The sequence below is a fragment of the Ceratotherium simum genome, chromosome 21, assembly GCF_057802395.1.
Source record: "Ceratotherium simum simum isolate JZ-2026a chromosome 21, ASM5780239v1, whole genome shotgun sequence".
Taxonomy (NCBI): Eukaryota; Metazoa; Chordata; class Mammalia; order Perissodactyla; family Rhinocerotidae; genus Ceratotherium; species Ceratotherium simum.
This window is the reverse complement of record NC_141920.1, coordinates 15443794-15725212: the sequence shown is the minus strand read 5'-3', so window position 1 is coordinate 15725212 and position 281419 is coordinate 15443794. Positions and strand designations below refer to the sequence as shown.

The following is a 281419-nucleotide window of genomic DNA, read 5'->3' as shown; positions in this document are numbered from 1 at the left end:
TTCAGCAGCCCAGGGTTCGCAGGTTCAGATGCTGGGAGCACACTGATGCACCGCTTGTCAAGCCATGCTGTGGCGGCCTCCCATATAAAATAGAGGAAGATGGGCATGGATGTTAGCCCAGGGCCAATCTTCCTCAGAAAAAGAGGAGGATTGGCATTGGATGCTAACTCAGGGCTAATCTTCCTCCCAAAAAAATCACACAGACATATAGACCAATAGAATAGACTAGAGAGCCCAGAAATAAACCTTGGCATTTATGGTCAGATGATTTTTTGACAAAGGTGCCAAGACCATTCAATGGGGAAAGGACAGTCTTTTCAACACATCCAGTGCTGGGAAAACTGGACATCCACATGCAAAAGAATGAAGTTGGACCCTTACCTAACACCATGCACAAAAATTAAATCAAAATGAATCAAAGATATAAATGTAAAACTTAATATTACAAAACTCTTAAAAGAAATTATAGGCAAAACCTTCATGACGTCGGATTTGGCTATAATTTCTTGGATATGGCATCAAAGGCACAGGTAACAAAAGAAAAAATAGACAAATTGGACTTTACGAAAATTTTAAAATTTTGTGCATCAAAAGACACTATCAGCAGAGTAAAAAGAAAACCCACAGAATGGGAGAAAATATTTGCAATCATATATCTGATAAGGGATTCATATCCAGAATATACGGAGAACTCCTAAAACTCAACAACAACAAAAACCTCAATTTAAAAATGAGCAAGACTTGAATAGACATTTCTCCAAAGAAGATATACAAATGGTCAATAAGCACATGTAAAGATGTTCAACATTACTGATCCTTAGGTAAATGCAAATCAAAACTTCAACAAGATACCATCTCACATCCACTAGGATGGCTACTATCAAAAAAACAAAATAATAAGTGTTGGCAAGGATGTGGAGAAATTGGAACCTTGTACACTATTGATGGGAATGAATATAGGCTGGTACAGCCACGGTGGAAAACAGTATGGTGGTTCCTCGAGAGATTAAAAGTAGGATAACCATATGTTCCATAAGTTCCACTTCTGAGTTTAAGTTCCCCCAAAGAACTTAAAGCAGATTAATGAAGAGATAATCATATACCCACGTTCATAGCATCATTATTTATAATAGCTAAAACATGGAAGCAACCCAAGTGTCCATTGACAGATCAATGGACAAACAAAATGTAGTATATGTATATACAATGGAATATTATACAAAGTTAAAAAGGAAGGAAAATTTGCAATATGCTATAACATGGAAGAACCGAAGGGCATTATGCTAGTGGAAGAAGCCAGTCACAAAAAGACAAACACTGTATGATTCCACTTGTATGAGATGCTTAGAGTAGTGAAAATCATAGAGACAGAAAGTATAATGGTGGTTGACAGGCTGGGGGAAGGGGAAATGGGGAGTTATTGTTTAGTAGGCATAGAGTTTCAGTTTTACAAGATGAAATTACAAGTGAAAGAGTTATGAAGATGGATGGTGGTGATGGTTGCACAACATAATGAATGCATTTAATACCATTGAACTGTACACTTAAAACTGACTAAGATGGGGCCGGCCCCGTGGCATGGCGGTTAAGTTCACATGCTCTGCTGCTGGCGGCCAGGATCGGATCCCGGGCGTGCACCAACGCACTGCCTGTCAGGCCATGCTGTGGCGGTGTCCCACGTAAAGTGGAGGAAGATGGGCACAGATGTTAGCTCAGGGCCAGTCTTCCTCAGCAAAAAAAGGAGGATTGGCATGGATGTTAGCTCAGGGCTGATCTTCCTCACAAAAAAAAAAAAATGACTAAGATGGTAAATTTTGTATATATTTTACCATAATAAAAAAATAGCAAAAGAATAATGGAAAATCCTGCGACTGCTTTTAATTATTTATTTATTTTATAATTTTATTTATTTCTTTTTCCCCCAAAGCCCCAGTAGATAGTTGTATGTCGTAGTTGCACATCCTTCTAGTTGCTGTATGTGGGACGCGGCCTCAGCATGGCTGGAGAAGCAGTGCGTGTGTGCGCGCCCGGGATCCGAACCCGGGCCACCAGCAGTGGAGCGCGCACACTTAACCGCTAAGCCACGGGGCTGGTCCGCGACTGCTTTTAAATTTGACATATATGATGAACATTTTCACATAGGCTTAAATATTTTCTATAACTTCATAGATTAGCAGATTACTCTGCCAACTAATCACCAGTCATTGACATCTTCATGGTTCCAGTTTTTCCCTATTGTACTATTATTAGTTACTCTATTGTAACTAAATCCTTGAGCATTTCTTTATACCTTGGGAAAGCCAATACAATCAGAAATGGACATACACATGATTCTATCTGTGCATAAATATTGCCAATTCTCCCTTCATTATGTTCAGCTTGTACTTGCACCAACAGAGTGTGGGTCAGCCCATTTTCCCTCATCCTGACTCTGACCATAGATGGTCCAGATGGTAATTCAGAGGAGCCAGTGTACTCTTGAATGGAAGTGCACAGTTGTGTAGTGTCGTAATCACAGGCTTCAGGTTCGTCAGACTTAAATTTGAAGCTTGACTCCATCACTTGCTAACTGCATGACTCCATCTCTCTGAAACTCCATTCAATCACATGTAAGAATGGGAATAATCATAGAGTTCATTCCATCAGGTCTTGTAACAATTAAGTGAGCCAAAGGATGGATGTGTTTTTTTAAAAGATTCTTCCATTTTCCTCATTTAGCCACACTAGCTGTCAACCCGCATTTGAAGATAAATTCCTTCCTTCTTTGCGCACATGTACGCCAGGCAGGTCTCTTGCTCTTGGGCAAGGCTACAACTGAGCATGTTGTTTGACTATTGGAAGACTTTTCTTCATGCAAACATCAGTCTGGGCAGCACATGAGGTAATTTGCATAAGCACTCTAGGGACTCTGTGATAAGGAAAAGACTGATATCTCCCAAGCCATTTCTTCCTGATATTTTGAGTTAGGAACCCCTATCCAGGGTAGCTCTGGAGTCCATATTCATGCATGATCCAATGCTAAGTGGGAAGAAAGGGAAAGGAAGCTCTTGAAACAAAAATAAAGTCATAATAGGAACAGATGAGGCCAGAGGGCTAAATGTGGGTACCGAAATGGGTGAGAGTAAGAAGGAAGAAATTGAGACCTTGCAGAGGTGTGGACTGGACTCCCTGCTACTCAAGCATCTGGAACCAGACCGGAGAGTGCCATTTGCAAGCTAAATTTGAAGCACACTGTATTAGAGATTCAAAATAGTGCTTAACACTGTGCCTGGCACAGAGTCAGTTCTGAATAAATGATGGCCATCATTATTATTTTTATCAAGGTTAGACAGACATGTTTTTCTTTTTCCAAACTCTGATGACCATTCATTCAAATTTTTTCTAGGCTTCTCTATTTTGATATTTTTACATGTAATTCTTTGATTTGTTTTAATATTATTTTGGTATCTATTGTGACAGCTGACTATGGGGAGAGATGTCATTTTACTTTCAAATATTTTGTCTACTCTCTTCTCTCCCCCGTATCTTCTCCCTTCTCCTTGGACCAAGCAAAAAGATAAAAGAACTGTTGTAGGTAGAAACAAAAAGATACGTTTAAGTCCTTATCCGCAGTATCTGTGATTGTGACCTTATTTGGAAATAGGGTCTTTGAAGAAGTTATCAATTTAAGATGAGGTCATACTAGATTAGGGTGGGCCGTAATCCAACGACTGGTGTCCTTGTAAGAACAGGGAAATTTGGACATAGACACAGAGACATGAACACATGAAAGAATGCCGTGTGAAGAGACAAGCAAGGATTGGAGTTATGCCTCTACAAGCCAAGGAATGCTAGAGACTTGGCAACCACCGGAAGCTGAAAGAGAAACACAGAATAGAATCTCCCTTAGAGCCTTCAGGTGGAACATGGCTCTGCCAACAAGTTGATTTTATACTTCTGGCCGCCCAAATTATGAGAAAATAAATTTCTATTGTTTTAAGCCATCTAGTTTGTGGCACTTTGTTATGGCAGCCCTAGGAAACCCAAACAGGAACCAACAAAGAAGTATAAAATATTTAAATGGTGAAACCCATAATTGCATGAAATTATCACCTTTTCTATAAAAACCATCTCTGAAAATCTTCGGTTTTTAATTAGAATGTTAAAACCAAGACAGAATTGCCAAAAATTTCTTGAAGTTCTTAAAAGCAAGTAAAGAAAAAAACAATCTGCATAATGTAATCGTGGCTGCCTCAATTTAGCTCTCGTCAAAAAAGCCATACAGATCAACAAGGAGAGCAAATAAATCAATCCATCACCCATACCCTCAGCCAAATAAGGAAATAGAGAATGCTGCAAATTTCAAATGATCTGTTAGCAGAGAAATAAACACCCAAATCCAGCAAACGTAGTGCTGGAGTCCATGTTTAGGCAGAGACATACATAGACTGCAGAGACTGCATGGAAACGAGAAGATAGGAGCAGGGGGCTTAGCATAGAACACAGTTAAAATCACCCTCAGAAAACGCAAGTTCCAATGTGAATGGAGGAATACTGAGAACAAGGCTGATACCTGGTAGATCGGATCCCTGGTTCCTGAGAAATCAAAAAGAAGAGGTTTGAAAGTACAAGGGACTCAAACAGGCAGCCATGGGAAGATGCCACTTCTTAGGGAGTGAATGCTGATGTGGAAAGGGAAGCACCTCTTGGAGTCTCAGTGGCAACGGGCAAGAATGAAACAGGAGGGAAATCAGTGGGCCCTTGGAGCCCAAACACCTGATGATACAGGTTACTCATTTCCTCTGGAACTGATCAAGCTCTGTCTCATTTATACCACTTCCATTTGACAACGGACTGCCTCCATGCACATCCCGTTTTAAGACTTCATAGATCAGATAACTCCCAATTTGGGATGGAAAGTTCCAGTTGTAGAGTGACTTGATGTCTCGTGGTCAGGCATTCAGTCTTGATGATGGTCCTCTAGCAAGTAAGGAGCTGCTTCTCAAATGGGAGCACCAGTCAACAGAAAAAGGAAATCTCACTACCCCATGTGTGTGATCTGTAATTCTCCTACTTGGACTTGCAAATGTTCTATCCAGCGTCTTAATCTGCCACAGACGTTTTTAACATAATGTATATGCTAGGTGCTGAGACCCAAGTGGCAGGCAACTTTCAACACATCCTGGACCTGTTGCAGAATCTTTTCTTAATTCCTAACATTCCCCCAGGATATAGATAAGAGGAGAATGCCCAAATGTGGCCTTTCTTGTTTCCAAAATCCAAAGAGGCCCACCAAACATTGTGTCTTTCTTCATGGTGGGTAGTACATGGTGCAGCATCTTGTCTCCTGCCTCAGAGGAACTATCCCTATATGCCCCAGACCACTGGATCTCTGGAGATTTCACCAATATGGCAAGTCCTGGACTATTATCAGGTGTATCTCTCATTCTCTGGCAGGCACGTGGTAAAGCACCTAGGATACCGCTATTTCTGTTCCCTATGGCCAGTTAGCATAATGTAATCAATGTGATGGACCGACCGTATGTTCTGTGGGATACCAAATGATCAAAGTCTCTTCAGACTCTACTATGTCAAAGGGCCAAAGAGATGACTTAGCCCTGAGGAAAGACAGTGAAAGCACATTTCTGAGTCTATACATGCGAGAAAGCTACTTCCTTTATTATTATTTTTTTAAGTATGTGAGGAAGATCAGCCCTCAGCTAACATCCGTGCTAATCCTCCTCTTTTTGCTGAGGAAACCCAGCTCTGAGCTAACATCTATTGCCAATCCTCCTCCCTTTTTTGTTTTCCCCAAAGCCCCAGTAGATAGTTGTATGTCATAGTTGCACATCCTTCCAGTTGCTGTATGTGGGACGCGGCCTCAGCATGGCTAGAGAAGCGGTGCATCAGTGCGCGCCTGGGATCCCAACTCGGGCCGCCAGCAGCAGAGTGCGCGCACTCAACCGCTAAGCCATGGGGCTGGCCCGAGAAAGCTACTTCTGATTATCTTAGTTGATAGGAATGAGGAGAAAGAATTTGTTAGAAGCAGGTCTGGAGCAAGAGAAGAGAACAAATCATGCAAAGCATGGCAACCATAAGGCTGTGTGTTTGGTTTCAAACAGACCAGCACTTATCTGTAATTCTTTGCAGGCTGAGACTTGACATTCTGGAGACCCAGATCATGGCAGAATTTGCATTCGCTTCTTACTCTCCTTCCAAGAGATTTAAAGTCTTCCAGGGTTTCCTACTCCTCTACTTTACCTAATATGGAGGCACACAGTTGTTCCAATAAGACAGAACATGCAGTTGTGTCTAGGCAAGCACTCCTTCCAGCCATAGCATTCTAGGTGTAGCCTCTGAGTTCCCTGGGGCGCAGTGCAGTGTCCAGACAGCTCTCTGGACACAGGCCAAAATAACAGTTATCACAAAGGAAAAGAGCAATTGCTTCCAGCAAAATTCATGGCCCATAGTGCTCATGCCAGTGGCAAGGAATAGGTCAGTGTGGCAACCATGGTGTACCCATTTGGTAGGGAGAACTGGACTTGGACATGGGAGGTCATTCCCCATGTGGCCCCTGGAGGGACCTTTACTTTTCTTAATAGTCTCTCCTAGGGTGTTTGGACCATGGCCAAGCACTGGGAAGACGCTTGGAGAATGAGGCTATCTGAGGAAGCACCAAGTAAGAGCTCCTGTAGAGCACGCCCTGACCACCCACTTACCTCTGATGACGTCTTGTTGGTGGTTGATCATGCTCTCCTTCCTAAGGCCCCCTTGTCCAAGGGCAGCTCTTAGCAGAAGTGGAGAAGATCCCCCAATACCAGGAGCCCTGTGATGCTTCTGAGGTGGGCCAGAGGCTCTGACCTGGTGGAGTCAGGTTTCCTCCTCTGATGTCTCCTTCACTGACGCCCAGCAGCAAGCACTGGACTGGAGTGTAAGACTGCACGCCTGCCTCCGGCATGGCCTGTCTACCCGAGCTCTTCATGCTTGACTCCATGTCCTGATTGGCCACATGTGACCCAGTCCCTGGATCTAGTTCCAGGACCACTTCACAGGACTTGTGATTGCACAGAGTAGTAGGGAATCAGTACCCTAATGATCAGTTTCCACTGACTCACCATGAGACCATGGGCAAGATCCATAGCCTCCTGTGCCAATTAATCCTTAGCAGCATCACCATGAACCACCTGTTCCCCACCCCATGACTTCCCTCTGGGTTGAAAAAACAAGGATGAGGCCACAAGAAGGAGGGTTTGGGAACGGTAGAGACCACTCAGTTAATGGAACACAGTGGAGTCTCAGACCCTGCACTCCATTCCAGGCCCAATCATAAGAGCGACCATGTTGGTAGAGGAGGGAGTGGAGGATGTTTGGGGTTAGCATAGTTCTCACTACCATGCCTGTGGTCTCACCATAATGGAGAAGAAGTGAGCAAGCAGGGAGTCCAGAGGAAATGTCCTCCTCTAGCAGCATCACGACCTCTCACTCTATTTTGGCCTTGGGCATGTCACTTAAATTCCCTGGGATTCATTTTCTTCATTGTAAAGAGACAGTAATCTGAACCTCAGAAGGAGAAGGAGTGGCACGGGCCAAGGCCTGAAACATGAATGCAGCCCTTGGGGGCCTCCTACTCTGTGACCAAGGGTCTATCCTCCACCTAGCTCATGCTTATCTCGGCCCTTCTGACTCCAGGGTAAGGAATGTTCTCTTAGCATCGAGACATGCCACACATGAGCACATTCTCCCCCTGGGAGTACTGGTTCAGTGAGCAGAGCAACAAGGGGATGGAGCCTCCAGGGGCCTGGCCAGGGTGTGTGGGCCAAAGGGAGAGACAGGAGAGAAGCATGACAAGGGGAGAGAGATCAGAGACCAGGACCCAGAAAGGCGGGGGCACCCTGGGGTCTGCACTGAGTTCTCAATGATCATAAGCACTGGGAATAAAACAGGCAGGTCCCTAGGCATTTGTTCTGGTTTATTTGACAGGAACAAGTAGTTCAGACAGTGGGGAAGGGGGCATTCCTGTTGACATCCTTGTGCTTCGGTCTCAGGCACAGTCTCTGATAGAGAGTTGCGGGAGCAGGAGGCATGGCCCAGCCCACTCTCCCACTCACTCAAGGCTCATGCAAACGTTCCCACAGAAGGTTGGACAGCATATGGTGTTTGTCTTTGAACAACTTAGGTAATACGAACAGTGGTCCTTGCAAAGATACACGCTGGGCCGCTTCTCACAGGCCTTGATATCTGAGAGGGGCAGGGGCAGAGTCAATGGAACCAGGTCCCTAGAGAGCACCTCTTGAGCTTAAAGCCTCCTCCAAGACCCCAGAACCCAGGTCCCACTCATGACGCTCTTGGACTTTTCAGGGAACTCACCTTCCGCCCCTCAGCAAATCCTGGTGATTGGTAGTATCTTCAATCCTATTCCCCCCGTTCTCTCCCAACAGACCTCAATGCCTGGGCTTCCTGGACCCTTTCCATCCTCCTGCACCAGGATCCTACCTCTCATATTAGTCATGGCCTTGGTGAAGTCAGCCCCATAGAATCTACACTCTGACCCTGAGAACTCGACAAAGTCTGAGACATCCTGCAAACCCTCCCCCAGTCTCCAGAATGTGCAGGGTCCAGAGAGGAAGAGACCTTACCTCTTCTCATCGCTGTCACTGTCTCCAGTACCCCTGCCCCTTCCCAGAAAATACCACTTTCAATATTTCCCTTCCACAGTCACCATCATGGTCCCTCTAATGCTAACTTTAACTTGACCCTGAACACCCCAAATTTGCTTTCCCAACAATCTTCCATTCTAACCTACCCCCATAAACATCTCTGAATGCTTACTTGTTGCATATACACATGAATCCAAGAATAGTTGTTTTGTTTTCCCATCTGACTCTCAGCTCACCTGTACCTTTCACTATTGTATGTACCATTTGTCTTTGGATTTGGGGAATGGAGAATAACAAGATGCAGGTTCCCCCTCCACCACCATCACTATTCCCAGGGCTGAGGGAAGGGGCTGGAGGCCATAGCTCGGGAGGACCCAGAGTGCTCACAGTGCTGTGGTCAGAGCAGGATATGCTGAAAGGTTCCAATTCCCAGCTCCTCCTTAGACCGGACACGGCCCCTCCTGCCCGCTCCCCATCCCCGTCCCCTAGTCCGTCACCTACTCTGCATCTCCTTCCGGTTATAGAGCCCTCCCTGGGCCTGCAGCAGCAGCACACAGAGAAGCAAGAGGGGCAGCAGGGCCTGGGTTGCCATGACTCTGGCCAGAGCGGTGAGCTCTAAGTCTGGCGCAGACTTCTCTGGAGAGCTGGGTGTGGAGAGGGAAGGAAAGAAAGAACAGGTTATCCTGGGCTCCTCCCTGCCTCTGGTGGCCAAGCCAGGGAGTCCTGGTGTCCTCCCTTTGCCTGCCCCTTGCCGTGGTCTGCTCTATGGGGACTTGGGCTTCTGCAGAGACGACTCCTCCTCTCACTCCTCCCTCCCCTTTTGCAAACAGAATTTTTTTCCTGAAAGATGTAATCTATTTCTACTTTCAAATACAAAATAATTTACAGAAAAAAGAAAAGAAGGATCTATTCACCCATTCATCAATGGATGAATAGATAAAGAAGATGTGGTATACATACGATGCAATATATTCAGCCATGAGAAAGCAGGAAATTCTGCCATGGGTGACAACTTGGATGACACTTGAGGCATCATGATAAGTGAAATAAGTTAGACAGAAAGAGACAAATACTGCATGACATTGCTTATACATGGAATCTAAAAAGGGTGACAGAAACAGAGAGCAGAGTGGTGGTTACAGGGCTGGAGGCTGGGAAAAATGGGAGATGTTGGGCAAAGAGTACAAACTTCCAGTTATAAGATGGATAGATTCTGGGAATCTAATGTACAGCATGGTGATTATAGCTAATAATACTGTATTATATACTTGAAAATTGCTGAGAGAGTAGATCTTAAATGTTCTCACCACAGAAAAGAAATGATAATTATGTGATTGTGATGAAGATGTTAGATAATGCTATGTTGGTGATCATTTTGAAATATATAAGTGTATCAAATCAACATGCTGTACACTTTAAACTTACACAATGTTATATGTCAACTATATCTTAATAAAGCTGGAAAATAATATATTACATATATTATATATAATTATATATATTACACACATGTATTTTAAGATATAATTGATATAAATCAATATATAAATATATAATGTATGTATACATATACATATATAACTTATACAAATAATATATATCAATATATACCAATATACCAAGATATAAATCAATTATATCTTGATAAAGCTGGAAGAATGTATATATTACACACATGTATTTTCCAGATTTGTTAAAATATATTCACAATAATTTGTTAATATAATAAAATATATTGTAAAATTAATTAGTAATATATTGATTATAATGTTATGTATAATAAATTATATTAATATAATTAGTTCTAGTATTCATAATAATATATTGATTATTAATATATAATAATTACATAATTAATACATTATTAATTAATATATCAGAGAGAGAGATATGCTAGGGGAGGACCTGGGAAGAATGGGGGCCCACAGTAAGTTTCTTAGAGCTCAGACAGAGGAAGGGATCTGCCAGCCAAGGGCTCAGGGCAGGTTCTCCAGGAGGAGGTGGTCATTGACCAGAAATATTGTGGAGGAATATTGTAGGCTCTCAGAGTGAAGAAGTTTATTCTCCCCTAACAGGAGAAAGAGGAGGGACCTGAAGGCACCGGACTCCCAATAGTCATAGAAGCTGGGAAGAAGATGGTTGTGAAGATTTGAACCATATTCTGATATTCAGAACTCCTAATGCAGGCTCCTTCAGTACACAGGGGTATTTTATTTTCAAAATCTCTGATACTCGTATCTATAGTTTGCAGAGTGCTGTTTGACCTATCCAAAATTTTCTTGCTCTCCCAGTTCATCTTTTTATCCACTCATAAAAGGTAACTATTTGGTGAGTGATTCCATTAAAGGGTCATACTGGCCCTATCAAAGAAGAGTTATAGATGGGAAATAGCTGCTCAAATACGAGCTGCATTTTCTTGATCTGACCACCCTGTAGCTAGTGTGGCAACATAGATATTCCAGCCAACAGGTTGATGGCCAAAGTTATTTATTACTTCTTGGTCAAGGTCTTAAGAAGCTGCTAAGCCTCCTTCACACTCTCTTTTCCCTCCACCAGCTTAGTATAGATGACAGCATGGTGAAGCGAAAAGGTGGAAGAAGCCTGGGTCCCTGAATCACCACGTGGAAGAGAGTCACCCAGTGTTCTAGAATAGCCATCTTAAATTATTGTGTGAGCAGCAAATAAAACTTCTATTGCATTCCAGCCATTATATAATGGAGGCTCTTTGTTAATGCCATTTAATCTATCCTAACTAGTAACACATATTTTAAGCAGAAACAAACTTTTTCTCTTTTGCAACATCCATGTTTTGGATCCACTAATCTATGGCACTGGAGATCCAGCCTAAGTGAAGCTCCTATTCCTTGCCTAGCCATTAGCACTGGCCCCAGAATCTGACTTAGTAAGGGACTTTTCTTGGTGCAAAAGTAAGACAACTAGATTGCTGACTCAACTCTGCAACAAACGTCTTCTTACTCTTGAATGATTCATGTCTCTGTGTGACTCACAAGAGTAATAAAAGGCTCAGATGAGAGTGTTTATGAATTTTTTTTTAATTTCTACATGCAAGGCACTGAATTCAGCGCTATGTACTGTAGTATAAGTCAAATATGTTCCTATCTCTACGGGATTCACAATCTAGCAGGAGAAAAAGAAGATTAAGTAAGTGTAATGCAATGTGACCAGGACTACAGAGGGGGAAATATGGTACTACTGGAGCCCAGCAGAGGGTCTACTGACCCCGACTGGGAGGAATAAGTAAAGGATTCCTGGAGGAATGACCCTTTAATGTAAAACCTTAAAGGAGAGCAGAAGTCAACCTTTATATTCCAGCACAGCATAGGAAACAAAGTTAGTGCTCAGCACACATTAGTTCTTTTATCATTAATGTTAGGGAAAGCCTCCTGTAGGAGAAAACTATAAATCATTAATAAAATAGCTTCTAGAATGTTATCTGGTCCTTAAAAGACTGAGTATCTGAGATGACGACATCAAGTAGCTGTTATCAAACATGCTCATCATTAGCTGGGTGCTATCACATCCAACAATACAAGTTCAGATACGACCAGGAGCAATCTATTGTATGTTATAAGTGGTACAGCTGGGATGGGGCTAAGTAGATCCATAGAGTACAAGAAAGATACACAAACAGGTGGTCTAGACCCCTGTGTCACCTAACACTGTTATGTCTATACTTCTCCATCAGCTCATACCTGGGGTCTCAGGAGCTGTTGTCTAACTATTGGTTGATACAGCAGAAAAAATAAGAAAGTTTGGTTCATAGAGGGGTTGGGACTCTATGAGAGTGTAAGCTGAAAATGCACTATTTCCACACAACAATCCTGCTGATGTGTTGCCTGAAAGGCAAAGGGGAGAGGAAATTCTCCCTGTGGACAGAAGTTCAGGTGATGTACCTGCAGTTTGAGTAGAGAGAAGGGACCTGAGACAGGAATATCTATGGCCCCCTGAATAGTGGTGAATTCTTGGCAGGTTAGCCAAAGGAGTGAAAGAAACAACAAGCCGGGAAACTTGGAGACAAAAGCTTTGAGGAAGGTATGTGGGTGGATGAAGGGGAGTAGGCATAAAGTGTCATCACTGCAGAAGAGGCATGATACATCTGGGTATACTGGTTGTCTTGGCCATTTAATGTACTCCAGATTGTGTCTTTAGCCACATCAATACTTTCACAATGGACCCCTGAATAGAGTAGCCATGATAACACAGATATAGGCTATGCATAGGCTCATCAGTGTGAGCTCACAGCTACCAAAGTTCATGTAGCTACTGCTGTGCTGAATATATCACCTAGCAGCAGCACAGACCAACACTGAGCCCTTAATATAGCACCAGTCCTCAGTAAGTGAATCAGCCACTTGACGCAATTTAGACATCAGTCCCATTCCTCCTCAGACGGGGAGTGACTCACCTTGACTGGGATAAACACATATTCTGGGAGCATGATTTGACTTCTCTGTCTGCAATGCCTCAACCGGCACCACTATGTCATGGCTCAAAGAGTATCTGATGTACTGTTATAGGGTTCCATGTAATATTGCTTCAGGCCAATTGACAAATTTTACATCAGAAGAGGTCAATAACAGGTCCTTAATCACAAGATCCCCATGGTTCTACACTATACGATATCACCCAGAATCTGTCAGCCTGACAGAGTTGTGGATTGGCCTACTGAAGAAGTATATAAATTGCCAGACTGGAGATGACATCCCACAAAGATGGAGTACTTTCCTTCTGGTTTGGAAATATACTTTGAACCAAAGGCTATTGTATGCTGCAATGTCTCCCACAGACAGAATACATGAGTCCAGAACCCAAGGAACTACAAGTAGCCACACTCCACATCATCCCCAGAAATTTGTCCTTCCTCTGCCTGCAATGTTAGGGTCTATCAAGAAGTTCTGGTCTCCAGAGGGGATGCTTCCACCAAATAGACCTAAAAGACATATAGAACACTCAACAACCACAGAGTACATAGTCTTCGCAACTACATATGGAACATTCCCCAGGAAAAATAATTCTCCAAAATAAATTATTGCTTTAGGCCACAAAACAAGCCTAAATAAATTTTAAAAGATTGAAATCAGGGCCAGCCCCGTGGCTTAGCGGCTAAGTGCGCATGCTCCACTACTGGCAGCCTGGGTTCGGATCCTGGGTACGCACCAATGCACCGCTTCTCCGGCCATGCTGAGGCCGCATCCCACACACAGCGACTAGCAGGATATGCAACTATGACGTACAACTATCTACCGGGGCTTTGGGGGGGAAAAAAGGAGGAATATTGGCAATAGACGTTAGCTCAGAGCCGGTCTTCCTCAGCAAAAAGAGGAGCATTAGCATGGATATTAGCTCAGGGCTGATCTTCCTCACAAAAAAATAAAAAGTAAAACCTTAAAAAAAAAAAGATTGAAATCATACAAACTATATTCTCCAGCCACAATGAAATTAAGCTAGAAATCAATAACAGAAGGAAAACTGGAAAATTCACAAAATATGTGGAAGCTAAACAACACACTCATAAACAACCAATGGGTCAAAAAAGAAATTACAACAGAAATTAGAAAATACTTTAAGATGAATGAAAATGAAAACACAACATACCAAAACTTATAGGATGCAGTGAAAGCAATACTCAGGGGGGAATTTATAGCTGTAAATGCTTACATTAGAAAAGAAGAAAGGTCCCTGGATATTTATCCAAAGAAAATGAAAACACTAACTTGAAAAGATATCTGCACCCCCATATTCAAAGCAGCCTCATCAACAATAGCCAAGACATGGAAGCAACCTAAGTGTCCATCAATGGATGAAGGGATAAGCAAATGTGGTATATAGTAGAATATTATTCAGCCATAAAAAAATAAGAAAATCTTGCCATTTGTGACAACATGGGTGGACCTTGAGGGCATTATGCTAAGTGAAATAAATCAGACAGAAAAAGACAAATACAGTATGATCTCACTTATATGTGGAATCTAAAAAAACCCCAAAACAAAAAACCAAGCTCATAGATACAGAGAACAGATTGGTGGTTGTGACAGGTTGGGGGTGAGGGTTGAGAGAAGTGGGTGAAGGGGGTCAAAAGGTACAAACTTCCAGTTGTAAAATAAATCATGGGATGTAATGTACAGCATGGTGACTATAGTTAATAATACTATATTGTATATTTGAAAGTTGCTAAGAGAGTAGATCCTAAAAGTTCTCATCACAAGAAAAAAAATTTGTGACTACGTATGGTGATGGATGTTGCCTAGACTTATTGTGGTGATCATTTCACAATATATACAAATATCAAATCATTATGTTGTACAACTGAAACTAATATAATGTTATATGTCAATTAGATCTCAATTAAAAAAAAGAAAGTCTCAAATCAACAGCCTAACTTTATACCCTAAGGAACTAAAAAGAGAAGAACTAAACTCAAAGCTAATAGAAGGAAGGAAATAACAATATTAGAGCAGAGATCAACAAAATAGGGAATAGAAAACCAAAAAAAAAGAAACAATGAAAATAAGCTTGGTTCTTTGAAAAGATCAGTAAAATTTAAAGCCTTTAGCTAGATTGACTAAAAAAAAAAAGAGAGAAGACAAAAATAACTAAAATCAGAAATGAGAGTGGGAACATCACTACCAACTTTCCAGAAGTAAAAAGGATTATAAGAGATACTAGGAATAATTTTATACCAACAAATTTGATAACCTAGATGAAATGGACAAATTTCCTAGAAACATACAAATTACCAAAACTAACTCAAGAAGAAATATAAAAAATGAGCATGTCTATAACATGTGAAGAGATTGGATCAGTAATAAAACAAACAAAAAAAAAAACCCCTCCCAACAAAGAAAAGCCCAAGACTAGATGTCCTTTCCCCACTTTTGTATTATAATCACCCATGTAATCTCATGTTTTTTACTTATATGGTTTCTATGCATACACAAAAAGTTATATAAAATAAACATATTGTTCACATTTTTTAATTCCAAAAAAAACAGGAGAGAAGGGAACACTTCCTGAGTCATTCTACGAGACCAGCATTATCCTGATGCCAAGCCAGACAAAGACACCACAAGAAAAGAAAACTATAGACCAATATCTCTTATGAATATAAATGCAAAAATTCTCCAAAAATACCAGCAAACTAAATCCAACACAATTTTAAAACAAGTATACACCATTACAAACTGGGATTTATACCAGAAATTCAAGACTGGTTCAACATACGGAAATATGTATGTATCAGAACATAATATAACTCGTTAATAGAATGAAGGAAAAAAAATCACATGATCATCAGGCATTAGTGATAAAAATGTTAAAGGTTCAACCGCCGTGGAAACAGTTTGCAGTTTCCTGGAAAAGCTAAACACGTAAAGTTAAACATATAATCCATCAATTCCACTCCTAGGTATACACTCAAAAGAATTGAAAATAGGTACTAAAAAAAAATACTTGCACACAAATGTTTATACTGCATTATTTGCAAGCACTGAAAGGTGGAAAGAGCCCAAATATCCATCAACAGATGATTAATGTATAAGCAAATTGTGGATATATGTACAATAGAATATTATTCAGATATAAAAATAAAGTACTGATACATACTACAATGTGAATGAATCTCATCAACTATAGAGATAACATTCTCACTTATCATTTTGGCAAAAATTCAAAAGCATGACAACACATTCTGTTATGGGAAACATGCATGCTCACATGGTATGTGGCAGTACAAAATGGTACAACCTTTATGAAGTAGAATTTGGCAATATCTAACAAAACTACATATGAATTTACCCTTTTAACCAACAATTATTCTTTTAGAAATTTACCCTGATGTTATACCTCCAACAATACAGAAAATATGCACATGATTGTTCATCACAGCATATTTGTAACAGCAAAATCTTGGAAAATACATAAATGCCCATATATGGGAGATTGGCTCTATGACTAAGGTGTGTGCACATGGTGGTATGGAATGCAGCTGTAAGAAAGGGGAAGTCACTATGAACCACCTTAGACTAATTTTCAAGATATATTGTTCAATGAAAATGACAAGGTGCAAATGAGTATATTTGTGCCAGAAAACAGGGGAACTAAGGATTCAAGTAGCTGATTATCTTTATCTTACACAAAACTTTCCAAAGCATTGATAAAGAAGGGCTGGTACTCAGCACATTCTATGAGGTCAGTGTCAACTTGCTACAAAACCCGGCTAGGATGGTATAAGAAAGAAGATTACAAGCCTAGTTCCCTTCTGAACATAGATGTAAAATTCCCTAAAAATAGCAAACTGAACCAAATGACATAAAAACGATAAGATACAATGATCATTTTAGATTACTGGAGAAATGCAAGAAAGGTTTAATGTTAGAACATCTGAAATGTACTTCAATCTGTCAAGAGATTAAAGGAGAAGAATAATGCTATCATCTCAATAAACAGAAAAAAACAATAGATATAATTTCACATAAATTAATGAAAATTTTCTTGTTATGTCAGGAACAAGAGATCTTTCTAAACCTGATAAAAGACGTTTACGAGAAAGCTAAAACAGACACTATCCTAAAAGGGGAAACTTAAGAAGCTTTCATTTTAAATCAGATATCAGACAAGAATATACACTTTCACCACTTCTATGCAATAACATATGGAGGTCCTGGCCTGTGCAACGAGGCATTAAAAATGGTGTAAAGTTTGAAGAGGAAAAATCAACTGTTATTATTTACAGATGATGACTGACTGCACTGAAAAGAACACACCAAGAAATTATGATAAACAATGGGAGAATTTAGCAAGGTAACCAGTTACAGATCAATATGCAAAAGTCATTTCACTACACTAGCAACAAACGAAAAGAAAGAACTAAAAATTATGATACTATTTATAATTTCATTTTAAAAATTCAAGCCTCTAGGAATAAATAGAACAAAGACATGACGGAACCCTACATGAGAAAAATTATAAAAATTTTGTGAAAGGACATGAATAAGACCTAGATAGATGAGAGACAGAACAAGGTCAAGATTAGGGGGATGAAAGGGGTATAGATGTGAAAATAATACCTGGCCCTGGAGTGGGCGTAGTTGGGAGGTATTTGGATTTCTGCCAAGCCCTCCCAATTGGAATACACAACGAAAGGCCAGTCACAGCTTGCCTTCACTTTGCCCACCTTCCCTCTCTTCTCTAAACCGGTCAAACCCAGCAGTCTTGGGCCAGGACTTACCCATCCGTCCTGCAGGCAGCATGAAGCCTGTGCTGATTCTCCAGCTCCTGCTGTCAATTCACCTGACACCACAGCTGGTGCCTGGGAGTCCCAAGCAACACTTTATGAGTAGGTGCTGGGTCTGGGCCCAGGGGAGGGAAGCAGCATCTGTAGAGGTGAGAGGATCTGAGCACTGACAGCCTGAGCACACCTTGTGAAAAAATACAATATCAAGTTCAAGAGTCCCAGTTTTATTTTCAGCAAGATCTAGGTTTGAATCCCTGCTCTGTTGCTTACTGAGTGATCTTGGACAGAGTCTCTGGGCCTCAGATTTTATCTTTGTAATGGATATAATGATATTGGGATAGTTGGGAGGAGAAACTGAGATAATGTCTGTAGACATAGAGCACTCTTACTGGACCATGGTAAGTGCTCAGTAAGTGTTAACCACTATAAATGTTATCAGCCTCGTCATCTAGCTTATTCTTCCTGCCCCTGGTTCCTTCATGGATGCTTGGGCCAACCTTTCAAGCATTAAAACAGAGAGGAAAATTAATTTTGTAGAACTCAAGCTGGAACCTACATAATCTCAGCCTTAGAGGATGTTCTGGGAAGGAAGGAAAGAAAGTCTTACATTTTATCCCATATTTTAAAAATTCAGAGGTATCTGCACAATTACCAGTGACTAGCATCAAAGGGAAGGTGTAGAGTCCATCTCAGCAGCCACCATTGCCCAATTCAACCTACCAAGAGCGCTGGCCACAGTAATGTTGACCTTGACCAACACCAAATGGTAAATGAACTCTTATTCACCATACCTGTACTCTTCTGTGGGGGGAGCATCTTCAGAATTTTGGGGGCTCAGAAGAGGGATATGTGTGGCACCTCACGTGTCTAGGGATACAAGGTCCTGTTTTAGGGGACTCCGAGAGGGCTGCAGGTTTGTAAGAATGAGAGAGGCTAAGCAAGCTGCAAGAGAATGGGGGTATCCAGGGCACAGTTGATTGGAGAATCAAGGACTAAAATTTGAGGAGAGACTTTCTGAAAGACTGGTAAGTGTTGTGAGCAAGATTGGGACCAGATACCCAGAAGAGGAGGCAAAATTTGAGAAGGTCAACCTCTCTGAGATCCCTGGCTCAGGACTCCTTCCCCATACTGTTCCATTGAGCCCCAAGCTCTCCAAAGTGGAGACCAGTTCCAATTTCTTGCCCTGACCCGGTGAGCTATAGGATGACTGGAAGGCCCAGGGTGAGTGCTGGGTACCGGTCTCTGCCAAATTGTCAACGGTTTGGGCCTTGGCTTCTTTCACCCCATCTCTGGTGCTGTTTGCTATTACAATTATAGCCCCAACTTCATTCATCATTTATTCCTTTCAGATCAGCATGATATTCTACAGACCCCCTTCTAATTGCAAATACTTGCAGAGCAAGAAATCAACAGGGGCTTATAAAACGCTCCACCTACGACATTTGCCCCAAAGAAAGGGGAAGACAGAAGGTTCAAAAATTAGAGCCTGGCTGGGCTTAGATAAAGGGGTTACTGGGGCCCATCCTTAATGCCTTGGAGTTCAGGAACAGAGAGAACATTGTGAGTTTGGAGCCTTGGGGCAGGATCTCCCGGTGGAGGTAGTCTTGGCTTTGACCTGAGTCCTGGGGGATGGAGGGAATGGGATGTTAGCATGAAAATGCTTATTCTTCTCTAACAGCAGAAACTGGGGGCATCCTGGTGCTCTGGCCTCCTGATCAGTAGAGACCTGGGAAGAAGGAGAAGCTGATCTTTGCACCCCATTCTGAAATACCCACCCTTCTCCACCTGAAAGAAGTCACCCCCAGAACTCATTTGTGATTTGGGTTCCAGCATTCTGATGCTAGTACCTTCAGTGTACTGTGTGGTCTTCATCTTTTCCCAAAATCTTCCCTTCCACTCATTCTTCCTATACACAAATAACACGTTAGGTTGACCCTATGATAAACTATAGTTTTAGTGAAAGGCTGTACGACTTGCTTGAGACTACACAATGGGTCAGTGCAAATGGACCTATACACCCCTCTCTTGCTCACAACACACACCATTCATTCCCTTGAACTGGACTCAAGCAGGGTCTATGGGGACTTGGCATCTGATCTGCAAGGATAGTGAATGACCAGGGGGTACGGTGTTCTGCTGAAATCTGTCTTTGGTCAAATATCCAAGTCCTGGTTTTCCTGCTGAGAACTCAGAGGAAGGCAGGAGCTAAGGACAAAATCTTATTCCACCTCCCTGAGACCATACAAGGGAGATCAGGGTGGCTGGTTTCCTGGCAGTTTCTTGGGCTTTTGGAGTTCTGAATGTGACTCCAGCCTGCTGTTTTAGGCTCTTCTCTTTCCTGTTCTGTATTCCAGGGTATGTCTTGGAACCTCCACCCTGCAGATCGGACCCTGAAAACTGTACTCAATTTTGTACATTGCAGGAAGATTGCCAAAAAGGACTTCAGTGCTGTTCTGCCTTCTGTGGGATAGTCTGTACATTAAACAAAAATGTAAAACGCAAAAGGTAAGGGGTTTCTCATGCCCAGTCCTCACCCCGGAGCTGCTAGTGGGAGCTCAACAGAAGAGTCTCTTACCAGCCACTACAACAAATCTCTTTTTCTCTCTGTCCTTCTCTTTACCGAGAATAATTTCCGTAAATGTCCTGATTAAAAGAGGCTCCCTCTACTCCTGAACTATATAAGCCTCCTCTCCCCATCACCACATCTGTGAGTCTCTGAATCTGCCTCTCTGAACACACCCACAAACCCATCCATCCACTGCCCTTTCCCAGAATCCACCTGTGTCCTGGGGCCTGATATACTATACCTGGGGCTGCAAGTATCACCAAAGTCCCAAAGCAAATTTGTTCTGTTTTTGCTTGCCCTCATTCTCCAAACACCATCCTTTGGCCCCCAGTGTTCCCGGGCTCTGGAGATCCTCCAACCTAAGGGAAGCTTTGGTTAATTGCCCAGGTGTTAGCACTGGCCCCAAGTCTGCTGAATGAAGAGCGCTCCCAGAGCAGAGAAAGGGCTGATGAGACATCTGGTTTCTAATCCTATCTTGCACTATGTCTTTCTTTGACCTTGAGTAAGACAATTCCCCGTTTTTTCCTTTCTTTTTCTCATGCATAAAATAAGACTCTTTTTTTCAGCCGTGCAAGATTGTTATAAGGCTTAAATGACGTCTCAAAAGATCAAAGGCAGGAGAGTCAACCAGTGAGCTTCTAAACTGTCTTGTTCTCAGCTATATTCCCTGCCCTGAGCACGATGAGCACATGAGACAAGGTACAGAGTGATTAAGTATGAGCCCAGAGCCGGATATCTGGACTCATATCTTGGCTCTCCCACTTCTTAGCTGAGTGACCTCAGACAAGTTAATCAACCTCTGTCTGGGCATCAGCTTTCTCATCTTTAAGACGGAACAATAAGAGCGAGATTAAAAAACATAACCCGTGCAAGCTCTAAAAACATTGCTTGCCACATAGTAATTACTCAGTAAATTTTAGCAATTAGGCAACCACTTCTCTCTCAAGAGACTGGCCCTTGCAATTAAACTCCACATCTTTCAAGGCTCTACATCGGAATGCAGAAACATAAGTATGACTCTATAGTCACGGGGTTCTTTGAGGTTCTGCTTTCCCTATGGCAAGAGAACTTAGCTTCCTAGTCTCGTTTTAATGATGGAAGTAATGGAAAATAAAAAATTATATCTCTAAGAACAAAACTTCACCAGATAATATTTGAAAATATTTTTCTTCTACAGAATCAAACGCAGGGCCTTGAGAAACTTCATGGCTGGGAACTGAGGCAGGTTTCCCAGAGCATTTGGTAAGGACTGGGGTTTGGCCTGGCATTCCTGGTGTGAGTTTTCCCAGTTTTCCTCCCCTAGGCTCTCTAGGTCCAATATTCCCACAATGTCAGAGTAGCCTTTGGTTATCCAGATCATGCCCTCCTCTGCTATTCCCCTCCTGGGGCTATGTTCTCACTCCCTGGGGGAGGATGTGGTCCGGGGTGAGTTCTGAAACACAGAGCGACATAAGGAGGCTGAGTCATGGCCCAGGGGGAATACAAGGTACTCAGATCTGAGCCTTTGCCAGGGAACAGGCTGTGCCACCTTGCAGCTTGACAACTCCCTCAGCAGTGAGTCGAGCTGAGTCCTTCACATTCTGTGTGGCCTTGGTCAGCTCCCTCTGCATCTCTGAGACCATTGGCTTCCTCATGTGAGAGGTGAAGAGGACATCTGTGCCTTGGGTATGTGAGGATTACATGAGGCCATGTGGAATGGAAGAAGTTGGTGGTTGCAAAGACTCTGCAAAGGTCAGAAGCTGCCAGCAACTCAGTCTTCCGGGTTCCAGATTTTTCCTCTTTAAAAAAAAGGGATCATCTTTATTATTTTACCACTGTTACTTTACCAGTGTTACATGAAAGGTGAGCAAAGCAGAGTAATTTGTAACTCCACCACCAAATCAAAGCTACTATTCAGAACTTGGTGGATTTTGTTGCAGACTGTTTGGGAAAAAATGAGGAGCTTTGAGTCTTCTAACAGTCCCTCTGATGTCACCGGAGTTTCCAAGTTATTTCAGCTTAGACAGTTCTTTTATTAACCTTGTACAAAGGAGCTCAATAAATGGTAGCAAGTGGAGGCCAGTGGACGAGTTTAAGTGCATGAACACCACTTACACCCTTGCTCAGGCCCTGGAGTCAGTCATGCTATCTTCCTCTGCACCTTGTACATAATTAACTGCTCAGGCCATATACTGGCCATCAATCAATGCATTAGCATTGTTACATAATCCAGGGCCCAGGCAGCATGAAGACACTGAGCTCATAGTAAGAACCCAGGTGTTATATCCAGGTAAAAGGCTAACTAAAGGTGGCTGGGGCAACAATATCAGGTATTTTTGTTGCAGTACTGCAGGGTCACATGGCTGTGGGTATATAAGCCTTAGTAAACCTCATCCCAATGCATTGCCCAAAGAGGCAGGACTTCACCTTGAACAGGCAGAAAAACATTGCCATAAACCTGAGTATGTCTTCTATGGAAACGGGCACCCCCATCCTGCTATCTTCTGGTAGGGTCGGCTAAGCCTACCCCCTCTGACGTATCGCATTAACTATGATATCTACTAGAAGCATGTATCAGAGTGTTTGCTGTCCCTGGCCCTGCAGCCTGTCCTCTGCAGAACTGACCGTGACTACTCTGGAGACCCTCATGCTGGCTAGGAAGATCAGGTGAGGTAGGAGATTGCAGTGCCAGTGAGGACTTGAGAAAAATGCTTATCTTGTTCCTAGAAAGTGCAGTGTTGAGGTTCCTATGGTGACCTGGAATGGAGAACAGATCAGCCCAGGCAGACCTTGTCACAGTCTTCCACGAAACCTGGGCTCTGAGGAGTGTTGTCAAGGGCTTCCAACTTTTCAAATGTGAACTAACATTTTAGCCCTGACATTCTTCATCTCGCTTGGTCCTCACAGCAACCATAATATCCAGTTTACAGACAAGGAAATTGAGGATCATAGAGTTAATGTCATATGCTCAGCATTAGCCAACCGGTCAATAGCGTAGCTGGAATATAAACCCAAGGCTTGGGATGCCTTCTTCCGAAGGGATTGCCAACTTGGGTTGCTGGATTCACTTTTGCTGAGTGGATTTTCACATTTTCCTGTTTCCACTGAATTTTTCCATTGATTTTCTTCCCCCTACTTTCAACATAGGCCTCATTACTCCTCATTCCCTTTCACACTTAAAAACCTGCCTCACTCCACTTGGTCTCTCTCCAAGGCCCCATGCACCTCTCTCTCTATGCTCTAACTCTAGATCTGCTCTCTGCCCGGAATGTCTTTCTCCCACTTTCCCAGTGAGCTCCACTCATGCTTCAAGTTTCATGTTAAATAAAAATCTCCAGGGAAGCTTCATCAATTCAGCCCCGATGGAATGGGTCACTCTCTTTGTCCTTTAACAGCACTATATCTTGGCTCTACTTTAAGTTTATCACACTGTACTGTAATTGTTTAACTTAGTATTTTCTCTCTCTAGATGACGAGTCTCATAAAAGCAGGCATTGTGTCTGAATTCTTTGCCACAGAATCCTAGAACCTAAGACTATGCCTTGCATATAGTGAGGATACAATTCCAACTTTTCAAATAGGATGAGAAGGAGGCTGGCAATGAGTAGACTAATCCTAACATTTGATGAATTGTTCTCACAAAGAAAGTCTTGCCTTCATAGTCTGGAACCCCTCAGATATCAGCTGCCTACTTCACTTTTGCCTGATACACTCAGCCTCCTTTTATAAATTATTTCTCTTAAAGACTAATTTATAAGTTTGAAAACAGAAAATGCTGAAAAACAAACACAACAGAAGCTTGGAAATATCTGTTCACAAGGGGTAATAGGACAGAGGAAGGGCGAAGGGTCCTGGCGCTCTGGGATTCAGTCCGGCTCTGCCCTTGCAGACCTGGTGATGCTGAGTACCTCCAACTCCTCGGGGCCCCAGTCTCTTCATCTATAAGTGGAGCTGAATAACACCTACCCTCAGGCGCATCATGAGACGAAATGAGAAAACAGAGGTTAAGCATGTACCACGGTGTCTGGCAGAGTCTAAGGAGAATGTTACTATTATTATTCGTGTCATCCCAATCCTTCTTTTGTCCAAAATTCTTGTTTTATAAAGGAATCAAAGTGTACATTCCACTTTAAACTCTATGTTTTTAAAAAATTTCTCTAGGTCCCGTATAAATTAGCTCCCATAGAAGACAAGCACCGTGTCTCCGATCTTTGAAGTATCTTCTAAGATGGAACAAGGCACAGTTATGGAAAGTACTCCCCCCCTGAAAGATCATGTGATTAAACCACATGATGAAGGATCAGCTAATCTAACAATGATCTTAATTCCTCTATTAAATCTCCAGCAACTGTGGAACATGTTGCTTCCCTCTGCAAATCCCATGTGAATGTTACCAATTTGGAAATTCGTGGTCACCTAGTCCCACGATTCCAATTTCCCCCATCACATCCCCTCCAAATGATCTTCTCCCAAGACAAACTTATCATAATTCCATGTCCTACACCTCTCTTCTGTGACACACTTCTAATCTGGCTCATCCCTGGCCCAGAGCTGGAAACATTGTTCAGAAAACTCTGCAGGCTCCTTTATCACCGTGAGCTGACCAGGTGTTGTTCAGGTTGACCTAGCAAGCCAGGCCTCTCACATTAAGATTGGCCCACTCAAACTGCAGCTATCACTGTTTTAATCATCTGAGCTTGATCTGTCCATTACTATAGGCACTGGTCACAGGAGGCTATTTAAATTTATATTAATTATGATTCAACAAAATAAAACATCTCATCATCTCCTCAGTCTCATTAGTTACATTTTAAGTGTTCAATTACCTCACGTGGCTCAAGACTACTGTTTTAAACAATGCAGACATAAAACATTTCCATCATCGCAGAAAGTTCTATTGGAAAGCATTGCTTTGAGCTACATAAAGCTGATGTCTAAATAATAATGGCTAATTAAAGATAATGATATGAGAGAATTTTACACGGGTTTAATATTATAGAATATTTTTTACACTTAATGTATTAGTATTTAGTTCCAATTATTTGTGAAGAAATAAAATTCCAAGATATGTACTAATTATTGAAGCATGTATCTGAACTTTTTAGTCTGGGTATAAGAGTGTAATACGAAAAGAGCCTCGGGTAGGAACAGGCAGTGAAGGGACTGGGGAAATGAAGATCTCCTATTTCATAGGCACCCACAATATGGATTTTCCAACTGAAGGAATTGGGGATGATTCAGGAATGGCCCCATATTTTTGGAGGATTCGGTGGGTGTTGGACTGGAGGACCCATAGGCATCATACCAAGTGAAGATCATTAATAAAAGATATACTGATGAAATAATGATATGGACAAAGATGTTCATCAAAATTACTTAGGAATGTAAGATATTTGAATCAACTCGAATATTCAACGATAGGAGACTAGTTACGTAAATTATGGTAGATCCATGGTGTGAAACAAATATATTTATGATAGGTTCTGGAATGGAACTTTTTCTGTTATCTGATAGATTTTAGCTGAGACTTCATAGCTAAAGATAGTCATCAATGAGTGTCCATTCATTCAAAAAGGATGTATAAAATACCTGAAGAGGAAGGCACTCAGAAGTGGCTAGAGTGGTCCAATGGACATTACTCACCTCCAGCCATCTAAGAAAAGGTTAGATCTTTAACATAGAGAGAGTTCATGAAGACGTTTTTGGAAGGGAAGTCACAGAACTAAGGAGGGCTGTGTTCCCCTTGACCATGCCAGGTGAGGGGCTTTAAAAGAACCAACTCACAGGTGAGTTGAATCCTCTGCCAGAAGGGACAATTGACATTCCAGCCCCAAGCTGAGTGCAGCTGAACTGCAGAAACATGAGACTCCTCTGCTGTCCAAGCAGAGCATGAAAGAGTGCTTGGAAGAGATTGAGATGTGTCCCCTGAGGGAAGCATAAAGACTATTGCCTAGATAGTGAGAAGCAACGGAGATGTCTTCCCTTCCAGAGTCCAAAAGGGCTAGGATGTCTGAGTCTTCTTGTGAGCCAAGGAAATAACAGAGATGTAGCTAGGCTTGAGACATCTAGGAAGGACTTCAGCAAGAAGGCTGCCAGCTGTGGACTCCTTGAGCATATTTCCAGGGGCAGTTACAGAAGGAATTAGCTGCAGAGTGCCTCAGCCCATCAGAGAAAGCTGCAGGCTGGAAATGAAAAATGTCCCTCTGACTGAGGGGGATTGGTCATGGACATGCCTTAAGGAAGGATAGACTGAATGTCTTTCAAAGACTGATCAACCTAGGATTCCCAGTTCCCCTTCTGTCTTACCACAAGTCTTTCTTCTAAGGCTCCAAGAATGTCCCCAACAATAGGAATTGTGATCTACCAGTTTGGGGTTTTTTTAGTATCCCAGGTGGGAATTCCTCCAAGTGTCGCAAAAACTGTCCTTAGATTATGGGGTAAGACTGCCAAGTGACCATTTCATGTTCCTCATTTCACTGAACAAATCAAGAGATGTTTCCCTGTTGGCTGTACTGATCAATCACCATTATAAAGGAGAAATAGAACTGCTACTAAACAATGGGAATAGGAATTAGAACCTAGAACATAGGAACCTTCTAGGTCTAGTATAATAGAAGACTACAGCAACCAATACAGACAGAGCCACGAGAAGCTCATGTGCCTCAGAAATGAGGATTTGGAACATTCTACTAGGTGAAAAAAAACACAACACTAACTACCTGATACATTGCTGATTGAAAGCAAAGGGAATGTGGATGAATCGTGTAAGGAAGATATCATAAATATCGGCCATGACCTTCTGATCAGAAAAGAGGACCATAATATTCTCTTCCTTGCTGTATCATGGATGTTTATAAATACAAATGTCATTTATATTACATATGTGTAATTATTTCAGTTCTTTTCAATTTCCCATGTTCTCCTATTATTTTATATTATGTGTGGAGGTAATGTTTAAATTAGAATTTATTGCATGGGTGTTTTAGTCAGCACTGCTAAGTAACAATCTCCCACCAATAAAATCTCAGTGGCAGGCAACAATAAAAATTTATTTCTCTCTCGCACATCAGCAGGAAAACAGGAGTTCAACTCATCTAAACTGGGTTTAGCTGAGCTTGGGTCTAGGCTGAGGTAGAGTCTACTTTTGATTCATGTGTCTCTCATTCTTCTTCGAACAGCGGTTTCTCAAGAAACACTCTTCTCATGCAAAATGCAGAGGTCAAAGGAGAAAATCCAACCCTGAAAGTACATTTCAAGCCTGATAATACCCCTTGACCAAAGGAAGTCCCAGGACCACACCCAATGTCAAGGAGCCAGGAAAAACAGAGGAAGTACAGTCTGTCCACCTGGAAGCCATTGGAAGAATGTAGATGTATAATAATATTGATTTGATAAAGTTTACAAGAAAGAGACTAACTTAAATACTACAAAAGCATAATGCATCCAACGTACTCATAGTTTGAGTCCAAATGACTCTGAATATTTTAGAAAATTGTGAGAGTACAAGCAGTGTTTGTAAACATTATACTAGAAGCAATGGGTAGGTTGGAGGGGAGCTAGAAAGACTGAAGCAGGAGGACAAGGAAGAAGGCTATACTTCTTATATCCCATCATTTAAATAATGTGAAAGAAGGAGAGTGCTAAGGAGGTATTCTCTGTGGCGATGGTGAATATATGAAAGAAAATGTAGTCCAAAAGAGCAAAACTGAGAGTAAAAAGAATGTAGTGAGATCAGAAGGAGGGATCAGAGACTTAGCCCTGCTTGGAATCTGGGCCTCTCCTGATGGGAACTTTTAATAAGTTCTTTTGTGTCCTGTCAGTACATCCTTATTGGAACAAACTTCCCACTTCAATTCAACCAGAACTAAGTGAGTGTCTGACTATGTACAAGGAATTGTTTCAGTCAAAGATCCTAGGTGGGAGGTTGACCACTGTACAGGAATGCTATATAACAGAGGTATGAAGAAACTTGAAGCTTTTATGAAAAGGGTGTCTTGATTCAAGATACAAATGGTAAGTATTGTAGTGTATCAGCATGGCTGAGTTTCTTGGGAAAACTTGAATGCAGGAGTCAATTGGGGAACCTGGTCCTGGGAGTTGGATGACCAAAAAAAAAGGAGCTGAGTACAGAAACTTTCCATTAGACAAATCCAGGGAATCTTTTGGAACAGTGGTGAGACAGCTGCCTAACCTGAATCCAGCAAGTAGTATTAGCTGATAAATAAAATTAATAAATAAAATAGCTTGCATCTGTAGTGACCGAGGGAGCAGAAAGAAGTCACAGTGAGATTGGGAAGAAATTATCTGTATGGAGTTTATGAACTTAGATCCCATCCCAATTAACCTTGTGTGCTCTGCTCCTAGCGACTCGGCATGGGCAGTTTCCATATGAAAAAAGATGGAAAAAGGTCAGAAGCCCAGGGGCACAGTCCTAAGTGAGAAATATATAGGATATATACAATATGGGTGCAGCAGCAAAATAGAGTGAGATCCTTGGAGCGTATCTAAGAGCGTATTACTGAGAGCTAGATTTGTTCATAACAGATCAAGGACTTTTTCTGGAGCTCAAATGCTAAAAACTCCCTGGGTTCAGGGGTGTCTGCTCGGAACTCCCTCATTTTGTAGGCATATAACATATGATAGGCACAAAGGATGAGATGGTGGGGTAAACAGTAAACTGAGAATATGGGGATGAGCTCCTGTCTTTGGAAATCCCAGAAGTTACAAGACAGCAACAGAAACAGCCTTAATAAGAAGAGATATGAAGAGAAACTTGGAATTTTAATCATGATTGTTCCAAAATTTTGTAAACAATTGACACTAGATGTCCCTGTTCATTTGGAAATCAAAGAAAATTCCCATTTCTGGGCCATCAGTCGTGTAAGTCCCTCCCCACACCAAATTCTTACATTTTGGCTTCTTCTTCCATGGCTCTTATAACCTAACAGTGGAGAGCTGGGGCCAAGGACATTTCTCAACCTCTGAATCCTTATATATTGTTAGATTCCTACTTTGAGAATTCACAGGTGCCCTCACCTGCCTCTTTGGTCAGAAAGTTGTAGTTATCACCACTGCATCTTCCTTTGTGACCTTCTGGCAACTGAGGATGTCAAGCTCGAAGTAGCGTCTGGATAGTTGTTCAGAAAATGCCCAATTTCCTTGGGTTGAGCTCACTGGACTAAGGGAAGAAAGTCTGAAGGTATTATTTTGGTGGGGGAGTAACTGGAACCCTCCAAAAGACTAAAAAAAACCCAACAAAATAAATAAGATCCCAACAACTAAGACTTTATTAAATCCTAACTTTGGGTGAGACACTGTACACGTGTTATCAGCTAGCTCCATGACACCTCCATGACACCCCAGGATTTGTCAAAGAAGAGGAGGTATGTGTACCAGGGTCTAGAAAGGAAACCAGGGCCACAATAGCCCAAACCCCAGAGGCTGGCGCCAGACTCCTTGACTGTAAGAGAATTCATGGTTCTACCTAATGCCAAATTTGTACCCCCATCTCTGCCCATGAAACCAACAAACTGTCATCAAGCTTTTCATGGCCAGGCTCAACCATGTGTGGGTCCACATCTCCAGCGTGACAGCACCAATCAGCTGAGATACTTCTCTCCATCCAGCTACCCACTGTCTTTTACTCATTTATTGCCTTTATTACCCATCACATCAAATTTATTTCCTTTTTTACCCCCAAACTCATGGTTGGACACAAATACAATTCATACTCCTTCTTCCCACAATCTTAGAACCAAAAGGATTCTGTGCGATCATCTGGTCTAATCCCCGCATTTTAAAGTTAGAATAACTGAGGGCCAGAGAAAGGGAGGATGGATTCAAGGCCACCTAGAAAGAAAGTGGCATTGGTAGAATCAAAGTACAGTATCTTGGGTCTTGTTTTGTCCTAGCGAGTTTACTGGGCCTGGCCCAGCATTTGACACAGAGCAAATAGTACACTTCCCTTGCTGTCAGACCTCTTGTCACACAGTGTCTGTCCTAACAGGCAGAGCTCCTCCATCTGTAGCATGTACTCAACACAATCATGTTCTGGAATGTCACCTGTCCTCTTCTCTCACATCCCAGCTTTCAAGATTCACCTGGGAACTCTTATGCTGACAAAAAGATGTTGTATCAGGAGCAGTGGCCAGGGCAGCAGTTGGGATTCCATGAAGTTCTGACAGCATTAGCTTCATGGTGGTCCCCTTCCAGGCACATTCTTCCTATCTCAGGTGGATTTGTCTGTATCATTGGCATGTCCATTCCCTCCTTCAATTGGTATCAGTTTATTCAGCTCTGATCAAACACAAAGCAACTAATTACTCTCCTGGACCACTTTCTAGAAAGCTCTCCACTCAACAGAGTCAGAGATAGGTCCCACATCCCATCAGTCCTTTCTCATCATTTAGGTGCTCTCTCCTGAACTGGGAACAAAATTGTGGGTTCTGACTACAGGGGGAAATACCTCCTAGAGCATTAGGAAATTCTAACCTACGTCTAGCCTTACAATATTCCAACTCTCTTTCAGGGTAAAGGCTAAGGCAGGAATGTAGCCCCTCCTGGGGTCTCAGTGCTGCTTTTACTATCTACGCTAGTCATCTGGAGCACGAGTAAAGCTACAAGAAGAGTTCAGATGAACCTCCTGCTTGATGCAGTTGGGAGAAGGTGGGAGAAATCTTCTTTGAGCTGAAACAATTCTATTAAGTTGGGACTTAAGTTCTCGGTGGCTCCTCTTACATTTAGTTCCAGCTTCCCCACTTCACGACCTCTCAGCCCTTGGGGCAGGACAGGATGTGCCAGGCACCCAACCACGAAGCTAATGAACCAAGGGGGATCTTGTGTCCCCAGAGCCACATCCTACCCTTTCCACCTTCAAAGCAGCATGGTGTCCTGGAAAAAATAATATAATTTAATTTAATATAAAGACCTGGGTTCAAATCAGTTAATGGTTTTATTCACTTATTTATTGATATTCTACCTTGTTTCAGAAGGATTTAAGGCAGCTTACCAAGAATCATAATACATAATACAAAAAAAATTACCTATATAAGACAGAGCAAAGATATAAGGATAATAAAGTATGGTAGAACCATGAAGAAGATTAGCATAGCAAATGCATGCTACAGGGTCATAGACACTCACTATGAGATGTCATAAAGTTATCTCTAACCTTTTGTAATAACAGCACAATAAGGGAAGCACAATCAGTTACAAAGTTTAGAGTAAGCATGAGGTTAACCCAAGAAGATACTCAAGAAAAGTAGAAATATTCATGGTAGTAAATGGCAAAAGAGACAAGCTCTTCCACATGTTCTCAAAGAGGAAACATTGTGTGGTCAGGTGAACAACACTCTCCATGACAGCCTCGTGTTAGATTCCAGGAAGGGTTTCCTGAGTCTACTTTTCTAAGGGTTATTAAGCATAGGGTGACAACACACAATTCAGTGACAATAGTTCTTTGGAGGCCCAACATGGTATAATCCATGGATGTGTTTAAAGAATCTAGAAGAAAAAATGGGCTCATTATCCTCATTTTCCCCATAGGCCTCCACAATATTCTTTTTTCTTAGTCTACTTTTAGGAAGGTATTGAGAAGCAATAAATTTGAGACCACCTTCCCCGACAAGATCTGGCTTGCAAATAGATTTTCAGCTTGGCTGCAAAAGCTAATTTACCATGAAATTCATGAAGCTTAAGCTTCAGCCTTCTTGCTTGCTAGCCCAAGGCTCAGTGCAGTTTCCTCCCAGGATGAGGAGAGGAAGGAGCAACCCCATCCAAGCATGGAGGTGGGCAGCACTGTCCCAACACAGGGGGGTATGCCACATGCCCTAATGCTGGTCTTACGGTACTACTACATTCACATCTGGACAACCCACCGACAATCTGCCCTTGGCTGCACTCATCAAGCAAATTGATCCCATATTTGACATCAAGGAGAAATATCAATCAGATGCCACACTGCAACGTGCTTGGGGCCAGCCTTCAAGGCTTTGTGGCCATATCATGAAACCAGGACAGGCACAGCGTGGGTGGTAAGGACTTGGTAGAGCTGGATCAGTGGCTATTAGACTGCAATGAGAGTCCATTAGATCAAGATCAAAGAGCTAGAATTTTCCAAGGGCTTGCCTCGGGCATGTAGCACAACCTAAGCCAGACACCATGGAGAAAGTTACAGATGTGGCATTACCAATGTTACGAACCCAGAAAGAATCCTTCCTAAACCATCACTAACTTAATTTTTTTATTGATCTATAATTAACATATAACATTGTGTAAGTTTAAGGTATACAACGTATTGATCTGATACATTTATAGATTGCAATATGATTACCACCATAGCATTAGCTAACACTTCCATCGTGTCACATAATTATACTTTTCTGTGGTGAGAATGATTAAGATCTAGTCTCTCAGCAACTTTCAAGATTATAATACAGTATTGTTGACTATAATCACTATGCTGTACATTAGATATCCAGGACAATAACTTTAAAATTTTGATCAACCATGCTAGAGCAAAGACTGAACTATCTTTCTGTTCTCTCTATAGAAATAAGGTATAAAAATCACTGTCATAAAAAGAGGCGATAAAAGAATAATCAGACACAAAATATAGAAAAAAGGTATTACATGGGGCTGGCCGGGTGGCGCAAGCAGTTAAGTGCGCGCACTCCACTATGGCGGCACGGGGTTCGCCGGTTCGGATCCCGGGCACGCACCGACGCACTGCTTGGCAAGCCATGCTGTGGCGGCATCCCATATAAAGTGGAGGAAGATGGGCACGGATGTTAGCCCAGGGCCAGTCTTCCTCAGCAAAAAAAAAAAAAAGAGAGAGAGAAGGATTGGCAGTTGTTAGCACAGGGCTGATCTCCTCACAAAAAAGAAAAAAGATATTATAAAGATATTTTAAATATATTTAAATAATAATAAAATAGTTACTTTTCTGGGATGCATGATGTTTGACGTATTTGTAAGTGTTTGTAAGTTTGTGGTTTGTTGTAATTTCTTTTCTCATTCCAAATAAATATGCACTTACATAACTAATTTTGTATTTGTAGTTTTGCATTGTTTTTCTAAAATAGGGTTCCCAGAGCTGGAGAAGTCAAGATGGCAGCCAAACAGACTCTGAACTCACCTCCTCCCGTGGACACAGCCAATTTACAACTACTCGTGGAAAAATTACCCCTGAGACAGAACTGAAAACTGGATAAGAGGAACTCCTGCAACAAAGGACAATCCTAATTGAGGTGGAAGAGGCAGAAACTCCCTTGCTGCCTTCACGAGCCGCAGCATCTCACGGCCACCCAGGAGCAGCCCAAAAGTACGCAGCCTCCCTGGAGGAGCAGGGCCCTGAGCCGGGGAGAGGCCCCACTGTGGGCATTTTGTGTCCCAGCACAATCAAGATGAGTGGCATAATATCTGACTTTGCCTGCTACTAAATCATTGGGGAGTACCACCAGAAAAGCTGGTTCACAAAGAAATTAAAACTGGCTCTTAAAGGGCCCAAGTGCAAACTCACCCGTTTCAGAAAGCAACCTAAAATCACCAGAAAGAAAGGTGCACAGTGCTTTGGTGAAAAGAGAGTCACCTGATAGGCTCTGAGTGCACTGCAGTGAGAGGTGAGACCTCTCCAGGGACTGGGACATTGGCGGTTGCCATTGTTGTGGCCTGGTGTGGGTGTGCTGAAGCAGACGCCATTGGAGTTCTCCCTGGGGCCTACTAGCCCAGGTCTGCCCCACCCTCTAGAGCACCGATTTAATCCAGCTCAGCCAGGGCAGGGAGCCCACCTTAGAGACTGGACCCACCCAAAAACAAGCCCTCAGGCAACTTGTGGGCCTGCATAGATTGGTGACTGGATTCTCTGCAGCCTGGCAACTGAGCCCACTTCAGTGGGGCAGCGTGTGCACAAGGAGCAGGTGGAGAATGTGGGGTGGTGGTGGGGTGTATGGGGCTCCCGCCGTGGAGAGACTGGGTCTACTTCAGGAGGTCGGGGCGTGCACACAGGGCAGGACTGTGTTGACTGTGTGTGTGGACCTGTGGGTGGCAGGGCTTGTCAGGTGCAGAAGACTTGTGCTTCTCAAAGACCCACATAGCAGGTTTGCCCCACCTTCCAAAGCCTGAAACAATTGGGTGCTCCTGTGCCTGAGGCTAGCCCCACCTCAGTCCTAAGAGAGCTGACAAGAGACCTAAAGGCTGGAGGCTTATAGCAATTGTAAGCCCCTGAGCCTAACAACCTGCCACGCTGGGGGCCTACTCACTTAAGAGAAATACTGCAACACAAATGTGGTATTAGAACTTGCAGCCAACTGTGCTGGGGCTCCCCACACCTGATAAAGAGACTGAAGGGCCCACAACAACTACAAGCAGGTGAGCATTACAACCGTTGGCCAGGAGCATAACTCGGCCTCCCTGGGTGCCAACAGGGAGAGCAAACATGCCAGAACAGAAGGACACATGTAGCCCACATAAGGGTCACCGCTGGAACATTGAGAACTGAGGGAAGAAAACTGCAGGCCTCCTAAGCCATCACTTATATAAGGTCACCTATCCAAGAGCAGGAGACGTAGCTGACCTACCTAACACGTAGACACAAGCACAGGGAAAGAGGCAAAATGAGGAGGCAAAGGAATACATTCCAAGTAAGGGAACAGGACAAAAGCCCAGAAAAGGAACTAAGTGAAACAGAAATGAGCAACCTACCTGACAGAGAGTTCAAACAAAGAGTGTTGAGGATGCTCACTGATCTGGGGAGAGGAATAGATGAACTCAGTGAGAATGTCAACAAAGAAATGGAAGATATAAAAAAGAACCAATCAGAAATGAAGAATACAATACTGGAAATGAAAAATTCACTAGAGGGACTCAAAAGCAGAGTAGAGGATACAGAAGAACGGATCTGCAAGCTGGACAAAAGACTAGAAGAAATCACCCAAGCTGAACAGGTAAAAGAAAAAAGAATTAAAAAGAGTGAGGACAGTCTAAGGGACCTCTGGGAAAACATCAAGTGCACTAACATCCGTGTTATAGGTGTCCTGGAAGGAGAAGAGCAAGACAAAGGGGCAGAGAATCTATTTCAAGAAATAATAGGTGAAAACTTCCCTAACCTAAGGAAGGAAACAGACATCCAGGTACAGGAAGCACAGAGAGCCCCAAACAAGATAAACCCAAAGAGGCCCACACCAGACACATCATAATCAAAATGTCCAGATTTAAAGATAAAGAGAGAACCCTAAAAGCTGCAAGAGAAAGACAAGTTACATACAAAGGAAACCCCACAAGGCTATCAGCTGACTTCTCAGCAGAAACCTTACAGGCTAGAAGAGAGTGGCATGATATATTTAAAGTGCTAAAAGGAAAAAAGTTACAGCCAAGAATACCTACCCAGCAAGGTTATCATTCAAAATGGAAGAAGAGATCAAAAATTTCCCAGACAAGCAAAAATTAAAGGAGTTTGTCACCAAGAAACCAGTGCTACAAGAAATGTTAAAGGGACTGATTTAGCAGAAAAAATAAGACCACCAATAGGAAAAATTATCTATTTCCATGATAAGAGGATAATGGATACAAATGCACAAAAAAGAGGTTAGATATGATATCAAAAACATAAAATGAGGGAGGAAGGGAGTTAAAGAATAGAGCTTTCAGACAGAGGTCAAACTAAAGAGACCATCAATTCTGTATAGAAGGAGAAAGGAACAGAGCAGGACTACTAAAACATTGAGAAAAAAAATGTTAAAAAATGGCAGTAAGTACATACTTATCCATAGCTACTTTAAACATCAATGGACCAAATGCTCCAATTAAAAGGCATAGGGTGGCTGATTGGATAAAGCAACAAGACTCATATATATGCTGCATACAAGAGACACACTTCAGACCTAAAGACACTCACAAACTGAAAGTGAAGGGATGGAAAAAGATACTCTATGCGAATGGCAATGAAAAGAAAGCTGGGGCAGCAATACTCATATCAGACAAAATAGACTTTAAAACAAAAACTGTAAAAAGAGATAAAGAAGGGCATTACATAATGATCAAGGGAACAATCCAACAAGGGGATATAACACTTGTAAATAGCTACGCACCCAAAGTAGGTGCACCTAAATATATAAAACAATTATTAACAGACATAAAGAGAGAAATAGACAGTAACACAATAATAGTAGGAATCTTTAACACTCCACTTACACCAGCGGATAGATCATCCAAACAGAAGATCAATAAGGAAACATTGGCCTTAAATGACACACTAGAACAGATGGACCTAGTAGATATATACAGAGCATTCCATCCAAAAACCAAAGAATACACGTTCTTTTCAAATGCACATGGAACATTCTCCAGGATTGATCACGTATTAGGCCACAAAACAAGTCTTCATAAATTTAAGAAGATTGAAATAATACCAAGCATCTTTTCTGACCACAATGGTATGAAACTAGAAATCATCTATAGGAAGAAAATCAGAAAAGCCACAAATACGTGGAGATTAAACAAAATGCTACTGAACAACGACTGGGTCAACGAAGAAATCAAAGGAGAAATCAAAAAATACCTGGAGACAAATGAAAATGAAAATACGACATGCCAGAATTTATGGGATACAGCAAAAGCAGTTCTAAGAGGGGAGTTTATAGCAATACAGGCCTATCTCCACAAACAAGAAAAAATCTCAAACAAACAATCTAACAATGCACCTAAAGGAACTGGAAAAAGAAGAACAAACAAAGCCCCAAATCAGTAGAAGAAGGGAAATAATAAAAATCAGAGCAGAAATAAATGAAACAGAGACTAAAGAAACAACAGAAAAAATTAATAAACCCAAGAGCTGGTTCTTTGAAAAGATAAACAAAATTGACAAACCTTTAGCTAGACTCACCAAGAAAAAAAGAGAGAAGGCACAAATAAGTAAAATCAGAAATGAAAGAGGAGAAATTACAACAGACGCCTCAGAAATAGAAAAGATTATAAGAGAATACTATGAAAAGCTATATGCCAACCAATTCGACAATCTGGAAGAAATGGATAAATTCTTAGAATCATACAACCTTCCAAAACTGGATCAAGAAGAAATAGAGAATTTGAATAGACTAATCACCAGTAAGGAGATGGAAACAGTTATCAAAAACATCCCCAAAAATAAAAGTCCAGGACCAGACGGCTTTCCTGGTGAATTCTACCAAACTTTCAAAGAAGACTTAATACCTATCCTTCTCAAACTCTTCCAAAAAATTGAGGAGGTGGGGGAAGCTCCCTAACTCATTCTACAAAGCCGACATTAGCCTGATACCAAAACCAGACAAGGACAACACAAAAAAAGAAAATTACAGGCCAATATCACTGATGAACATCGATGCAAAAATCCTCAACAAAATACTAGCAAATCGCGTACAACAATACATTAAAAAGATTATACACCATGATCAAGTGGGATTTATTCCAGTTATGCAGGGATGGTTCAACATTCGCAAATCAATCAACATAATACACCACATTAATAAAATGAAGAATAAAAATCACATGATCATCTCAATAGATGCAGAGACAGCATTTGACAAGATACAGCAACAATTTATGATAAAAACTCTGAATAAAATGGGTATAGAAAGAAAGTACCTAAACATAATAAAGGCCATATATGACAAACCCACAGCTAATATCATCCTCAATGGGGAAAAACTGAAAGCTATCCCTCTAAGAACAGGAACCAGACAAGGATGACCACTCTCACTATTCCTATTTAACATGGTACTGGAAGTCCTAGCCAGAGCAATCAGGCAAGAAAAAGAAATAAAAGGGATCCAAATTGGAAAGGAAGAAGTGAAACTCTCACTATTTGCAGATGACATGATTTTATATATAGAAAACCCTACAGAATCCACCAAAAAACTTTTAGAAGTAATAAACGAATAAGGTAAAGTTGCAGGATACTAAATCAACATACAAAAATCAGCTGCATTTCTATACACTAACAACAAAGTAGCAGAAAGAGAAATTAAGAATACAATCCCACTTACAATTGCAACAAAAAGAATAAAATACATAGGAATAAACTTAACCAAAGAGGTGAAAGATCTGTACACCACAAACTGTACACCGCTGAAAGAAATTGAAGAAGACACAAAGAAATGGAAAGATATTCCGTGCTCTTGGATTGGAAGAGTTAACATAGTTAAGATGTCCATACTTCCTAAAGCCATCTATAGATTCAATGCAATCCCTATCAAAGTTCCAACAACATTTTTCACAGAAATAGAACAAAGAATCCTAAAATTTATACGGAACAACAAACGACCCCGAATAGCTAAAGGAATCCTGAGAGAAAAGAACAAAGCTGGAGGTATCACACTCCCTGATTTCAAAATATACTACAAAGCTATAGTAACCAAAACAGCATGGTACTGGCACAAAAACAGACACACAGGTCAATGGAATAGAATTGAAAGCCCAGAAATAAACCCACACACCTAATGACAGCTAATCTCCGACAAAGGAGCCAAGAATATACAATGGAGAAAAGAAAGTCTCTTCAACAAAATGTGTTGGGAAAACTGGATAGCCACATGTAAAAAAAAATGAAAGTAGACCCTTACCTTACACCATACACAAACATTAACTCAAAATGGATTAAAGACTTGAATGTAAGACCTGAAACTATGAAACTTCTAGAAGAAAACATAGGCGGTACACTCTTCAACATCGGTCTTAGCAACATATTTTCAAGCACCATGTCTGACCGGGCAAGAGAAACAATAGAAAAAATAAACAAATGGTACTACATCAAACTAAAAAGCTTCTGCACAGCAAAGGAAACCATCAACAAAACGAAAAGACAACCTAACAATTGGGAGAAGATATTTGCAAACCATACATCTGATAAGGGCTTAATCTCCAAAATATATAAAGAACTCATGCATCTCAACAACAAAAAAACTAACAACCCAATTAAAAAATGGGCAAAAGATCTGAACAGACATTTCTCCAAAGAAGATATACAGATGGCCAACAGACACATGAAAAGATGTTCAAAATCACTAACTATCAGGGAAATGCAAATCAAAACTACAATGAGATATCACCTCACGCCCGTCAGAATGGCTATAATTAACAAGACAGGAAACAACATGTGTTGGAGAGGATGTGGAGAGAAGGGAACTCTCATACACTGCTGGTGGGAGCGCAAACTGGTGTAGCCACTATGGAAAACAGTATGGAGATTCCTCAAAAAATTAAGAATAGAACTACCATATGATCCAGCTATTCCACTGCTGGGTATTTATCCAAAGAACTTGAAAACACCAATGCGTAAAGATACATGCACCCCTGTGTTCATTGCAGCGTTATTCACAATAGCCAAGACTTGGAAGCAACCTAAGTGCCCATCAAGGGACGAATGGATAAAGAAGATGTGGTATATATACACAATGGAATACTATTCAGCCATAAGAAATGATGAAACCCAGCCATTTGTGACAACATGGATGGACATTGAGGGTATTATGCAAAGTGAAATAAGTCAGAGGAAGAAGGTCAAATACCGTATGATTTCCCTCATTAAGTAGTAGATAATAACAACAACAAACAAACACATAGAGACAGAGATTGGATTAGTGGTTACCCGAGGGGAAAAGGGGAGGGAGGAGGGTGCAAGGGATAATTCAGCACATGTGTTTGGTGATGTGTTGTAATTAGTATTTGGGTGGTGAACATGATGTAATCTCTGCAGAAACAGAAGTATAATGATGTACACCTGAAATTTATACAATATTATAAACCAATGTTACTGCAATAAACAAAACATTAAAAAATAAAGATAAAAAAATAAATAAAAATAAAATAAAATAGGGTTCCTAAAATTGTACAGGTTTCAAGCTCCACAAAACCTAGACCTTTCACTGCTTGGCTCTACCACTTCCAACTCTATCCCTTTGAGCCTTGTGTCATCTTTAGGAAAATGGCAAAAGCAATTCTGTTCTTCCCCTTCCACAGGATTGTGCAAAGAGAAAGATCAAATGAACTAATGGGCATAAGAATACATTGTACACTCCTGAAAGAGGCATGAGTTGTTATGATTATCATCAATATTAAAATTTTAAGGATTTACTGAAAAGGGTGGGATACAAGGAATGGCGTTAAGGAAGAAGGGAAATGGATTATCACCCATCCTCAACTAATAGAATCTATACATCACGACTCGCTTTGAGGGAAACATGGCTGGGGTGGACAGTACCTGGCACATACACCACACAAAACAGACTGACCCTCAAGGATGGAATCTTGAAGGGATGCTTTACCCAAGCCTGAGTTTATTTAATTCATTAAAGAACAAGTGATAAGAATAGGGAATCTGGGAGAAGGTGCTATAATAGGTGGGTCCAACTCTTCCCAGGGGAAGGCATAAAGGATGGGAAGCTAGGGAACAAGGGTTTGGCTACAATGATTGACCAGAATAAAATGGGACAAGAAAGACAATGATGCTTATGGATATATTGCAGATTACTGAGAGGAACAATCCAGTCCATCACAGCAGAGATAGTGAAAGATCCACAGACTCTCAGTTCTCAGTGGGGGTGACACCAAGTCAACAGGGAGACTTGGGAGACAGTATAAAAGAAGAGTCATTTTTTCCTTTCTGTCACCCGGGAGGAGGCTGAATATGAATAATATAAAGACTATGATCCCTTGGAGAAGACCCTTGTCATTCTGTCATGGTCTCTCCAAGGATTACAACTTACAAAATAAGTGTAATTAAACAGATGCTAAAGGTTTACAGTAAGGGTTGGCAAACTTTTTCTGTAAAGAGCCAGATATTAAATATTTTAGACTTTTCAGGCCTTATGATCTCTGTCACAACTATTCAACCCTGCCATTTAGCATAAAAGCAGCCATAGACAATACAAAAACGAATAAATGTGGCTGTGTTCTGTTATGAGAGGTTTGGGGATTCGATCGGAGACGTAAAAGACATTCTTCACTCCAAACAAATGAACTGAAGCTATATTTTATTATATAGAGGATAGTAAAGGTGATAGTCTGCAAATAGATCCAAATAGGTCAAATATTAAGAAGGAAAAAACATCAGCTCGACTGGAAAGGGAAAACATCCACATCAGCTGAAGAGAAATGACACAAATCAACCGGAAAGAGAATCACCAGGTTGACCGAAAAGAGAACACATCAGATCAATTACTTCATATCAAATCAATTACTTCATATCAAATCAATTATTCACAATATTCATGCCCCACTGCCGGGAGAGTCCTGTCAATCGACGCGGCTGGGCAAGGATCATATGTTCTGGGTAAGGCGTCCCTTCCACAGGTGGAACTCTCATTTGGTCTCAGTTTCCAGCAGTTTTTATATCATCAATAATTTTTAGAGTAAGCAATTACAGAGTTTGCAGAGCAAGCATTTAGTGTTTCCATGCACAAATGGTTATCAGTGGCGTACATGCAGTGAGCCCCCTTGCTAATGTCCCAGCCCAGTAATTGTGTACATGCGTTGTTCTCTCTGGTTATCGTCCTAGCCTGGCACAGATGGCCAGTCCATCCCGTGCTACGACGCTCCAAGAGCCTGGAAATGTTACAACTTGCAATTCTCTCCGTGGGAGAAAGGCCAGTTCCCACCACACGGAAAGCAGCTTTATATTTCTTTGTGCGCTGGTGGCCATAGGTCAATGGAGCGGCCAAACATGGCTGTACTCATGTTAAGACATTTTTGGCCGTGGCCATCTCCATTAACCATAAGACACCATATGCACAGACAATGAACTTCACACATAAGTACATAAGGCACATCCAAGAACCCAACATCCAATGACTACAATAATTATAAAACTATCTCGCAATAAAGGACTTAAACCCCAAGGTAACCAATCAAATAATCCCTTAGAATATGAAATATTATTAACTTGATTTTGCAAATCATGTACAGCATCAAAGATAACATTAGATAAGGTAACATTTAGGCCTAACAAATTAGCTTGTAGAAGTCCAGACCAGCCCCCATCATGGAGGGTAGCAGAAGGCAGGGTAATAGAGAAATTATCTTATATTGAGAAGTTGCTTGATGTTTCTGAGACCAAATTTTTCGGCCATTCATAGTCCAGATTATAGGTCCCAGTGGTGTAGAGCAGTTGGTCCAGCAGTGCAGCATCAAAGGTTGTCCTACAGAGGCATTAGTTGGTGTGGAGGTCTGCAGCAGACATGGAGTTTCAGCATAGCATAGCGAACACAGCAGGAATATCTATTCACGCAAAGAAACAGAATTTTTAGGAACGTGATATAATTGTTTATTTCCTGGATACATAACTATGAGTGTTGCAGTGGGCCCTTGGGCCATTACTTCTGCGGCACGGGGAGCCACATTGGGCGGATGTGTCACCCATACTTTTGCTCCAGGTTTTCATCCATCTGTAGATCCAAATCCTTGCATTCCTCTTTTAGTTAATTCACTTGGAGGTTGTCCTTGTGACACATTTGGAGTCAGGAGGGGAAGCACCAATAATTGTCCCATTTGTTCCTTAGACTCTACAGTTAGTACTGTGTCACTACCATTATATAATATAAATTTTATTTCTCCTTGGTAATCTGGATCAATGATTCCTCCCAGTATATCAATACCTTTTGCTATCAGTCCAGAGCGTCCTTTTAACAAACCAAAAGTGTTTTTGGGAAATTGTACCCCTATCCCAGTAGGGACTATAGACTGCTTCTTAGGGGGCAATTGAATAGAATAAACAGTAGATAAATCCAATTCAGCCTCTTCGGCCGTGGCACGAAAAGGCGGTTTAGCAGATTGAGTCAAGGGCCAATAGGTTAAGGTCATAAACTCATGGGTGGTGGTTGCCACTTCTGTAATTTTTGCTGGTAATAACCTTGACAGAGGAGTCTCATTAGGGCCTAGTGGCCTGTTATTTAACATATTTAGAGCAGTACTTAGATGGTTGTGCCACCCCTTTAATGAGCCATGACCGAGTTTCCTCAATTGTTGTTTCAGCAATCCATTCATTCATTCTATGAGGCCTGCAGCTTGGGGGTAATATGGTATATGATAAATCCATTCTATATAATTTTCCTTGGTATAAGTTTGAATCAACTTACCCATAAAGTGGGAACCGTTGTCATTCTGAATCTGCCTTGATGTTTCATAATATAACTTAATTGTATCTAATAATTTTATGGCACTCTGTTGGGTGGCCATTTTAGTTGGCATAGTCAATAAATAACCAGAATATATATCAACAGCAGTGCAGGCATAAGTATATCTACAAGAATTTGGTAAGGGTCCAATAAAATCTATTTGCCAGGTATGGGTGGGAAATAATCCCTTTTGGATATGACCTTGGTAGGGGTGTGGAACTCCCCGTTTGTTTAGCTGTTGGCATAACTGACATTGTTGTACTGCAGTGGCAATATCATCATGGGTGACAAGGATTCCCCTTTGTGGTGCCCACCTGTATGAAGCTTGTTCTCCCAAGTGTTCATTCTTTTCGTGGATCCATTGTGCTAAGCCTGGGTTGTGCGTTGCATGAATCTGCACCAGCTGATCAGCATGAGAATTACGTTTTTGTTCTGCAGAAATTAATGAATTGTGAGCATCAACATGAAATACAGTAACAATCGTGTTTTGACATCGTAACCATATGTCTTCCCATAATTTTTTCCCCATATTTCTTTATCATTAATTTTTTAATCATGTTTTTTCCATTGTGGCATCCACGTTGTCAAACCTTGTGTCACTGCCCATGAATCAGTATATATATGACATTGGTGTCCCTGTTCTTGTTGAAGTGCTTGATACACCGCATAAAGTTCAGCATATTGGCTATTTATATTATCTCCAGTGGTGACAATTGTTTGTTGGGTGGATGGGTTACAGGCAACTGCTTTCCATTTCTGTGAGCCCGATATCATTTTGGCAGAACCGTCTGTAAACCAGGTATGTTTTTGTTGTTCTTCAGTCAATTGATCATATGAGACACCCCATTTAACAGGAGATTCTGTTATATCAGTCTTAGGCGACATAGTTGGCTCATTGCTATTTTGAGATACCTGTTCATGTAATAGAGACAACCCCTTTGAGCCAGGTTTGGTCTGATCCTGAATATACCATTTCCATTTGATGATGTTAAATTCTTGTGTATGTCCAATTTTATGAGTAATAGATGTGCTATGAATCCATTGCATAATGGGTATTTGGGGTCGCATAATTACCTCATGTCCCAGGGTAAGGCTTTTTGAGTTTATTAGAGCCCAATAGCAGGCTAACAACTGTTTTTCAAAAGGACTATATCTTTCACTGGAACAGGGAAGCTTGCGACTTTAAAATCCCAGAGGATAATGTCGGGCACCTTGTTTTTGTTATAAACTCCCGCTGGCATATTGATTAATGACATCTACCTGTAATTCAATGGGTCCCGGTTTAATTGGCCATAGATCTAAAGCAGTCTGAATAGCATGCTTGGCTGCTTCAAAAGCTTCTTTTTGCTTTATTCCCCATTCAAATTTATATTTTTTCCTGGTAACTTTATATAAAGGTGCAAGGAGCCGACTTAAATGCGGAATATGTGCCCTCCAAAATCCAAATAATCCAATAAATTTTTGTGCTTCCTTTTTGTCATGAGGTGCTGCAAAATTTAATATCTTTTGTCTAGCTTTGGGTAAAATTTCTTGTTTTCCATTATTCCAAAGTATTCCCAAAAATTTAACACTTGAATTTGGGCCCTGAATTTTAGCTGGATTAGTTTTCCATTCATCCTTCTCAAGTGTGTCCTTTACTTTTTCTAACTGTTGTTGTATTCTTTCTTCTTCATTTCCTTGGATCATAACATCATCTATATAATGCACTATTTGGACATCAGAAGTAGGTACCTTTGTTAAGGTTTCAGCAACCTGTCGATGGCAGATAGTGGGGTTATGCATATATCCCTGAGGAAGTCTAGTAAAGGTATATTGTTGTCCCAGCCACGTGAAAGTAAACTGTTCTTGGACACTTTTAGGTATAGGTATGGTGAAAAAGGCATTAGCCAAGTCTATGATTGCATACCAAGTGCCTGGATAACATTGCACTTTTTCTATAAGGGTAATCAAATCAGGGACAGCAGCTTGTATAGCCGGAGTCACTTTGTTTAGCTCTCTGTAATCTACAGTCATTTTTCATGTCCCATCACCTTTTTTAATAGGCCAGATAGGATTATTCCAGGCTGTAGTTACCCTGCGAAGGACTTTTACAGCCAAATAATCTTCTATGGTCTCAGATATTTCTTGTTGTCCTCCAGAGATGTGATATTGTCTTTGATTGACCATTAGCGTGGCAGGTGGAATTTCTATTTCATGATGCAAACATCCCACAATTACAACATTAATATGAAAAGACAAAGCTCTAATAGCAAATTGGTATCGTCCATCAGCCAAATTTAGTGTCAATCCTTTTAGAATATCAATCCCAATTATATATTCTGGTATTAGTATAATCATAATTAGATATGTGCGCTGGGATAGTTGCCCAATTTGGATAGAAAGATTAGTGGTAACTGCCTGGATTTCTTTTCCTCCCAATCCAGTTATCAGAATTGATGTACCTTGAAACTTAGTTGAATTTCCATAGATAAGGGTGGCCTTTGCCCCTGTATCTACAAGTGCCTGCACATTAGTTGTAGATTCATTCTTCCAAAATATTTTAATTGGTACATGTGGTCTAATATCTTTTCTTATAGTGGCACTAATCGATACAGAGGTTTGGCCTTCCCTTCAATCACATAAGTCAGTAAGAAGAGGATCCAAGGGAGGAGGCGGTACACTAGGTGCAGTAGGCATTGGGTTGGAAGCATTCTTTATGTTGTCCCTTTTATTTACTTGTTTTACATTTAGCCCTTTTTCTTTATATAGTTTCCATAATTCTTTAGTGTCAACTCCATCAATCTGGTCTTTGGGTACTCCTGCCCAGAGTAAGGCCAAAAACATATCATCTCGAGTCATTTTGTCCTTTTTAAAGAATGTTTCTCTTTTTTCCCTTCCTGGAGAGTTTTCAGTTGTCTATCAGTCTCCCAGATCTGCCAGCTGCATAATCTTATCTGCAAGTGTTGATATAGGGTTTTCAGTTTCATTCATGAGAAGGGTTGTAATTATTTGTTTGTATGCCGGAGGTGCAGTTTTTATCAACTTGTTTCGCACCTGGACACTTAAAGTCATTTCATTTAAAGCTTCATCACACCCCAGAAACAGCCCATTTCATGGTTTCTTCTCTCATCTTTTGGACACAATCTTTTAAAGTATACAATGGTCTATTAGTGTCCAGCCACATATCATCCATGGGGTATTTATCTTGAGCTCCTTTTACTGCAAGAGCCAATAAAGTTGTATCATCAGTGTCTTGTCCACGATCATTGGGGGGGTGAGCCTTCATGCTCCAATCTTTGAAAGCTCCCCGTATTACTGGATCATTGGACAAAATTACAAATTTAAAAGCATCTCCTGCATCCAGATTAATTTTTGTAGCGCCCATATCATATAGGCAAACAAGCCAGGTTATAATGGCTTCTCCAGGCTTTTGTGTAGCCCGGGCTAAGATACCAGAAATTTCTTGTTGGTTAAAATCTTCAATCATATCCTTCCTTACAGAATGATTATCATCCATTTCCATCCGCCGATGGCGAAGAGGATGTGCCTCTGTGCGTTTGGGTGGTTTTTTCTCTTCCTCATAATCAGTTTCAGAATCATCATCCCAGATATCATCATTTCATGTGTCCAGGTCCCATTTAGGACCAGCCGATGCTATGGCCATATGAACTTTTTGTTCATTTATCTTTCCTCTCCTCTTTCTATATTTATATTTGGCAACTCTTATAGCAGCCTTTTCTGCTACAGCTTGGTAGTTATGAGCTTGATCTCCCAGTGCACGATATTGACATTGAATCATAGCCAAGCGAGACTGCAAATCTGAGTTTTCTTTCTCCAAGAGTATCTTCTCCCTCTGTATCTTATTTTTATCTTCTATAGCCCGATGATAAGCAGTCAACAAACATTAACCTCGCCGTGCCAAAAAAGAAACATCATCTTTCTTTTTCCTTTCCATCATCTGCAAAGCTTTGGTCACATCCAATGGTTCAAATTGTCGCAGACAAGCATCCCAAGATTCACGTAACCCTGACCTACGAGCCCACTCCCCAGCCAGAGTGCAAAAGGGAGGGTCCTCCCATCCTGGAATTTCTTCCACCTTGGCTTCAGTTACCTTTCGTTTGAATAGGAAAGGCATCTCCTTAATCAAATCCTGCTCACAGCGCCAATTATGTTATGAGAGGTTCGGGGATTCGATCGGAGACGTAAAAGACACTCTCCACTCCAAACAAATGAACTGAAGTTATATTTTATTATATAGAGGATAGTAAAGGTGATAGTCTGCAAACAGATCCGAATAGGTCAAATATTAAGAGGGAAAAAACATCAGCTCGACTGGAAAGGGAAAACATCCACATCGGCTGAAGAGAAATGACACAAATCAACCGGAAAGAGAAACACCAGGTTGACCGAAAAGAGAACACACCAGATCAATTGCTTCATATCAAATCAATTACTTCACATCAAATCAAATACTCGCAATATCCACGCCCCACTGCCAGGAGAGTCCTGTCAATCAACGCGGCTGGGCAAGAATCACATGTCCTGGGCAAGACATCCTTTCCACAGGTGGAACTCTCACTAGGTCTCAGTTTCCAGCAGTTTTTATACCATCAGTAATTTCCAGAGTAAGCAATTACAGAGTTTGCAGAGCAAGCATTTAGTGTTTCCATGCACAAATGGTTATCAGTGGCGTACGTGCACTGAGCCCCCTGGCTAATGTCCCAGCCCAGTAATTGTGTACATGCGTTGTTCTCTCTGGTTATCGTCCTAGCCCGACACAAATGACCAGTCCATCCCGTGCTACGACGCTCCAAGGGCCTTGAAATGTTACAACTTGCAACTCTCTCCGTGAGAGAAAGGCCAGTTGCAGGGAAAAGGCCAGTTCCCACCACACAGAAAACAGCTTTATATTTCTTTGTGCGCTGGTGGCCATAGGTCAATGGAGCGGCCAAACATGGCTGTACTCATGTTAAGACAGTTCCAATAAAACTTTATTTACAATCATAAGTGACATGGCAGATTTGGCCTGCCACTCATATTCACCAAGACCTGCCTTAAAGGCATTTGCCAAGCGTAGAGAAAACAGCTGAGGGCCGGCCCCCTGGCTCAGCGGTTAAGTGCGTGCGCTCTGCTACTGGCGGCCCGGGTTCGGATCCTGGGCGCGCACCCACGCACCGTTTCTCTGGCCATGCTGAGGCCCCGGCCCACATACAGCAAGTAGAAGCATGTGCAACTATAACATACTATTATCTACTGGGGCTTTGGGGGTAAAAAAAGGAGGAGGATTGGCAATAGATGTTAGCTCAGAGCCGGTCTTCCTCAGCAAAAAGAGGAGGATTAGCACGGATGTTAGCTCAGGGCTGATCTTCATCACAAAAAAATAAAAATAAAATAAAATAAAATAAATTAACATTAAAAAAAAACAGCTGAAAGTTGGAAGTTTAAGCAATGCTTTGGCTGGCTCACAATGATAGAAGACAAAATTGGAGTTTAGGGCCTGCTTGGGGTAGGGGAACTCTAGTGAACACCAAAGTTTTTGGAATGAACATCCAAATGCCTTTATCCTAAAAGTAAGGGTGAAATAGAAATAGATGATCTTACACAGGGAATATAAGCCAAGATCTGAACCATCACAATCATTCATTGGATTAAGGTGATCTGGAATTCAGTTCCTCTAGCCGAGTGATTCTCAGTCAGAGGTGATTTTGCCCAATGGGAACATTTGGCAATATCTAGAGAAATTTTGGGTTAGCAAAATTGTGGAGGAGATGGTTTACACTGAAATGTGGTAGGTAGAGGCCAGGCACGCCACTAAACATCCTACAATGCATAGATAAACCCCCACAAAAAATTATCTGGCACAAAATGCCAATGGGGCCAAGGTTGAAAACCACTGCTCCAGTCTACTGCCTGCCAGAAGCAGTGTAAATCAGGCTCCTCAAATTACTCCTATAATTTTTCAGAAAACATGCCCAGTATGCAATTTTTTAAAAGACCATGCATACAAAGGGACAAGAACACATGACAAAAACAAGATTAAAAACAGGCAATAGGGCCGGCCCCGTGGCTTGGTGGTTAAGTGAGCGCGCTCCACTGCTGGCGACCCGGGTTCGGATCCCGGGCTCGCACCGACGCGCTGCTTCTCCGGCCATGCTGAGGCCGCGTCCCACATACAGCAGCTAGAAGGATGTGCAGCTATGACACACAACTATCTACTGGGGCTTTGGGGGGAAAAAATAAATAAATAAAATCTTTAAAAAAAAAAAAAAAAAACAGGCAATAGAAGCAGATTCAAAAGGGATCCGACAATGGATTTTTCAGCTATAGACTTCACATAACTAAGCTTAATATGTTTAAGACAATGAAAGAAGATGGAAATTTTCAGCAGAGATTTATCCCCTCAAAATTGAAATTTAAGAACTGATAAGTACTGTAATTAAAATTCAGTGCTAAATGGAAGTGTTTAAGAGCGGATTAGAGACTGTGAGGAGAAAATTGGTGAACTGTAAGATAGGTCAGAATAAAATTTTAGAACACAGCACAGACAGAAAGAAAATATGGAAAACCAAGAAAATAGCATAAGATATAAAAAAGGTGGTGTGAAATGGTTAATGTAGGTATAATTGGAGACCCACAAAAAGAACAGACAGTAAATGGAATAGAAAACATATTTTGAAAAGATAATGGATGAGAATTTTCCAAGACTGATGAAAGATATTAAGCCATCAAAAAATCAATATGAATCCTAAGAAGAATAAATACAAAGAAAACCACATCTAGGCACATCATACTAAAACTGTAGGAAACCAAAGACAAACAAAAAAATCTTATGCAGCCAGACGGGAAAAATTTAGTATACCTTAAAGGACCAACAATAAGAATCTCAGCTGATTTCTCAAAAAAATCAATGGAGATCAGAACTGAAGAGCAATAAAAATGTAAAAGAGAGACTTCTGGTTTCTGGTTCAGCATGTAAGAAGCTTGGAAGTCACCACTCCATCCTAATAACAAGCAAAAAGCTGAACAAACTGAAAAAAAATCAAAAACTTTTCTTAGATCTGTAAAAGTGAGGTCACAGGGCAAACCACTGCCCCCAAAATTGGAGAGACCAATAGGCAAATACAGAGAATCACAACTTACCAGAGCAGAAATCCATGAGCAGCAACCACTGCAGGAATAATTGCCAGGGTAGGGAAAGCCAAATTGTAATTGACAACCTGCTGGAGGCTCAGTGTGGATGACTTTGAGAGTAAAAAAAACCCCGGGGGGACCTAGTCATAGAGAGGGCCCGACACTTGTGCGTTTTATCTCCAGGAGCTCTACCAGGTCCTCACAGTGAATATTAGAGAAAAACCCCCTAGTGCTTCCCGAAACAGGAGGGAGAAAAAAACCGTTTTGAAATATGCCAGAGTATTTTGTTCTTCTTAACAAGGTCTGCTCTCAGAAGAAACTATTTAACCAGAGCCTAACCTGATGGGGTTTTATTAGAGCCTAACTGACCTGGGAAAAGGGAAATACCAACTCCAACTGGCTCTATCCTTCCATGTGGAGGAAGGGAAACACCAAACTCCAGCCCCCTCTAGCCTTCCACATAGGAAAAGGGAAATACCCAACTCCAGCCCACTCTAGCCATCCTGTCCTACATACAGGGAGGAAAGGAGGGAAACTGAGACTCATGTATAAAGTTCACAATCCAGAGGTAAAGGCTCACTAAAAGACTGAAACATAATCATAGGACTATAGAATGCTTCCCCTTCCCCCACATCTTACCGGCACATTACTTATTTATAGTAATTGCTTATTTCAAAAGGTTCATTTAATCAGTTCCTTATACCCAGTACATCATGTCTGGCTATAAAGAAGTAATTGCAAGACATACTAAAAGGCAAAAAACACAATTTGGAGAGACAAAGAAAGCGTGAAAGTTAGACTCAGATACAACAGCAATGTTGGAACTATCAGATGGGGAATTTAAAACAACTATTATTAACATGCTAAGGACTTTCATGGATAAAATAGACAGCAAGAACAGGTGGACAATGTAAGCAGAGAGATGGAAATCCTAAGGAAGAACCAAAATAAATGATAGAGATCAAAAACATTGTAACAGAAATGAAGAATACTTTTGATGGGCTCATTAGTAGACTGGCATAGCTGAGGTAAGAATCTCTGAGCTTGAGGATCTCTCAATAGAAACCTCCAAAACTGACAAACAGAAAAAAGACTAGGAAGAAAACCCCAGAATATCCAAGAACTGTGGGACAACTATACAAAGTGTAACATATGTATATTGGGAATACCAGAAAGAAAAGAAAGTAATAGAAGAAATATTTGACACTATAAGGACTGAGAATTTCCCCAAAATTAATGTCAGACACCAAACCACAGATCCAGAAATCTCAGAGAACACCAAGCAGGATAAATGCCAGAAAAAGTACACCAAGGCATATCACCTGCAAACTATACAAATTCAAGGATGATGAAAAAATCATGAAAGAAGCCAAAAGAAAAAACACCTCCCCACAGAGGAGCAAAGATAAGAATTACATCCAACTTCTCCTCAGAAACCATAGAGGAAAAAAGAAAGTGGAGTGAAATATTTAAAGCATTGAGAGGAAAAAAACCACCAACCTAGAATTCTGTACCCTAGGGAATTATCCTTCAAAAATGAAAGAGAAATAAAGACTCTCAGACAAACAAAAATTGAGGGAATTTGTTCTCCCTTGCAAGAAATGGTAAAAGAAGTTCTTTGGAGAGAAGGAAAATGATATAGGTCAGAAACTTGAATTTACATTAAAAAAACAAGAGCACTGGAGAAAGAATAAGTGAAAGTAAAATAAACACTTTTTTTCTTACGCAATTGATATAACAGATAACACTTTGTTCGAAATAATAATAGCAACAATGTATTCAATTTATATATATACAAATATACATGATAATGTATAAGTGAAATGAATGACAGCAATGATATAAAGGACAGGCAAAAGGATATAGGATTATTTTGTTATTATAAGGTACTCACACCACCCATGAAGTGCTATAGTGTTATTTGAAAGTGGACTTGGGTTAGTTGTAAATGTATATTGCAAACTCTAGAGCAACCACTAAAAATAGTACAACTGATATGCTAAGAAAGGAGAAAAAAATGGAATCATATAAAATGCTCGATTAAAACAACAAAAGGAAGAAAGAGTAGAAGACAAAAATAGGAAAAAGGAACAAGAGAAACAAATAGAAAACAATAAATATAGTGTAGATGTTAATCCAATATATCAGCAAATACTTTGATAGTAAATGGACTAAATGCACCAATTAAAAGCCACAGATGGTCAGAATGGATCCAAAACAAGACCCAACTATATGTTGTTTACAAAAAACCCACGTTAAATATAAAGACACATTGGGTCCAGCCTCATGGCCTAGTGGTTAAGTTCAGCACACTCCCCTTTGGTGGCCTGGGTTAAGTTCCTGGGTGCAGACCTACACCACTCATCAGCAGCCATGCTGTGGTTGTGACCCACATACAAAATAGAGGAAGACTGGCACAGATACTAGCTCAGGGCAAATCTTCCTCAAGTAAAAAGAGGAAGATTGGTAACATACATTAGCTCAGGGCAAATCTTCCTCAGCAAATAAATAAGTATAAAGACACATATAGACTAAAAGTAAGTATGTGGAGAAAGATTTATCATGTTAACACTAACTGAAAGAAAACAGAAGACTAGATCTTAAATATTCTCACCACACACAAAAAATTATAATTATGTGAACGATGGAGGTGTTAGCTAACGTTATGGTGGTAATCATATTGCAATATATAAGTGTATCAAATCGACACATTGTATACCTTAAACTTACACAATGTTATTTGCCAATTATATTCCCATAAAAACAGAGAAAGCAGAAGCAGCTATATTAATTTCAGACAGAGTAGACTGCACAGGAAGGAAAGTTATCAGGGATAAATAGGGGCATTGCATAATTATAAAGGAGTCAATACTCCAAGAAGGCATAACAATCCTTAATGTGAATGCACCTAACAATGGAACGTCAAAATACATGAGGTTTTACAGACATACGTAGGCTGAAAATGAAGAGATGGAAAAAGATATTCCGTGCAAATGTAACCAAAAGAGAGCAAGGGTGGCATATTTGTATTAGATAAAATAGACTTTCAGTCAAAATCTGTCACAAGAGACAAAGAAGGTCACTATATAATGACAAAAGGGTGAATTCATCAAGAGGATATAACAACAATAATAAAAAGATATGCACCCAACATTAGAGAACTTAAATATGTAAAGCAAATATTAACATATCTGATGGGAGAAAAAGACAACAATACAATAATAGTAGAGAAATTCAATACCCCACTTTCAACAATGATACATCATTGTTGGATGATGTATTGTTGGACACATCATCCAAACAGATAATCAATAAAGAAACATTGGATTTGAATTATACTTTAGGCCAAATGGACCAAACAAAAATATACAAAACATTCCACCCAACAGCCATAGAATATGTATTCTTCTCAAGTGTACACAGAACATTCTTCAGGATAGATCATATGTTGGACCACAAAACAAGTTTTTAAAAAATCAAGAAGGCTGAAATAATAATAAATATCTTTTCTGACCAAAATGATATGAAACTACTGATTAATAACAGGAGGAAAATTGGAAAATCCACAAATATGTGGAAATTAATTAATACATTCCTGAACAATCAATGATTCAAAGAAGAAATCAAAAGAGAAATTAGAAAATATCTCAAAACAAATGAAAATGGAAACACAAAAATACCAAAACTTATGGGATGCAGCAAAAGCAGTTCCAAGAGGGAAGTATTTATAGCAATAAGTGCGTACATTAACAGATTACCAGTTACCAGAGGGAAAGAGAGTTGAGGGGTGGGCAAAAGGGGTAAAGGGGCATATATATATGGTGATGGATAAAAAATAGACTATTGATGGTGAGCATGATGCAGTCTATACAAAAACTGATAAATAATAATGTACACCTGAAATTTCACAATGTTATAAACCATTATGACTCAATAAAATAATAATAACTTTAAAAAAAGAAAAAAGAAAAATCTCAATAAACAACCTAAGTTAACACTTTAAGGAATCAGAAAAAGAAGAACAAACTATGCCCAAACTTAGCAGAAGGAAAGAAATTTTTAAAAATTAGAGCAGAAATAAGTGAAATAGAGATTAGAAAAGATCAACAAAACTAAGAGTTGCTTTTTTGGGAAGATAAACAAAATTGACAAACTTTTAGCTAGACTGTCCAAAAAAAAGAGAGAAGACTCAAGTAAATAAAATTATAAATGAAAGAAGAGACATTGCAATTAATACCACAGAAATACAAAGGATCATAAGAGACTGCCATGAATACTTATACACCAACAAATTGGATAACCTAGAAGAAATGGATAAATTCCTAGAAACATACAACCTACTGAGGCAGCATCATGAAGAAATAGAAAATCTGAGTAGACCAATAACAAGTAAGGAAATTGAATCAGTAACCAAAAAACTTCCAAGAAAAGCCCAGGACCAGATGGCTTCACAGGTGAATTCTACCAAACATTTAAATAATTAATACCAATCCTTCTCAAACTCTTCAAAATTAAAAAGAAAAAGAAGAGGGAACACTTCCAAACTCATTTTACAAGACGAGCATAACCCTCATCCCAAAGCCACTTAAGTACACTACAAGAAAAGAAAATTACAGGCCAATATCCCTGATGAGCATAGACACAAAAATCCTGAACAAAATACTAGCAAACCAAATTCAACAGCACATTAAAAGGATCATACACCATGATCAAGGGAATTTGTCCCTGGGATGCAAGGATGTTTCAACATCTGCAAATCAATAAATATGATTCACTACATTAACAGAATGAAGGATAAAAATCATATGATCTTCTCAAAAGATGCAGAAAAAGTGTTTGACAAAATTCAACATCCTTTCACATGAAAAACTCTCTACAAATTGAGTGTAGAAAAAATGTACCTTAACAAAATAAGAGCCATATATGACAAGCCCACAGCTAACATCATACTCAACAGCAAAAAGCTGAAAGCTTTTCCTCTAAGATCAGGAACAAGACAAGAGTGCCCACTATCACAACTCCTATTCAACACACTACTAGAAGTCCTAGCCAGAGAAATTAGGCAAGAAAAAGAATAAAAGGCATCCAAATCGGAAGGCAGAAGTTAAATAGTCTGTTTTCAAATGACATGATCTCATATATAGAAAACCCTAAAGATTCCACCAAAAAACTATAGAATACACAAGTTCAGTAAAGTTGAAGGATATAAAATTAACATACAAAAATCAGGGTTTCTAAACACTAACAACAAAATATCTGAAAAAGAAATAAAGAAAGCAATCCCATCTACAATAGCATAAATATTTTAAAACTTAAGAATAAATTTAACTAAGGAGGTGAAAAAACTGTACATTGAGATCTATAAGAGACTGATGAAAGAAATTGAAGACACACATTAATGGCAAGATATGTTCATGGATCAGAATAATTGATATTGTTAAAATGTCCATACTATCTGTGATACTGTGATTTATAATAAATATATATTCTGGTCTTCAACCACAGTTCCCGGCTCACAACTCCCAAAACTCTTAGAATTTCTTAAGCAATAAGAGCAGTAGAGAGGGAGGGAGGAAGTCAAGATGGCGGCGTAGGCAGACTCTGAACTCACCTCCTCCCGCAAACACAGCCAATTTACAACTACTCATGGAAAAATTACCCCTGAGACAGAACTGAAAACTGGATAAGAGGAACTCCTGCAACAACGGACAATCCTAACTGAGGTAGAAGAGGCAGAAACTCCCTTCTGGAGAGGAAAAATGCCACCTTCACAAGCCGCAGCACCTCACGGCCGCCCGGGGGCAGCCCACAGGTATGCAGCCCTCCCTGGAGGAGCGGGGCCCTGAGCCAGGGACCACCCCTGCTGTGGGCATTTTGTGGACCCAGCACAATTGAGGCGAGTGGCATAATATCTGATTTTGCCTGCTACTAAAACATTGGGGAGTACCCCCAGAAAAGCTGGTTCACAAAGAAATTAAAACCAGCTCTTAAAGGGCCCACACACAAACTCACCCATTTCAGAAAGCAATCTAAAATCACCAGAAAGAAAGGTGCACAGTGCTTTGGTGAAAAGAGACTCACCTAATAGGCCCTGTGTGCATCTCAGTGAGAGGTGAGACCTCTCCAGGGACTGGGACATTGGTGGCAGCCATTGTTGTGGTCTGGTGTGGGCGTGCTGACACAGACGCCATTGGAGTTCTCCCTGAGGCCTGCTAGCCGAGGTCTGCCCCACCCTCTAGAGCACCGATTTCATCCAGCTCAGCCAGGGCAAGCAGCCCACCCTAGAGACTGGCCCCACCCAACAACAAGCCCTCAGGCAACGTGTGGGCCTGCATAGATTGGTGACTGGATTCTCTGCAGCCTGGCAACTGAGCCGGCTTCAGTGGGGCAGGGCATGCACAAGGAGCTGGTGGAGAGTGTGGGGTGGTGGTGGAGTGTGTGGAGCTCCCGCCATGGAGAGACTGGGTCCGCTTTGGGAGGTCAGGGCGCCCACACGGGGCAAGACTGTGTTGACGGTGTGTGTGGACCTGTGGGTGGCAGGGCTTGTCAGATGGAGAAGACTTGTGCTTCTCAAAGACCCACATAGCGGGTTTGCCCCACAGTCTGAAGCCTGAAACAATTGGGTGCTCCTGTGCCTGAGGCCAGCCCCACCCAGCAGCAATACTCAGAGAGCTGACAAGAGACCTAAAGGCTGGAGGCTTATAGCAATTGTAAGGTCCTGAGCCTAACAACTTGCCACGCTGGGGGCCTACTCACTTAAAGGAAATACTGCAACACAAATGTGGTATTAGAACTTGCAGCCAACTGGGCTGGGGCTCCCCACACCTGATAAAGAGACTGAAGGGCCCACAACAAATACAAGCAGCTGAACATTACAACCGCTGGCCAGGAGCATAACTCGGCCTCCCTGGGTGCCTACAGAGAGAGCCAACAGGCCACAACAGAAGGACACACATAGCCCACATAGGGGTCACCCCTGGAACATTGAGAACTGAGGGAAGCACACGGCAGGCCTCCTAAGCCATCACTTACATAAGAACACCTATCCAAGAGCAGGAGACGTAGCTGACCTAACTAATACGTAGTCACAAGCACAGGGAAAGAGGCAAAGTGAGGAGGCAAAGGAATACATTCCAAGTAAGGGAACAGGACAAAAGCCCAGAAAAGGAGCTAAGTGAAAGAGAAATGAGCAACCTACCTGACAGAGAGTTCAAACTAAGAGTGTTAAGGATGCTCACTCATGTGGGGAGAAGAATAGATGAACTCAGTGTGAATGTCAACAAAGAAATGGAAGATACAAAAAAGAACCAATCAGAAATGAAGAATACAATACTGGAAATGAAAAATTCACTAGAGGGACTCAAAAGCAGAGTAGAGGATACAGAAGAATGGATCTGCAAGCTGGACGAAAGACTAGAAGAAATCACCCAAGCTGAACAGGTAAAAGAAAAAAGAATTAAAAAGAGTGAGGACAGGGCCGGCCCTGTGGCTTGGTGGTTAAGTGCGCGCGCTGCAATGCTGGTGGCCCTGGTTCAGATCCCGGGTGCGCATCAAGGCACCACTTCTCCCTCCATCCTGAGGCCGAGTCCCACATACAGCAACTAGAAGGATGTGCAGCTATGACATACAACTATCTACTGGGGCTTTGGGGGGAAAAAATAAAATAAATAAAATCTTTAAAAAAAAAAAAAAAGAGTGAGGACAGTCTAAGGGACCTCTGGGACAACATCAAGTGCACTAACATCCGTGTTATAGGTGTCCTGGAAGGAGAAGAGCGAGACAAAGGGGCAAAGAATCTATTTCAAGAAATAATAGATGAAAAATTCCCTAACCTAAGGAAGGAAACAGACATCCAGGTACAGGAAGCACAGAGAGCCCCAAACAAGATAAACCCAAAGAGGCCCACACCAAGACACATCATAATCAAAATGTCCAGAATTAAAGATAAAGAGAGAATCCTAAAAGCCACAAGAGAAAGTCAAGTTACATACAAAGGAAACCCCATAAGGCTATCAGCTGACTTCTCAGCAGAAACTTTACAGGCTGGAAGAGAATGGCATGATATATTTAAAATGCTAAAAGGAAAAAACTTACAGCCAAGAATCCTCTACCCAGCAAGGTTATCATTCAAAATGGAAGGCAAGATAAAAAATTTCCCAGACAAGCAAAAATTAAAGGAGTTTGTCACCAAGAAACCAGTACTACAAGAAATGTTAAAGGGACTGATTTAAGGGGAAAAGAGAAGACCACAAATAGGAAAAATTATCTATTTCCATGATCAGAGGGTAATGGATACAAATACACAAAAAAGAGCTTAGATATGATATCAAAAACATAAAATGAGGGAGGACATAAAATGAGGGAGGAGGGGAGTTAAAGAGTAGAGCTTTCAGACAGAGGTCAAACTAAAGAGACCATCAATTCAGTATGGAAGAAAGAAGGAACAGAGAAGGACTACTAAAACACTGAGAAAAAAAGTTAAAAAATGGCAGTAAGTACTTATCAAGAGCTACTTTAAACATCAATGGACTAAATGCTCCAATTAAAAGGCATAGGGTGGCTGATTGGATAAAAAAACAAGACCCATATATATGCTGCATACAAGAGACACACTTCAGACCTAAAGACACTCACAAGCTGAAAGTGAAGGGATGGAAAAAGATACTCCATGCAAATAGCAATGAAAAGAAAGCTGGGGTAGCAGTACTCATATCAGACAAAATAGACTCTAAAACAAAAACTGTAAAGAGACAAAGAAGGACATTACATAACGATCAAGGGAACAATCCAACAAGAAGATATAACACTTGTAAATAGCTACGCACCCAATGTAGGTGCACCTAAATATATAAAGCAATTATTAACAGATATAAAAAGAGAAATAGACAGTAACACAATAATAGTAGGGGACTTTAACACTCCACTTACACCAACGGATAGATCATCCAAACAGAAGATCAATAAGGAAACATTGGCCTTAAATGATACACTAGAACAGATGGACCTAGTAGATATATACAGAGCATTCCATCCAAAAACCGATGAATACACGTTCTTTTCAAATGCACATGGAACATTCTCCAAGATTGATCACGTATTAGGCCACAAAACAAGTCTCCATAAATTTAAGAAGATTGAAATAATACCAAGCATCTTTTCTGACCACAACGGTATGAAACTAGAAATCAACTATAGGAAGAAAATCAGAAAAGCAACAAATACGTTGAGATTAAACAAAATGCTACTGAACAACGACTGGGTCAACGAAGAAATCAAAGAAGAAATCAAAAAATACCTGGAGACAAATGAAAATGAAAATACGACATGCCAGAATTTATGGGATACAGCAAAAGCAGTTCTAAGAGGGAAGTTTATAGCAATACAGGCCTATCTCAACAAACAAGAAAAATCTCAAATAAACAATCTAACAATGCACCTAATTGAACTGGAAAAAGAAGAATAAACCAAGCCCAAAATCAGTAGAAGAAGGGAAATAATAAAAATCGGAACAGAAATAAATGAAATAGAGACCAAAAAAACAATAGAAAAAATTAACAAACCCAAGAGCTGGTTCTTTGAAAAGATCAACAAAATTGACAAACCTTTAGCTAGACTCACCAAGAAAAAAAGAAAGAAGGCACAAATAAGTAAAATCAGAAATGAAAGAGGAGAAATTACAACAGACACCTCAGAAATACAAAAGAATATAAGAGAGGGCCGGCCTGGCGGCGCAAGCAGTTAAGTGCACGCTCTCCGCTGCAGCAGCCCAGGGTTCGCGGGTTCGGATCCCGGGCACGCACTGATGCATCGCTTGGCAAGCCATGCTGTGGTGGCATCCCATATAAAGTGGAGGAAGATGGGCACGGATGTTAGCTCAGGGCCAGTCTTCCTCAGCAAAAAAAGAGGAGGATTGGCAGATGTTAGCACAGGGCTGATCTTCCTCACAAAATAAATAAATAAATAAATAAATAAATAAATAAATAAATAAATAAATAAATAAATAAATAAATAACCTTTTAAAAAAAAAGACTATAAGAGAATACTATGAAAAGCTATATGCCAACGAATTTGACAATCTGGAAGACATGGATAAATTCTTAGAATCATACAACCTTCCAAAACTGCATCAAGAAGAAGTAGAGAATTTGAATAGACCAATCACCAGTAAGGAGATCGAAACAGTAATCAAAAACCTCCCCAAAAGTAAAAGTCCAGGACCAGACGGCTTCCCTGGTGAATTCTACCAAACATTCAACAAAGACTTAATACCTATCTTTCTCAAACTCTTCCAAAAAATTGAGGGTGGGGGGAAGCTCCCTAACTCATTCTACAAAGCCAACATTACCCTGATACCAAAACCAGACAAGGACAACACAAAAAAAGAAAATTACAGGCCAATATCACTGATGAACATCGATGCAAAAATCCTCAACAAAATACTAGCAAATCGCGTACAACAATGCATTAAAAAGATTATACACTTGATCAAGTGAGATTTATTCCAGGTATGCAGGTATGGTTTAACATTCGCAAATCAATCAACGTGATACACCACATTAATAAAATGAAGAATAAAAATCACATGATCATCTCAATAGATGCAGAGAAAGCATTTCACAAGATACAGCATCCATTTATGATAAAAACTCTGAATAAAATGGGTATAGAAGGAAAGTACCTCAACATAATAAAGACCATATATGAGAAACCCACAGCTAATATCATCCTCAATGGGGAAAAACTGAAAGCTATCCCTGTAAGAACAGGAACCAGAGAAGGATGCCCACTGTCACCACTCCTATTTAACATAGTATTGGAAGTCCTAGCCAGAGCAATCAGGCAAGAGAAAGAAATAAAAGGGATCCAAATTGGAAAGGAAGAAGTGAAACTCTCACTATTTGCAGATGACATGATTTTATATATAGAAAACCCTAAAGAATCTACCAGAAAACTTTTAGAAGTAATAAACGAATATGGTAAAGTTGCAGGATACAAAATCAACATACACAAATCAGTTGCATTTCTATACACTAACAACGAAGTAGCAGAAAGAGAAATTAAGAATACCATCCCATTTACAATTGCAACAAAAAGAATAAAATACTTAGGAATAAACTTAACCAAAGAGGTGAAAGACCTGTACCCGGAAAACTATAAAACATTTCTGAAAGAAATTGAAGAATACACAAAGAAATGGGTAGATATTCCGTGCTCTTGGATTGGAAGAATTAACATAGTTAAGATGTCCATACTTCCTAAAGCCGTCTATAGATTCAATGCAATCCCTATCAAAGTTCCAACAACATTTTTCACAGAAATAGAACAAAGAATCCTAAAATTTATTTGGAACAACAAAAGACCCCGAATAAGTAAAGGAATCCTGAGAAAAAAGAACAAAGCTGGAGGTATCACACTCCCTGATTTCAAAATATACTACAAAGTTATAGTAACCAAAACAGCACGGTACTGGCACAAAAACAGACACACAGATCAATGGAATAGAATCGAAAGCCCAGAAATAAACCCACACATCTATGGACAGCTAATCTTTGACAAAGGAGCCAAGAACATACAATGGAGAAAAGAAAGTCTCTTCAACAAATGGTGTTGGGAAAACTGGATAGCCACATGCAAAAAAATGAAAGTAGACCCTTACCTTACACCATACACAAAAATTAACTCAAAATGGATTAAAGACTTGAATGTAAGACCTGAAACTATGAAACTTCTAGAAGAAAACATAGGCAGTACGCTCTTCGACATCGGTCTTAGCAACATATTTTCAAGCACCATGTCTGACCGGGCAGGAGAAACAATAGAAAAAATAAACAAATGGGACTACATCAAACTAAAAAGCTTCTGCACAGCAAAGGAAACCATCAACAAAACGAAAAGACAACCTAACAATTGGGAGAAGATGTTTGCAAATCAAATACATCTGATAAGGGCTTAATCTCCAAAATATATAAAGAACTCATGCATCTCAACAACAAAAAAACTAACAACCCAATTAAAAAATGGGCAAAAGACCTGAACAGACATTTCTCCAAAGAAGATATACAGATGGCCAACAGACACATGAAAAGTGTTCAAAATCATTAACTATCAGGGAAATGCAAATCAAAACTACAACGAGATATCACCTCACACCCGTCAGAATGGCTATAATTAACAAGACAGGAAACAACATGTGTTGGAGAGGATGTGGAGAGAAGGGAACTCTCATACACTGCTGGTGGGAGCGCAAACTGGTGCAGCCACTATGGAAAACAGTATGGAGATTCCTCAAAAAATCAAGGATAGAACTACCATATGATCCAGCTATTCCACTGCTGGGTATTTATCCAAAGAACTTGAAAACACCAATGCGTAAAGATACATGCACCCCTGTGTTCATTGCAGTGTTATTCACAATAGCCAAGACTTGGAAGCAACCTAAGTGCCCATCAAGGGACGAATGGATGAAGAAGATGTGGTATATATACACAATGGAATACTACTCAGCCATAAGAAACGATGAAATCCAGCCATTTGTGACAACATGGATGGACATTGAGGGTATTATGCAAAGTGAAATAAGTCAGAGGGAGAAGGTCAAATACCGTATGATTTCCTTCATTATGTAGTAGATAATAACAACAATAAACAAACACATAGAGACAGAGATTGGATTGGTGGTTACCAGAGGGGAAGTGGGGAGAGAGGAGGGCGAAAGGGATAATTCGGCACATGTGTGTGGTGATGGGTTGTAATTAGTATTTGGGTGGTGAACATGATGTAATCTCTGCAGAAATAGAAGTATAATGATGTACACCTGAAATTTATACAATGTTATAAACCAATGTTACTGCAATAAACAAAAAATTAAAAAAAATAAGAGCAATAGAAGCATCTTTTATTATAATATTTGATCTTTTGTCTTCAGTTCCTGAAATCACTCCAGAGCCACAAAGGTGAATGGGAGTCTTATTATTTATAACAAGCTCCTTTCCACTATAGCTGAGTTCATGTTAAAGAAGTGACTTTTGGGAGGCTAGCCTGGTGGCATAGTGGTTAAGTTCACACAGTCCACTTCAGTAGCCTGGGGTTCGCAGGTTCGAATCCTGGGCACGGACCAACACACTGCTCAACAAGCCATGCTGTGGAAGTGTCCCACATACAAGAGGGAGGAAAATGGGAAAAGATGTTAGTTCAGAGCCAATCTCCCTCACCAAAAAAAAAAAAAAAAAAGTGACTTTTGAAAAGCCCCTAGGTAACACAAGGATGGAGACTGCTTGCCAGGGGAACATACCTGGCATAAGGAAAAAGCTTCTTGACATGTGTCTTTGGCAATAATTTTTTGGCTATGACACCAAAAGCACAAGCAACAAAAGCAAAAATAAACAAGTGGGACTATATCAAATTAAAAAGCTTCTGCACAGCAAAGGAAACAATCAACAAAATGAAAAAGTAGGGGCCAGCCCGGTGGCACAGTAGTTAAGTTCACATGTTCCACTTTGGTGGCCTGGGGTTCACTAGTTCAGATCCTGGGCACACACCACTCATCAAGCCATGCTGTGGCAGTGTCCCACATGTAAAGTGGAGGAAGACTGGTGCAGATGTTAGCTCAGGGCCACTCTTCCTTACCAAAAAAAAAAAACAAAAAAACGAAAAGGAAACCTATGAAATGAAAGAAAATATTTGCAAACCATATACCTGATAAGGGGTTAATATCAAAAATATATAAGGAACTCATACAACTCCTTAGGGGGAGAAAGCCACATAATTTGATTTTGAAATGGACAAAGTATCTGAATAGACATTTTTCCAAGAAGACATACAAATGGCCAACAAGCACATGAAAAGGTGCTCAACATCACTACTCATTAAGGAAATGCTTATGCTAGACATAAGATTAATATATAACATGAATTACGTTTTCGTACATCAGAAACAAACAGAAATATAATGTTTAAAGATACTATTTATAATAATATCAACAAATATAAATAAGATTGCAAGACCTGTATAGGAAATATTATAAACTTTTCTTGGAAGATATTAATGAAAATCAATACAGATGGAAAACTATCAACCAAAGACAATATTGTAAGGATGTCATTCTCCTCAAATTGATCTGTAAATCCAATGCAATTAAAATCAATATCCAAGATGGGTCTTTTGAAGAATTTAACAAACTGACTCTAAAATTTATATGAAAATACAAAATCGTTAAAATAATACAAAATTCAAGTGATTAAGAATGGCTTTGGAGCAGGAATTGTAGTGGAGTGAAATAAAGAGCTCAGAAATTATCCCACATATATAAGTGAAGTTATCATATAACTGGTTAAAAGAGAAACTCATCAACAAATGGGTCTGAAACCATTGAAAAAATGAAATTGGACCTTTATTTTATACCTTACCAAAAACAATCAACTTCAGGTAGTTTAAGGGTATATATATAGTATATATACAGTATATATATAGATATATACTGTATATATATATATAATTATTTATAATTATATATATATAAATTATATACAAATATATAAAATAAATTATATATATAAATTATATATAAATTTATATAATTTATATTTATGTAAGTATATAAATATAAAAGTCAAAATTTCAACAATGTTACAAGAAAAAAGAACTCAATTGTCTCATGCTCCTGGGTAACACAGCATAGTGAATTCAAATCTTGTTTCCACTACGTAATAGATGTGTAACCCTCTACATATGTGACTTAACTTCAGCCTCAGATTCTTCATCTGTAAATGATGATAATAATAGCACCTAAATCCTGGGGTGCATGTGATAATTCAATATATATATATTGATATATATCAATTCAATATATATATAGTATGAAGGAAGTACTCTAGGGGTTAGTTACTATCATTACTATTATTGTGTTTATTACATTCTTTCTATGTCACCAGGATCAGTCTCTTCCTTGTTGTAGAAGGCTGAAGAAAGGAAAGGAAGCAATTCTTTTTAAATTCTTTGCTCTCATGGTTGTACCCTCCATGGTTAAACATATGCAGAAGCTCTGATCCTTGAGTTTCTATGGTTTCTAGACGAACACGGAACTCAGTATCAGGGGTCTAATCAGCCTGGGACCTTCAGCTTCATGGCTGGGTACCCAAGGACTCACTGTTCAACTCAACACCTAGTAATGCCCAGTCTTGGCCCTTGGGGTAAGTGGGCTCAGCCCTCTCAAGTATCAAGCCCAAAATATAACATCGGTTGATACCAAGACTCTCCTACTTGCTGCTTGCCGCACCATGAAGACTGCAGAGCTGGGATTTCTCCTGGGGCTCTTCATCTTCTTCTTGCTGACCACCCCATTAATGAGTGGTGTTGCTAAAACTGCTGAAATGATATGTGGAGAACTCAAAGGTATGAACTTGAAACATAAAATAAATGCAAAGACCAATTATGAATGAGAGAGAAAGTGTTGAAATAAATGTGATATTCAGGGGCCTGCGCGGTGGCATAGTGGTTAAGTTCGCACGCTCCGCTACGGCAGCCCAGGGTTCGCAGACCCAGATCCTGGGCATGGACATATGCACTGCTTATCAAGCCATGCTGTGGCAGCGTCCCATATAAAGTAGAGGAAGATGGGCACAGATGTTAGCCCAGGGCCAATCTTCCTCAGCAAAAAAGAGGAGGACTGGCAACAGATGTTAGCTCAGGGCTAATCTTCCTCACACACACACACACACACACACAATGTGATATCCAGGTGGTCCAGGAAGATCCTCCTTTTGTGTCAATACTCAAAGACTCTTAGTTCCTCTACTTGGGGCGTCACTAACTCTAGGGGTCTTGTGGACATCTGATGAGAAAAAAACAAACTATGATGCAAATAAGTCCTTTCCAGACAGGGCTCTCTTTCATAAGAGGTCCAAAGAACTAGAAGTATTCTGAATTAGGGGTTTCATGACAAATTTCAAAGATCCCAGACCATTCAAGAGTAGATATTGAGATGAGAGAAAAAGGGGACTGGAAACTGAGCAAATTGAGGCAATTTCAATATCTGGGCTCTGGGCGCGTAGAGAACACTTGAACAGTGGTCCCTGTTTAGAGGAGTTCACAATACAGATGTGAAAGGCAGTGAGGTTTTCTTCCACAGATAATGTGTACAGGTCCAGTGCTTCCAGAGCAGGGGGAGGTGGCACAATCGATACTGTGAGTCAGATACCCCAGATTCTGGCCCTGCCACGTAGTAAATGTGTGTCCTCAGTTAAGACACTCAGTCACTTACTACCCCTCAGCCTCAGTTTCCCCTGTGTAAAATATAGATCAGAATAATGCCTGCTTCAGAGGGTGTTTGTATGAGATAAGATTATGCACGTAACTGTACGTAAATAGCTACTTTTTCCAGGGAGTTAATTCCAGACTGGCTGCTTGAGTAGGATAAACAACAGTCTCCGAGTTGCCAAAACAACGATGTTGTAGCTGCTTTGGCCACTCACTATGTGACTTTATCAATAAAAACAGAAGGTTTGCCTCTGGGAAGGTAAGGGGGAAAGATGACAGGGTATGAGGGCAAAAGAGTATCACCCCCAGGGTTATACATCTTTGTATGTATCCTGCTTCGGGGACAGCAGCAGGCACAGTTACCCGAAATTCGGGGTGTATATAGTATAGTGCGTGTATGAAAACTAGAGAATGAGTATTCTGAATTCTATGTCCTATGCGGGCAGTTAAGAGGAGAGAAAGATGAAGGCACAGAGAAACAGGAGACTGTGCTTTAATAAAACGTAAGAGTTGAAACAGGAACATCATCACTTTGCACAAGCTACTGGTAGAACCTCCTTTTTCACTGCTTACCATTTCTCCAAGTCGCTGACCAGGATCAGAACCTGGAATTGTAATCAAATTGCATGCCCAACGGCAACCTTGCCAAGTGATCCTAATTCCAAGAGAAAACCAGATGTCCTTCTGTGACCTTGAATATGGGAATATTTCCAGACTAACACTGTGGAATTTTTAAGGGCCTATGAACTGCCGAGTTCTAACTAATTCCCCCTAACTCAATGGGAACCTCTCCTGCAGATCCCTGCATTATGGAAAAGGATACTGGTAGCTGCTTTGAAGTTCACTTTAGATATTTCTACAACAAAACTGCCAGAAGATGTCAAAGCTTTGTCTACACTGGCTGTAATGGCAACCTTAACAACTACAAGCTTAAAATAGAATGTGACGTAGCCTGTGATGAAAGATACAAGATAATGTAAGGAATCCAAACTCGCCCTTGGTCCTGGGGGAGACGAAAAGTAGAGGATCTGAGAACCCAGGATAAACCTTGGTTTGGGATGGGAAGAGGGAGGATTGTCCTAATCAGAAAGTTTAATAGTTGGGTTGGATCTCAAGATCATTTGTCATTTTGCAGTTAGGAAATCAAAAGTCCAGAGAGAAAATAACAGCCACCATTTACTGGGCAATTACCACATTCCAGGCACTGCACTAAGAAATTTACATGTATTGATACAATTGAAAATTTAAATCATCCTAAAGTAGATGTGTATCATTATTTTCATTTGGCAGATGAGGAAACCAAGCCCAGTAGAGGCAACTAACTGGCCCAAGTTCACATTATTAAATGGCATAGCAAGGTTTCTAACCAGATCTGATGGTCACCCAGGGCTTGAGTATCTGACATGCAAAAGGTCATCCAAACCCAACCCTTGTACTCCCAGACCTGTGAACTCTCCATAGCAACATGCTGTTTTATACAACTAAGCCCCCAGCCTACACTTGACCATTTTCCAGCCATAGGAACTGGAAGAAGGTCCATAAAGGCTAACAGGGCTATGGTGTGGCTGATCTCCAGGAGAATAAGATGAAGAGTGGCCTTGGGAATAACTCAAAAGTAGACATTTGTTTTATTCATTTAATATTCCTAGTGAATCTTTGCAGTGCCTGGTACATAGTAGACAATGATTAAGTTTTGAGGGAATGAAATAATGAGAGAGTAATCAATGAAACAGGAGGGACATTGAAAGAGATGGCATCCTTGGGGCTTCCTTTGAGATAGAAATGACTTAGTTAATCCAGGGAGATTTTCCAAAACCTATAACACAGATCTGGTTTTTTTTGCTTAAACAGGCAGCATGAGAAGATGAGAAATCCTGGAGTTTCTTGATACACCATCTGAAATACAGATATAAGAAAATTCATACCAATTTTAAGGTCTTTGTCCTATTTCCATGTCCCTTGAAACTTCCATCTGTTTGCTATTTTCCTGATTTTAGTTTTGTCTTTCCTGACAAATAACTGTATGGCCATTAAAATGCAGGAATCTTGTGTCAGCCCTCCCTCCTCTCTGAATACCCCCCCCCCGCTTTATCTGGAGTTGGAATGTCAGCTGGTCCTGTTCATTAGCTCCCTCTGCCCTCCTGCACCATTCCCCATCCATGCACACAATACTTACAGGTGTTTCAGATGTGACAAGCCAATCTGTATAGGTTTGTATCACCTCCCCTCTCAGGTGGAGCTAGTTAGTAGAACCAAATTACCAAACCTGTGCTCCTTTTTGTCCTTGAAATCAAACCAAGCCATGAACCTCACACTTAAATGAAATGTCCTTGCACTCATAAATTTTTCTTTGTGATGTTTCCTGATTTACGTCCACCAAACCAGGAGTCCCAGTTAGTTTAACTAGCCTCTTGACTTGATCTCTACTTATGTGTAGTTATTTGGACATTTTTTAGTGCCTCAGTCATTGAAATTTGCCTTGGCTATTCTCAGCCCTTCTAGAAAAAGAACCCTCAACTTCAGTCCAGTGATTGTGTTTTCGCTACCAAGAGAATGATCATCCAAACACTGGTTGCCAAGTTTTCTGAATATAATGCTACAAGGTTCAGTATGGCCATGATCTTCCCAGCTGTAGGATAGTCAGCTTGACCATTTCATCTCTGAATTTTTTTAGGCGTCCCTTCCCGTCCCTCTTGTTGACAAAGTCTAATCCCTCACCCACAAATCATATCCTGGACTACTGGTGGCTAGAGCCAGTATAAGAGGCACTGTAAACCAGTGAGATCCTATAACTAGGAATGCAAGCCTGGTCTCCGCTCAGTCTTTTTTTTTTTTTTTTAAAGATTTTATTTATTTATTTATTTTCCCCCCCAAAGCCCCAGTAGATAGTTGTACGTCATAGCTGCACATCCTTCTAGTTGTTGTATGTGGGACACGGCCTCAGCGTGGCTGGAGAAGCGGTGCGTCGGTGCACGCCCGGGATCCGAACCCGGGCCGCCAGCAGCGGAGTGCACACACTTAACTGCTAAGCCACGGGGCCGGCCCTCCGCTCAGTCTTAAGACTAGGAAAACCAATTCCCTAAATTGAGACAATTTTCTGCAAAAAATTCTAATTACTTCAAGATCAGACCCTCATCCAGACAGGGTTTACTCCAAATAAGTTAAGCCTTAATTCTGGCATATTCCAAATTTGGTGAAGACTCTAGAATTACAAATCATTCTTGAGCCCAATCAGCTGCAGGAGACATTTGGTGGACCCTGAAATAATAGGGACTAGGCTAATCTGACTGGTCCACGTAAACGGAAATTCTGAGATTTTCCTGTTGTGAGTCATGAAGCTGGGTGTCCCAGAGATGGACAGTCTTTCAGGGACAGAATAACATATTCCCATAGGCTGTTTGTTCCCTCTTTCCAGCCAACTCCTGGAAAAGCCAGAGAAGCAAAAAGAAGGTGTATGGACATGAATAACTAAAGTCAAGACTAAGAATTCTTTGAGGAAAAAGGGCAGTTATATCTTGGTGAGAAGAGGAAACAGATGCCTAAGATAGAGAGCTGGGCACCAAAAGTGGGAGAATGAGTTGGGTGAGAGTTCTGAGTTGTGTTATTCTCCCCACCACAAAAATCTGGGTCTGTCATTGCCTGCTACGTTTCCAAAGCGGTATCAGCCACAAGATACCACAAGGGTGATTGAGATGACATAATGGTGGTTCCAGAGCCCAGCTAGGGTAGGAAATGTATAAAAACAGGTGCAATTGTATTAGCCAGACATAGAGCTTATTGTTTTCCCTTCTTTTTTTTTTTTTTTTTTTAAAGATTTTTATTTATTTTATTTTTTCCCCCCAAAGCCCCAGTGGATAGTTGTGTGTCGTAGCTGCACATCCTTCTAGTTGCTGCATGTGGGACTCGGCCCCAGGATGAACGGAGAAGCGGTGCCTCGATGCGCACCCGGGATCCGAACCCGGGCCGCCAGCATCGCAGCGCGCGCACTCAACCACCAAGCCACAGGGCCGGCCCTGTTTTCCCTTCTTGCTATACACATTATAGATGTGGAATAGATGACTAAACCTGAGAGAAAAAAAATTTCCATAGAAAACACATCTAGGTCAGAAATATAGCTTGTTCCCTGAGCAGGGGGAGGAGGGGAAATAGTGTTATTTAGGAAGTAGAAAATGGCTGTAAATAAGCCTGGATTGTATCATTGTGGAGTCTCTGACTGGAATTTTCCACAACCCACTTTAAAGCAACCAAGAGAAGTGCAAGTCAAGAGATTTAAGCTTTGGCCCTTCTTCCCTACACTGCCTCTTCCCCGCCCCCCAACCTCATCCATCCACCACGTACACAATAAAAGCAACAACAGCTCATATTCCTATGGACAAATGATCACAGACAAAATTTACCACAAACATGTCAACAAAGAGAAACACCAAGCTAAATAATCAATATGAAATAACCCAGAGTTAATTGAAGAGATAAATGAAATAGGCATAATTAATATTCTCAACTAGATAAGAATGAATATTTTATGTTAAAGCAGTAACATATATTAACAAGGAAGAACCAATAAAAAATACAGGGTTTGGAAAATAAAATAGGTGACCTAAATGGCACAATAACTGAGATAAAAATAAAGGATACAGCCAAAGTATGAATAGTAATGATAGAAGATTAGGTCAAGGAGCCCTCAGAAAAGAATAAAGAAATTTTACAATATGAAAACTAAGGTAGGGGACGATGGCAGAGTAGGAAGCACCAGGAATCTGTCTCCCCACCTGGACAACAATGGCAGGAGCAGAATCTGTCTAATGTAACTATTTTGAAACTCTGGAGACTATTGAAGGCTTGCAACTTCCAGAGAAAGACTTGGATGGTAACTGCAGTCAATTTTGGTCAATTTCAGCTCGTAGCACATTAGCAGCTACACATTCCCCAACCTCAGCCACATGGCAGCCAGCTGTGCACATGTTCCTGGAGCAGCTTAAACACAGTTTGCAGCAGCCAGGGTGGGCAAAAATAATCCTGTCCTACAAATAACAGGGATCTATGCTTTGATCACTGACTGCTGCTTCTGATCACAGAGTGCACACAAAGAAGCACCTCCTCTCATTGTTGCAAGCCCCTTCCCCTCAGGCTAAAGTGACTTCCATGGATTTAAAGGGCCAGTGTCCTTTTTCCCTCTCTTCATTTTTCTCTTTTTCTCCTTTTGGGAGCCAGATATTAAAAACTAGGACATTCAAAAACAACTGAATATATGGGGAAAGTTAGAAAGTGACCATGCATGCCCAGGAAAAGGCTCAGAAAACATATGAGAATACCTTAAGTTCATATTTCAGGCTGATCCTCAGGACAGAGAAAGCCTAGAGAAACCAAAACAAACAAACAAAAAGTTCACAAAAACAGTAACAAAATAAAGCATACCCTGGGTAAGGTGGAGATTCTGATTTCCAGAGTTACCACACTATTAGACTCAAATGTCCAGTTTTCATTTTTAAAAAATCACAAAACATACAAAGAAACACAAAAGTATGGCCTATTCAAATAAAAAGATAAATCAAGGGAAACTTTATTCTTGAAAAAGATCTGATGGCAGATCTGCCAGACAAAGATTTTTTAAACAATTGTCTTAAAGATTCTTAAAGAACTGGATAAAGTCAAGAAAACGATATACAAACAAAATAGAAATATCAATAAAGAGATTTTTAAAAAAACTAAAAAGCAATAGAAAAGAAATTCTGAAGCTGAAAAGTACAATAACTGAAATGAAAATTTCACTAGAGAGATTCAAAGGCAGATTTAAGCAAGAAGAAGAAAAAAGCAGTGAACTTGAAGATAGGGCAATGGAAATTATCAAGTCTAAAGAACAGAAAGAAAAAATATGCATTGTGGGAGTCCCAGAAGGAGAAGAGAAGGAGAAAAGGGCAGAGAGAATATTTGAAGAAATATTGACTGAAAACTTACCAGATGTGATGAAAGATATGAATATAAATATCCAACAAGTTCAAAAACTGCAAGAAAGATGAACTCAAAGAGATGCACACTGAGACACATTATAATCAAACTTTTAAATGCTAAAGACAGAGAGAATCTTGAAAGCAGAAAAAGAGGGGTGACATCACATACAAGAGATCTTCAATAAGATAACAGCAGATTTCTCATCAAAAACTTTGGAAGCCAGTAGGCAGTGGGCCAGTACAGTCAAGATGCTAGAAGAAAAAAATTCTCAATCAAGAATCCTATATCTGGCAAAATTGTCCTTCAAAAGTGAGGGAGGAGAGAGGATCAATCAAGATGGCAATACAGGAGGCGCCTGAACTCCCCTCTTCCCCCAGACACCAAATGTGCAGCTACATGTGGAAAAGTTACCTTTGAAAGAAATCCAGAAACTAGCTGAGTGACTCCAACACATTGGGTGAATGAGAAAATACCCATACTGAAACAGGTGAAAAAGCCTGAGACACACTCTCTTCATAAACCCCACCCCCAGCACACCCATACTATCAGGAAGGAACTCCCAACTCCCAGCTTCTCCCTGAGGAGCAAAGTATTTGGAACCCAAATTCAGTGCCTCAACTTTTAAGACTCCCACATGAGGGATGGGCCCCTAAACCACCTAGCTCTGAAAGCCAATGAGGCTTGCATCCATGAGACCCACAAGACTAGAGCAAACAAAGAAGCAGTTGTTAATGGGCATGACACTCACTGCAACTATCCCCCCAGGGCTCAGTGCAGAGGGAGTAGCCTCTCCCAGTCTTGCTCTGAAAGGGGTCTATCTGCATACTTTGAAAGCTGCTGCCTGAACGTCAGGTTTCTGATCTAGCACACATCTAGGGGCTGTGATCCTTCCCAGAGACCAGGGAAACCAGTGGACACCTCTCCCACCATCTCCCTGTAGCCTGCAATTCCACTTCTGGGTAAGTATCCAAAGGAAATGAAAACAGGAAAGATCTCTGCACTCCATTCTTTATTGCAGCGTCATTCACAACAGCCAAGATATGGAAACAACCTAAGTGTCTGTCAACAGATGAATGGATAAAGAAGATGTGCTATATATATGTATACACACACACACACACACACACACACACACACAATGGAATTTTATGCAACCATGAGAAAGAAAGAAATCCCATCATTTGTGACAACATGGATGGACTTGGAGGGAATTATGCTAAGTGAGATGTCAGACAGAGAAAGACAAATACTGTATGATATCACTTATATGTGGAATCTAAAAAAGCCAAACTCTTAAAAACAGAGAGTAGAATGGTGATTATCAGGGGCTTGGGGGTGGGGGAATTGGAGAGATGTTGTTTAAGGGTACAAACTTGCAACTATTAGATAAATTAGTCCTGGAGATCTAATGCACAGCATAGTGATTATAGTCAACAATACTGTGTTTGTATTATAAACTTCAAAGTTGCTAAGAAACTAGATCTTAATTGTTCACACCACAAAAAAGAAATGATAATTACGTCACATGATAGAAGTGTTAGTTAACATTATGATGGTAATCATATTGCAATATATAAATATATCAAATAAACACATTGTACACCCTAAACTTGCCCAATGTTATATGTCAATTATATCTCAATTTAAAAAAAAGAATGACGATCGTTCCAAGAGCTCCCAAGGGAAAGGATTTGATAGGGCCAGGGTCATGGAACATTGCACAAAGTCTAGTTGTCTAGACTCAAGAGATACTCTTGTCATGTCTACACCCTCACATTTGGATGCAGGACAAAACCAGATAGATGAGGTCATGGAGAGAAAATCTTATTGTTAGCACAAGTGCAATGAGAAATTTAATGTTTGCATAGACTCTAAACCTCCCTCCACAAAATATTTTTGTGTGTGTGTGTGAGGAAGATCAGCCCTGAGCTAACACCACGCTAATCCTCCTCTTTTTGCTGAGGAAGACCGGCTCTGAGCTAACATCTATTGCCAATCCTCCTCCTTTTTTTCTCCCCAAAACCCCAGTAGATAGTTGTATGTCATAGTTGTACATCCTTCTAGTTGCTGTATGTAGGATGCTGCCTCAGCATGGCCAGAGAAGTGGTGCGTCAGTGCGTGCCCAGGATCCGAACCTGGGCCGCCAGTAGCAGAGTGCACGCACTTAACCGCTAAGCCACGGGGCCGGCCCAAAATATTTATTATTAACAAAGGAAAAAGAGCAATTTTACAGTAGAGAAACCTAGTAGACATCATTTTAATCAAGTGACTAAAATTACTACCACCCATAACGAGACAAATAAACATTGTGAATCACCTAATATGATGCAGTGACAAGAACACAGCATCTGTAATATTCCTGTCAAAATTCATATCCTAGGTCTAATCATGAGGAAACATTGGAAAAACTAAAATTGAGGGACATTGTACAAAATGCCTGGCCTATAGTCTACAAAACTTCAAGGTCATAAAAGTCAAGAAACTGATTCAGATTGAAAAACTAGAGTGACATGACAACTAGATGCAACGCATGATCCTGGATTGATTGTTTCTATTAAAAAGGAAGATCCTGGGACAATTGGCAAAACTTGAGTGGAATCTCTGAGCAAAGGGCATAAGAGGGTTCTCCATACTATTCTTACAATTCTTCTGTGAGTTCAAAACTGTTTTAAAACAAAATATTAGTTTTTTAAAAACCACTCTGGCTTCTATATGGAGAATAAACTAAAGCAGACCAAGAGTGGAAGGAGGGAGACCAGCTGAGAGCTCTGATAGACATCTAAGTGCAGAATGACTGCAGCATGGGCTAGCGAGGGGCAGTAGAAATGAGAGAATTGAACCTAGTAGAGACATATTTTCAGATAACAATAAGAGGATTTGAAGACAGACAGGATTATGGGGATATGCATTAGAGGGAGGTATGGATGACTCCTAGGTGAGCTTGGTGAAGTAGGTGGATGTGTCATTCACTAATATATGAAAAAACAGAGGAGGAAAGGTCTGGTAGGAGACAGAGGAAGGGTGTAAAATCATGAGTGTGGTTTGGGGCATGATGGTTTAAGGCTTGTCTGATACATGCAAGTGGATGTGCTCAATAGATAGTTTAACATACAGGCTTGGAGCTCAGAGGAGAGTTTGTGTTTTCTTCCAACTTGAATATCTTTAAAATAATCTATGTTATCTATTTTTGAATACCTTCTTTGTATACACGTGTAAAATAAAATTGTTTATATTATTTAGAATTTTTGTCTGCTTGATCTCAGTTTCTTGTAAAGATAAATTAAAAATCTCACATTTCTGATTTGGATTGCCAATTAGTCCAATTCTGTCAGTATTCTGTTTGTTTATCTTAGGGCTATGTGGTTAGGAACATACACATTCACAACTATTTTGTATTCCTCTGGACTATTTGTTTTATTAGGATGTAATGTCATTCACTATCCTTGTTAATGCATTTTTTTAGCCTTGAATTCTATTTTGTCTGAAAGTAATACGGACATATCTCTTTCTTTTATTATTTGTTCAGCATGGCTATTTGCATCCCTATATTTGGGTTTATTTATACTACCTTATTTGTGATTTCCATTTATCATCACTTTTCTTAGGTTCTTTCCACCTTTTGGCCTCATATTAATTTGATGAATGTTTCTGTGGTCTCACTTTTTTCCTCTGCTAGTCTTAAACCTATAAATTTCATTTCTATTATTTTGGAAATATCTTTAGTACAATACACAATTAACCACAGTCTTCTAACAGAATATACCATTATTTATTGTTTCTAACATCCTTTCCAATACAACAGAGGCCTTAATGCACTCTAATTGCACATCTAATTGAACACTTCCATCTTGCTATCTTTGTCTAGAATTTTAGATTTTTTAACTAGTAGAAATTAGTTATATTATTAATTTTATAGTCATTCATTAAATATGCTAACATCTTATTAACAACCACACTTACTGTTGTTCCTTGTCATGGAATCCATCTGGGTTCCTTTTCATGCCAAAATGTGTCTGTTGTTAGGCAATTAGGTGATGATCTATGAAGCAGAAAAATCTTTTATTCTTGATAGGACTTAAAATATCTTTATTGGTTCTCATTCTTAAATAATAGCTCAGCTGGATATCAATTCTGGGTAAAGATTAATTTTTCATCATTTGAAAACATTACTCCATTACTTTTTGAATCTACTGTTCTGTGGCAGACTAATTGCCATTCTTTGAAGGGCAATCTACCCTTCCTCTCTAGTAGTTTCTAGCATGTTCTTCTTCCTTGATGTTCTCCTATTTATATGGATTTGTTTTTAATTATACTGATCAGTAATTGTTCACTTTTGATCTAAGAACTTATGTCCTTTATTTTTGGATAAGTCTCAGCTACTATCACTTCAAATATCATTTCTCTGTAGTTCACTACATTCTCTTTTATTAGGAACTATGACCATATGTCTCTTAGATTTTCAGCATACATGGATCCTACCTACTCAGATTTTTTTCTAAATTTCTTTTTCTCTCTCCCTGTAGAAATCTGGATTAATTCCTCAAATTCAATAATCTTGTTGACTGTGAACATTTTTCAGTTTGCCAAGCCTAGTCAGTTGTTTTTATTTTATTTCAGTGTCATTTAGCATTTTCAAGATTTTACAATTGGCTCTTTTTCATATCCTCTTGGAATTTTTTCCCTTAATTTCTATTCCTCCTAAATAATTCTTATTCCTTCATTTATCATTTTAAGCCTCCTAAAATACTTAACATTTAGTCTTGTTCAGACTGTTCAAAGAAAATAATGATAATTCATCTGACATGAATTTACATTTCACTGGTTGATTTTACTAGCTGTTATCAGCAACAGATATCTTTATATATTTTGGAGTTTTGACTCTAAGGTTTTTTTGTGTGTGTGAGGAAGATCAGCCCTGAGCTAACATCCTTGCTAATCCTCCTCTTTTTGCTGAGGAAGACCGGCTCTGAGCTAACATCTATCGCCACTCCTCCTCCTTCTTTTTCCCCCCAAACCCCCAGTAGATAGTTGTATGTCATAGCTGCACATCCTTCTAGTTGCTGTATGTGGGACGCGGCCTCAGGATGGCTGGAGAAGCGGTGCGTCGGTGTGCGCCCAGGATCTGAACCCGGGCTGCCAGTAGCAGAGTGCACGCACTTAACCGCTAAGCCACGGGGCAGCCTAAGGTTTTTTTGAGTTGGAGGTTTATGGTACGTTTTAGGTTTTCATCCTCTTTTCCTATGTTCTTACCCCTTTCTTGACCAGTGACACAGTGGCACCTCCCCTGAACCATCCAGGGTTTAAATAATAGCCTGGAGGTAATAATGATCAAGCAGATGCCTTTGCTTATTTTCTGGTCCTGAGTCTCTGTCTTAGTATTTCCCCCACCTGGTCAACTGGTCTGCAGCAGTTTTATAGTTTTCTTTCATGGAAAGAAATATGACCCAAAACCCTGGATCTAATCAGTGTTCCTAGGACTGATGCCCAGTATAAGACAGGAGTCTTTTAGTCTCTAGTACCTCCAAAAGAATCCAAATTCTTGCACCACTGCCTGTTTCCAGACCCAGTGTCTTCAGGCCTGGGACATGAGCCTTGCTCTGTATTTCTTTGTATTTCTATCCTATTTGTGGTGCACAGAGACATTTACAATCCTTTCAATGTCCTTTTTTAATATTTTAATCTATTATTGTTATACGTTTGGAATACAAGAATTGCACCACAGATGAACTTATTAAGCAACCTTAACAGGATGTTTTCCTAGCACTGCATGTCTCTTGGAGATAAATATAAATTTTTTCTCCCTAGCCAAATTTTGAGTCCATGAGGGATGAGACCATGTCATCTAAGTCCTCTGTGTTTCTCTACCCATTCTCCATTCCTCTAAAGCTAGCACATACCTAACCCATCAGAGATTAAATCATAATAATTGGTATGTCTGGAAGGAATCCTTCCATGTTCTGAGGCTGGTAAAGACCAGGAAATATATCCTCAGTTGCAAAGACTTTTAGCTAGTGATACCATCATAACTCTTCAGAGTTTTATTCTAGTAGATGAGACTGAATCAAATAATCAAATGATTAATCAGATCCAATTAATCAAGCAGTACGTAAATAAATATAAATAAAAATACAATTTTTATAAGTGTTACCAATGACAGGTACATAATGCTATAAGAATATAGAAAAGAGGGCTTGACCTGATCGGGGAAGCCATGGAAAGGTTCACAGAAGAAATGACAATTGAGCCAAAACCTAATGGATCAGGCAGAGGAATGATGAGATAAAGGAAGAACAATCCAGGCAGAGAGAATACCATGGATAAAAACCCTGTGGTTGAAAGGAAAGAGATGGGTATAACATAAATTCCATAAGGTAGGAGATGGAAGTGTAGGAGTAAGCTTTGAGCAAGACAAGATGCGTCTAGAGATGGAAAAATGTAAGACAAGTGAATATACAGGCATTAATATATTTCCTTACTTCTTGTGCTGGGAAGTAAATTCCTAAAACGGTCAGGAACAAAACAATACTATTTACTAAGATGCCTATAAGGCATTCAGTAAGTCCATTAGTGTTGGTATTGACAAAGATATAATGGACAAAAAAAGCAAGTCTAATGGAATGACAAAAAAGTTCTGGAGATGGATAGTGGTGATGGTTGCACAACAGTGTGAATGTACTTAATTCACTGAACTGGACACTTAGAAGTGGTTAAAATGGTAAATTTTACGTTATGCATATTTTAAAACAATTTAAAAAGTCGAAGTTCATTATTACTGTATACATATAACAAATGTCCCAAATGATCTATTTGGTCCTATTGTAGAATGGTAATAAATTGGTATCATAGCAAACAGGACACTTAGAAGTTAGAATTCTCCTTGGTTAAATTTATGCATAGCTTCCATGTCTCAGACTATGGCTACAATTATCATGAGTCTATTGACAAGTGATGGACTGCTCAAGCCAAATGATGACATTTACAAAGTGACATATCTGGTCCATTTGATTATTAGTAATATCTTCTGTATTGAGGATCTCTAATGAACAGTTACATGGAACATGGATAGTCTCATGTCATGGGTCCATTTATACAAGAAATTATTCTTGAGCAACAATTATGTGCCATAATAAAAGTTCCATTCACATTTTCTTTCTCTAAAACTTGTTCTCACCAATTTTTTAATCTTACTTATTCCACTGCCCTTGCAATTCAGGCAGGACATTACAACTGCCCACAAATCCATTAATTAGGCTATCTTTTCTTCCAGGTAAAGTGGACAAGGATGGATATTTCTTCAAGTTATGCCCATGGAAAAATTTCCATTCCTCACTGTCCTTCAGGGCAATGGAGCTATAAATGTTGAAGCAGTTCATTTCCCACTGGTCCTAACACAAATATCTCAGAAGAGTTATGCAAACCGGACAATTTAGTTAGTCATCTGGTCTTTGGGAATTCCTGAAGAAGCCATCAGTGTGGATTTCAAATTCTGTGACAACACAACACAACAAAAAGAATATATTTCATGGGTTGAGAGTATAATTTGCCTGTTCATAAAATTTACCTGTGCCTCTGGGGCCTTCTCATACCTGGTCTAAAGTAGATTCTTCCTTATTTTGATGGACTGTTAATGGGTTCTTTAGGTACTCCAAGCTTCTCTCAAGCATCTTTCTTTCATAGTTTTTTATCAGACAAAGCAGGGAGTTAATGACCCTCACTGTTTTCCACCCCATAACATTTTCACCCAATGTCTTAGACCCCACACACTGGAATGGAACATTTCATCTTCTCTCCCTGCGGACCTGCAGTTCAGAACATTCACTCCTGTGCTCGCACATGACCATACAGGAACTTCAGGAACCCAGTATTTAAATAATAGTGTCATCAGGTAGCCCTTCTTCTGAACACACAGGGAAAGAATACAAAGATCAAGCACTCTGGAACATATTTATTCCTCCATCATAGCCTAGGGACTCTCCCACTCCGCCCTGCCACCACTCAGCCTTGTCCTAATATGGACAATGGAGCTGGTGATCAGGAGAAGCAAAGATGTTGGAAACATGGAACCAGCACCTTCAGATTCCTTTTACTCCAACCTCTGGCCCTGACCTTTCTTCACACTGTGGAGAATGTACTCCAGCCAACACCAGACACGTAGCTTCTATCCATTGACTATTAAATCAGGTTTTAAGTCCTTTACACGACATCATTATGAAAGCCTTAAAAAAAGGATTCATGTCTCATTTGGCTCCCTCTAACAATGCATGACCTAGCACAGCAGAGAAACTAAGTAATTGTATATTGATTACATTTTCAATGCAGGGCAGGACATAATTAACACAATAGAACTCAAATATGCAAAAACATGTGGACGTTATCAGAAATTTTAAAATATGTTTAACATTTTTCAAAAATAATGTCCCACCTATATCCATATTCAGGTTACTTAGATTTATTGCCCATAGAATTTATGTTATTAATCATACGGAGATTTGGAGTCATAATAAGTAACAGAATTGATACAGTCCATATATACAAGCTGGACTTTTTAAATCCCTTCTCACTTATAATGTCCAAATACAAAATAATAATTTATTTCCTTAGCAAAAAGAAAATAGTCTGGCACCAATAAGAGAATAGAATTAAGATTTGCACAATATGAACCAAAATCTCTGAATATTAAAGGCCTGGAGTCCCTAACTCTTACCCAAATACTGACAGCTCCCAGTTCTCCCATTCATGAGTTGTTCCTGCCCATACTTATAGGAAAGAAAGGACACTATGATTGAGAGTCTAATACGTGGAGGGATAGTTCTGCAAAGAAAAATTAGGATGCTATTACCAGATGGAGGATATAATGTCAAACAGACAAAACCAAAAATATTCACTACATTCCATCCCTTGACTCTTCAACTCATATGCACTGCTTTCCATTCATAAACGTTTTGAAGTCTTCTGATTAACATAGCCAAAGCACTTCCCCACAACTCAAAAAGAGACTTTCAAAAGTCCCATTCGCTACCTCAACTAGCTTCAGGGCTAGGGTCTCACAGGTAAAGTCCTTTCTCTTTTAGCACTATCTGAATCCTGCCAGGAAATTCTGCAACCAGTGTATCAAATGGCAAGTTTCTACATCAACAAACAAACCTTAAATAAAACAGTAGGTAAAATGAAAAAGGGGGAATTTCAGTTAATTCTATAACATAAGCATGGAAAAATAGGAAGCGTATTTGTACTATACCTAACACAGCTGTAGCTAGTTTTAATGACGTCCCTCCTCCAAATACATTCCATATTCCCCCATATTTGGCCAGAACCTCTGTTTAACTGGGTTCTTTACACACTGGGTAAGCCAAATTAACATTTTAGACAGAAGAAATACGAGCTCATGGTGGGACTTCCTGGATAGTTTTTTAGTCTTTCCATCTTTCAGGTTTTCATCCTTCTAACTTCCACGAACCTTTACCACTAAGGGTGACGCACAGTACAGGCTCTAGGGCTTCAGAGTCCCTTCAGTGAAGCATTAACGATATCCTCCTTTATAGTCAGGCTCATTCACTTTAGACAAAAATATAACCGTTCTTTCTCTGCTTTACCAGGTTCATGGGAATTCCCATTGAGGCCATAAGTGTGAGTTAAGGAAGCTGCGACAACACAGCAAAAAGAGGCATAAGTGAGAGTGAAATATACCTACAACGAAATTGCCTGGTCCAATGCAGACTCCTTCTTCTCTCCACTGGAATGCTACGGGATACGTGGGTGCCTCAAAGATTTCTCAAGAACCTTCCATTGTTAGTTTTCTACCAGACAGAGCAGAAAACGTAATGATAAAAAAATAAAGGAAAGTTAATGACCCTCACTGTTTTCTGTCTCACATCTCTTTCATCTCAAGTTTTGCTCTCTATGCCTTCCACTGAAATAGAACATCTCACTTTCTCCCCCCAGAGACATGCAGTGCAGGACATTCACTGCCATGTTTACACATGACAATGGAGAGACACTTCATGTAAAATACCAAGGTATCCAGCATCCTGGGAGACATTTATTCAACTTGTCATAGCCTAGGCCCTCTCCCATTCAGTTTTGCTATTACCCGGCCTTATTGGGAGCTGGGCTGGTAAGCAGGTTAAACAAAAATGTTGACTCTGTTGGAACCATGGAGCAAGGCACCTCCAGACTCCTTCCCACCTGGCCCACAGGGAGGAATAAACATCAAGAATTTAGTTTCTGGGCCGGCCCCGTGGCTTAGCAGTTAAGTGCGTGCGCTCCGATGCAGGCTGCCCGGGTTCGGATCCCGGGCGCGCACAGACGCACTGCTTCTCCGGCCATGCTGAGGCCGCGTCCCACATACAGCAACTAGAAGAATGTGCAACTATGACTTACAACTATCGCTTGGGGCTTTAGGGGAAAAATAAATAAATTAAAAAAAATTAAAAAAAAAAAAAAAAGAATTTAGTTTCTACCGGATAGATCTTAAGTGTTATCACCACACACACAAAAATAATGGTAACTATATGAGGTGATAGATATGTTAATTTACTTTATTGTGGTGATCATTTCGCAATGTATACTAAAACATCAAGTTGTATACTTTAAGCATATACAATTTCTATTGTCAGTTATACCTCAATAAAGTTGAAAAGATCAGTAAAACCTAAAAAAATAAATGAAAGGTAACGTTTTCTAAGAACTAACACACCTTGGAACAGTGGGAAAAAGAAAAAAGAATTTAGCCTTACCTTTTACCTGTTGGATCAAGTTTAAATACCCTTACATAAATTCACTATGAAAGACTTAAAAATAGGAACCATACAGATCTTCTTTCCCTATACCTAGAACCTAGAACAAAATATGGCATGGAGGTGTAATTTGGTAATCATGTATTAACTGTATTAATAAAGAGGAGCCTTATCAGAACTAAGATACTAGAACTCAGATATGCTAAAATGTAACTTTATTTTCTGTAACTGAACTACACTTTGCTTCCAAACTCTCAGTCTTCCTAGACTTTATTCACTTTTGGATATTCAGGCCTTCAGTTTCTTTCCCTTCTTTTCTTATTGTTCCCTCTCCATTTTTCCTTTCTAAGTGTAAGTTATGCTATTTGGGGGCTTATGTGTTATACTGTATCAAAAAAAGAAGTGTCTAGCCATCACTGGCCTCACACTGGACTTTGTGCATTGACCCCTTTGCTTGCTGCCTTCTCTCCAGTATAGTCTGGCTCCCTGCACAGGCACTAATCAGACCCTCTACACTGGTATATAATGAGCTGCAGTTTACTCCAAGTGGTCATTTCGGGTTGCTAATGCAACCAGTGCTGATGACCACACACCTTACTATTGCCTCTTTCTAAAATAACCAAAAGCATCTGCCCACATCCCAAAGAGAGACAAACAAATCTCCATCTGTTCTTTCAAGCATTTCCAGATCTAAGGTGTCCAGCTCTCAGACCTGAGGTCTTATAGGACCTTATGAATGTTGACAAAAACTTGGCAACATCTGGACTAAATGGTAAATTTTACCATTTGAACAACCTAAATAAATAAATAAATATTCACACTCTAAATAAAACACATTAGGAGATTTTTTTTTTTAAAGATTTTATTTATTTTACTTTTTCCCCCCAAAGCCCCAGTAGATAGTTGTATGTCATAGCTGCACATCCTTCCAGTTGCTGTATGTGGGACTCGGCCTCAGGATGGACGGAGAAGTGGTGCCTTGATGCGCACCCGGGATCCGAACCCGGGCCACCAGCATCGCAGCGCGCGCACTTAACCACCAAGCCACAGGGCCGGCCTGGAGATTTTTTTCTTTCAATTTTATAATACAACAAACAAGGAAATATAGGTAGCTTTTTGCTATTCAATATAAGTCTATAGCTGATCTTTGTGCAATCCCTCCTCCATTGTTTACCATATTTCCCTGCCTTCAACCAGCACTTCAAACAATCTGGGTTTTTTACCTGTCACTAACCAAACCTTCATTCTTGAAGAATAAGAGGTAACCCTAACGGAAACAACATCCATCAATGGATGAATGGATAAAGGAACATGACATTAGATAGATAGATAGATAGATAGATAGATAGATAGATAGATAGAGATATATACACAATGGAATATTGTTCAGCCACAAAAAATGGAAGTCCTGCCATCTGCGACAACATGGATGAACTGGAGGACATTATGCTAAGTGAAATAAGCCAGATGCGGAAAGAAAAATACTATATGATCTCACCTATATGTAAAATCTAAAAAATTCAAACTCATAGAAACAGAGGTAGACGGTTGTTGCCTGGGGTGAGAGGTGGGGGAAATGGGGAGATATTGGTCAAAAGGTATAAATTTTTAGTGATAAGATAAATAAGTTCTGGGGATCTAATGTACAAGATGGTGATTAAAGCTAATAACACTGTCCTGAAATACTTGAAATTTGCTAAGAGAGTAGATCTTAAGTATTTGTACCACAAAAAAAAAAAGAAAATGGTAACTGTGTGAGGTGATGGATGTGTGTTAATTAACTTGATTGTGGTAATCATCTTACAATGTATAGGTATATCAAAACATCACATTGTACACTTTAAATATACACAATTTTTACTTATCAATTATACCTCAGTAAAACCGGGGTGGGGGACAGGTAGGCCTGACTAGTCACTTCATGTTTCTATATTTCAAGCTTTCTATCTTCTATTAAACTCTACTACTTAATAAGTGGTACATTTAGGTGCTCCAGGAACCCCATCCACAGGAAGGATAGGGCATATCCTTCACTTGCCCTATTGTGGTACATTAACCCTGTTTTCCTCTGATAGTCAGGGTCGATTGAATAAAATTGAGAGTTCAGAAATAAATCCTTATCTTTTTGATCAATTGATTTTCAACAAGGGGGCCAAGATAACTCAGTGAGGAGTTCAATAATCTTTTCAACAAATGGTGCTGAGACAATTGGATACACACACACAAAAGAGCAAAGTTGGACATCCACCTCACATCGTACACAAAAACTAACTCAAAATGCATCAAAGACCTAAATGTAAGAGCTAAATCTATAAAACTCTTAGAAGAAAACATAGGGGAAAGTCTTTGTGGTCTTGGGTTAGGCAATGGTTTCTTAGAATGACACCAAAAGTGCAAATGACAAATGAAAAAACAGATACATTGGACTTCAGCAAAATTAAAACCTTTTGTGCTTCACTGGGCGCTATCAAGGAAGTGAAAAGGCAACCCATAGAATGGGATAAAATATTTGCAAATCATATATTTGATAAGGGACTAGTATCCAGAATATATTAAGTTCACGCATTCTGCTTCTGCGGCCCAAGATTCACTGGTTTGGATCCTGGGCATGGACCTACTCACCACTCATCAAGCCATGCTGAAGCGGCATCCCGTATAGAAGAGCCACAACTCTACAACTGTGATACACAACCACGTACTGGGGCTTTGGGGAGAAAAAAGAGGAAGATTGGCAACAGATGCTAGTGCAGGGCCAATCTGCCTCAAAAAACACAAAAACAAAAACTGCAAGATGTTTATTTAAAAAAATAAAATAAAATAAGAACACAATAAATTAATTAAAACAATCCAATTTTAAAATTGGCAAAGGGTTTAAATAGACATTTCTCCAAAGATGTACAAATAGACAATAAGTACGTGAAAAGATGCCCAACACCATTAATCATTACAGAAATGCAAATCAAAATCACAGTGAGATATCGCTTCACATCCACTAGGATGGCTATAATAAAAACATTAGACACTAACAAGTGTTGAATGAGATATCACCTCACTCCCGTCAGAATGGCTGTTATTAAAAAGACAAGAAATAACAAGTATTAGAGAGGATGTGGGGAAAAGGGAACACTCGTATGCTGCTGGTGGGAATGTAAACTGGTGCAGCCACTATGGAAAACAGTATGGAGATTCCTCAAAAAATTAAAAATAGAACTACCATATGATGTAGCTATTCCACTTTCAGGTATTTATCCAAACAACATGAAAATACTAATTTGAAAACATATACACACTCCTATGTTCATTGAAGCATTATTCACAATACTTGGAAACGACCTAAGTGCCCATCAATGGATGAATGGATAAAGAAGATGTAACACATATATACATACACAATGGAATACCACTCAGCCATAAAAAAAGGTGAAATCTTTCCATTTGTGACAACGTGGATGTTCCGTGAGGGTATTATGCTAAGTAAAATAAGTCAGACAGAGAAAGCCAAATACCATATGAGTTCACTCATATGTGGAAGATAAAAAAACAACAACAATAAACAAACACATAGATACAGAGATTAGATTGGTGGTTACCAGAGGGGAAGGGGGGGTGAGGGGAGGGCGAAAGAGGTAAAGGGGCACATTTGTATGGTGATGGATGGCAACTAGACTTTTGGCGGTGAACACGACGTAGTCTATACAGAAGTCAAAATGTAATGATGTACACTTGAAATTTATATGTTATAAACCAATGTTACTTTAATAAAAAATAAATAACATGTTAACAAGAATATGGAGAAATTGGAACCTTCGTATATTGCTGGTGAGATTGTAAAATGGAGAAGCTGCTTTGGAAAGCAGTTTGGCACTTCCTTAAAAAGTTAAACACAGGGGCTGACCCGGTGGCATAGCGGTTAAGTTCACGCTCTCTGCTTCGGTGGCCCAGGGTTGGCAGGTTTGGATCCCGGGCATGGACCAACACACCACTTGTCAAGCCACGGTGTGGCAGCGTCCCATGTAAAGTAGAGGAAGATAGGTACGGATATTAGCTCAGGGCCAACCTTCCTCAGCAAAAAGAGGAGGATTGGCAACAGATGTTAGCTCAGGGCTGATCTTCCTCACCAAAAAATAAAAAGTTAAACTCATAGTTACTATATGATCCAGCAATTCCACTTCCAGGTGTATACTCAAGAGAAATGAAAACATATGTCTACACAAAAACTTGTACATGAATGTTCACATAAGAATTATTACTAATAGCCGAAAAATGGTAATAACCCAGATGTTCATCAATTGGTGAATGGATAAACAAAATGCGGTATATTCATACAATGGAATATTATTCAGCAATAAAAAGGAATGAAGTGATGATACATGTTACAACATGGATGAACTTTGAAAATATTATGCTAAGATGGGGCACAGAGATGCTTCTGGAAGAAACATCACCCAGGGCCGGCCCCGTGGCTTAGCAGTTAAGTGAGCGCGCTCTGCTACTGGCGGCCTGGGTTCGGATCCCGGGCGCGCACCGACGCACCGCTTCTCCGGCCATGCTGAGGCCGCGTCCCACATACAGCAACTAGAAGGATGTGCAACTATGACATACAACTATCTACTGGGGCTTTGGGGGAAAAAAAGGAGGATGATTGGCAATAGATGTTAGCTCAGAGCCAGTCTTCCTCAGCAAAAAGAGGAGGATTAGCATGGATGTTAGCTCAGGGCTGATCTTCCTCACAAAAAAAAAAAAGAAAGAAACATCACCCAAGGAGAACCCCAAGTTCAGTTCAAACTTGTATTGCTTAGTAACGGTAGAACTACAAAAACTATATTCACGATGCGTCATTTGATGGGTGAATTTGAGAAGTATGTAGCTGCCTTAGGTGTTGAGGTCCATCCCCTTGAGTTCCATACCAACTGAGGACCTATTAAGTTCAATGTATGGAATACAGCTGGTCAGAAGAAATTTGGTGGGCTAAGAGATGGCAATTCTATCCAAGCCCAGTGTGCATTATAATGTTTGATGTAACATCAAGAGTGACTTACAAGAATGTGCCTAACTGGCATAGATATCTGGTATGAGTATGTGAAAACATCCCCACTGTGCAGTGTGGCAAGAAAGTGGATATTAAGCACAGGAAAGTTAAGGGAAAATCCATTGTCTTCCACTGAAACAGGAATCCTCAGTACTATGACATTTCTGTCAAAAGTAACCACAACTTTAAAAAGCCCTCCCTCTGGCTTGCCAGAAAACTGTTCAGACACCATAACTTGGAGTTTGTTGAATGCCTGCTCCTGCCCTCCCAGAAGCTGTCGTGGACCCAGCTTCAGCAGTGCAGTATGAGCGTGATTTAGAGGTTGCTCAGACAACTGCTCTCCCAAATGCGGAGGATGACCTGTGAGAACATGAAGTTGGAGCCCAGTGTCAGGATTCTAGTTCTATAGACAACTGCTTTGTGATGTGAGTGGTGCAGGATGTTTGCCACTTTATTATATACCTGAGTAGAACATGTGCTTAATCTTTGGGATGCTGAAGGAAATGAATGGGCTTCGAAGTGAATGTGGCAGTTAAAAAAAATCTTCACTTTTTGGACCTGCATATTTAGCTGTTTTAGAATGCAGCTGTTTCCTTCTCGAGTTTCAAATATAAAGCTGCTACAGTCATAGCACAATATTCACTGGTGTAATCTTGTTTGTTACTGTCATTCCCATTCCTTTTCATTTAGAATCAGAATAAAGTTGTATTTCAAATACTGAAAAAGAAGAAAATATTATGTTAAGTGAAAGGATCCAGACACAAAAGGCCCCAGATTGTATGATTCCATTTATGTGAAATGTACAGAGAAGGCAAATTTATGGAGACAGAAAGTAGATTAGTGGTTTCCAGGGGCTGGGGCAATGGGAGGATGGTATGGGGTTTCTTTTTGGAGTGATGAAAATGTTCTGGAATTAGATAGTGATGATGGTTGCACAATTTTGTGAATATAATAAAAACTCCTTTAAATTTGTGAATTTTAGAGTATGTAAATTATATTTCAGTTAAAAAAAACCAGTGTAGTACTTGGACAGGAATAGAAACATTCATAGATAAATCAAATAGAAAATCCAGAAATAGATCCAAGTATAACTGAGAATATAATGAAGTTACCATTTCAAATCAAGGGCAATTTGATATATTCTTCAATAAATGATAGGACAATTTGCTATTTATTTGACATGATAGTCAGATGATCTCTTCCCCACATCATATACAGAAATAAATTTCAAATATATTAAGGTTGTAAATGTAAAAAAATAAAATGATAAACTAATAGAAGAAATATAAGAAAACATTTTTCTAAATTTGGGGTGATGGAGGACTTTCTAAGAAAGACAGAAAACTCAGAAGCCCCTAAATTTGTTTGTTTGTGTGTTTATGAATGGCAGATTTAATTATATAAATAATGTATATAATTGTATAAATATTAAAAGTACTCAGTTGAAGAAACCACAACAGGATGAGAGGGCAAATAATACCCCGGAAGAAAACACTGTAACTATTAAGACTCATAATTTATAAAGTATCTTGTAAATCAGTAAGAAAAAAGATATCCCAAGATAAAAAAAAAAAAATAAAGTGTAAGAAGAGGCAATTCACAAATTCAAAATGTCAATAACCATGCTAAAATATTCTCATCCCCACTAGTAGTCAGGGAAATGTAAATTATTGGTTTGTTTGTTTTTTTGTGAAGAAGATCAGCTCTGAGCTAACATCCATGCCAATCCTCCTCTTTTTTGCTGAGGAAGACTGGCCCTGGGCTAACATCCATGCCCATCTTCCTCCACTTTATATGGGACGCCACCACAGCATGGCCTGGCAAGCGGTGCGTCAGTGCTCGCCCAGGATCCGAACCCGAGCTGCCAGTAGCCGAGCGCGTGCACTTAACCACTACGCCACAGGGCCGGCCCCCTGGGGAAATGTAAATTAAAACAAGATTGGCCTGCCATTTTTCACTCATTACATTTACAAAAAAATAGGTGTTGGCAAGGCTGTGATGAATATTAATTTGCTAAATTAATATTTAGCAGATATTAATCTGCCTAATTTTATAATATATATGCTTTCGACCTAGAAGCCCACTTCTAAAAATTTATGCCATAAAAATAATTGTATGTAAAGATCCATGTACAAGAATATTCACTACAGTATTATTTGTAATTATCTATCAAAAACAACCTAATTGGCCATTAATACAAAAAAAGTTAAATAAATTATGATATATGGATATAATCCATGTAGCTATTTTAAAAGGTCAGCAATATAATGCTTGTTTGTTTGTTTGTTTTCTGATCACACCCTCTCATTTTATATATTAATATTGTCTAGTATTTTAGTTTCGCATTATTTTAAAATCCCCACATTTGGTCTTCATATCATCATCATCATCATTGTTATTATTTTATACAGTCAAGGCTTATTTAGATTTACCTGTATGTTTACAAATTTCTTTTTCACCTTTCCTTCTTGCAACTCTCTCCTCCCTTCTAGATTCATTTTTTTTCCTCCCTGTGTGGTTTCTTCAGGGAGGGTCTGTTAATAGTAAACATTTTCAGTCTTTGTCTGAAAATGTCTTTATTTTGCCTCACATTTGTCTTTAGTTTTCAGCAGTTTAAGATGAGTCAGGGAATGAATTTCTTTGGGTTTAGCCTGTCTGGGGTTCACTGGGCTTCTTGAAATCTCTATATTTCTATCTTTCACCAAATTTGGAGAGTTTTTAGCCATTATTTCTTCAAAATTTTTTCAGCACCACACTCTTTCTCCTCTCCTATTAGGAATCTGATGACACAATGTTAGACCTTTTGTTATTGTCCCATTTTTCCCAAGATTCTGTTCATTTTCAATTATTTTTCTCTTTGTTGTTCAGGTTGGATAATTTTTATTGATTTGTCTTCAAGCTTGCTGACTCTTTCCTCTGATATCTCTGTTTTGCTAGTAAGTCTACCCAATTTTGTATTTCTCAGTTCTAAAATTTCCCATGGTTCTTCTTTATATCTTCTTTTTTCTTTGCTGAGACTTTTTATTTCTGTATTCATTTCAAGATTATTCACTATTGCTTTTTGAAGCATTTTGTATAATAACTGCTTTAAAGTTTTTATCAGATATTTCCAACATCTGTTTCTTCTTGACTTTGCATATCAATTGTCTCTTCCCATTGAGTTGAGACTTTTCTGGCTCTTTGCATGCTGACTAATTTTGGATTGTATCATGGACATTATGAATATGTAATTTTGGATTGTATCATGGACATTATAAATATTAAGTTATGTGACTTTGGGTCTCATTTAAATCCTATGGAAAAAGTTGATATTATTGTTTTAGCAGGCAATTGACCTGTTTAATTTCAGGCTGCAAGTTCTCACTAGACTTCTGAGTGTGGGTTGTGATTTCTTTTTTTGTTTTGTTTTGTTTTGTTTATTGCAGTAACATTGGTTTATAACATTGTACAAATTTCAGGTGTACACCATTATACTTCTATTTCTGCATAGATTACATCATGTTCACCACCCAAATACTAATTACAACCCATCACCCCACACATGTGCCTAATTATCCCTTTCGCCCTCTTCCGACCCCCTTCCCCTTTGGTAACCACCAATCCAATCTCTGTCTCTATGTGTTTGTTTGATGTTGTTATTATCTACTACTTAATGAGTGAGATCATATGGTATTTGACCCTCTCCCTCTGACTTATTTCACTTTGCATAATACCCTCAATGTCCATCCATGTTGTCACATATGGCTGGATTTCATCATGGGTCTTGTTTTTTTATCCAATCAGCCACCCTATGCCTTTTAATTGGAGCATTTAGTCCATTGACGCTTAAAGTAGCTATTGATAACTATGTACTTACTGCCATTTTTTAACTTTTTTTTCTCAGTGTTTTAGTAGTCCTTCTCTGTTCCTTTCTTCTTCTATACAGAATTGGTGGTCTCTTTAGTTTGACCTCTATCTGAAAGCTCTACTCTTTAACTCCCCTCCTCCCTCATTTTATGTTTTTGATATATCTAACCTCTTTTTTGTGCATTTGTATCTATTACCCTCTTATGGAAATAGATGATTTTTCCTATTTGTGGTCTTCTCTTTTCCCCTTAAATCAGTCCCTTTAACATTTCTTGTAGTACTGGTTTTGCTTGGTGACAAACTCCTTTAATTTTTGCTTATCTGGGAAACTTTTTATCTCTCCTTCCATTTTGAATGATAACCTTGCCAGGTAGAGTATTCTTGGCTGTAAGTTTTTTCCTTTTAGCATTTTAAATATATTGTGCCACTCTCTTCTAGCCTGTAAAGTTTCTGCTGAGAAGTCAGCTGATAGTCTTATGGGGTTTCCTTTGTATGTAACTTGTCTTTCTCTTGTGGCTTTTAGGGTTCTCTCTTTATCTTTAATTCTGGACATTTTGATTATGATGTGTCTTGGTGTGGGCCTCTTTGGGTTTATCTTGTTTGGGGCTCTCTGTGCTTCCTGTACCTGGATGTCTGTTTCCTTCCTTAGGTTAGGGAAGTTTTCATCTATTATTTCTTCAAATAGATTCTCTGCCCCTTTGTCTCGCTCTTCTCCTTCTGGGACACCTATAACACGGATGTTAGTGGGCTTGATGTTGTCCCAGAGGCCCCTTAGACTGTCCTCACTCTTTTTAATTCTTTTTTCTTTTACCTGTTCAGCTTGGGTGATTTCTTCTAGTCTTTTGTCCAGCTTGCAGATCCATTCTTCTGTATCCTCTACTCTGCTTTTGAGTACCTCTAGTGAATTGTTCATTTCCAGTATTGTATTCTTCATTTCTGATTGGTTCTTTTTTGTATCTTCCATTTCTTTGTTGACATTCCCACTGAGTTCATCCATTCTTCTCCCAAGATCAGTGAGCATCCTTAACACTCTTTGTTTGAACTCTCTGTCAGGTAGGTTGCTCACTTCTGTTTCACTTAGTTCCTTTTCTGGGCTTTTGTCCTGTTCCCTTACTTGGAATGTACTCCTTTGCCTCCTCATTTTGCCTCTTTCCCTGTGCTTTTGTGTACATATTAGGTAGGTCAGCTACGTCTCCTGCTCTTGGATAGGTGACCTTATATAAGTGATGCCTTAGGAGGCCTACAGTGTGCTTCACTCAGTTCTCAATGTTCCAGGAGTGACCCCTCTGAGGGCTACGTGTGTCCTTCTGTTGTGGCCTGTTTGCTCTCCCTGTAGGCACCCAGGGAGGCCGAGTTATGCTCCTGGCCAGCTGTTGTAATGCTCAGCTGCTTGTAGTTGTTGTGGGCCCTTCAGTCTCTTTATCAGGTGTGGGGAGCCCCAGCACAGTTGGCTGCAAGTTCTAATAGCACATTTGTGTTGCAGTATTTCTTTTAAGTGAGTAGGCCTGCAGCGTGGCAGGTTTTTAGGCTCTGGGCCTTACCATTGCTATAAGCCTCCAGCCTTTAGGTCTCTTGTCAGTTCTCTGAGGATTGCAGCTGGGTGGGGCTGGCCTCAGGCATGGGAGCATCCAATTGTTTCAGGCTTTGGAAGGTGGGGCAAACCCCCTATGTGGGTCTTTGAGAAGCACAAGTCTTCTGCAGCTGACAAGCCCTGCCACCCACAGGTCCACACACACAGTCAACACAGTCCTGCCCCGTGTACGCACCCTGACCTCCTTAAGTTGACTCTGTCTCTCCGTGGCGGGAGCCCCATACACTCCACCACCACTCCACACTCTCCACCCGCTCCTTGTGCATGTCCTGCCCCACTGAAGTGGGCTCAGTTGCCAGACTGCAGAGAATCCAGTCACCAATCTATGCAGGCCCACAAGTTGCCTGAGGGCTTGTTGTTGGGTGGGGCCAGTCCCTAGGGTGGGCTGCCTGCCCTGGCTGAGCTGGATGAAATTGGTGCTCTAGTGGGTGGGGCAGCCCTGGGCTAGCAGGTCCCAGGGAGAACTCTAATGGCGTTTGTGTCAGCACGCCCACACCAGGCCACAACAATGGCCACCGCCAATGTCTCAGTCCCTGGAGAGGTCTCACCTCTCACTGCAATGCACTCAGAGCCTATCAGGTGAGTCTCTTTTCACCAAAGCACTGTGAACCTTTCTTTCTGGTGATTTTAGGTTGCTTTCTGAAACGGGTGAGTTTGCGTGTGGGCCCTTTAAGAGCTGGTTTTAATTTCTTTGTGAACCAGCTTTTCTGGGGGTACTCCCCAATGTTTTAGTAGCAGGCAAAGTCAGATATTATGCCACTCATCTCGATTATGCTGGGTCCACAAAATGCCCACAGCGGGGGTGCTCTCGGCTCAGGGCCCCGCTCCTCCAGGGAGGGCTGCGTACCTGTGGGCTGCTCCCGGGCGGCCGTGAAGCTGGCAGCTTGTGAAGGCGGCATTTTTCCTCTCCAGAAGGGAGTTTCTGCCTCTTCCACCTCAATTAGGATTGTCATTTTTGCAGGAGGTCCTCTTATCCAGTTTTCAGTTCTCTCTCAGGGGTAATTTTTCCACAAGTAGTTGTAAATTGGCTGTGTCCGTGGTTGTAAATTGGCTGTGTCCATGGGAGGAGATGAGTTCTGAGTCTGCCTATGCTGCCATCTTGACTTCCACCCCAGCAATATAATGTTAAGGAATAAAAACAAGTCCCAGTTCCAACTGCATAGCATGATTTAAATTATGTCTTTGGTTTTTTTAAACTTAGAAGCTCTCTTAATGAAACCCACTTAATGAATCAATTGGCACTCCATTTCCTATATAAAATATACCTACTGATTTGTTCCCAGCTCGGGAGACATGGGTAGCAGATGGTTAAAACATAATTTATCATCAAAAGGGTGATTCTAGCATTTAGAGGAGCAAAGACTACTGATACCTAGAGATAGGTCTCTAAGCATATGGAAAAAAATTGGAGATTAGATGGAAGGACTGAGAAAAGCAATTTTCTTTACTTTCTCTAATTCAATAAAGAAAGTAATGGGGATAGATACCTCTTTATTTTTCTGCAATTTTTAAATATTTTTACTAGAACAGTTTAAAAGTCACAGAAAACTGTCACCGAATGTTTAATAGAACTTACTAGTATAGGGCCGGCCCTGTGGCTTAGCAGTTAAGTGTGCACGCTCCACTACTGGCGGGCGGGGTTCGGATCTCCGGCACGCACCGACACACCGCTTCTCCGGCCATGCTGAGGTCGCGTCCCACAAATAGCAACTAGAAGGATGTGCAACTATGACATAAAACTATCTACTGGGGCTTTGGGGGAAAAAAGGAGGAGGATTGGCAATAGATGTTAGCTCAGAGCCAGTCTTCCTCAGCAAAAAAAAAAGAGGAGGATTAGCATGGATGTTAGCTCAGGGCTGATCTTCCTCACAAAAAAAAAAAAAAACTTACCAGTATAACCATCTCACCAGTAAAATCAGTATTTATTTCAATTTCATGCATGTATATTAATGAACTCAGGCATTATGCTATATATTGAGTCAGCCTGAGTAATTTCATTTCATGGAGATTTTTATAGTTTTAACCATAAAAACGCACAATTTCCTACTAAATTTTTCATCTCCTCCATGTTTGAGTTCTATCCTTTTCACATTCCTAGTATTGAAGATTTTTATTTCTTCTCTGTTTTTCTTGGTGATTCTTGCCAAAGTTTTGCCTATTTTAATAGTGTTTTTAGGGGCCGGCCCCGCAGCTTAGCAGTTAAGTGAGCGCGCTCCACTACTAGCGGCCCAGGTTCAGATCCCGGGCGCGCACCGACGCACCGCTTCTCCGGCCATGCTGAGGCCACGTCCCACATACAGCAACTAGAAGGATGTGCAACTATGACATACAACTATCTACTGGGGCTTTAGGGAGGAGGATTGGCAATAGATGTTAGCTCAGGGCTGATCTTCCTCAGCAAAAAAAAAAAAATAGTGTTTTTAAAATATAAACTTTTAATTTTATTTGGCAATTTTAGTGTTTCTTTCTTCTAATTCATTAATTTCAACTACTATGTTCATCAATATCTTCTGTCTACTTTCTTTGTATTTATTTTTGCTGTTTTTGTTCCAGTTTCTTAGGTTCAAAGCTATGTTAACTTACTTTCAAATTTTTACGTTTATATATATAAAGCACTGATAATAATTTATTTACAACTGTTCATTGTAGAGATGCTGATGTCCTGAGCCATGAGTAGTCATGATCACTAGATGAGGGAGCAAGGGGAAGGCTGAGGTTCACCAGTAGAGCTCTGATAAACCGTGATCTTGCAAGCTACATGGCTGGGTACCCAAGCACTTTCTGTCCTGCTCACTAGGCTGATTCTGGATGCACCAGAACCCTGCCCAGGCTTGGGCCCTGGGGAGATGAAATTAGGGAGATGGGTTCAACTCCACCCCCAAGATGTAATTTGAGCCCAGTCCAGTACTCTCCTATCTGCTATCTGCAACACCATGAAGGCTGAATGGATCCACTTTTCTCTGTGTCTCCTCATCTTTTCCATGCCCCTCCATACACTTGCAGGTGTCATATTTCCTGAATATCTCAGAAAACAATTGTGTGACAGTGGACATCTTGGAGGTAAGGCAAAATACAAAGGGCAACCTAGGAGGACACTGTGAAGCAGAAGGAGGTCTAGGCAGCTTGGGTGATGTTGCTGCCAATAAACAGAAATCAAGTCCTCCTTTTATCTCAAACTGTATGGCTCTAGAGCATCTGATTCTGGGAGTTATATTGAGTTCCTTCTATGGATTAGGGAAGGAGGAAGACAGAAAGTAGAATTAAGTTTTTTCCAAAGCATTTCAGTGTAAAAGGAATGGGGATTATGAAAATTGAATTGATGTCAGGAGTGTCTAGGAAATTCCTTTATTGGTGTGGATGTGTGTGTGTGTGTGTGTCTTCGTGTGCATGTGTTAGACAAGTTTCAATTCTATTTAACACATACGTACAGGACCACTATGTTACATTCCACAGATACAGAGAAACAGAGGCCATCATTCACATGCTTAGGGCACTCACATTCTACTGATTTAAATTAATTTGCTCAATTCAAATTATAATGGACATGTATGAAATACTCAGGGTAAACGGGGCAAATTCCCAATTGTCGATAAGGGCTGTAGTTGAACTTCAAGAAGACTGACATTAACTCCTTCTTTGTCTCCAATATGGTCATCATCGCTCCTGCTCTAACCACCTATCTCCATGGTCTCAGTAAGATCAGGTGAGTCTGAATGGGAAGGCAAGAAGAAGGGCTGGATGGAAGAGGACACAGACTCTGGTGGAGGAAAGGAAAACCTTCTGCCAGCCTAGGCATTTTAAACCTATCCTTCAGGAGTAGGTGTAGACGGTGGAAGGCCTTTTCAGCTTGTGTGTTTGCAGAGACGCTGTGGAAGTGGAAGTAAGGGCTGTCCTTGGGGGAGCAGATGAGATGTTCACTTCCAGTGACATGGGAAAGCATGTGGAGAGTCAAGAAATGAGATATATTTAATATGAAGAAGGAATACTGTGACGAATGGAGGAAGCTTCAGGTCGAAGGTAGCAGAGCTTTCAGCTCTAAGATAGTAGAGCCCCCTTATTGTCCTTCTTCAGCTATTTATCTGAGCCACTGACCCAGGCTATAGTCTAGAATCATTGCCCCATATCACATATACAGTGAAATTTAGGCTCAAGGAACTTTCTCAGAGATAAAATATCAGGTTGATTACATGGGTTGATGAGCATTAGTAGTCTGAGTCCATGAAGAAAAGAACACCAACTTGATAGCAGAAAAGAAAACCTGACTCTGGGATTCTCATGCACAGATGTCTGCAACTATCCTCCGAAGTATGGTACCTGTAAGTTAGATTTGCTCAGATTCTACTATAACACCTTGACATTTTTGTGTGAGCCCTTCGTCTTCTCTGGCTGTGGAGGCAACAGAAACAACTTTAAACATAAATATATCTGTGAAAAATTGTGTCTTCCTGAAAAGTAAGTCTCTCAGCTCCTTACCTTACCTCTTATGACACCAAATACTAGGAACTGTGGTTTTTCAAGAAAAAGCAAGTGTGAGCCCAGGGGAAATTGAGCGAGGAAACAAGAAATTATACCTAGGTTGGGGACAGTCAGTTATAGGCACAAATTTCAATGTCTCAGGTGATTTATGTCAACAAAACTCTTGAAATCGTGAAAATTGAAGCCCAGAGAGGCTAATGACTTGCCAAGTTCACTCAGAAGGAGTGGATGGATCCAGACCCCCTAGCTCTGCACCCAGCATCTCGCTACTACCATGACGGCCTCAGGTCTTTGAGATCCTGTTCATCGCCTTATTGTTGTACAGCTAAAAGAGAAGCTTGCGAGTGTCAGGAGAGTGGGGGAAGACAAGTATCATGGTTCAGCATCTATAGTGAACAGCTAAATAACAGCCTTACACTCAAGAGCAGAGACATCACTTTATTAATTTGTATATCCTCAGAGTCTAGCATCATATTTGCTCGCTAATATTTTATGGATAGATGTATGGATCAGGAGCGATATTAGTATTAAAAACAGCTATGGGGGCCGGCTTGGTGGCGTAGTGGTTAAGTGCGCGCACTCCACTGCAGCGGCCCAGGGTTCGGATCCCAGGCGCTCACCGTCGCACCGCCTGTCAAGTCATGCTGTGGCGGCATCCCATATAAAGTAGAGGAAGATGGGCACGGATGTTAGCCCAGGGCCAGTCTTCCTCGGCAAAAAGAGGAAGATTGGCGACAGATGTTAGCTCAGGGCTGATCTTCCTCACACACACACACACACAAAACAGCTATGAAGTTCTGCTGAGATGTAAAGGACCCATTGATTCTACCAATGACCATAACAATCACTAAATTTATTTATTTATTAACAGGGACAGAGGTGAAGGAAGACCAAGAGCTTAAGATGACAGAAGGACGAAACAAAGAAAAAGGAATATTCTCTATGAAAAATCATGCCAAAATTATTCTGAGTTAATAAGTTGGACTATTTCTGGGAGCTTTTTGAATTCAGAATTTTCGCTAATTTCCTTGCTTATATTTGCCTTTCATGCTGATTATATATATAAAATTTTAACTGAAAAATTCCTGTATGTCAGCCCTGGTCTAAATTCATTTATCTCTCCCATCCTAGATTCCTCCAATGCAAACTACAAATGACGTTTCTGAAGGCATCAACCTATCTATGTATCAACCTATCCAGGGTCAGTCTGTCTAAGAGTAATCATTGTTGATATCTCCTCAGCATGACCTGCCAAAACTGAGTTTGTTTCTGTATTTTGTCACTGACCCCAGTGGATTTCCATGTAAAGAATCATCAAGTTATTTCATCTGCCCCAAATCAATGAGTATTCAACCCCCAACAATGCTCACATTCTAGGGAAATGTCTCTGGTGTCCCAGGTGCCTGCAATATAGAAACTGTGACTTTACAGCTGAGAGCTACAAGTCTTGAAACAAGGTGAACTTCTACAGTCAGAGTATGGAGGGTCATTCCCCTTTGCCCCGACTGCCCTATTCATATTCTCACCAAGGACTCGGCCTGACAAATGAGTCCAGTGATATGAGCAGCCTATGCCAGTATTCTAAGGGCCACATATAGTAGGGGGAACCGTAGCCCAGGATAAAGCCACACATGAGCATTCTAGCTCAATACTAATAATGGCAACCTCTGCCTCTAGACTATGAGCACAGCCTTGGAGAAACTTTGGGAATTGGCAGAAAGCATAGATTAGAGATATCACCCTATCCCCTCTCCCAGGAATTACTCTTGTGCAAAAAAAGGGCAAAGGAAACAAGAAGGTAGCCTCTAGGTATTAAGTCCAAGCCTAGTATCCCAGACCATTCTGAGTCCATATAAATCTTTGTTCTAGGCCTGATGTCATGGGTATAATCTACCTGGTGCCCATTCATGGATTGTGAAGATTTTCCTCCCTCTGACTGTTGTGAAAACAGCGTTATATTAAAAAGACTTGAGTGTAATTTCCTTGAAAAGTCTTTTAGACCTATAGTCTAGTATTCCAAAGAATTGCTATCAGTCAAATACTCTGGGGAGACAAAGAGCTAGAGACAATGACTACCCAAGGTCCATTTTAGCCTCAGGTATTCAGATCTCTCCTAGTTGCTTGAGTGATTGCCCAAATTTCCTTCTCCGAAAAAGGTATATGTGTGCTGTCTGTGGTGCTGAAGGAAGATATTCCCAAGTGCCCACAAAGATCAGTAAAAAGGCACAGAGCCATAGACATTTGCAGACCTTCCTACAGAGGTACATGCCCAAGGAGTAACACAGGACACAAATCTACAAGAAACCCAAATGGGTTTCACATTAAATTTGAATGAGATATTATGAGGGGATGATCACTGATTAAAAAAAAAAAAGGAGAAAGATGAAAACATAAAACAAAGTCTTAGGGTACACACCAAAGACAGAATGAAGATTATGGTCCTGACCCTAGTCTCTTCCCCGAGTCATATCTGGTGACTAAAGAAACTGAAAGGGAAAATTCCATTATATACGACAGAGAAATTAAAAGTAGTTTAAGAATGATTTGGTTTCTGGTTTCAAGAAGCCCAAAAAGAAAGGATTTGGTGGAGCAGATTTTGGAATGCAGCACATGTTTGGCGGTCATTCAAGAGATACTCAATGTATTTTGCCCTCACCTCTGGGTACAGAGCAGGATCTGAGAGAAAATGTACAGAAGGAGAAATCCCATGATCAGCACAGACTCTGATCTCCTCCCCATCCAATCTCCCACTTTCCATCTCCTGAAGGAGAATAAACAGATTAGGAGAAAACCTCCAATCCTTCCTATGTGTGGCCCTCACTGGGTCTGATAGCTCACTCCTTTCTTGTCATTTCCATACCCAGCACCGTAACACCAGTCCCATCCTGCTAGGGTCTCCTCATCAGATTCATTCATGATCTGACCACTTCCAAACCTCCTTAATTCTATCTGCTGTTGCCAGAATAATTGTCCTCAATCACCATTTCTATTTTTCTAGGTCCTTGATCCAGGACATGCGGTATCTGTGGTTAAATCTTAATTCCACCCAATATTCAAGTCCCCCATATTCTTTCCCATATTATTACTGTTTCCCATACTGTGCCTTTGTCTCAATTTCACTAATCTTTTTCTGAGCATCATGGATTTTGAGAGGGGGAAATAACCTAAAAGATCATCTAATCCAACTCTGATCTATACATCCTGGAACTGCAGGTCTGAAATGTGAGATGACTTGACATATGTCCCAGTGTATCTCATAGTTTCATTTATGTCTTAGTGCCTTGACTCTCAGTTGGGAACTTTCTTCCATGCATGATGCAACCTCTCCTACTTCTTCATTCATTCAACACATTTATTGAGCACCTACTATAAGCCAGATACCATATGAGGCATGCGATAATGTAGTGAGCAAAGAGGGCCATATGCTGTCCTCATGGAATTGACAATCTGAAGGGGAGCCAGACATTAATCTAAAAACCACTCAAGTATCTGATGACAAACTGTGATACAGGATCTATAAGAAAGGCATAGGGTATTATTAGCAGGTGGAGGAGGGGAACTTAATCTATCCATAGATTCAGCAAATACTTTCCAGAGGAAGTGCTATTTGAGCTGACATGTGAAACACAATTAGGCACAAGGGGAATAGGTATTCCCATCAGAGCGAACATATGTGCAAATCTTAAGGCAGGATAGTGCATAACATATTCAAAGAATTGAATGTGCCCCATAGGGCTGGGGGCACGGTGAGGATAAAGAAGCTGGCAGGGTCCAGGTTATGTAGGACTTCATAAGTCAGGGAAAGAAGTTCGAATTTATTCCAACTGTGATTGATAAGAATGGAGGGTTTCAAAAAGGAAAGTAATGTTTTTAAGAGACCATTCATGGAATTCTGGTTCTGATAACAGCAGAATAGCTTTTACTGAACTATTCCACAGATAACAATTATAACATCTTGACAAAATATTAAAAAAGAACTGTTTTAACGCACTGAGAGTACTCAAAATTAAGCAGAAACTGGATAAGATTTAATCCTTGAAAAAAAAAGAACCACACTGGGAGAGATACATTTGACTTGGCTTTTCCACTGAGGACAATCCCAAATCCAACCTGCATGTGGCAGATAAAACTCAAGCAGAAAACCACAGTCTTGTGTCCTGGGTAGTCGGAGGACAGTATTCAGGAAGGACTACCAAACCAGCTATATATTGAGGGGGGAAATCCAGAGAGGAGAGAACCACTAAGGGGAAATCTCCAAAATCTTTACACTATAAACACTCAAATCCTTGTCTGACTCCTCAATCTCTTGTATGCAGATGAGATTCCATGAATCCAAGTTAAGCAACACTGGAAAGCCTGAAAAACTGAGCAGAGATTTCAGCGCTGCCCACTGCAGAAGCTGCAGAAGAAGTTGCAAGTCTGAGTCCTGACGAGTTAGAGGGACTTGATAAACACTTGAGCTTTAAATTGAAAGCCTAGAAGAAGCATGACTTAGGAGTAAGACTATGCTTCAGGACTTAAGCATCCATCCTAGAACTAAGGGATTATTGAAATATAGCTGCCCTAATAAAGCATAAAACCAAGTCTTCACAAATTCGAGGTGATCCCGCAATAATTTACTGCCTGCTAGAATAAAATACAACACGCTTCAGAAGAAGATGACACAATCCAGAGTCCCTACAATGTGTCATCTGCAACATTATATTATCAAAAATTATGATATATTCAAAGAACAGGAAAATGCAACCCATAGTCAAGAAAAAAAATTATTAGATATATCATAGAAATAGATACACAAGTTATCTATATTTTGAAATGAGCAAATAAGACTTTAAAATAATTATGATAAATATATTTAAAAGTCTACAGCAAAAGATGGCTATATTAGATGAAGAGTTGAGGGATTTCAGGAAACATACGGAAAATGTAAAAAAAGGAAACCAACAGAAATTATAATAACAATAAACAAACACATAGGGACAGAGATTGGATTGGTGGTTACCAGAGAGGAAGGGGGGAGGGAGGAGGGTGAAAGGGATAATTCGGTACATGTGTGTGGTGATGGGTTGTAATTAGTATTTTGGTGGTGAACATGATGTAATCTATGCAGAAATAGAAGTACAATGATGTACACCTGAAATTTTTACAATGTTATAAACCAATGTTACTGCAATAAACAAACAAAAAAAATTATAGGACTGAAAATGTAATACCTGGAATTTGTTGGATGAAAATAACAGCAAATTTGATACAGCAGAAGAAATTATGAGTGAAATTGAAGATAGCTCAATAGAAATCATCCAAAGTGAAGCACAAAGAGAAAAAAAATGTTTCAAAAAGGAACAAATTCTCAATGACCTGTAGACAGGATCATGTATATTAAATGCATGTAAATATTAGTCTTAGAAGGAGAAGGGAAAAAGAATGGGGTGAAGAACATATTGAAAACATACTGGCCAATATTTTTTGCCAAATTTGATCAAAAACAGCAACCCACGCATCCAGGAAATTCAGTGAACCCCAAGTAGTGTAATTACTAAGAAAATAACTAGGTACATCATATTCAAATTGCTGAAAACAAAGGATTTTTAAAAGAATCTTGCAAGCAGCTGGAGGGGGAAAAAAGACACATTACATACAAAGACAGGGATTGTCAATGATAAAAACAGCAACAGCAGCATTTCCGGGTCCCTTGGTGCTTAGAGTCAGTGTGGCAATGCAGGACCCATGGGTCCATGGAGCCCACAGACACCAGTGGACAAAATCCAGGCTTCCCTCTAGTGAGATATGGACTGGGCACTGCAGGCCTCATGGCCCTGCAGGATCCTTCCTCAGCCCCAGGACAATACTGTCAAAGACCACAGAGGCCATACCCCACACTTCTTTCCCAGAGGAAGATAGGAAGGGGTCCTCCATACCAGCCACTCACCTCTCACCAGGGTTCAGACATCAAGGTGGAGATCTTCTCCCTTTGGGGAATTAATGTGGCAGCTCCTTGCAGAATAACAGAGTTATTAAAACCAAGACCCAGTTCCTATTTCTTAGACCCTGTCCACACATTCCAAAGACTAGGCATGGTTGTATGTGAATTTAGGAAGGGTTCTTTACTTCCCTGAGCCTCAGTGTACCCATCGGCTACCTGGGGATATTAATCCCTGCCTGAACAACCTCATTTGAGTGTTCGGCAAAATACACCCAAAAAGCATTGCAAAAGGAAATATCCAAAAATGGAAGGGAATGAGTGTTTAAAATAAGTAGAGTGTGGGAGAAAAGTGTCAATCAACAGAGTGCAAAATCCTAAGAGTGGGTAAGAGGGAGAAGGTAAGGGAAGGAAGTATGTCTAATTCATCTTTGTATCTCCAATGTCCTGAACCAGTGAACACTCCATAAATAACTGCTGAATGAAAGAACAAGAGCATGTAAACCACAAAATGGGCTGGTGAGATTTCTGAGGGCACATAACAGAGGAAAAGAAGATTCAAAAAGCAATGGAAATTCAATCCAATTCAACAATTTTTAAATACTTACTTGTATGCAAGGCACTGTGTTAACTGCTGGGAAGTCACAAAGATAATAGAAAAAATAAAGGGAGTAGGGAAACAAAAATTCTCAAAGATTATTGGGAGTATATATTGATTTAAACCTTTTAGAGGACAATTTGGCAATAATTATCAAAATTTTAAATATGCACATCCTTTAGCCCAGGAATTTCATTCTGGAAATCTATCCTAGGGAATAAAGATTGAAACAAAGTTCAAATGAGACTCTTTCTGTTTCAGTATTGATGTACATTCAGTTGTCCAGAATCTAGATCTATGGCTACCCTTCATGGCAAGGCAGTGCAAGGATCCTGTGTAACTTCCAGAAAATGTCCTTCAAGGGAAGAGGCATGACTTCCTCAGTCCTTTCTCTTCCCTGGGGGCTGAAGTTGCAGATTTGCATGGGGCTCAAGAAGCCACCATAGACGATGAGATGGTGGTGCAACAAGACAGAGGGATTCTGGGTCTCTGAAACTCCAAAGCCTCCCAACCAAGCCTGGTCTAATTACCACCAGACTTCTTTTACAGAAGAAATAAACTTCTTTTCAGCCACTCTTTGGGGAGGGTTCCCTGACATATGCAGGCAAATTTCATTTTAACTGATACATGGGGCGCTCTGCATCCTTAAAACCCTCTGTCCCCTCCTCACAACAGTCCTCTGCCTCTCCTGGCTGCTACCTTCCAAGAAGACCCGGCACCGAAGCTGGCGATTGAAGAGGCAGCACTTCTGGACAGCAGGGCAGTGCCGGTCACTCACACAGCGAGGGCTTGCAGAGTAACAGCAGCTCATGGAGCTGGAAGGGCAGGAGCCTGGCTTCTCTGCAACACATCTCACTGACCCCCAAGGGGGCCCTTCCCCTAGGCTCACGTCATACTTGGCTACCTGTATGACACTGTCAGGGCACAAAGAACCTGAGGACAGTCAGAATGGAGATATCTCTGGGCAGAGGGGATTTTGCCCAACGGTCTTGGCAGCGCCACAAATCCTTTTAACACTGTTTATCCATTTATCTATTGATGGATATTTGGGTTGCTTCCACCTTTTGGCTATTGCAAATAGTGTTTCTGTGAACATTCATGTACAGGTTTTTGTTTGAACACTTGTTTTCGATTCCTTGAGGTATATACCTGAGAGCGGAATTGCTGGGTTATATGCTAACTCTATGTTTAACTTTTTGAGGAACCACCAAGCTTGTTACTTTTTTAATGTGGCTACTAGAAAATTTGAAATTACATCATGTGCCTCACGTTCTATTTCTATTGGAGAGTGCTGCTCTAGATGTTTCTTTCTGCCCAAGAATTATACTGGAATTAACCTCTCATTTATGTATACCCCACCCTCCTCCACACAGGATTTGAGGAACTTAATACCAAAAAACATATTACATGAAACTGAAAATCACTAAACCAAGAGTAAAAAGACAAGTAATAAAAGAGGGTAGCAAGAAGAGATTAATTTTGTCAGAGAAACTGAATAACAATAGCTGACATTTGTTGAGTGTGCATTTTGTGTCAGCTTCTGTGCTAAGTGCCTTCTTTATATATTGACTCTTCCTAACAAGCCTGTGAGGTGGGTAATGTGATAATGTTATTATCCTCATTCATTTTGCACAGAGTTAACAAGCAGCAGAAGAGTCTAGATTCAAACCCAGGTCTCACTCCAAAACCCAGGTAGCTCTTGGCTACCTGGTAGCCAAGGCAAAAAATGAAACCAGCTCTGGTGTTGCCCAATAAGTTATTTCGCTGCCCGTCCTTATAATAGCTCACCAGGAGAGGGAAACTTTTTCCTGACCTTGAGATCCACAAAGAATTTTCCCTGTGGCTTTGTACAAGAAAATTGATACAACATGGATCTTGGGGACAGATAATGTCCCCAAGATAAATGTTACCCAAATTGTGGAAGCATTCCACATCATGTGAAAAGGGAGGGCATAATGTTAGGTCTTAAATTAAGTGCAATTCAGTAGGGATCTGCAGTAGAGACCCAGCTATGTAACTTTTTCTCAAACTGGCTTGAAAAAGCCGGGAGGAACTCAGACAATAGATAGTGTACTTTTCCCTTAACTAGGCTTCTAGAATATCGTTTTGTTTCTGTTGCCTGGAAATGGTCTATTACTTAGACCTCTGCTGCCCTCTGGTGGCTCTGAGAAGAAACTCACCCAGCAAAAAATTCCACTGAAACCTCCTGGCCCATTGGGGCTCCCACATCTCTCTCGGAAGCAAAGCTGAGCCCAGGGTCCGAGGGGAGGAGCATCTGAGCTCCCGCCATTCCAAATAGGTCTTGAGCCCTCACTGAACACCCTCACCCCATCTTCAGTGTCTGGCTCTGCCCCCAAACTCCATTTTATTTCCCTGTCCTGAGTGCACTGGCGTCCTAGTCCAGACTAGAGCTAGGGCCAAGTCATTGTTGGAAGAAAACAATTCAAGAGCTGCCATCTGATGGTCAGTAGGTAAGAACGGGATAGCAGAGTGACCGTAGTATGAATGAGAAAGTATGAGAGCATAAGTATGAATGGGTCAGAAATATCCAGGGCCAAGCTCCTCCCACCGGGACCTGCTCTGCTGAGAAGAGAGAATCTCAGGGCTGAAAGGTCAGCAGCTCCCATGTGGACAGGGTGGGCTGGCCCAGATGAGAAGGAAAGATCTGGAAGGGATCCCTCTCCCGGTGCCATGAGCCTGAGCTGCACCCGGGGCTCACACCTCCCTCTCCAGTCCTGCCCTCTATCTTGGCAGAAAATCATCCTACAGTATTTTAAGATTCCCAGACTGATTTTTTTCATTGAAAGCTCTTCCGTACTGATTTTTAAACTATGTGTGTATTATCTTGATTTTTTAAATAAACAATAAAATAATAAGCAAAACAATGGAAGGGGGATCTGCCAAAATGTTCAGCAGCCTATCACACTGACACCCATCCTTCCCAGTTCCCTGTAACATGAGCCTGGAGCCGTGGGTGTCCCTAGGATGGCCACTGCCAGGCTCACACCAGCCACTCTTTTTCAGATCAGGCAACACTGACATGTCTACTCTACTCAAAGAGATTAATGTTTTGAGCCCAGTAGAAACCAGAATTTCAGATGCCAGTGTGAAAAGAGAGGAGGGAAAGGTGCACAAAAACACAGCAGTGATGGGAAATTTTTAAGTTATACCTACCTTTTCCCATTAAAGTTGGGAATTACAAAAGCACTTTGCAATATTCAAGGTGAGCACTGATGCTCACTTTTTTTTCTTATTATAAAAGCACTGCCTACTTAGCAATTTCTGTCCAAATTTTAAATGCATATGTCCTTTGACCCAGTATGACTCATACAGTTCATCACCTACCTACCCAAAAAGCATTCTCTCCTTGTTCCTTGCTAATAGAACCTTGATTGTTATATCCCCGTGGGCCCCTCCCTCAGCCTCAGGGATGAAGCATGATTAATCTAAGACAGTCATGCTTTCCCAGTCCCATCTGCAGACATTTGCTTTCCCAGCTTCCCTTGCGGCAACAGTCCAATGAGATGACAAGGGAAGTCCGGGGTGGCGGTGGAGGGCAATTCTGGGGAAGACGGCCTCCATCATTAAACAGAAATTTTGACGTAAAGGTCTTTTCGCCACTGCCTTCTGCACACACCTTCTTCCTGCTGTGACATCTTGAACAGCAGCAACCATCCTGCACCTGTGAGGTGACCAACACAAGAACAAAAGCCATCACACTGAGGATGGTAGAGAAAGAAGAAACCAGCCTGGTCATTAGCGTGTAGTCGAGCTGCTGCACCAGCCTTACCGCCTCTCTCCAGACTCCAATGTGAGAAAACTAAATGTCTTTATTGGCTAAGCCACTGTTAGCTGGGTTTTCTACTACTTGCAGCCCAACAGTTTCCTAATCGATAGACTCGGGAATTACATTCATTCTTTCATTCAACAAATACTTATTCAGGGCCTATTTTCTTTTTGCCAGGATCTATTTAAGAAACTAGAATTCTGGGGCCACCCCGTGGCTTAGCGGTTAAGTGCGCGCGCTCCGCTGCTGGCGGCCCAGGTTCAGATCCCGGGCGCACACCAACGCACCGCTTCTCCGGCCATGCTGAGGCCGCGTCCCACATACAGCAACTAGAAGGATGTGCAACTATGACATACAGCTATCTACTGGGGCTTTGGGGGAAAAAAATAAATAAATAAAATTATCTTGGTCCCAAGAACCTAAAGACATCCCCTCCCTACAGTAAAGCAACCTAGGGGGGATAAACTGCCCGTCTTAGAGCCAAGGCCTGGCACCCAGCGAAGGAGGGCCAAGGTGGGGACATCCAAGCAACTACAATAAACTAGCCACTCACCCCAGTTCTATCTCCAACCCACATTCTCCAACAAAAGAAAGGTCAGCAGACCCAAAAAGAGGCCTGACTGTCCCCTCCTGGAGTTTGAGACAGACAACTATGGCAAGTTACCCTAGGGTTAGCTTCCACCCATCTCTTCCCTAGCTACACCCAACCAGCACCCATTTTCAGCGTTCTCAGAAAGAATGGATCACCCATCCTTCCTAAATAACTAAGTCCCAAAACCCCATAGCCGTGCTCAGACCCCCAGCTCTCTTTCCTCATCTTAGCCCCTCAAATAGACAACAAGAGGGTCAGCACCAGCCTTTATTGGGAGAAAGAAGCATCACACACCCACTGCCCAACCCCAGGGCTATGTTTCCTGTGCTCAGGGCAACAGCAGGAACAGAAGCAGCACAGAGAGCAATGAGAGACCCTGGAAGTGTCACAGGCCCCAGGACATCACCCTCTCCAGGCTGCTATGACAAGACCCCTGGAGTCACCAGAGAAGCTGAGGACAAATCAGGACAGCTAGGGCACCGGGATCTCTGCAAGAAGAAGAAACATGAAGTCACAACTGTGCCCTCCTGGATCCAGCTCCCCAGTGTTTCCCTTCTACTCTAGAGAAGCTGGGCATATGTCGCTCTCAAAAGCCTTAAATGGCTCCCTGCTTCCTAGACAATCCAGTACAAACTGGCTTTGAAGACTCTTATCATTCAGATGTTGACCTTATAGCTCCCATTATGAAAAAGCCTGTCTGTTCCTTTACCCGCTCTCACCCCACCCCACCCCGGCTCCCCAAACATGTCACATACATTCCACCCTCTGTGCCTTTGCTAAGAATCACCAGACCACCTGTCCAGCATGTTCTCTGTGCACTCCTCCCTTTGTCAGATCCTGCCTAAGCCTTTAGGGCCCAACTCAGATCCTACTTCTAGCAGAAAGATCTTCCCAAGGAGCCACACCTGCTCTGAACGCCTATAAGCCCATACTGTCTAAATAAGAGTTCTGATCTGTGACATATCTTTCTCTCCAACTAGATTCTCCAAGGCAAAAACTTTGTCTTGACCTTCCAAAGTCCCCCACCCAGCACCTAAGCCAGTGCTTTGAACATAGCAATTAAGTCCATTGTTATTGATAACGATGGACTGTACTCACCTAATTCAGAATCAGACCTGACGGTCAAGTTGGGGTTCATGGCCAGTTAGGGATGACAGCACTGCTGGGACACAGAAGCGGCCACAGCCTGACTTGCAGCACTTTTCCCCAGCTTTGCAGGTATCATCAGACATGCAGCTGACAATGCACAGGCCCAACAAAACATTTGGACACTCACCGTCCCGCCCTGCGGGATAAACAGGCACAGGGAGAGAGAGAGGATGGTTGGCTCCACTGACTCCAAGTTCCCATCTGGAACTTAGACAAGGGGGCTCCAGGTGAATCCATCCCTGACTCTAACTAGATCTTAACCAAAGATCTGGCTGGGAAACCTTGAGGCTAGAGGATCTGAGAATCTGTAGGGCCCCAAGAGAGCATCTGGACCAACAGCTTTCAAATGATGTCCCACAGGGAGTTCCCTAGAGGTACCTCAGGGTTTGATACCACTGTGAGTTTGGGGGTGGGGCTGGGTGGAGTGCAGAAGGGGCAAGGCTCCCAGACCACCACCTTCTCCCCCCATGCTTGGGCTTCCTACTACCCCACACTGGCTTCCCCTAGTTCTTTTAATGCCAACATGGGTTTCTTGGCCCTAGGAGGAGGTGTTGCTTTGGGTTGGGGGGCTAGGAGGACAGAAAGGACGAGAATTCTGACTCCTTCCAGGAAGGGAAAGAGAAGGAGGCCACAGATGGCTCCCTCCCAAACCAACTCTGAGACTCAAAGAGCACTCAAGGGTTTCTTCCCCAAAGAGCCAACCTACCTCCCTGAATGTCTCCACGGCAGATGCGGCCACAGCCGGTGCTGCAGCATTTATGCCCCTGGGGACAGGATGTGTCCCCGTCACACAGATTCTCACACGGGTTGGGGTCGGGAGGACATCCACCACCAAACTCTGCCATAGAATCAGAGCATTGAGGCTCAGAGGTGCTCAAGCCCAGTGTTTCCAGTTATTTTTATTGCGACTCTGAGTACAAAATACATTTTTCATTGTGTCCCATGTGTATGTTAATACATAGGTATGTTAAAATGTACATATTTATGTGTGTACATGTATATGCAATGCTGACACTTTCTATTCTTTCTGTTTCTTCTTTTTTTAATGCTGGCCATAATTACCAAATTGATTTCCAGACTTACAGTCTGAAAAACACTGTTGAGGTCTAACCCATCATGGCAGGCATACTAGTTGCCATCCCCATATTCATTCTCCCTCCTTTCTTATTGTGGTCGACACCTACACCAGTGGCCCCCAATGAGCCACACCTCCTGGAATTCACGACCTTGTGTAGCACCCTCCCATACTGTCTCTGGGCCTGACCCTGTGACTTGCTTTGATCAACAGGACATCAGCAAGTGTGATGCAAGCACAAGCTTGAGAAGCACTTGCATATTGGGGCTTGTCCTCTTAGAGCACTCCCCTGGAAACCAGCCACCATGCTGTAGAGCAGCTCTGGCTAGACTCTGGAATGATGAGAGAGAACCTGCATGAGGAGAGGCATTCTGGACATTCCAGCCACAGCCGAGCTCCCAGCTGAGCTCTCAGCTGTATGCAGCTGCATGAGTGGCCTCAGCTATGCCACGTGGGTGTAAGAACTGCCCAGCTAAGCCCAGCCAACCCACACAACTGTGAGAAAGAATAAACTGTTATCTGGGCCGGCCCCGCGGCTTAGCAGTTGTGTGTGCGTGCTCCGCTGCTGGCGGCCCGGGTTCTGATCCCAGTGCGCACCAACGCACCACTTCTCCAGCCATGATGAGGCCGTGTCCCACATACAGCAACTAGAAGGATGTGCAGCTATGACGTACAACTATCTACTGGGGCTTTGGGGGGAAAATAAATAAATAAATAAAATTATTAAAAAAAAAAAAAGAATAAACTGTTATCATTTTGAGCCACTAAGTTTGGGGATGGTTTGTTAGGCAGCAATAGATAACTGAAACTCTTGTTAATAGAATCCCAGGTTTGTTCTGAGAGGCAATGAGCCCAGCCAGCTAAAATGATTTTCTTTCCCATAGTCCTTTGTAACTAGGGGTGACCACAAACTAAGACATAAGCTAGAAAACTTCTGCATTCCTGATACAGAGAATACACCTTTCAAACTGCCCCTTCGCTTCTTTCTTCTTCCAGTGCAAAGACAGACATAACCCAGGGAGGTACAGTAGCTTTCTTTCAACCATGAGGCAACTAGCTTGAGGACAAAGTCAAGGACTGCAAAGGAGAAAAGGAGAAATAACCGCATCCTTGTTAGCATCAGGAAGCCATCACACCAGCCCTGGTGCCTACGTCAGGACTTCTTGTTATACGAGAAAAACAAACCCCTATTTGGTTAATTTTCTGTTGTCTCCAACCAAACACATTCCTGATATGCCCCTTCACTGCCCCTGCGTAGATAATGAAACTCAGAGAAGAGAAGGGGTTTGCCCAGAACTACAGGGTGAGTCAGTGGCAAAGCAGGACAAAACAGCCTCTTGGTTTGCAATGAAGCACTCTTTCTACTACACTATCCTTAAAACACGTAGGCAGCGGGCCAGGTCCTGCGGAGCAGGCACACCCAAAGAAGCCACATCCAAATCAAACCAACTCACAATGACTCATTCATCTCAGTGTTTATTTCAAGTTTTTTTAATGGAGGAAAAAAGTGACAGGCAATTAAAGGCTTTGTAGAAAAGCAAAGCAGGACTGGCCCAGTGCCTCCGAGGAGGAACATGTGAGTCAACTGCATATGGCTGGCTCCGGGAAGTCTGCCACGATGGAAAAAGCAAGTGTTGGACTCCAAGGAGAACACGCGCAGCTAAACAATCAATAACCCTGTGTCCTAGGATTTTCCTGAACAGCCCATAGTTCAAATATTCTATGCCATTACCAGATCACGTCAAAACTATGTGTCCTGACTTTTCATTCAAAAAATATGGTCACTGTAACCACAGATATACCTCCCCACTTCTCCTCCACCTGCCTGACAAACAGTAAAATTCATTTAACAAAGAACAAAGCCTTTCATCTCACAGTTGAGAAGGCTGGGCATAAAAAATCCCCCTGGTGGAAAAAACTCAGTGACATAAACTTCTCATAGACTTATACCATGTTCCCTAGAAAGTAGGGGCCTAGAGGAGCACACCTCCCAGATTTCACCATTTTCCTGGGCTTGGCCCTGAAGTGACCAATGCCAGGAACACTCTGCTACCCTCTGCCCTCATCCCCAGGACCAGGCATACAGACCAAACCTCTACTCTCTTCCAAGCCAGGTTTCCTTGAGGTCCCTGGGGTTTTGCCAAATATTAGAAGAAATGAAGGGACCCTTGGAGAATAGGCTGAAGCCCTGAAGGTCGAGCACATCCCCTTTGACCAGTGCCCAGCATGGCCATCCAGTCCAACACCCTGTCTGATGCTTGAATCCCTGCCAAACAATCCCCGACTCCCAGCTCAAACACCTGGAATTAATGGGGCCTCACGACCTCCAAGCCAGACTTTGCCATCCTCATACTTAAGCTAGACACCCTGAAGTTTAAGAAAGTTCTTCTTTATACTCAATTGAAATCTATTTCCATCCATTGGTCCTTTTCCTATCCCCAGAGACCTTGCAAAAGCATGACTCATGCCATCCCCTTAGACAGGACCCTCTACCTTTCACTGTCTCGGCTTTGCCAGGCTGGGTAAGCTCAGTTCCTCGTAGTACATGGTTTCCAGTCACCTCACGCTTATCTTTTATTTTTTTTTTTTGTGAGGAAGATCAGCCCTGAGCTAACATCTGCCAATCCTCCTGTTTTTGCTGAGGAAGACTGGCCCTGGGCTAACATCCATGCCCATCTTCCTCCACTTTATATGGGACGCCGCCACAGTATGGCTTGACAAGCGGTGCGTCGGTGCGCGCCCGGGATCTGAACCGGCGAACGCCGGGGCAGTGGCAGCGGAGCGCGCGCACTTAACCTCTTGCGCCACCGGGCCGGCCCCACCTCACAGTTATCTTACTGAGAATCAAGACGAGAAATAAGGTAGAGAAAGCCAGGAAGACCTACCGTGACTGTCCTAAGAATCTCTGCATCCAGTCCTGCCCTACCAAGACGACCATCTCCACCAATGAGGACCCTCACACTGGGAGGAGGATGACTTCTTCTCTAGTTACTTTCTCTTACGGTTAGCCAGGGATCCCACATGATAGCTCACCAGGCTTTCCTGCAGTCACCCAGGATGCCAGGAACCCAAGAACGAGAAATGTCTTCATGAGGAATAGGCAGCTCGACATGATGATGCTGCTGAGGTTGGGATGAGAGCTCCGTTCAGGCCAGCCGTGGACACCTTGCCCAGATCATCAACCCAGGGAAGAGTAGGACTAGGGGACTGGCTTAAACCCAGCCCCAAAGTCTTCCCTTTCACAATAATCCCCCAGGATGTCTTCTCCTGACAAGAAGAAAAGTGAGTGGTTGCTGGTGTGGGGGAAGATTCCTGGCACTACCAAAAGACACATGTGACGGGGGGAGGATCAGAACAGGCCTCCCAAGATATGCCACTCTGGCATGTGGAATATTTTGAGGTAAAGGGAACCAAGACCCCGAGGGCTTGAGAAACTTCTACCTCTCCCTTAAAGAATTAAATTGGGGGCCCTGCCTGTTACTACCAGAAATAACTTTTTATGACCTATCTCTATGGCAAACCTCTAATTACTGAACATCTGCTCTTCTTATCGTCCTGTGAGTTACCCTCCTCCCCTCTGAAGCCTCAGGTCCCCATCCCATTCCTTAGCTCAGGATGGCATATATACCTCACTTTACCTTTCTGTCTCTGAACCTCTCATGTATGTGGGGTTCCTGAACCTATGAAATTAACTATATTTGATTTTCTCCTATCAATCTGTCTCATGTCAATTTAATTCTTAGACCAGCCAGAAGAACCTAGAGGGTAGAGAAAATTTTCTTCCTCCCCTACAGTTGGCTCTAAGGACAGGAGAAAACTTAACTGGCTGGATGCTGCTTGCTCTGGGACTACTGCAGCCGAAGGATCCTGGACCTCTGTCTACTTGTATCATTTGTCATAAGAAGGAAATTCCACAGGCAAAGTCAGCTCACAGCTATTACCATTTGGAAGGGTTTCCCTGCTTGAGCTGGCTCAGGGTATGAGGTTTTTCCTTCCATCTTATTATATGTCCTGAGAGCTTTGGTTTTTTGACCAGTGAGAAAATACTCTCTGATCTCCACCAATCTAGAAGGTGCACTTACCAGGGTGTATCTGCTGGCCAGTCGAATAGACTAGGGTTCCGAGACACTCTTTGTCTGCCTGTGTCAGCTCTCAGGGGAGTCATAAGGGGATCCCAGTCCATAAGCAGCCTTTGTCATCTCAACCTTCATTGCTTGCTAGTGCTGGAAAAATCCCAATCCAGTAGTGCCTGCCCGGTGTCACAGATTAGCGGGTTTGTGACTGGAGGTGTCCCACGTTTTCATGGGAGACTGGAGACACCATTTTATCCTTACTGCCTGTGCAATGAAGGCCTTTGCTTTCTCAGACTAGTTCAAAAGTGAACTTCTTGGATCTTGGGAGGGCTGCATCCTTCGCAATCTCCTTTGGGATGCCTCTTGCATCCAAGATTAAGCCATAAAAAGGCTTATTGGTTTGAGTCACTATTAAGATCCTACTCATCAATCACCAGATGACGGATCCTTTGATTTGGAAAAACTTCTAAATGGAAAAAAATTTTTTTAGAGAAAGCTCTCGTATTGGTATAATGGCTAGCCATTAAGATTCCCTTAATAAGGGGGAAGGACAGAAATTAGAACAAAAATCAAAGCGCACTCAGACCCCTTCCTATTTGCCTTTGGACATTTGCAGATATTGTAAAAAAATCAGGACAACAGAAGTACAATTGTCCAGCAGTTCAGAAGAAAAAGGAGAAAAAATAATATAACAGCTAGACTTAGGAACTCCCTAACAAGATGAAAGAAAAAACATTTAGACTTAAATATCCAACATAGGGCCGGCCCTGTGGCTTAGCGGTTGAGTGCGCAAGCTTCACTGCTGGCGGCCCGGGTTCGGATCCCGGGCGCGCACCGACGCACCACTTCTCCAGCCATGCTGAGGCCGCGTCCCACATACAGCAACTGGAAGGATGTGCAGCTATGACATACAACTATCTACTGGGGCTTTGGGGGAAAATAAATAAATAAATAAAATTTAAAAAAAAATAAAAATAAAAAAATAAATAAATATCCAACATAAAATCTTCTTCTTAAAATCCAGCCGCATCTTCCTGTTTTAGCTTCCCTTTTCCTACAAGATTTACAGAAAGTCCACCAGCCTAATCCCTAAGAGTATACAGGTGACTCACACAAATGCTGAGGGCCAGAAAATGAACTTAGCAGAAGAACCTGGAACAGGCAGTAGGGCTCGCTTTTCTGGACTCTATAATCAGGCTCTGCCAGCTTCAGGCCTTCCCGTTCAATGTCCTAGGAATTCATGTCCATGAGACAACAATAGATCTTTTGAATTACAAAGGCTTTTTACTCCCACTTTCAGAAGATCCTACCAAATGCAGGAAAGAATCAGAAAGATCAACGGTCATCCTGTAGTGCCCAGTCAAGAGAGGAAAATAAAATGTCACATTGTCCCTTCCTTTCCAAATCCAGACCCATTGGTTACTGACCCTTTCTCTCCCAGGGGTAGCTACTGCCTTCTTGCTTGTCTTGTTTTGTGTCCTAAGGGTTTGGTTTGGCTTTCTGTCTGCCTGGGACATGCAGACTGTAGGTTCTTTCTTTTTTTTTTTTTTAAAGATTTTTTTTTTTTAAAGATTTTATTTATTCATTTTTTTCCCCCCAAAGCCGCAGTAGATAGTTGTATGTCATAGGTTCACATCCTTCTAGTTGCTGTACGTGGGACTCGGCCTCGCGTTGGACAGAGAAGTGGTGCCTCGGGGCGCGCCCGGGATCCGAACCCGGGCCGCCAGCATCAGAGCGCGCGCACTTAACTGCTAAGCCACAGAGCCGGCCCTGTAGGTTCTTTCTTTTGGCCATCTTTGGGAGTGACTTTGGATCTTGGGAAGGTAGTAACCTTTGAGGATGCCTCTTGCGTCCATGGAGTTGTTTAAATACTGCCAGAAATATTTACTGTTTGTCCCAGCTGAAAACTGGCAAGATATTTAGAAGGACTTATTCTTTAGTAGCTCTATGGTCAAAAATTGGAAGCTGATATTCAGAGCATGATAGGAATATTTTTATAGGCCTTCTTCCTTAAGTTAAAATAAAACTATGTACCCAGAGGGAAAGAAGCAAATTAGGGATGATATAGTTGAGCAGTTACATCAACCTATGATGTCCTTTAAGTTACAATCTGATTTCTAAGGAATTGAGAGCAACTGGCCTTATCTTACAAATCTTTGCAAAACTGGAAACGCGGCTCTAGAGGCAGTTCATATTTTACCCATTCCTTTTCACGAATCCCAAAAATCTCCCTTATCTCGAAAGGCTTGTAACCTTTCTGGGAACTATTATCTAGACCATCACCAATTTCTAAGACCGAAGGGGAAAAAAAAGGAAAAAGAGGCAAAGTGCTATAGAAGTGTCCTTGTCCAAAATCTAGCATCTGAAATGTCTTCTCCACAAATATTAGAAGAAAAAAACTTCAGCGATCTAAGCAGATAACCCTAATTTACTCCATCTGCCAGAAACAAAATTTGAGTCTAACTATTCTTTCGTAACTAGTGCGCTTTGTATTACTGTACCGGATTTATGATAGTAATTTTAAAACAATAGCTATGGGGTCTCTATGTATGTGTGTCTACATATATGTATGTTGTAAATGTGTGATATTTTTCTACCTCTGGATGATATAATTTCTAAAAGAGCTCTATTTAATTGACTTAAAATAAGCACTTATATGATTTCTAAATATAATAGAAACTAACCCAAATGTTTTTCAAGTTAACATGATAAAACTTTTGTTCTACCTAGGTTTACTAAAAGTCAAACAAATTCATGTCATCTTTGTTACAAAATTTGAGAGCAAGACATTGATGGCTGACTTTGTCTAATGTCTCCTGAAGTTTTTGTAGGTAATCTAAACATAATTATTGGGAACAAGTAAACTAAATAGATGTAATTAAGATAAAAAAGGTTTTAGGTGAACTTTTTAAACAATAATTGCATGTTATGGCATATGTTCTTAAAAATAGCTTCCAAAATCTATTCCAAAAATAGCTTCAAGTTAAGGTAACTTGAAACCTTAGTTTTGCTAAGTTAAGTTAAATGATGGGAATTCATTGAATGTCTAGATCATTTCCAAGTAAGATAAAATACTGAAGCATTAATTGCTAAACAGTCTAAGTTTACCTACTTTTGTCTTCTTATTACATAAAAACTAAAGATGTTGGGTTTATTAGTTAACATGTCTTGTGCTTTTTTAAAGATTGTACTATGAAGTAGCATGTTTTCAGAAATTATGACAAGTATTTATAAATTTGTCAAGCCACAGAATGCTAATGTAAAAGTTCATAATCGTTTATTTATTTATTTTTCACTGCAAATTAAGGCTATTAAAGGTTAAAAAAAATTCTAATATGAAGATACATTTTGTTAAGGGAAATGAGAGTAATTTGTCTAAACTAGAACTTCTGAAGGACAAAACTAAATGTATACAAAAGGTTGAAGAGAGAAATTTACTTTGTGTAGTCACATTAGCTAAAGATTGAATTATTATAAGGGTTTTAAAATTAGGCTTTAATTGCAACAGTGTCCTTGTGTAGGACTGGAACTTGGCTCTTTCATTTGCTAGAAGGAGAGTTTCTTTATCTTTTTAAGTGATCTGCCTAGAAGACGAAGATTCTATGTTTTACCAAAATAATTCCCTGTTTGCTGTCTTTATTAGGTCCTTGATTACTTAGGAAAACTGAGTCTTCTTAATATTAAAAGAGCTAAGTTTTTCCTCCTACAGATGTCTTGAAGAAGGGATGGTTAGATGGATGGGTAGATGGAAGAAGGGAAGGAAAGAAGGAGAAAGGAAAGATGAATGAGTGTGTGGATGGGTGGCTCACTGGCTGGATGGCTGACAGGAGGGATGGTTGGATGGATGGAAGGAGGAATGGGTGGATGGTAGGTGGACCGGTGGATGGATAGGTGGATGAGTGGGTAGATGGCATTTCCCCTTAGGGAACCACTGCCTCCCACTCAAACCTGGTCTGTCTTCTGATGGAAGTCAGGACACACTACCCCAAAATATAGCACCTTGGCATGTTGAATATTTTAAGCTGGAGGAATTTGAGAAAACGGCAGAAGAAGGAAGATCATCCTAACCACCTCCTTCTTCCCTGAAGCAGGTCATAAGACCCTCACATGAGAGTTGCCTTCCCTATATCCAGAGGGAAGCTTTATTTCCATAGACAAAGTGACACCAAGAAGAATCTGAACAAACAGGCCTTGCTAAGTTTCCTTCAGTTTACTACCCTGACCTCATACTCCTAACCTATCATATTTCTCCATTATTGTCCACTCTTCATGAAACCTAGCACAAAAGTACACAGGTCTCTCTGTTTCTTTGGGTCTTCATTTCCCATGCCATGTAAAACTTACGTGAAATAAATGTGTATGCTTTTCTCCTATTAAAAAAAAAAGAGCTAACTTTTGCTAACAGCTATATAACCTTTTATAGTTTTTTAAATCTTTTATTGTCACTTTAGTTAAGTAATTAAGTATTGTTTCATATTGATCTGTGATCTTATTTAATCAAGTATCCAAACCTTTTGATATTTTTGACAAACTTCCCAAAATTCAAATTCAAAATAAAATCTTTTTTTTTACATCTGAAAGTAACTTGGAGAATTTCCAGAGGGTCCCTGGACTTCTCAAGGAATTTGTTCTCTCTTCGTATAAAAAGGGAGCTATTAAACTAATTAGGCTTATTTGGTATGTTTAATCACATGGAAAGCATTGTCAAATAAATGATGATAGACCTTCTTAGGTTATATTGTGTGGGTGAATGTAATTAATATAAGTGTTCTAAAAATATATAAAATTCCTAAAAATCTGATATGTCCTGGTGTAATTCTAGTCATTATCTTAAAATGTGTGTTACAGAAATAACCAAATTTCCTTGTCAATTGCATTGTAATCAGATCTTTAACCATGCCATTTTAAGTCTTTTGTCATTTACAAACAGTTGTTTTATTCTGATGCTTTTGAAAATATGTTTCATCTTTAGAGAGATTCATGGAAAGGATTCTGACACATACGCTAGAATACAGGTTTCTGATAAACTTTCAGATCCTAAAAATGAATTGGGTAAGGAATTAACAGAACTCTAATGGAGAAAATTATGGCTTCATAAACTGCTAACAAAAGATCAAGAATTGATTACATGGGACTGAATGAACTGACAAGAATGATTATAATTTTTATGACTTTTTATTTGAAACATTGCTGATTTGTTTAATATTTTGTTTCTCCAGATTTAAGGAAATCTTTTTTCTCTTAAGCTAACTATGACTATAACTATGACAGCAGTTTGGTAAATTATACCTTTGTAAGAAAAATTCATACATGTATCTTTTCTTCGCTGCTTGATCCCTCTAGAATTTAGAAACTTTTAGTTAGTATTCTTATTTTCATGGCAATATATAGTCATTTACATAAGTTCAATAAGAATCTGTTCTCTTTATAACAGGACACAATTGAAAACATTGGTTATCGTGCCAAGGCTTTGACTGGAATGTCATATTTGAGAGAGAATGTGCATAGACTCAGATATGATCAGACACATTTAAGGAACCAAGATTGACTTTATGGAACCAATAAAAAGCCCCTTAGACATATCAGCCTGGTACCTGGCTTATATGGTTCCCAGCAGCCTTACCAGGTGAGTAAGGAAGGTCACTTCCTGGCAGATACAGGAAACTCGATATCTTGGGAACCTCGAGAAGAGAGGAAATCACCCAAATCTATAAGTATTGCAGGGAAGTCTGATGGTAAGTCCTTGGCCTGGTTTCCTGGCCTCGAGAGGTCTTTAAAAGTTCAATCTGGAGATTCCTTATGAAAGGCTCCAGCAAAGCAGATTTAAAAGTCTATACGAGGGGCTGGCCCCATGGTGTAGTGGTTAAGTGCGCACACTCTGCCACTGGCAGCCCGGGTTCGGATCCCAGGCGCGCACCAATACACCGCTTATCAGGCCATGCTGTGGCGGCATCCCATACAAAGTGGAGGAAGACAGGCACAGATGTTAGCCCAGGGCCAGTCTTCCTCAGTAAAAAAAAAAAAAAAAAAAAAGAGGAGGATTGGCATGGATGTTAGCTCAGAGCTGATCTTTCTCACAAAAAAAATAAATAAATAAATAGAAGAGCCTAATTGATCAACTGCTATTCCTATTACACTTATGTAAATAATTGGGCCAAGTTTATTGAAACAACTTATTTCGCAAACAAATTAGTCTTAATTTGGCTATCTTTGGTAGAAATCGGGTTGATTTTAGAGGAAAAAATTATGTTTCAACAGAAACTATATAACACACTTGTGGATATTAGATTCTAGTGCTGTTTATCATCTTTGAGGTTTTGTTTTCCACCTGGAAACTAGACTGGATTCTGAATTCTTCTAGTGTCCTCCAACAGCCGGCTACAAACCTCCAAACTAATGTACCCAATTTTCTTCCACCTTTTGGCTTGAAATCATTGAGAACTAAAACTGCCCTTTTTCCTGAAGCCCTACAAACTGAAGCTGAACAACTTGATATAAATTTTAGAGAAATCACCCCAATGGCTTACGTACGCACAATCTTTATACCTGTTGCTGTATGGGCCACTCAGAAAGATCATCAGAGACATTCAAACTGCAAACTAGGAAAATCTGTCAGACCGCCCTCAATCCATCTGAAAATGCTTTGAGCCGGACATCGAGAAATCTCAACTGGCTGCCTTTAGAACTCCGAAACTGAGATTATAATCTGCTCCAATTATTAACCATGGTTTTTCTTTTGTTTCCATAGAAATGCCTCTTATTAAATACCTAATTGCTTGCACCATAGGCCCAACCTTGGGAGGGCACCTGCATCACCACCTCCTGAAATTGAACACTACTGTTTAACTGGACTGACCTATTCTCTAAACCAAGAGACTGGTTCCATGTGATGGAGCAATCTACCAACCCAACTTCTAGACTGTGAAACTTCTCATGAAGTTTCAAAGGCAGGATGACAGCAGTTCAGAACAGGTCTCCCAAGATGTGCCACTTTGGCATATGGAATATTTCAAGGTAAAGGCAATCAGGACCCTGCAGGCTCAAGAAACTTTTACCTTTCCCTTAAAGAATTTAAATTGAGGCCTTGCCCATAATAAGAGTTACTACCAGAAATAACTTTTTATGACCTATCTGTATGGCAGGGCAAACCTCTAATTACTGAACATCTGCTCTTCTTAGCAACCCCTGAATTACCCTCCTACCTCTGAAGCCTCAGGCCACTATCCCATTCCTTAGCTCAAGATGGCATATATACTTCACTTTACCTTTCTGTCTCTGAATCGCTCATGTATGTGGGGTCTCTGACCCTCTCATGTATGTGGGGTTCCCATACATATAAAATTTATTAAATTTGATTTTCTCCTATTAATTTGTCTCATGTCAATTTCTTAGACAGCCAGAAGAACCAAGAGAGTAGAGGAAAACTTCCTCCCCTACAGGGGACAATCAAACTCTATAATGTGATATATACAACACACAGGGACAATGGTGAGGAACTCAGTGGGTAGCTGGGAAAATGGAGAGATGGCCATTGGATAAAGGATTAAAGAGAGCCTTAAAGGGCTTTGGAAGGACACAGCTACAGCTGAGGTGAGAGAAGGAAGGACTAGAGGTATGACTTAATATGAAAATAACCAAAGCTAATAAAATGCACTGTGGCTCCCGTTCATCCTAGCAACCTAGAAAACAGAGAAGGGAACAGACTACTTAGAAACTATCAAAAAACTAGTATTGTGGATAAGCAGTATTTGAGTTTGTTCAGAACTAATACAAATGTAGCAAAAACCTACATCTTGGTCCCTCTAGCCCACACAGGCCATTCTTGGACCATATGAAGGCTAGTTGACAGAACTCAAAAGAACAGTTGCTATGACTCAAGTAGTCTAGACTATATATGGCCCCTTTATTTCTCTTCTTTTCTATTTCTTTTTATTTTTCTTTATGTGTCTGCTTATGATTTTGGTCAGCCATGATACCTAATAGTGTCCACTGGCACCGCTTAGCTCAGTGAAGTTAAAGGGCAGGGGACATTCAAGGCTCAAGGTAAAAACTCCCTTAATAGGGCCAAAGCTTTTGGTGCCAGGAAGTTACCTTACTGTTTTAAGGCTGATAACGAAGCATGGAGATAATTAACATTCGTTGGTGACCCACTATACACTTTATATACATTATTTATTTTGATCCTCACAATAATCTTGCAGGTAAGAAAATGGTTCAGAGGGGCTGGGAAAAAATGTCCAAGGTCATAAAGTTAGTAAGTGGTGACTGCTGGAATTTAATAATAGTAATGACAGATAGCATTGTTTTAGAGTTTACTTGTGCCACAGTTCTAAGTGCCTTACATGAATTAACTTACTTAATCCTCACTGCAACCCTATGATTTAGGTACTATTATCCCCATTCTACAGATGGGGAAACTGAGGCACAGAACGAACTGTGGGTCACACAGCTAATAAGTAGTAGAACAAAGGTAGGCAGTCCAATTCCGGAGTCAATGTTCTTAATCACCATATCATACAGGATTTGAACTCAGATCTTTCTAAATGCAAAACTCATGCACTTTCTACTACCCCATACTGTGACCTGGTAAAAGTAATGTGGATGGCATAACAAAAAAAGGAGTAACATATGTCGGGGCCTCTAAAATAGAACTGGGAGGCCATTAAGGAAGTGGGGCTTACGCAGGTACAACACACCTCTAACCAGTTGGAATGTAATTTTTGAACTGTACCTCCTGTTGTTATCTTGACCTTCCTTTAAGAAAAATCCTTACTCCCCTAAATAAGAACTTTTTGCCTTAGAGATGGCCTTAGCAGCCAATCACGTGTAACAAAGAAATAACAGCTGTTGCCAGCAGCAATCACAAGTCTTGCAAAACAACCTGCATGACTTATCTCTTTTTGTCTTTATAACTCCTGGTCTTCTCTGTCTTCTCCGGAGCACATTTTGGGTTTCTACCTGAATCTGTGTTTCCCAAATTGCAATTCTAATTGCCCAAATAAATATCTCCTATTTAAATTGCAGTGGTTCTTTCCCCTGTCGACAGTAACTTTACCACCCATAAATCGCTCTAATTCTATTCAGGGATGTCTTACCTCTAAGAGCTAAGGGGAGCTCTGGGAACTCCACAGCTGTTAAACTCCTGCATCCCCAGCTCATCCCTGAATCACCCATCTGGGGAGACAAGCCCAGCTCCCTGGGGCTGAGGGAATCCACGGTCCAAGTCCCAACCTTCATTCTGATGCCTTCAGACGCTAGGGATGGCCCTGGGGTCAAGGCCTAGAGACACCCGGCGGATGAGTGTCTGGGATGGCACGGGTCACACCCCCTCTTGTTGGGTTTCTGGGTCCCCGCATTAGGCCCACTCCAATTCTGGGGGCTGAGTGCCGGGCATACTAAAATCTACAGTTTTCAAAGACTGAACTGCAGGCGCTGCTGTACGAAACGCTCCCCTCTACTCTCCAACCCCAGCCCATGGAAACCCGCTCTCCTCCTGCCCCGCACTTCTCCACCGGCCTTGGCCCAGCCGAAGAACGATCGTTGACTGAACACTCACAGTCCACACCCGAGACGCAGCCCCTCCCGGGAGGAAACCCCTAGCATCCCACACACGACACCTCTAAGCGTGCTGGCCCCCAGCGAGACGCGGCGGTTCCCACCACAGTAGCTCCGCAGCTCACGGCGTCGCGCTTCCGGGCGGGCGGCCGGCGCGCTCCAATGACGTCACGGGGCCACTTTCCGGCCGGTGGCAGAGTCGGGCTGAAGTTGTGGGGGTCGGGGGCGCCATGGGGGCCACTGGCGACGCCGAGCAGCCGCGGGGACCTGGCGGGGCAGAGCGGGGCGGCCCCGAGCTGGGAGACGCGGGCGCAGCGGGGCAGCTGGTTCTCACGGTGAGGGCGCCCCCGGGGAGGCCAGGGCCGGGGCTAGGCTCGGGCCGGGCGGGGCCTCGGGCTCCCGGGACCCCGGCCCGCGGGCGAGAGAACGCGGCGGCTGGTGCTGCCGAGGGGGTTGGTGTTTTCGCCGTCCGACGACCTGAATTCAAATTCTGGTGCCGCCCTGCTGGCTAGGTGACGTGGGCCGGTCCTGTCAACCCCCGAGCTCCAGTGTCCTCTTCTATAAAATGGAGATGATCAGTGCCAGCCTCATAAACTTGTGGGGATGGGATATAAATGCGGGTAGAGCGCCCGGCACGTCGTCTCCCACAGAGTAGGCCCTCGGTAACACTGGTTCCCGTCCTCCAGCCCTTCCTGAAAAGGTGGGGTTGGGACTTGAGAAGCAAAAAACTTTTCGTCGGTTCCTCGTCCCTGGCAGGGCCTTCCAGCCACCGCCCTCCCGCCTGCGCTACGGTGGGAGAGGTGGTGAAGGCAGCTGAGAAGCAGGGATGTCTAGGTTTAACTTCATATCCACCCGCCACCCCCACCCCAGTGTCACGGGCCTCAGTGACATCTCCCTTGGTCCCCACAGAACCCTTGGAACATAATGATAAAGCACCGGCAGGTGCAGCGAAGGGGCCGCCGCTCACAGATGACGACAAGGTAAGGCTCGCTGTGGGTGGGACTTACCTCCCAGGCACTGGCTTGGATGGCAGTTTGGGGTCCCCGCTGCACAGGGCTGAGAAGAGATCGTCAGCCAGTAGAAAGAGCACTGGACTAAGAGAGAGGAGTCTCAGATTCTGTAACTCTATGTGTGACTTGGAGCAAATCCCTTCCCTCTCTGAACTCATGAACAAAATGAGGGAGAGGGTTGAATTAAACGATGCTTAAGATTCCTGACACTCACTGGCTCCATGGTTGAGGGCTCTAGAGAGGCAGAATAGGGTGGAGGTTAAGAAAAAAGTGAGGCTGATAGTAGCATCCATTGCAGAGAAGGGAGAGAGCACAAGATGGACCTTTGGGATGCTGATTATGTTTCTTGACCTGGGTAGTGATTAAATGGATGTTCATTAAAAGTGTTGGTTGGAGCCGGCCCTGTGGCATAGTGGTTAAGTTCTGCTTCGGCGGCCTGGGTTCGCAGGTTCGGATCCCAGGCACAGACATACACCACTCATCAGCATTGCTGTGACAGTGACCCACATACAAAATAGAGGAATAGTGGCACAGATGTTAGCTCAGGGCTAATCTTCCTCAAGAAAAAAAGAGGAGGATTGGCAACAGATGTCAGCTCAGGGCAAATCTTCCTCAGCAAAAAAAAAAAAAAGTATATATATATATATATATAAAGGTGTATAGACTTTTCGTGTAAGTATTATAGTTCATAAAATGCCTTATCCATTTCATAGAGTTATTATGAGAATGCAATAAAGTCATGCATCTATGTAGTTTGCACACAACTTGGGCACATAGCTAGTTTTCAGTAAAAGCTATCTATTGTCATTAAGGATCCTATATCAATAATTGGCTAGGCAGACTAGAAAAGGATATGTTTGGGACATGCCTCCTGACTGTGTCTCCTTCCTGAATGCAGTTTCACAGATCCTTCCATCTCCATGGACCTCCTCCGAGCTGTCTTGCAGCCTAGCATCAATGAGGAGATCCAGACTGTCTTCAACAAGTATATGAAGGTGAGAGGGACACAAAGATAAGAAATTAACAGGGAGAAAAACTCATGGGCAGTCTTTTCCGGCATCACAGTCTCCCCGGGTCTCTCTAGTATGCACAGATGTCTAAAGTTTTCCAATTCTGAACCCCTGAGAACTTTTTGCCCTCTTTGGGGGTAATTTGAATGCCTCTTTTGCTCAGCTATCGTGAGGATGAAGTGACTTAATGTGCTCAGCACTGTGCTTGGAACATAGCAACTACTTTTATTACTTGTTTAATAATATCACCATTATTACTGTTATTTAAAATTCTTTTCTAGGCCTCTAAATAAACTTCTACATGGCTTTACCTGAATGTCCCATGGTTGCTTCAAACCCAGCATTTTCAGAACTAAACTGTTTTTCTTCGTAAACCTCCTCCTCTTGTGTTTATTTATTCATTCAAGAAGTATTTGCTGAGTGCCTACCATAATGGCAGGCACCGTTCTAGGCACTGGGGGTGTAGCTGTGAACAAAATGAACAATGTCCTTGCCCTCTTTAAAGATTTTATTTATTCAGTTTTTCCCCCCAAAGCCCCAGTAGATAGTTGTATGTCATAGGTTCACATCCTTCTAGTTGCTGTACGTGGGACTCGGCCTCACGTTGGACGGAGAAGTGGTGCCTCGGGGCGCTCCCGGGATCCGAACCCGGGCCGCCAGCATCAGAGCGCGCACACTTAACCGCTAAGCCACGGAGCCGGCCCAGCCCTTGCCCTCTTTAAACAAACATGTACTGTGTTAGGGAATGCCAGAGAGAAGGGGAAGAGAGTGTCCAGTGGGGAACAGGGTACTATTTCATAGATTGCGGCTAGGAAAGCCCTCTGATAAGAGGATATTTGAGCAGAGACCTGAATAAAGTAAGGAAAGAACAAGGCAGGCAGATACCTGGGGGAAGAGCAGTCCAGGCGGAGAGAACAAGGGCAAAGGCCCTGAGGCTGGAGTGTGCTTGGCACATTCAAAGCAACAAAGTGGCTACTGGGGCTGGAGCCCACTGAGCAAGAAGGAAAGTGGTGGGAGAGGTGATCAGAGATGTAACAAGGGCCCAGCTCATGCAGAACCTTTGGAGCCATGGTAAGGACTTTGGGTTTTATTATGGGTAAAATAGGGGCTCTTGGAGAGTTTTGAGCAGATCGGAACATTTTTAAAGGGTGACTCTGACCGCAGGAGGCCTATTAGGTGGCTTGGGTGTTAGTAGTAAAGATGTTGGGAAAGAGAATCTGTATGTATTTCAAAGGCAGCAAGAAGATTTGCCGGTGTTTCTCATGGGCAGGGTAAAAGAAAAAGAAGTAAACGATTCCCAGGTTATTTGCCCTGGGAAGCTGTAAAAATTGAATTGCCATTGACTTGAGATGCAGAAGACAGAAACAAGCAGGGGAAATCAGGAGCTCAGTTTTGGACATGTTAAGTTTGAATGGGATCACCATTCACTTAGAAACCAGGGGTCTCTGCCTTCTCCTTCATCTTCCATATGCAATTGTGGAGACGTGTACATTCCACTTCACAATCCGTCAAGCATGCTCTTCTTCCTTGCCTCTGCCTTGGTTCAGACCTTTGTTATTTCTCACCTAGGCTCCTACTAAATCCCTAACTGCCTCTACTCTTTCCCTCCTTCAACCCACCCTCCATACAGCTGCCAGTAATCTCTAAAATGTAAATCCAACAGTGTCACTTCCCTATTTAAAATCCCTCAGCGACTTTCCATTGCCTTCTGGGTAAAATCCAAATTCCTTAACGTGGCATATGTGGCGCACTGTAATCAGACCCCAGCCACACCCCCCTGTATACCATGTTATTACTGCCCCTAATTTTTGCATATCCCAGAATGCACCATGTATTCTCATACCTCCACACCTTTACATATGCGGAAATAAAGAGGTTAAGCCACTAGGAAAAGGCTAGGTCAGAATTCAATCCAAGATTGTCTGCCTCCAAAGCCCTTTTCTTGTTGCTTGTTCCAATAGTGGATACCATGATTCAGGAACTTTCTTGCCTGGAAAAATGCTGGAGAAACACAATTTGTGGCTCTGGGCTCCCCTCTTATTTACTCTGAAGATACTTCCTTATCACACTTGTTTTCAGACAAGGTACAAATGATGTGATTACATCACAGCTTCAGATAAGTTCACACTCTTGATCGACCTCATCTTTTCACTTGGTTTGATGACGTTCCCAAATCTCAGCTACCCATTTTCTTAAAAATGTTTAGGATAATAACTTCTACATACAGCTGATCTTATCCAAGACATTGTTAATCTTTATTATTTATTTCTGTGATTACTAAATGCATGCACCTTTTTAAAAAAAATGTTCTAATAATATAGCTTATAAAATGGATTGATGGACGGATACAGGGATGGGTAAATGGATATGTGATAGCAAATATAGCGAAATGTTAATTATAGACTCTAGGTGGTAGGTATTAGATATTCATTGAATAATTCAACTTGTCTGTATGAAATTTTTCATAAGAAAATATTGGGAAAAAAGAATATGGATATTCTAAAAAGTAAAAACCAGAAGTCACTAAAACTCATCTCCCAGAGATACCAAACTGTTAACAGTGACTACATAGTCACCCATATTTATTTGTGTGTGTGTGTGTGTGTGTGCGCGCGCGCGCATATGCATGTTTAAAAAAATACATAGGATCAGTTTACCTGCCCTGTTCTGCAACTCAGTTTTTTCATTTAACGATATATTTTGGTCATGTTTCTAGGTCAGTACATAAAAGCTCACCTTGATTCTTTTGTAATAATTGCAGAGTAATCTATTATATGGTTGTACCGCAGTTAGTCACTAGAACATTCGGATTGTTTCCGGTTTTTCTCTGTTACAGACAGTGCTACACTGAACACTTTAAATGTATATCTTTGTTCACTTGTGAGAGTATTTCTAGGGGACAAATTCCTAGAGATGGAACTGGTGGGTAAAAGGGAAAACATACCTTTCCCTTGAGAAAATTTCTCTCCAGAAAGGTTGTGCCTTTTTTCATTTTTAGCAGTAGTGTTTGAGAATGCCTTATTCATGACTGGATTTCGTTCTCAGGTCCAGAGGTAGCTTACACTCACCCCTATATATTCATTGCACTCCCCACCTCACAAACTGGTTGTAAAGTATCCAAATCATTATTTCAGCTAGCTTTCACTTAGCCAGTAGTCAACGCTGAACACCAGTATTAATCTCCAGTTTTTAGTTTTTTGTTTTAAAGTCAAACTCATCTGATCATTCCATTTAATTTGGCCTGAAGAATTTTCCTCCTAAACTCTTGAGGTCTCTAATCCAATGCTTTCACCCTCTTCTCCTTGGTTTGATGTTAACCACAAAGGCATTTGACCTTGCTAAATATAAAATGACAGTACATTCCCATAGTTTCTCCCACAGTAGGAGCACTGGTTATAGGTTCCAGAACTTTTCTTTACACCAGAGAGAACTAACACTTTCTTCTAGAGACACAACTTGGACTCTCGTTATGAATGTGTTCTCATTGCCTTGGTTTGGGGACCTCACATAACCTTGTCCCTCAGTGTTTTCAGGTTCAAGCTCTCCCTCTTACACAGTGCAGGAACCTTCTGCTTCCCTTTCTCCATGCAATTGGAGCTGCTGGTATCCTGGGGCTGTGGCCAGATCTCACTGCTCCCATCCCACGTTGTTTCTTTCGGATTGGGCAAAGTCACAATTCAATTAGGGCCTTCTACTCTCTGGATCTTTTCTGGCCTACTCTGGCCTGTTCACCTCAGGCACTGGCATTCTTTTTTTCTTCTACAGAAGTAGTACACATACATTATAAAAACAGTCATCCACCCTATCGCCGCTGTTACTCTAATATATGTTCTGACAGTTCTTTTGTCTCTCTGTGTTTGCTTTTTGCTATTATATATAAATAGGCTCATACTGTGCCAAACTATTTTATAACTTGCCTCCTTCACTTGGCAGTATATCATGAATACCTTTCACATCAAAACTATATTCTCCTATACCATCCTTACTGTGATTTTTAATATTTGCATATTACTTCATGGTATATTAGTTATGGTAAATTATTCCATAATTTATTTAAGTTATACTTGGAGATTTAGGTTTTTCTTTGATTTTGCACTGTTTACACATTAACACTGTAATGACCATCCTTTGGGCACCTCCGTGATTATCCTCCTCCTTAAGAGAGGAGAGAGTGGGGAAATAGAGGCTGGGATATGAAATTAAATCTGTCTGATCTCAAAGCCATGCTCATAATCACTTTTCCCTTCTGTATGAGGGTAGGATAAGAGCTTCTCTTTTATATTCAGTTTCCTTCAACTTGATGCAAATTAGCAGGACTTCTGACCTTGTCCTCTATTGTACTTCTCCCTAGTTCTTCCAGAAGGCAGCACTGAATGTGCGAGACAACATCGGGGAAGAAGTGGATGCAGAGCAGCTGATCCAGGAGGCCTGTCGGAGCTGCCTGGAGCAGGTTAGACCAAAGGAGAAAGAGTTTTATCTCTTTAACTAATATGTATTGAGAGGCACAAGGTTTAGCCCTCTGGCACTGCTAAGAAATGTGATCCCATCGTCGGTGGTATTTTGGGGGATGCCCAACAAGCCACTTACATCCAGATAGTTCTTGGAGCTGTTGCTGACAGAGGGAAGAGAAGTAGCTACTATGTGCCAGGTACTGGGATAGATGCTGTCACATGCATTAGGTCATTTACATCCCAGAAGAAACCCTGTACTGAAGGTATATTTTAATCCCTAGTTTACAGATGAAGAAATTGTGGCTTAGAACAAGGAAGAGTTAGACTAGCTAAGGTCTGTCTCTCCTCTCTAAGTGCTTGTGACTTGATCCTTCAAGTAGTCACAGGCTCTTTTGGTATCATGGGGACTGTCACCCTTTCTGCCTCTCAAGGTGTGGTCAGGAGGCATGACATCAGGTTTATAAATGGCTATGTTCCCAAGATAGTAGTGAACCTGTTTGCCTGTGTCAGCTGCTGTTATTAATAGGAATTGTCGGGCCGGCCCCGTGGCTTAGCGGTTAAGTGCACGCGCTCCACTGCTGGCGGCCTGGGTTCGGATCCCGGGCGCGCACCGACGCACTGCTTCTCCGGCCGTGCTGAGGCCGCGTCCCACATACAGCAACTAGAAGGATGTGCAACTATGACGTACAACAATCTACTGGGGCTTTGGAGGGAAAAAAATAAATAAATAAAATCTTTAAAAAAAAAAAAAAAATAGGAATTGTCAGCATCACCCATATTCTGTGTTTGACTGTGAAACCATTAGCTGTCAGAGATGGAAATTTCTTCATAATCAGAGCCACAGCGCTGGTTTGAGTTCAGTCCTATGAGGGTAATTATCAGGAGATGAGAGAGAAACGTCTTCTGGGAGGCTGGCTGACTAGCTACTCAGGCACAGCCTCAGAAAAGAGCAAGACAAGGGCCTGGACCTCAGCTTTGAAAGGGCAGAACTCCATCCTGTCAGTGCAGTTAAAGCCGATCAATCTGGTTCTCATAGACTATTAAATTTAAGCTAACCCAATTCATTAAGAGGCCAATTCATTAATACACTCTGGGACTGTAGTGTGTTATAACCAGTTGTAACATTTGCTTATAATAAAACATGACAGTTTGCTAATAATATTCTTATAAGTTTGAGCTGAATCAAGATTAAATTGGTAAAACCTTCAGTGTCACTTGCATCCCAAAATGCTTTCTTGAGTTTTTTTATCTCTTTAACTAATATGTATTGAGAGCCTACTCTGTGCCCAGTTCAGGATGGACATTGTCCTTACCCCCCGAGCCCTGACATTACTCCAGTAATCGTATAGCAGATCTATAACTACAAACTGTTAGAAGTGCTGTAAGCATAGAAGGCAATGAGAGAGCACACTAGAGGGTACAGGGCCCAGAGGCAGAAGGGAGTAGGAGTATGTCTAAGGGACAGAAAGAAGCCAGTGTGGCTGGTTTTCAGAGGTGGGAGAGAATGATGAGGACGGAGAAGTAGGCAGAGACCAGATCAAGCACAGGACTGCCAGCCAAATTATAGATGGGGAGTTTTAAGCAGAAGAGCTGCCTAATGAGATTTGCGTTTTGAAAGATCACTCTGGCTGCCATGAGGAGACTGGTTTGGGAAGCTGCCAAGGAGATTGGAAGGGAAATTTATGAGACTATTCAGGAGTCCCAGTGAAAGGTGAAGATGAAGTTGAGTGAATTGGGCATAACCTGAACTCCATGAATGGTTATACCTTTCCAGTCTCCTGAATCCCCATGTCCACCTTCCGAATTCCCCCTTTCCAATATTGATGTAAGTGGGAAGCCAGAGTAGGGAACAGAAGGGTCTGTGGTCAGAGCACACGGAATCAGAGCACAGGAAGGCCCAGAGTTTCATCCTCATCCAACCTGAAACCACACAAATCAAGAAATTTTGAACAAGTCTTCTAACCTTTCTGACCTTCAATTTCCTCATCTCTAAAATTGAGAATAAGACCACTCCCCACCACCAGTGGTTTGCTGTGAGGCTTGAATGGGATAAGAGACGTGAACTACCACACAGCGTGAATACGCAGAGCACAGAACATACTAGATGTTAAATTCATGGTAGCTATATTCACAATTATACATATTGCTGCCTCACAACAGAGCCTAGCTTTCGGGTGGCCAGGATACTTGGAAGCTCTTTGGGGTCCTCATGTCTAAACTGCAGGCAGAACTTCTTATTGCATTAAAAGACTCCTCAGACTGTATGTGATTTGATTAGACTAGGGTTTTTTCTTAGTTTGGGTTGGGTTAAGACTTGATTTGCTTGTTTTCACTTCTGATACCACGTCCTGACCATCTCAGTCGTGTTCCCTGATCTCCTTAGCTACCCCTTTACAGGTGCTTCTTAGGGAGAAATGGCTGATCTTATCTACAGTATGTTGCTTGGATTTTTTGTTTGTTTGATTGTGTTTTGTGGAGTAGTTATTTTTATTTGTTCATTTTATTTGTACAAGTAATATACATTCATTAAGAAACACTTGGCATAGTGGTTAAGAAGGCAAGTTTTCTCTTGATTTAGACTGCCTAGATGTGAGTCCTGGCTTTACCACTGAGAAGCTGTGTGACCTTCAGCAAGTTGCCTCACATACCTAAACCTCTGTTTTCATATCTGCAAAATGGGGGTCGAGGTTCTCTCTCATAGGATTGTTGTGAGGATTAAATGTGGCGCTACTCTTAGAGCATTTAGATGAGTAACAAAGACTCAATGTGTTACCTGCTGCTAGTGTTATCTTAAAATCAGAAAATAAAAATTATAAGGAAGAAAATTAAAATTTCTCATAATCTCACTACCAACAATAACTTCTGTTAATATTTTGATGTGTTTCCTTCTTTTCCCTGTGTATGTTTCTGCACAGGTCACCAGTAACCTCCGTGTTGTCAGATCCTGTGGACCCTAACTGTCCTCGGCTTACTCAGCTTCTTTTTTTTTTTTTTTTTAAGATTTTATTTATTTATTTTTTTTCCCCCCAAAGCCCCAGTAGATAGTTGTATGTCACAGCTGCACATCCTTCCAGTCGCTTACTCAGCTTCTTTGTGGCATTTGTTGCAGTGGGTCATTTCATGTTTCTTGGAACGCTCCTCTCTTGGCTCGAGTGCTTTGACTGTTGGTGCATTCACAAGTTCAGTCCTCAGACCTCTTCTCTTATGTTTCTCACTCTCATTCTAGCTGATTTCACCTAGTCCTGTGGCTTTGAAGCCAGTTTAACTGCTAATGATTCCCAAATGTGTATCACAGCCCTGAGCTACTTCCCCTCTTGCCTTCCTCCAGTCCATTCTCACAGCAGCCAGACCCTTCTTTTTAAAGATCAATTGGACTGTGTCACTCTCCTCTTTAAAACCCTTCAGTGACTTCACATTGCAGGCAGAACAAAACGCTAGTGCCTCACCATGACCCACAGAGCCTTACCTGGACTGGCTCCTGCCTATTTCTTTAACTTCGTCTCATCCCACCTCCCACGTATTGACTATATTCTAGCTGGACTGGAATACTTTTCTGCTTCTCCACACACCAAGCTCAGGGCCTTTGCACTTGCTGTTCTCACTGCCTGGCATGCTCTACCCTTAACTCTTTACATAGCTGGCTCCTTCTTTTCTTCAGATTTAGCTTAAATATGGCCTCATCAGAAAGGCCTCTCCTGGCCCTCCATCTAAAGTAGCCCTGCCATCTGGCTCCCTTTCCCATCTCCAGTTAATTTCTATCACCTTACTTGTTTATTTCCACCATTTATTTCAATCTGGAATTATTAATAGTTCATTTGTTTATTTTATGCCTCCCTCCCACCCCCACCTCTGCTAAAATCTTGAGTTTTGCAAGAGTTGAGGCCTGATGTTGTTCACTGCTGTGTTCCTAGCCCTAGAATGTGACTCTTACTATGTGTACACTGTTGAATGATCGAGTGAATGAATGAATGAATGAATAAACAAACGAACGAACAAATGGCAAATGAACACACAAGTTCCTGCTCTCACAGAACTTACAGCCTCGTTAGGCAGACAGGTATGAGTTAAATTACCACACAGACGTGTGCATAATTACACACTGGACTGGGGCACTCTTCACTGAAAAGGGACAGCATTTGGAGGAGAAGATCATGAGTTCAGTTTGGGGCTTAGCAAATTTCAGACATCCATGCATAGACATGGGCAGACTGTTTGTTATATAAATCTGGAGATCAAAGGAGAGGGTACAGCTGAAGATAAAAATTACAGAGGCATCAGTTTAGAGATGTTAGTTGAAGCTGTGAGCATAGATGAAAGCAGGTAGAATATCCAATGAAAGAGGATAGAATGAAAAGAACCAGACTGAGGAAGGTGAACCAGCAAAAGCTGAGAAAGAGTTGCCAGAGAAGAAGAAGGAAAACCAGGGAAGTGTGGCCAAGGAGCCAGTGGAAAAGAGTGTTTGCAGAGAGAGGGAGTGCTCAGGGCTGTGCTGCCCCAGAGGTCACATGAACACAACTCTGCATGGCCTCCAGGGCCCCTGCCAACCTCACCACACTGCTCGCTCACCACTCTCTCCTGTGCCCACCACTTGCTAGGCCGTCTTTTTCTTCTTCAAATGAGCCAAGTCTGGTCCCGCTTTAGGGCTTTTGTGCTCTTCGGTGCTGCTGAACCACGCTTCTCTGCAGTTTTTTCTTATCGCTGGCCGCTTCTCCTTCACAGCGCGGCTCCGAGGCTGCCTTCTCAGCAAGTCCTTCCCTGACCACCTGCTTAAAGGAGTCCTCTGGCAATTCTCTGCCACATCTGTCATGATCCAAAATTACCTTGTTTATATGTTTATTTATTTGCTTATTATCCAGCTTGCCCACAGAATGAAAGCTCCACAAGAACAGGGATCTTGCTTGTGCTGTTTAGTGCTATGTCCCCAACACTTATGCACTAGGTACTTGATATTTATTAAATGAAGATCAGCAGCTTACTGAGGAATATGTATTATATTAATGCATTTACTTAGGAAAAATATATAGTATATATGTACGTGGAAAAAAGTAATGAAGAATTCACATTGAAATATTAACAGTATTCTGTAGGTACTGAGATTTCAGGTTTGATTTTTTTATTTGCTTGTTTACATTTTCTAATTTTTCAGCAATGACCATTAATTACTCCCATTTTTTAAAAATTAGATATCTATTTATATGCATATCTTGGGGTGCCTTTGTACTGACCATGAAAAAGTTTTAAACCAGTTTGGAGTTGTGTTTATAAAAATGGAAGCAGAGAGCCTTATGCACCAAAATAGTGACTGTTAACACTTGGTCTTTTCCCTTCAGGCTAAACTACTGTTTTCAGATGGAGAAAAAGTAATACCCAGATTGACTCATGAGCTTCCAGGGATAAAGGTCAGAGTCACTGTGTCCTGGGGTATTGGAGGGGGAGACCAATCAGGTCGGGAGGCAGGTGAACTCTGTGGGCCCAGGGAGGTCTCACATACCATCCATTTGTGGGAGCAGATCCAAACAGCATCATGGTAGGAGGGCTTCTGAGGCCTGGCTCAGGGAGGGGCTGGAGTGGGTAGTCCCAGGGCTCTGTCTTCTGCAACCCCAGGAGACCTGCAGCTCCCAATTACTGGCCTTCCACTGACTCCCTGCCCTTCTCCTCCAGCGTGGCCGGCAGACAGAGGAGGAATGTGCCCATCGAGGAAGCCCCATTCCCAAAAAGGTAAGCCATCTCCTCATTTTATGGCAGAGAAAAGGCCCTGCAGCTCCAAAAGAAGATAATAGGCTTCCTCAGTGCACCTTTGAGCCTTTCTAGCATGAGAGGCAGGAACCCTGGAAACAGTCACTCTCCCTATTACTCTCAAGCATCATTTGGTCTCTTTGGAAAATCATCTCCACCAGGGACCCTGGACCTGCCAATGGGATGGAGTGGGGTGGGGCTTCCCACAGGGTCAGGCCTCTGACAGCTGTTCTTTGTGGCAGAGGAAGGGACGGCCTCCTGGACACGTCCTGTCAAATGACCGGGGAGCCGCCGGCATGGTGTGAGTAGGGGCCAGCAGAGCCGAAGGGAGGAGAAGGGAGGGTGTGGGCCTGGAGGAAAAGCGGCCAGAGTTCTGTGCCTGGTGAAATCAGATCCATCTGTTTAAGTGCCCACAGAGAAGTGTTACCCTGGTTTGAGGGTGGGCAAAGAAGGCAGCGAGAGGAGGTTGGTTTAGCCTGTTTTTGCCCCAGAACAGTTCAGCCCAGAGTGATTAAATACCAGAGGTTTTTTATTGTCAATACAGTATCTATTGAATGTTTATAATGTGCTGTAACTGGTCTAAACAACTTACATACTTCACCTTTTAATCCTTACAGCCACCCTCTAATGAAGATATAATTAATTTTGCAGATAAGGAAACAGACTCAAAGAATTACTTGCCCAAGGTCATACAGCCAATAAGGGGCAAAACTCGACTACATTGCCTCCAGGATGGTCATTTTCAAAGATTTTTAAGCAACAGAATCTTTTTTTCAAACAAAACTTTACATGGAAGCCCAATATATAAAGCAGATAAGCCAAACTGGTCTGGTTAAGAGGGATGGGGGTAGTTTGAAACCATTGGCTCAGGAGATGGAATAGTATTAATCATCGTACCTTAGATTTATCTCCTGCGTGGAGCAAGTTCATTTCTCACAGACACAGGATAGGTAAGGCAGATGCTGCCATTTTCTCCTTTTGACAGATGAGAAAACTACAACTGAGAGAGGTTCCTGGACTTGCCCATGTGGCTAGGTAATATCAGAGTTAGTCCTAGAATGGCTTCTAGCCCAGGGCTTTTTTTGCTATGTACCTCCTCTGCCGGGTTACCAGGAAGAAGTACGCCCAGGGCTCAAGTGAGAGCATATGCGGAGATCGCATATGCTCTTCCAGTCCTAGGCCTGACCTTGGAGAATTCACTTGCTTCTTTCCTTCCAATCAGATGGAAACCAAAATCCTGTGAACCAATTCGCCGAGAAGGCCCTAAGGTATGATTATGTGAGCGTGGCAGTGACCGCTATCCCAGGGAGACTCAGTCAAGGCTCTGGGGCCCACCATGAGGGAAAGGGCTGGGGGTGGTGAAGGATGTGGGCACGCCATTCCAGAGCCATCTCTCCCCGTCCCCTGCCCCCCACCCCCCATCCCCACGCTGGCCTCCTAGAAGGATCCCAAGTAGGGATTGGAATTAGGGGCAAAGCAAAGAGAGGGCTTGAGTCTTTGCTGAAGCTTTCTCCTCGCAAAAGCTAGTGGTCACTTATTCGGTATTTAATACGTGACAGGCACTGTCCTAAATCTTTTGTATGGATTATCTCATTTAATCTTTATAACAACCTTATGCGAAAGATTCTGTTACCCTTCTATAGTTGAGGAGCTTTGTTTCCTACCAACTCCCTTGTAGGCAGAAAGTACCTTATTTTATCTAGTTATCTTATAGGCTTAATACGCCTGAGCACGCTAAGGCTTAGAGAGTTGCCCAAAGTCACATACCTAGTAAGTGGTAGAGCCAAGTTTCAAACCCAGGGTCTATTGACACCGGAGTCTGTGCTGTTAACCATTAGCCTCTGTTGCCTCCAAAACAGTTGTTTGCAAGCTCTTTTAGCAATAGAATCCTTTCTTCAAATAAAATCATATATGGAAGCCCAGTAAGGTAGGTAAAAGCTCCACGGTCCTGGTTGAGGCTGTGTCCAGGAGAAATGGTCTACCTTTTTTCTTACTGGCCCTTTCTGCTTTTTCACTGGTGACCACACCTTTCTTCTTAAACTCTGCTCCCTTAGAGCGGGTCATCCTGCATTCTCCTGGATCTTTCTGTTCCCCTGTAAACATCCCTTCTCTCTTTTATAAGTTCTTCCTCAGCAGTGACCCATGTAAATGGGCATTCCCCAGAATACTCTCTCTGGCCCACTTCTCCACCTAAAGTTTCTCTCTGGGTGATCTACATCATCCACTCTTGTGGTTTCAAGGACCAGTACGTGCTAAAGTTCCCATACCTCTTTGTTCGTCCCATACCTCCTTCTAGTTTAAAACTTGTATATCCTACTGTCTGCTAGACCTCTCTGCCTGGAATTTTCATGTATTTCAAACTCAGCATATCCAAAATTGAAATCAGAATCTTTCCTCATAGACCTTCTTTTACGGTCTCTACTTACTCATCTTTGCTTCTTCCTTTCCGTCCCCTGTCTACAGCCAGTGAAATCCTGGAATTATTCTACCTCCTAAATGTAGCAGAGTTCCTATTCCTTCTCTTCATCCTTACTGCTATGCTAGCTCAGACCCTCATCTTCTCTCAAGAATGCTTTATTCCAGCAACCTCTAAACTGCTCTCCCTGTCTGTAATCTTGCCACTTCAAATCCATTAGCCACATTCAGAAGAGTGAGCTATCTTTAAAGCAAATCTGGCTCTCCCTGTTTAGAGGCCCTCAATGACTCCCCACGGCCTACAGAATAAATAAAGTGCAAACCCCTAAACGAAATGCACTAGTGGCCTCCAGCCCCTCTCTGCTTCTCTCTCCAGCCTCATCAATGCCACTCCCTAATTTGTGCTCTCTCCTTTTGCAAAACAGAATTGCTTGTAGTTTCTCCAACATGCCAAGCCAATGCTCACCTGCCTTTGTTCTCGCCACGCCTTCTTCCTCGCCTCTACCATGTCTCACTTGTGCTCACCCTATCAGAATTAACTTGGGAATTAACTTCTTCAAGGAAGCCTTCCTTTGGCACCTCCCTCGCCCGGCACTCATCTGTACCATTGCCCATCTCATGACGGTGTAATTATCTGTACCTACATCTGTGGCCCCCTGGAGAACAGAGACTGTATCTTATTCATCTCTTTATCTCCAGTATCTAGCACAGGGCCTATAATATTGTAAATACTTGATTTCTTGAATCAAGATTTATTGAATAACGGATGAGGGTGGGGTAGGAGAGGGCAGAGGGAGGAGTGTTTCTGTCCTCCCCACCAGATAAACCTCACCCTCATCAGCTGTTCTGTTTTTTGCATAGTGGGACCCAGCTCGGCTGAATGAATCTACCACCTTTGTGTTGGGATCTCGAGCCAACAAGTAAGTCTCAGAGCTTTGGTGCTGAAGTGGGGGAAGCTTAGGGGTCTACCACTAGGACTGCAACTGCTGGATTCCTCACCGCTCTCTGTTACTTTTCAGGGCCCTGGGAATGGGGGGCACCAGAGGGAGAATCTACATTAAGCACCCGCACCTCTTTAAGGTAGGTGAGTGCCAGGAGTTAGGCAGGCCATTGCCGTGGGAGTAGATCGCATTGGACTCTAGATGGCACAGAGAAACTTGGAACAAACACTGATCTGGGAGTCAGGACATCTGGGTTCTAGTTCCCTCTCTGCCATTAACCTTTACCTTTTGTAATTCACTCAGTACCTCGGTGCCTCACTAATAATAGCAACTTTCCTTGTATTGTATATCAAACACATTTTTAAGTGCTACACTTAATTATCTCATGGAAATGTCCTTTGAGATAGGTATTGTAGGGGCCGGCCCGGTGGTGTAGCGGTTAAGTGTGCGCTCTCCGCTTCAGCCGCCTGAGTTTCGCAGGTTGGGATCCTGGGCGCGGATCACCGCACCGCTTGTTAAGCCATGCTGTGGCAGCATCCCATATAAAGTAGAGGAAGATAGGCACGGGTATTAGCCCAGGGCCAATCTTCAGCAAAAAAGAGGAGGATTGGCATCGGATGTTAGCTCAGGGGTAGTCCTCCTCACAAAAAAAAACAAACAAAAAACAAGATAGGTATTGTTATCCTTCTTTTACAAGTTAAAAAAAAAACAAAGGTTGAGACAGGCTTTGACTTGCCCAAAGTTACTTAGCTGGTAAGTAGTGAGTTAGGATTCAAATCCACGTCTGTCTTCAGCAAAGCTCTTAACCACAGCCTTATTTGGTTATCTGTAAAAGAGATTGAAGCAAAGCAGAAGTTTTAACTCTTTGCAAAGAGGGGACTCCTCTCCTGAGAGCAGCTATGCTTTGGTCTCCACTGTTTGAGAATATGGGGTGGGAGGGGGGGTGGTCATGAATTCACTCACTCTCTTAAATCAATTTCTATTTTTGTTTTTTAATTTTTTTTTTTAATTTTTTTTTTTATTTATTTATTTTTCCCCTAAAGCCCCAGGCGATAGTTGTATGTCATAGTTGCACATTCTTCTAGTTGCTGTATGTGGGACGCGGCCTCAGCATGGCCGGAGAAGCGGTGCGTCTGTGCACGCCCGGGATCCGAACCCGGGCCGCCTGCATCGGAGCACACGCACTTAACCGCTAAGCCACGGGGCCGGCCCAAATTTTTTTTTTTTAATTTATTTATTTTTCCCCCCAAAGCCCCAGTAGATAGTTGTATGTCATAGCTGCACATCCTTCTAGTTGCTGTATGTGGGACGCGGCCTCAGCATGGCTGGAGAAGTGGTGCGTTGGTGCGCGCCCGGAATCCGAACCCAGCAGCGGAGCGCGCGCACTTAACTGCTAAGCCACGGGGCCGGCCCATGAATTTCTATTTTATCAGTCACAAAAGCATCCAAATATATTAGAAAAATAGTAGTCTATGTGTGTTCAAGACGTGTTTTTTTGCACTTGTATGTAAAGTTTGGTGCCTCTTGCCAAAACCACATAGCCCCTTTGGGGTCCCAGAATCATGGGCTCTGTCTACAACATTCTGTGCAAGTTCAAGTTCTTTGAAGGGCAGACCTGCTTCCTCTACTTTTTCAGTTTTATTTTCTGGGATTCCCAACACCTAGACAATTTCACTACTTGCTACTTCTTCATTTTTCTCTCTTAGTGTCTTCACTCTTGTTGTTCCCTTTACCTGGATGACCTTCCTCCCTCACCCTTATGACTGCCTGACTATTCTTTAAGATGCACGTCCTCCAAGAGCCTTGCTTGCATTATCCCCCCAATGGATGTGCTCTTGGACCTACTTTGACTTCCTGTTGCACAATGGTTAAGAGTACAGTTTCAGTCCCCGTTCCATGACCTATCCATGACCTTGGGCAAGTGGCTCCATATTTCTGAGCTTGTTTTGTCATCTATAAAATGGAGATGATACAGACCAATCACTTAGGGTTGGCAGAATTACGAGAGAGTGCAGTGAAGCACCCAGCACAATGCCTGGCACATGGCACGGGCTCGGTAAACGTTCGTCACTATTACCAGCAGACTTGCCCAATTCTAGACCCACCGTTTGTAATAAACCCGCAACCCGCACTCTCATTACCACTGGATATTATCTCTCATTTTAATCTTTCCAGTCTGATAAGTGGAGGGAAAATGTTTTTGTTGTTTTACTTTGCTTTTAATTCTCTATTGGTGAGGATAAGCATCATTTCATTCATTCAGAATCTATCTGTATTTCTTCTGTAAAGTGCCTGTTATATCTTTTGCCCATTTTTCTGTCATTCAAAAGGCATTATTCAAATTTTTATTTTCCTTTTTATCTTTTTTTAATTATAGAAATCATATATAAACTCATTCTTGTAAAAAAATTCAAACAATACACAGAAGCCAATAGGGAACAAAACAAAGTTCCCCTTCACCCTTGACCCTGACTCTCCTCCCCTAGAGGTCACCAACGACAACAGTGGTGGCATCCGTCAGTCCCCTCCCTATGCACTTGTGTGTGTGTGTCCATCCTTTGTCCTTTAGTGATATTTTATGTTACTGAGATCATACTATATATATTGTTCTCTGATTTTATTTTTTTCACCCAAACTTCATTCATTCATTGAACAAATATTTATCGAGTGCTGAGCCTCCTCAAAGTGCTAGAGATAAAGGAGTGAACAAAGCAGACACACAAACTCCGTGTCGTCACGGAGCTTACTTGTACTGCAGGGCAAACTGTGGCCTCTAGGCCAAATCCAACCTGCAGCCTATTTTTGTCCAACTGAGGGTTTTTACATTTTTAAAGGGTGATGTAAAAAAAAAAAGAAAGAAAAATATGTGACAGAGATGTGTGTGGCCGGAAAAGCCTAAAATATTTACTAACTGGCCCTTTACAGAAAAAGTGTGCTGACCACTATAAATCTAGTGCATAATATCCTTGAGGGCCGGCCCCGTGGCTTAGCGGTTAAGTGCTCGCACTCCGCTGCTGGCGGCCCGGGTTCGGATCCCGGGCACGCACCGACGCACTGCTTCTCCGGCCATGCTGAGGCCACATCCCACATACAGCAACTAGAAGGATGTGCAACTGTGACATACAACTATCTACTGGGGCTTTGGGTGAAAAATAAATAAATAAAATTATAAAAAATATATATATATCCTTGAGATTTGTCCATGTTATTAAATTAAATTGTCTCCCTCATTTTATGTTTAACAGCTATATAGAATTCATACAAGAGATATTCCATAATTTATTTCATCGCTCCCCTATTAATGGATATTTAAGTTTTTTCCAACAGGTTTGCTATTATAAACAGTGCTGCACCAAACATCTTGTGTTTGAGTGATTCTAAAGGATAAATCCCTGGAAATGGGATTGGTGGATCAGAAATTTTAAAACTTTGACTGATACTTATATTACTTGGGAAGTAAAATGATTATTTAAACTCAAAGAGTAGTAACCGTATAGCCCAGATTTCCCAACTCGGCCTATTTTATAAAACCTACCTTTATTAAGCACTTATTATGTGTCAGATACTATATTTAGCACTTTTTAACCACTATCTCATTTATTTTTAACAACAACCCTGTAAGATAAGTATTAATCCTTTCTGTTTTACAAATGAAGAAACTGAGTCTCAAGGAAATTATTGCCCAGGTTTACACCGTCAATAAGTGGCAGAGGGGGCCGGCCCAGTGGCACAAGCGGTTAAGCGCGCACGCTCCGCTGTGGCAGCCCGGCGGCCCAGGGTTCGCAGGTTCGGATCCCGGGCGCACACCGACACACTGCTTGTCAAGCCATGCTGTGGCGGCGTCCCATATAAAGTGGAGGAAGATGGGCACGGATATTAGCCCAGGGCCAGTCTTCCTCAGCAAAAAGAGGAGGGTTGGCAGATATTAGCTCAGGGCTGATCTTCCTCACAAAAAAATAAAATAAGTGGCAGAAACCAGAATTTAAACCTTGTTTGTCTAATTCCAAAACCAGGTTCTTAACCGTGATGCTATACCACATCCCCCCAGATCATGAAGTGTCCTGATTTTTGTTTTAGAAAATACGGTCACTATAATAATCACATGTGTTGTAAGCTACCTCAGACCATTATTTCAAAGAGGGGTAGAGCTCTAAAATAAGAGTCACCAGTCTGACCAGTTGCCAGAGATGCTGTGTTTCGAGAAAAGAAGGGGGTGGGGATTAGAGGTGTACTAAACCTCTGGGAATTGGGTCCCATACCCTGGCCTCTTGGGCTCGGCTCCACTAGCTCTGAAGAGGTTGGTGAGCCCTCTACAGCCACCAGGCTAGGACAAGGTCTTGTTGGTCAGAACTGCTCAAGGGCCAAGAGTATGCTCTGGGACCAAATGAGAAAAGCCCCTTGCTCCAAACTAATGCCTGTCTGTGACTTCATCCCTCACAGTATGCAGCTGACCCCCAGGACAAGCACTGGCTGGCTGAGCAGCATCACATGCGGGCAACAGGGGGGAAGATGGTAAGCATTGTTTGCACGTGCCACTGCCAAAGACCCATCCAGCCCAGGGACCAGGGTTCTGGCTATTGGTGGCAGCTTACCTCCAAATCTGAGAGACTCTCAAAGCTCTCCAAGATGAATGTGGAAAGGGAGACTTGTATGGTTAGAGAGGGCCCATTCCTTCATGCTGAAGAGCAGGCTGTAATCCCTAGATTCCCTTCCCTGTCCCTAGGTCTCCCACACAGCACCCCCTCGCCCTACCACGTCATCCCTCATATTTAGATTGTATTAGCTTTGCATAAGAATGACAGGTACAAAACACACTTAACACTACTTTTCTCTTGTGTGCCATTAACAGATTTCACTCATAGGTCATAACACTCTTTCACCAGACACAGCTATAGAGTCTTTTCTCAACACGGTACTCCAGGCGGCACCCCTCATCCGTAGGGGTTAATACATGCAATGAAACTTGTTTGCCACATTTGGCAGCTCCTTCCAGAATCACCTCTACTTAAAGAGTTCTCCGCTCATATCAAGCAACAACCCTAGGAAAATCATTGTTGCATGTGTTCTAAAACTGTTGTGGAGGGCTTTGTCCATCACATGCGGTGTCCCCCACCTGAGGACTCAACTTAGTGCCACCGCTGGGACTGTTAAAAATTCAGTGGCCTTGCAAACCAGTATGCCCTCTCCTTTCTGGCAGGGAAAGCTATCTTTTATTTTACTACTCTACTTATGCCTACACTCTTTGTTTGAAAAAAGATTTCAGGGAACTTACCATTGATACAGAAAATACAACATAATATAAATAAGAAATAGGGGGAAAAAGGAAAGGCAGGATCTAAAATTAAGCCACAAACAAGACTAGTTTTAAAAAAGTGTTTTTCTAATTGCTGACCTGGGAGACGAGTGTACTTCTATGGGTTCACACAAATTCAGCTACAGGACCCTCTCAGGGACACCTGATCTGTTACATAGTTCACAATGCCCATAAGATGAAGACAGTCAGATTACTCAAGGGACACACAATTATTCCTGACCCTAAAACTAGACAGAAGTGTCTCCCACAGAAGACTTGCTCATGTGAGGAACAACATCCCCCGTATGGTAAGCTCACAAGAGGGCTCTCTCCCACTGCAGATCATGGCATTGTGTCAAAGCCATTCTGCAGACCCCAGGCAATACAGCCTAGTTAGTAGACAGCCATGCAGTTTATCACGTTTTCCCTTTTGCCACAAAGTTCAAAACCAAATCATCTTAGCGCCTAGAGTTAACATATGGCTTCCTCCTCCTGATTTCCTGTTTCCATGTATATTTTGCTAGCTCTCTTGCCATTTTATTTTAAGCCACTTCAGGGTCCTTTTTCAGAAGAGGAGGAGGCTGTAAATAATTTAGTCACCAGTCCCCACTCCCCCACCAATAAAGTTTCTATTTGAGTGAAAGATTGTCTCACGGAACAATTCCACAGTCTCCCTACTAACTCTCCCCTACTAAATTGTAACTATGCCCACCTCCCTTCCAGCCCTTAGAGTAAGCAGATGTTTAATAAAATGTTATTAAGTTGAACTGAAATGAATCACAGGCAATGACTACTCTCCTTTGCTCCTGCCCCAGGCCTACCTCCTCATTGAGGAGGACATCCGGGACCTCGCTGCCAGCGATGACTACAGGTAAAACCAGTGATCTGTCTGCTACCTTTCCCCCTGCCTCACGGTAGTCCCTGGGATGAGCCTGGGCCTATATCCTCCTTTGCTGCAACTTTCTTCCTCGTTTCTGTTCCAGAGGATGTTTGGACCTAAAGTTAGAGGAGCTGAAATCCTTTGTCCTACCCTCCTGGATGGTTGAGAAGATGCGAAAGTACATGGAGACACTACGGACAGAGAATGAGCATCGTGCTGTTGAAGCACCTCCACAGACCTGAAGCCATGTCCCCTGGCTACATTTGGCAGCCTTCCTCTGAAGCCCTCTTACCCACGTGGCTGAGGCCACCACTGGGATGGATCTCAGCAGCATTAAGCTGTGCCTGGGCTAGTTTGTAGTGACTCACTGCAGAGCGCTCCCAGACTGGCATGTAGTTCTACGTTTGTAAAGTTATTGGGATAGGAAGCAATTAAAGAGTTTGTAATAAACACAGATGGTGAGGCTGCTGTGCCGTCTGCCTTGTAGGGGCTGACAAAACATCAAGGGCTCTAGAAGAGGTGGCTATAGGAAACCAGGACCATGTGCCCCTCTCCCATCCCAGGGTAGACCCAGGAAAGTCCCTCTGCCCCGTGCACAACTGCTTCATGAGACAAAGGTGGGAACACCATGTACCTTGCCAACCTTCCCTGTCCCTCTTTCTCATTTCCTTCCATACCCAACTAAGGTATGGAAGTAGCAGAATGTGTGTGCTGGCACCATAGGGGGTTGATGACAGACCATATGAAAAATGTGGAGAGGCTTTTATTACCCCCATTTTACAGGTTAAAACACTAAATGATGTTCCTAAGGCAACAGCAAACCGTTGGAGAGGCAGCACATGGACCTGTTTTCTAATAGGGAGTCTCCCGCTCTGGCCATCAGCCTCTAGTTTTTCCCCTCGCATGAATTTTCAGACACTTAGGGCCCTAATAAAGATGTTCAAGATCTTATAACGGGGGGGGGGGGGGGGGGAGCCGGGGTTTCCGGTTTGAGGAAAGGGTACCAGTGCTGGGCGATTCCCTTGCGAGTAGGGATCCTGTCTGGGCGTGCCTCGTGTTCCCGGCAGTTCTGAGGCGTTTGACCTAAAGGGGCTCATCCCACGTGGACTTTTTCTTGGCCCTTTAATGGTCGGCGTTTTCCAAAGGCCACCAATCCGCTACAGACGTATTAGTTAATGGCGGCCTCATCTGCCAATCGCCCCTCAGAAGCAAGATTCCGCCGTCCAATAGTGATGCACCGGTGGGTGGGTGGGTCTAGCAGTTGCGCGGTGACAGAGCGCTGCGGCGCGCCCCATTGGCTGGATCAAACCCAAGCGGCCGCTGATTGGCCCGCGCTGCCGGAGAGTTACAATTCAAACGCGGGCGACCGGGTCCGCAGCCCTGCAGTTGCAGCGGTGTTCTCCGAGTTCCTGTCTCCCCGCCAGCGCCGCGCGGATGGCCTCCCAGAACCGCGACCCCGCCGCCGCCAGCGTCGCCGCCGCCCGTAAAGGAGCCGAGCCCAGTGGGGGCGCCGCCCGTGGCCCCGTGGGCAAAAGGTGAGTGATGCAGGGGTCACAGCCTCCGGGCCTGGCACGACCTGAGCAGTGGGGCCCAGAGCGAAGACTTCCGGGACCCCCACCTCCTCCTGGAGCGGGTGAGATCTGGGAGGTGGGGGGACACGCCAAGCGCTTGGGCCGCTCTTAGAGACCCTGCCAAGGAGGACGGAAGGGGTAGTCATGCTGCCAGGATCCTCCTCGGGTGAGCCAACATGAAGATGCGCCGGGGACCCTCGGTGGCTTGGCGGGGGGCAGAGGAGAGGGAAAATTGAGATCCGGCACGGAGACAGACGCCAGAGGAGCAGTAGGGGTTAACAACACGCCAGAACCGTCCGGCGGGAGCCTGGAATCAGGGAGGGTGAGGACTCAATAAAATCCTCCTATGGAAATGGCGATGAGGAGTCCCCAGCTGAATCTGACCTCTCAGGGTAGAGAAATGTCCCCATGACAACTGCTCCAGAGAGACTGGGGTGGGAGGAGATGCATCCCCCGAAGCCTTGGCCCATCCAGACTCCCAGGTGACCCCAAATGCTCTTTTTGCAGGCTACAGCAGGAGCTGATGACTCTCATGGTGAGTGACTACCTGCCCAGATCCCCAAGTAGTTGGTCCACCCTCCCACCTTCCACTCACTTATCAGTAGCCTCCTTTCCTACGTCAGGCTCTTTGCCAGACATGGGGGTAAAAAGATGAGTCCAGTTTGCTCTTTTCTGGGTTGAAGTTAATATACCTCACCTACACCTTTTCTTCCAGCAGCCTCTACTCCCAATCCCATGCCCCCACAGTGAAGTTTTCTCCAATACAGTTCCCAGAAGCCATACAGGCCTCCCCCCTGTCCTGCCCTGGCCCTACTTCCCTGCCCTAAGATTTACCCACACCCAACTCTCCACCCTTCTTAGTATTTCTAGTCCTGTCATATCTTGGAATGATTCCTTCCTAGATGACCTTTTCTACATTAACCCTGAATATTCAACTCAAGTTGAATGCCCATATTGTATATCTCTCTAGTCTGTGAATAGTGTCTGGGCTTTGTACATAACGGGCACTCAATAGCATGCTGAATTGAATTCCCAGCAACCAACAAGATTATGGGTACATGATCCCAGTACTCCCCCCCAGAGGCACATGTACAGCCCCAAGAGTCTAACCACATCCTCAGAGAAGCCTACCAATTTGGTCTGGTTGCTTTATTTTGAATCAAAAAGTGATGAGATTAAGGGGAAGGGGTTCACCCACTGACCCCCATTGCTGTTCTCCAAAGTGTACTCTGCAGCCCAGCAGGTGTTGTGTTTCCTCCCCAGATGTCTGGCGACAAAGGAATTTCTGCCTTCCCTGAATCAGACAACCTTTTCAAATGGGTGGGGACCATCCATGGAGCAGCTGGCACAGTAAGTGTAGTGTTGGTAACTTTGCTGGGTCTGGGGAGAGGTAGGAGGTGAGATCCAAGCGCTAGATCTGCTTCTGTCTTTAGCCTGGCAGGACGCTCCCCTGCGTCTGTTCTCCTGCTCTGAGCCAGTGGCCCTGGTCTCTCCCTCTGTACAGTAAGAAGGTGGATTTAAAGCAGGGCTCTCCATCTTAGATGCATAGAGGGGGCCAGACAGCACGGAAAAGAATGGAAGACCAGTGAGGACTTTGGCCAATGGTGGGGCACAAGTCTCAAGATGGCAGCTTCCCATTGCTGCACATCTGGTTTAAGATGAGTCAGAAATCTAGATCTACGTCTCCTAATTTTTACATGTTAGCAACTAATGATCTAACTGGACTAAAGCACAGCTGTGGTAGCCCTCAGGATGCTAATTTACAACCTTAGACCAGGGATCACTGATGTCCCCCAGATAAGAGAGAAAGCACCAGAACCAGTGTAAGACTTTGTCTTCTGTCAAGTCCCAGACAAACTTCAAGGTCCTGGCCAAGCCCCTTATGTGGGCTTGGGTTGGGATATGAGCCTCAGGGTGGGGAAGCTTACTCCCCGCCTCTACTTCCCCACCGCCAGGTATACGAAGACCTGAGGTATAAGCTCTCCCTGGAGTTCCCCAGTGGCTACCCTTACAACGCGCCCACCGTGAAGTTCCTCACACCCTGCTACCACCCCAACGTGGACACCCAGGGTAACATCTGCCTGGACATCCTGAAGGACAAGTGGTCTGCCCTGTATGACGTCAGGACCATCCTGCTCTCCATCCAGAGCCTGCTAGGAGGTGACTTCTGAGACCAGCCCCTCCCCTGCAACCTAGGAACCTGTCAGGACTCCCGGGGCCAGCCTCTTCTACCCCCTGACCATTCTCTTTTTCTCCCCACCCACAGAACCCAACATTGATAGCCCTTTGAACACACATGCTGCTGAGCTCTGGAAAAACCCCACAGGTGGGTCCTTTGTCCTTCTCGGGCACAGGGTGATCCCTCCCCAGTCTTCAAAGGCTCCCTCAAACAAAAGGATTCCAGTGACTTGGGAATGTGTCCTGAGGACTGGGTCTGGAGGGGGCTCGGGGTTGGGTGTCAAGCCACATAACCCAGTTCTTCCTCTGCCCTGGTGATTCTGGTTTGCCTGTGTGCTATAAAATCAGAAAATTATCCCTAATGTGGAAAACATTAAGGTAGGTTGAGGGGCTTTTTAAGCAGAAGGCAGCCTTGTGCAAATGACTTGCTACTAAGTCTCCCCAGTCTCACTGGCAGCAGGGCCCATCCAGGAGACCTGACCAAGTGGGCAGCAGAGGGGGAATCTGTTGTGCTGGGAACACCCCTCAGATTCCCCCCACCTGTGCATCCCTGGTCAAGCTGCCCTCTTGCCCACCTTAACTCCTGTCCCCATCGCTCACCAAGACCTGCCTGTTCTCTTCCAGCCTTTAAGAAGTACCTGCAAGAAACCTACTCAAAGCAGGTCTCCAGCCAAGAGCCCTGACCCAGGCTGCCCAGCCTCTCCTTGTGCTGTCTTTTTATTTTTTCCGTAGATGGTCTGTCTGTGCTTTCCTTGATTTCTCATAGGACTCTGTATCTTAAGCTGTGGTGTCATTTTTGTTTTGTTTCTGTTTTTTAAGTTAAGTCTCTGGTCGAGCCCTCGTGATGAATATATTAAATAAATACATTTTGTTTTTGTTTTTGTTTTTACAAATTGCCGCCTTGTAGTTACCCTAGGGTTGGAAGTGCTCAGGGTGGGCAGAGGTCAGGCTTAGCATCTGGGCTCTTGCCCTGCTGTCTCCAGGGAGTAGAAGCAGCTGATAGGCTGTAGGGCCAAGCCAGTGGGGTGACTAGGATTTGTTCCCTTGTGACCTTACTTATTTTATGACTCTGCATCTGTTTCCTTGTCCGTAAGATGGGTGTGACAATAATGCCTGTTTCTGTGGAGTTGTGACATGCACCAGGAATGTTAGTGAATATTGGAGCTGCCCCAGCTGTGTTGCAGATGAGGCTGAACCAGACCCTAGGCTGAAACCACTATTGCTGTGGAAAGGGTGTGTGTGTGTGTGTGTTGGAGGAGGTTGGGAGGGGAGGACCAGCCACCCTTCTGACAGTAGATGTTCTGGCCCTGAAGGAGGACAAAGAAGGCACAGGTCACCCTGCATAGGCCCAGGGTCTGGGGAGACAACAGGAAAGCCCCTTCCTTGTCGGAGCCCTCAGGACTGAGCTCTCAACTCGCCCCTCATCCCAGGTCCCCCACAGATGGCTCCACACTCCAAGGGGGCGCATTCACCTGCTCCATCTCCACCAGCAGTGCCTCCAGTTGCTGCACCCACTGGCCCAGGCCCCCAGCCCCTGAAGCCATCTTTCCACTGGCCCCGACCTTTGGGCCCCTGGGAAGAAACCCCTGTGCTGACCAACTGGGTCCCAGCTGGGGGAAGAGCAGGCTGAGGTGATGGGCTCGGCTCAGGTCCTGCAGGAAGACCTCCAAGGTGGACAAACAGCACCCAGGTGTGCGAGGAGGAGGTTAACTACTGTTATCAACAGCCTGGTGAGCAATGTGGTGGCCTGAGTTATGACCCTGAGTGGGCACGGAGAGGAGGGATGAAATGGTAAGGAGATGGGAAGAAAGCAGCAGGGCATGGTAGTAAATTAGAGTCGGAAAATGAGCCCCAGAATTTCTGACTTGGGCCCCGTCCCTCAGGGTACCATCTCTGAGATAAGTACACAGGAGAACAAAGATGGAGGGGAGGGGAGTTATCAGTTTAGGGCAGAGCTAGTTTGAAGCACTCAGGACGTCCAGGTAGAACTGTCAACAGGTGGATGGTTTCATGGTTAAGAGCCTTGCTCCTGTCTCCACCACAAAGCAATATCATCTAGGTTGTCATCGTGTGCCTGGGCACTTCACCTCACTATACCTTCACGTCCTCAACTGTAAAATGGAGATAAGGACAGCATCTGCCTCTACGAATACCTGCAGGGCATAGGGCCCAGCACACAGCAGGCACTCAATAGCGATGATTACTAAACTCCAGCACTGATCCTGGCTGGAAATACAATCTGGGAAACACGAACGGGACAAGGAGAGGAAAAGAGAACATGAAGACATTTGAGAGGGACGGCTGTCCCAGTGAGGAACAGTAGAGTTCAATGTTTCAAGACGATGATAATGATATTGATAGCATCTATTAAATGCTGACTGTGCCCAGCACTTTGCACACATTAACTCCTTCTAAGCACTTTGTTCTAAGCACTAATGTTCTAAGCACTTTGCACACATTAACTCCTCCTCACAACCCTGTGAGGTGAGTACTATCACCATCCCCATTTTACAGATTAGGAAACTGAAACCCAGAGTGGTTTGTCACTGGCAGTGAGGATTCAAACTCGGGAGCCTGACTCTGAAGGTAAACCACAGCTGCACTTAGTTAGCTTTGACCCGACACCTGCTGTAACTGAGGTGTGTACAAAGAGCCATGGGAGCTGGAGCACAGCCAGTGGGGGCAGAGATCACAGGAGGAGACGATGGTATCTAAGCTGGGTCCTGGAATCTTAGAGATGTTATCTGAGCTGGGTTGAAGAATTTGCCAGGCTTATAAGAAGAGGAAGGGCATTCCAAGGAGGGAGAACAGCATGTGCAAAGGCCCAAAGGCTTGAAAGTGCACCCAACATAAATAGCAGGAATGATAAATTGCTCAGTGTGGCTGGAGGGGAGGGGTGGCTGTGGGAAGCGAGTGAGGAAGGGAGGGAAAGGAATTTGGATTCGATTCTAGAAGCAGTAGGGAGCCTTGAAGGACTTTCAACAGGGGAGTGGCGAGGTCAGATTTCCGTTTAGCTAGATTATGCTGGTGGCCCTCTGTTGAGCGCACTGCAGGGGGCCGAAGGCAGGGTGACCAGGCATTGATCCCAGGTCAGTGAGGTCAGAACCTCCTTTGTGCCTGTGTGCCCCCACCCTCCCCCACCATCGCCAGTACGGAGCACCTGTAAGTGCTCAGAAAAACAGACCAAGTAGAAAAGGTCAAGCAGGAGTAATACTGCCTGGGACGGATGGACACCCACTCCTTCCACCCTCAGCCGGGCAGCCTGCAGACAAGACCTAAAGGCTCCAGAAAGGAAGGACCGTGGGGACGGGAAGGGGCCTCACTCCCACTTCCCCCGGGTTCCAGCCTCTCGCGGCGCCCTCGCCCTACCAGCCGTCCCGGGCACCCTCCGCGGGCCGCCGCTCACCCTAACTCAGCTCGAAACCCCTGCGACCTTCCTCCTCCAGCGCCAGGCGCCGCCGCAGCCCGTCGGCCGAGCTGCCCACGCCCAGCGCCAGCCGCCGGTAGCCCACCGCGAACATGCCGAGAGCGTCGCGCGCCGCCTGGCACTTAGTGGCCGCGGGCTCCGGCTCCCGGGACCCGGCGCCCTTTCGCATCCCGCTGCTCGGGTCGCCTTTCCTCGGAGGCCGGGAGGCGCTCGGGGTCGCCCTGAACGGTGGCTCAGCCAGGCGGCCCCTGAGACCGGCTCCCTCGGTGTTCCCCTCACTCAGGCTAGGCGCTTTGCAATGTTTGCTTTTATTCCTTCTAACTACAGACCCAGAAGGGGTCGCGCCTCCCTCCCAGGCGGGGAATCGGACCAGGCGGGGCGGCGCCGCCCACGCCCGAGGGACACGCGGTCTGGCGGAGGCGAGGGCCAACTTCTTACTGCACGCCCTCCATCATCTTCAGGAACTCTGCGGGGAGGGAGAGGGAGAGGCGGTCAGGGGGCCCCCTCGGGACGGACGGGGAGGCCTGGCCTGTGCCAGGGGCGCAGTGTCGGGCGAGTGAGGCCTGGCCCGGGCTCCAGCCACGCGGAGGGGGGGCCCTGTCTTTAACTGATAAATTACACAAAACCGCCCGGAGCTCCCAGCCCCGCCCGCAAGGCAAAGGACCGCGGCGTGGGTGCGGGCGGCACGAGTGCCAGGCCCCGGGCGCGCCCGCGTGGCTCGGTCCCCCGCTCCCCACGCTCCCGCGGCGCTCACCGTCGAAGTCGATGCGGCCGTCGTTGTTCTTGTCCCCGTCCTTCATCAGGGATTCGAGCTCCTCGTCTGTCACGTGCTCCCCAGAGGCCCTGAAGATCTCAGCCAGCTCCTCGGCGTCGATGTAGCCGTCTGCGTTCCTTCGGGGCGGAGGCACAGGATAGGGCTCAGGGCAGGCCGGGGCGAGCCGCTCTGGCCACGCTCAACGCCCCCTCGCGCACCCCCACCCCGAGAACATTCGTGCCCTGCCGGCCTTCCCTGGCTCCCAGGCACCCTGTGCACCTGTCGAAGATGCGGAAACACTCGGCCAGCTCCTCCTCGCTCTTCCCCTTTGCGTCCTCTTTCATCTGGCGCACCATCATGACCAAGAACTCCTCGAAGTCGATGGTGCCGCTGCCTGAGGGGAGCCGTGGTGAGTTAGCCTGAGCCCTGGATGGCAGCCCCTCCCCACCACCATCACACCCCTGCCTCAAGAGCTACCCACTCACCATCCTCATCCACCTCCTCGATGATGGCGTCCAACTCCTCTTTGGTGGGTGTCTGGCCCAGCATCCTCATCACCGTGCCCAACTCCTTGACGCTGATGTCCCCACCACCATCAGCGTCAAACATGTCAAAGGCGGCCTTGAACTCTGCAAGGGAAAAGAGGGCAGAGGGCTGAGGTGAGCCTGGCTGACTGACAGCCTCACATCTACCCTCCCACCCTGCCCAGACCCCAAACATTCCCCAGCACACACCTGCCCAACAGCCAGCCAGCCCTCCTGCCCCACTCACCAGCGATCATCTCCTCGCTGAGGTAGGACCGGGCCTCAGCCTGCTGGTCCGTCTGCAGAAGACACAGAGTCAGAGAGCAGAAGGGGCAGCCCTAGAGCATTCTTACCTTAACCCCATTCTCCTCAACCCCCACCTCTGGAAGTGCCCTGTGGTCCTCCGGAAGAACCACTCCAAGCTTGCCACACCTTCTGCGTGCCCCACAGCACCCAACCCCAGTTTTGAAGAACTAGGGAGGAAACACAGGCTGTGCCCAAGACCTTCTCTCTTGTCAATCGGACGTCAGGTCAGGAAGCCCCAGTAACCTTGGGCAAGTCATTTAAGGTACCCTCATCTCTTAGCAACAGCTTTTCAGGGATGAGAGGAAATCAGGGGTGTGAAAAGGTTCTGTAAAGTGCCAGCACCCATTCCAGTGTGATTTTCCAGTTTTCCCGAGCTCTTGATGGTGCTCCTTTAATAGGTGCTCAATAAATGTTTGTTCTCAAAATAAATGATAATGCAACACACCTACAAATGCGCACCTACTAAGTGTCAGGCTATAGGCTGAGCACTGGGACAACCAAGAAGAGTCAGACATCATCCCTCCCCTCTCAAGAACTTGCAGAGATGGAGATTTTAAGCTTCCTTCTTTTTTTTTTTTTTTTAAAGGGATTCTTCTTTCCTTTTTTTTTTTAAAGATTTTGTTTATTTTATTTTTTCCCCCCAAAGCCCCAGTGGATAGTTGTGTGTCATAGATGCACATCCTTCTAGTCGCTGTATGTGGGACTCGGCCTCAGGATGAACGGAGAAGTGGTGCCTCAATGCGCACCCGGGATCCGAACCCGGGCCACCAGCATCGCAGCGTGCGCACTTAACCACCAAGCCACAGGGCCGGCCCTAAGCTTCCTTCTAATGATTCAGTCATTGGAGTAAATACCACTCATGCCGGGCAGAACATGATGGAGGCCTTGTGGGGATGAAAATAAGATTTCTATAGGAGTTTCTGGGTCACATCCAAGCCAAGCTATGTGGGTAGGTGGCCAGCGGGGAGGAAGGGCTGAGGTGTCCAAGGGGTTCTTCAGCCAGCTGGCCACTGGGCCTCCTCCTTGTCCCCTCCCTCCTCCCTTCATGCCCTCCTCCCCTCCTCCTTGCTGTGCCAGGAGGGCAGGCTATTTTTAGTCCGGCATGGGCAACAGCAGCTGGCCTCTGGGGTCTAGTTACTCCTTGAAGTGAAATAGGAAGGGGATCTCAGAGGAAAATGACAGCCCCAAATCAGAACCCCTCTCTGGGAGGCTGGGGACTCTCTAACTCTGGTCTCTCATCTTCTGCCCCTTCTCATCACCCTCGGAACCCTTGGGGTCCTGCACCCAAGCTGGCTTGAGGCTCTGCAGGCCTCCTATCTTCCAGAGGAGCCATTTTTCTCTCACTGGCAGTAGGAAGGTTTGGCCAGGCTTCTGGCCCATCCCTGCCACTGGTTTGCTGGGCGACTCAGTCTGGCCCTAAGGTCCCCATCTCTACCAAGCTAAGGCAGACACAAGCTAAGACCCCCTCACAGTTCTATGACCGACATTGCCGGAAGTCCCAGAAGGTCTACAGGGAATCGGCAAGCCTTGAGCATCAATCCCTGGAACATCCTGGCCCTCCCCTTCCAAGAGAAGTCCAAGGCCTTCTTCCCAGACTTCCTCCTAGCCACCTGGGTTCCAGGAATCTTCATGCTGCATCTCCAAACATCCAAGTTACTGCCCCACAGAGCACCCAGATCTGGCCTGAAGGAGGCCCAGAAGTATTTCAACACGCAAAGGAATGAAGCCCTTTCTTGTCCTTACCATGGTTGCTAGTCACAGGGACTCCTCTGCTGCAGGTCACCTCCTCTGCACACTCCACCACCCAAAGATGCTCTGGCCTGCTCCAGCCCCTGGGATTTGTAGGAGCACCCTCTCCCCACCTCCATGCTCCCCAGGACTGGATACCGTGGCCAATCGGATCCTGGGGTCAGCAAGCCCCCCCTCCCAGAGTCCTAGCCCATTACCTAATTTAGCCAAGGGCCCTTGCAGAGAAATTGAAGCCTCTGAGCAGGTGGCAGGCCTTGACGTCCTAGATTCTTGTGAGGAGAACCCGCCCCGCTCCACCGCCTTAGCGAGCCCCCCCTCAGGAAGCATAACTGCTCCAAGATGGGTCAGGACAATCAGAATAGAGAATAGTGAGGCAGCATGGTGGAAAGGGAAGAGCACAAGCTTAGAAGTCCGAAACCCAAGATCCAAGTCCTGTCTCTGCAAGCTGTGCAACCTTGGGCAGGTGGCAATGCCACTCTGAGCTTCAGTCTCCTTATCTGTGAGATGGGGATAGTCATAACCTCCCTCACAGAGAGACTGTGGTCAGCAGAGCCCAGGTATAAGTCACCTAGCTACATAGGCTTGGTGTTTGGCAAGTGGAATGTCCTGTCTTTGAACTATGATAAGGGGCAGGGGACAGGGGGAGGGGAAAGTGACAGCCACAGTTATTGAACCTCTACGACGTGCCACACACTGTGCTAAGCATTTTAACCACATGACCTCAACTAGTGGTCATCCTATGAGGTAGCAACCATTATCATCATTCCCTTTTTCCTGGGGAGCTTTGTAAATCATAAAGATCTATAGTCGTGTTGGTGATTCTTTTTAATCTTGATTGAGGGGAAGTTGAGACAGACAGTCTTCCGGGGACCTGTTCAGGAGAAATATATGGCAGGGTCCAGGAGACAGGGTGCATTTGGAGAAGAAATAAACATTGAAAGCTGATTCCTCTCTCAAGCTTACCTTCTCCAGGAAAAGGGTGTTTGGGATTCACTTTTTTGGGGGGAGGGGGACAAGGGGAAGCTTCTCTAAGTAGGAAGGGGCAGCTGGCCCCCTGTTAGAGCTTAGAGAAGTCTGGAGGAGCTCAGCTGCCACCTGGAGAGTGAAGGGGTGGGCAGATCAAGTCAAGTCTGAAAGGGAGCCCAGCCTGAGAATCCACAGGGTCCAGGCTGGGTGTTGAGGGGGTAGGCAACATTCATGGACATTGGCTAAGTCAACAGTAAGAGCACCGAGACGACTGAGCACAGAGTCCGGGGCCAGCGAAAGGGGGCTGGACACCAAGGAAGGCAGATGGACAGTGGCAACTGGGCTGCCCTCCTCCTCTATATATAGACATTCTCAAGGAAAGCTCGGTGGAGCCAGGCCAGGCTAAATAAGGCCTCCCCCAGCCAGGCAGAGGGCCAAGGGGCAGCGACACCCAGAGGATTCCAATTTGGACACAAACATTGGAACCACTTGATCTCTTTGGAACAGAGGGTGTGGAAGTCTCAGCAATCATTTGTTCATTAATCTGTTCTTTCATTTAAGTCCAAACTCAGTGTGGCCGCGCAAGATGCCACAGACCTCTGCAATCTCACTCCCCTTCCCTCCCCACCTTGTATGCTGCTCTGCTCTGGTTAGACTAAAATACAGCTCCAAACACCACCCTTGATAGCCTCCAGGCACTCCCATCTTCCCCCTTTTCACCTGCCTAATTCCCTATCATCTTTCTCAGCTTTAACATCACTTCCTCCAGGATCCCTTCTCCCCTACACCCAGGCCAAAGGAGTCTGAGGTGGTCTCCAGCAGTGTCCTGAGCCATGGCACTAAGCATGCCACATGATCATGACTTGTTCTGAGTTCCACGGACCAGAGACCGTTTCCTATTTACTACTGCATTCCACAGAACCCAGCACTTAGCTAGCAAGTGTCCAAAAATATCGTGTTCTTTGTAAGAATAACTGAACTGAATGTCACCTGGTTCAATATAAAGAGGAACTTCCTAACAGTCACAGTTGAACAATAATGGGAATAGACAGCCTTATAAGATAATGAGCTCCCTGTCACTGAATGTATGCAAGCAGGAATTTGATGACCATCTCTCAGGGAGGCTGTAGGGAGATATCCAAACAGAGTCTAAGAGTAGTGGAGACAAGACATCAGGACATCTCCTAGTTCTGGCCCTGTCTGTATGAGCCAGGGTAAGCCTCTTCCCCTCACTGAGCCTCAGACTACCCATCTGTAAAATGGAAGCTCGAGACCAGACTTCTGAGTGACCTCCTGCTCTAACAACCCATGGTTTTAGGAACACCTGCTCTGTGCCCAGACTTGTGAGGAATATGCCAGAGTTAATATTCAGCCAATGTTTGAGTGAATGAGTGAGTGTTGAATAAATGAGTGAACGAATGAAGCCAGTAAGCTGAATGAAGAGTAGTTAGAGCTTTAAAATTACACAGACTTTTGGCCTTAAATCCCAGCTCCCCTATTTCCCAGCTGTGGATTTTGGGAAAGCCAATATGCCTGTTTTTTCATCTTGAAAACAGACCATTACTGCCTAATCATGCCTTCCTCCCAGGGATGCTGTAAGGGTGAGTTGTGACCCCACATAAAGTGCCTGGAACAGGATACAGAACACAGTGGAACCTCAAGAAGTGAGAGCCCCACCCCTTCTGTACATGGGGGGGTGGGGGTGGGGGGCTGGAAGTGTGTTTTCTATTCTAAGCTATTTCCCCCCACCCCCTCTCCTGTGCCATTCAAAAAGGGTGGGACCTATGTCAGAGAGATTTTGTTTGTTAACTAGCAACATCTGTCCAGCTAGGGACTGATATCTAGGCCTTCTGACAAAGAGCGACAATAAATCCTTCTTGACCTACTGCTGCCCTCCAGATAGAAGATAAAGCACAGCCCTCCAGAGGAGTGGCTGAGATTACAGGCCTGCTTCATGGGAAAAGAACAGGCAGCAGAGCCCAGGAGACCTGGGCTGCAAGGACCCACTGCCAGAAACCTCTGGCAAGCTTTGTGACTTTGGGCAAGTAACTCAGCCTCTCTAGGTTACAGTTTCAACGTTTGCCTACATCCTATGTGTGCCTACTTCTTATGAGGCTCAAATGAGATTGTAAAAGCCTGTGAAAACTGTAGAAACAATAATCATTATGTAACTGATCATTTTGTCAGCCCCTGCTCTGTGCCAGGCACTGGACCAGGGTCCTTACCAGAGCGGCAAAGTTAGTACTAATATTAATTGTTCCTATTTTACATACGAGAAAACCTAGGCCCAGCGAGGTCAGATTCCAACCCAGATCACACGTCTTCTCCCGGCCTCAGTTTCCTCACCAGAGAGATCGGCTTCCTACTGTCACTTAATGACTGAAAAGTTAAAGAGTGCTGGGTGGAAAAAGGGGACAGATTGGGGCCAGCCTGGGTCTCCGGGCCAGGAGGGGTGGGAGGATTCAAGGAGGCTGTGAGGCCCTCCGGAGTGGGGACGACCCCGCAGGAGGCCTGGGGCTCATCCAGGCCTACCCAGGATTCCCAAGTCCCTCCTGGAGCCAAGGGCCCGGGATTCCCGGGCGGCTCCGGGAGCGGGCGGGGCCGGAGGCGGGGCGGCGGCAGGAAGCGGCCGGAGCGGCGTTCGGAGCGGCCTGGGCCCTGCGGAGCCCGGCAGAGCCCGGCCGGCCGTCGTAGTCTGCTGGGAGCTGCACCGGGACCCCTGGAGGGCGGCGCGCCCCTGAGTGCACGGCGAGGCGCAGGAGGTAGAGACGCGGGGAGGATCCCAGGCCCTTCCGGGGAAGAGCGCGGCCCTAAGCTGCGTGGGTGCGAGGAGGCCACACCTGCGGAATCCCCGGGCTCGCAAGACCCCCAACCGGCGGGGGCGGGGCCTCCGCTGCGCCCCTCCCTCCCCCGCCCTGGGCCCCGCCCCTGCTCCTCCCGGCGCTGGGCCGGGGTCTTTCTCCGCCCCCGCCCGGGACCCAGCGTCGCGCTCCCCCTAGGCTGCCATGGCCTCGCGGCTCCTGCACCGGCTGCGGCACGCCCTGGCCGGCGACGGCCCGGGGGAGGCGGCGGCCGGCCCCGAGGCCGAGCAGTTCCCGGAGAGCTCGGAGCTGGAGGACGACGACGCCGAGGGCCTGTCCTCCCGGCTCAGCGGCACCCTCAGCTTCACCAGCGCCGAGGAAGATGAGGAGGACGAAGAGGAAGACGAGGAGGTCGGCCCCGACCCGCTGCTCCCCGGGGACGGGGCGTCGGGAGAAGACGCAGGCGAGTGCGGGAGGATGGAGGCGCGAACCCTGGGCCCGATTAGGCCTCCACCCAACCGCGTTCCCAAGAGCATCGAGAGCTTCGGGGGCTCTGAGTTGATCCAGCCGAAACTCCGACACTTCTTAAGTGCCCCAGCCACCTCTTGGCTTTGTGACCTTGAGAGAGTCACAACACCTCTCTGAGCCAAGTTTTCCCTTGTGTCAAATGGGGAAAATCACTCCCACCTCAGGGTTGTTGGGGCCATTAAATGTAGAGAGTCTGGTATACACGTGGTAATAACGTGCTAGGGGTTTTTGGGCGGAGATGTTTATTTAGCGCCTACAGTCTGCCAGGCACGGTGTTTGGCACCCGGCCCCTCTCTGGCCCTCAGTTTCCATTTATGTCAAATGGTGACAAAGCCTCTGTCACCTGTTGGGAGGACGAGCGAAGTCATGGCACGTGGTTTATGTTGACCCTGGCCCCTGGCCCACTGATGTGGCTGACTGGTCGTGTGCTCATGCAGAACGGAGCCCCCAACCTGATGCGCAGCGGGGCAGTCAGCTCCTGGCACGGCAGTTGCAGGATTTCTGGAAGAAGTCCCGAAACACCCTGGTACCCCAGCGGCTGCTCTTCGAGGTGACCAGTGCCACCGTGGTCAAGGACCCACCCTCCAAGTACGTGGTGAGTGATGGTCCAGGAACCCCTGGGCTGTGAGTCTAGAAGTCCAGCTAAGAGAAAGTAGGGAATACTCCAACTTCCTGGGGGGTCTGGCTATGTAGTAATAAATGGCTGCCCCATTTTACAGAGGGGGAAACTGAGGCCAGAAAGGGGATGTAACTTGAGCAAGTCCTCAGGCAAATGCTTTAGCTTCTCTGAGACTGAATAAAGAAGGGATTATGGACCTGCCTCCTCTCCTGATTTTGAGACTAAGAGACTTGGTGTGTGTGTTCCCCTCCCCCATCCCCAGGGTTTTGCAAATTGTAGCAAGATATATAGGAAAGATTATAAGATTATAAAATTATCTGTGTCAGACTTGAGACCCAAATTGCATTGGTTAGTGGTTAAAAAAAAAAAGGGTTTTCGGGCCAGCCCGGTGGCGCAGCGGTTAAGTGCGCGCGCGCTCGGCTTCACATGCCCCGGGTTCGCAGGTTCGGATCCCGGCGCGCAGGGACGCATCACTTGTGAAGCCATCACTTGTGAAGCCATGCTGTGGCGGCGTCCCATGTAAAGTAGAGGAAGATGGGCACAAATGTCAGCCCAGGGCCCATCTTCCTCAGCAAAAAGAGGAGGATTGGCATCAGATGTTAGCTTAGGGCTGATCTTCCTCACACACACACACAAAAAATGGGTTTTGGATCAGACCCTAATTCAAATCCCACTTATTACCAGTTTTTTAGCCTTGGGTGAGTTGTGTAACCTTGATGAGCCTGTTTCCTCATCTAAGCAATGGGAATAGTGCAGAGGATTGTAGCAGGAATTCAGTAACAGTGCACAGAAAGCCCTCAGCATTGTACCTGGCATTATGACGTGCTCAGTAAAATGGTAGCTATATCATTATTACTTAACTTTGGATTGTAAATGTGTGGCATTTAAGGCCTGTTGTGCCCTCCTTACAACCCAGGTGAATCAGTTCTTGAGCATCCAGAATCATCTTGTCCTAAGGGCTAGATATAGGGGGTTGGTGGGGCTGGGGTGAAGGGCAGTGTGGGGAGGGCCTTGGAGTTCCTGTTTTTCTCCCTGTGAAAAGGAGAAACTAGGGGCCGGCCCAGTGCCGCAAGCGGTTAAGTGCACGCACCCCGCTGCGGCGGCCCGGGGTTCATAGGTTCGGATCCCGGGTGTGCACCGACACGCCGCTTGTTAAGCCATGCTGTGGCGGTGACCCATATAAAGTAGAGGAAGATGGGCACGGATGTTAGCTCAGGGCCAATCTTCCTCAAGGAAAAAAGGGGAAGATTGGCATCAGATGTTAGCTGAGGGCTAGTCCTCCTCACAAAAAAAAGGAGAAACTGACACGGTGAATGTGGTCAGCCAGGTCCTGCTCCCGGCCAGGCCTGAAACTTAGCCTGACCTAGCTAGTCCTGGCAGTGGCAGCTCCCTGCCTCTCACTTCCCCCCACTTCCCCACCCTCCTCCCTTTCTGACTCAGCAGGAAGGGGGCCTGGAGCCCTGTCCTACATCTGGGCCTCTCCACCCCTCTCTGCTGCTGTTAGTAAACAAGGGCCACGCCCATGGGGTGATTGCTCCAATTTAAGCAGGGATTGAGTCTGATGATCAAGTCTTTTTTTTCTTTTTTGTGATATCAGCCCTGTGCTAACATCTGCCAATCCTTTTTTTTTTTTTTTTTTTTGCTGAGGAAGACTGGCCCTGGGCTAACATCCGTGCCCATCTTCCTCCACTTTATATGGGATGTCACCACAGCATGGCCTGCCAAGCAGTGCGTTGGTGCGCACCTGGGATCCGAACCGGCAAACCCTTTGCCGCAGCAGCAGAGTGCACGCACTTAACCACTTGCGACACCGGTCCGGCCCAAAGATGATCAAGTCTTAATGGCAAAAGTCCCATGGCAAAAGTCCTGGCCAGGGGTCATGCAAAAGAAGGGGACCCCCAGGAGCAGTTATCACCTCCTTTGTCCAATAGAGACCCTAAATCCCAATTTAACTTCTCCTGTGGGTTAAGAGCAAAGGCTTTGGCATTAGATCAGCCTGGGTTTGAATGCCAGCTGGGCCATTTACCAGCTAGCTCTGTGACTTGGGGGAAGTCTTTGAGCCCTTTGCCCCTCTTTGAGCCTGCTTCCTCAGCTGTCAGAAGTAAGGACACCTTGCTTGCAGTGCTGTTGTGATGATTAAATGAAATAGATGTACAGTGCTCAGCACAGCCCGTGGCACAGGGTAGGTGCTCAGTTAATGGAGCTATTACTATCATTATTCCCTGCCTCGGTCGGACGCTAAAGGATCAGATGAGATAATGGATATAAAGTGGTTCTGTTGTCAAAAAATAAAAATTAAAGCGAGATGAACATAAGGGGTCCTTATAGACCAGTGCTTCCTGACGTGTGTTCTGCAGAAAACTGGTTCCCTGGAATGTTAATAACTGTTCTTTTAAAAAAAAGGTTTTGCAGTCAATATGTTCTGGGAATGCAGTTAAACGAGAGTAAAATAAGTTTCTCTATTGTTTAACTTTTTAATCCTTAATATTAATGTACACTGTGAATCTTCGAGAGGATAGAGCAGGCAAACCTAATTGACCAGGGTGGCTATGATATTGGCAGTTTCACAGGGCAAATTCAAGAGAAAAATCTGGGTTTGGTGTTAGTATGCCTTTAACATATAATGCTTGTTAATCCCCCTTTTAAACCTGTTGGCTCAGCATTATTATAGATTAATCCATATCCGGGTTCTCAGACCTTGGGGAAGCTTAGTGGTCATCGTGGTCAGTGTTTCCCAAACCTCAGTCATTCCCGTACCACCTTCACAATTCTTGTCCTATCCAGATGCTACTTGTACCTTTCTTTGCTTAACATTTTTCTTTAAATAGACCTATATTTTGAAAATAAGGTTAAAAGATAACTCTATACCCCTGCTGTATGTGGAAAGCCTCTCTTGCCATAAAGAAAAGATAACTGTAAAAATAAAAGCAGTGAAAATGAACCCATGTCATTAAACCCTGCCTGGATGCCGTTGCCTGAAGAAGGCCCTGACCTGAGATTCGCTTTCTGGCTCTTTTCTAAAACTGGAGCTGAGAAGTGTTGGAGAAGTGTTTTTTTAAAACCAAATTGAGAGCTTCTAAATTTGTAGTCATAAAGATTCAAAGAGAATTAGGGGGAATCACCTCCTGCCTCTGATTTAGTGTTGTTTACTCTAGTACATACCACCCAAAAATCTCGGGTACCAACATTTGTACATGGCCCATACTTGAGTAAACAATGACCTGGGCCAACACTTCATTCACTAGAGAAGGTAGCGACCCCAAGAGGGGGACTGACTTGCCTGACGTCACACAGTGAGGGAGTAGCTGACCTGGGGTTAGAACTTGAGTCCCAGTCCAATGCACTTTCCATAAAGATCACTACTAGGGCTGTCTGCAGACCTGTCCTCCAGGTCTGGATTGGAATAACCTGGCTAGGGATTTGGGGACTCTGTGTCCAGAGTGGAACAAAGCTCCAAGCTGGTCCTAAAGGTTGGCTCAGAAGCCCAAAAGAGGGGCCTGGGTTTCAGCTCAGCCCTGGTTTTCCAGAGGGGCTGTCAAAAGAGCAAACTGCTCTACGGGAAGGGGGTACTCCTTAAGGGGCAGAAGGGGCAGCAGTTGCAGGCACTGAAGCTCACCTCTCTTTCTCTCCCCGTGCTGTCTTGGGCCTGGGTCATTTCAGACAAGCCTCAGGTAAGATGCGACCGGGTCCCTAGCTGCCGTCCCAGCAGCTCCCACCCTCCTGAGCCCAGTCTCAGGGGTGAAGGGAAGAGGTGGGGGAACAGAGCTGGAAGTGTGGGTGTGGGGAGGGAAGGGGCCCATGGACAACTTGCACCTGCCCTCACCCCCACCCTCCCTACAGCTCTACACCCTCGCCGTGATGGGTCCAGGGCCACCAGATCGCCAGCCAGCCCAGATCTCTCGCCGCTACTCGGACTTTGAGCGGTTGCACCGAAACCTACAGCGGCAGTTCCGGGGCCCCATGGCTGCCATCTCCTTCCCCCGTAAGCGCCTGCGCCGGAATTTCACTGCAGAGACCATTGCCCGCCGCAGCCGGGCCTTCGAGCAGTTTTTGGGCCACCTGCAGGCAGTGCCCGAACTGCGCCATGCCCTGGACCTGCAAGACTTCTTCGTGCTGCCCGAGCTGCGGCGGGCACAGAGTCTCACCTGCACTGGCCTCTATCGTGAGGCTCTGGCACTCTGGGCCAATGCCTGGCAACTGCAGGCCCAGCTGGGCATCCCCTCTGGCCCAGACCGCCCTCTGCTGACCCTGGCTGGGCTGGCTGTGTGCCACCAGGAGTTGGAGGACCCTGGGGAGGCCCGGGCATGCTGTGAGAGGGCCCTACATCTACTGGGAGACAAGAGCCTCCACACTTTGTTGGCACCCTTTCTAGAAGCCCATGTCCGGCTCTCCTGGCGCCTGGGCCTGGACAAACGCCAGTCGGAGGCCCGGCTCCACGCCCTCCAGGAGGCAGGCCTGACCCCCACTCCACCCCCTAGTCTCAAAGAATTGCTTATCAAGGAGATACTGGACTAACCTTGCCTAGACTTAAGGCCACTGGGGGAAGAGGCACTGCCCTAGGGTGTGTGTGCGTGGGGCGGAGTGCTGATGAGGACATGGACAGCAGTTGGGAGGCTGTAGGGGGTGCTGGAAACCCCTAGAAGTTCCACAAAGAATTTGTAGCAGACCAAGGAAACATGGTTCTTCTGTTGAGCTGGACTCAGGACAAGCTTTGGCTGCGATGCTCGGGATGGGGCAGGAAGTCTGATGCAGATGTTCCAGCTTATGAACAGCTAGGGGCTGTGCCCCAGGTCAGGGTCACTGGTCCCTTTTCCGTGGGTCTCCAAGCCAGCAAGCCAGCCTGGCTGAAGGGCCAGGGACTCTGCCTCTGGAGTCCTAGAGTCGATGGCTGGAGGGAGGGCTGCAGTTCTGGCCCAAGGGAATTAAAGGCCAGCAGCTCCAGTGGTATCAGTCTCTTTATTAGATGCAAGGGACAGCAGGCCCAGCCCTCAACTGTAACTCCTGCTTCAGGAGTGGGGGAGAATGGTGATCCCTGTAGCCCTAGGCCAAGCTGGTACCTCTGGCTACAGCTTGCTCTTTGAGACCCGATGGTTCACTCGGATCACGCCCTCCTGGGCACAGGACACAGCCAGGACCCCGTCCTGACGCCACAGCCGCCCTTGGACCAGCCCCCGAGAGCCACCTGTGGGTGAGGAGAAGAGTGAGAATGGCCTTCTCTCCTTCAGCACAGCCAAACACACTCCTTGACAAGGGCCCAGGCCAGGTCAGGCTGCCCCGTACAAGGGCACACTGACACTACGGTCACTCCAGATCTCCACATGCCCCTTTATGAGCCTATTATGGTCAGTCATTGGGGGGTAACGCCTCCCATGGGAACCTCACTTGACAGTTTAAAAGCACTTTCACATATCCACCGGGCTCCTCAAAAAGATCACAGCAGGAGGAATTCTGAGCAAAATCCCGGTCAGTAGCTTGGCTCAGCAGATCCGCCCCACCTCTGGCCACTTATGTTAGGAAACCCTTCAGTTCCTCTCATAATAAATCAAACCAGGCCCTCCAGGCTGGTAATTCATTAAAAACACCCTTCCCTCCAAGGGGAAATACGGGATCAGTGGGGAGGACGGGGGCCAAGAGGTCTGGCCACCCCTCCCTCCCACCTGGAGATTCTCTCTGCTAGCCTTGGGCCTCATTTTGATGTTTATGAAGGGAACTGCTGGTTTCCCTTACACATAATAGAGCTCACTTAGTTCTCACAGCAGCCAAGTGAAGCAGGCATTGTCCTTTCATTTTCCAGATGATGACAATGAAGTCCAGAGAGGCTCAGGAACTTAGCCTTAAGGATCAGGGCAAACTCAGACCCAAGTGTCCTAACTTCAAGGTTGTTGCTCCTGTACTGTGATGCTATTGGTACTTGAGAGTCCCCCTTCCCTGAGTATAAAGAATCCCTTGAGTGTTGTCCCTGTTGCACAGAGCAAGGCTTTTCTTCATTTGAAATGTACTCCTTGGAAAGGAACCCAGGACTCGGGGACTAGACGTTGCTGGAGGAGTCTGGGTTTCTCTCTGTCCACCACCAGGAGTGTCCAAGGAGTGGGTGCCTTAGAGGCTGTTGAGTGCCCTGAGCCCCAACCAGCTTAATCGTCAGAGTCACTTAGGGAGCTTCTTAAAAATAGTTTCCTGGACCTCATCCAAGACCTGCTGAGTCAGAATCTTGGGGGTGGAATCTGAGACTCTATTTTGAAAAAGCTCCCCCAAGTGGCAGTCTGATGGGCCACCAGGTTTGGATACCACTGTTCTAACGTGACCTTATTTGCTTAGATAGGGAAACAGGCTTAGAGAGGAGATGGGACTTGTCGGAGATCATATGGAGAATCTGAACTGGGTCTCTGAGATCAAGTAAATCTTCTTCCCAGCATGTAACAGAAATTAAGAGCTGAGCAGGTGTCCTGTCCTGCCTCTCACTCTCATTTTGAAGACAAGGATGCCAAAGCCTAGGAGGGCAGGAGAGGAAATGACCTGTGAAGTGCCCCACAGGAAGTGGAGGCTGCCTGCCACCCCAAGGTCAGTGCCCTTGTCCCACGTGGCCCCACACTCACCAGCCCAGGGGCTCTCGCACTCATAGAGCATCCAGTGGTCAGCTCGGAAAGGGGCGTGGAACCACATGGAGTGGTCCAAGGAGACCATGAAGTGCACCTTATGCTGCCACCGGTGGGGCAGCATCGCTGTGCCCAGGAAGGCATAGTCCGAGATGTAGGCAGCCACGCAGCAGTGCATCTTGATGTCGCCCTCCCCTGCAACAGGTTCCGGCCCCGTCAGCCCTGGGCTCCTGGGCTTTACAGCTCAGGACCTGCAGGGAGGCGGGAGAGAAAGGGGCTGCCGTGCACAGAGGTGCAGACTGTTCACTGCACGAGAGCACCTGGCCCAACGTACGTGAGGGGGGTAAGGGAGGTGGGGCAGGAGGGAGTGAGGACTGAAATCCAGTCTTCACTCCCCAAGTTTCCCACCCTGGACCCTGGAAGTGTCTTCTTCCAGTTTGCACAAAGGCACGTAATGGTTAGCACTGGACCTGGAGAAGAATCTCAGCAAGGTGCCTTGCCTTCCCCAGAAAGGGCCTATGTTAGGATTATAGTCACCTCCCCATTCTCTCCATGCAAAGAGCTGAGAGGGCCCTGCTGAGAAGCTGAGCCACCTTCCCCATCATGCAGGCCCAGAGAGGGGAAGTAACATGCCCAAGGCCACACAGGGCAAATGAGGCACAGGCCTAGACCCCTGGAGAGTGTTTTCTTCCAGTCCATGGGGTCCTCTTACCAATATAGCCCCGGGCTCGCACCCAGAACATCTGTTTGGGCTCCATGCTCTCCAGCTGGCTCAGGGTGGGTGGTTTTACCAGCTTGATCTCAACGGGCACCTCCCGGGCAGCAATTCGGTTCAGCCCCACTCGGTACTTCTCTTGGAGGTTAGGGTCCCTGAAAGTAAAGCGGAGAGGGACTGAGGGATACAGGGAGAGGTGGAGCCTCTCCTCTGAGCTGCCTCTCCTGACTCCCCTCATTCCTCCACAAGGACTCCTGACTTATCCCCCAAAGCTCCCCTCCCCTCTGGCAGGCAGGAGTGTAGAGTATTTGAATCCTTTCTTTGCCACTTATGAGCCATGTGGCCTTGTAGTAACCTACCTCATAATAAACATTGTGGAGAAGACAAGATAAGGCATATTAAAGCCAACACATCATAGTCATAGGCATACCCTATAATATGCACTGTTCTAAGCATTTCACACACATTAACTCACTCCTCACAACAACCCCTGGGATAGGTGCTATTATCACCCTGAGCTGATGAATGAAATCAGCAGAGTCCAAGTAGCTTGCTCAGGAGGTGGAGAAGGCAGGATTCGGACCCAGGCAGCCTGGCTCCACGGTTCCTACTTTTAACTTCACTCTTCTACACATTCAGGAAATAGGCTGCCCAACTTGGACTGAGTTCCCTAACCCTAAGCAATTGGGAACACTGTGTCCCCAGGGGGAGGAGTCCATTTCCAGAGAAGCCCCTTCACCATGGCAACAACTACCCCTAGTGCTCTTCACTGGTATTTCCATTTTCATCCCTATCCTCTCAAGCACTGTCCAATAAAACTGTGATGATGGAATGTTCTGTATCTGTCCACCATGGTAGCCACTAGCCACACGTGGCTACTGAGTGCTTGAAATGTGGCTAGTGTGACTGAGGAACAGAACTGTTGATTCTGTTTAATGTTAATTAATTTAATATAGCCACACATGGCTAGTGCCCTCCTTATTGGACAGCACAGCTCTAGATTTAGGGAGCTTTAAGAACAATGTCTTCCTTTCATTTCAGCAAACTTCTGGGCTCCAACTGCATAAGCTCCATGCTTATTCAATAGCGGTATAACTACAATACCCGCTGAGTGCCTTATTCTCTCTTAGCTCATTTAATCCTTAGCAGCGTTATGAGGTAGGAATTATGATCAGCACCATTTTATAACCGAGGGCATGGCTCAGAGTGCGAAAGCAACTTGCCCAAACTCACAGAGCTAGCAGAGATGGAGTCTAGATTTGAACCCAGGCCTTTTCCAGGTTCTAACCCACATCTGTCCCATGCCACCCTGCCGCCTCCCCTGCATGCAGCACAAGACAGGAGCTGTCCTTATGAGGACAGGAGCTGAGATCAGGCAGGGAAGAAACAACCATTCCCATTTTTCAGGTGATAAAGCAGGGCTCCGAGAGGCTGGGGAGTTGGGCAAAGTCACAGCAGGTGGGCACTAATGGAGGTACAGCCCCGGCCAGAATCCATGTGTCTGTCCTATGTCGGGACTCAGAGCTCTTTTCCCTGCCCCAGCATTTTCCCAACTTTATTAGCTGGGATCCAAGTAAATATATTTTACCAGGTGACATTCAAAACATCTAACACGGGCCGGCCCCATGGCTTAGCGGTTGAGTGTGCGCGCTCCGCTACTGACGGCCCGGGTTCGGATCCCGGGCGCACACCGACGCACCGCTTCTCCAGCCATGCTGAGGCTGCGTCCCACATACAGCCACTAGAAGGATGTGCAACTATGACATACAACTATCTACTGGGGCTTTGGGGAAAAAAAAGGAGGAGGATTGGCAATAGATGTTAGCTCAGAGCCGGTCTTCCTCAGCAAAAAAAAAAAAGGAGGATTAGCACGGATGTTAGCTCAGGGCTGATCTTCCTCACAACAAACAAACAAAAAACATCCAACACACGCAAGGCAAGGGCAGCGAGGCCATAGCTCTGCAGCAGGGACCCTGCCCCCTGCCAGGCATTAATTCCTAGGCTGCTGGATCACGGGTGACCCCAAAGGAGGAAGGGGACCACTCAGGGACTGGGGAGGTATTTACCAAGGGGTTATAAAAGTATTTTAATATTTTAACAACCAGTAAAGCTATAATAGTACCTGAACTGGCTGAATCATAAGCCCTGCACCTCACAGCCCAACACAATACACTTGCACATGCACACATGCCCACGCACACAACTGCAACTAAAGTTTCACAAAAGGATTCTTACTCTTGCTACATCAATACACTTCAATATCTTCTTTTGTAGTCTATATTTTTCAAATGCTGGTGAAGACCCACTGAAGGATCCCATGACCCACTAACAGGTGGCAAGTGCAGTCTGAATGCTGTCCTGGAGCCTCCAGGCCTCTCACCTTAGATACTGGTCAACGAGGGCCTCATAGTCAAGCAGCTCTTCCGGTGGAGGCACAGTGGGCATGGAGAACTGGTGCTGCACGGGGCTGGGCTGCGTCTGCTGGAAGGAGGCCTGGCAGATGAAGATGGGCTTGCCATGTTGCACGGCCTTCACAGAGCGCACAGAGAAGCTTGCCCCTGTTCGCGTCCGCTCCACCTGGTACAGCACTGGCACCTTCGGGTCCCCTGCAGCGGGCACAAGGGACAGAGTAAGCCCAAGTGAGCCCCATAGGCCCGGTCACCATCACAATAGCTGGACAGGCACCTCTGCTATTCATTCTCCATTCCTTTTCTGCTTGGTAGCTACTGACTGAGAGGCCTACTAAGGGGATAGAGAGAGAACACCAGATGCTGTCATCCTGATGCCCCCAGTGCAGGTGGAGCTCCTCTCTGTCAACAGCACAGAACAGAAGCAACATTGCCAGATTCCCTGCATTCAAATCCCAGCTCTGCCACTCACCAGCTGTGTGCCCTTAGGAAAGTCACTTAACCTCTCTGAGCAATTTACTCATCTGTAAAATGAGGATCATCAGTGTTCATACCTCTCAGGATTTTAATGAGAATTAAATTAGTTCATAGTTGTAAAGTGTTTAGAATATCTGGCACATAGTAAGTGCTCTACAAGTGTTTGTTACATAAAGTAAATACTCCTAGCTTTTTCTTTTTAATTTATAAATTATTTCTAGAATTTTCCATTTAATATTTTTGGACTGTGGTTGACCACAGGTAACTGAAACACCAGAAAGCAAAACCACAGATAAGGGGGGGACTACTATATTTAGTTTAACATTTTTATATTAATTTTTTGTGTGTGTGTGTGAGGAAGATCAGCCCTGAGCTAACATCCATGCCAATCCTCTTCCTTTTTTTTTCCCTTTTTCTCCCCAAAGCCCCAGTACATAGTTGTAGTTGCACATCTTTCTGGTTGCTGTATGTGGGACACCATCTCAGCACGGCCAGACAAGCGGTGTGTCAGTGCGCGCCCGGGATCCGAACCGGGGCCGCCAGTAGCGGAGCACATGCACTCAACCACTAAGCCACAGGGCTGGCCCCAGAAAAGAATTTTTTTAAATTAATTAATTATTTTATTTTTTTTCAGTGAGGAAGATTAGCCTTGAGCTAACATCCATTGCCAATCCTCCTCTTTTTGCTGAAGAAGACCGGCCCTGAGCTAACATCTGTGCTTATCTTCCTCTATTTTATATGTGGGACGCCTGCTACAGCATGGCTTGCTAAGTGGTGCATAGGTCCCAGCCTGGGATCCGAACCTGCAAACCCCGGGCCACCGAAGCAGAGCAGGCGAACTTAACCACTATGCCACCAGGCCGGCCCCTAATTAATTTACTTTTAATAGTCTAGTTTTAATCCGTCACCATATATACGTGCCCCTTTACCCCTTTCACCCACCCCCCACCCCCTTCCCCTCTGGTAACCACTAATCTGTTCTCTTTGTCCATGTGTTTATCTTGACATGTGAGTGAAATGATACAGTGTTTGTCTTTCTCTGTCTGGCTTATTTCACTTAACATAATACTCTCAAGGTCCATCCATGTTGTTGCAAATGGGACAATTTTGTCTTTTTTTTAGGGTGAGTAGTATTCCATTGTGTATATATGCCACATCTTTATCCATTCATCAGTTGATGGGCACTTGGGTTGCTTCCACACCTTGCTTATTGTAAATAATGCTGCAATGAACATAGGGGTGCACAGATCTCTTTGTATTGTTGATTTCATGTTCTTTGGATAAATATCCAGTAGTGGGCTAGCTAGATTGTATGGTATTTCTATTTTTAAGTTTTTGAGAAATCTCCATACTGTTTTCTATAGTGGCTGCACCAGTTTGCATTCCCACCAGCAGTGTATGAGGGTTCCCTTTTCTCCACATCCTCCCCAACACTTATTATTTCTCGTCTTGTTAATTATAGCCATTCTGATGGGTGTGAGGTGATATCTCATTGTAGTTTTGATTTACATTTCTAAAGAAAATTTTAAAAGAGAGGATGGTCTAGCCGGATGGCATAGTGCTTAAGTTCACGTGCTCTGCCTTGGCGATCCAGGGTTCGCAGGTTCAGATCCCAGGCGTGGACCTACACACCACTTATCAAGCCATGCTGTGGCAGGTGTCCCACATATAAAATAGAGGAAGATGGGCACAGATGTTAGTTCAGGGCCAATCTTCCTCAGCAAAAAGAGTAAGATTGGCAACAGACATTAGTTCAGGGCCAATCTTCTTCATCAAAAAAACAAAATAAAAGGAAAATAAAATTAAATGGAGGATAAAATCTGTTTGCATCTGTCTCTGTGTTCATGTGTGTGTCTATGTATATGTTATAAACATGTGATATTTTCCTATCTCTGGATGGTATTATCAAGACTAGTTTATAAGAGCTCTATTTAATTGGCTTAAAAACAAACAACTGCTATATAAATTGAGTATACTCTTAAAAAAAATAACAGAAACTAACCCAAATGAATTTCAGGATCACATATTCTAAAGAAACTATTCAGTATTAGAGCTAATTTAAGTTTGTTGGGTTAATTAATATGGGCACATCTTTAGCGTTATCAGCATTAAAAATAAAATTTTTATTCTACCTAGGTTTACGAAAAAGCCAAACAAATTCATCTTCTCTCTCTTATAAAATTTGTCAGAAAAAAATTGATGGCTGACTTTGTCTAATGTCTTACGATGTTTTTGTAGGTAATCTAAACAGAATTATTGAGAACAGGTAAATTAAATAGATGTAAGTAAGATAAAAAGGTTTTGCATGAACTTTTTAACAATAATTATGTGTTATGGTATATGTACTAATTTTAAAATCTTTTGGTAAAATCTTTTAGAAACCTTAGAGTTCAGCTAAATTAAGTAAAATGATAAAAATTTATTGAGTATTTCCAAATAAGATAAAATATTAAATATTAATTACTAAACATAAGTTTATCTACTTTTGGCTTCTTATTATAGAAAAGCTAAAAGATATGTTTGGGTCTATTAGTAAACATATCTTGTGCCACATTGTTCATTGCAGCATTATTCACTATAGCCAAGAAGTGGAAGCAACCTAAGTGTCCCTCGACTGATGACTGGATCAAGAAGATGTGGTATATATATACAATGGAATACTACTCAGCCACAAAAAGGATAAAATCGTCCCATTTACAACAACATGGGATGTGCAACTATGACGTACAACTATCTACTGGGGCTTTGGGGGAAAAATAAATAAATAAAATTGTAAAAAAAAAATATTACAACAACATGGATGGGCCTGGAGGGTATTATGTTAAGTGAAATAAGCCAGAAAGAGAAAGACAAACACTGTATGATCTCACTCATATGTGGAATATAAACCAACACATGGACAGAGAAAACTGTATTGTGGTTACCAGGGGCAATGGGGGTGGGGAGTAGGCACAAGGGGTGAAGGGAGACATATATATGGTGATGGACAAACAAAAATGTACAACCCAAAATTTCACAATGTTATAAACTATTAAAACATCAATAAAAAAAAATTTTATGCTGTGAGAAAATGTATGTTTTCAGTAAAAGAAAGTATAAGAAATGGAGATATTTTTGTTAAGAAAGTAAATTTGTCCTAAAGCAAAACTGGTTATGGGAAAAAAGAAAGGACAAATTCTAAATGTAAAAATAGCAGGTTTGTGGAAGAGGAACCCTGAGAAAAAAATTTTGTGCATGGTCAACTGGCTAAGATTGGAATAAATTTAATTAAGTAAAGGAGTCTTAATATCCAAAGTAAGCTGGTGCAAAATTAGAATTTGGTTTTCTCTTTCTTAAAAGGACAGTTTTCTTTGACTGTTGGTCTCCTCTTGATAAGAGACTGTAAAAGTGTTTTTTGTTTTTTTTTTGAGCGGGCTGCCTGGAAAATAGAAATTCTATGTTTTTTTTTGGTAAGGAAGATTTGCTCTAAGCTAACATCCGTTGGCAATCTTCCTCTTTTTTTTTTTTTTTTTTTTGCTTGAGGAAGATTAGCCCTGAGCTAACATATATGCCAATCTTCCTCTATTTTGTATGTGGGATGCCTCCACAGCATAGCTGACAAGTGGAGTAGGTCCACACCGGGGATCCAAACCCGTGACCCCAGGCCACCGAAGCAGAGCATGTGGAATTTGAACCACTCGGCCATGGGGTTGGCCCCAGAAATTCTATGTTTTGTCAAAATAATTTCCTATGCTCAAAAAGCTGAGACGTCTCTATTAAGACAGCTAAGGTTTTTGTTTTTTTTCAACTGTGTAACTTTCTGTATTTGCCTGAAAGTCTTTGTCACTTTGGTTAAATGGATAACCAAGCACTGTTTCACAGTGACCTAGGATACTATTTAACCAAGTGTTTTATAACCTCTTGATATTTTTCACAAAGCTCCCAAAATTCAAATCCTAAATAAAGTCTTTTTTTTTTTTTTTTTTACCTGAAAAGTAACTTTGAGAATTTCCAGAGGGCCGCTGGAACTTCTCATAGAATTTGTTCTCTCTTCTTATAAAAAGGGAGATATTGGGGCCGGTCCAGTGGCACAACCGGTTAAGTGCGCGCGCTCCGCTGCGGTGGCCCAGGGTTCGCCAGTTTGGATCCCAGGCACGCACTGACGCACTGCTTGGCAAGCCATGCTGTGGCAGCGTCCCATATAAAGTGGAGGAAGATGGGCACAGATGTTAGCCCAGGGCCAGTCTTCCTCAGCAAAAAAAGAGGAGGACTGGCAGATGTTAGCACAGGGCTGATCTCCTCACAAAAAAAAAAAAAGAGAGATATTAAATTAATCAGGCTTATTTGATATGTTAAATTACATGTGAAGCATTGTCAAATAAATGATGATAAACCTTCTTAGGTTATATTGGATGGGTAAATGTTACTAATATAAGTGTTCTAAAAATTATATAAAATGTTAGTCATAATTCTAGTCACTATCTTAAAATGTGTGTTACAGATATAACCAGATTTCCTTGTCAATCTCATTGTAATCAGATCTTTAACCATGCCAATTTAAGTCTTTTGTCATTTACAGACAGTTATTGTTTTACTCTGATGCTTCTGCAAATATGTTTCATCTTCAGAGAGATTCATGGAAAGAACTCTGACACTTACTCTAGAATACAGGTTTCTGATAAACTTTCAATCATAAAACTGAACTGGGTAAGCAATTATAGAACTCTTAACAGAGACACTGGTAACTTCATAAAACTGCTAACAAAGATCAAGAGCAAAAATATTAATTACATGGGACTACATGAACCAAGGAAAATGCTCTAATGTTTGTTTTTCCAGATTTAAAGAAATCTTTTCCCTTCAGCTATCATCAATTTGGTAAGATATACCTTTATGAACAAAAATGAAACATTTACTTTATCTCCCTACCTGATCCCTCCAGAATTCAGACAATCTCAGTGAGTATTCTTATTTTCACTTATATATATAATCAGGCCAAGTTTTTAATATAAACAAATTAGTTTTACTGTGATTATCTTTGGTAAAAAAATAAAGGTAATTGTAGAGAGAAAAATTATGTTTGCACCTTTGTAGAGATTAGATTCTTTTTTTTTTTTTAAAGATTTTATTTATTTATTTTTTCCCCCCAAAGCCCCAGTAGATAGTTGTATGTCATAGCTGCACATCCTTCTAGTTGCTGTATGTGGGACTCGGCCTCAGGATGGACGGAGAGGTGGTGCCTCGGTGCGCGCCCGGGATCCGAACCAGGGCCACCAGCATCGGAGTGCGTGCACTTAACCACCAAGCCACGGGGCCGGCCCTAGAGATTAGATTCTAGTCCTATTAATTGTCTTCAAGGTTTTTTTATATACCCAAAAACTGGACTCACCAACTGCTTGCAGTACCCTCTTTGGAAAACAAACTCACTCCACGTGAGACAGTCACCAACAGATCAGTGTCTGTTGGTATACAACCTTCTGCTGATCCCTTGTTGTCTAATGCTAATATGACCAGCTACTGTCTCTAATGTCTTATACTCAAGCTTATCATCAACAGGTTAAAGAAGCTCTCCCAGATTCCACTTTAAAGGATCCTGTTGGTCACAGGGTATTCTGGACTGGGTATTCTGGAAGCATCATCAGAGGAAGACAGCCCTTGACCCCCACTGGAAATGACCTTACCAAGTGCTCCTAACCACTGACAATGCTGCAGAACTAGAATGCATTTAACCTTGGAGATACATCTCACAGCTAAAGAAGGCTCCAGGGCCAGCCCCTGTGGCCCGGTGGTTAAGTTCAGCGTGCTCCACTTTGGTGCCCTGGGTTTGGTTCCTGGGTGTGGACCTACACCACTCATCAGTGGCCATGCTGTGACGGCAGCTCACATACAAAATAGAGGAAGACTGGCAACAGATGTTAGCTCAGGGTGAATCTTCCTCAGCAAAAAACAGAAAAAAAGAAAGAAAGAAGAAAGAAAGGACACATTTGCTCCCACCTAGCATAAAGGTAAGAAAGGGACTGGGCCCACAGTAAGTATTCAAATGTTTTAGTAGTGCCTGTCAGGGAGCACCAGGCAATAAGAAGATGGTGGGGAGGGGCATGGGAATGTAGTATGAAAACGTATATTTACTATATAACTATTTTATATCTGTAAAATGAAGGGGAAAACCCCACTATTGTTTTCCTTATACAATTCACGTATCATAAAGTTCCATAAATTCTTCTCAGCTGATGGGACCATGTAGAAGACAGGGACTCTTAATGTTGGGGGCATCTGCTTTAGGAGTGAGGGGAAGGGAGGGAAAGCGAGTGCGATTTTTATAGTTTCTCAAAAGAGAGCATGGGTTTTAGAAGACTACTCTCTTGCTCCTTTATTGATCCCAAAGCTGTAAGCAGCTGTAGAAATCATCTCATTAAAATACCCTTGGTCCCACCCCTCTGCCATTTTTCGGGAGGGATGAACCAAGCCTCAGGGAGGGGAGGTAACCTCACTCAAGGTCACAGGGCAAATTAGCTGCAAAGCAAAAACTAGACCCAAGATCTCTTGATTCCCAGGCTGGTGCTCTGCCTACCTCCAAACTCCTAGCAGAGGTTACAGCATCTCTCTGAGGATCCAGCACAGTACTTGGCAACAGAAGGTGTGTAAAGGATGAAGAACAAAAGACTCCCGGGAGCAGTTAAACCACAAATCTTGTGTCATTATGGGCCAGATAACAAGTACTCAGTGAGTCTCAGCGGGAGTGAGGTACAAGGCTCTTCTCCACCCCAGGCTTAGTTCCTCAGGCTCCCAGGATGGGGGAGCAGCTAACTCTCTTTCCTCTCCCACTGCCCCTCCCCTTCCTCCTCTCTCCCTCTTTCTCCTCAGTCAGCCCCCCAAGGCCAGGAAAGAAGTGGCTGCTGGGGCCCCGGATGGGCTGGGGGCAGGGGGGGGCGCTTACCTGCCCGAACAAAGTAGCAGTGCAGAGAGTGCACGTGGTCGTCTTCATTCACGGACTTGGCTGCAGCCACCAGGGCCTGGCCCACAATCTGACCCCCAAACAGCCGCTGGGTTGTGGGTACCCAGTAATGCCTTCCTCTGCGGGGAGAGGGAGAAAGCAGGAGAGACTTAGGGGCTGGGTCGAATCCTATGATTATCAATGAGCCTCTTGTGCAAGATCCCTCAACGTTATTGAGTTTGGGATCCTTTTGAGAACCTGGACCATGGACCCTTTCCCCAGGCAAATATCATAATATCACTCTGCACACAACTTCAAGGCCTTCAGGACTGCCCAACTCTTCTGTGGACTTCACTTACGGATAACGGAACAATCCCCTTATTTTACACTAAGAGAACAGGGATCAGAGAGGGAAAGTGACTTGAGCAAGGTCACACAGCTTAAAACATTGTCATCCTGGGCAGTATCTGGGTCTTCTGAACCCAAGTCTAGTGTTTCTTCCACTGCCCATACTAAAGTAAAGCAGAAGCCTCTCAAGACCTTGAGTGGACCAAGATGAACCCCAAGAGGTGGGGGTGGACTGCATTAAGACCTGCCACTTACACCCCTTAACTTCAACAGCCCAGTTCTTCCAAGAACTAGACTTAGAGCTTGAAGGGCCCTCAGACTTCAAGTCTAACCCCCTCAGTGTACGGATGAGGAAACTGAGGCCTCAGAGGTGAAACATCTTGCCCAGTGTGTGAGCCCTGCGAAGGCTGAAGAATTTAGGTCTCCAGCTTTCCCACGCTCAGCCCAGTTCAGCCCAGAGTTTAGCATTTTTCATATAATGCATTGCAAACAGCCCTCCAGGAAGTTATTTGTAACTCGGTAAGTGGGGGTAAGGGAAATTAACGCCTAAGACAGCTTTCAATATGCCAGTAGGAGCCTTAGAGGCCAAAACGGTTAAATCCCTAGCTGCAGTCAAGAATTTAAGTGGTATCTATCGGAAAGGAGACTGGCTCAGGCGTCAGAATCAGTAATGAGCTACCAGATCCCACCTGGTGTGGATGGTGTATGTAAGAGGAAAAGGACAGTGAATATGCACGGAGCTGCGGATAAGTTTTAAACCTGATCAGCTGTGTGCCCTTGGACAAATCACTGCCCTTTCTGGGCTGGCTCCCGAAGCGCATGACCCCTCAAGGGAGGCTGCTAAGAAGGATATCTCAAGTCAAGACTTTACCGGCCCAGTTTGCCAGGACCTCCTAGGGGTGGGGCTGAGCAGACCCCCGCGCCAAGAGGGAGGAAGCCGGGGCAGCTACGTCAGGGACAAGTTCTCTCCCATTCTCGGCAGAGCCTGCATCCGGCGCAGAGCCCATCCTCGTCCAGGGAGCTATGGGCTTGCAGCAGTGGAGATCAGGAGCCTCTGTCCCAATGGGGGGATGCAGGCCAGAAGCGGCCGGATACCTGAAGAGATCTTCGTCCAGCGGCTCGAGGTTGAGCACGCTCGTGACCAGGACGCTGCGGAGGTCCTCGGGGGGATCGCCGGCATCCTGCCCGTCCTGCGGGGCCTGCAAGGCCGACATGTCGATGACCTGCTGCCGGCCCGAGGCACTGCGCTGAGCCGGACACGCGTAGATCCTCTCAGAACGCGCAGCTTCCGGCAGGTTGCCCTAGTAACCGGAAGTCCCCTGCGGGCCCTGAGAAAACGGGGATGCAGGTTATTATTGGTCGGTGCTCGTGTCAGTCTTCGGGGAGTGTGGAGCTTTCTCTAGCGATTGGAGAAAGTGAGTGCCAGTCTGGGAATCCCATAGGTGATTGGATGTGATAGTGATGGGGCGGAGCCCCGGGAATGATAATATGGGCTGAGTGTCATTTCCCCTCTGTCACATAGCAAAGACGCCCGCAGCCCCTTGTAACCGTCTCAGGCCTAGGGCCTCTCCTGAGCTCCATGACAGGCCACCCAATTAGGCCGACCCTTAAGGCATCCTGGGCCCACGCCAGTCAACAGACCCTCATAGTGTGACCTCTGACCCCCGGCGTTCATCTTGGAGCCAGCCCCTGGTGTGGGCTGAGGGGGCGGCCATGGAGCTAGGGAGCTGCTTCAAGACCTACGAGGACTTCAAGGAGTGTTTCAGCGCCTACAAAAAGGAGAACAGGTGCTCCTTCGTTCTCAGGGACTGCGTCTCCGTCCGCTTCCACAACCTCAACCACGGCACCTCCATCCGCGAGGACATCCTGTAAGGGCGGGCCGGGGGCGGGGCACGGGCGTGGGGAGGAGGCTGGACAGTTCCCAGGAGGGCAGCCTGGAGGGGGCGGGAGTGCATTTGGGCCGTGTCTTTGAGCATTCGCCAGGCACTCGTTGAGCCCCTGTGTGCCAGGTGAAACGAGAGCAAAACCTCCAGAGGCATAGCTTTCTGACCGCCCGCTTCACCTTCACTCCTCGCTCCTTCCTTCACAGCTTTTCAGGCATTCCTAATAACTGCAGTTTGTCCCGTGTTTTGAGCACCTGCAGTATCCCCGACACAAAGTATGGCCCTCACAAATGGATAAAAACGCCCTGGCAGTAATTTCCATCAGTCTCCTCTTTACAAAACAATAACGTGGTCAATTGTTGGTTATTCGTTCATTCATTCGTTTTGTGAATGGTTCTTGAGCTCTTGAGATTAACGACCGTCGTTCAAACACTTTCCAAGTCCCAGGCAGTGTTCTCTATTCTGTGCATGCTTTCTGCAGGGCTGTATTGAGAATTATAGATAAATGTTATTTTTCCCATTTGGCAATGAGAAAACAGGCTTAGAGGCTAAGGTAAGGGCTCAAATGCCTTCAGGGCTCAGGTGAAATAGTCCCGTGTAAGAAAGTTTAGCTTTTAATTTGACTATAAGAAAAAGAATGGCGAACTAACAGCCGACACCAGGTCTCTGTGCCCTGTGGGACAACAGAAGTGTGGACTGGGCGAAATGGAGAGCAGGCTCTATCTAGTCAACTCCAGCTGATGGCTGCCATGTGAAAATGAAGATCCAGTGTTGCTAGAATTTGGCGCAAGAGGCGTCAGAAATCCAGGCTTTATGTGAATTTGTCTATTTTTTAAAAATTGAAAATCAATTCAAATTTGAGCCCATACCATGTGGGCGAATTCTGAGAGTCAAAGCATATCTAAGTTTGAGACCTCTGGGTTGAGAAGTTTGGCCAAAGCTCTCCATCTAGGAGGTAGACTGTGTTCTCTCCTCTACTCCGAAGTCCAGTGCTATGCTGGGGCCAGATAACATAAAGATGAATAAGTAACCAAACCTACCCTCAAAGAGCTTGAGGTGGGATAGGGTCGTACTCAGGTAAACTGACTAGTATGTGATAAATGCTTTAAAAGAGGTGTGCAGAGGAGGAAGTGGTTAATGCCTGGAAAGTGGAGAAAGGCATGACGCTGGAAGTAACGGTTTCTACTGGGCCGTGAATGAATACAAAGGGCCAAAGTCCGAGTTCAGTGGTTAATTGCCGTGTAGCATGGAGGAGTTTGACCAGAAGGAGCTGCGGAGCAAAGGCACGGAAATGTGAAAGAAGGTGGCATGTTTGAGAAAATGTGGGATGCCATGCTTGGCAGAAGTCAGTTGCAGGGTCTTCAGGTACCATTGTGGCATGTTTGGACTTTATCCTATGCTGGTAGCATCTTTCTAAGCAGTGACAAGAATACAAAAATGCCCTGCTCTCAAAGAACAGATTAGTGGTTACCAGAGGGGAAGGGGGTGGGGGGAGGGCGAAAGGGGTAAAGGGGCACGTATGCTGACGGATAAAAATCAGACAGTTGGTGGTGAGCACGATGCAGTCTATACAGAAACTGATATATTAATGTACACCTGAAATTACACAATGTTATAAACCAATATGACCTCAATAAAATAATTGGGGGAAAAAAATAGCCTGCTCTCAAGCTGCTTACAATCTAGGTCAGATAAAGTGCAGTCGCCTCCTGTTGCCTTCAGATTAAGGGCAGGACCATTAACCTGGCTCGCCAGACCATCTGACCTTTCTGATCTCCCCATCTTGCATTGTGCGCTCCATCCAGACTGGGTCCACTCCACACAGCCTCTGTCCCAAACCCACACCTTCCTGGTCCTTGCATTTACCATGTCTGCTGGTTGGAATAACCTTGCCTATCCACTTATCTTAGCTCACTTTTCCTCAAATATCAGTCACTTTGTATACTATCATTGCAGTACTTACTATATATCCTATATTACAGTTTACTTAACATTTTTCTTTAAATTCAGTTTTGATATTCAAAGAAACCTGTTTTAGAACCAATCTAAGCAATAATATATAAGAAGTAACAGTATAATGGCAAAAAAATAGTATATATTTATAAATAAGTATTCTTGTGTAATCTGAGGTCATTTTGGACCACTTACGGAAAACTCTGTCTTAGCTAATTGTTACTTTTCCTTCAGATCTCAACATATTTTCCAAGAAGCCTTTCTTAACTCCCTAAAGATTAGGTTAGATGCTCCTCCTCTGTGTTCTGACAGCACCTGTTACAGCTCTTAGCACATTGTTTTGAACTATAGTTTACAGAGGTTTCCCGGGTTAGGCTGTAGGCTGAGCTCTCCCAGGGAGGGACTCTGGTTTTCCACCTTTTGTAGTCTCACTGATTGGCACAGTGCCAGCTGTGTAGGATTAAGTCCAGATACCTCATAATTGCACCTAAACACCCTTCAGGTTAACTATCCCCATGGTCTAGCACAGGGCTGGGCCCATAGCAGGCATTAAGTAATTGGGTTTTTTTTGTTTTTTAATTTTTTGTTTATTGCAGTAACATTGGTTTATAACATTGTATAAATTTCAGGTGTACATCACTATACTTCTATTTCTGCATAGATTACATCATGTTCACCACCCAAATACTAATTACAACCCATCACCACACACTTGTGCTGAATTATCCCTTTCACCCTCCTCCCTCCCCCCTTCCCCTCTGGTAACCACCAATCCAATCTCTGTCTCTATGTGTTTGTTTATTGTTGTTATTATCTACTACTTAATGAAGGAAATCATACGGTATTTGACCTTCTCCCTCTGACTTATTTCACTTTGCATAATACCCTCAATGTCCATCCGTGTTGTCACAAATGGCTGGATTTCATCGTTTCTTATGGCTGAGTAGTATTCCATTGTGTATATATACCACATTTTCTTTATCCATTCGTCCCTTAATGGGCACTTAGGGTGCTTCCAAGTCTTGGCTATTGTGAATAACGCTGCAGTGAACACAGGGGTGCTAAGTAATTGTTGCATGAATGAGTCATCAAGTGTTAAACATGTGATTCAGGGACATAGGTGCTGCAGGGACTCAGAGAAAATCACGATGGGCTGGAGAAGTAAGAGAGAAAGGGGGGCTTAAGCTGGGCCCCTAAGATGGGGAGGTGTCAGGAGGTGTATTAGTTTTCTATTTGCTGTCTAACAAATTACCACAAACATAGTGGTTTAAACAACACAGTTTATTATCTTACAGTTCTGTAAGTTAGAAGGCAGACACAGGTCTCACTGGGCTAAAATCAAGGGCTGCATTTCTTTCTGGAATCCCTAGAGAAGAATCCGTTTCCTTGTCTTTTCCTTGGCTCATGGTCCCCTTCCTCCATCTTCAAAGTCAACAGTGGCTGGTTGAGTCCTCACGTTGCATCACTCTGACTGGCTGCTGTCATCCCATCTCCCTCTCTGGCTCCCCTCTTCTGCCTCCCTCTTCTACTTTTAAGAACCCTGTGGTTATACTGGGCCAACCCAGATAATCTAGGATAATTTCTCTTTGAAAAGTCAGCTAGGGGGCCGGACCCATGGCTTAGCGGTTAAGTGCGCACACTCCGCTGCTGGTGGCCCGGGTTCGGAACCCCAGGCGCGCACCGACACATCACTTCTCCGGCCATGCTGAGGCTGTGTCCCACATACAGCAACTAGAAGGATGTGCAACTACGACATACAACTATCTACTGGGGCTTTGGGGGAAAAAAATAAATAAAATTAAAAAAAAAAAAAGTCAGCTAGGGCCGCCCCGGGGCTTAGCAGTTAAGTGCGCGCGCTCCGCTACTGGCGGCCTGGGTTCGGATCCCGGGCGTGCGCCGACGCACCACTTCTCCGGCCATGCTGAGGCCGCGTCCCACATACAGCAACAGGAAGGATGTGCAACTAGGACATACAACTATCTACTGGGGCTTTGGGAAAAATAAAAGGAGGAGGATTGGCAATAGATGTTAGCTCAGAGCCGGTCTTGCTCAGCAAAAAGAGGAGGATTAGCATGGATGTTAGCTCAGGGCTGATCTTCCTCACAAAAAAAAAAAAAAAGTCAGCTAATTAGCAACGTAATTTCATCTGCAATCTTAATTCCCCTTTGCCATGTAACCTAACATAGTCACAGGTTCTAGAGATTAGGAAGTGGACATCTTTGGGGGACCATTCTGCCTACCACAGGAGGATTAATGTCCTGGAGGGAGAAATGGTGTGAGTTAGTGCAGATGTTAACATGATGTACTTAGAAGGCAGTGAGGGGATCTGCTTAGCTAGGAGGAAGATTTATGCTGGAGCAGTGGGAAAGAAAATTGGAGGAACTCAAACAACAGATTGGAGGGTTGGAATTAGTTTCATTTATTTTTGTTTTTGAAGGTTGAACAGTTTAAAAAATGAATTTGTTTTTTCTGTTTTTTGTGAGGAAGATTAGCCCTGAGCTAACATCTGTTGCCAATCCCCCTCTTTTTGCTGAAGAATATTGGCCCCGGGCTAACATCCGTGCCCATCTTCCTGCACATTCTATGTGGGATGCCACCACAGTATGGCTTGTGAGCGGCGCATACGTCCGCGCCGGGGATCCGAACCCGCAAACCCCGGGCCACCGAAGCGGAACGTGCGAACTTAACCACTGTGCCACCTGGCCGGCCCCTGAATTTGTTTTTGAATGGTTAATATAGTCATTTAATTTAAAAAAATTTCAAACCATAGAGTCTAAAAGCCAGTGTCTCCCCTTCCACTGTGTTATCTAGAGGCAACCACTGGAACCTTCCTGAGATACGCAGAGCTTGAACAAGCGTATCATTACCAGCATATGCGTCTTCTTTTTAACACAAGCAGCGGCATACTATTTATACACATCATTCTACACCCTGCTTTTCTCACTTATCAATGTATTTTGGAGATTATTGCACAACACTTATTCCAGGATGTGGCCGCTTAATTCATTGATTTTAGCAATTGTTTACTGAAAACTTACTCCATGCTAGTGTCTGGAGATACATTGTTGAGAAAGATAAATTGAGTCCCTGCCTTCGTGGAGCTTCCCCTCCAGTCAGGGAGGCAAATATTAAGCTATAATCACAGAAATAATTATTTCCTTAAAATAGTGGTTAGGGCCGGCCCGTGGCTTAGCAGTTAAGTGCGCGCGCTCTGCACCTGGCAGCCCGGGGTCAGATCCCTTGCGCGCACCGACCCACTGCTTGTCAGGCCATGCTGTGGTGGCGTCCCACATAAAGTGGAGGAAGATGGGCACGGACATTAGCCCAGGGCCAGTCTTCCTCAGCAAAAAGAGGAAAATTGGCATGGTTGTTAGCTCAGGGCTGATCTTCCTCACAAAAAAATAAAAAATAAAAAAAATAGTGGTAAGAGCTCCAAAGGAAAAGTCTTGGGTGCTGGGTGGGGGATGACAGTGAATCCTAATCTGGTGTGTAGGGTGAGGGCATAGGGGTGCTAGTTGACACTTGGTACCAGTGAGGCTCTTGATTAGAAAGAACAGACGGGGGCCAGCCCCCTGGCACAGCGGTTAAGAGCGTGCGCTCCACTGCAGCAGCCTGGGGTTCACGTTCAGATCCCGGGCGGGCACCCACACACCGCTTGTCAAGCCATGCTGTGGCGGCGTCTAAAACAGTCGTCCCTGACATTTTGCAGAGGTAATTCACAAAGTACATCCGACTTCATTATCCGAGCTGGTCCTCTGAATAACCTTGTTAGAAGTGGGTTCTGTTATTTCCATTAAATGAGTTAATACATGTGAAGTGCTTACCACAGTGCCTGGTACATAGAAAAATTTCCATAAATAATAATATAGTAATATTATTATTATGCAGATGGGGAAACATTTAGGAGACATTTAGGAGAAGCTAAATGTCAAGAGGACTGATCGTTTCTACCTCTCTCCTTTGCATTAAAGCTCGGAGTGTCATTAGTAACTCTTTGGAGGCTGTGTTACCCGAGTTCCATGTGCTTGAGCAAGAGCAAGGAGGAGGGTTGATTCAGTAGAGGGAGGCCAGCAGCAGGGGCTGAGGTAGTCAAGACTTGGGAGAGGACAGTAATAAGAGAACCTATGACAAAAAGCACCCTCACCCCCGGATCACCTGGTGTGAGCCAGGGCTGTCTGAACTTGGTACAGTTACAGCCAAGAAAAAGGGGAGAGGCAGAAAGGAGGGGGCAGGTTGGAGCAAGGGGTAGGGGAAGATTTCAAAACACTATAAGAAAGTGCTTAAATGTTAAAACTGAGGGTCAGACCCAGCCTGTTTATTGCCAGAGCTCTTAACCTCCCCTACTTAACTACTGGGTTGTAACAGCTTTCTGGTTCCACTTGTTCGATTATTCATTCAACAAACTTCTAGAAAGAGGTTAAATGTTTACCCCCAGACATTGAGCTGAGGTACAAAGATGAGTAAATTGTAGTCTCTAACCTTATGGACAATAGTGGACTAAGCTGGCTTATGAGGAAGTGACTTCATGAGCAGCCCAGGGCTTTAGCAGAGGCTGGTTACCTGCTTGTTGCGATGTTGTAAAGGATATTCTTGGATCGTTTATTGGACACTGGCTCTGTGCAGAGCACACTGTGTTGGGCTTTTTGAGTGATGTGGGATGTGGGGGCTTTTTGAGGGTCTGTGGGATGAGCACTGCTCTTGGAGGACTGGAGGGTGGCAGTTGAAGGAAATATTTTTAGGAGATAATTTAGCAGAAATTGATGTTTCCCATAGCCAGATATGCATACTACTGGTGGTCAGGCAAGATGATTTTAATAGTAGGTATTTATGTTACCCTTCAGACATAAAGATCCTTATTGAATAGAGTAAAATGAGCTGATTTAAAGAAAATAATTTGAAAATTATAATGCAGATGTTACTTGGGTGGCTATGGCAGATATAAAGGTGGTTTGTGATTCCTTGAAGTTCAGGAAAAGCTGGAATAATGATTAAAAGTGAGAGCTCTGGAGTCAGAAAGACAGGCTTTATACCCTTGACCTTGGGCGAGTTTTTTAACCTCTGTGAAAAGTTTCATCTTCTGTAAAATGAGGATGTGGTGAAGATTAAATAGGAAAATGCATGTAGCGGCTAAAACATAGTGCTCAGTAAATATTTGCCAGAGTCGTAACTGTAGTACATGATAGAAAGTGGTAGGTATTTTAAAAGAGTCAAAGAAATGTACTGTGGGAGTTAACCACCAAAAGTCCCAATCAACGGGGAGATTCTATGATTTTTATGCCAGGTTTACCCTCTCATATTTTTATACGTGGCTGCTGTGTTTTTCTTTTTGTTATGCCTTTTTGAGGATTGATATTCTACAAACAGTCCATGAAGTATTCTGATGTCTCTCTCCATTGCTGTTCAGTTTAATAGCTACCTTTTTGGAACACTTTTTTGGAACACATTCCAGACACTCTGCTAAGAACTTTACAGGCATTGTTGTGTTTAATCTCATCACACCCTTTGAACTAGGCCCTTGTTATCTGAGTTTTCATTTTCCATGTATCCATAGTCACAAGGCTGTGTAGGAAAGCAAAAATCATAACACAAAAATCTTGCTAATAAACTAGCCACTTATAAATTAGTCACTACTTAATCATTCCTTCCTGTTTACCCGGACCAGTCCCATCAACATCTTTGGCAGCCAGTTTCTGGCTAATGAATAGATGTGGTAAACATTAGGATAATACGATGTAAGTAAAACTGATTGCAAACTGAAATTGCATCTCTCCCAAGAGCTGTATGATTTGGTGAAGTCCCTGAAAGTAATGATCAAGAACTCCTTACATCACCCTCAGCCTTACACCAGGTAACAGATGGAGAAGGGAGCCAACCAGGATGAAGATGTGATAGCAACTTGAGAAGCAAAGGATTTGCATAGCAAAGAATTAAATTAGGCCCTTGGGAGACAGGGATAAAGTCCATGTATATTTTGGTAAAACTGACCTTTACATATTGCAAAAGTGAGATAGGAGATAAAGTATCATAGCGTTTGGGAAAATTATACCAGGAAAGAAAAACAGTTGATGCTTTAAGTTGTTCTTTGATTATTCTAAGAATTGGTGTATGGCTGCCATTATAGCATACATTTTGTTAAATATAATATTAACTTCATAATTTTAGTCTTACTTTTTAAGATAAAGCTCCACTCAAATCTTTTTTCCACTATTTACTGTGAAATATTTCTGAGGATGTTTTTGGCTGCAATTAACTGAAAACTCTGACTCAAAATGGCTTATTTCTTAGAAGCCCAGAGATGGGCCTCTGCAAGTGATTGTTTCAGGGGCTCAGGCTGTTTGCATCTTTCCCCTCTGCCATCCTCAGGATGGCTCCCAACATGGCACAAATGCAGGAGTCACATCCAGAAGAAAAAGCCTTCCTTGGTTTCCTGCAGATTTCCTAGCATGTTTCTTTGTCCAGAATTGGGCCAGTATCCCTTCCCATTCCTGATGAGATTACCTTAATAGGTTTAGAGTAGCCCTGAAGCACTTAGCTATGTGGGAAAGGAATGGCAACCTTAATAAAATTGGCCTTTTAGGAAGGAAGAAGGGGGCTAAGGGGTGTTAGGTTGGCAACCCACAGATCCTGTCACAGCCTTTTAAATGAATTCACTTTTAGTGGTACTGATGATTCTTGGATCAGGTACTTATATTCATAGACCAGTACTCTTATTATTTCCATATTTATAGATAAGGAATTGGAGGCTTAGAGGAAATGAAGTGACTTTTCCAAGTTCATACAGCTAATAAGTGGTAGAGCTGGAAATTAAACTCAGATCTTCTGGCTCTAAGTCTTGTTCCTAACTCAAGTTATATTGTCCAAAATGGCTTTACTCCACCTATAAAAATCCTATTCATTGCTCAAGGTGCAATTTACACAAACAAGGACACAAATCTTATGTAACATCAATCAAAAGCTTTAGTTAATCTGTACCAATCCCCATAGAGTGAATCACTCTTTATTCAGTTATAAGTATATTGTTTGTACCTCTGTTTAACCATTCATTTAATTTTGACTTTACTGGCCACCTATGTGATAATGTCTCTGCTCACTAGACTTAAAGACTATCTAATTAGTCTCTGTAGCCTTTGGAGCAACAAGTATAGTGTTTGGTACATAGTAGGACTTAGTAAATGTTTGAAATGAAACAAAGGAGTTGTCCGAAGTTATAGTTAGTAAGAATAATACTGCTAGGACTAGAAGCGAAGTCATCTGACAAGTTCTCCCAAGGATCTTCCTAGTACACTACTCATACTATAGGAACTTTCTGTGCCGTATGGTCACTCATTTAAAGTTCATTTCAGTGTGTGTGTTTAGAGCACCTAGTCTGTGCCAGGGGCCAGTGCCAGGCACTGGGAGTACAGCAGTGGCACTGTCCAGTAGGGGAATACAAACACCTATAGAGTAGAGTGAAAGGAAGCAAGACTGGCTGACTCCCTTCCTCCAGATCCTGGTTGAGCGTTCTTAGATATAAGCAATAAGGGAAATTCAGAAAAGTATAAAACCTTATCCCTGTCTTAAAGGGAGTCTATGCTTTAACCTGGGAGACGGAAATAAGTACAGAGCTCAATGAATTCTTACAAAAGATTTGTGTACTTCACTGTGTGTAAGTTATATCTCAATAAAAAAGATTAAAGAAATCAGGAAAAAAAATGACAGAGGCTTCAGCCTAGTGCCCATTAAGCTTGAAATGATAGTGCCAAGAAGGACAGTATGTTTAGAGATCTTTAGGGAAGTTATTGAACCTGGCCAGTGTGTTGAGGGTCAACTCGAGGAGGGTAAAAATGAGAAGTAAGAGAAAGGAGAAATATTTTGAAAGAAGACAGGCAGCCTAACGGTTAACTGTGCAGACTGTAGCCAAGCAGGCTTAGTTCAAATCCCAGGTCCTCCAGTTTTAGCTGGAGGATTAAATCCCAGATTCTCATCCTTAGAACCTTTTAAGCCTGTTTCCCCATCTGTAAAATGTGGATGATAATAGAACCCTTTTCCTGGTAGAAAATGCTGCATGTAAGGGACTTAATATAGCCTGGCAGATAGTAATCCTTAACACGTGTCATAGTGGTAGGAACGATTGTAAAAGACTTGTTAACGTATTGAATGTAGACGTGGAGAAGGAGGAATTAAAAAGAACGCCAAGGGCCGGCCCCGTGGCTTGGTGGTTAAGTGAGCGCGCTCCACTGCTGGCGACCCGGGTTCGGATCCCGGGCTCGCACCGACGCGCTGCTTCTCCGGCCATGCTGAGGCCGCGTCCCCCATACAGCAACTAGAAGGATGTGCAGCTATGACACACAACTATCTACTGGGGCTTTGGGGGGAAAAAATAAATAAATAAAATCTTAAAAAAAAAAAAAAAAGAACGCCAAGAGGGCCGGCCCGTGGCTTAGCGGTTAAGTGCACGCGCTCCACTACCGGCGGCCCAGGTTCGGATCCTGGGCGCGCACCGACGTACTGCTTCTCTGGCCATGCTGAGGCCACGTCCCACATACAGCAACTAGAAGGATGTGCAGCTATAACATACAACTATCTACTGGGGCTTTGGGGGGAAAAAAGGAGGAGGATTGGCAATAGATGTTAGCTCAGAGCCGGTCTTCCTCAGCAAAAAGAGGAGGATTGGCATGGATGTTAGCTCAGGGCCGATCTTCCTCACAAAAAAAAAAAAAAAAGAATGCCAAGGTTTCCACCCTGGGAGGTGCAGTCATTAATGGAAACTAGAAAGGTAGAAAGAGCTTTATGGGGCCAGACCCGGTGGCCTAGTGGTTAAGTTCAGCAGGCTTGGCTTCGGCAGCCTGGGTCCAGTTCCCCAGGTGCAGACCTATGTCTGTTAGTGGCCATGCTGTGGTGGCAGCTCACATACAAAAAGAGGAAGATTGGCAGCTGATGTTAGCTCAGGGCGAATGTTCCTCAGCAAAAAAAAGAAAGAAAGAGCTTTATGGTTGGCACTTGCCAGTGTCTTTTCTTTGGACTAGCCTAACAAACTTGCACTAAATGCACATAAAGTCAATATAATTTGATGAGCTAGAGCTATGCTAAGATGTTGAGCCAGGAGAAGGGTAGGGCCCAATCTAAGAGCTTGGGGAGGGCTTCCTAGAAAAGACTATGGTGGCACGTAGTCCTGAAGGATGACTAAGCTCTGAAATGAAGACAGGTGGGAAGGGCATCCCAGACGGAGATAAACGTGAGCAAAGGCATAGAGGTGAGACAGCATAGTGAACATGGGAAGCTGTAGACAGTCTTTTTAGGGCATAAAAAAACAAGATGGTGGGGCCGGCCCCGTGGCTTAGTGGTTAAGTGCGCGCACTCTGCTGCTGGCGGCCCGGGTTCGGATCCCGGGCACACACCAACGCACTGCTTGTCCGGCCATGCTGAGGCCGCGTCCCACATACAGCAACTAGAAGGATGTGCAGCCATGACATACAACTATCTACTGGGGCTTTGGGGGAAAAAATAAAATTATAAACAAAACAAAACAAGATGGTGAGGGGGTGGAAATGAGGCTGGAGAGAGAGGCAGAGGCCACACTACGGTCACCCCTCACTGGCCTTGCTATACTGCTGGGCTGCTCCAGCCCCCTCCTTGGCCCTGAGCTAGGGATGGCATTGCCGCCCCAGCACTGTGCACAGAACAGGTGCAGGCGTTTTCAGCCCCGGGCCCTTCCACCCTGTTATTGCGGGCCTGACATATCCTGTTTTGCTAAGCTTGCCCCACAGGGTGGGCAAACAGGACCAGCTGGCTTAGAATGTTTGGAAAGGGGTTGATAAGGTGCACAGGCTGTGTCATGTCATTCCAGGAGCTGAGATATTTTGCCCCTTCCCTGGTCTTTGGGCTGGGACTCCCTAAGGAGGCAGGCGCATGACCTGTCCCAGCCACCTGTGGTCCATGAGTCATTTATCCAGTACATCTTTGATAAGCATCTGCTGAAGGAATAGCTTTGTGTTAGGTACTTGGAATACACTGAGGAATAATTCAGTCTTGCCCCTTGAAGACAGTCCCATCCAATTGGAAAGGTACTGCGTGAACACCCAAGAGATTGTCCCAAGGCGTAGGAGCTGTGGTAACAGTAGCTGACTTTTATTTAGAGTAAATAAAAGGCTGAACCAGGCTCTGGGTTAAATATTACCTCTGTGGCTTATTTAATTCTCACAACAACCCTAAGATAGTTTCATTTTATGATGAGAAAACTGCACACAGAGAGGTGACGTGACTTGCCCAAGGTCAGACGGCTTCTGAGTGGTGGAGCTCAGATTCAAATCTAGGCAGTCAGCCTCCAGCATCCCCACTGTTAACCACTAGGGATACTGCCACCTAGAGAATCTGCTAATCCTTGTATTTTAAATAAATACTGTGAATTCAGAAAAAAGAGCAATATTTGTGGCTTGAGGGCATCCACAAAGGCTTCCTGGAGAAGGTGGGACCTTATTTGGGTCTTGAAACAGGGGTTGAATGGGGATAGGAAGAGAAAAACAGCCAATACTTGATTTAATTACCCTTCTCCTCTGAATCATCACTTCTGGCCTAGAATGGCAAAGCTGGCAGGGACCCTAAAGACCATCTAGCCCAGGGGTTCTCAAACTCGCTTAGGATTCAGATATTTTTCTTTACATGAAAGATGAACAGAGATCTTCCCTCTTAGAGAGGAGGCCCAGACATACTCTAACCCCTGAGGGCCGCTTTTATCTTTGCTGTCTGGAGGAGGAGGAAGAGGCAGTGGTTCACAAAGGGTGGAATACAGGAGACATTTTAAACAGTGAGTAGCCAGCCAAGCACTCTGCTGTTGCCTCTTGTCCATTTTCCCTTGTGTCTTGCCTCATACTGAATTGTTTGTAGGGAGCTATACATGGGTAACAGAGAGTGAATGAAAGGAGTTGGGGCTTAGAACTGCTGTAGATAAAAATGAAGGGAGTTTTAGTTGGAGAGGGTCTTGAAGAAAAAGCGGAATACTTTGGGACTGGAGAGGGAGCGTAAATCTTCCTTCCCGACATCCTGCACTGCATTGTGGTCTCTAGGAAACATATCAGCCACTGTAAGACCCTACAGGGCCTTGTCTCATAAGAGAAAGGGGAAGGTCAGCACCTTTTTCATTGTCATTCTACCTTCCCTAGATATGTGCAGGTGAAATTTGTCTGTATTCGGACCCAGTCAAACAGGAAGAGAGCACCAGAGGTGGACATGTGCCCAGCATACTTGCTCCTGCGGTATAATGAGAAACTGGATAGACTATTTATCAGTGAACTCAACACCCAGCATATACATGTTGACTCTAAAACTGCGTGTCCTGGAGGAGACACCACTGGCAAATCGCAAAAGACAATGTGCCTGCAGAAACCCCAGCCTGCACAGCCTACAGGCAAGAAAGACCTTGACACAGCTGAGAAGTCCCCAGTTGAACCAGCATTTTGCTTAGATAAGGTCCAAGCACCCTCAAAACCAGAACAGGAGGGTATCACTCCTTCTGACCTGGCCAAGATAGCAAAAGTGATGAAGAACTTTCTTAAGGGGGATGAAGGTTCCATGGCCTCCTTCAGTGTAGGCAACAGCCAAGACTTGGACCGGCTCAGCTTCCAGAGCAGCAAGATGAGCAACCTGTTCATCCGCTTCCCAGAGAATCTCTTGCTGCACCGGGTGGAGAACGCTCAGGGCCACATCCTCTACGCTTTCTTGGTGGAGAACAAGGAACGAGAGTGTCGAGTGGTACACTTTGCTGTGCTCAAGGCCGAGACAGCCACCTCTGTGGCCAAGATGTTGAGTATCTTCACAGAGTTCAACTCAGATTGGCCCAAGGTCAAGGTAGTCTTTGTGGACCCGTCCTTTCCTCATCGAGCCATCCTTCAGGAGATCTTCCCTGCTGCCCGCATCCTCCTTTCCATCTACCATACAGCCCAACTCTTGGAGAAGAAGTTGCATCGTAGTTCAGTAAATCCGTCCTTTAAAAGGCTCATGAAGGAAGCCCTGCGGGAGGCTGTGTTTCTCACTTCTGATGCCAGCCTGCAAAATCTCTGTCAGATGTCCCAAGCCCTTCTAGATGAGGAGCTTTTCAGCTTCCTGCAGGCCCACTGGTTCTCCTGTGAACTGCTGTGGTACATGCACGTCAGGAAGGGCCTGCACGCGTGTAACACCTACATGGACAGTCTAGACGTCGTCACTAGCAAGGTGTCAAGCCTCTTTCGGGAACAGCAGTCCCTGCTGGACTGCATCCTCCGCTTTGTGGATTACATAGACTTCTTTAATACGAAAGGCTTGAAGAACTTGCCCACGGCTCCTCCCAAGTTAAAGAGAGCCCGGCCAGCAAGCATGCCACCAAAGTCCAAGAAGGCTTTTGGAATTTGTGGAGGGAGCCTCACCAGGCTCCTTGTGGATGAGAGAAAGCCAGACTCACAGCAGTTGCAGCCCCAGCCGCAGGTGCAGCCCTCCCAGGGTGGCATGCTAGACACCTTGCACCAGAGTGGCTCCAAACTGGCCTATGAGCTGTGCCACAATGAGTGGGAGGTGGTGCAGAACTCCACCCACCTAGTGGACGTGGCCGGCTCCTCAGTGGACGTTCAGCTGCTAGAGGACTCTCACCAAGTTAGCAAAGATGGCTGTAGCTGTAGCTGTTCCTTTCAGCAGTGGTACCACCTGCCGTGCCGGCACATTTTGGCCCTGCTGCACACCAGCCAGAAGCCTGTGGGTGAAGCCATGGTGTGCCGTCAGTGGCAGAAGAGGTACCAGCACCTCCTCGGGCCCAGTGGGGAACTGCGGGAGCCTGTTGTGGTCCCAAACCCAGGCCAACCTGGGAAGCAAGGACGGAATGACATGATTCATGACCTAAGAAGGGAGCTAGCAAACCTGCTAATGCAGAGTGAGGGGCCCGAGCTGGAGGAGCGCTGTTCTACCCTGCGCAAGATTGTGGACATCTGGGCTGACCCCTGCCAGCAGCCTGAGCCCAGTCACCAGCCAGGGAACTTCAAGGATGTGGGCCGCCTCCCTTTTCTTTGGGGAAAGCAGGAGGAAGGGGAGAGACTCCTTCCTGCTAGAGCCACGATTCATGATTAAAACACTTGCACTGGCACACTGGACCACAAACCCCTCTCCTTGGAAGTCTGAGAGCTCAAAATGGGCAGGGGTCTGCATTTTAACCAATGTCTTCCTAGGTAGGGCTAGGAAGATTGTTACAATAGGAAGAAGAGGAACCCCACTGTGTGACAGTCATTTGAATCTGCCCCTTTTCTGCCCTACCTTTGGCATTCCCCGGGAGCCTCATTCCTTGTTCAAGGCCAAAGTTATCTCCATCCTGAAAGGTCATCCCTCTTTCTCTCCGACCCCTGAGATCAGATCTTATTCTCTTTACAGAGATGAACCCTTGCCCCAGGATAGGGTTAGACAAAATGAACCTGCTAAAAGGGCCTGTTTTTGGAGACAAAGGGAAGGAGGGTGATCCTTGGCTGTTGCTGCTCTTTACAAAGAATCTGTTATTTGTACCTATTTTTATTCATATTAAATAAAGGTTTTTGTAATAAAATCACACAAGCAGAGGAAATATGTGCTGCTTGAACAGGAAAGGAATCTAATGGGTGTTGTGGAGCCAAACACAATCTGATGCCTCAAATTCAGACTTAGCAATCCACCACTTAACTTCGTCCTCTTCCTACCAACCAAGCCTCAGCATTGATTTCAACTGCCTTGTAGTCTAGTAGGAGGAGGCCAATTAGACTGGGAGGGAAGAAACCTGAGTCCTAGATCTGACTGCCTGCAACTGCTGGGGGACTGTGGGCAAGTCCCTAATTTCTTTGACCCCACTTTCCTCATCTGCAAAAATTAGTGTGTTGGCCTATTCTAATCCCAATTTCCCCTCTAGATTTATATAAACAGAACATTTTCGTTGCAGTTATAAGCACCAACACTGACTTTTGTTGTTGTTGTTGTTGTTGTTAGTTTGTAATCTTAATCACCTAAGGCCTGGTAGCCACCCAGCTTTCCAAGATGCCATCTTCAGAGGAACTGAGGTCAAAAGATGGCAGTCATTCTTGGTTCTTGCACGAGTTCACCGTGACCTTCCGTTCTGGATCACTCTCTTCTCTAGAATACGGGAGGGGGTGGGGCTGGGCAACACCAAGGTTCAGCGCTCTCAAGGAGATCTGGATTTCCTCAACTCCAAGGGTTGGGCCCCTGACCTCTGAGGTAGAGACAGAATTTGAGACCTGCGCCTCAGTTTCCCCATAAGGCAGAAAACAGTACAAACTACACATGCACCCTTTCCTACCACGCCCCGTCCCACCCCACCCCCCGTCCCCGGGGCTTCGGAATTTGACCAGAAAAAAGAATCCGTAGAACACTGCTCTTTATTTTCCTTTTCATTTTCGGCCTCTGAGGGAGTTTCCATAGTAGCATGCCCTTCCAGTCGTCTGTCTACCGGAATCCAGGCTCCAGAGTTCCAGCCTCAGGGCTCAGACTCGCGGGAATGCAAGCGTCCTCAGGCTTTCATTGGTTACCGCCAGCCGAGCCCCTCGTAACCCTGGTAACAGCACCGCCCACGAATTGCCAGGCTGCGATTGGTCCGTACGCCTAAGACCGAAAACGAACTCTTCAGGCCATTGGGCCGAGTCACAGCGAAGCTGGCGCCGCGGTTAGTGATCCTAGAGATCAGTCAGTCAGAGGCAGGGTCAAATAGGGAGAAATGGCGACCGAGCCAGCCTGTGGGTGAGTGATTTCTGAAGCGGTGGAGGTGTGAGGCAGCTGGTGACTGCGGTCAGCCATGACATGTCTCCCAAAGGGGCGGGAGGTTGACTGCTCTTCTGGCTCCAGGCGGACTCTGAATGGGGACGTCAGACGTCCACGTCCTCCCACCCGCGTTGGAGGTGAGAGAGGTCAGAGGCCGCGTCCTCTCTCAGTCCCTGGTTTTGGGCCTCAGGTGCTGTGGAAAGCAGTCAGGATACCCAGCCAAAGACTGAGCTTCCAACTACTTGCCGAGCAATGGTGGGCAAGTCACTTAACCTCCTTGAGCCTCAGTTTCTCATTTGTAAAATGGAGACAATAACCCGATTTGGAGCCAATAAAGGAAACGTTTGACTAGCACATTGCAGTTGAAGGATTTACATAGAGGCACGAGAAGCTATGTGCATTTGTTTTATAGTTGAAGGCATTGAGGCTCAGAAGGAATCACTGACTTGCCCAAGATCACACAGCAAGTTCAGGGCAATCGCAGTTCTCTTGTGTGTACCAGGACCAAATGAAAGAATGGATGCCAAGAAGTAATTTGTAAATATAAAGTGCTAGACAAATTTAAAATGCTATTTTAAAAAAACAACCGTATGCAGCTCTGGCCTTCACACTCATCTCATGGAACCAAATCTTTCCATGGCTGGCTTCTTAAAAATTTGGTCTTGACTCCAATGTCATCCTCCCTCCACAGAGAGGGCTTCCCTGACCACCTTAGCCAAAGTATCCCTCCCTCCCCCAACTTACTATCTACCTGTTACCCAGTTTTTTGGTCTTTGTAACTTTCATTACTTCATATATCCTCGTTTGTTTACAAGTTTATTGTGTATCTCCCCAGAACAGTGCTGATAGATAGTAAGTGTTCACTAAATATTGTCTGGATGAATAATTCAAGAGCTAAGCCCCTCCTCTCTCCTTAAACCTCTGTTCCTCTCCATAGGCCCATCTTTGGAACAAGATCTGGGAACTACAATCCAGCCTCAGGCCTCAACTTAGTTGGAGCTTGAGAGACTGAGAGCCTCCTGGACAGCAGCCTCACAGAGACAGTACTTTGACCTTGGCATCTAGACTTCTCCCATCTCCCCCATGTCCCTAACAATGCTGAATGAGCTCCTGATTGAGGACCCAAGCCCACCTATGCTGCTGTACCAGGGTAGCAAGACTGCCCAGTTAGATACCCTCAACTATCAGAGCTGCTTTATGCAGGGCGTCTTTGCCCATTTCCCTGAGATCTTATTTATCCACCGCACCTATAACCCAAAGGGCAAGGTGTTATATACCTTCCTGGTGGATGGACCTCAGGTGCAGCTGGAGGGTCACCTTGCCCGGGCAGTCTACTTCGCCATTCCTGCCAAGGAGGATGCTGAAGACTTGGCCCAGATGTTCCAGGTGTTCAAGAAGTTTAACCCAGCATGGGAGAGAGTTTGTACCATCCTGGTGGATCCCCACTTCCTTCCCCTGCCCACCCTAGCCATGGAGTTCCCTGCAGCTGAGGTCCTGCTCTCAGCCTTCCACATCTGTAAGTTCCTCCAGGGTAAGTTCTATCAGCTGTCTCTTGAACAGCCTGTGGAGAGGGTGCTCCTGACCTCACTGCAGAGCACGATGTGCTCGGCCACAGCTGGCAACCTGAGGAAGTTGTATACACTCCTGAGTAACTGCATCCCCCCAGCCCAGCTGCCTGAGCTCCACTCACACTGGCTGCTCAATGACCGCATCTGGCTGGCCCACCGCTGGAGAAGCCGAGCCGAGAGCAGCCGCTACTTCCAGGGCCTGGAGGTCACCACCCGTGTCCTCAGCCAGTTCTTTGGCACCGCCTCGTCTGTGGAACAAGGCATGACCTCTCTGCTCCGATACATGCAGCAGAACTCTGGAGACAAGGCAAGCTTCAGCCTGGGCCTGAGTCCCCAGAACAGTCATGCCCCCTCAGACGTCAGCCCTGAAAGCCCCAAAGTGGAGCAGTCGGTAGAAGCCCGCATCCAGCACTCCCTTAATGCCATCTGCACGGGACCAGCAGCCCAGCTCTGCCTGGGTGAGCTTGCAGTGGTCCAGAAATCCGTGCACCTCATTGGCTCTGGCTCAGAAAAGGTGAACATACAGATCCTGGAGGACACCCATAGGGTGCAGCCGCAGCCCCCTGCCAGCTGCAGCTGCTACTTCAACCAGGCCTTCCACCTGCCCTGCCGCCACATCCTGGCCATGCTCAGTGCCCGCTGCCAGGTGCTCCAGCCCGACATGCTGCCAGCTCAGTGGACAGCAGGCTGTGCTGCCAGTCTGGACGACATCCTGGGCACTAAGTGGAGTGAGACCCTGGATAAGCACTTGGCAGTGGCCCTCCTCACTGAGGAGGTGGGTCAGCTCTTGCAGCACTGCAGCCAGGAGGAGTTTGAGCGGCGGTACAGCACCCTGCGGAAACTGGCCGACAGTTGGATCGGCCCTTATGAGCAGGTCCAACTCTGATTACCCTCAACGCCCAGAGATGCTCATACACATGTACATGCTCACATCTACCCCTACACACACACACACTCACACTGTTTTACTTCCATGGGCCCTCCTTCCAGGAAAGGACACGAGTTCTGTCTTATTGCAGCCTGCTACCTAAAATGTGTCTAGTTCCCTAAGACAAGAGTCAGCAAATCTTTTCTGTAAAGGGCCCAATAGTAAATATCTTAGACTTTGCTGGCCACAGACAGTCTCTGTTGTATATTCTTTTTTTAGTTGTGGATTTTTAAAACCTCTTCACAAGGTAAAAACCATTCTTAGCTCAAGGGCCTTACAAAAACAGGTAACCCCTGCTCTAAGATAAGAGATAAGACACTGAGTGGAGATGGAGGGCTGGGCCTTGGTTACAGATGACTCACCTGACCCACAGAGGAAGAGGCCCCCTCAGGGGAGGTGGCTCAGCCAGGCTCCCAGCCTCTCCTCCTCCCCCCACTCACCCATCCTGAGTTCATTAAAGTTGAATGTTGCCTATTCCAGCACTTGTCTAGTTTTTTGTCTTGTAGAAGGCAGTTTAGGAAATATTGTGGAAAGAATAGACACTTCGGAGTCTGACACTACCTGCAAATCCTGGTTCCTTCCCTGCCTGATTTTTGAGGCCTGGTTCTCCTTTTTACCATCTATGAGACTGGGCAAGTTACCTCTCTAAGCCTCAATTTGTTCATCTGTAAAAAATGGGGATCCCCTCAGCATTGGGAAGTGTAAAGGAGAATGCACATGTAATGGGCCCAACGCCCAGTGGATGCTCAGATAAGTTAATTTTCCTTCCTTGCCTATGGTCCCATCACCTGCTCTCAGCAAGCTGGGAAATGTAAGGAGAGGAAAATTCACATGGCCTAGGACTTGGTATAAGAAGTTTTGGTGGAATCCCAGAATAATACAAAAGAGGCTTCCACTCTCCAAGCAGGGCCTCCTACCTCAGGTAATTTTCATCATAACTACTCTGACAAGACCTGTCTCCCGGCTTAGTGGTATCTGGAGAAACTTCCCGGGGTCTGGGCTCTGAAGAAGGACTAGTGTTCATCAGAGTGGCTCAAACGACCCCCCATCCCCATCCCTGCCATAGGCACCCCCAACCCTGTCTGCCCAAAAACCATACAGAGAAGCCACCCTATGTATCTGGTGCTATTTCATCCAGCTACAAGCAGGAGTCAGGATGGCTGGCCCCTCCTGGATCTCACTAGGGGCATCTGCCCAGAGGCTGTGTGCGCATGCGCCTCCTCCCACCGCATCCCCTCCACAGCCCCCTCTGGCTCTGGATGGGCCATCATGAAAGCTTGAGCCGCCCGAATCAGATCCTCTTCCCGCAGGCCTGGGACAGGCACGGTGGGGATGCCAGCGATCATCATGGCCAGGGTAAGGATGCAGATGTCAGGCTGGGAGCTGGCTTCCTTCCCCTCTGCCTCAGAGGGGATCGGCAGAACCCCTGGTGACAGCCCACACAGCAGCAGGGGCCCAGGCCTGCTGGGGCCACCCAGATGGGGAGCTCTGCTTCTGGAGCACCCATCCTCCCAGCCCAGGCTCTCCGGCTGCCTCACGTGGGGGAATCTGTGGCAGTATCCGCCGTACTCCTTCCTCTGCAGTGTCTCCCAGCTAGCCCCCCCAGGGCAGCCCCTGGCTTCCGGCATTGCCAGGACCGGGCCCCAGGCCTGGGCAGCAGGTGCTACCTGCTCAGCTTTCTGGCTCGGAGGGCCTAGTCTGTTAGCAGCCACCACCACTGGCTCTGCAGGACTATAGAGGCCAAGGGATAAGCCTGGAGAAGCAGCCCCACCTGCAGAGACAGGAATGAGATGGAATGTTATTCTTGGTCCTTTGAGGAGGCCCTGAGGGGCAGGGCATAGGAGCAGAGCATTGGGAGCAGGAGCAATTAAGACCAGAGGGCTGTCTAGGAGTTGGGAACTAGGTTTTGCTCATATCCACACCCCCAGTCCCTAACACTGAGTAAGTGATGGAGAAGTGTTTGTTGAATGAATGAGCAAGTAGATAGCTATTGGCAAGGACTTTTGGAATGGCTTTTCTTCAAAGAGAATTGACTCCAGGGCCAGCCCAAAAATGCCCAGCAGAACCTCTACCTCCCCAGAGCCAGGAAGTAAGTTCTCTGGGGAAATTGTCATACCCCCTCTGGTTCCAGGAACCCCTCTCTCACCTTGGCTGGAAGGCAGAAGACCCGGATGAGTTTGTGGAGACATGAAATAGGACATGGCTGCCCCAAAGCCCCTGTTTGTGAGGGAACAGTCATCTGCCTCCTGTCCTACCCTCTCCATGCTTCTAGAATGTTACCTCATAGTCCCTCCCCTTTACACCTGAAACCCACCTCACAGCATTGACCTGTTCATTCTAGAACCTGAATATGACAATGGGATGGGGTTAAAAGAGTGCTGGACCAGGAACTGGGCATTCTAGTTTCTTGCCTTTACCTTGGGCAAGTCACATGGACAGTTTTGTTCCTTGATATCCTCATCTGTAAAGTGGGGGTGATGACTGCCCACTACCTCACCAGAAGTTGTGAGAATTAGAGCCCCATGGCCTAGCGGTTAAAGTTCAGCGCACTCCACTTTGGCGGCCCAGGTCCAGTACCTGGGTGTGGAGCCACACCACTTGTCTGTCAGTAGCCATGCTGTGCTGGCAGCTCACACAGAAGAACCAGAAGAACTTACAACTATACACAACTATGTACTGGGGCTTTGTGGGGCGGTTGGGGGAAGAAGGAAAAAAAGGAGGAAGATTGGCAACAGATGTTAGCTTAGCGCGAATCTTCTTGTACAAAAAAAAAAAAAAGTTGTTGGGCCAGCCCCGTGGCTTAGTGGTTAAGTGCGCGCCCTCCGCTGCTGGCGGCCCAGGTTCAGATCCCGGGTGTGCACCGACGCACCACTTCTCCGGCCATGCTGAGGCCGCGTCCCACATACAGCAGCTGGAAGGATGTGCAGCTATGACATAGAACTATCTACTGGGGCTTTGGGGGAAAAAATAAATAAATAAATAAAAAGTTGTGAAGATTAAATGAGATCATTTGTATGGAAGCAAATGATCAGAGATACCACCAAAGGAGTCTAGTGCTTTGTGTCCTGTAGTGAGAGAAGGAATACTCTGCATTCATTCACTACGTGACCGTGACCTTAGACAAATACATTCCCATACATTCCCATCTCTTGGCCTCAGTTTCTCATCTGCAAAATGAAATAGTTGGTCTAGGGCACTGGTTCTCAGGCCGGGCTGCACATCAGAATCTCTTGGGAGCTTTTAAAAATACTGACGCCCAGCCTCAACCCAGACCAATTAAATTAGAATCCCAGGATCAGACCCAGTTATCAGTATTTTTCCAAGTTCTTCAAGTGGTCATATGTGCTGAAGTTGAGTCCTCTGATCTAGGGAAATGCTTCTCAACCCTGGCTGTGGTTTAGAATCTCCAGGGGAGCTTTTACAAAAACAGTGTCTAGGCCTAATCCTCCAACAAATCGAATGAGAATATCTGGAGACGGGGTCTGGGGCATCAGCACTCTAAGCACCCCAGATAACTCTAATGAGTAGCCAGGCTAGGAACCACTGGTCTAGGTGATGTCTAAAATGCTCTCCCTCTTGCTCTGACCTGCTCACCCACAGTGATTCTAAAAGAAGTGCCCCTCACAGGCTTCAGGGGCAAGGAGACAGTCCAGTGATCAGTGTCAGCATCGGCTGTGTTTATTTCTGGTCCTGGCTGGCAGCAGCGTGGCCAGCTTCAGACCAGCCACAGCCCTGGGGCCAGGACGCACTCCTGTGGCCCTGCTCCAGGTTGGCTGCAGGCCATCACTCATGCTTGCAGAAATCCTTAAGTCCTTTGGGCAGGTGGAGTCCATCAATGGCCAACCGGTGCACCACGCTCCTCTGGATCACCAGGCGGCACAGAGTCTGCAGGGACGGCACTGTGGAAAGAAGGCTGTCAAAGGCAAACTGAACTGGAGGGTGGATCTGTGGCTGAGACCCGGAAGATCTAGGTTTGGTCCCCCCTTTGTCGTTAACTTGGGCAAGTCCCTTCTGCTCTCCAGGCCCAGCCTGCTTCCTGGGGCTGTTCATGTGGTTAAGATAAGCGCCTCTATCACAATGTTGCAGCCCTATTTCTATTACAACACTCAGCACACTCCCTTCCCCCTCACTTAGCAGCTTCTGGGGGCAGGGTAGTGTCTGATTTACCTGTGCAACCCCAGCGTCCAGCACAGGCCCGGCACAGAGTGGGTTCTAGTTCATGGAATTCATAAAATGTGATCAGAGATATAAATAAAGGGCTTTACAGGACTATAATGAACCAGACCTCAGGATTAAGAAGGTTTTAATCTGGGGTCTGTGATGCCTTTAAACTAGTATGCCCAAATCTATGAGCATTTGTCTAATAAAAGGGCACACAATTTTCAATGAGGCCCAGGATCTAAAATCAGTTTAGAATCCCTAGGTTAATACAGAAAATATTGTCAAAGCCAGAAGGAATTTGCAGGGCATCCTAACCAATCACCGCCAAGGTGGGTAAACTGAAGCTTGGTAGCTGCCTTGGGAGTCCTAGAAGGTTCCTGCCCCCTCACTGGGCCAGGAGGGGAGGCTGCCCAGGGGGTGGGATACCTACAGCCATACTCCAGCTGGACCAGGCGCACGCTCTTGGTGGAGGCAAACACGTCCACCACTGCGTAGAGGGGCTGGGTGGCTGGCAGCCCCCGGGCGCTGGGGCCCATGTCCTCGCCGTTGATGATGATGTGCATGTCGGCCGTGCCATCCGGGCGCGGGCAGAAGAGAACGCCCAGGCGGCTGCGGCGCGCAGTCGGAGGCAGCACGTTTAGCTCATAGAGCTGGTCCAAGAGGTGGCTGTAGAGCCCCGGCCTGCTGCGGCCCACCAGGCGATCGCGGGGGATTCGAAACTGCTCAATGCACAGATACGGTTCCACTAGAAGGGCTGGGGGTCGGCTGGGGGCCGCTGCCTCTGCCTCCGGGCGGCCCTCTCGGGGCACGCGGTTGTGATGGCGCGTGATGGCGAAGACCCAGGTGTGGCCCAGGCTGACCAGGTCGGGGAGTGAAAACTCGGGCACGGCGGCCAGACTAGCGGGGTCTAGCGCAGTCAGGCCGAGGCGCATGTGCCCACACCAGCCCAGCTCTTTCTCCTCGATCTCTACCAGGAATACCTGGCCCGGGGCCAGCGGCTCGCGACTGAAGCACACGCCGTGGGCGAAGCTCTCCACGCGTGTGGCCCGCGTCCCGGAGGGGTCCACGCGGATGTTGGCACCGTGCACCCGGTGGAAGCGGGTGCGAGGTGGCTCGGGGCGCGCGGGTCCCCGGGGCGCACCCAATTCCGCGGGGTGGGACACAGCAGCCATCTCTCGGCCATGAGGCAGGCCAGCGGGCGCCAGGGGCTATTTTGGGCGGCGGGATCAGAAGGTGACCGCGGGGTAAGGTATTTCCGAGATTCCCTTCCTCCAGGCTCTGCCCGGGGGTCCTAGCGCCGCTTGCTCAGCCATCCCGCCTAGAACAGGGTCCCCCGGGAGGCTGGGGATCTTAGCCGTCCAGACCTGGGTCATCTGATCGCCGGCCCACGGGGTACGACCTGCGAGGCCCGCGGACCCTGACCCTTCGTGGACCATCGCCGCCCCCGTCCCTTCCACCCCCAGGTCCACAGAGACCAGAGGAGGGGCCGAGGAAGACTGTCACGTGATGCCGGAGCACACGTGACTCCGAGTACACATGACCTCTGTCGCCGGGCACCTCCTGGAAAGCACGGACGCGGGGAGCAGGGGTGAGAGGACTCCGGAGGCTGGGAGGGATCGCGGAGCCCCCGGGCGGAGCGCGGCGCACGGTGCCGGGCGGAGGAGGCTCGGCGGGTGGGAGCTGGGGCTGGGACCCCGGTTTCCTTCGCCGATGCGCCCCCAGCTCCTCCCCAGGGACGGCTGCACGGAAGCGCAGAGGAGTGCGGGCGCGAGTCAACAGCAGGCACCCGCTTCCTCCCACAGATGGTAAGAGCCGCGCTGTCGCCGCCGTTCTTCCTGCTGCTGCTGCTGCTATCCTGGGCGCCCCGAGGCGAGGCAGCCCCTCAAGAAGATGAGATCCAGTGCCTGCCCGGGCTGGCCAAGCAGCCGTCCTTCCGCCAGTACTCCGGCTACCTCAGAGGCTCGGGCTCCAAGCACCTCCACTACTGGTCTGCGGCGCTCCCTCCCAGGGCGCGGTTGGGGGGGGGACCTGCGGCGCCCACCAGGGGAGATGACGTGGAGCGCGGGGGGAGGGGTTCTAAAGACCCCTGGGGAGACTGGGAGCAGGAGGGCTGGAAGGGGTTCCCCCACCTGCACCCACCCTGCCCTGACTCCCCTCCCAGGTTTGTGGAATCCCAGAAGGATCCCAAGAGCAGCCCTGTGGTGCTTTGGCTCAACGGAGGGCCGGGCTGCAGCTCCCTAGATGGCCTCCTCACAGAGCATGGCCCCTTCCTGGTGAGTGGAAAGCAGCTCTCCCCTCTATAACCCAGGAAAGGGGAGTGGGGGCGGGGGGGGGGGATAGTTCCCAAAGGAAAAGGCTGGGGAAGAGGGAGAAAAGGACTTGGTGATTTTCCAAAAATGTGCCCTTTTCCTGAGCCTCAGTTTCTTCATCTGTACCTTGCTCGACTTGACCGTCTATACCTCTCGGGTTTTGCCTGAATGTAAAGTGTCCAGTACGGTGGCCCTTTCCCTCCACCCAGTTGGCCCTTGGGACTTAATCAGTCATCTCTTTCCTCAGATCCAGCCAGACGGTACCACCCTGGAGTACAACCCCTATTCTTGGAACCTGGTATAGCCGGGGCTGTGGGTCCTGTGGGGAGTCTGGGTACTTGGATGGGGTGGGGAGTCCTCTTCAGCTTGGTTCCTCCCCCCCTAGATTGCCAACGTGTTGTACCTCGAGTCCCCAGCCGGAGTGGGCTTCTCCTACTCTGATGACAAGTATTACGTGACCAATGACACTGAGGTGAGTCTGGTGCCTGCCCAGGTGCCCCAGCCTCCCTGGTTCTCTAAAGATGGCGTGATGTGGGGAGAGAAAGAGCATGGCCTTGGCGTCCATTTTTGGCTCCATCACATGCTATGTGGTATAGTCTCGGCCATGTCACTTCCTCTTGCACAAACAGGGTGGGTGGGTGTCATTATCTCTGAGGTTCTTTCTAGGTCACATACCAGAGCCTTCCGATTCCCTCTATCCTACTGTCCCCAGGTCGCCCAGAGCAATTTTGAGGCCCTGAAAGATTTCTTCCGCCTCTTTCCGGAGTACGAGAACAACGAGCTTTTCCTGACGGGAGAGAGTTATGCTGGCATCTACATCCCCACCCTGGCTATGCTGGTCATGGAGGACCCCAGCATGAACCTTCAGGTGCAGGGCAGCTGCAGGAGGGAAGGGAGGCAATTTGTGGTCATAGCCTTGTGGTTAGCAAGGTCAGACAGGTCAACTCCTCCATCCAACCCAGTGTCCTTCATAACATCCTTGCCACTAGCCGGCCTGTCTCTGCTCGTGTGCCTCCCATGGCAGGAAGCTCACCTGTCAGGCTACCAGCTCTGTTCTTTATGTTCAGTGGTCTCCTTGCCCCACCCCCACAAACCACTCTGAGTTTCAGCTTCCAGATTGCTGATGATCTGGGTGCAGGTGAAGGGAGGCTCCTCCACCTCACCTTCCAGATGAGCTGAATGCCCTGGGTGTTTCACAGGGGCTGGCTGTGGGCAATGGACTTTCCTCCTATGAGCAGAATGACAACTCCCTGGTCTATTTCGCCTACTACCATGGCCTTCTGGGGAACAGGTATGGGGAGTAGGCAGTTGAGCAATCTCCAGGATGGGGCAGGTCATGAGATCTCAGTCTGTCCTCCAGGCACATGATATCCCAGGTCCTACCCTGGTTTATGAGCGGAAGGTGGGGGCTGGGGTTGCTGGAATGGTTTGGTGCTGAAAGGCCAAAGAATAGAGATCAGAATTTAAAGGGACTCAGGAGGGCTGGCAGTATGGCCTTGGGTTGGCTAGTTTTGGGACCTACATCCCCCGCTGTGATATATTTCCTACTCTCCTGGGGTCAGGTCGTGATGAGAGGTTGGAGGGAGAAGGTGGTGCTCGCCTTCTCTGTCCACCAAGGGCCTAAACACTTTCATCTCCTACAGGCTTTGGTCTTCCCTCCAGACCCACTGCTGCTCTCAAGACAAGTGTAACTTCTACGACAACAAAGACCCAGAATGCGTGACCAATGTGAAGTTCTGCCCCCACCTGTGTCACCCCGACACCCCCAATCCTAAGAATAGGACCACATCCCCTCCCTGGGGATGCCCTCTCCCCCACCCCCCATTGCTCTCCTATCCTGCGTCCTTCAGCAGTTTGGTGTTCTCTGGGATACATGTCTATGGATGTCTTCCCACCACCACTTCCTGTGCCTTTTGGGCAGATCCTGTAACCCCTCAGAAAGGATTTCTCATTTATCAAACATCTATGATGTGCCAGGCACTGGACTGAACTATATCAATGTAGGTTATCTAATCTTCAAGATTCTCCTTCAAGGGAGATCATATCATCCCCATTTTCCAGATGAGGAAACGGAGGCCAAGAATGTTGAAATCACTTGCCTGAAGTCACAGTGCTAGGAAGTAGAGGCACTAGGATTTGGACCCAGGCCTGGCAGATTCCTTCTACTCAGCCTCAGTTTCCCTACGTGTGAAAAAAGTGGGGGGAGGGTAATGACAAGGTGAAGTAGGAGAGCAAGAAATCTGGGGACAAGTTGGTGAGGTCGTGGAGAGGCAAGGGTTCTATAAAGCATGGTGGCTCGGTGTGTCATTGCAGCTTCAGGAAGTGTCCCGCATCGTGGCCAGCTCCGGCCTCAACATCTACAACCTCTACGCCCCATGTGCTGGGGGGGTGCCCAGCCACTTAAGGTAGGCCCTGCCATGTGCCCCTCAGGCCAACCCCAGCCCCTTCTGGAGGCTCAGGCACCCATCCCCTCACTTCACTTGCAGGTATGAGGGGGGCACTATCGTGATCCAGGATTTGGGCAACATCTTCACTCACCTGCCACTCAAGTGGACGTGGTATCAGGTGTGCAAGGGCATGGGCTTCTTCCCGGCAGGGTGAGGATGGGCCGGGCAGGGAAGCGAAGACCCCGATGCTGTCTGTGCCCCCCAGGGACTGCTGCGTTCTGAGAAGAAGGTGCGCATGGATCCCCCCTGCACCAACACCACAGCTGCCTCCACCTACCTCAACAACCCTTACGTGCGGAAGGCCCTCCACATCCCCAAGCAGCTGCCCCAGTGGGATGTGTGCAAGTGAGGCTGTGCAGCCACTTGTGGCCTTGGGGGTGGCAGGCTTTTGGGGCTCGTGGGCATCAGAAAGGTTCCCGGGGATTCTTTGGCTAAGGTTTCTCAATGGGGGCACTACGGACATTCAGGGCATGACAATGAGTTGTTGTACTGGTTGTTCAACATCCCTGACCCCTACATTGATTGATATTCAGCCAGTTCATTCTTTTTTGTGTGTGTGTAAGGAAGATCAGCCCTAAGCTGACATCCTGCTGAATCTTCCTCTTTTTGCTGGGAAAGACCGGCTCTGAGCTCACATCTATTGCCAATCCTCCTCCTTTTTTTTTTTCCCCCCAAAGCCCCAGTAGATAGTTGTATGTCACAGTTGCACATCCTTCTAGTTGCTGTATGTGGGACGCGGTCTCAGCATGGCCGGAGAAGCAGTGTGTCGGTGCACGCCCGGGATCCGGACCTGGGCCGCCAGTAGCGGAGCGCGCGCACTTAACGGCTAAGCCACGGGGCTGGCCCAGCCAGTTCATTCTTAAATGGCCACCCTGGTTGTTAAAATATCAATTACTGCCACAGAACAGTTAGTAAACAGACACTCTCCCAACCCCCCTGCCCTCACCCCCGCTCCAATACCATCCCCAGCTGCCCCCATCACTTATGACCCTGCAAGTAAAAGAGTGACATCTGGCACAGCACGGGCCACTCAGGTCCATTCTGATTGGTCAGTGCCCAGGCCCTACTATTATATGCCATGGCTCTCACACCTGCTAGCCCCTACACATTAATGCCCGTTGTATCCCAGCCTTGAAACAACCAAAGTGTCCCTATACATTTCTAAATGGGGGTGGGTTGAGGACTTCTGAATTCCAGCACCCCCATCTAGGTAAGTCCTAGAGAGGTGACACACCCAAGGGGAGGACTGAATCTCAGCTGTCTGCCTCCTAGGCTTGGAGCTTGGGGAAAGGAGAGGCGTTTGATCTGTTGACTCTTTCTCCCGCTCCCTGTCTCCCTGCCCACGTGCTCCTGCAGCTTCCTGGTGAATGTACAGTACCGCCGTCTCTACCAAAGCATGTACTCCCAGTACCTTAAGCTGCTCACCACACAGGTGAGTGGGAGCAGCACAGCTGGGTCCACCAGCAGCCCCAGGACCCTGGGGCAGCATGGCAAGGCGGGGGCCCCTTTGGAGCACCACTCAGGACAAGGGAAGCTGGATCTCCAAGAGATGAAGTCACTGGCTCGAGGTCCTGGGGTTGGCAGGGTCAGGATTTGAACCTGGCTTTGTCCCCACCCCTGCTAGGAAGCTGAGGGGTTTGCATCAGCCAAGGAGCCTTTAGGGTAAGGAGAGTAGTTGGATCGTGTTACAAATGGGAGAGGGCCTTGTCCAAGGTTGCCTGGCAGGCACTGGCAGAGCCAGGTTAGGACCGGGTTCTGTACAGCACAGTGGTGAGAGCATGGCTTCTGGGGTCAGACTGCCTGAGTACAAATCCCTTTACTAGCCACGTGGCCCTGGGCAAGCTTCTCAAATATCTTGAGACTTGGTTTTCCCACCCGTAAAATGGGGTTAATAATGGTATCTACCTTCATAGGAAAAGCATTTAGTACAGCACTGGACATGTAGGAAGCAGTCAGAACCCATGAGCATTTCCTGGTTCATGCTACTGAATCTCCTGAGGGTAGGGCTTGAACCAGGAAAGGGCTGGGGCCTGGGCTTGTTGCAGACCCTCCATTTTTCCCCATCCTGCTCCAGAAATACCGGATCCTTCTATACAACGGAGATGTGGACATGGCCTGCAACTTCATGGGGGACGAGTGGTTTGTGGATTCCCTCAACCAGAAGGTAAGGCAGGGATCCAGGCCCCTGGTTGAGGCTGGGTGCAGGGGTAGGGTGGGTGTGCTTGGCAGCCTGGCTCTGGCAAACCTGGGGAGTTCCCAGCCCCTGAGGGCTTGCTGGTGGCTGTGAGCAGAGATGATGGGATGGCTGCAGGCTGCTAAGTCTTTCCTGGTGGGGCAGATGGAGGTACAGCGCCGGCCCTGGTTAGTGAACTACGGGGAGAGTGGGGAGCAACAGATTGCTGGCTTCGTGAAGGAGTTCTCCCACATAGCCTTTCTCACCATCAAGGTAAGGCCTGGGCCTGGCGAGGGCTAGAGGGAATGAGGCAGGATCCGCCCATCCTTTCCTACGGCCTCATTTTATGCTGGGTTACCATCTGGCCCCTGTAAGGGCAAGTTTTCTAGGGGCGTGGGAAGTAGGGAGGGCTGGGGGAAGGGTTGGGGAGGAGGAAGGTCACAGGCTAGAGGGATCCAGTGGGATGAGGGGACAGCCCAGGGGCAGGGGTTATACAGGGAGGGAATCTCACAGAGCTCTTCTCCTCAGGGCGCCGGACACATGGTCCCCACCGATAAACCCCTGGCTGCCTTCACCATGTTCTCCCGTTTCTTGAATAAGCAGCCATACTGATGACCTGATGACCGCAGGGACCAGCCCTCCCAGCCTCTCTTGCTAGAAGGGAGGTCTCCTTTATGCAAAATGCCCCTGCAGGGCTGATGTCTGCCACAGAACTGGCCCACCCTCTCCGCAGCCCTGTGCATCCCAGACTGGGCCCCAGTGCCTCATAGAGACAGTCTGGGGGAGTTAGCACTTTATTCCTGACGGGGGTGGGGCCTGGCCCCCTCTCTGCTTAAAGAACGCCCTTAATGCACTGATCCCACCCCAGGAACACAAAAGAGCTCAGGACAGCCCACTGGGAGGGAATGGAGGGACTATAATTGATAGATTGACTGTGATTATGGAAATAAATTGTGTACAGCTTAAAACCCTGTCTTTTCTGTGGCACTGGGGGTTAGAGAGGACAGTGACAGGTTCATCACTATAGGCTGGGAGCGGGTGAGGGAGGGCCTGAGAGGCCTTAGAGTCCTGAATGTAGCTGCCAGGGTGGAGGTTGAGGGCTCAGACCGCTGCTGTGGAGGGTGGTGGGGCACTGGATGCCGTGGGGTCCCTGGTTTCAGTAGGCCTGTTCTTCTCAATCACCTCTCGCAGCCCTTTGGCAAAGTGGAGGTCGGCCCCAACGGTGAGGAAGCCCTGTGTGTTGGGGCAGAGAGTGGAGTCTATTCATTACATTACTGAGGCCAGAGTTTAGAGATAAGGGGACAGAGCATCCTTGGCTTGGGTTCTCAATCTAGGGGAGCAGCAAAGTGGTTCTTATAACTCCATGTGAAGGGTGTTGAAATACAGGCAGCAGGAGCAGAGCCTGTGGGGGTCAAGGAAGGCTTCCTGGAGGAGGTGACCTCTTGGCTAAGACCTGAAAGATTAGTAGGCTTTGGGAGTGGAATCAAGGAAGAGTGTCCCAAGGAGAGGGCACAGCCTGTGCAAAGGGCTGGAGGAGTCTGATTAAGATCAAAATGGGAGGGGACAATTGATAAGGGAGGAGCTGAAGTCAAGTCGTGGAGGGCGCTGGGGAGCTGTAGAGGGAGGGGAAGGCTCTGCCCCCCTTGCCCATCACGCCCCCACTTACCGCATGGTTCGTCACCACTTCACGCACAAAGTCCATGCCCTCGGGCAGTGGGATCTGCACCCCCCGCCAGGTCCGCTCTGTGGGTGGGAAGAGCTGGCTCAATCTGGGCCCACCCAGCTCACCTCTCTCCTCCTCCCTCCTCCCCCCCAACCATACCGTTGAGCATGGGCATCACCCCAATCTGCAGCATGGTCTTCAGAGGGGCCTGTAGCGGGATCAGCTGGGAAGGAGGAGGGGTGAAGTCAGGGTGGGGAAGTAGGGGGCTTGCCTTCACTGCCCACCCTAACCCCAGACTCAGCCCACCCACTACTCCCAACTCACTGCCAGCGACTCCAGCGCAGACTGGTTGGAGTAGATGCGGAACCTGTGGGGGAGAAAGAAGCGCCCAGTGGGACGAGCCCTGGAAGCTCCCCACTCCTCAGGCCACCCAGGCCAACCCACCAGAGGCCCCTGACGTTCAGTCTTAGATGTCCCCCCTGTACACCTTTCCAGGGGGTTCTACCACTTTGCAGGTGGATACTCTTGGGTGAGTCATTTCTCCCTCTTTGTGTCTCCTTTTCTCCAAGTCTCCTGCTTTTTGTTTGTTGAGCCCTTCCCATATGCCAGACTTCTGCTGATAGCTTTGCATGTGTTTATTTTTATTTAACAAGACTTACAGTGCTTACTCCCTGCCAGATACTAAACATGTTTGAAAAAGTTAAATATTATTAAGATATTTTAAAATGCCAACTGATTTAACCCGCATAACAACCCTAAGAAGTAGGGACTATAATGATTTGCACTTTTTTGTGTGTGTGTGTGAGGAAGATCAGCCCTGAGCTAACATCCAATGCCAATCTTCCTCTTTTTGCTGAGGAAGATTAGCCCTGGGCTAACATCCATGCCCATCTTCCTCCACTTTATATGGGATGCCGCCCACAGCATGGCTTGACAAGTGATGCTTTGGTGCGCGCCCAGGATCCAAACCCCGGGCCACTGAAGCGTGCGCACTTAACCACTGCGCCACTGGGCCGGCCCTGATTTGCACTTTTTAGATGAGGCAAATGAGGCCCAGAGAGGTTAAATCATTTGCCTAAGGTCACACAGCTGGTAAATGGCAGAACCTACCTCTAGAATCTAGGCTCTTAACCACTACCCTGCATTATCTCATTTAACCCCCTAGAACAATGCCGTCCAAAAGAACTTTCCATAAAATGTTCTCTGTCTGTGCTGTCCACGCAGCAACCACTAGATACATGTGGCTAGTGCGACTGAGGAACTATTTAATTATAATTAATTTAAATGTAAATAGCCACCTGTGGCTAGTGTCTACCATATTGAATAGCACAGCCCTAGAAAGTAGATGCTACTATTATCTATATTTTAACACATGAAGAAAATGAGGCTTAGAAAGATGAAATGACTTAAGATCACAAAGCTAAGTTGTGCTGAAGTTTCTGCCAAAACCCATGTCCTTATGCTCTTTGCTGTGTGACTGTGGGCATGCACTTAACCTTGCTGGGCCTGTTTGGTCATCTCTTATAATACCTGCTCTGCCTGCCTCCGGGTCGTGAGAGAATGCAGAGAAGTTACACTCGAATAAAGCACATTTTACGCATTAACAAAGACAGACTCCAGTGGCTTATAGGTATGACTGAATTTTAGCTCCCCAGTTCTGTTGGGCAGGTGTGATATCCTGAAGACACTGAGGCTCAGAGAGGTTAAGGGCTTGCGGACATCTGCGTACCTGCGCAGGTCCAGCTGCGTGCGCAGCGCCTTCCCCCGGAGTGCCATCTTGGCGCTGAGACGGGCATCCTTCAGGAAAGTGGGGAAGGGGGTGTTACTGACCCAAAGGGTCCACAGCCCACTTCTCCCTGACCCTCGGCAGCCCCCACTCTGGTGCCCGCACCATGGTCATGCTGGACAGCTGGACCTCGGGCAGGTTGGGCGGGACCAGGGTGATGGTGACACTGGCAGTGACGGAGATGGTGGTACCCGAGGGCTTGATGGTGCAGCGCGGTGGAGCCACGACCTGCAGCTCCAGCTTCAGTGGGGAGTCGATCACTGCCGGGCTCTGGGGATAGGGCAGGGAGGGCGGGTCAGGTCCCACATCTGTTCCCTGGTGCGCCTCCGGGGAGGAGGGTGTGGCTCGCACTCTGCCCTCTGGAGCCCAGAGACTGACAAGTATGAAGACTGGTCTGGCTTCCTGAACCCTCCAGAACTGTGTCCAGCCTCTGTGCCTTTGCTCACACAAAGGACCGTCTCCTTCCTTCTCTTTCTGCTTTCCTAAGTTCTCAGTATTCAGGATCCATCTCCAATCCAGACTCCTGGGGACAGTCTCTTCGCATTAAATATGCCAGCCCCCTGCCATATCTCCTTTCTCTCAACGGCTATGCTATTTCTTCTCTAGGCAGTGACCAAGTGCTTACTCTTCACCAAACACTTCAGGTGTGTTAGCTCATTTAAACCTCACAATGACCAGGTGAGGCAGGTACTATTATACTAATTTTTGAGATGGGGAAATTGAGGCACAGAGAGGTTAAGGAACTTGTCTAAGGTTATGTAGTTATTCAGTCGCAGAACTGGGAATCAGACACAGGCAGTCTGGCAACAGAGTCCATGCTCCTAACAATGCTTGGCCATTAGTTTGTTGATGATGATGATGATAATGACAGCAATAATAGCAGCTAGTGTTTACTGAGCACTTATTCTGTACCAGCTGCTGTTCTAATTGCTTACCTGTATTAATTCATTTAATCCTCGTGACAACCCTGGGAGGTTGTATAGTGTAGAGAGAGCCAGTGTGACCTGGAGTCACAGATTCAAATCCAGGTTCAAATTCCCAGCTTTAGCATTCACAAAACTGAACTGAGTACAAGGCCTTTAATGATCACTGAAATACTTCTTTGTAAATTTTTAACTCCCACTCCCTCTCCCCATTAAACACGCAAAAATAAGCAAAAAGAATAATACATCAGTCGTTGTTAAAGCCCCCACACTGGCAGAGCTCGGGCTCTCAGCCCATCCTCACCATGGCTTCATGGAGAAGACGGGGTAGGCAGTAGCGAGCCCCCTTCACAGACTTGGAAACGGGCTTGGCAGGGTGAGGCGACTGGTCAGGCAAGAGGCCAGGCCTTCTGTCTACACCTTGGCTGCTGCTGGGGGCCTCCGCCTGCACACCTCACTGGTGTGCCCACCCACCCCGCCACCTTCCTACCTCCCGCCGACACTCACCAGTAGGAAGATGTTCCCAAAGTAGGAGGCTCTCAGTAGCATGTCCAGCTCTTGGGGCACCTGGACCGGGGAACTGGGGGTGAGGCAGGAGTTCCATCACAGGCCCCCTCTAGCCCATCCCACAAACAGACCCTGGCATACCTTGTCCCCCACCAGTGACAGCCGCAGGGCCCCCGCCCGGAAGTAGCTCTCCATGGCGGAGTCGAAGAAGAACTCAGAGAAGGCCACGTACACCATGCGCTCCTCCTCCTGCAGCTGGGGCTCCACCGCCCGGTTGGGCATGCTCCAGTTCCCCTCGGCCAGGGGAAAGAAGGCCCCCTGGGGTCGGGGGTCAGGGTCAGGGTCAAGGCAGACTGGCCCAGCACCCAGATGTCTCCAGGCCCTGGGCTAGGCACTAGGGGGTATGGTAGGGAGTCGAACCCAGTTGTCGTCCTTGGGGGACTCACAAGCATATTTCTTAAAAGGCATGGGAAGGAGGGCGGCTGGAGTGCTGCAAGGGAGCAGTCCCAGCAGACTGGAGAAGGGAGGCTCCGGAAAGGGTTCAAGGAGGGGGTGGCATTTGAGTGGGCCTTAAAAGCTAGATGGCAGTGATGATAATCACTGCTGCGTACATATACGTAGTAATTCTTCCGTGCCCTTTATATAGACCAACTCCTTTAATTCACATAACACCCCATGAGATGTGTTTTCTTACTGTGCTATTTCTATTTACATATCAGGAAACAGGCACAGAAAGGTTAAGCCACTTGCTTAAGGTCCCACAGCTGGCAAGTGGCAGAGCCAGGATCTGAACTTCAGACATCCTAGCTCCAGTCCATGCGCTGAAACTGCTACACTCCTCTTGGAGGAGCAAAGGGCTTGGCCACATACTTGCTGTGTGGCCTTAGAAAAGTGACGTCACCTCTCTGAGCAAGACTCCACATCCCTAAAATGAGTATGTTAGTACCGGACTGACAGGGTTGTGCGAGGATGAAATTATGTACATAGAGCTCTATGTCCAACTCCTTCAGGGAAGATGGGGAAAGGCGGTGCATGAGCAAAGGCCCTGAGGTAGGAAGCAAGGGGCATATTTGGGAAAGAGTAAGCTGCAGAGGAACAGGTTGAAGTTAGAAAAGTGGGGCCACGGGCCGGCCCTGTGGCTTGGTGGTTAAGTGCGCGCGCTGCGATGCTGGTGGCCCGGGTTCGGATCCCGGGTGCGCATCGAGGCACCACTTCTCCGTCCATCCTGAGGCCGAGTCCCACATACAGCAACTAGAAGGATGTGCAGCTATGACATACAACTATCTACTGGGGCTTTGGGGGGAAAAAAATAAAATCTTTAAAAAAAAAAAAAAAAAAAAAGAAAAGTGGGGCCAGACAAGATTAACAAGGCTCGAATGCCAGACCCAGGAGTTGAACCTAATTCTGCAGGCAAGGGGGAGCCACGGCATTCTCAGCAATGGCGTGGCCTCATGAGAGCTATGCTTTAGGAAGACAAACCAGCAACCCAGGGGAGATGGACGGAGTCTGGTGAGGTCAGAGGTGACACACCAGCCGGGCAGCTCACCCGGAAGTCCATGTCCAGGCTGCTGGCGGAGGCTGCAGGATCCTTCAGGAGAGAGTAGTCAATGCCGACGAGCTCATCCACAGAACTGCGCACTGTGGGGAGGGCCCAAGTCACTCAGGCTGTGTGATGCTGGGCAAGATGCTTACCCTTCTGGGCCCCATCAGATGGGGATTACAATACTTCCCGGATCTGATTAGTTTTATGTGGACTTAATGCCTGGTGTGCAGTATGTGCTCAACAATGTTAGCTATTCTTATTATTATCACTACTTCTACTACGACAAAGGTTTCACCAAATCACAGAACAAGATGGCAAGGGATTCCCTTCCCTCCTTGGCTTCCCTGGCTCCCCCCGCCCTTCCCATGCCCTGTGTGTGGGGCGTGATGATCTCTGCCCCACAGCAGACAGAGGTCACAGCTTAGGAGAAGGGAATTCACGTTAACTGAGCACCTATTAAGTGCCAGGTGATGCACACAAAGGGGACTCCAAGGATCAGCAAGCACATATCAAGGACCGTGACAACCATCCCCTCGGTTAATCCTCACAGCAACCCCAGAGGAGGCATCGCCAGCCAGTCGAGGAAACCAAGGCCCAGGGAGAAGTGAGTCCTTACCCACGGTCACACAGCAAGGCGGCCGCAGTGGCCGCATTTGAACCCAGGGCTGTTCCACAGCAGGGCTTGGAAAGGACCTGCTCGGAGGTGCTGCCTGACAGCTGCGCACCCAGCCTCCTCCTTGTCCCCCCTCCAGCCCCAGTGCTGGCCCAGAGCTCCCCGGCCCACCAGCGCCAACTCACCAGGCACGGTGTCCAGAAGGGAGTTGAGCAGCACCGTCCCTGTGTGGTAGAGCACAGGGCAGATCTGGGAGGTGGGGGCAGAGTCAGGGCCTTCAGAAGAGAGGGTATGCCCACTCCCACTGTCCCTCCCACTCCCACTCCCCACACCTGCTGGTTGAGGAGGAAGCGCATCCCTGAGGTGATGAACGTGGAAAGGATTTCATACACTTGCCTGTAAAGAGAGGAGAGGCCAGGGAAGCCCAGACCCTGCCTCAATCCAGGTCCAGAGGAAATCACAGTGACCAGAGAGATAGAGGGGACATCTCAACTTTGACCTGGATTACCAGCTCTTTAACGGAGGTTTTCCATCACTCGGGCCCAGATCCCCTCTCTAGGCTGATTCTCAAGACCTCCTGTTCTACCCCTGTCCCCCACCAGCCAAATGAATCTCCCCACAGTTCCTCAGACCTGCTCTGGCATCCCCACCTCCATATGTTTACTGCTGCCCTCCCTTCCACCCTCAATGCTCCAGTCCTATATATCCCCATCTGGGCTCCAATGCTTCCTCTTCCAGGCAGTCTTCCCAGATTACCCTCCTCTGAACCCCCAGAGTACTTGCTTAGTCCCTCTCTCAAGGCCCCAGTGACAAATGTTTTGTCCCTCCAGCCGGGCTCTGAGCCCCTTTCTGAACCCTCAGGGCCTGGCATACATTTTGTTTGTTGAATAAATAAAAAGTTGACAGGGTACCAATGCCAGATGATGAATCCACCATCTTCTCTCCCCCACCCTCTTCCAGAACCAGCACAAAGTCCCCTTCTCAGCCCCAAACCTGGAACTATGTTATTGTTTTTGTTATTGTTAGTAAGAGCTACCAATTACTGAGAACCCAGTGCACACTCACTAAGCACACTCATTCTCGTGATTACTCTTATCTAAGTGGCTAGCCACTTATTATATGCCAGATACTTTTCTAAATGTTTTATATGTTAGTAATATATTAACGCAAATAGTCCTCACAACATCTTCTAAAATAGGTTCTATTATCATTCCCATTTTACCAATGTGGCAATCGAGGCACAGAGCTTCAGTGACTTGGCCAAAGTCACACAGCCAGGAAGTGATGGCGCTGAGATTTGGACCCAATTGGTCTGACGCCTAAGCCTGTGCACTCTGCATTGGCTGTGGGGCTCAAAGTGGGGGCGCTGGGGTTGGGGATGGGGCTTACTTGAACGTTCCCCCGAAGGCTGCGTGCATTCTGGAGACAGAGGCCTGGCAGGAGACGTTGGACACTTTGATCCGGCCAGTGGGATCGCGGGAGAGCAGCAAAGCGGTGCGGATGGACACGCCCTCGGCGGAGGCGTTGATATAGCCCGCATCATAGCTGCCGGGGGGATTAATGTTCGCCCCAGCTCGGAGCTTGACAGAGTCTTCACTGCCCCATACGTCGCGATACCTCTTAATAAGGCTTCACTTCTGCACGGTTTACCAGACATTCTACCAAACCCTATCAACTCTTACCACGTGGGTATGATTGTCCCTATTGTACAGATGAAGAAACTGAGACTCAGAAAGGCTAAGGGATTGCCCACAGCCCCAGAGCACCCCCAGCCCTTCTGACCCATCCTCCACTCCCCTGAGGGGGTCAGCTCCTCACAAGAACCAGTAGAGAAGCTGTCTCCGGAAGCGCAGCCCCAAGGAGGCGTCGGTGATTTGTAGCATCAGCTCCTGCTCTGGCTGGAAATGGAGCTCGGAGGATGTCAGCTGCAGCTCCGAGACCTTCACCCTGCGTGAGGCCTCGGGGTCAGATGCAGGACCATGAAGAGGGGACGCCCCCCACCCAACCACAGGAAATTCATTCCTTCCTCTTCCAGTCCAGGCCTGAGGACGCTGGGGTGGGTGGAATGCCTTCCTCAATTGCTCCTCAAGTGCCCAACTTGAGCGGCTCAAACTTGCACTTGGGTGGCTCAGAGATGAGCTTCTCCTGACCCAGGTGTTAAAAGTGAGCTTCACCCCTTCTCCTGGAAGTCTTGTTGTCTGCACTCCCTTCCCTCCCACACACTGGGGTTGCTAGACCTGGTCTCTTAACCGAGTCCTTTGATTTTGTCTCCATCATCTAAGCTCTGCTTCATTTCCCAGTTCCTCTGTCCCCCCCGTCCTAGGCCTTTATCTCTTGCTGCCCTGGACTTTCCACCTGGGTACCCTAGACCCCACTCTCATCCGTTGGCAAGTTTCTTGACTCCGCCTCTCTGGTGCTCTTTGGCCAAGCCTCAATTCCGCGGCCTCCGCTCCGCTTCTCTTGGTCCCGCCTACATCTAGCCCACGCCCATCAGCTTGGTCCCGCCTATGTTGGCAGGCTTGGCCTTTATCTTTCCCGCCCCATCCTGTTGCTTAAGTCTTGACTCGCCGATTTGGCCACGCCCACTTCACTCAGCCTTCCAGTCTCCCGAGACCCCGTAGTAGTTCCTAAGCCCCGCCCCCACCGTCGATGCCCCGCCCCCAGGCCCCAAGGCCCCGCCCCCGGGCCCCCACTTACTCAGAGATGTTGTAGTAGAAGCTGCCTTCTCTGCCCCGAAGGTCTGGAATGGTGATAGTCTCCAGCTCTTGCTCCAGAAAGCGAAGCCCCTCCTGCTTCACTGGGGCCACAGCGAGACCCTCAGCTCCTGCGCCCACTGTTGGGGTGACCCCACCCAGCCCCGCCCGCCCCCGCGCCTTACCCAGCTCCAGCGCCTTGGAGGTGATGCGGATCTTGCAGCCAGGGAGCTCGGCGTGAGCGCCCGCCAGCAGCGTTAGGAAGAGGGCCTCAAAGAGGGCCATGGCGAGGGGGCCTGGGGGTGGGGTGGGGTCGCAGAGTCATCCGGCCGCTAAAACCCACTCCTCGGATGTCCAGCCAGAAGAGGGGGCTGGGCCGGATCGTTACCCTCAGATAGCTCTTCGGGGAACTTGGAACCAATAATATTGCTTCCATTTGGCAGATGCGGAAACTGAGGCTCAGAGAAGCGATGCAACTTGCGCTCTGGCTCTCAGAGGACTGGGGGCACGCGGAGGGGGAGGGGACATCGGTTCCCTCGTGCAACCGCCGCGTGACGAGTTTGGACCTCTGAGGACTACCCCCCCACAATAACCTCCCCTTTCCTTTAGTGGAGGGCGAGCGCGGCTTGCACGTTACCATGGGAACGACTGCACGCGCATTCCTGGGGGGTGGCTTGCGGTCTCCCAGGCCCCGCGCTGGGGGAGGAGAGGGGACGGCCGGCCCGACCTCGGGCTCCTGGGTCTCCCAGCTCCTCCGGGTCCTAAATCTCTGCCATGGGGATTCTGCCTGGTGCCCCCATCTCAGCGCCCTCTTTCATGGGATCTCCTCCCCACTCCGGGTTCAGGGGGCCACGCCGTTCGGCGAGGGTCTGGGGGTGGATGGGGACGCGCCCCAACTCACTCTGCGGTGGAGCTGGGGGTCGGCGCGGTCACGTGGGGCGGCGGGGAGAGCAGGGGATCCGGGCGGCGGGGTCTGGCAGGCAGCGCGGTTCCAACCGCCTTTATAAAGCGGGCCTCCCCGACCCCCCTCCTCTTTCCCGCTCTCCCCTCCTCCCCCGGGGGTTGGGAGGGGACGGGGCGGGACGCTGGCAGCCCGGAGGGTGGAGAGGGCTGTACGAAGCCCCGTGACAAGCCTGGCTGCTGTCAAGACAAGTGGGGGACCCAAGCCGGGCAGGAGGGAGGGAAATGCAGGAGTCAGCCCGCCCAGCAACTCTGCTTCACTGGGACCTTGGTTCAAATTCCAATTATCCATCTCTTCCTGCGCGATCCTGGGCAAGTCACTTAGGTCACTGAGCCTCAGTTTCCTCATCCATCAAAATGTGTCTGATAATAGGTATTACCTCTTAGGTCTTTACTGCAGCCCGGGGCGAGCCACAAAGTCAATGCCTAAGGCACATTTTTTCCTTCCTTTCCCTCCACAACCATCTCAAGACCCCTCCTTGCCAGGCTTCACTATGGGACCCCCTAAATGTCTCCATGTCACTACCTGGGGACCTTAAGGGCCCAGAGGCCTCTCCCACTGGGGTCCAAGCAAGTGCCGCCAGCCCAAAAGGATACTGCACAGGCCGCAGAAGGAGGTTTGGTGTTTCCCCAGGGACCATAGATTTTTTTGGAGCTAGGTTATCCACACAGTACCCCCATCTACTGCCTACGGTGTCCCCAGCTCCTAAGACAGGCATAGAGTAGGTGCTTGCTACCTTTTTGTTGTCAAATGGGTGAAAGAGAAAAGGAGAAGCAGTAATGATTCGTGTCCCCTGAACACATAGCACCAAGTACTCATCTAGGCAGGATGACCAAGTTGTCCTGCTTTGCCCAGGACTTTCCCGGCTTTGAAACTGAAAGTCTCCCTTCCCGGAAGCCCCCTCAGTCCCAGGCAAACCAGGATGGTTGGTCACCCCAGATCTAGATTAACTTATTTAACCTTAACCTGGGAGGTCGGCACTATTATGAACCCACTTTAGCAGGAAACTAGAGGTAAGACCATATTGTGGCTGCTATGGGGGAACCCATAGAATGTTCGTGGAAGTGTGGGAGGTGAGTGCTTATAGCCCAGTAGTTAAGTGCTTAGACTCCTGTGTCTGACAGACCAGGGTTAAATCCTAGGCTGTCAATTCTTGCATCCAATTCTTAGACCCCTTACTTAAGCAGCCCTGAGCCTCAATTTCCTCATCCTAAACGGAAACAAGAAGATTATTGCAAGAATAAATTAAATGGATGTAGTATGTGGTACATGGCACATCATTAGCACCCCAAAATGCTAGCTGTTATGATTAGGGGCACAAACCACAAGCGAACAAGACAGAAAGGGTGTAGGAGAGGAAGAGAGACAGTGCTAAGGATATCCACAGGAGGAAGTGCCCTAAATGCCTTTGAACTCTAGTAACCCTCCCTGGAGCTGGCTCAAGCAGAAAACCTAGTGGATGTTTTCTCTCATTCTCTTAACTTAAATGCAAGCTCTGTCTTTCTATCATTGTTGCCTCCGACAGGGTCTTGTCCCTGTAATTCACTGTCCCCACAGCAGCCCCAGGGAGCTTTAAATGTAGCTATGTGAACTTGGGCCAGTGGTTCAACCTCTCGGGGCCACTGTTTCCTCGTCTGGATTGCTTGTGAGGATTAAAGAAGTTAATACATTGAAAGGGCTTAATAAGCACCTGGCATTTAATAAGGGCTCCTAAAATGTTAGCTACAATCATCAGTATCATTAGCCATCATCCAGTGGCTTTTCATCACACTTGGAATAAACTCCTGCCTCCAGGCCCTGATTTCCAGGCCTGCGATAGGGCCTACCCCTGTCTCATCTCCCACCACTCTCACCCTTTTTCATTCAGCAGGATGAAAGGCCACACTGGCCTTTTGGTTCCTTGTACACACAAATTAAAGTCTTCCTCCTCAAGGCCTTTGCACTTACTGTTCCCTCTGCTTGGAATGCTTTTCCACCTGATCTTCCCACAGCTGGCTGCTTGTCATTTTGGTCTCAGCTTAAATGGCACTTCTCCAGAGAGCCCTTCACTGCCTACCTAGTAGATAGTCTCAATCACATCAGCCTGGTTTATTTTCTTTATAGATCTTATTACTATTTAATATTGGTTTATTAAGTTATTGGTTAATGGAGGCATGGTCTGCCTCCATGAGAGCTGGGATCTGGTTCACCACTTATTCCCAGAGCCTGGCACAGAGTAGGTACTGAATACGTGTTTGCTGAGTGACTGAACTGGTCAGGAGCCCTCAAATCTCCCTGGGGAGCGTGCAATACCTACATCACCCAGGAGTCTTTATCCCCTTCTGCACCGTGTTAGTCTCAGTCCAGCTGACTCTAAATACAGCCCTGACCTGGGCTGGGGGACATGAACGTGCGATCGCTGGCCTTGATCGCAGGGACTTGCCCAGTCAGCCAGCCCCTCTCCGTCACATGGGTTTCCTCTTTCTCCCAAAACTTGTGCCCCCAACCCTCCCACCTCAGAGTGATACTGGCAGATGTGCAGCCCAGGAGGGGCTTTCGCAGCCTGCCCGAGTCCTCACCCTTGATTTGAAGGACGGAGAGATTAGAATCCCCAAATCCATTTCCACTTTCACTTCTGGCTTTGAAGAGGGAAGCGGAGACTTCCCAGCACTCAAAGGGACAGGAAAAAAATGCTTTTCTAGTCTCTGTTGGGCACGTAGCACAGTGATATTGCCAAAAATCGGGATAGCAAAGCAGATAAGCGCTTCAGAATCGGACAGTCCTGGTTCAGATCCTGCTTCTGCCATTTTCTAGAGCAGCGGTCAGCAATCTGTTCCTGGAAAGGGCCAAATAATACATATTTTAGGCTTTGCAGGCCCTACCGTCTCTGTCATAGCTGTTCAACTCTACCCTTGTAGCCTGGAAGCACCCATAAACAATACTTAAATGAACAGGCTGCTTGCTGAATTTGGCCCATGGATCATAGTTTGCCAACTCCTGTTCTAGAGGCAATCTCTTTATGAGCCTCAGTTTCCATATCTGTAAAATGGGAATGATCTAGTACCTGCCTACCTCTCTGGGTGGCAGTGAGATTTTAATGTGCTAAAGTATATAAGGTGCTAAACCTAGTACTTGGCACACTGAAGGTCTCAATCAATGTCTCGGGTTATTTGTATTAGCTAGTTGTTTAACAAACAAAAAGTGCTTTACAAATACTAACTCACTTACACCTCATCACATCCTCTAAGATAGGCATCATCACCCCCATTTTACAGATGAGGAAACTGAGGCCCAGAGAGGTGAAGTAATTAGCTCAAGTCAGTCTGGCTCCCAAGCCCGTGCTCTTCACCACTCCACTCTATTGTCTCTCTTTCTGAATGATCCCATTTAATCCTCACAGCAATCCCTTGAGGTAGCTATTATTGCCCCTGTTTTGCAGATTGGGAAACTGAGGTAGAGCAGGAGGAAGTAACTGGTCCCAGTAAGTAAACACAGGCCCCACTGACCACAGGATACCAAGTTGGATTTCTGCCCAAGATGTCAACACGAGGAGCCTGGCTCCCCCCTTCCTCTCCCTGTCTCCAGCTGTGTTTTCCTTGGATCCTTGCGTGGCTTGGAGAAGCTGCATCAGCCCATCTCCCCTCCCGACCATTCCCCACCCCAACACCCCTCAAGCTACCCCTCAGGAAATGACCCCTCCCTCTCCCTCTGCCTGAGCCCATGAGCACTGCAGCGTGTGCCTGTGCTGGTCAACATGGGTGTGCCTGCGAACATGTGATGGGGACCCAGTTGGAATGAGGGGAGGGGTGGGGATGGGGAAGAGACGTCAGACTAGGAGACTCTGATTACATCTCCCCAAACAGGTGGAAGGACCACCTGTTTCCAGAAAGCAGCTGGACAGAACTGCCCCCATGGGGGCCAGACATTTACCAAGTGGGATGAAGAGAAATCAAGGCCTGGGGCTTTCTGAGTTCAGCCAGGGTGGAGCTGTTGACTGCCTTTCTGTAGATTCTAAAACTTGGAGGCCTGGTCTTTTAGTTTCTCCTTTTCTTTTCCATTTTCTCCTTGCAGACCAGTTCCTTTCTCTGCGGAAGGAGCCGGCCACCTGGTCCCTGAAGGCCCTTCTAGGTTTGAAACTCAAGGATTCCAAAGCTTCTCATGGGGTGTTACTTCCCCAGCTCCCAGGTCCTCTGCCCCCCTGTCCCTGGTCCCTCTCCAGCTCAGCTCAGATGTTGACCTCGAGCACCTCACTCGTCCTCTCTGGTTGCTTTCTTGTTTGTTTTCTTCACGCTTCACCCTCCTTTCCAGTTTCTTTGCCTTTTGCAATCTGCTAGCTGACTCTGACTCATGGGTGCCTTTTTCTCCACGGTCCTCTAAGCCTCCTGTCTTGCTTTCATTAGTCACTCAGCACGGGATTCCCAGCCTCTCACTGTTTAGAGGAAGGAGTGGAGGAGCTGTAGCAGGGCTGTCTAGATGTCTGGAGTTCACAAACCAGTAATAAAATTTCAAAGTAACTGAAGGGAGGGGGCAATAAGAGGTAGTGACCTTTCCTTTTGATAATAAGATTGGGCCACCATCTTCAGCTTAAGCTTGTCTCTTTTTTGCAGGGCCTTCCTAAAGGTTGCTAGAAGCACCCAACACATTCCAGCATCTTGCATTTTTCCGAGATGCTCTGATACACAGGCTTTGAGGGGGGCCCAACATACACAGGCTTTGATCTAACAAGGATTGCCGACTCCCCAGGTGGGAAAGGACATCACAGCCCTCCAGCCTCCCTCCGCTCTTCCTCCCAGTTCAATCTATATTTAGCACCCCCCACCTCTGGTAGCAAATTCTGCTCCTCTCTCAGTCTTCTCCGTCTCAGCTCATGGCACCATCCTTCACCCAGATGCTCAAGTCCAAAACGTAGGAGTCATCCTTCACTTGCTTTTCTCCCTCTACCCCATGTCAGCAAATCCTGGTGTCTCTAACGCCAAAAGATGTCCCACCTCTATACACTTCTCTCCATTTGCACCAACACTAGTCCAAGCCATTTCCATCTTTTACCTGGACAACTGGCCTCATCTCCCTGCCTCACTATGCCCCTATAGGTCTAGTCTCCCTGCACTAACCACAGTGATCTCTAAAAAACAGAAATCACAGCATTTTACTCTCCTGCTCAAAACCCTCCATTCGCTCCCCATTGCACACAGAATAAAACCCGGACTCTGGCGTTGATCCTCGAAAGATTCTTGGTGATCCAGCTCCTGCCTACCTTCCTCTCCAACTCCATCTTCTACCACGGTTTGGAACACACCAGTTCACTCAGCCTCAAGCTTTCCATGAACTCTTCCCTCTGCCAGATATGTCAGTGCACAGACCTTTGCATAGTTAGCTGCCCTCATTCACTCAGCTCTCTACTCAAATGTCACTCCCACTGAGAGGCCCCCTCCCCATCATTACCTGTCATTCTGTTTAATTCTTTACTGCCTGTTTCTCCCAGTAGACTATCAGCTCCGTGGGGGTAGGAGCCTGACACTTATTCATCGCTGTATCCCCCGTGCCCAGCACAGGGAAAGTGGGTGGTTATCACCGCCTGCAGACCCTTCAAAAGGAGAAGACTGCATCCTGGACTGTGTGGCCCTGGCCTAATTCCCCCCCAGAGCCTTTGAGCTCCCAATGCCTCCTGCTGGCACCACCCATGTCCTCACATTTCCCCAGGGTTATCTGGAGCTGGTCTGCAGCCAGGAATGTCATACTTTCCTAATCTCTTCAGAGGCCTGGACAGTCCCTGAGGTCGTGGGAGGTGACCTCTCAGGATCTCAGCTGGCTGTGGTAAAATCCGGACTCCTTGACCCAATCCACTCCCAGGCCCCTTCGTCTCACTTTCCAATAGTCCCATCTGCCCCCGGACTGTACATGTGCCTTCTTGCGGGGCGGGGGCGTTTTGTTTCCCTCCCCCAAGCCCATGTTTCCTGGTGTGGCAGAGGCTGCTGGCCAGTTTGAGCTTCCTCCCAGGGCCCTGTGGGACAGAACTTCAGGCCTAAAGTTACACCACTGCTTCTCAACCCTTCTGCACATTAGCAGCTTTTAAAGTAGGGAGGGTGTTGGGGCTGGCCCCGTGGCTTGGCGGTCAAGTGCGCGCGCTCCACTAGTGACTGCCCGGGTTCGGATCCCGGGCGCGCACCGACGCACCGTTTCTCCAGCCATGCTGAGGCCGCGTCCCACATACAGCAACTAGAAGGATGTGCAGCTATGACATACAACTATCTACTGGGGTTTTGGGGAAAAAAAGGAGGAGGATTGGCAATAGATGTTAGCTCAAAGCCGGTCTTCCTCAGCAAAAAGAGGAGGATTAGCATGGATGTTAGCTCAGGGCTGATCTTCCTCACACACACACAAAAAAAAGTAGGGAGGTTGTTGTTTTGTTTTGTTTTGCTTTAAATACCTATTTCTGGGCTCCAAACCCCAAGATTCTGATTTAGTTGGTTTGGGGTGGAGCCTAGGCATTGGTGGGTGTTTTAAAAGAAGATCCTTGGCAGAATATAATAAAAAAGACTGACAATAACAAGTATTGGCAAGGATATGGAGGAACTAGAACCCTCATACATTGCTGCTAGGAATGTAAAATGGTGCAGCCACCTTGGAAAACATTTGGCAGTTTCTTATAAAGTTAAACATACATTTGTTATACAGCAATGCCACTCCTAGACATTCATGTACGTTCACACCAACACTTGTACATGAATGTTCATAGCTGCACTATTCATAATAGCCAAAAAGTGAAAACAATCTAAATGTCCAACAACAGGTAAACAGATAAACAAAACGTGGTATATCTGTAAAATGGAATACTGTTCAGCAATAAAAAAAAGTGAACGACTTGGGGCTGGCCCAACAGCCTAGTAGTTAAGTTCGCACACTCTGCTTCGGCAGCCCAGGGTTCACAGATTTGGATCCCGGCGTGGACCTACACACCGCTTATCAAGCCATGCTGTGGCAGGTGTCCCACATATAAAGTAGAGGAAGATGGGCATGGATGTTAGCTCAGGGCGAATCTTTCTCAGCAAAAAGAGGAGGATTGGCAATAGATATTAGCTCAGGGCTAATCTTCCTCACACACACACGTGAAAAAGAATGAACGACTGATACACACTACGACAGGGATGAATCTCAAAAACATTATGCAAAGTGAAAGAACCAAGACATAAAGACTACATTTTGCATGATTCCATTTATGGGAAAGGTCCAGAAAAGGCAAATCTATATAGACAGAAGTAGAATAGTGGTTACCTAGAACTGGGGTGTGGGAAGAGGTGTTGACTGCAAACATGAGAGATCTCTTTGGGGTGATGAAATGTTCTAAAACTGAGTTGTGTGATGGTTGCACAACTGTGTAAATTTACTAAAAATCATTGAATTGTATATTTGAAACAGGTGAATCTTGTGGTATGTGAATAAAGCTGTGAAAAGTTTTTCCCAGCCAGGGCTGAGATCTCTGGGTTAGAAGCCAGGTGTCCTAGGAACCCCTCTGCTGGGCCCCGGGCTCAACTGGTGTCCTCCCCTCCTCCTCTCTAGGTCAAATTTTCCTCTGATCTCAGACTTACAGGAAGCTGCCTGCTGTCACCCCAGCTTCTTTTTTGGAGACGTCTGGGATTTAGTTCTGCAGACTCAGCCCATACGGGGGTAAACATCCTGGCCCTTGGCCACTTTGCCCAAAGTCGAGAAATGGGCATCAGAGGAAATGGGTGGGAAGGTAGAGGGGACCACCACAGGTGCCCCCTCACCCCCATCCTGAGATGACCCAAATACCACCTGGGGATGCTGAGTGCTAACACAAAACAGGGACTGAATTGGGGTTCCAAGTCTCTGGTTCTGCCCGCATCTTCCCTGTTCCCTGGCAGGGCTCAGGCTCACTATTCTTCAAACATACCATACCTTTTGGCTGGCCCTGGTGGTCTAGTGGTTAAGATTTGGTGCGCTCACTTGCGACCCTAGGTTCGTTTCCCGGTCAGGGAACCACACCACCTGTCTTCCGTGGTCATACTGTGGCAGCTGCGTGTTGCTGTGATGCTAAAAGCTATGCCACCGGTATTTCAAATACCAGCAGAGTCACCCAGCTTCTAGACTAAGACAGACTAGGAAGAAGGACCTGGCCACCCACTTCTGAAAAAATTGGCCACGAAAACCCTGTGAATAGCAGCGGAGCATTGTCTGATATAGCTCCAGAAGATGAGAGGATGGTGCAAACAGACCGGGCAGTGTTCCACTCTGCTGTACACAGGGTCACTAGGAGTTGGAATCAACTCGACGGCACTAACAACAAATTATACCTTTCCACACCACCAGGCATTGGCACAGGCTGTATCCTTCCTCTTTCCTTGCCCACCTAGAAAATCCTATTCTCCCAACAGGATTCAGCTCATTGTCATCTCTTCTGAAGACTTCTCCTTTGCACGCCCACCCCCTGGTCATCCCAATAGAGCCCCTGTCTCCCTGTAGCAGAGGGTTTTTTTTACATGTCTGCCTCCCCCACTCCTCTGTGGGCTCCCTGAGGACAAAGAGCCTGTCTTATCACTGGTTTTCAAGGTTCTAGGACAGCCCTCAACACATAATTGGGCCCAGCTGAGTGAAGAAATGGACGGGAGGATGACACCACATCAGACACTCACAGGGCCGGGAAGACCAGAGGAGACGCCCCATTCCCCTCATCTATTCCTGGCCTAAACGGCTTCTCTCATCTGGCCCCAGAATGGCAGAGAGCCACTCCCTGTGGAAACCACAGTTTGGGGTGGAAGCCTCCCTTCCATAGCTCTTCTGGGGCCAGGCCCATTCGCCTTGCAAATTGGCTTAGTGTTATTTAAACTGCAGAAGAGGGTCTAAGGGCAGCTCAGGCCCGGCCTGGCTTGGGGGCAACTTGGACCAGGATTGTGTTGGAGCCTCCCTTCCCCAACCGCCAGGACCTCAGGGGTTGAAATGTGTGGTCCCTTCTCAGCAGCTTCTTGCTGTAGCACAAAAAAAACAAAGGGGTTAAGGTCTGTGGCAACCTGAGTCTGTAGGTTTACATTTCTGCTTTAACACGGAGGCAGGGCTTTGTCCTGAGTTGAGGCTGGGGTCCTTAGAGGCCCTGACAGCAGGCTCCCAGCCAGGACCAGGTATGCTGGAGGCCCTACTGATGCCAGTCATGTCTGCCAACCCATCGCTGCTGTCTGTCAAGGTTTCTTCCTTCAGAAAAGTTGATGGCATGCCTGAAAGTCCCAGGATCTTGGCTCGACCTGCTCCCCCCAGTCCTGGGAGCAGAGGACTCCAGGCTGCTGGCAGGGACTCTGCCACAGCATGCGGCTCATGCTTTTCTTGGCATCTCAAAGGGCGCTGCCTTGGTGTTCCCACCACAGAAACCAGAGCCCAGAATAGAAATGGGATACCTGAAAAAGTCACCCAGACTTCAACTGTCGACAGTCAACAAATACTTACAGAGGGTCAGGCACAGCACTGGGCATAGGGACGACAGGGGTGAACAAGCCCCAGCCCTGCCCTTAAGCAGTCCGTAGCCTGGTGGATGAAGGAAACTGACAAACACTGAGCACAGGCCGCTGTGGGAATACAGAAGAGGGCACCTGACCTAGCCTGGGTGGAGGTGAGTTCAGGGAATGCTGCCTGGTGGAGGTGACATCTAAGCTAAGACTTGAAGGCTGAGTTAGGCAAAGAGGGGAGGAAGAGTGAGAGAAATGGCCCAGCTTCAAGAGGGAACCCAGCACAGTTAGGGAAATTACATGTAGTTCAAGATGGCTGGGCCCAGACGGGGAGATGGTTTGAAGGTCCAGATCATGAATAACATGAATGTACATAAATGCACGCAAATGGATAACATGAACGCACAGCCCATAGTAAACGCTCTGCTATGGTAGCTCTCATTATAATTATGGTCTTACAAGCCAAGTTAAGGGTTTGGGACTTTATCCTGTAGCCAATGGGGAGACATTCATGGGTTTTACGCTCAGGGTGACTTGATCAGATTTGCGATATGACCAGACTTAAAGAGATCCTTGTGACTGCAGGGTGGATTATGGACTAGGAGACAAGCAAGCCTGGAGGACCAGAAGACCAGTTTGGAGACCACTGTAATAATTTAGAAAAGAGGTAGGGGGTGAGGGGCTGCAAATATCTCCCAACAGTAGAATAGATCCATATACACCGGAAGAGAGAATACAGCAATGAAAATGAACTAACCGCAGCTATATGCAACCACATGGATGAGTCTTCCGAGTGCAACGTGGAGCAAAAGAAGGCCAACCCGAAACAGGACTGCACAATTCCATTTATATAAAGTTCAAGGAACAGGGGCTGGCCTGGTGGTTAAATTTGCATGCTCCGCTCCAGCGGCCCAGGGTTTGTGGGTTTGGATCCCAGGCGCAGACCTATGGACCGCATATCAAGCCAGGCTGTGGTGGCGTCCCAAATATAAAGTAGAGGAAGATGGGCACAGACATTAGCCCAGGGCCAGTCTTCCTTAGCAAAAAGAGGATTGGCACCAGATGTCAGCTCAGGGCTAATCTTCCTCACACACACACAAAAAAAGTTCAAGGAATAGGCAAAACGAAACTACAGTGTTCAAGGATGCATGCTTAGGTGGTAAAACAATAAAAGCAATAAAGTGATTATCACAAATTAGTGGGAACAGTGATTACTCTGTCCTTGACAATACCTTGGCCTGAGTGATGTTTGCCCAGGTGTTCACTGCGACAAATCGTTTTACATTTCTGTTTTGTGCACTTTTCTGTATGTGTGCTATTCTTAACAATAAAAAGGTTTAAAAAATAACAGGACTTGCTCTAAGGTAGTGGACATGAGGTTGGAGAAAAGAGGTTGGTTTTGACTACATGTGGAAAGTGAGAAGGAGGAGATGAGGAATATATTGGGAGGAACAGTTTTGGGGAGGCAGATGAAAAAGGTGAAGAGCAGGGGCCAGCCCTGGGGCACAGAGGTTAAGTGCGTGTGCTCCGCTGCTGGCGGCCGGGGTTCGGATCCCAGGCGCGCACTGACACACCGCTTGTCAGCCCACGCTGTGGCAGCGTCCCACATAAAGTAGAGGAAGATGGGCACGGATGTTAGCCCAGGGCCAGTCTTCCTCAGCAAAAAGAGGATTGGCATGGATATTAGCTCAGAGCTGACCTTCCTCATAAAAAAAAAAAAAAAAAAAGTGAAGCGCAGTGTTCAGCCCTCTGAGTTAGAGAAATCTGCAAGATATTGAAGTGGAAATGTCCAGGACCACCATGTGAGCTCAGACAAGTCACTCCCCCAGAGTCCAGATTCCCTTCTCCACAGGTGAGGGAAGCAGAGTGGTTTTCTGGAACCTGGCTTGGGTTTTGGCGTTTGGAACCCTGGGCTTAAAATCCCAATTCTGTTACTTCATGGCTGTGTGAACCTGGACAATTACTCACCCCTGCCCCCTGCCCCCAGCCTCCGTGTAGACTTCAGAAAATTCCTACTCTCAGATTCTTGCAGAGCACTACACGGTAAAACAAGAAGGGCAATTGGGATGCTTGGTGCTTTGGTCAATGAGAAGAACTGAACAACGAATGAGCAAATACTTTGAAAACACAAAAGCAAGAACAGATAACAATCACTACATAGTTTTTACACTCCAGTGTTAAGAACTGGCTGGGGAGCTTGTAAAACTGGGCACTCTGTAAGTCCAGAGTGACTACATAATTTATTGTCCAAACCAGGGCATTTTTGAGAAAGGAGGCAACATTAATACTTATGCCAGGACAACAGACATAAATCGAGACCGCCCTAGGCAAAGCGGGAAGCTAGCCCTCCTCCGCAGGTCTGAGGTGGGGACCAAGCATCCGACTTCTTGCCAAGCCTCCCAAGCGGACTGTGTGCTCTGCGGGCAGGATGGGCGGCACCTGCTGCGCCTGCGTGGAGCTGGTTCATTTCTGCAAGGCTCAGCCCTACCTGGAGCAATCCTCACACCCTGTGAGGTGGGAATAGCCCACATTTATTAAGCGCCAGGCACTTAAAGCGCCGAGTACTTAAGCATCATCCCAGTTAATTCTCACCAAACCTTTATGAGATAGGCGGACTTATCTTCCACTAGGGAAAACTAAAGCTTAAAGCGGCTGGAGGAGCAGGGGTTTGAACCGGGTCGGCCTGAAGAGAACCCTAGTTCTTAATTTACCGTTCCTACTCCTGCCTCCGGTTTGGGGACATTCCTCCACCCCCACCAAGCTGCACGGCGCCAGGCACCACGGACACCAGAGCCTCTGCCTCCACGCGGGACGGGCAGGTCCAACAGCAGGTGGCAAGCTTGCCTTCCTCTCCAGACGCCACTGGGAGGTCTGTTTACTCGGGAGGCCACAGGGAGGTGGAGCTAGTGAGTCGTCCCCTCCCAAGAATCCTGCAGGGAGCCGGGCACGGGGCTTGAGGTCTCAGTGATGCTGTGCACTGCAACTAGTAGCCATAGATATGTCAGTGTTGGAAAGCCCCTCTGATGCATTTCGTTTCCCAACTTTGCCAAAAGCCATCTTTACTGTATGTCTCCCACTACCGTTTTAAATTTCTTCTTCTCAAAAGCACTTACAGCTTGTGCAGCCTCATTACGGGAGACCGCTCGATTTGCATGCAGCCTGGATACGGGAAATGCCTGGGAAACATTCTAGACAGAGAGGCCCAGAGAGGGCAAGCGACTGGCCTGGGAAATGCCTGGGAAACATTCTAGACAGAGAGGCCCAGAGAGGGCAAGCGACTGGCCGAAAGTGGCACAGCGGCGCCAGGGGTAGGACCCAGGACCCCGCTACGTCCAGAGCCTACGTCACCAAGACTCCGCCCCAGGTCGGCGACGGAGCCGAGCTCCCGCAGGTTCCAAGCCCGCCCCGCGCCCCCTGGTGCGCACTCTCAGTGCGACCCTGCCGGCGCACCGCCCACCGAGGTCCTCCGGCCCCAGCGGGGGTGCTCGTGGGGGAAACTGAGGCAGGGAGCGTGCTTGTGAGTTCGTTCCTTCCTCAGTCCACACCCCAGGGCCCGCAAAACTGCCTCCCCCTTCTTACACCCGCATGGAACAACAGGGAAGGACGGGGGGAAGGGGAAGGGGAAGGGGCCGAAAGCAAGCAGGGTCTGAGGAGCCGGCCACTCCTGCCACACTCAAGATGGCGGCACGGCAGCGGCAAGGTCCCTCAGAGGCGGTACCAGCGCATGCGCAGCGCGGAGTCCCGGCCCGGGACACAAGATGGCGGCAGCGGCGCTGGGGAGGGCGAGGCGGAGGCGGCAAAACGGGCGGTCGAGCAGAACGTGTAGCCGCGTCCCCTCAAGTCCGCTTCGGGCAGGTAAGAGCCCCAGGAAGCCACCGTCCCGCCGCGAGCCGCGCCAGGGTCCGGGGATCCGAAGCCAGGCGGCGGTGGCTCCTCTGGCGCTTTCCGCTCGGGGCCGCCGCTTGCCCCGTCTCTGCCGCCGCCGCCATCTTAGGCCCGCGGGTGGGCGGCCGGGCTGGTGGCCTGGGTGAGGGAGCTAGGCCCGGAGAGCGCGGGCGGAGCGGCCTCTAGGGCCGCTCCGCTGCTGCCGCCGCCACCGCCTTTGTGTCGGGCTCCGACTCTGAGTCGCCTCAGCCCGGGGGCGGGAGCGCGCGGCGGGGCGGGGGGCGGAGCCCGGGAGATGGGCCGGCGCGCGCGCGCCTAACAGCCCGCCCCCGCTGGGCTTGGGGGGAGGGGAAGGTGCGCGCGCTCCGGCGGTCGCTCTGCCTTCGCGCGCCCCCGCGCCTGCGCACTTCGCAAGTTCTTTGACTCCTCCCTACTGGGCTGGAGAATTCTGATTGGTGTATTACTGAGATGATCCCGCCCCGTTCTCCTCCAATCCCGGAATCGGACTCGCCTCCTTCTGGTGGGTTCTTCTGGTTGCGCAGATACAGTTTATCCTTAAGCTGTTCGGCGCTGTCAGACTGCGGTATGCGTGGGGGCCGGGAAGCGGCAGGATAAATAATGTCATCTTAATAATAGCAGTTATCTCTTACTAAGAGTACACTCTGCTAGACTCTACCGGAGAGACCGTAGAGGTTGAGTGATTCCGTTTGTAAGTCTGAAAGCAGCAGAAATTTCTGGAACCCAGGTCCATCCAGACCCAGAGCTGGTACTTGCGTAGCTGACCTCCTGCATACCTGGGGAATTAAAAAAATTGTTTTAATCGTAAAAAATTGGTAAAGGTTTGAAACGGTGTAAAGTGAAAAAAATTAGTCATCCTGTCTCCCAATCCCATTCTTGGGGTGTGTTTAAAAAGTACCATTTCTTGTGTATCTCCCCTCCCCATTTCTGACTCAACATGTGGAGCGAGGGACAAGAGTCTGAAAGTTTATTTATTTTTTTTTAGCTTTTGTTTTGGTTAGGAAGATTCACCCTGGGGTAATATCCATGCCCATCTTCCTCTACTTTATATGGGATGCTGCCACAGCATGGCTTCATAAGCAGTGTGTAGGTACACGCCTGGGATCTGAACCTGTGAACCCCCCTGGCCACTGAAGTGGAGCAAGTGAACTTAACCACTACACCATTGGGGCAGCACCTGAATTTTTTTTTGCAAACGCCCCCCCCCCCCCCCATGGTTCTGATGCACAGCTGGTTTGGGAAGCGCAGCAGCCTCCCTGTTTGGCCTCACTAAGCCCTGCTGCTTGTGATTCCTGTGCAGTATCTGCCTGGTGCGTCAGTATCGCACAATATTTCTTGGGGAAAGTATTTTCCAATAAAGATGAAAACACTGTTACATAATGCATTTGCATGTATTTTTTTTTTTTTAAAGACCTGATTTAGAAGAAGTATGTTTTTCACTCACTGTTGGTGGCTTGGGATTGTGGCCCCCCTCAATCTGTGATATATATATTTGTTCACTTTTCTGTTATCTTAGGGATACTTTGGTTGGCAGCACCAGCTACACGATTTGCAGGGTCCAGTGTGCAAGTTGAAAATGTGGGCACCTTGTTAGAAATATTAAAAATTACAAGACGTTGACAGCAGAGCATTAAACCATGCTCAGGGCCCTCCTCAACACTGGGCCCTGTGTGGCTGTGCAGGCTGCAAGTCCTTGAAGGTGAACTCGTTGGTTGGAAAGCTTGAGAAGTACCATTTTCATCCCCTGAGTCCACAGATCTCCCACAGTGTGTACTGCCTTGTCCTGAGGGCTCCCATCTTGCTCTGTCTCCTTGCCCTTATTGCTGTTGTCCTGCTCTGCAGCATTTCATAGGTCTATGACTCTCTTTTCTGTTTGCTCTGCAGTTGCTGATGCAAGGAATCCCCTGGGGCCCGGTCCACTCCACTGCTGACCAGCCCACCCACCTGTGCTGAGCCTTCCTGCAGGCTTCCCCCTGCCTCTGTGGGACCCTGTGACGTGGGGTCCCTCCGGCTGGAGAAGAAAACCCTCTCATGCTAGCGTTGCAGACCCCAGAGGGTGAGAAAAAGAGGGACCTCGTTCAGCCTTGAGACCTATGAGCTCAGCCCCCAAGGCACCAAGAATCCCTTCTCCCCAGAGAACCAAGGCAGCTACAGTTTTTTCTCTCCTTGGTCAGTGGTTCCAAACGGTTCTGTTATCCTGGTCCCCTTTTGTTGTGTGTGTCCTCTTGCTTCCCGCATTTTTAGCTGCCAAACTGTACCGATGAAGTAACCATTCACTTTTCCTTTTCTAAATTAACAAAGATGTCTATGAGTGTACAATAAAATCAGTGTCCCGATGATTCCTATGATGTCATCAACAGCCAGTCAGAGCTTCTGATCAGCATGGGATAATCACTGTGACCACAATGAGTTGATAAAATATCAGCAAGCAAAGATAACTGATGTTATGGTGCCTTTGTGGTCTTTTTGTGGGTAAATGTTTCGTTTCTTTTGCGTGTTGTGACATATTGGAAACAACTTCAGGGTCACCAATCCGATCTTGTTTGGCACCCTAGGAGTCTGATAGCCAGGTTGGGAACCACTTTGGCCACTGAGGCGTGTGCTGGGTGTGCTTTGGGTTGGGGTATAGGGAATACAGAGCTGAAGGAACTCTCCTTCCTGGTATTTAAAGTAAATTTTCACCTGGGGATTAGGAAAGACTGAATTAGCTATTCCTATTTTAGTATGTGTGCTGCCGAAGGCAGCACTAGACATTCCTTTTCAGTCCCATTGGTTCTTTTAGCAGCAGATTGCTTCCTGCTCTGTAGTATAGAATGAAGCATCCAATTAGATGCCATGTCCCTTCCTGGGCAATGGTTTGTTCCTGTTAGATTTTCCTGGGTAGGAACAGGAAGGAGGAGGAGTTACTATTCCTTATTGTGGGAATGGCATCTCAAGGGCAGACCCTGTTCTGTCTTGTTTGTCACTCTCGGTGCTTTGTAAACATTTTCGGAATGAATAGAGCACCTGTTGGGTCCAGGTACCATACTGAGCACTGGAGAGTGCCGAACTGGACACTCTTCCTAGTCCTGGGAGTTCTGACAGTCTAACAGGGAGACAAACTGAGGTGGTAGGCCAGACTGAGTGCTACAATGAGGTGTTCATGGCTTGAGGAGGGGCTCTGACCACCTAGCTTGGGGAGAGTCGAAGGCGGCTTCCTGGAGGATGGGAACCTAGTGGCCTGTCAGGCAGAGAATTGGAGGAGTATTTTAGGCAGAAGGAGCAACAGGAGTGCACCCATTTTACTGTTGGGCCTGCAACTGAGATCCCAGGGTCCCTTCTTTGGTGGCATGCCGACCCTCCAGGACAGGACTGGATGGATTTCTCCACGTCTGCAAGTGGTCACTGTGGCCTCTGTGGATTGTAATTGGTGGTGGGGGGTGGGGGCTGGAGCTGACCTCCTGCCTTGTTCGCCCTGACACCCTTTGGTCCTCTGTGTGGCAGGTCCTTTGTGGGTGCTGAGATGGCCAATGAGAATCACGGCAGCCCCCGGGAGGAAGCCTCTCTGCTGAGTCACTCCCCGGGCACCTCCAGTCAGAGCCAGCCCTGTTCTCCAAAGCCCATCCGCCTGGTGCAGGACCTCCCAGGTACTGGCGCGGGGCAGTGGTGGCGTGGTGGGGCAGGAAGGGTGCCCCAGGAGCAGCCCTGACCCTGGCTGGGTTCTACGCTTGTTTGCAGAGGAGCTGGTGCATGCGGGCTGGGAGAAGTGCTGGAGCAGGAGGGAGAACCGCCCCTACTACTTCAACCGATTCACCAACCAGTCCCTCTGGGAGATGCCTGTGCTGGGCCAGCATGATGTGATTGTGAGTGCTGGACTAGGGTGGGGGTCTCGGAGCAGCTTCTGGCATCTGGGCCTTCCCCAAATGTACCCTGAGCAGCTGTCAGGTGCCTAGCCTTGCGTCAGGACCTGGGGGTACTGTGACAAGCAAGACAGACAAAATCCCTGCCCTCATGGAACCTACGCTCAAATAGGGGAGACTGACATGTAAACAGACGATTATAATAGCGTGTGGTATTGAACTTGTACTACGTTTTGGGCACTGTGCTTGAGATGCAGTTGTGAGCAAGATAGACCTGGTCCTGCCCTTGCCCTCTCGTGGGCACACGGTCTACTGGAGGGGGCCAGTGGGATCACAGTGTGGCACCTGCACACACAGTGGGGTTAGAGTGCAGCAGGGATCCTGACCAGGCTGGGGAAAGGGTGGGGACAGGAACAGTTTCTCTGTGAGTTAGCGTTTAAGGTGAGAAGGTTAGCCAAGTGAAAGTGGTAAGAGGGGAGGAGAAGCGCATTCTAGGGACTGGAATGTCACTGTGATAGGGGAAGCACAGGCACAGGTGGCTGTTGGGAACTGGGCTTTTGGATCCTGTCAGTTGGGGCAGACTTTCTTTTCTGGGTGCAGTCCCCATCTTGCAGACGAAGATGCTGAGGCTCAGAGAGGGGAAATGACTGGCCCAAGACCTCAGGCCAGTAAGAGGCAGAGCAGGACTTGCACTGATGTGATATTAGGGCCACACTGCTTACCATCACACTCATACTCTGTGTCACCAAAGGAGTTCCCTTCACAGGGCCTTGCTCTTTAAAAAACAAGCATTCTCGAGTTTTTCCTTTATTCCTGACTTACTTTCTGGTACTTAAGGAAAAGACATTAACGTGCACTGAGTGCTGATCTCATGCCAGATGTCATGTTAAGTTGGTCATATTCATTGACTGATTTAATAATCTTCTCAATGGTGAGGTAGGGCTTAGCCGTTTTGAAGGTGAGGGTTAGGAAGGGAAGTAACTCCTCCCAAAGTCCCACAGTTGCAAGTAGCAGGCAGGAGTGGAGCCCAGTGTTCTTTCTGCATCCCAGCTCCCTCTGCTCTTCTCCAAGGAGTAGGAGCAGGGGGTGGGAGGGCATCAGGATTCTGCAGTACTGGGACTCCTGAGCCGCTGGCCCTGGTTGCAACTCTGCTGGTCTCCCTCCACCAGTCGGACCCTTTGGGGCTGAATGCAACCCCACTGCCCCAAGACTCAAGTTTGGTGGAAACCCCCCCAGCTGAGAACAAGCCCCGAAAGCGGCAGCTCTTGGAAGAGCAGCCAAGCGGCAATGGTGTGAAGAAGCCCAAGGTGAGTGTCTGTGGGTTCTCAGGAACTGGCTGGTAAGCGGCCAGCCCAGGCAGGCAGCCAGCAGGTTCCCTGCAAGGGCTGGGCATCGGCAGGTTGGTCAGGAGGGGGCCCGGGGCACAGATCACCAGGTGCACATGGTGTTGGAACCATACGCCAGCTGTCCTGACCTGATGCCTTTGACTCTGTTGCTCTAGATTGAAATCCCTGTGACACCCATGGGGCCATCGGTGCCCAGCTCCCCCAGCATCCCAGGAACCCCAACGCTGAAGATTTGGGGGACATCCCCTGAAGATAAACAGCAGGCAGCTCTCCTCCGACCCACTGAGTGAGTCCCTGGTGACTGGCTTGGGGGCCCATGGTTGATCGGACTGTGGGATGTGGTGGCAGGCAGGGCACCCCTCCTTCCCTTTTCTTTACTTTTCTCATTGCTCCATCTGTGCCCCAAGGGTCTACTGGGACCTGGACATCCAGACCAATGCTGTCATCAAGCACCGGGGACCTTCAGAGGTGCTGCCCCCACATCCCGAGGTGGAACTGCTCCGCTCCCAGCTCATCCTGAAGCTTCGGCAGCACTACCGGGAGCTGTGCCAGCAGCGAGAGGGTAACAGCCTCCTGGCCTCGGCCTCCTTTATTTCCATCCACCTTTAGCAAGAGCCAGGGTTGGCCAGGTGGACTTGAGGAATGGCACAGTGGAGCCCAGTGGTTGAGAGCGTGCACTGTGGACGGGACAGGCCTCTTGGAGTCCCATCTCCACTAAGTGCTGGCTCTGTGATCTTGGGCTCATGGCTTAACCTCTCTGCACTTAAGTTTCCTCATCTTTAAGATAGGAACGATAACAGTGCCTACGTAAAAGATGGCTGGGATCAGTAACAAAAGAATCACGAAAATAATCATTAACACTTCCAGAGTGTTTCCTATTCCCAAGCACTGTTGGAGCTTTTTTATGTATCATGAAAGGACATAAAAACGAAATTACCTGTATCTCACAGGATTACTACAAGGAGTAAGTGGGATGGAAAGTGCTCAGTAAACTACAGCTTTTATTAATTTAGTTAGTAAATAAACCTGCTTAACTTTGCTGAAATATAGAATCCCTCCGTCTCCCTTTTTTACCCTTTGTAACACTTATTAACACACCTTTTATAAAACTAGCGCTTCTCAGAATGGGCTATGTCTTGTTGACTGTGTACCTCTAATGCCCACGTGATGCCTCCTGGTGCCAGGCCTGTGGGGAGTCCACTAACTAAATCCAGACCTTCATCAGCTCTCCTGTCCTGCAGGTATTGAGCCACCTCGGGAATCCTTCAACCGCTGGATGCTGGAGCGCAAGGTCGTGGACAAAGGCTCTGACCCTCTGTTGCCGAGCAACTGCGAACCAGTCGTGTCGCCTTCCATGTTTCGTGAAATCATGAATGACATTCCCATCAGGTGCAACCCGCAGCTGGGCTGACCCAGGGCCATTTGCTTTGTGTGCCCAGTCCTGTGTAGAAGGTTCTAACTCTGCCCACTCTGTAACCCAGGTTGTCCCGAATCAAGTTCCGGGAGGAAGCCAAGCGCCTGCTTTTTAAATATGCAGAGGCTGCCAGGCGGCTCATCGAATCCAGGTTTGCCTCTCTCCTGCACCTAGCGAGATGAGTCTGTGATCAGAGTGTGGGAGGTCATAGGCCATCTGGCCCACTCTTCAGGGCTCTGTCATTGCTTTTGGTGACAGAAGTGGGGCCGGCTCCCAAAGGTGGAACAAGGGCTGCGATGTATACCCAGGGGTTGATGCCCAGATGCCAGTGGAAGTAGGATGGGAGGAGGGTGGAGCAGACACTTAAACGGCCTACCCTTTCTGTGCCTCAACTGGCAGGAGTGCATCCCCCGACAGCAGGAAGGTGGTTAAGTGGAATGTGGAGGACACCTTCAGCTGGCTGCGGAAGGACCACTCAGCCTCCAAGGAGGACTACATGGTGAGTAGCCCTAGCCAAGGAGGCCAGTGGAAAAGCTCTGTGGCCACTTCCTCCATGAGGCCCACTCTGCCTGCCCAGGCTGGGCAGGGCCCCACAGCAGCCTGTTCTTGTGCAGTACAGCAGACCTCTGACACTCATCGGTCCCCAAACTGGAGATGTTTGTCTAGGCTCCTGGCTTTCTCCCAAGGAACATTTCCAATAAGGTTCTTAATGGAATCTTGTGCTTGGCCACACACCATTAAGTAGCTGCCCTTTCAACTTAATGGATGTTCAACATCTCCCTTGAGTAGATTTTTGGAAACAGATTGACAAACTGCCTTTTCTTGGGTGTGTGTGCTTATATCACAGTTAAGAGCTACCACCAGATCCAGTTCCCTACTTTAATGTGTCCAAAACAGTTCTGTTCTCTGGCCCAAACCCATCACTTCCTTTAACTCTCCACCAGCACTAGCAATGGGCTTTCTTTTCAGGACCATTTTTCACAAGAGACAAGGTTTCGCACTTCACGCTAGTAACTGTGTACTTGACACGTAGAGAGTGACAAAGGTAGGTGTACTCACTAGCCAGAGTGACTCATTTTCACTCATCACTTTCACACTGTGATTCAACAAAATTACAAATGCCTACAGTTATCCTTTCAAGTCGCTAAAAGCTCAGATTTCAAATCTGCAATGACCAAGGACCCGACTTTGTAATGGTCTCTCTCCCTAATAGACTACAAATGCTTTATAAGCGAGGACTGTGCCCGGTTTGTCTGTTTCCCCAGCAAGTATCATGGGATCTGGCACAGTGTAACTCTGACAGTAAGTGCTGGCATTTATGGGACACTTATTCTACATCAGGGGCTTGGTAAGCCCTTAACGGGACTGATCACAGTTAGTAATCAAACTGCCTTGTTAGGTAAGTATTTTGTGTTCCCTTAACAGTTGAGGAATAAGATTCAGGACACCAAGGGATTTGTCCAAGTGACACAGTTAGTAAGTAGCAGAGCCAGTTTCAAAATGAGGACTGCTGGAATCCAGCCCTTGAGAGCCCTGATCAGGAGTGTCTCCTCCAGGATCGCCTGGAGCATCTGCGGAGGCAGTGTGGCCCCCACGTCTCAGCCGCGGCCAAAGACTCTGTGGAAGGCATCTGCAGTAAGATCTACCACATCTCCCTGGAGTACGTCAAACGGATCCGAGAGAAGCACCTTGCCATCCTCAAGGAGAACAACATCCCAGGTAGGGGGCCAGGTGGCAGGGGGCCAGCTGTGATGCCTTCACCTCTGTCTCCCCAGCCCTGATTGAAAGGACAAGTGTGGCTAAGCCTCAAGGCCACAGGCTGGTTTGGGGAAGCCCATTTCTCCCAGCAGTGTCTGGGGCAGGACCTGCTCTGTCCTTTGGCTAGGGGTTCTCAGCACTCCTCTAGGAAACAGGGAGAAGTGATGAGGGGGAAAGCCAGAAGGTGGGAGAGAAAGACAGGCCAGGGGGTGAGTAGTTAGGTAGACCTGCGTTTACATCCAGTCTCTGCAAGCCTCAGTTTCCCCAGACTGAGGTACGATACCTGGCCATAGGATCAGATGAGGATTCAGTGGTAACTCAAAGTGCTTGGCCTAAAAAGGATCTCTAAATAAGATACTGTAACTATGATGATGAAGGCGGTGCAGCTCTCATACTTCTGCACGGCAGCAAGACCCACAGATTGGAGTCTGCGTACCTACCAGGCCCTGAGGCATGGCACACTGGGGCCTGTGTGAGTACAGAGCATGTCAACACAGGCCACCAGTTCTTGCCCCCGCCAATTGCCAGGCTGTTTGCTTTGTTACTGAACTGTCTGAGCTGCAGTTTACTGCTCCATGGGATGAGACTTACCTCCTTGGTTACTGGGATGCGTGTGTGAAGCACCCGGCATGTAGTAGGCATGGAGGCTGTCCGGGGTGAGAACTGGCAGAGCCAGGCAGGGTGGCCCCTCACTGCTCTCTGTGCCCACAGAGGAGGGGGAGGCCCCCGAGGTGGAGCCCCGCCTGGTGTACTGCTACCCAGTACGGCTGGCCGTGTCTGCACCCCCCATGCCCAGCGTGGAGATGCATATGGAGAATAACGTGGTCTGCATCCGGTATAAGGGAGAGATGGTCAAGGTCAGCCGGAACTACTTCAGCAAGCTGGTAAGAGCTGGGGGCAGGGGGAGGCAGGTCCCCACAGTGGGAGGAGTGAGGGCCACATCTTTCTTGACCCAGAGGCGGCCAGTGATGAGGGAGTGAGGGAGCACTGCTGAAGCCCACTGCTTTCTGTCCCACAGTGGCTCCTTTACCGCTACAGCTGCATCGATGACTCTGCCTTTGAGAGGTTCCTGCCCCGGGTCTGGTGTCTTCTCCGACGGTACCAGGTACAGGCCCGGAACAGTGGTGGGGGCTCCTCTGGAGGGAGTGGTGAGGCCGAGCCCCTGACGCTGTGGCCACTCTGCAGATGATGTTTGGCGTGGGCCTCTACGAGGGGACAGGCCTGCAGGGATCGCTGCCCGTGCACGTCTTCGAGGCCCTCCACCGTCTCTTTGGTGTCAGTTTTGAGTGCTTCGCCTCACCCCTCAACTGCTACTTCCGCCAGTACTGCTCTGCCTTCCCCGACACAGATGGCTACTTTGGCTCCCGCGGGTGAGAGCCAGGGGCTGCTGGGCCCCCTCCAGCCCAGGCCCGGGAAGCTGTTCCCCAGAGCACAGGTCCCACCTTGGCCAGCTGCTTCCTAATGCTTTAGGGCTTTGGAGTCGGGCAGTCTTGGGTGTAGTCTCTGCCTTCACCCCTCAGCAGCTTGGACGTGTCGCTGAACCTCTGGGAGCCTGTGTGTTTCTCAGTGAATTAGCCCAGGTTTGGAGTAGGAACACCTACTCCACCTAATGGAGTAGGAACCTGGAGTAGGTTCCAGGCCCTGAGAGGAATGAAAGGTGGTAATACAGATCTGAGACTTCACAGACTAAATGGGAGTGGTGGGGGAGAGGAGCACGGATGAAAGATGATGCTGTCTCCAGTAGGAAGATGTGGCCAGGCCAGCAGGAGGGAAGGCTCCGCAGCTGGAGACTTCCTAGGGGTGGCTTGTGCTGAGGTGGCAGCGGGTCAGAACTCGATTTGAGCTCCAGTTCCTCCACTAACCAGCTCGGTGGACTTGAGCCAGCAAGCCTGAGCCTTTCTGTGCTCATCCATTCAACCTTGTCCTAGCACAAATTAAGGGTAAAGGGTGGCTTCTGGCGTGACCGGGGCCACCTCTTCAACGTGGCTGCCTAGTGGTGGGGGTGGCACCTGTTTTTGGTTGAAGGACTGGGTCCTGGTGGGACTTCGAATGCTCACCTCTGTCCCCAGGCCCTGCCTGGACTTCTCCCCACTGAGTGGTTCCTTTGAGGCCAACCCTCCGTTCTGCGAGGAGCTCATGGATGCCATGGTCTCTCACTTCGAGGTAGGTGTGCTGCTGGGGGTGCGGGGGTGGCAAGCAAGATTGCCAGCCACCCGGAGGGCAGCCCCTGACGTCCACCCTGTGCCCCCTCTCACAGAAACTGCTCGAGAGCTCACCAGAGCCCCTGTCCTTCATCGTGTTCATCCCTGAGTGGCGGGAACCCCCAACACCGGCGCTCACCCGCATGGAGCAGAGCCGCTTCAAACGCCACCAGCTGGTCCTGCCTGCCTTCGAGCATGAGTACCGCAGTGGCTCCCAGCACATCTGCAAGAAGTGGGTGCCCGGGGAGGGCTGGGGTAGGATTGCTGGGCTGATGAGGCCAGGCCGAGCCCCACCCTGAGCCGCTGCCTTTGCCCGCAGGGAGGAAATGCACTACAAGGCCGTCCACAACACGGCGGTGCTCTTCCTACAGAACGACCCTGGCTTTGCCAAATGGGGGCCAACGCCTGAGCGGCTACAGGAGCTGAGCACCGCCTACCGGCAGTCAGGCCGCAGCCATGGCTCTGGCTCCTCCTCATCGTCCTCCTCAGAGGCCAAAGACCGGGACTCAGGCCGTGAGCAGGGCCCCAGCCGCGAGCCTCACCCTACTTAACACACCCTGCGGGGAGGAGGAGCCCCAGGGTGCTGGTATGGACTGCTGGGACTCAGGCCTTTTGGGGCTGAGCAGACCCCAGGATCCTCCCCCTGGGGTGGCAGTAGGACTCAGGCTGCCAAAGACATAGGAAGATAATGGCTCTGCCAGGGCTCCCCCTCCCTGCCCCCAGCCCTGAACTTCCCACCTCAGACTCTCTCCAAGTCCCCTGTAAATAGGCCCCATGCCCTCCCTCCTTTCCCTCCATCCTGTTGCCACCTTGTTGCATTTGTAAAAGGAAATACAGAAACCCCCCCAAGAATGTGTGAGGGTCTTAAGAACAGAGAAGGCTGAGGAACCTGGAGCTGTTTCTGGGGCCACACCCCTCTACATCCAGGCTCACCGTCTCGTGAACCCTGGGCCTTCACACCGCAACCCAGGGCTCTGGTGTCTCACATCTCACCCTACTGTTTCCACAGCTGGGTCCCTAGGGGGTCTGTGCCTGGGCCCAGCAGGTCTGAAGAGTGCAGAGCCCCGTGTCATCTATCTGCAAGCCCCAGATTCCCACAGCCAGGCCTGTGCTGATACCTCTGGGGAGCAGAGGGCTGGTGGCTGTACCCTGGTAGAAAGCTAGATGCCTGCTGGCCCTGGAGCCATCACAGTGGGCGGGCAGCCAGGTGTGTTTTAGTCAGGAGAAAGAGCAGCTCGGAGCCGCCACAAGCCTCAGGGTATGGCCCCGTGTAGATAAGCACCTGGCTGCGCTGCCCTCTGAGGATCTCTAGGCCAGGGGAGGAAGCAGGGTCTGACAGTACTCTGTGGGGCTCTCACTGGCTCAGCCATCTGGTATCAGGCGTCTGCCCTGCTGGTGGGCCACTGTACTTACAGAGGCAGGGCAAGAGGCCCTGTGGGGCTAGGCAGCTGCCACCTTATTCCCCCTTGTGGGTGTAACAGGCTCCTCCTTCCGTCTGCTTCCTAAGGCTTTGCATGATTCTGTAGCAGCAAGTGGACAAAGTGAGCTGGCCAGGGCTGGACTCTGGTCCCTTTATTGAGACTGAGGGGCCAGTGGGTCCATCCAAACAAAAATAAATTTCTCTCCCAAAGCCTGCCTGCAGGCTGGGGCACCCAGCAGGTCCTGGCTGGGGCCCATAGCTGTCCCCTAACCCCAGCAGCACAGGTCCGGCTCCCCTGGAGTGACAGGATGCTGGCTGCCCAGTATCTGGAAACCCTAGGTGGAGCAGGGAGGTGAGTCCCGAGGGGTCCCTCCCACCCCCAGCAGGGCTGGCCCCAATATCCACGGTCTGCGTTGCGCTCTTGGGGCTCAGTCATCAGCCAGAGTGATGACGTCGTACTCGATGCCCTGGTGTTGCAGCTGCTGGATGTGTTCAGGCACTGCCTCCTCTGTGCCAAACAGGCCCTGGGCTTGGGCCATGGCAGCATCAGCCACCGCTGCCGGGGCGGGAAGGATGGTGAGCCTGAGGCCCCAGGAGCTAGGCCTGGGCCCCAGGCCCCCCCTGGTCCTCAGGGTCCAGCCCCATACCTGTGACAGCCGAGTGTGCTGCAGCCTCAAGCTGGGCCTGTGTGACCAGCTGCTGGCCTGGGGACACAGGCACATACTGGATCTGGAAGGAAGAAGCCAATGAGATGTGGCCTTAGAGGAGTCCTGCCCATGCCCCCTCTTTACCTGGTCCCCCAAGGACCCCACCTGAGACTCCTGAAGGAACGGGGCTCCTTGTTCATACTGGATGTGTGTGATCTGGCCCTCTTGTACCTGGAGAGAGGAAGCCAGCAAGCTGATGATCCCAGAAGGAGGCCGTATGTCCCTCCCCTCACTCGCCACCCTTGCCCCAGGCCTGGCCTACCTGGATGTGATGGCCCTCTGGGACCACGACATATTCCTGGGGGAGCAGGTGCTGGACGCCGTCCTGGGAGATTATGTACTGTACCTGAAGAAGGGTAGTGAGGAGGCAGGTGCTGGGGCCCCGCTCACCAGGAGCTCAGCGAGAAAGGCAGAGCAGGTGGCCAGGGACACCCCCATCAACAATGGCAGTTGCAAGCACGGCCCTTGGGAGGGGTGGTTTGTAAAGTACTTTTCCTCCCCGAAGTGGGCCTTGAGGGGAAGGGGGCACTTGTGGCCGAGGTGGTTGGCAGCAGCTCACCTGGTTGTCAGAGGTCACTAGATGCTGTACTGTCTGGCCGTCTGCTGTGGTGATCTCTTGGATGTAGGTGGCTTCCTCCTGCCAGGGCCAAGCTAGTTTTAGCCTCAGTGCTCTGTGTGCCCCCACCCCTGCCTGTGACCTGCCAGCAAGGCCCCCAACCCAGGCTCTCACCTGATTGGTCACTGTTTGCTCCTGGGCCACGATGATGTGTTCCTGGCCCAGTGCTTGCTGTAGCCGCTCAGGGCCCAGGACCCCGTGATTGGACTGGAGTGCGGCTGGGCAGAGAGGGGAGGATGCTCACTTGGGCTGCAGGGAAACCTGAAATGCCCTGGCCCCAACCCTGGCCAAGGGGTGCTCTCTGAGGCAGTGGCTCAAGTCCCTGGTCCACCCTGGGGCCCCAGGGGCAGCTCACTGTGCAGTGTGGCCAGTGTCTCGTCATCACTATTCAGGATAATGGTTTGGGTGGGAGTCCGGGCTGGGGCCCGGGCAGTAGGGCTCCCTGCCTTTGTGCCTTCAGGACTGTGCAGCCGCTGGATATGGAACTTGAGGTGCCCATTCCGGTTGAAACTGAGGGGGAGGGAAGAAGGCTCAGGGGGGGCCCCACCATGCATGCCCAGCAGCCCCTGCCCCCCGGTACCCTGCCTCACCGCTGCCCGCAGAGGTGGCATGCGAAAGGCTTCTCATTGGTGTGGGTCAGCATGTGCCGCCGCAGATCTTTCTTGTTCTTGGAGGCGAAGCTACACTGGCTGCACTGGTGGGGCCGCAGGCTCGAGTGCTGGGCCATGTGGGCCTGCAGGAGGAGCAGAGCCGGGGGCACCGCTGGGTCAGGACAGACGGCTCCCCACAGACACAGCTGTCAGGGAACCTGTTCTCAGGTGAAGTACATCTGGGAGGAGCTGGTAAAAAGTACAGACCAGACCAAGATCTGGTGCTGAGAGGGACAGATAGCCACAGGCTCTGTCATTAAGTCACTTGGAAAATCCTGTCCTTGCTCAGACTCAGTTTACCCCATGCAACTTACAGGTTCAGATGAGGGGACCTCTGAAGGTCTCTTCCAGCCCTGACTTTCTAAGGTTCTGGGCCCTGCTCCCCTCACTGAGCTGCTGTGAGGATTCAGCGCGTGGTCGGATCTGAAAACTGGTAATCCTCGGGTGAACGGAGGGAGCCCCCCAAAACTATGTGAACCTGCCCCAGAACCAACCTCCCTCGCCTTCTCTACACTATCTCCCTGCCTCCCTTGAACTGTGCCCTCATGTTCTAGACCACCAGGATTTCCCCGAGCAGGCCTCACGCTGCCACACCTGTGTCTGCTCCTGCAGGCCCAGCTCAGCCATCACCTCCTCTGTGACGTCTCCCCCAGTACTCTATGTCCACGTGACCTGTTCCCTGTCTGTGCTCTGCCCACTCTGGGGACACTGTTGGGTGTTAGTCACATCGTCTGGTTTGCCTCCCCACCAGACTGAGCTCCCTGAGAGCTGGGGCCTTGCTGAGTCATCTCTGACCCTAGAGTGGGGAGAGGGCCTGGCTCGAGGAGTACTCAGTCAAGGTTCGTTGCACAAATGAGTGTCAGCAGAAGCACAGGGGCAACACCTACCCGGACTTCAGGCCACTGGCGAGCGCTGAAGGGGCAGTCGGGGCACTTGAAGGCAGTAGGCCCGGCGTGGGCCCGTTTGTGGCTCTCCATCTCAGCTCGGCCGGGGAAGGCCTCGGCGCAGATCTTGCAGGAAAACTTCTTGGACAATGCAGTGGCTGCAGAAGGTGGCGAGGGGGACACTACCAGGCCCAGGGCTTTGCTAGCTGTAGGAGGTGGGGAGGCAGAGCCCCGGGGGTCCCCCAGCCGGTGGGTCCTTGCTGGAGATGGAAGCTCAGGGCCGTCTCTGGGCAGCCCCCCACACTGCAGCAGGGGCCACTTGGCTCCGGAGGCCAGGGTTTCTGGACTTGGGAAGGAGATGGAGCCATCTGCAGTCAGCTGTGGAGAGATGGGATCGAGGAGCATGAGGTACTGAGGAGGAAGAGAAGGAAAGCAGGGAAAAGGGGTAGGGGCTCACTACCCTAAGTCTCACTTCAATGTGGTGCAGCTGGGTCCCATCAGCTGCCATGATGTAGTGGGTGCCACCTTCTTTCAGGGAGTCGCTCACAACCACTGCTTGGGCTGCCTCCCCTGGGGGCTCCTCGCTGTGGGCAGAGAGGAGGAGAAGGGTGAGGTAGGGCTCTGGGAGGGTATGGAGGGCCACAACAGTCCCCTTCCCCAAGAAAGTCATCAACTGAGAGGTGACTGCCACAAGTGGACCCGCCCTTTATCAGCTGAACTTCCACTCTCTCTTCTGTAAGTGGGGACCATGTGTCCAGCGTATCATCTTGCTCACATGTGTTAATCCCTGCCCCCTTGATGGGGATGGGGGAGGGGGGCGGTGAGGTGAAGGGCACCAGGGGTCCAGCCCAGGTCTGGCCAAGTGGGGCAGGAGGAGAGGACCAGTGGGGGAGACAGGGCTGACAAGCACCCGCAGCCCAAGAGGAGAGGGCAGATGCTGAGAGACTGGGCTGTCTGGGTGCTGGCCCAGGGATCCTGACTCCCATCCCAGCTCAACACCTGGATTCAGGGCTTCCTCAGATGGCGCAGGGGCTCAGTAAACATACACAATGTAAACATTTCTGCCCCAAACTCGGTCAGTGCAGAGGAAGCGAAGTGGAGCTGCCGGGCCTCCAATGCCGGCAAGGAGCCTGAGCTCATCCGAAGGTCAGAGCTGGAAACCCCTCAGGGATCATCCAGAACAAATAGCACATGGGCTTTGGAAACCAAAGGGACCAGGGTTCAAATTCTCGCCTATTGCACGTCTGACCTCAGGCAAGTTACTAAATCTCCCAGGCCTACTGCCTCATTTGTAAAATGAGGGAAATGTGGATCTCACAGGAATGGTTTAGGTGAGTTCATGAACATCAAGTGCCTGGAACATCTAAGTGGCCAAAAAAGAGTAGCTCCTGACCTCCTAAGAAGGCTACGACTTCCCTACGGCCTCATCACTTCACATGTATTAGGATTTTGCCTCCTGCCAACTAGGCTCTGGTGGGCAAGGTCCTCATCTGACTCCCAGCACGCCTACAAACGGCTGAAGGGGGCCTTGCAGGCGGCAGGTCTCACCTGTAAGGTGTGCCAGGAGCTGATGTCCCCTCCTCCACAGGGGGTGCCGTGATGACACTGTAGCCAGCCCCACCAAATGGACCGGGTGCCAGAGTGATCTGCCGTAGGTCAGGGGGGCCCAGCTGGCTTTCGGCTGCCACATCGCCCCCTGGCTCTGCCACGTGGAGGGTGACCACTTGTGGAGCACCTGCTGAGGAGGGCTGCCCAGCAGGGGAGGCTAACTGTGCTTCCACATCCTCCGACTTCACCACGGCCACCTGCAACAACAGCACCAGGGGGCGTTACGAGCAGGGTCTGTTGCGGAGGAGCTGGGGTTTAAGGCCCTTCTCTACCTCAGGGCCTCACAGCTCAGCCACGCTCGTTTGCACAACCCTAATTGTGTGTTCTTTCTAAGATGCACTCTAAATAGACCACACAAGAATAGGGTAGAGTGATACTGGCCCCCAGGGGCATTGGGCAATGTCTGGCAACATTTTCTGGTTGTTACCGTTGGGGGTGGGGTGCTACTGGCATCCAGGGGGTAGAGGGCAGGATGCTGCTAAACATCCCACAATGCACAGGACAGCCCCACAGCAGAGAATCATCTGGCCCAAAGCACCAAGGCTGAGAAATCTTGGGGTAGAGGGACAAGTGGCAAACCGTTTAAGAAAAACAAGTCAGAGCTTGACCTCACACTTCAGTCCCAAGTCTGCTTCAAGTGGATTAAAGACGGAAATGTAATAAATGAAACTCTAAACATATTAACAGAAAATGTGGATAAGTATTTTTATAATCCTGGGGTGGGAAGATATTTCTAATCATAAGAGAAAAAGATGCTAAAACCGACAGCGAAACAAACCATAAAATGAAATCAGAAAACAAAGAAATGGGGTGGGTATGTTAACAATTCATATGAAATGAAAGGTGGACATCCCTCATATACAAAGAGCTCTCGCAAAGCAATATTAATAACAGAAAAATAAATACAGAACACACAGAGGTAAGTCAGAGAAGAAACCAAATGGTCTAGGAACATACAGCAAGAAGCTCAATCTCATATGTGATCACAAAATTATAAATTAAGACCATGAAATATGCTCTGTCACATGGAAGAGATTTATAAAGACAAATGACACCAGTGTTGGCAAGAGTGTAGGGAAATATACTCCAGTGGTGGTCATATAAATTGACATATCTTTTTTTTTTTTTTTTTAAAGATTTTATTTTATTTTTTGCCCCCAAAGCCCCAGTAGATAGTTGTATGTCATAGCTGCACACCCTTCTAGTTGCTGTATGTGGGACTCGGCCCCAGGATGGACAGAGAAGTGGTGCCTCAATGCGCACCCGGGATCCGAACCCGGGCTGCCAGCATCGCAGCGCGCGCACTTAACCACCAAGCCACAGGGCCGGCCCAAATTGACATATCTTTTTATGAGGCTTGGCTTCATACCTTCGGATCCACCAATTCTACTTCCAGGAGGCATTTTTTTTAACTAAAAAAATGTTTATGAGCACCTGAAAATATATGTGGATGGAAGCACTGCCTTAATTAAAAACTGGAAACAACCCAATGCATAAAGGACTGATTAAATAAACTTGAGAACATCTACATGAAGGAATGAAGTGGAGATGTGGTACAGAGATACTAAGGGGGAGGAGGTCGGTCTGTGCTGGCCAGGCCCTGGCTCACTGCTGAGTGAAGAAAAGGTAGGCTGTCAATGAGCATGAATAGTAAGATCCTACTTTTTAAGGAACAAAAGGTCTCTGTGTTAGTGTGCACATGGACAGAACTGGAGAAACGCTACTAATCTGTTAACGGTGGTTATCTGAAGGAGGGGAGGAATGTTACTTTCACTTTCTGTATAGAACATTTCTTAATGTTCATTTTGATTTTTTATAAGTTTTTTTTTTTTTTTTTTGGTGAGGCCCTGAGCTAACATCTGATGCCAATCCTCCCCTTTTTTGCTGAGGAAGACTGGCCCTGGGCTAACATCTGTGCCCATCCTCCTCCACTTTATATGGGACGCTGCCACAGCACGGCTTGACCAGTGGTGCATCGGTGCGCGCCCGGGATCTGAACCCAGGCCGCCAGCAGCAGAGCGCACGCACTTAACTGCTACGCCACAGGGCCGGCCCCACAAGCATATGTTTTTGTAATCAGGAAAAAAAAACCCCAAAATGCATGATACTGGTATGAAAACAGCAGACAGATCAATAGAATAGAACTTGTCTACAAACAGACTCCTACACATGTGGGAACCCAGTACATGAACGAGGGGACCTTTCGAACCACTGGGGAAGATTATTCAATATACTGCGCTGGACAACTTTTGGAAAAAAAATAAACTTAATCCCCATACCATTCTCCACACGCCAAAAATAAATTCCAGGTGAAGTAAAGATTTAAGTGTAAAAAAGAAGAAAATACAAATGAATGTTTATATAACCTTGGGGTGAAGGAGGCCTTTCTAGGGATGATACCAAAGGCAAAAACTACAAACAATGGTACATTTAACTAAAAATGTAGGGGCCGGCCCCGTGGCTTAGCGGTTAAGTGCGCGCGCTCCGCTGCTGGCGGCTCGGGTTCGGATCCCGGGCGGGCACCGACGCACCGCTTCTTCCGCCATGCTGAGGCTGCGTCCCACATACAGCAACTAGAAGGATGTGCAACTATGACATACAACTATCTACTGGGGCTTTGGGGAAAAAAAGGGAGAAGAAAAGGACGAGGACTAGCAACAGATGTTAGCACAGGGCCGGTCTTCCTCAGCAAAAAAAGGAGGATTGGCATGGATGTTAGCTCAGGGCTAATCTTCCTCACAAAAAAGAAGAAAAGAAAAAAAACTAAAACTTCCATACAACCCCAAATGCCACAAACTAAATACGATGAAGACTTCCAGGTGCAATCCCAGGCTCCCTCCCCCATGGAGTTTTCTCTGTCCCCAGCCCCCAGCAGCATGTTACTGCTCCAAGTTCTTGGAATTTATGATCTCAAACACACACACCTTTTCAAGAGGCTGGGAGACAGGAGGCGCTCACAAGCTTCTCCCTGCCTTGGAGAAGCGCAGGGATGCGCAGGGGGAGGGGGAGGGAGGTTTGACGGTGACCCCAGGTGGCTGGGTGGAGGAGGAGCAGTAAAGATGATGAACTCAGGGGAGGGTGTGTTGGGCTTGAGGGGCATGGAAGGAGAGAGACGCCTGAGCTGGAGAAAGCCTGGCAGTCTTCAGGCTGGAGGAAGTGTCATGGAATGAGGGCACTAGGCTAGATAGGAAGCTAGTTCAGATCCACAGGCACAGGATGGCCACAGAGCTAGAGGAAAACCAACTGAGAACAGGGCCCCAGAAGCCACGGAGGCGTTGCATACCACTCAGCATGGCAGAGATCTCTGGCGACCCTGGAGAGTGCAGTGAGAGATCCTCTGACCTCCTTGGCACAGCTGGTCCCCCTCCTCTGCGTCTGCCCCCTGGATTTCAGTGGATCTGCACCGGCCCCCCCCCCAAACTGGGAGCTCCCTGAGGGCAGGGCATGTCTGATTCATCGCTTTCCTCTACTCCCAGTGTCCAGTGCAGAGCTGGGCACCTAAGGTCACTGGGCAGGGGAGGAGGTCCCCAGGTGGCTCACCTGCAGGGCTGTGCCCCCCAGCTCCCGCTGAGCGCTCATGTTCAGCAGCAGATCCAAGGCTGTCTGCGTGGCCATCGCAGTTGACTCCTCAGCTCCTGGGTCGGGTGGGACCTGAGCCTTAGGAAGGGCTGGAAAACTGGCAAGCAACGCCACCCTCCCCATCCTTCAGCCCCCACCGGCATGAGTCCTGACCCTGCCCAGCGCCCCGGGCTCCCACAGTCCCTCGGAGCTCACCTTGCTGGTAGATGATGGTGGCGCCACCCAGCGTGTCAGAACAGAGCAGTGAGGGGGGTTCAGGTGACTGGAAAGGTGCTGCCTCTGGGGGCATCTGTGGCATGGGGATATGGCCATGCCTGAGGGGGCTGCTCAGCTTCAAGTGCCATTTACCAAGCACGTCCTATGTGTCAGGCACTTTACATCTGTTGGCTCGTTTCATCTTCACAACCACTTTTCAAGGTATTTTCCAGCTCAAAGCCACAAAGGAACTGATTGAGGCTCGAGGTGAACTACCTGGCCTGAGATCCCACAGCTAGTGAGTAGCAGGACTGGGACCTGAACACAAGACTGGCTGACTCCAGAGCAGCGGTCCATCTTTCGGGGTGGGTGGGGGGAGGCAATGTACTCAGCTACAAGACTGTATTTCTTAGCCTCCCTTGTAGCTAGGTAAAGTGTGGCCATGTGGCTAAGCAGGAACTTCTGGTAAAGTTATCGAGGAAGAGAGATGGATAGATGGCAGGCATCCTTTTTACCCTTCTCCCAGCTTCTTGCCTGGGATGTGGCTAGAAAGGCTGGAGCTCCTGCAGCTACACTAGACCATGAGGCAACCACAAAGATGGAAGTCATATGCCTAGGATGGCTGGGAAAAAATAACTGAGAGAGCTTGGTCCCCGATGACTGACATGGAGCCACTACACAAACCCTGGACCGCTGACCTTTGGACTTCTTTCATATGAGAAAATAATAAACTATTATCACAATTAAGCTACTGATATTTCCATTCTCCATCACTGGCACTGGAGAGCCACCCTACTCTGTGCTTAGGGCTGGCATATCTGTGACCTCAGCTGCTCTTTACCACAATCCAGAAAGGCGAGGGTCATTCTACTGTCCCTAACGTGCAAATGAGGACGCTTGGGCTGAGAGGTGACGCCACACTGCCACCCCGGCCGGTGCTCCCCAGCCCCTGCTGTCTGCTGCCTGCTTAGCTGAGCTCACCTCGGGAGGTCCTGCGGAGCTGGGGGGTGGTCCGGGGGCGGCACTGTGCTGCTGCTTCAGCTCCTCGATCTGCTGCGTTGAGAAGAAGGGGCGGCGGCGGGAAGGGGGCTCCTCGGGGTGGCGCCGCCCCCACTCCTCGAAGCTGCTGGCGTGTCGGCACCGCACGTGCAGGCGCAGATTCTTCTTGTGCCGCGTGCTGAAGTGGCAGTACTCGCAGGCAAAGGGCTTGGCCCCTGCAGGCACACGAGCGGACGCTTGCACCTACCCACCCCTCGCCCGCCCCCTCCAGGAAGCCTTCCGCCACCCCAAGGACCTCTGCACTGACTCGCCCCCAGGGAGTCATTCCCAGGCTCAGGCAAATGCGTGCTGGTGTCCCTTCCGCTGGGCCGGGGCAGAAATGAAGCAGGTCGGCCCTCCGCACCCACAGCCTTCCTGTGAGCACCTGTTTCCAAGGTCACACGACCACACACTCCTCTTATGACTCATCTCCCCCCAGGCAGACAGGAACCGGGCTAAGGGCGCCCTGGGCTCCCTTTCTCTAATCTTCCCTAGTGTGCCGATCAGAGGGCTGGGCCCCAAGGAAGAGAGAGAACCAACGTCTGTTTGAGGCCTTCCGTGGGCCAAGCACATGTCGCTGCACATGTCGCTGCCCCTGCCGCTTCATCGGCCGAGGGCGGGGCTATCCAAGCGCCGCGTCCAGTCCCAGCGCCCCGCACAGACAGGGCTCCGGGAACTAACGGGACTCACTCATGTAACAACCACAAGGTAGGGCTTTCTGACTCCCCCACTTCACGGCTAGAGAAGGCTCAGAGAGGGCAAGGGAAGCCCAGGGCCACCTGCAGAGGAGCTGGAATCTGAGCTGAGGCTGGAGGGTGAACAGCCCCAGAGGGATTCCCGGACAACTGAAAGGCTCCAGATGCTCCCACAGCTGGGGCTGCCGGGGGGAGGAACAGAAAGGAGCCGGGCCTCCGACCGGGGGCATGGGGGCGGGGGGTCAGGCTGGCCTGACCTGTGTGCTTGACGGCCACATGGGACAGCAGGAAGTCCTCACGGAAGGTGCGATAGGGGCAAAAGCTGCACTTGAAGGGCTTGTCACTGACGTGGGATAGCTGGTGGTTCAGCAGCGCCTTCTTGTCCTCACAAACAAACTCACAAAACTCACACTTGAACCTGGAGGTGACCAGAGGGAGGGAAGCTCAGCGGCTGGGTGGGCTGGGGGTGCCCCAGTCGCGGGGGCCTCCTCAGGGATATACCTGCGGTTGGCGACGGCCTGGATGTGCGTGAGCAGGTGCATCTTGAAGGTGTAGCGCTTCTTAAAGGACTTTCCACACTGGGAGGGGTCGGGTGAGTTAGATGGGGATCACCCAGGGAGGCCCCTCACCCCCGCCCTTGGCCCCACCCACCTTGTCACACATGTGGGGCTTCTCAGTGCTGTGTGTCTTCATGTGCTGCGTGAGTCTCTTCTGCATAGGGTAGACACGGCCACACACAGGGCAGGGGAAGGAGCTCAGCTTCGGGGCCTGGGGAGGGACACGAATGGGCAGGATGGAGAGAAAAGGGGAAGGGGGAGGGCGAGACCTCACCTCCCACCTCAACACCCCCAAGCAGCCCTCAAGCAGGCTCCCTCCCCAGCCTGGGCCCCAGACTCACCGGATCTGGCCTTTTCTTCCTGGGAGAGAAAGGCACAGGGGTTACACCATTGCTTCCCCAAGGACCCCCAGATCCTCTCGCAACCAGACCAAGGCTCAGCGCTGAGTGTCCCTACTCCCTACCCAAGCCCCTTTCTCTTAGAACGGTATTTCCCCAACTGGAGTTCGCTGGGGAAAATGCCAAGAGGCTGCTGTAAATAAGTTCTGCACTCAACGATGTCTGGGAATGGTACATTCTTTCTCTCTCTCAGTCACAAAATACATTTGCATTTTAAAGGCTCTGAGAAGTCCTGCAGGGAAGAGAGCTGTTGAACCCAGTGTTCAACCTGGTGTCCCTAATCTTATGTGGACACAGAACTCTTCCCTTTCTTTTTTTTAAGAAAACCTATGACCATCTTGGCTTTCCCACAAACACAGTTTGAGAGTAACTGTCCTCGTGGATCCCGTATCCAGCCTCTGCTCACACAGCACCCCTGTCACGCTAACTCCTTCCTGAAGCTACAGATCTAATCACATTCACTGAGCAATCACTAGGCCCCAAGGATTTCTGTTTCTCCACCCACTTGTCCTAAGACTGCTCTCCTGGCGTGGGGAGAGATGGAGTCTGGAAGCTCTTCAGATCATTTACTGAGCCCCTTTAGGTACACAATTTCCTTTAATCCCCTCAACAACGACTGTCCCTATTTTACAAAGCTCACAGCAGGAAAGAGACTGAAGAGGGACCTCAAGGCCCGCTACTGGCCTGTTCTGAGCCAAGTGACCTGGGATGAATACGTGCTGCGAATGGGGCTGGCCCAGCGCAGGTGCTGGGTAGATGGGAACCATGGTCACCCCGGGCCTCCACTTCCCCACCCCGCTCCTCCCACGCCCACAGACCGGTCCCGCCTGTGCACGGCCGCGTGCCGGATGACGTCCTTCCGGTAGACGCTGGTGTAGCTGCATTCATCACACTTGTAGGGCTTGCTGCCCACGTGGTTGAACATGTGCTCCTGGGAGAGAGGCAGGAGGGCAGTGGGCTGGGGCTCGGCCTCGCCTCCCGCCCCGCCTGCGCCCCAGCCTTAGAGCTGCCGCGGGAGCAGACTCACAGAACGAGGGAGGGCTGCAAGGGTTGGAGCCCAGGAAGGCTGGGGACTCTCCCAACAAGAGCACCCACTCTGCGCAGGGCCCCGTCCTGCCCACCATTTGACAGAGGAGGAAACTGAGGCTCAGAGTCAAGTGACTTGCCGAGGTCCCACAGTGACCTTGTGAACGGCAGCGCAGCTCCACAGCCTACGCCCTCCCCACTGCACTCTGGGACACCCACTCCGGGGTTCCAGAGAACAACTCCCAGGTCACAGGGCCCTGTCTGAGGGAGAAAGCATTATGTGCAGAAAGCACAGGGGCTCTGGCCATCTGTGTTTGAGGGACCCCCACCCCCAACGTTGGCCAAGTTGCTGCCTCACTTTGGCCAAGCCAAGCTGCAGTCCTGGGTCAGTAAAGAGGACTCTGGACACCTACGACCTCCCTGGACTGCGTGAGGACAAAATGAGCGCACCTACAAGGCCTGCGCACTGGACAGAAGGGCTCAGCGCTGCCGCAGGCCCTCATGGCATGTCCAGGTTAACAAGAAAAAGGAGCCCCTTTCTTGAGACACGTTACTGCCACCTGCTGGAAAACTTTCTAACATACTAGATGACACCAGTTTTACCGCCTGTGCCGGCCTGTGGCGGCGAACAAGCAAATCTACGATGCCCACAAAGTGCAGAGCTCCCCCGGAGAAGTGATGCCACCGTGCAGGGCACGGCCTGCCAAAGCACCCACAGCGGCCCACAGTCGAGATCCTTCAGGGCACCAGCAGCCCAGACGTGTGCCCGGGACTGCCCCCTGAACTCCACGTCCTCTCGCTGCCACCAGTCTGCTTTTGCTGCTTCTCCCACCCAGCCTCCCCCGCGTGCCCGGCGCCCTGCCCTCCTTGGCCGCCGCACCTTGAGCGAGGACCAGCGGCGGGAGCGATAGCTGCACTGCAGGCACTTGAAGAGCTGGGGGTCTCCCGCCTCGTGGGAGTTGACGTGGAAGCGTAGGTCCTCGTGGGACAGGAAGCGGGAGCCGCAGACGCGGCACAGGAAGGGCCTCAGAAGCGGCTTGGGCGACTTGTAGTAATACCTGCCAGGAGGGCGTTGGCAGAGGTGCGGCTGGGCTGGCGCCGCCCCGCTGCCTCCCTGACCCGCATCTCTCTGCTCCACGTACTTGCGGTATTTCTTGCCTAGGAAGCGCCTGGAGGGTCGGCCCCGGCGGCGGGGTGGGGCGTCGGGCTCGTCCTGGCAGGAGGGTGCCGCGTTGTCTGCATCTGACTGGCTCACACCGGGGTCCACGGGGGCCCTGTCGGCCTTGCCCACGGCCACCAGGCGTCCTGGGCCTGAGGAGCTGGGCGCCTCGGGGTCCTGTGGCTCCGGAGGGCTCTGTCCACTCTGGGAGCTCACCAGAGGCCCTCCTTCCACACCTGCCACGGACATGCCGGGTCATAGGTCAGCCATGGCCACACCAGGACAGATGTGGACAAGTGTGTAGAGGCCAACCAAAATACTCGCCCCACACACTGTCTCACACCACTGATGGGCACGTCAGGTCACGGACAGACAGCCTGTGGCTAGAGGGCAGTGTGGACGCGACCCCTCCTGCAGCTGACATGCTGTTAGCACAGACTTAAATGACGTAAACATGACAGTCTGGAGCAGCAGTGACAGAGCTGGGCATCTCCTAGGCTCAGCTCCATCACCGATTTGCTGTGTGTCCTCAGGCAAAGCCACTCCTCTCTCTGCGTCTCATTTCCCCCATTTGCCAAACGGAGATGACAATCGCTGCTCTAGCGACCTCGCGGGAACATTCTAAGGCCTGAGGAGCAACAGTAGCACTTTACTGTTGGTTTCCCTAGTGAGGCTGGGTGGCTGGAGGGAGAAGATGGCACTCTACACTCTCACAGACCTTTTCAAGTCTGAACAATCTGAACGTCTTACCTATTCAAAAACATCAATAGTATTTCAATATAACGTTTTAAAAACTAAAAACGATCCAGACAATGCTGGTAACATTCTGTCTTGATAGGGGTGCTAAGTTACACAGGTGTGTTCACCTTGTAAGAATTCACCGAGCTGTGCACTTAGGATAGGTGTGCTTTTCTATACACATAGCTCAGTAAAAAGTTATTTTAAAAAGGAGAGTAGGGGCCGACCCGGTGGCACAAGCGGTTAAGCACACGTGCTCCGATGCGGTGGCCCGAGGTTCACCGGTTGGGATCCCGGGGGCGCACCGATGCACCGCTTGGCAAGCCATGCTGTGGCGGCGTCCCATATAAAGTGGAGGAAGATGGGCATGGATGTTAGCCCAGAGCCAGTCTTCCTCAGCAAAAAAAGAGGAGGATTAGCAGATGTTAGCACAGGGCTGATCTTCCTCACACACAAAAAAATAAAATAAAAAGGAAAGTAAAAAATGTAACGATCGGGGGCCGGCCCCGTGGCTTAGCGGTTAAGTGCGTGCTCTCCGCTGCCGGCGGCCCGGGTTTGGATCCCAGGTGCGCACCGAGGCACCACTCCTCCAGCCATGCTGAAGCCGCATCCCACATACAGCAACTAGAAGGATGTGCAGCTATGACAGACAACTATGTACTGGGGCTTTAGGGGAAAAATAAATAAATAAAATCTTTAAAAAAAAAAAAAAAAAAATGTAACGATCCCCACAAATTGCATGTACAAAAAAAGCCACCATGCTTTTTTGTGTATATTTGAGCCTTAAAACAATTCTAGAAGGCAGGTGCTACTACTGCCTCCATTCATAAAAAGGGAACAGAAGGGTCAAGAGGCAAAGTAACACGCTCCAGGTCACATAGGTGGTAGCCAGCAGAGCTGGCACCCACACCCACGACTGGGTCTTTCCTGTCCCCAGCCTGTAGTGTTCCAACCCAGTGCACAGGCCCTCCTCCAACCAAGTCTCACCATCTGGGACATCCAAGGTCTCTAGGCGAGGCAGCTTCCGGGGCCGACCAGGTCTCCTTCGGGGTCTTGGTGTACTGGGAGTTGGGCGCTGGGGCCGCAGCTGCCGGCCCCGGGGCTCATCCTCGGCTGGATTGTAGTCGCTGTCCTCTGTGAGGACAGCAAGAGAAGGTGGGCATCAGTGCTGGACGCGCCCTTTCGGCCCTGACACCTTGCCCAGCTCCCCCGGGAAGAGGCCCACTTCCCCATCCCTGCCTACTCCTCCTTCAAGCCCACCAGTGATGCCTCCTCCAGAAAGCCCTCCTTATGTCACCCTGGCTGACTGTGAGCATCCCTCTCTAAGCCCCTGCAATCCTTTCTCTGCACCTTTCCTGACACCTACCATTAGCTCATATAGCACCCTTACATGAATCAGTAAAAGGCACCCCTTCCTCAAGACACTAACAGCCACTGTTAGAAAACAGTTGTAATAAACACTCAAGCCTACAAACTCTATGACTATGCAAGATACAGTCTATGACACAGCGTCAGTGACAGTGCAGGAGCCACTAGTTCTATGTGGCTATCTGAGCACTTGAAATGTGCCTAGTCTAAACTGAGACATAACTAATGGGAAATACACATTGGATTTCCAAAAATTGGTATAAAAAATAAAGTAAAATAACCCACTAATAATTTTTGATAATGATTGTATATTGAAATAACATTTTAGATATACTGGATAAATAAAATATACAATTAAACTTAATTTCATCTTTTTCTTTTTTTTTTAAAATACGGCTACAAAAAAAGGGAAAAGTGCATCTGTGGCTTGCATTCTACCTCTGTTGGACAAATGTGAATGCAGCCCTCTTAGATGTGGTGCTCTTTTTCAGTGCACAGCCTGCCCAACTGCACACAGAGGTCCTGGTCCCAGAGCCCCAACTCCTCTGTCTTATACTGGAGGCACCCGTGGCTGTGTCTGTGCCAGTTCCTCTTCCTGGCTCTCCATGGAGGCCAGAGGAGCTCAGTATCTGTAGACAGGGTGGGGGTGGCAGGCCTGGGAGCCACAGTGGCCTACCCTCCAGATCATCAATGGCACCGGCATCTATGATGTCATCATCGTCTTCCTCCTCTGGCCCCTCTTCCTCCTGGGTCTTGCTCGAGGTGCCCCACTTCCGCACACGTCCCTTCTTACCAGCTGCTGCTGCTGCTGCTGGGGCGGTAAGACAAGCTTGCCAGGTCTAGCTTTGAGTGCCACACCGCACCTGCGCAGTCCCAGCCCGGCAGACTGCTGTCAACGCACCTGGGCGGAAGTGCCGCTCCCGCATGTGGCGCAACAGCGTGGCCTTGGTGCTGCTCCGATACTGGCACATCTTGCACTTGAACTGCTGCACCACCACCACTTCCATCATGGCCTCCAGGCTCTGCAGGTCTGGCTCCTCAGCACCAGAACCCGGGGGCAGCTGCGCTGGGGAGCTGGGCCCACCCCGCGCCTCCTCAGGCGGCTCTAGGCACGTGGATGTGGACGTGGGGCCGTCAGCCAGGGCCTCGATGGCTGCCAGGCTGCGGGCCAGGGTGGAACTGCACATTGGTGAAGCCATGGGGGCACCTGGAGGCGGGTCAGGGAATCAGAGGGGAGGGAAGTGCAGGAGGAGGGTGGCCATGAGCTACAGCTGTCCCTGCCAGGCAGGCCAGGGGATCCTAGAACCCACCTCCCCATCAGAGGGACAGTGGGGACACTGAGGCCCAGAGCGGTAGACTGCCCGCCAAGACCACACAGGAAGTTTGTGGCAGAGCCTGCTCGCCTACTCCCCTGCCCAGTGCAGGGCTCCCTGGTCTAGCGCCTGCAGTCTTACCATCATCCGCTCCCTGCAGGATCAGGTACCGTGTGGTCTCGGCCCCACCATCCTCTGCACTGGTCACGGTGATGCAGCCTAGGCAGAGATGTGGGGAGGGGATTCCCAGATGACAATGACAGCTGTCATTGCCCACACTCATTCTGGCTCACCCATGTGACTGAACCAGCCTCGTCGCCCCTCTGAGCCTCAGTTACCTCCCTCCTCACACCCACCCAGGGCAAGGCTGTTGGGAGGTCTGGTGTGTGTGATACACGGGCCCAGTAGCCAGCCCACAGTCACACAGATGCCATGGCCACCCCCGCTGCCCCACCTTTGATCACTATAACCGGACAGTCCCTTTCCTTCCTCTCTAAATTCCCCAAGGTTAAGGCCCAGCTCCTACACCACTTTCTTAGGGTTGGCTTTCCAGATCATCCCAGGGCTTTTCCAGGTGTTATGGCCTTTATGTGCATCATTAATAATAGAAGGTACAGCGTGAGCTCGGGAGTCAGACCGTCTGAGCCCATGGCCCAACACTTGCTGGTGACAGTGGCTAAGTTATTGTACATCCCCTGTGCCTCAGATTTCTCACCTAGACTGTGAGGACAATAACAGCACCTACCTTTTGGGGTTACTGGGAGGATTAACGAGGTACCGTATGCAAAGTATTTAGAACAGACCCCAGTACCAAGTCAGGTATTACTGTTTCTGTATTTATTGAGTACTTATCACGTCAGGCACTATGCTAAGATCTTTACTGCATTGTCTCATTAAAGCCTCATGTCATTTACCACTATGAGACAGGGGTTGGTGTTCTCATGGCACACATTCAGAGTGGTAAGGTTATTTGCCTGAGTTTGCACAGCTGGTTCTGCTGAACTCCACAGGGAAACCCCTGTGAGGTGACTCTTGCCACCCTCTGCCTGACTCACTCTGGATGAGGTCGGGCCCGATGGTGGACTCGATGATCTTGTCGATGGCCGAACCCAGGTCCGAGGAAGAAGCCGTGCAGTCGGACACCAGCATGTTGGGGTCTGGGAGTGCGCTGGAGTGTACCAGGGCTCGGGGGCAGCCTGTCACCCCTGCCACTGGCCCATGGGACACAGAAGATGAATCAGGGAGGTAGCCATGGGGCAGGGGGTCCGTGCTTGAGCTGCTCTCAGATACCTCCTCCTGGGGTACAGGAAACAGGGAAGGCGGGAGTTTAGGAGCCGAGGATGGGGCAGGGCAGGCTGCCACCCGCTAGACATAGCTCCTCGGCCCAAGGACATGGTGAGTGGAGTCACTCACACCCTCAGTCCCAGTGAGGACCAGTGGGAGAAGCCCTTTAGTCACAGAGCCCCCTAAGTCCCAGGATCCCTGGATTTGGTCAGGTAGGGGCCCCACATCTCCCACAACGGCCAGGCAGAGCTATTTTCACTGGGCTCTTGAATAAGCTATTCCCTCCGCCTGAAATGCCTCCCAGCATCGCACCATAGCTAACTCCTACCCAGTCTTCTCACTGCCATTTAGCTGGTACCTCTTCTAGGAAGCTCACCCTGGTGCCCAAGTTAGGACCTCTCTGTCCTCAGTGCTGCAGTCGCCTGTGTCCCCCATCACAGCACCATTTACTCTGCAGTGTAACATCTCCCAGGTCTGACTGTACCCTCCATAAGGGCTGGGACCACATCTGTCTTGTCCCCTGCTATACCCCCAGTGTCCAGCACAAGCAGGGCACATGGTAGACCCATCTCTGCTGAATTAATGAAACCCATGGACCCCAAAGTAGGGGCCATTGTTGTGTACCTCTATAATGTGATATCTGGAAAATGATCACTATCTTGCAGATAATAACAAGGCTAATGGCTAATACTTAGTGCTTATTATGTGCCGAGCACTGTTTTAATTGCTTTGCATATATTAATTCATTTAATCCTCACAAAAACCCTAATGAGGTATATTTATCATTGCTACTTTACAGATGAGAAAACAGAGCTAGAAGTTGGGTAGCTTGTCCAAGATCAGAGCCAGGAGGAGATGGTTTTACAAAGCATTTCCAAGAGAATGTCTGCACAACAGAGACCCTCAGAAGCAGGTATCCCTGTTCCATTTTACAGACGGAAAGACTGAGGCTCAGAGTGGTCTCCCAGTGAATCAGAGGCAGACCCAAGAATTGAACCAGGACACCTGCATCTCAAAGAGTGTGGACAGCGGGTAAGACCACAGCCTAGATTTGAATCCTGGCTCTGTCAGCGCTCTGTGCATCGGTTTCCTTTTCTGTAAGATGTGGAAAACAGTGGTATGTGCTTTACACAGTATGAGGCTTAAATGAGAAAATCTATGTTAGGGGCTTGGCATGGTGCCTGGCTCACAGCAAACCAAAAACAAATATTAGTTATAAGCGAGCCTTGCTGGCTGCCTCCCCTTGGCTGCCAGGCACTGCTGCCTGCGGTCCCCGCCTCCACCCACGCCGGCCAGCACTGTCCATACCAGAGAGCTCCTGCCGCGGTCCGAGCTTTGCCCCACGCCGGAGTCGTCGGCCTCCGCTGGCCCCGGGGCGGCCGCGGCGTCGCTGCTGTCGGCCGACACGGCTTCCGAGGTGCCCACACCCAAGCCGCTCTCAGAGGGCTCCTCGGGCCGCCCAGGCCCAGGGGCCGCGTCGCTACTACTCTCCACCTCGTTCTCCTCCATCGGCTCAGGGGGCCGCCAGACAGGGGAGCGCGGGGTCTGGGGCCTTCACTCTGCGAGAAGTGACGGCGGCTGGTACAGGTGGGCCACCTCCCCGGCCCCGAAAACCACGGCCCACCCAGCTGCACCCGTGTGCCCATTTCGCAGATGCAAACACTAAGTCTCCGACAAGGCAGGGCTTTCTCGTGCACAGAAAAGGGAGCTGCGGGAAAACGGGACCGAGAAGCCTTGCCTCCCAGTCTAGGGCCCTTTCCCATCCCCGGCAGGGTGGTCAATGGCCGGTACGACCCTTTCCTCCTCCCTTCCGTGATTCCCGCAGAGTGGTTCGCTCTATGGGCCCCGTCCGGGCTCAGTGGTTCAGCCCTTCGGCCCCCCGAGTCCCCCCGGGTGCAGGGTCGGTGGTACAGCCCACAGGCCCCCTGGGTCAGTGGCTCGCTCCCCCCTCCCCTGGTTCCCATGCGGAGGGGGCTGACAGCGACGGTCCCGGGGCCTGGCGACTCGGGGCTGTCCCCGGCGCTGCCTGCGCTCCAGGCCCGACGCCATCTTGCGGCGGCGCCGGTTTCCGCTCAGGCAAGTGCGAGAGCGACTAAAGGGCCTGGGACCCCGGGGCCCTGTTCGGACAGCCCCGCCGGCCCGGGACCTCGCCGCCAGGTATCCCCGCAGTGTGTCCCCACTCCATGACAGTGTGCAGGGGGGCGACCTGACTCTACCCGACGCTCACCTGACGCTTTCGTAGCCGCGTTCCTCTCCGACTCCGGCATCGACGAGGTCGCCATCCTGTTTCCCCCGCTGCGGAGGGACCCATCGGCCCACCGTAGGCCGGAACTACTTCCTACGCCAACCCGGAGAAAGACAGATTTCTAGTGTGCCGAAGGTCGCTCCGAGGCCTTAAAACCATAACCGAGTCCGGAGAGAGTCTAGGATTTTATATGTCGCCTAGTATGGGTGACAGCGTCCGCTAAAGGTTGGGGACTACTTTCTCTCATGGCGGAGGGCTACGCGGGGGAGTGGTTACGTGACGTCACTGTTGGGTCCCTTCCCTGGGCCGAAGGGTTGGGCGCGGCGAAGGCCGCCCCACTGCCCGGGGGCGTGGCTCCCAGTGGCCTGGCCACGTCCCTCCCGGAACAGCTCAGGGAAGCGCGCCGCGACCGGGAGGCTTTGAGTTCGGGGGAGAGAAATAAATATTGTCATGGGTTTCGCCTGGCTGTTAATCGATTACTAAACGCTCTCTTCGAACCCTTCCCGGTTAGGTTTGATGTGTCCTGGGAGGAGGGGAGCATATAATCCTTGTACAGATGGGGAAACTGAGGCTGGGAGGTGGGAAGTGGCGGGTCCAAGGTCACGTCAAGTAAGGGAACTCGGGAGGCAAGTTCGAATGGCTGGGGTTGGGGAAATGGAGAGGAGTCAATGCCCGGCCCTTAGTGAGCTTTGTGTACATATCTGTTACATTAGTAGAGTTGGAGGTCAGGACATGCCCCCACAGCTCTCCTCTGCTCATGTAGATGGTGTAGGTTATTCAAAGGTCTGCAGCCCTTCAGAAAGGTGCGCCCCTCCTCCTGATGCCGAAATGCCACCTTTGGCGCCACCCTCTGTTTAAGCCATTTGAGCATTTTTCGAGGGAGGCTGGTGCCCTGGTTTGTCGCTAAGTGTCTGTGTGGCACAGTTAATTTTCCTCGATTGGAAAATACAAATTTGGGAGGGAAAGAATCTCAAAAAACTCCTGTAAAGAAAACCTATTTAAAAAGACAAAGGGTGCTTTAAGCTGTTGTAATTTGTGTGCACCTGAACATGAGGGGGTTTCCCTGGACCTTTCCTAGAAGCAGGTTTTGGTAGAGGGAATAGAGTGTGAGGCCCCTGGATGGGCGAGGCCCCTGGTTCCCCCTCCCTCCCATCCAGCAGGACCAGCCCCCAGAGCAGCCCTGGAGAGCTGGGACAACATGGCATGATGGCAGGTTGGTATTGCACTTGCCCGGGCAGTTTTCTAGTGTGGACCTGATTCCTCAGCCCTGCAGAGCCACCCCCACCCCCCACCCCATGCCAATAGGATATATCCTGCCTCTGTTCAAGTCACCTCCCCCAGGGATGTCAGGGTGCTCAGGAGTACCCCACAGCACCCATTCCCATCTCCAGCCCAACTAAGTCCCAACCCTCACCTTGACCTTTGCCGCTGAATCACAGGGTTGCAGAATGTTGTGATATAGAAAGTAACAGCCTCATCATGGGACAGAAGAGGAGCCCAAGACCCAGACAGGGAAAGCTCATGGCCCAAGGTCATGGCTCCTTGGAAACAACATATCAGAATCCTTCCATTACCAAGACAAGCAAGCCCACCCTGGTTTTCTGACTGCTCATCCAGGGTTCTTCCCACCAGAACATGCAGTTTGTAGTTCTGGCCTAAGCTTTGATGGGGAAACTTCTAGAAGCAATGAGGGGATCTGGGTGAGAAGGATGTAAAAGTGGACTATTGAGAAAAATGCTGAGGAGGGGAGCCCAGGGGAAAGAAGAGGGAAAGCACTTTCACTGAGTGCCTACCGCAGCCCAGGCACCGCACATGCACTTAGCTGCATCATGGTACCTTAAGGAAGCAGGGGTTGTTATCACCTTCCACTGTAGAGAGGAGGAAGCTGAGACTCTGAGAGGAGAAGTGACTTGGCCAAGGTCACACAGCCAAGAGAGTGGAGCTGGGCATGGACGCAGGTCTGTCTGATTCCAAAGCCCTAAGCAATTTAGGTACCATGTGAAGTATGCTTACTAATCATAACATTTATTTTATTTTATTTTTGTTGTTGTTGGTTTTTTTGATGGGGAAGATTGGCCCTGAGCTAATATCTATTGCAAATCTTCCTCTTTTTGTATGTGGGATGCCACCACAGCATGGCTTGATGAGCAGTGTGTAGGTCCATGCCTGGAATCCAAACCCATGACGCCTGGGCTGCTGAAGCGCAGCGTGAGAACGTAACCACTACGCCACCGGGCTGGCCCCTAATCATAACATTTAAAATACTCTGTGCCAGTCACTCTTCTAAGCACTTTACCTACATTGATTTATTTAATCCTCACAACCACCCTAGGAGGTAGTTGCCATTATTATCTCCATTTTACATATGAGGAAACAAGCACAGAAAAGTAAAGGACTCTAAGTAAGGGATGGAGCTGGGATTGAAAACTAGGCAATCTGCCTCTATGCTTTCAGATTGCTGTACCATGTCTCATGCAGTAGTAACAATAATAATACCTAGTTCTTAGATGATACTTTATCTTTTCCTGAGCCAGGCAGGGTGGTTACTAGTTCCCCATTTTACAGATGAGGAAACTGAAGCCCAGAGAGAGAAAGTGACTTGCTCAAGATCACACAGCAAGTTTCCTGGTCTAATGGAGAGGGCTGCGATTCCAGGCGAGATCTCCTGCAGCAGAAAATATCATAGCAGTGAATGTTTATTGAGCACTCACCAAGCACCAGCTGCTGCATTAGGTGCTTTATTTGCATCTTTAGACTGCAATCATCACAACAACCAGCGATCCTAGGTACTCTCAATATTCCCACGTTACGGGTGAGGGAACTGAGGCTCACAAGCAGTGAGGTGACTCGTCCAAGGTCATGCACTTGATGGTCAGCAGAGCTGGGATTCAAACCCTGGTTTCCTGACTCTCAGTCCAGTGCTCCTTCCACTGTACTAGATGCCCCAGGAAGGCAGCAGAGCTGAGGGTAGGCAGTCGGCAGGTGGGTGCCCTGGGGCTCATCTCTACCTTTTCCCTCCATGCCACTGCCATCTATGGGTTTAGCTAAACCTGTTCTTAAAAGCCTATTTATAGCTTAAAACTGTACCACCACTTGGGAAAATGAGTCCCTTAAGTTGACTCCCATGGTGTAAATTAAGGCTTCCTTTTATATGTCCTAAATCTTTCTCTTTCAGGATTGCAGGGGGGAAGCGGTCCTGGGGAAAGGCCCTAGGACCAGAACACTTGGATTCAGAAAACAGGCTGAAGTCCAAATAGTGTCTGCCGGTGATGGAAATTTCTGAGACCCAGACAGCCGGTGACATTCATGCAAACATCTCATCTGATCATTGTAGAGACACGAGGGGTAGGCAGCGCCTGGATTTTCATGTCTTTTAATCTGTCCTGTTTCCTGTGATAGTCCCAACACTTAGTACAGTCTTGCAGTGACGAGGAAGCTACTAGATACTTATTTGTTGAATGAATGAATGAACCCTCATTGTATAGACAAGGAAACAGAGACACAGTATCAGGGAGTCTAGGGAGGAAAACAAGACTCATGCCAGATGGTTCTAGAGAGGGAATCTAATATGGAGAATTAGTTACAAAGTTGTTCGAAGGGTGGAAAAAGCGACCAGGGAAGCTGAGGCAAACCTGAAATTAGCAACCCAGGAAGCCACGGCCTCTCCCTGGGCTGGAGCTGTAAAGGGAAGAGATGGTGTTACAGAGACCAGGAACTGGGGCCACCCAGAGAGAAGCTGGGACCGCAATGGGACTTTCTAGCAGGAGCTGCAACCACTGAGACATTGTAGCTGCTGAAGCCACCCCACCCCACCCTCCCCAAGGCTGAGGGAGATGGGGAGAGCTACCCTGGCTTCTCCCTTCCTTTTCCTCTCTAATCTCTTACTGGGGCTTCCCGTGTGCCAAACCTAGCCAGAAGCCAGTTGGCAAGGGAGCCCAGGAAACATGGTTTGCAGGGATTAGCCTTTGCCATATGGAGTGGAGCAGGAGAAAGGCAGAGAATGGATTTGAGATAAACAGAAAAATTAACTGGCCCAAATAGTCCTCTACCTAGAAAGGGGCCACATCATGTATGTGTTGTCAGGCATTCCCGTCCCCCCCAACTCCATGTGATCCTTCTAGGCATTTCATCTTTCCAAGTCCAGCTTAAGCATCACCTCCTCCAGGAAGTCTTCTGAGATTCCTTCCCAGTAGAGTTCTATCTCCCTGATGTAAGTTCCCCAGCACACTCTACATGCCTGTGTTATAACATATACCACAGTGCAATGCTGCCAGTTACTCCCAAGCCTCCTCGATAGATTGAGTCTCCCAAGGCCAGACCTGGGTCTGATTTATTTCTCTGCCGGGAGGAAAATGGTTGTTGAATGAGTCAGCTCTTGGTAGGGGTAACATGGGGTCTGGAGTCAGGCCAAACCTAGGGTCCAAATATCCCAGCACCTACATTTATATGTTATGTGACCTTGGACAGCCTTCATTCCCTCTGACTCTCAGTGTCCTCATCTGTAAAATGGGAATAACAATAGGAACTTTGAGGAGGGAAAGGGAGGATGTGTGGCAGCGCAGTTAAGCTCAGGCTCTGGAATCAGACTGTCTGCAGTCAGCCCCCAGCTCCTCTTTAAGTTGCTTAACTCTCTACGTCTCTGTCTCCTCACCTATAAATTAGGAATGATATTAATACTTCATATGGTGTCTGTGAGGATTAAATGAAACGCTGTTTGGAAAACAGTGTAAGTGCTCAGTAAAGGGGCCTCGTATCATCATGGGTGGCGCCTGGCCCAGTGGCTGACCGCTGAATAGGTTGGTTCTCGATGATATGTATCAAATAGGGATCTTGCCTTTATTGTTTGCTACTGTAGCCCCTCTCCCAGGAACAGTTACTGGCACACAGTAGGCACTCCACCAGTCTTTGTTGGGCCATTGCACAATGACTGAGTTATACGTGGTAACGTTATTCTGCCCCGAGCCACTGCTTGTATGCCCTTCCCTCTGCCCCAGGCACCGCAGAGGTCGTGTGCTGTATGCCAGCCCAGCCCTGGCTCAGTGATATCTTATACAGGTAAAGGGACCATCTCGGAAGGGAAGGTGGGGACTTCTGGGCCTGTGAGGGAGGGCTTGAACAGCAGGAGACAAGGGTCTGGAACAAAGGACTAGCAGAGGGATCTAACATTTATTGAGCACCTACCATGTACCAGATGCTGTACACACTTGGTTGCATTTCTTCCTCACAGGAGCCTGCAAAGCACCGATCATTACCCCCATTTTAGAGGTGATGAATTGGGAGTTCAGGGAGGCGGAGAAACTCACCCAAGGTCATGCAGAAATGAAGGGGCACAGCTGGATTTGAACCCTGGACTCTCTGGCTCCAAACTCCTGCTCCTTCCATGGAACCAGCTCTGCCCCAGAGGGCGGGGAATGGAATCTGAGCCCCAAGCCTTACAGGAGGCCCCAGGAGCCAATGCCGAGGCCAGGCTCAGCCGAGTGACAGCTTGAGAGCACGACTTTGACAGCTGTGTTGTGGCTGGCCTGGAAGCAAGTTGTGCTGAAGTCGGACTCCTGGGAACAAGGGCTGTGATCATGAAGACAAGAGATGACCAGGGGCTGCAGCAGGGCGCCGCGGAGGTGCTGGGTCCCGAATAGAATGTCCTTGGGCCCTGCCCCCGGTAGAAAAAGCTCCCTATTAACTGGCTCTGTGACGTTGAGCAAGTCACTCAACCATCTCAGTTCAGTGTCCTCACTTGTCACACAGAGTCACGATGCCTGCTGGGTTGTCATGGAATTACATGAGACGATGCAAAGAGACAGAACTGGGACAAGTCCAGGCCAGGGCTCCAGTGTTAATTAGTTATGTGATCTGAGGGAATCCACGTCCCCTCTCTGAGCCTCAGTGTCCCCCGCTGTATAATGGGCATAGTACATGCCTTACCAGATTGCAGTGAGGATGTAGTGTGGGCTCTGGAGTACAATTGCCTGTGTTCAAATTACTAAGAGGATGTGAGCCTTTGGGCAAGTTGCCTGACCTCTCTGTGCCTCAGTTTCCTCCTCTGTAAAGTGGCGATGAATATAAGCGCATTCACCTCATAAAGTTGTGATAATTAAGTGATAGAACCAACAGAAAAAACATGGAGCAGCAGTTGGCACAAGTAAGCTCTCTGTGACTGTGAGAAATCATTAGCCCTGGGTCTGGCATCTAATAGTAACTAGTCCTTGCCGCATGCCCGACAGCAAGCTTTAAACTCTAATCCTCAAAGAAGTCTTGTGAGGTAGGTGACATTACTGTCCCATTTTATTCATGAGAAACTGAGTTATTCAGAGGTCCAGTGACTTGCCAGAGGTCACACAGTGATCAGAGGATGGACCAGGAGTTGAGTCCCACAGATTCTCAACCACACGCTCCTTCGTCCCTAATAAAGGCTCCATAAAGGGAGCTATTAGAATGCCTGCTATGTGAGAACGTTTTCTGAAAGCAGAAGAGATAGCAATTATTTGTGTCCAAGTGGAGTAGGCCTTAAATGAGCGCTAAAGTCTTGGGTAAGAGCTGGGCGAGGGTTGCGGAGGTGGAGGGATGGAGAGGGTGGGAGGGATGGAGGGACCGATATGCTCAGCTCGCGTCCTTCTCCAGCAGGGGGCGCTCGCTGCCGCTGTCAGGTCTCCCAGATCGGAACCAGGCCGCTGGTCTGACCGTCTGGGCAGACCTCGGGGACGACAAGGAGGGGCAGCAGAAAGAGACAGTGTTAGCCTGTGCAAAGCCAGGGGCATGCCAAGAGGGGCTTATCTGCCTGTAGTTCCCACACCGGGCTGCCGAGCTGCATCAGGCAGAGCTTCTGAAAGATGCAGGTGCTTCTGCCCCGTCTAGCCCCTCCCCGAGGTCAGAATCTTCTGGATGAGGGGCCAGGGATCTGAAACTTTTAAAACTTGAAAGAAATGCTGTATGGGAGTGAAAAATCAATAAACTGGAGCCATAGGTATTAACATAGCTAATGCTCAAAAACGTAATGTTGAGTGGAGAAGCAAGTTGCCAAATGCACAGAATTTATTGTGTGTGTATGTGGGGGGGGGTGAGTCCAAGGCAAGAACACAAATGGAGGCCCACCCCCATCTGCATCCCACTCACCGCCCCTTTTGTGTGGGGTCTGTAGCCCAGGTTCAGCTCCGTTTCCTCCTCCCCACCCCACGCCTCCCCAAACAGTCGCCCCTTGGCTACCGCTATGGCCTAGGGCTGCGCGCTTAGGTAGATGGCCCACCCTCAAGAAGATGGACCCTGGAAGGAATCCCGCATAGCTGCTGCGTAGGGCTAGCGGCTGTTTGGGCGTGGAGTTCTGCGGTCAGGGTACCCTGACTGTGGTCTCTGAGAGGCTCACAGGCTCCTGGTGTGCATGTTCCCTTGGGCTCTTCGCCCTGTGGAGAGGGGCACAGACAGAGAAAGGCCAGAGGGAGACCCCTCTAAAGCTCTGGGTCCAAGACCCAACTTGCCTGGGTCTAAGAGTTATACTGTAAAAATTAACACTATTTATATAAAGGATAAAACATGCAAAACAATATGTTTTTTATTGAAAGATATGGAAGTTATAACAGATTTTTTTTAATGCGTGGGAGTAAAAATATGGATGTCTGATAATACCAAATTCAGAATGGTGTTACTTCTAGGGAGGGAGGAGGGAAGTGGGGTCAGCAAATTGGGTCTGTCAAGTTAAATTACTTAATCTGGGTTTGTTTCATTATTACCTACACATTTCCTATGCCTAAGCTGTTTCATAATTTAAAAATTAAACTTAAAAAGTAATATATAAAAAATGTAATAAATGTTCATGGTTAAAAAAAATTCAAGAAGTACGAAAAAGTATGAAGTTCAGGTAAAAATCTCTCTCCCTGTCCCCCAATCTCAGAGTGACTTCCTAGAGGTAACCACTGTTGTCGGTTCCTTGTGCACCCTCCAGAAATGGTTTTTTTTTTTTTTTGGTGAGGAAGATTGTCTCTGAGCTAACACCTGTTGCCAATGCTCCTCTTTTTTCTGAGGAAGATGGGCCCTGAGCTAACATCCATGCCCATCTTCCACTGTTTTATTTGTGGGACACCTGCCACAGCATGGCTTGATAAGTGGTGTCTAGGTCTGTGCCCGGGATCTGAACCTGTGAACCTTGGGCCGAGGAAGTGGAGTGCGTGAACTTAACCACTACACCACTGGTCCGGCCCCCAGAAATGTTTTAAGAATCTGCATACACTGGATACATAATACTAACTGTTGTGGACATCGCTCCCTCCCTCCCCAACACACATTTAGTAGTTCTTATCTTGGATAGTTTCCCATAAGCACATATAGATGTATCTCGTTCTTTTTAGTGACCTGACAGGATTCCACTTTATGGAGGTGCCATATTTAACCAGTTCCCTGCTGATGAGCACTTAGGTTGTTTGTTATTATAAACTGTGTAGCAATAAACATCTTTGAACCTATATGTTTGATTGAGTTGCAAGGATAGTACAATGAACACTTGTGTGAGTATATTATTCTTATGGAAAAAACCACAGCAGTGAAACTACTGGATCAAAAGTTGTGTCCATTTAAATCATTTCTAAATTACATTCTCAAAATTTCACACTAATTTACATTCTTACCAACGATATATGAGGTTGTCTTTTTCTCTGTACCCTCACCGCCACTGGATTGTTTATTTTTGTCTTATTGATTTGTAAGAACTCTTTGTATATTAGGGAAATGAATTCTTTGTCTCCTCTTTGTGTTGTAAATTTTTTCCCTTTTGGTTTTTTTAGTTGAATTTAAAAATTGTATATATTTTTTAATTGAAGTGAAATTCACATAACATAAAATTAGTCATTTTAAAGTTAACAGTTCAGTAGTATTTAGTATAGTCATAACGTTGTGCAACCATCACCTCTATCTAGTTCCAAAACATTTTTTATCACCCCAAAAGAAAACCTCATACTTATTAGGAAATCTGTCTCCATTCCTTCCTCCCAACAGGGCCATTTATTTTATTTTGGGTTTTTGGCTATTGGTTTTTCCATAATAAAATTTCTTAATCTCTTTCATAACAGCTTTGTGGTTTTCTATTGTGCATAGAAATGCTTTCCTCAGTCTAAGATTATTAAAAAGCAAAGAATGTCAAAGTTATTATTAATGGTGAGTGAAATCTTAAGACCTGGGAACCACTGTTCTGGATCATCGTCCTCACTAGTGTGAGCTCCTGGAGGGCAAAGATCTCTACTCGTCCCCATCACGAGCGCCAAGCACAAAGTTAGAGAATAAATGTTCAGTAAATGTTTGTTAAAGGCAATTCCTTCCTCAAGATTATAAAAGGAAAATGTTTCACGTTCTCTCGTAGTCCTTTTAGGATTTTTTTTCTTGATTAAAATTTCCATCCATCTGGAATTTATTTTGGCGATTGGAACGAGGTGGAGATACAGCTTTATTTTTTTCCAAGTGGCTAGCCAGTTGAACCAACACCATATTGAATAATCTGTCTTCTCCCACTAATTTGAAATGCCACCTTGAGCATATACTGAATTCCCACATGTAGTCAGGTCTATTTCTGGACTCCCTGTCCTGTCCCGGTGACCTCTCTGTCTGGGGTTCTGTATTTTTTAAAGCTCCCCAGGTGATTCTGACTCAGTCTATCTGCAGCTGGTGCCTATCTATGATGAGATACGTTTGTGGATTCCTAGGAAAATGAAGGAAAGGGGTGTCATAAAGTTAAATTTCATTTTAAGGGCCCATCTTTTATTTTGAGATTATGTCCTCACTAAACTTTTCCTTTTAAAATTTTTAAATAAATGCATGCTGATAGTAGATGGTCATTCTGATCTATTTATTTTTAAGTACTTTTTTTTTTTTTTTGTGAGGAAGATCAGCCCTGAGCTAACATCCATGCTAATCCTCCTCTTTTTGCTGAGGAATACCGGCTCTGAGCTAACATCTATTGCCAATCTTCCTCCTTTTTTTTTTCCCCCAAAGCCCCAGTAGATAGTTGTATGTCATAGTTGCATATCCTGCTAGTTGCTGTATGTGGGATGCGGCCTCAGCATGGCCGGACAAGTGATGTATCGGTGTGCGCCCGGATCCGAACCTGGGCCACCAGTAGCGGAGCGCGCACACTTAACCTCTAAGCCACGGGCCGGCCCTATTTTTAAGTATATTTTTAAAGGAGTATAACATACATAGAGAAACGTGCACAAATCCTAAGTGCACAGCTTGATGAATTTTCATTAAGTGAACACACCTGTGTTAGTATCCTAGCGCTGCTGTAACTGATTACCACAAACCTGGTGGCTTAAAACAACAGAAACTTATTTTCTTAGTTTTGGAGGCCAGAAGTCTGAAGCCAAGGTGTCGGCAGGGCCACGCACCCTCTGAGGGCTCTAGAGGAGAATCTTTCCTTGATTCTTCCAGCTTCTGGTGGCTCCGGGAGTTCCTCAGCTTCCGGCAGCATCGCTCCAGTATCTCTGCCTCCATCTTCCCGTGGGCTTCTTCTCTGTGTCTCAGGGCCTCAAATCTCCCTCTGCTTTTCTCTTTTAAGGACACCAGTCATTGGATTTGGGACCCACCCTAATCCAGAATGATCTCATCTCAAGATCCTTAACTTAATTACATCTGCAAAACCCCTTTTTCCGAATAAGGTCACAGTCACAGATTCCAGGTGGATATATCTTTTTTAGGGGGGGAAGCTACAGTTTAATTGCCATGTAACCAACGTCCCACATGAAGAAGCAGGGCATCAGTCCAGCCCCACAAGACCCCGCATGCTCTGCCCGGCAGTGGAGTAACCACTATCTTGACTTCTTATTTTCTCCCCAACTTTTTATTTTGAAAAATTCTCAAACTTTCAGCAAAGTTGCAGGAACAGTACAGTGATCATACCTCTAAGCTTCACTTAGATCATCAGTTGTAAACATATTGACACATTTGCTTCCTTTCTCTCTCTCTCTATGTATATATACACACACACATATGTATTTATATTTATATATATAAAATACATTTTTTCCCCGAACCACAAGGGAGTTATTGCAGACATCCGCATATTTCACTCCTAAATCCTCTACCCGTCATCTCCAAAGAACAAGGACGGTCTCCTACATAACCACAGTACAATTATCCAATATACAATCTATATGCAAATTTCTCCAATTGTTCCACTAATATCCCTTAATGTGGGTTTTTTAAACCCACCCAATGAAGAATTTCATATTACTTTTAATGTTTATGTTCTTTTTTATCCATCATTACTGCTTTTGAATTTTTCTGGCAAAATGAAGAGTAGGCAATCTTATGTCAGTTCCCAAATAATTTTGAACATGTACTGGTCCTGAAATTCAAAATCTGGGAGTCACTGTTGCAGAGGAGCGAGGGTTCAAAAGAACTTTCTGTCACGATGCCAGCGGTCTTGAACCTGTTCTGTTCATTACGGTAGCCACTAGCCACAGGTGGCTGCTGAGCACTTGAAATGTGGCTAGTGAGACAGGGGAACTGAATTTTAAATTTTATTTAGTTTTAATTAATTTAAGTTGAAGCAGGTACTTGTGCCTTGTGACCACCGGGTCAGACAGCCTGGGTCTAGCACAACCGGTGCACAAGGGAGCTCAGGCAGGGTCTGGGCCTGAGTTCTCTTGTCCTCAGCCTGTTGTCACCAAGGAGGTGCTGAGTGATGCGAGGAGGAAGAGAGGAGGGAGGGGCTCTGAAGTCTAACGTGGTCCTCCCAACTTGTCAGCCCACCATCCCCACGTCCCCCTCCCTCAGTGCTCCACACATATTTATTGAGCACCTACTATGTACTAGGTCCTGGGAACAAGGTGATGAACGGTCTTGGCTGTGGCTTTGTCAGAGGGGATTGTAAATATCCGCGAATGTGTTTGTCTTACACAACAGTTTGTCACCCCCTAAGGTCAGGGGCCCTGCTCTGTGCCTGACACATAGAAGGAGCCTAGTAAAGGTTTCCTGAATGAATGGTATAAATGAAGGTGAGGGGTAGAGTCTTCCAGACTGCATTTGAGAGGCCAGGGCAGGGAGGACAGGAGAGAAGGTGCTGTTTATGGAGAAGAGCGCTGGTCCGACTCAGGAGACTGGAGTTTCCGACCAGGTGCTGGCCCTGACTTGCTCTGCGTTCTTGGCAAATCTCTTCCCTCGCCGGGGCTTCAGTTTTCCCAACCATAAGAAGAGGTGGCTGGGCCAGATCAGGGCTTGGGGCCCCTCCCAGGGACAGGGTCAGTGGACATGGGGAGCCAAACAGCTCCTGTTAATCTGTTTTATATACTGGGGTTCCCTTGAGATCCAGTTTCTTAAAAGGGTTCTGGGGCTTTAAAAATTGGGGGACTCCTAAGCCAGAGGAGGCTCCCAGAGTTTGTAAGGCCAGGCTGAGGACAGACAGCCTGAGTGGGGTTTTGGGGAAACTCCCGGGTTCTCCTCACAGGTTCCAGGTCTGCTCTGGGCCTGCACCGGCCCGAAGTTGTGCTTGCTGGGACCTTCCTTCCTTCCTTCTGAGCTGGCGAGCCAATCCCGTGAGGAATGTGGCGCCGGTGAGGAGTGAGCCTTGAATCTTGGGGCAAGGGGTAGGGGAGTGTACTTCTCACCCACGCAGGCACTGAAGGACCAGAGCCCCAGGGCGTGTGTAACCTGCCTCGCCCTGCCCGTGGGTGACTCAGGCTGAAACTGGACGCCGTCTAAGGCATTCACTCTGTCTCATCAGCCGGTGTCTAGAGTGCTGTCAATTGCCTTCCACTTGACCTTAAGGAAAATGCTGTTTCACTGACATGTGGGACCCAGATTAGAGATTGTCAAATCTGCAAAGCCCTGCTCCTTTTCCACATGGCGAACTCCTATTCATGCTTCAAAACCCGGCTCAGGTGTTCCTGCTGAAGACTTCCCTGACCTCTGACCTCTCCCCCATAGAGTTAACCACTCCCTCTTCCAGTATGCAGACTCTGTAGCCAGACTGCCTGGGTTTGAATGTCTGCTCCAGGAGTTAATAGCTGTGATACCTTAGGCAAGTGTCTTAACTTCTCTGTGTCTATTTCTTCATCTGTGAAATGGGAAAAATAACAGTGCCTACCTCACTGGGTAGTTGTGAGGATTAAATGAGTTAATACATATAAATACTCAGGACAGTGCCTGGCACATAGTAGGAGCTCAAAAAAAGCTGACTAGTATTACTATTTTTTTCTATATTTAAGAAACCCCTGTAATTAGACTAAACACAGCAAATAAAGGTCCTGCCCTCATAATGATCTCAGCCTGCAGGGAGAGAGCGATGAATAAACAGGAAAT

General features: G+C 46.4%; 17 protein-coding genes and 1 pseudogene across 26 annotated transcripts; 10 read left to right on the top strand and 8 right to left on the bottom strand.

Annotated features, from left to right (window-relative positions):
- Positions 1 to 8083: 8083 nt before the first annotated feature.
- WFDC10B (WAP four-disulfide core domain 10B) lies at positions 8084 to 9228 on the bottom strand. Its single transcript, XM_087444859.1, has 2 exons — positions 9138 to 9228; positions 8084 to 8217 (listed from the first exon to the last, which is right to left on the bottom strand). The coding sequence occupies exons 1-2, from the start codon at positions 9226 to 9228 to the stop codon at positions 8084 to 8086; spliced, it is 225 nt and encodes a 74-aa protein (XP_087300985.1).
- An 8630-nt stretch (positions 9229 to 17858) lies between these two features.
- WFDC13 (WAP four-disulfide core domain 13) lies at positions 17859 to 23907 on the top strand. Its single transcript, XM_014787580.2, has 4 exons — positions 17859 to 17991; positions 20244 to 20394; positions 23039 to 23101; positions 23904 to 23907. Exons 1-4 carry the CDS (start codon positions 17904 to 17906, stop codon positions 23905 to 23907), a joined length of 306 nt encoding a protein of 101 aa, XP_014643066.2. The 5' UTR covers positions 17859 to 17903.
- A 42053-nt stretch (positions 23908 to 65960) lies between these two features.
- SPINT4 (serine peptidase inhibitor, Kunitz type 4) lies at positions 65961 to 67919 on the top strand. Its single transcript, XM_087444858.1, has 2 exons — positions 65961 to 66075; positions 67738 to 67919. Exons 1-2 carry the CDS (start codon positions 65961 to 65963, stop codon positions 67917 to 67919), a joined length of 297 nt encoding a protein of 98 aa, XP_087300984.1.
- A 20547-nt stretch (positions 67920 to 88466) lies between these two features.
- LOC101391326 (GTP-binding nuclear protein Ran-like) lies at positions 88467 to 89019 on the top strand (annotated as a pseudogene).
- Positions 89020 to 109934: 20915 nt separating this feature from the next.
- WFDC3 (WAP four-disulfide core domain 3) lies at positions 109935 to 125547 on the bottom strand. The gene is given in 8 exon segments (XM_014787556.2): positions 109935 to 109951; positions 110562 to 110607; positions 110609 to 110748; positions 111319 to 111450; positions 114721 to 114816; positions 114819 to 114954; positions 125378 to 125472; positions 125511 to 125547. Coding segments are annotated over 8 exon segments (699 nt in total).
- On the top strand, positions 125539 to 147507 carry DNTTIP1 (deoxynucleotidyltransferase terminal interacting protein 1). Its single transcript, XM_087445202.1, has 13 exons — positions 125539 to 125650; positions 126225 to 126295; positions 127224 to 127320; positions 131687 to 131785; positions 137117 to 137185; positions 137448 to 137504; positions 137765 to 137823; positions 138745 to 138790; positions 140799 to 140857; positions 140957 to 141017; positions 145319 to 145390; positions 146987 to 147042; positions 147155 to 147507. Exons 1-13 carry the CDS (start codon positions 125546 to 125548, stop codon positions 147291 to 147293), a joined length of 990 nt encoding a protein of 329 aa, XP_087301328.1. The 5' UTR covers positions 125539 to 125545; the 3' UTR covers positions 147294 to 147507.
- A 923-nt stretch (positions 147508 to 148430) lies between these two features.
- On the top strand, positions 148431 to 151677 carry UBE2C (ubiquitin conjugating enzyme E2 C). The gene is made up of 6 exons (XM_004430337.3): positions 148431 to 148586; positions 149130 to 149157; positions 149886 to 149972; positions 150578 to 150782; positions 150889 to 150948; positions 151425 to 151677. Exons 1-6 carry the CDS (start codon positions 148486 to 148488, stop codon positions 151481 to 151483), a joined length of 540 nt encoding a protein of 179 aa, XP_004430394.1. The 5' UTR covers positions 148431 to 148485; the 3' UTR covers positions 151484 to 151677.
- Positions 151678 to 154511: 2834 nt separating this feature from the next.
- TNNC2 (troponin C2, fast skeletal type) lies at positions 154512 to 156371 on the bottom strand. Its single transcript, XM_004430336.3, has 5 exons — positions 155753 to 156371; positions 155467 to 155610; positions 155261 to 155375; positions 154982 to 155118; positions 154512 to 154693 (listed from the first exon to the last, which is right to left on the bottom strand). The coding sequence occupies exons 1-5, from the start codon at positions 155760 to 155762 to the stop codon at positions 154662 to 154664; spliced, it is 438 nt and encodes a 145-aa protein (XP_004430393.2). The 5' UTR covers positions 155763 to 156371; the 3' UTR covers positions 154512 to 154661.
- A 4815-nt stretch (positions 156372 to 161186) lies between these two features.
- On the top strand, positions 161187 to 169263 carry SNX21 (sorting nexin family member 21). Of its 4 annotated transcripts, none has more exons than XM_087445196.1 (4): positions 161187 to 161288; positions 161526 to 161790; positions 162293 to 162450; positions 166315 to 169263. In XM_087445196.1, exons 2-4 carry the CDS (start codon positions 161532 to 161534, stop codon positions 166987 to 166989), a joined length of 1092 nt encoding a protein of 363 aa, XP_087301322.1. In that variant the 5' UTR covers positions 161187 to 161288; positions 161526 to 161531; the 3' UTR covers positions 166990 to 169263. The 4 variants fall into 4 exon arrangements, with proteins under 4 accessions (XP_087301322.1, XP_087301323.1, XP_087301324.1 ...); XM_087445197.1 differs by having other exon boundaries at positions 162293 to 162443; positions 166315 to 166473; XM_087445198.1 differs by lacking the exon at positions 161187 to 161288 and having other exon boundaries at positions 161437 to 161794; positions 162276 to 162450.
- On the bottom strand, positions 167412 to 181196 carry ACOT8 (acyl-CoA thioesterase 8). 2 transcript variants are annotated; one of them, XM_004430333.2, is made up of 6 exons: positions 181024 to 181192; positions 179584 to 179720; positions 172163 to 172388; positions 169780 to 169937; positions 169068 to 169262; positions 167412 to 167656 (listed from the first exon to the last, which is right to left on the bottom strand). In XM_004430333.2, the coding sequence occupies exons 1-6, from the start codon at positions 181140 to 181142 to the stop codon at positions 167538 to 167540; spliced, it is 954 nt and encodes a 317-aa protein (XP_004430390.1). In that variant the 5' UTR covers positions 181143 to 181192; the 3' UTR covers positions 167412 to 167537. The 2 variants fall into 2 exon arrangements, with proteins under 2 accessions (XP_004430390.1, XP_087301325.1); XM_087445199.1 differs by lacking the exon at positions 167412 to 167656 and adding an exon at positions 168077 to 168402 and having other exon boundaries at positions 181024 to 181196.
- Positions 181197 to 181204: 8 nt separating this feature from the next.
- On the top strand, positions 181205 to 197849 carry ZSWIM3 (zinc finger SWIM-type containing 3). The gene is made up of 2 exons (XM_004430331.3): positions 181205 to 181796; positions 194903 to 197849. The coding sequence occupies exons 1-2, from the start codon at positions 181642 to 181644 to the stop codon at positions 196830 to 196832; spliced, it is 2085 nt and encodes a 694-aa protein (XP_004430388.1). The 5' UTR covers positions 181205 to 181641; the 3' UTR covers positions 196833 to 197849.
- A 49-nt stretch (positions 197850 to 197898) lies between these two features.
- Positions 197899 to 201472, top strand: ZSWIM1 (zinc finger SWIM-type containing 1). 2 transcript variants are annotated; one of them, XM_087445194.1, is made up of 2 exons: positions 197899 to 198476; positions 199435 to 201472. In XM_087445194.1, the coding sequence occupies exon 2, from the start codon at positions 199581 to 199583 to the stop codon at positions 200949 to 200951; it is 1371 nt and encodes a 456-aa protein (XP_087301320.1). In that variant the 5' UTR covers positions 197899 to 198476; positions 199435 to 199580; the 3' UTR covers positions 200952 to 201472. The 2 variants fall into 2 exon arrangements, with proteins under 2 accessions (XP_087301320.1, XP_014642901.1); XM_014787415.2 differs by having other exon boundaries at positions 197899 to 198634.
- A 576-nt stretch (positions 201473 to 202048) lies between these two features.
- On the bottom strand, positions 202049 to 204533 carry SPATA25 (spermatogenesis associated 25). The gene is made up of 2 exons (XM_004430547.3): positions 203140 to 204533; positions 202049 to 202764 (listed from the first exon to the last, which is right to left on the bottom strand). The coding sequence occupies exons 1-2, from the start codon at positions 203255 to 203257 to the stop codon at positions 202145 to 202147; spliced, it is 738 nt and encodes a 245-aa protein (XP_004430604.2). The 5' UTR covers positions 203258 to 204533; the 3' UTR covers positions 202049 to 202144.
- A 122-nt stretch (positions 204534 to 204655) lies between these two features.
- On the bottom strand, positions 204656 to 206647 carry NEURL2 (neuralized E3 ubiquitin protein ligase 2). Of its 2 annotated transcripts, none has more exons than XM_087445200.1 (2): positions 205585 to 206647; positions 204656 to 204906 (listed from the first exon to the last, which is right to left on the bottom strand). In XM_087445200.1, the coding sequence occupies exons 1-2, from the start codon at positions 206324 to 206326 to the stop codon at positions 204860 to 204862; spliced, it is 789 nt and encodes a 262-aa protein (XP_087301326.1). In that variant the 5' UTR covers positions 206327 to 206647; the 3' UTR covers positions 204656 to 204859. The 2 variants fall into 2 exon arrangements, with proteins under 2 accessions (XP_087301326.1, XP_004430385.2); XM_004430328.3 differs by having other exon boundaries at positions 204656 to 204892.
- Positions 206648 to 206676: 29 nt separating this feature from the next.
- CTSA (cathepsin A) lies at positions 206677 to 213047 on the top strand. Its single transcript, XM_087445193.1, has 15 exons — positions 206677 to 206742; positions 206957 to 207141; positions 207316 to 207427; positions 207711 to 207761; positions 207849 to 207935; positions 208176 to 208331; positions 208663 to 208754; positions 209107 to 209191; positions 209777 to 209868; positions 209950 to 210028; positions 210116 to 210255; positions 211267 to 211342; positions 211985 to 212074; positions 212249 to 212356; positions 212612 to 213047. The coding sequence occupies exons 2-15, from the start codon at positions 206957 to 206959 to the stop codon at positions 212693 to 212695; spliced, it is 1437 nt and encodes a 478-aa protein (XP_087301319.1). The 5' UTR covers positions 206677 to 206742; the 3' UTR covers positions 212696 to 213047.
- PLTP (phospholipid transfer protein) lies at positions 212980 to 222807 on the bottom strand. 2 transcript variants are annotated; one of them, XM_004430321.3, is made up of 16 exons: positions 222713 to 222807; positions 221997 to 222107; positions 221816 to 221915; positions 220937 to 221065; positions 220508 to 220663; positions 219451 to 219514; positions 219304 to 219367; positions 218509 to 218600; positions 217104 to 217280; positions 216963 to 217022; positions 215638 to 215802; positions 215476 to 215543; positions 214071 to 214113; positions 213906 to 213969; positions 213750 to 213826; positions 212980 to 213316 (listed from the first exon to the last, which is right to left on the bottom strand). In XM_004430321.3, exons 2-16 carry the CDS (start codon positions 222094 to 222096, stop codon positions 213185 to 213187), a joined length of 1491 nt encoding a protein of 496 aa, XP_004430378.1. In that variant the 5' UTR covers positions 222097 to 222107; positions 222713 to 222807; the 3' UTR covers positions 212980 to 213184. The 2 variants fall into 2 exon arrangements, with proteins under 2 accessions (XP_004430378.1, XP_087301318.1); XM_087445192.1 differs by lacking the exon at positions 215638 to 215802.
- Positions 222808 to 235894: 13087 nt separating this feature from the next.
- PCIF1 (phosphorylated CTD interacting factor 1) lies at positions 235895 to 248097 on the top strand. Of its 3 annotated transcripts, none has more exons than XM_014787411.2 (17): positions 235895 to 236058; positions 237991 to 238275; positions 239590 to 239732; positions 239824 to 239948; positions 241115 to 241252; positions 241447 to 241577; positions 241699 to 241853; positions 242533 to 242680; positions 242773 to 242856; positions 243105 to 243204; positions 244262 to 244424; positions 245175 to 245347; positions 245482 to 245568; positions 245649 to 245833; positions 246533 to 246626; positions 246721 to 246896; positions 246984 to 248097. In XM_014787411.2, the coding sequence occupies exons 3-17, from the start codon at positions 239609 to 239611 to the stop codon at positions 247213 to 247215; spliced, it is 2115 nt and encodes a 704-aa protein (XP_014642897.1). In that variant the 5' UTR covers positions 235895 to 236058; positions 237991 to 238275; positions 239590 to 239608; the 3' UTR covers positions 247216 to 248097. The 3 variants fall into 3 exon arrangements, with proteins under 3 accessions (XP_014642897.1, XP_087301317.1, XP_014642896.2); XM_014787410.2 differs by having other exon boundaries at positions 235898 to 236058; positions 237991 to 238162; XM_087445191.1 differs by lacking the exon at positions 237991 to 238275.
- A 118-nt stretch (positions 248098 to 248215) lies between these two features.
- On the bottom strand, positions 248216 to 268106 carry ZNF335 (zinc finger protein 335). The gene is made up of 27 exons (XM_004430319.3): positions 267208 to 268106; positions 265671 to 265911; positions 264757 to 264834; positions 264204 to 264509; positions 263979 to 264113; positions 262922 to 263068; positions 261180 to 261432; positions 260918 to 261095; positions 259830 to 259942; positions 258955 to 258973; positions 258708 to 258824; positions 258558 to 258634; positions 258314 to 258474; positions 257305 to 257537; positions 256324 to 256417; positions 256090 to 256184; positions 252490 to 252746; positions 251414 to 251525; positions 250945 to 251319; positions 249998 to 250140; positions 249763 to 249917; positions 249522 to 249625; positions 249351 to 249428; positions 249054 to 249137; positions 248897 to 248962; positions 248732 to 248813; positions 248216 to 248640 (listed from the first exon to the last, which is right to left on the bottom strand). The coding sequence occupies exons 1-27, from the start codon at positions 267406 to 267408 to the stop codon at positions 248513 to 248515; spliced, it is 4032 nt and encodes a 1343-aa protein (XP_004430376.1). The 5' UTR covers positions 267409 to 268106; the 3' UTR covers positions 248216 to 248512.
- Between the last annotated feature and the right edge of the window lie 13313 nt (positions 268107 to 281419).

Excerpts from the sequence above, each read along its gene's own strand:
- SPATA25 (XM_004430547.3), bottom strand. The coding sequence starts at position 203,257 with ATGGAGAGGGTAGGACAGGAGGCAGATGACTGTTCCCTCACAAACAGG. Across the intron at positions 202,765-203,139 it reads TCTTCTGCCTTCCAGCCAAG|GTGGGGCTGCTTCTCCAGGC; the intron begins GTGAGAGAGGGG and ends CTGTCTCTGCAG.
- PCIF1 (XM_087445191.1), top strand. The coding sequence starts at position 239,609 with ATGGCCAATGAGAATCACGGCAGCCCCCGGGAGGAAGCCTCTCTGCTG. Across the intron at positions 244,425-245,174 it reads CAAGGAGAACAACATCCCAG|AGGAGGGGGAGGCCCCCGAG; the intron begins GTAGGGGGCCAG and ends CTGTGCCCACAG. Across the intron at positions 246,897-246,983 it reads TCCCAGCACATCTGCAAGAA|GGAGGAAATGCACTACAAGG; the intron begins GTGGGTGCCCGG and ends CTTTGCCCGCAG.
- NEURL2 (XM_004430328.3), bottom strand. The coding sequence starts at position 206,326 with ATGGCTGCTGTGTCCCACCCCGCGGAATTGGGTGCGCCCCGGGGACCC. Across the intron at positions 204,893-205,584 it reads GGTCCAGCTGGAGTATGGCT|TGCCGTCCCTGCAGACTCTG; the intron begins GTAGGTATCCCA and ends TTCTTTCCACAG.
- SNX21 (XM_087445198.1), top strand. The coding sequence starts at position 161,532 with ATGGCCTCGCGGCTCCTGCACCGGCTGCGGCACGCCCTGGCCGGCGAC. Across the intron at positions 161,795-162,275 it reads TCGGGAGAAGACGCAGGCGA|GTCGTGTGCTCATGCAGAAC; the intron begins GTGCGGGAGGAT and ends TGTGGCTGACTG. Across the intron at positions 162,451-166,314 it reads ACCCACCCTCCAAGTACGTG|CTCTACACCCTCGCCGTGAT; the intron begins GTGAGTGATGGT and ends CCCTCCCTACAG.
- ACOT8 (XM_087445199.1), bottom strand. The coding sequence starts at position 181,142 with ATGTCGGCCTTGCAGGCCCCGCAGGACGGGCAGGATGCCGGCGATCCC. Across the intron at positions 179,721-181,023 it reads CTGGACGAAGATCTCTTCAG|AGGAAGGCATTACTGGGTAC; the intron begins GTATCCGGCCGC and ends CTCTCCCCGCAG. Across the intron at positions 168,403-169,067 it reads GTGCGAGAGCCCCTGGGCTG|GGAAGGGGGACTCTCAAGTA; the intron begins GTGAGTGTGGGG and ends CTTTATACTCAG.
- ZSWIM3 (XM_004430331.3), top strand. The coding sequence starts at position 181,642 with ATGGAGCTAGGGAGCTGCTTCAAGACCTACGAGGACTTCAAGGAGTGT. Across the intron at positions 181,797-194,902 it reads TCCATCCGCGAGGACATCCT|ATATGTGCAGGTGAAATTTG; the intron begins GTAAGGGCGGGC and ends TACCTTCCCTAG.
- ZNF335 (XM_004430319.3), bottom strand. The coding sequence starts at position 267,408 with ATGGAGGAGAACGAGGTGGAGAGTAGTAGCGACGCGGCCCCTGGGCCT. Across the intron at positions 264,510-264,756 it reads CCTGCAGGGAGCGGATGATG|GTGCCCCCATGGCTTCACCA; the intron begins GTAAGACTGCAG and ends ACCCGCCTCCAG. Across the intron at positions 249,626-249,762 it reads GACACTGGCCACACTGCACA|CCGCACTCCAGTCCAATCAC; the intron begins GTGAGCTGCCCC and ends CTCTCTGCCCAG.
- WFDC13 (XM_014787580.2), top strand. The coding sequence starts at position 17,904 with ATGAAGCCTGTGCTGATTCTCCAGCTCCTGCTGTCAATTCACCTGACA. Across the intron at positions 17,992-20,243 it reads TCCCAAGCAACACTTTATGA|GGTATGTCTTGGAACCTCCA; the intron begins GTAGGTGCTGGG and ends TCTGTATTCCAG. Across the intron at positions 20,395-23,038 it reads AAAAATGTAAAACGCAAAAG|CCTGTCCTCTGCAGAACTGA; the intron begins GTAAGGGGTTTC and ends CTGGCCCTGCAG.
- SPINT4 (XM_087444858.1), top strand. The coding sequence starts at position 65,961 with ATGAAGACTGCAGAGCTGGGATTTCTCCTGGGGCTCTTCATCTTCTTC. Across the intron at positions 66,076-67,737 it reads GATATGTGGAGAACTCAAAG|ATCCCTGCATTATGGAAAAG; the intron begins GTATGAACTTGA and ends CCTCTCCTGCAG.
- CTSA (XM_087445193.1), top strand. The coding sequence starts at position 206,957 with ATGGTAAGAGCCGCGCTGTCGCCGCCGTTCTTCCTGCTGCTGCTGCTG. Across the intron at positions 208,332-208,662 it reads ACCCCAGCATGAACCTTCAG|GGGCTGGCTGTGGGCAATGG; the intron begins GTGCAGGGCAGC and ends GGTGTTTCACAG. Across the intron at positions 210,029-210,115 it reads TCAAGTGGACGTGGTATCAG|GGACTGCTGCGTTCTGAGAA; the intron begins GTGTGCAAGGGC and ends TGTGCCCCCCAG.
- WFDC10B (XM_087444859.1), bottom strand. The coding sequence starts at position 9,228 with ATGGCAACCCAGGCCCTGCTGCCCCTCTTGCTTCTCTGTGTGCTGCTG. Across the intron at positions 8,218-9,137 it reads TAACCGGAAGGAGATGCAGA|ATATCAAGGCCTGTGAGAAG; the intron begins GTAGGTGACGGA and ends TGCCCCTCTCAG.
- PLTP (XM_004430321.3), bottom strand. The coding sequence starts at position 222,096 with ATGGCCCTCTTTGAGGCCCTCTTCCTAACGCTGCTGGCGGGCGCTCAC. Across the intron at positions 221,916-221,996 it reads CTCCAAGGCGCTGGAGCTGG|TGAAGCAGGAGGGGCTTCGC; the intron begins GTAAGGCGCGGG and ends CTGTGGCCCCAG. Across the intron at positions 217,023-217,103 it reads TGTCACTGGTGGGGGACAAG|GTGCCCCAAGAGCTGGACAT; the intron begins GTATGCCAGGGT and ends TCCCCGGTCCAG.
- DNTTIP1 (XM_087445202.1), top strand. The coding sequence starts at position 125,546 with ATGGGGGCCACTGGCGACGCCGAGCAGCCGCGGGGACCTGGCGGGGCA. Across the intron at positions 127,321-131,686 it reads TCTTCAACAAGTATATGAAG|TTCTTCCAGAAGGCAGCACT; the intron begins GTGAGAGGGACA and ends ACTTCTCCCTAG. Across the intron at positions 141,018-145,318 it reads AGCACCCGCACCTCTTTAAG|TATGCAGCTGACCCCCAGGA; the intron begins GTAGGTGAGTGC and ends CATCCCTCACAG.
- ZSWIM1 (XM_087445194.1), top strand. The coding sequence starts at position 199,581 with ATGTCCCTAACAATGCTGAATGAGCTCCTGATTGAGGACCCAAGCCCA.
- TNNC2 (XM_004430336.3), bottom strand. Across the intron at positions 155,376-155,466 it reads CGAGGAGGTGGATGAGGATG|GCAGCGGCACCATCGACTTC; the intron begins GTGAGTGGGTAG and ends GGCTCCCCTCAG. Across the intron at positions 155,119-155,260 it reads TGTTTCCGCATCTTCGACAG|GAACGCAGACGGCTACATCG; the intron begins GTGCACAGGGTG and ends TCCGCCCCGAAG.
- UBE2C (XM_004430337.3), top strand. The coding sequence starts at position 148,486 with ATGGCCTCCCAGAACCGCGACCCCGCCGCCGCCAGCGTCGCCGCCGCC. Across the intron at positions 148,587-149,129 it reads CGTGGCCCCGTGGGCAAAAG|GCTACAGCAGGAGCTGATGA; the intron begins GTGAGTGATGCA and ends CTCTTTTTGCAG. Across the intron at positions 150,949-151,424 it reads GCTCTGGAAAAACCCCACAG|CCTTTAAGAAGTACCTGCAA; the intron begins GTGGGTCCTTTG and ends GTTCTCTTCCAG.